At 53.3% G+C, this 277,463-nt stretch overlaps 8 protein-coding genes and 1 long non-coding RNA gene across 24 annotated transcripts; 5 read left to right on the forward strand and 4 right to left on the reverse strand.

Annotated features, from left to right (window-relative positions):
- Positions 1-5,000: 5,000 nt before the first annotated feature.
- SNTA1 (syntrophin alpha 1) lies at positions 5,001-18,599 on the reverse strand. The gene is made up of 8 exons (XM_040080212.2): positions 18,316-18,599; positions 15,833-16,018; positions 8,638-8,836; positions 8,349-8,556; positions 8,149-8,279; positions 6,385-6,581; positions 6,123-6,310; positions 5,001-5,852 (listed from the first exon to the last, which is right to left on the reverse strand). The coding sequence occupies exons 1-8, from the start codon at positions 18,578-18,580 to the stop codon at positions 5,760-5,762; spliced, it is 1,467 nt and encodes a 488-aa protein (XP_039936146.1). The 5' UTR covers positions 18,581-18,599; the 3' UTR covers positions 5,001-5,759.
- A 25,683-nt stretch (positions 18,600-44,282) lies between these two features.
- Positions 44,283-102,047, forward strand: CBFA2T2 (CBFA2/RUNX1 partner transcriptional co-repressor 2). Of its 15 annotated transcripts, XM_058422699.1 has the most exons (13): positions 55,802-55,827; positions 56,001-56,144; positions 65,484-65,687; positions 86,511-86,654; positions 89,752-89,993; positions 91,588-91,677; positions 92,397-92,578; positions 93,194-93,447; positions 94,114-94,199; positions 95,167-95,362; positions 96,638-96,709; positions 97,025-97,215; positions 99,566-102,047. In XM_058422699.1, the coding sequence occupies exons 4-13, from the start codon at positions 86,537-86,539 to the stop codon at positions 99,854-99,856; spliced, it is 1,722 nt and encodes a 573-aa protein (XP_058278682.1). In that variant the 5' UTR covers positions 55,802-55,827; positions 56,001-56,144; positions 65,484-65,687; positions 86,511-86,536; the 3' UTR covers positions 99,857-102,047. The 15 variants fall into 15 exon arrangements, with proteins under 15 accessions (XP_039935820.1, XP_039935822.1, XP_039935821.1 ...); XM_058422698.1 differs by lacking the exon at positions 55,802-55,827 and having other exon boundaries at positions 55,843-56,144; XM_058422702.1 differs by lacking the exons at positions 55,802-55,827; positions 56,001-56,144 and adding an exon at positions 55,843-56,000.
- LOC120760017 (uncharacterized) lies at positions 56,516-58,937 on the forward strand. Its single transcript, XR_005703270.1, has 4 exons — positions 56,516-56,760; positions 57,476-57,589; positions 57,745-57,822; positions 57,972-58,937. It is a non-coding gene; the product is annotated as an uncharacterized LOC120760017 (long non-coding RNA).
- Positions 102,048-104,062: 2,015 nt separating the features above from the next.
- Positions 104,063-128,282, reverse strand: NECAB3 (N-terminal EF-hand calcium binding protein 3). The gene is made up of 13 exons (XM_040079894.2): positions 128,134-128,282; positions 123,792-123,816; positions 122,855-122,963; positions 117,354-117,379; positions 117,011-117,108; positions 108,789-108,925; positions 108,316-108,437; positions 107,763-107,842; positions 107,386-107,439; positions 106,850-106,962; positions 105,382-105,459; positions 105,037-105,128; positions 104,063-104,276 (listed from the first exon to the last, which is right to left on the reverse strand). Exons 1-13 carry the CDS (start codon positions 128,224-128,226, stop codon positions 104,248-104,250), a joined length of 1,056 nt encoding a protein of 351 aa, XP_039935828.1. The 5' UTR covers positions 128,227-128,282; the 3' UTR covers positions 104,063-104,247.
- A 5,668-nt stretch (positions 128,283-133,950) lies between these two features.
- Positions 133,951-137,796, reverse strand: E2F1 (E2F transcription factor 1). The gene is made up of 7 exons (XM_040080060.2): positions 137,408-137,796; positions 136,665-136,755; positions 135,866-136,085; positions 135,329-135,481; positions 135,097-135,211; positions 134,799-135,003; positions 133,951-134,609 (listed from the first exon to the last, which is right to left on the reverse strand). The coding sequence occupies exons 1-7, from the start codon at positions 137,600-137,602 to the stop codon at positions 134,356-134,358; spliced, it is 1,233 nt and encodes a 410-aa protein (XP_039935994.1). The 5' UTR covers positions 137,603-137,796; the 3' UTR covers positions 133,951-134,355.
- Positions 137,797-142,091: 4,295 nt separating this feature from the next.
- Positions 142,092-149,140, reverse strand: PXMP4 (peroxisomal membrane protein 4). Its single transcript, XM_040080061.2, has 4 exons — positions 149,001-149,140; positions 148,649-148,711; positions 147,903-148,101; positions 142,092-147,018 (listed from the first exon to the last, which is right to left on the reverse strand). Exons 1-4 carry the CDS (start codon positions 149,114-149,116, stop codon positions 146,755-146,757), a joined length of 642 nt encoding a protein of 213 aa, XP_039935995.1. The 5' UTR covers positions 149,117-149,140; the 3' UTR covers positions 142,092-146,754.
- A 382-nt stretch (positions 149,141-149,522) lies between these two features.
- On the forward strand, positions 149,523-169,734 carry ZNF341 (zinc finger protein 341). The gene is made up of 15 exons (XM_040080294.2): positions 149,523-149,614; positions 153,663-153,770; positions 154,849-155,036; positions 156,078-156,230; positions 157,133-157,354; positions 158,595-158,787; positions 159,532-159,616; positions 160,627-160,817; positions 161,711-161,904; positions 162,867-163,075; positions 164,302-164,398; positions 165,657-165,789; positions 166,576-166,687; positions 167,446-167,516; positions 168,671-169,734. Exons 1-15 carry the CDS (start codon positions 149,584-149,586, stop codon positions 169,180-169,182), a joined length of 2,499 nt encoding a protein of 832 aa, XP_039936228.1. The 5' UTR covers positions 149,523-149,583; the 3' UTR covers positions 169,183-169,734.
- Positions 169,735-174,060: 4,326 nt separating this feature from the next.
- On the forward strand, positions 174,061-196,621 carry CHMP4B (charged multivesicular body protein 4B). The gene is made up of 5 exons (XM_040080160.2): positions 174,061-174,365; positions 191,473-191,650; positions 192,358-192,472; positions 192,992-193,118; positions 195,790-196,621. The coding sequence occupies exons 1-5, from the start codon at positions 174,170-174,172 to the stop codon at positions 195,855-195,857; spliced, it is 684 nt and encodes a 227-aa protein (XP_039936094.1). The 5' UTR covers positions 174,061-174,169; the 3' UTR covers positions 195,858-196,621.
- A 48,281-nt stretch (positions 196,622-244,902) lies between these two features.
- On the forward strand, positions 244,903-249,170 carry LOC120760108 (perilipin-3-like). Of its 2 annotated transcripts, none has more exons than XM_040080056.2 (8): positions 244,903-245,026; positions 245,836-245,961; positions 246,690-246,885; positions 247,159-247,241; positions 247,468-247,723; positions 248,095-248,294; positions 248,428-248,556; positions 248,658-249,170. In XM_040080056.2, the coding sequence occupies exons 2-8, from the start codon at positions 245,899-245,901 to the stop codon at positions 249,051-249,053; spliced, it is 1,323 nt and encodes a 440-aa protein (XP_039935990.1). In that variant the 5' UTR covers positions 244,903-245,026; positions 245,836-245,898; the 3' UTR covers positions 249,054-249,170. The 2 variants fall into 2 exon arrangements, with proteins under 2 accessions (XP_039935990.1, XP_039935989.1); XM_040080055.1 differs by having other exon boundaries at positions 244,934-245,026; positions 245,897-245,961.
- The last annotated feature ends 28,293 nt before the right edge of the window (positions 249,171-277,463 follow it).

The raw sequence follows: 277,463 nt of genomic DNA on the forward strand, positions 1-277,463 counted from the left end.
CAGAAATGGAATGTCCTCACCTGGTGATGGGAAACAAGGTAAAAGCTGTTTATATTCCCACCTCAGCCCTGTGGAGAGGCCAGCTCTGCCAGGAAGGGAGGCAGGGAGAGGCCAAGGGATGTGCCAGTGCTGGCTGCTCGAAGGGACTGAGGAACAGCTCCAGCTGCACTGAGGTCCCACCTGGGCACAGCATCAGCCCACACCAGCCTGCTCTGTGTCCCCACAACAAGGAGATTCCCACCCAAGGACTCGGCCGAAAACTTCCCCCACCAGCTGCCCTGTTACTCTGGAGGAGAGTCTCCCTGAGAATGTGACAGGTTCAAACATCTTCCCCCCGTCTGCTTTACCTTTAATTCCAATGGGAGAAGAGGGTTGTCCATGACTCATTTCTCCTGCCATCCATGAGATTCCACATCATGCCCTGTTCACATGGAGATGTCACATGAGCCACCTGGAAGGGACCCAGCACCACACCCAGCACTGGGGAGGCAGAAAAGGAGGAACAAGCATTTTCCAGAAGGAGTGAGAAGAGCAGGAATACGGGGAAAAGCAGGAGCCCAGTGGGCATAAGGGAAATTATAAATTATCAGGTCCTGCCTCCCATTCCTGGCTTCCAGCAGCACGCATGGAGCAGGATGGGCTGTTTGGGTGCCCCAAGCACCAACCCACATTTGACAGCTGATTACATTTAAAGTGCAATATTTAGGTGCAATTTGATAAAGGTGAGAAATAAGCCTTTAAAAAAAATATTGCTTGTCATAGAATCGTGGAATATCCTGACTTGGAAGGGACCCACCAGGAACATCAAGTTCAACTCCTGGCCCTGCACAGGACAACCCAGGATCTGCAGCTGTTGACACAAATGCTCATCCCAGTTCTCATGTCAAATCCTGATGAGATCTCCCTGCACAGAACTTTGGTTCTTCAGGAGAGCAGCACATGGAGCAACACTGGGAAAATACAGCAAGAGCATTTTGGACAGCTCAAGTTTTGTAATTAAACCAAATATATTAATTTATTCAAGTATTGTATTAGCAAAGGAAGAAAATATTCAGAGTATTTTGGACTGATGAAGGCTATTTCTGGGATGAGGCTGTCCCCAGGCAGGGGAGAGGGAGCTTTACTGCCCTGGTTGGCAGCCTGACTGCTCTGTCTGGAGGAGGCAGGAGGAACACTGAACATCATGAGCAGCAGTGGGGGAAACCTTGTCCAAACACTTCCTTAATGGATTTAAACTCATAAATTGGGAAACGATCCCACGGGAGAAGACACTGCATGAGGACAAGGGGGATGGATGTGGGACCTGGGGGCTCCCAGGGGTGTTTTGCTCCCAGAACACCCCGATGTCCCACAGGCTTTTATCCTCACCAGGAAAACACCGGGCTTGGCTCCCTGGGAGAAAGGTCTGGAAAAGCCCATCGCTGTCCAGAGATGTGCAGGAGGATGGCACAGCCAAACTGCCACCACGGGGCACACGTGGGGCTGTGGAGCCAGGGATGTTCCCCAGGAGGCACTGAGGGATGTGCCAAGGGATGTGCCAGGGGATGCACCGAGCGCTCACTTTCCTGACGAGGTTTCAGAGAAAACACCCTCAGATCCTTAACATTTAACACAGCTTCCCCATTCCCCCAGGGCTCCCTCCCAGGGAAGATCTCTCCTGTTTACATCCATCAAATGCCAAATCCGGTTTCCTCGTGCCCTGATGGGGCGATGTGGGTGGGATCACACAAACTCCAGGTGAATATTGACTTTCCAATGACACTGTTCTAGCCCAAACACCACCAGGCAGCCGAAGGGGGCCAGCATGCCGGAGGTCCAGCAGAGGAATTATTTGATTCCCTTGCCCTGCAGCAAGCTGTTTGCCAGGAAATTTTCATTTGGTCTCCCCAGCTCGAGAACCAATTGTAAATGTCAGCGTTAAACACTCAGATTTAAGTGTTGGGTTGTCTTGTTTGATTACGGCACTGAAAGGTCAGAGCTGACTAATGGAAGTACAAGCGGTGTCGGGAGGGAAACTGTGTTCTGCCGGGGTGAGCAAACACCTGGGGACAACCTAATCACTCTTCCCACTGCATCTCTCTCTTCCCTTTCCAGCTCCTTCAGTAAGGGCTGGTTTCTAGGTCTTACAGCCCAGAAAAGCCATTTCTGGGGAGAATTCCTGTTTGTGACGCTGCTGCCAGGGATGCTGACAGTGCTGGGTTTCCCTGTGGAAGAAACAGAGCTCATCTGGCCATGGCCTGGCCATGGGGGAGGGATTGCACCAGAACTGGGCTGCTGTCATCCCCACTGGCATCACCCACTCTCTCCATGCATGCATGGCTCAGGCTTTGATGCCAAAGACTCGGTGCCTCCACTTCCATTCCCTATTTCGGCCTTACTCTGGCAACCAGCATCCCAAGAGCTCCACGCAGAGAGCAGAACTGGGCTATTTCCCCTCCTCCCTTCCCATTCCCCACCACTCACACACCTTTGAACTCCCCTTGCCCTGAGCTGTTGCAGTTGTGGTGACCAAATAAAACTCCAGCTGCCTCAAAGTGACCGAGCTGAGGAAATCTGCTTTAACCTGAGCCCATTCCCACCATTCCAGCTCTGTAAGCAGAGTTCATTATATTTATTTTAAAGCTGCTTTTAAAAATATTCATCTATCTGTCTGGCAGAGTAAAATCCTTAGGAGCTTCTACTCCTCTCTAGGGAACAGTGAGGTGGTCCCAAGCAGGAATGTTCATCACTCCATACAGATGCCATCCTGCACTGGGATCCAGACCCTGCTGCCAACCCCAAAATCTTCCCTGGGCAGAGAAATTCAGTGATTCCAGATGTTTGAATGTTTCTGGACATCTACATCAATGAGCATTGGAAATTTTAGGAAAAGTAGGAGTGTTAGGGAATAATTGCAACGCTTTTTCCCCAAGACTCTGGGGTCTGTGATGAGCACTGGCCTCGATTTTATGGTACCAGCCTGGAAAGTAGCCAGGGTCCTCAGGGGGCTCACAGCACCTCTCCAGACATCTTCCCAGCAATCCAAGATCCTGCCGGGCTTAAGAGGGGGATCTCCAGCTACCTGAGCCTCCTTTTTCCCCAGGCTGAGCCCCCCAGCTCCCTCAGCCCCTCCTGGTGCTCCAGACCCTCATTATAGGAGGCAATTGTCTTATTCAGAGCCCCTTTGCAGGAGCATCCCTGGGGAAAGGATCCTGCTGAGTGACGGATGGTGCCAGAAGGGTGAAGAGGCTGAGAAACCACCCTAAAAGGTAGAAGGGGAAAAAATCCACATACCATCAGCAAATGCAAAGAAAGCCAAGAAAAGAAATATCCAACTCCAAACTGAGCTCTTTCCTCCCCAGCTCAGGGATGGAGCAGCAGCGCTGGGAAAGTCAAAGCAGTTTGTGGTCCATAAGATTAACAGGAAATCTGCTCTGGACTGGGAGCGATTCCCTCTTTATTGCAATGAACCCCAAGAGTAATGGCTGCAGGGCAAGAAGAGGAAGGTAAATTGCTGTAATAATGTGTTTCCTTGTGCTGACATGCTTTTGATCATAGAAAAATACACCATCTGTTTCTAAATTACTTGTTGTATTGATTTAACAGTTAGGAATGGGGGCGGAGGGGGTCTCTTTTTTTTCTTTTGCAAATCCATTTGGCGAGGTCTCCTGGAAATCTGACAGTAATGTGCAATAAAAAGTAAGGGGTTATTCATCATCAAAGATTCCTGCTGCCAGCCATGGGGCTGTGCTGGGAGGAACGGGACATCCCTTCTTCTCCACGAGCCTGTCCGGCCAGGAGCTGTGCAGCTGAGTGCTGATGTACCCCATAGGAACTATTTCTTACACCAAGTAAACTCTTACTGTGCTGCTTCTCCCCTGGGAGGGTCGGAGCCCTGGCACAGGGTGCCCAGAGCAGCTGTGGCTGCCCCTGGATCCCTGGCAGTGTCCAAGGCCAGGCTGGATGGGGCTTGGAGCAGCCTCGACAGTGGAAGGTGTCCCTGCCATGGAATGAGCTGTAAAATCCCTTCCAATCCAAACCTGTGGTTCTACAGTTCCTCCCTGCCCAGACCATACATGCCTCACTGCCCTTGTTGCTCTCAATTTCTATGGATTTCCTTCCACTTTTGCAACTTCTCCCCCTGCACCCCAAAGGCTGCCACAGCATCAGGGTCTCTGCCCTGGGAAGCAGTTCAGCACATGGCAAAAGCACGTGTGTCACCCCAATACCTCCCTCAAGGCTCCCCCTTCACAGGGCAGCAGGATATCTGACATTAAAAATCACAGAATCAGAGGTCTGGGTTAGAGGGACCTTAAAGCCCAGTTCATTCCACCCCTGCCATGGGCAGGGACACTTTCCACTATCCCAGATTGCTCCAAGCTCCACCCAGCCTGGCTTTGGACACCGCCAGGGATCCAGGGGCAGCCACAGCTGCTCTGCTATTATTTTGTTGCTAATCTGTCATTCCTCTACCTGCAGCCTGAGTGTTTTAGTCCCTGGCTAATGGCTTTTCTGGGAGATTCCAGGTGCCCCCATAGACAGGGCCAGTCCAAAAGGAGAAGGTTAACCCAGAACGTGGCACTGCAGTGATGCAAACAGAGCCCTTTCCTGTTGTCCCAACAACTCTCCAGGCCTCTGCTGCTGCTCAGCCAGGCAGCTGCTTTTACTGAAAAAATATAAAAAGCAAAACACAACTTTCTTGAGTTTGGAAATGATGCCCACTCTCCTACAAGCATCCTTAAGTGCAGGGAATCCAAACCCATGTGATATCACCAAAGCTGGTGCTGACATCAGCATCTCCCTCTCTGCCACCCCCAGCACAGTGCTGGGCACCTTGAAGACTTTCTGTCCCCACCTGAAGCCCTCACAGTGTGCCCAGCACCTCCAGCTCACAGAAGCCTCCAGGCAAATCCCTTCCTGCCCCGGCGGAAAATACCCCAAGGCTCAGCCCAGGCACCACCCACAAACTGATTTTCGACTTCTCCAAGTGAAACCAGGAGACAGATCTTGGCTCCTGCTGGTTGTGATCTGCAATGCAAAGTTTATTTAGTCCCCCCCCCTCCAAAAAAGGCATTTTCATGCAGAATCTTTTGGTTCATAAAAGAAGTCATTCCGCAGCAGCCTCCTGACAACCCTCCCCCCCAAAACCGAGAAATAAAGTGACCCGAGAGTGCACAAAACCAAACGAACCATCCAACTCCAACAGAGAAAAGCGGTTCCTATCATTCCATACAATATGGAAACATTTGGCAAATCCGGCTGATGTTGCAGCTCCTGTCCCTTAAGCACTTTCGAGCTGGTTTGGCCTCCAGCCCTTGCCTGTCTGGCAAACAGACACAGGTCCTTGTGCTGCAGGGCCTGGGGACTCAGCGAGGTGCGGAAAGCTGCCGCGTCAGCGTTTGGAAGTGGGCAATATAAATATAAAACATGGATACAAATGGGTTCTTTGTACAGAAAATATCATCTCTCAAGGCACTGGGGTGATGGCCACGTGTCCACTCGTGGGCTCCCAAGGGGTTTCTCCAGCTGCCGAGGAAGGAGGGGAAGAAGGCACCGGAGAAATCCTGGTGCTGCCATCCAAGAAGGGTTTCACCCCACTGCTGCCCCCAAACGCCCCAGAGGGGTTTTCCTGGCTGATGGTGCTTTTCCTTGGTGGGGGTGACGTGATCCCACGGGGGCTGCAATCTCCTTGGGATGGCTGGGGGCTGGGTTGGGCCAGGAGGGAGGTGCATAGATGGCCCGGGGGCTTGGGCTCCTCCGGCCAGTGCTGGGCTCCCTCGTCATGCCAGCAGCCCCAGCCGGGTCACCTTGGCCGACAGGAAGGAGTGGATGATGAAGACAATGGTCTTGGGGCAGGAGTGAAGGTCCAATTGCTGCAAAAAAGGAAAGGAGGGATGTTTGCAATGGGGAGGGCTGTTCCTGAAGCAGCCAACTTTCAGCCAAGGACCACCCAGAGCTCCCCAAACCCACCGCAGCTTTACTGGGGCCCTGGGAAGGGCTGTGCACCCTGGCTGGGGCGGGCAGACAGGGCCATGTGTCACCCCCGTGCCAGGCAGGATGGGTGCCGTGAGCAGGGTGGGTGCTCTGCTCCCCCTCTCCCCCCGGGAGCCTGGGTGGGGCTGCTGAAGGCAAAGCCAACTCACGATCTCTCCCTCCGGCCCCCCAAAATCCAGGTAGAGCATCTTGGTGCCGTCATCTGAGGACATCTGCAGCTTCTCGAAGGGCTGCTGGAGCAGGATGGTCCTGCTGAGCCCGGGCTCACTGGTGGAGATGGTGAAGCCCTTGTCGATGTGGACAGTCAGAGTGCAGTCCTGCCCCTTCCACGTGCAGGCTGAGGACGGGGATGGAGCAGGGGTGAGCCGGGGGTCCCTCTGTCCCCCCCGGCCCTCTCGGGCCCCCGCTGACCTGTCGAGACCTCCTGGGCCAGCTCGGCGGCGCCGTGGGTGCCGTCCACCAGCAGGCGCGTCCACAGGGCGAGCTCTCGAGGGCTCTCCAGGCTGAAGAGATGGGTCTGCACACCCAGGCGGCCGCCGGCGCGCAGCGCGAAGGAGCGCTCGGCCTCGTACAGCGCCGAGCCCTTGGCCGGCCCCGAGTGCACCAGCCTGCGGCACGGCCGGCGCTCAGCACCGAGCTCCGCACGGCCCCGGCACCGCCGCAGCACCGCCGCAGCACCGCACCCTGCATCTCACCCCGCACCACCCCAGTGCTGCACCGCCCGAGCGCTGCACCCCTGCACCGCAACATCCCAGCACCAACTCAGCACCGCCCCACCACCGCCGCCCTGCAGTGCCCCGGCACCACACACCACAACGTCCCAGCACCAACACAGCACCACCCTGGCACCGCTCCGCCTCAGCACCGCTCCTCACACTGCTCAAGCCCCGCTACACATTCCGCACTGCCGCAGCACAGCCCCGCATCCCGCACGGTCCCAGCACAGCCCCAGCATAGCCCCGCATCCCGCACGGCCCCAGCATAGTGCCGCACTCCGCACGGCCCCAGCACAGCCCCAGCACAGCCCCGCATCCCGCACGGCCCCAGCACAGCCCCAGCACAGCCCCGCATCCCGCACGGCCCCAGCATAGTCCCACACTCCGCACAGCCCCAGCACAGCCCCAGCACAGCCCCGCATCCCGCACGGCCCCAGCATAGTCCCGCACTCCGCACAGCCCCAGCACAGCCCCAGCACAGCCCCGCATCCCGCACGGCCCCAGCATAGTCCCGCACTCCGCACAGCCCCAGCACAGCCCCAGCACAGCCCCGCATCCCGCACGGCCCCAGCATAGTCCCGCACTCCGCACAGCCCCAGCACAGCCCCAGCACAGCCCCGCATCCCGCACGGCCCCAGCATAGTCCCGCACTCCGCACAGCCCCAGCACAGCCCCAGCACAGCCCCGCATCCCGCACGGCCCCAGCATAGTCCCGCACTCCGCACAGCCCCAGCACAGCCCCAGCACAGCCCCGCATCCCGCACGGCCCCAGCATAGTCCCGCACTCCGCACAGCCCCAGCACAGCCCCAGCACAGCCCCGCATCCCGCACGGCCCCAGCGCCTCACCCCGCTGCGCTCCGCGGTGGCCGCGCGGCGGGCCCGCCAGGGGGCGCTGCAGCCCCGCGGATGAGGCCCCGCAGAACCCGCGCTGGAGCCGCCCCCGCCCCCAAACCCCGCCCGAACCCCGCCCGAACCCCGCCCCGAGACCGCGCCCCCCAAAACCCCGCCCCAGCCCTGCCCCGAACCCCGCCCCGAATCCCTCCCTCAACACCTGCCCGAAACCCCCGCCCCATCCCCGCGACTCAGCACCGCGGTGCCCATTGCTCCGACACCAGCCTTGGACACTGTCACCACCCCCGTGCCCTATGCCTCCGCACTGTGCCCGAGACTCTGCCGCCAACCCTTGGACACTGTCACCATCCCCACTGCTCTGCCACCACCCCTGGACTCTACCATCACCTCAAACGCCTCTGCCATCACCACCAGCCCCTGCCACCGTCCTGGAGCTCTGTCCCGACTCTCAGCCCTCGACACCATCTCTGGTCACTGTCACCTCTTTGGGGGTCTGACACCAGCCCTGGGTTCTGCCCTGACTCCCACACCCTAGCACTGCCCCCAGGGACTGCCACCACCCTGTCCTTGAGCGGGCCAGGAGGGCACGCAGCTGGTGGCCCCTACCTGGTGGCGATGAGCGGGTAGCTGTGCGTGGGCTTGCCCAGGGCGTCCCGGCTCTGTGGCAGGCTCCCGTACAGCAGCAGCTCCTTCTCTGTGAGCACGGCCAGGAGGTTCCTGGTGCCGGCACTGGGGAGCTGCAAAGGGACCGGGTCAGGGCCACCGGCAGCATGGTGGCACGGGGTGGCAGGGGACCGGGGGGGTACCTGCTCTGTCAGCCAGCCCACGTGTTTAACGTCCCGTCCTGCCACCGTGCCGGCCCCCGCCAGCTGTGCCCGCAGCTCCTCCTTCACCCGCGGCAGCAGCGCGGCGGCGTTGGCCTGGATGGCACCGAGCCACGACTGCGCCGTGGCCTCGTCCTTGGCCCGCAGGAAGAGGGCAACGCGCCCGTCCGCCGAGCACACCTCCAGGTACCTGCAGGGACACGGCCCGATGAGTCCCCGTCCGCCTCGGCTCCCCGGGGCACCGCGGTGCCATCGCCGGCCCCTCGCTGACCTGTGCTCCGGGTCGGTGGGGAGGCACTTGCGGGACACGTAGCACATCTTCAGAGGGACACTCCGGCTCTCCCGGAGCTCCCGCGGGGGCAGCAGCGGGGATGATCGCTTCTGCTGGGCGGCAGGAGAGGGGTCCCAGCTGACCGTCGCCCCCGCCGAGGAGTTCTTGAAGTAGGGCGAGATCTCCTTCATGTACTTGACTGGAAGAGAGGCAGCACCCTCTGAGGACATGGCACCGACCCGGGCAGCCTCATCCTAGCCTGCTGAAACCCCTGCACCCTCCCTGCATCAGAGCTGGTGACCCCTCCAGTAGCTCCACACAGCTGCCACCCATGGCTGCTGTGAGACCCCCACCCCTGTGGGTGCAGGGATGGCACTGGTGGGTGAGGTCACACAGGTTTGGATTGTCTTCCATTAAGGAAGGGACCTTAAAGATCACCACACTCCAATCCCCTAATTTCATTTATTGGGGAATTCAAGCAGCATTAAAGAGACCCTCATGCTGCGCATTCCTGCCAGAGCTTGTTGGGCATAAGGGGAAGATCTGTGCAGATGCCAGTGGGGTTTCCAGCACGGTGCAGGGGGATGGAGCATTGTGTAGCTCTTGGGAGGATAAAGGATTTGTACACTAACCCCAGGAATGGTAAGGATCCTGCTGGTAGAGACAATTATGGGAGGCTGTGGCCTCGCTGATCAGAGCAATTGCTTTAGGAACAGGAGAACATTGCTTATCACAGAATGGGCTGGGTTGGAAGGGAACTGAAAGCCCATCTCAATCCACCTCCTGCCATGGGCAGGGACAACTTCCACTGTCCCAGGCTGCTCCAAGCCCCAATGTCCAACCTGGTCTTGGACACTGCCAGGGATTCAGGGGCAGCCACAGCTTCTCTGGGCACCCTGTGCCAGGGCCTCTGCACCCTCACATGACACCTTGAACCCTCCCAGTACCTCAGCCCCGCCATCCCAGCCTGGGGAGCTCTGCAAGAGGGATAAAAATGGTGTTTTGTTCATTTTTTCTTCCCTTTAACCCAGATCAGTTCACAGACCCAGGCCTGAGCAGTTCCCTGGGGCAGCACACACAGCCAGGGGTGGGGAATGGGAAAGAGTCCCAGGACGAAATTACACAGTCCAAACTGTGCTGGTACAGCCAGTCCCACTGCCAGCTGAGGAACAGCTCTCAAATACCCTGGCTTGGCCCCAGGAAAAGCCTTAGAGAGCATGCTCTCCTGTCACACAGCCCTGCCCTGTGAGCCTCAAACCAGGGACAAGAAATCAGTCCCCAGCAGCCTGGCTCCAGAGCCAGAGCCCTCAGAGCCATGCTGGGATTGCAGCCGGCTCCAGAGGTTTTGGGGAAGGAGAAGATGAAAGGCACCACAAATTGATGGGGCCCCACAGCCACATCCTGAAAATGAGTTTGGCAATGCTGGCTAAAAAACTCTGGCTAAGCAGGCAGGATGCCAGTCTTGGTCCTGCCCTGGGGCAGTGAGGAACCAGCTACTGACTCCAGGGAAGGGCTTCCCTTTGGAGGCCCTTAGGAAAACACCACAGGACGGACACATGCCTGCAGCCACGTCCCCAGCTATCCTGCCTGGTTCCACTCCAGGACCAAGCCAGCAGAGTGAGTTACAGGATGGGGGACATGAGCTTGGCTGTGGAGCCAACACTTGTAGGTGGCTGGATGGGCCCAGCTCCATCGCTGCAGCCAAGCCACAGCAGCCTGATGTGCAGCCAGAAAGGAGCCCTTTTCCCACCGGGAAGAAGTCTGCATGCAGAGCCACCCACTCCCAAACTTCACCTGGCCACCACCACCCATCCTCCCCCGAGGTGACAGCCCTCAGGCTGCCAGAGCTCCAGGAGTGTTTGAACAGTGCTCTCAGGGATGCACAGGGTGGGATTGTTCGGGTGCCTGTGCAGGGGCAGGGGCTGGACTGGATGATCCTGCTGGGTCCCTTCCAACTCAGCCTATTCTGTGCTCTCCCTTTCCATTCCTATCCCAGTGAGCGCCCTAAAACCCCTAAATCCTGACAGCCCGGCAGGAGCTGCAGGGTGCCAGGGCCCCGTGGGTGCTCTGCAGGACGCGGCTATAAATGGCCACGGTGCTGTGCCACGCGGGTCACCCCGCGGCGGCCCCGGGGCCAAGGCGGCGGCAAGGGGCCACCAGCCTCGTGCCCCGCGCCTCCCGCTACAAAAATAGCCACGTTCCCGCAGGCATGCGAGCCATTAATCTTGGCAGCGGGGACCTGCCATTATCCCGGTGCCTGGGAACTAATTGGAGTTCAGAAAGATGCCATTGAGCCGCTGAAACCCGAGCGGCGTCCCTGCGCCAGCCCCCGGCTCCGCGGGCACGCTGGGGACGTCACCGGCATTAGCTGGGCGGTGGCGGGGTCACGTCCCGAGGGAGCCGCGGAGGACAGGAGCAGTGCCCACTCTGGGACAGGACACGGAGAATGAGGCAACAGGCAGCGTGTGTGTCTCGGCTACGTGGCTTTAAGGAGCGTTTCAGGCTGGTCGCAAAGCACGGGGGGTCCTGAGCCAGCACGGGGAGCTGGGAGGTGCTGGAGGCTGCGACATTCCCTGGCCAAGGGCAGGTCACCATCCCATAGGAGCTGCTGTCCCCTCCAGTGACCCCGGCAATGGCTTCACAGAGGGCTAACTTACACTTCTGCCAGTCCCCTCACTGCAGTTGGCATTGAATGGATTAATTAATTACCTCCAAAGCGTTAAAGCAGACAACTCAGACCATATCATGCATCACCTCTGCTAGTAGTCACTGTAATTCTCAAACTTTTCTTTCTTGCAGGCTCCTGCCTGCTCCCTGGTAGCCTGCACCCTCCAAAATCCACTGGGTAGCAACAGTGCCTGGCTACTGTTGGCTTAGAGCCATCTACAGCAGGCACACAGCCCTGGGTGGCTGCTGGGCTGATCCACATGGCCTCCAAAGCCATGTGGGCTCTCCAGGGAAAGGGCCTGTCCCGCTGATCCTCTCCAGAACACAGGACAGGGGACAAACAGGACCTTTAACAGCTCAGGGCTTTGTGCTAACTGGGGAACAGCGAAAGTCTCTGGGCGTGTGGCCACCCATCCCATGCCAGGACAGGGCCTCTGCAGGAGGCCAGGTGGTGGCACAGGTGCTCCCTGTCACTGGAGCATCCCATATGTCCTGAGCCCTGCAGTGAGCTGCACCAGGGACATCTTTAACCAAAGGCTCTGGATCTGCCTCTGTGTTGCAGCTGATTTTTTTTTTTTTCTCCCCAGCATGCCAGAAAGAGGCAGAACCATCAAAATTCCTTGGGTTTACTTCTTAGGTAGAAATTCTCCCTTTCCATCAGCCCATCCCTCACAAGGACAATCACAAACCAACCACTCCTGGCACCCTGGATCCTGAGTCAACACAACCTGCCCCACACATCCCCACAGCTCAGCACTGCTCAGAGCCAAGCCTGACCCTGCAGAGCTTCACTGAGGAGCCACAATGCTTCCTCCAAGCAGGAAAACAGACGTGGACACCCAGAGCAGGTTCAAGAACACCCTCCCACTGCTTGGGTCACCAGCACACTCTGCTTCAGCCTTCACAGCTGTTCACAGCAGTTCTTCAGCAGTTCACAGCTCGGAGCTGAAGAAGAGGCCCCAGACTCCATTTCTGGTCAGGAGTAGCTGCTGCTGTTTCTCCTGCCAAAATCTTCCCAACAGCATCTAGACAGCTCAGCAAGGCCATCGCATCACGAAATCTTCCAGAGAGCTCCTGGAGATCGAGTGCTGGCCCTGCAGAGATGTTAATCCCACCTCCAGCTGGTCCCTCTCTGCCTCAGGATTAATGACCCAACACTGGCATGTTAAACTGGGGGCTGAGCAAACACGAATCCCAGAGACACCCTGAAATGACCTGCCAGCTCCAACATGATGCTCTGATGTGCTTCCAAAACAGTCAACACAGTCCCCAGCACCCCACCCATGCCCTGCCCCTGGCTCCAAGCTCCTGTCCCAGCTGCCTCAGCTCAAGTCCTTCCAGCCCAGGAGGAAGTTGCCACGGGATGCTGCACGGTGAGGCACCACTGCTGTCCCTCCTGCCTCAGGATCCCATCCCAGCACTCAGGGCTACATTCCATGCCCCAGCTCTTTGCTAAACACTGCCCTGCACCGTCAGCACGGAGATCATGGGACAACCCTCTGTGTTTCCAGGGAGGAGAAACAAACCCAGGAAACTCCCCAGAGAAAGCAAAGCTTCAGAGCAGCGAGGTGTGGAGATGGCAGACGTGCCCCATTATCTCTTGGCATCATCCCCAGGGCAGATCCAGAGCCTTCCTTCCCACAGTTATGGCAACCAGCACTCTGGAGAATCCCCAGCTTCACTCTCTCCCAGCACCCCTTTCTCTGAATTTCAAACTACCAAGCAATTACTTGGCCAAGCAAGTTGTAAAGAGCAGTGACAGCCCCAGGAGAATCCCAGTGGCAAATAAGTCATGGACGTGAGATGCCCACAGCTACCCCAACTCCTCCTCCCCACTGCTCCCAGTTCTCCACCCATGATAATACAGCACAGGGGCCTCACCAGGAAAACCACTCCTGTCCCCAGAACCCTTCCCAGGGCAGCTGGAAGGATGTTTATCAGCCTTCCCCCTGCCACGGAGTCTCTGGATTCCAAACAATGAAAATAAGGAAAAAAAACAGGGGAAAAATAAGGCAAGGGAGAGCAACTCTCCCCGAAATAACAATGTAATATAAATACAGTCCAACTCCTCCTGCAAATACCAAGAGAGTAGTTTGGCACATCCGAAAAAAATCTTGGCAGGACACACGGAGAGGTATCTGCGTGTCCTCACGCCTGGGCAGCAATGACACCCAGGAGCCTGAAGCCAAGCTGAGCAGCCCAGGGTGAAATCTGGCATGTGGAGCCACTGCTGATACTCACATTAAAACACATCACCCCCAGCTCTGCCACTCTGGGGAGACTCAGCCCAGCTCACTGCCCTGTGAGGAGGTGCCAGCTCTCCCAGGTTTGTTACCTGCTGCAATGCCACCTGCAAACCACCCTAAAAACTCCAAATCCCAGGAGTGACTGCAGCCAGGAACAGCAAGGAGCGAACAGACACCAGCTGTGCCAAATACCCTGGTTTAGCACTCAGAGCACCATAAGGAAAGCTGGAGTCACTCCTGGCACCATGCAGGGACCAGAAAGTGTCTAAGAAATGTTAAGGTGCTCTTTTTTAAGCTCTGCCTTCTCCAAGCAGGAGAAGACAGCAGGGAACCCCCCCACTTTAACACTCCCCAGGCACTTGAAGGCCACCCCCTGCCCGTCAGCCCTGCCACCTCTCCCTGGGGCAGGGTGTTTGGCCAGCCAGCTCCTGGAGAGCCACAGGGGTGGCAGGTACACGGCACGGCCACCACCTCCACAGGACAGTGACAGCCTGACCATGGCACAGGGCCAGCCCCACCACCCCTATGGCAGAGCTGTACTGTGCCAGCAAACCCAAAAACAGGGAGGGGATGGAGATGTACCACATTTATCAGTGACATCAGTGATCAGATGAGAAGCAGAGATTCCTTCCCTGCTCTGGCTGGACCCCAGCTACATCAGATACAAACACATCCCAGAGCTCCAGAGTGTTGTAGTGGGAGCCAGCCCAGCCCCAGTCTCCTCCCAAAGTTATCTGCTGAGAGTTTTAATTAATTAAGAAGCCCAGGAGGTCATACCTGAGCTCAGCAAGCTACAGCAAAGGCCCTGCCTGCAGCTGCCTCCCAGGACGGGGACCTGGATCCCAGGGGGTGGAGGAGGAGGAGGGGTCCAGGGAGAGAAATTGGTCTCTCCAGAAAGGGCAGCTCCTCTCCACCTCTGGCAGAAAGGAAACCCACACCAAAGGATGAACAGAAAATAACGGAGGGAGGGTGGTCCGAGAGCAGCAGCTCCAGGCAGGAATTTTGCAGACTCACAAAGAAAGAAGCTCTTGTATTTCTCTTTGGTCAGAAAAAAACAACAAAACCACCCCACCACCAACCCTATCTTCTCCCAACAGCTGTGCAGAGCAGCACATTCCTTCAGCTGAACTGTGGTTCTGAGGCTCCCAGAAGAGGAGGAACCCACAGCAGAAAGGGCTGAGCAAAGCTAAAAATGAAAATCTGGAGCTGAGACAATCTGGGGAAGGCACAGGAAAGCTGAAGCCACGGTGGTCGCTGGCAGCACAGCACACAGAACTGCTTTGCCCAGGGACAGCCCTGACCACTGTCCCCAGATCAAACCTCCCTTTGGGATCTGGGAAGAGTCTCTGGTGCCAAGACCCCCCCCGGTAAGCAGGGTGACCCCAGGGACTGGTTGGAAGCGAGGGGAGGGGAAGGTTCCTTTCCTGAGGGACAGATCTGGGAGCTTATCCCAGCCTGGCCAAGTGGCAGAGGGTAGGCAAACACAGAGAGATGTGATGTGAAGAGTAACCAGAGAAGAACGGGGTCTCTCCCTCAGGACTCCCACGGTCCCAACCTATCAACCCCCACCCAGTGCTCAAGTAGGGCTTGAGGGGCTCCTGCAGTGTGCCAGCCCCCTCAGGGCTGGGGGACGCCAGGGACCATCTGTCTGGTACTGAGAGGGAGCCTGTTCCCAGGGAACAGCCTGCGCCAGGGTGGTGAAGGCTGCATCTCTGGGAGGTTTGTAGCCTCAGCCTCCAGGGATCCCCTGCTGGGCAGCATCCCCTGGATGGGTAGTTCCTGAGCAGGCCTTGCCTCACCCTCCACCAGCCCGAAAACTGCACAAGGTGCTCAGCAGGAGTGGGAGGTCTGCGCACCCCCTCCCTGCTGGCATAAATCTACATCAGCCAGGGATATGGATTTAAATTAAAACCACGGGAAAAGCAGAAAATATTTTCTCTTGCCCCAGAAACTGCAGACGTGGGGGTGATGCTGTGCAGTGAAAGAATCCCATACCCCAGAAACTTTTCCCACACCTCCCACTGCTGCCTGCCCGAGGTCTCACAGCGGGGAGACAGCGCCTCTGGGCACCGAGCACTGGCACACACATCCCTCCCTCTCCCGAAGGAGACAGAGAGATCCCAGCAGTTACCTCCAGCTCTCCGGATGAGCAGACAAATTGCCCTGCATATGTTGTTTTCCATTTGAAAGAGTATGCAAACGCAGCTGCAGACAATATGTCACCCCTGTATCATCCCAGCACAGGAGGACCCTTCTGCCCTCATCACATCCTTGTCTCCTACCTTCCAAGATCACTTCCTTGCCCGTCTTCTTCAAGGCCTGCACGGCCTCATCGTGCGTGGCCTCGGACAGGTCGGTGCCATTGACGGCGAGGATGGCATCCCCCACGTACAGCGCCTCGGTCTGATCCGCTGCCAGCCCCTTAAAGATCTTGGAGATCAAGATGGGCATTTTATTCTCTCGGCCACCTTGAAACAGAAGAGACAGGGAGCGGTTGTGGCTGTAGGAGCACTCGGAGGAGTAGGTGGGGAGGGGGATGTTCTGGTACCAGATGGTCTCAGCAAGGCTGAGCCTTTCTGCTGGCACTCAGTGCACTGTGCCAGGTCAGCCCACTGCCCACTCCCCCAGATACCCACAGGACACCTGTACCAACCACAGCAGCCAAAGTACCACGAGGCTTTACAGCTGATGAAGTGATTGCTCCAAAACCACTCAGATTGGTCACAGATTATTCACAGAGCGAACATGTAACCTGGCCATCTCCCCATCGGTTTTGGCAGGAAACTGTATCTTTATTTGCATTATTAATCATGTGCGCTGAGCAACTATCCTGGCTCCAAGGACTTTATGATCTCAACAGATAAGACAGCTGAATGTTTTTGGAGAGGCCAAAGAACCAGGGAGAGGTGAACCAATTTGGCTGCGTGTTCTTATCCACACAGCAGCCCTATTTACCGGCTGCTCCCGCTGTCCCGACTAAAAGAATGCTATTCAAACTCCCGGAGGCTTCAGGAGATCAATTTGCACATTGACTTTTGAACCCGCAGGGAGATCCGAGCTGCCTCCGTGCCAGGGCGCAGGGATGCAGCAGCCACTGCCCGTGGCAGCCAGGGATCAGCAGTGCTCGATGTGCCCTGCGCCCCGGGACAGCACAGCCTGTCCTGAGGAGTCTCCGAGAGATGATCCTCGTCCCAGAGGGAGATGCTGAGCGCAGCCCGCTGTCACTGCCCGCCCCGGGCTGCTCCCAGCCAGTGCCACAGGCATTTCCTCGCTCAGCCGCTTGCCAAGCCCTGCGAGGGCTCCGGTTATCAGCTGTCAGAGGCCCCGGCGGGGGCTGCTCCGTCCTTGCGGCAGCGGCTCCTCGCCGGGCTGCCAGCACCGAGAGCCCAGCCAGGGCTAAGAACCTCTGCCAGCCCGGCTCTCGCTCGGGTCCCCACTGTGCCGTGGCAGGACATTCACCCCCCGGGTGGCACCCATTGAGCGTCCCTGCGTGACACACGGCTGGCACATGAACAGTGGCATGCCAGCAGCCCGGCAGGAGTGATGTCCTGCCCTACCAAGGCTGCCCCACCCTCCACAACAGCTTCCACTGCCCAGTTTTGATGGCAACTACTTCTTTTCCACATACGTCACTGTAAAAATTAAGTTTTAACTGAACCGAGGGAAGTTTCTCCTTTCCTGGGAGAGCCACAGAGCAAACAGTAACTTGGCAGCCAAGGGGTGGTTACGAAAGGGGGTTTGTGCTTCCCAAAAAAAGGGCTGGCAGGCTGGGGCACCCGGCAGACACGGCCAGAAGTGCCGATCCAGCTCCAGCACCCGCACACTCACATTGCAAAACCTCCCCACCTCCACAGGGAGCCGGAGGCTGCGGCTGTGTCCCCTCTGAGAAGAAGCCACGTCAGGAGGCGAGAGCTGCCCTGTCACTGCCCCCAGGACTGCCGAGCCCGCTGCGCGTCACAGCCACGCTCCGTGACAGCCCTGCTCCTGTGTGCCCGCTGCCCTTTCCATGCTGCTTTCGCAGATTCCAACACGCTCGGAGCCGCGTGAAAATCAAAGCAAGGCAGAAAGGCAGGAACACTACTACTGCCCTAAGAAGTTTCCAGCCTGAAGTTCAGCGAGTCATCAAGGAGCGGGACAGCTTGGGAGGGAAAACAGACATTAAACCGGGAGGCTTTCCGCTGCCGAGCTTCCCGGGAGCACACATCTCCAAGCCTGAGCGCGCTGGTTTAACACCCCACCCGGCGCCGGCAGATCTCCAGGGGCTTTACATCGCCCCCTTCGTTTTGCTGACAGTTTTAAGGAGGCATTTCCCAACTCCGCAACACGGTGGGACAAGGACACGCCTGCCCAGCCCTCCCTTTGGCTGCAAAAGGGCATCTGTCGTGTAACCGGGTTGTCCCCTGCACCCCACCTGCCCCGTGAGACAGCACCCTACCCGCGGGTGCGGGGGACAGTGGGAGCCCCCTCCGGCTCGCAGACCCTGGGGTCCCTCACCCCGGCCGCGGCACGGCGGGCAGGCACTGGCCGGTCACTCCGCAACCCAAATCATCGCTCTTTCCGCAGGCTGGGAATGGTTCGGGTCCCGTCACTGCCACGCGTCCCCCTTCCCGTCCTGAGCAGAGGCCGGGGGGTGTGAGGACCCCGACCCCAGCCCCGCTTCCCGCGGGGTTCGCTCCGAGCGAGCCGCGGGACGGTGGCAGCAACAGGTCCTGGTGCCGGTGCTCCGCGACCCCCGCCGCCCCGGAACCCCCGGGCCCGGCCTCACCTTTGATGCTGATGCCGAGCCCCCCCACGTCCTGCTTGACGACGCGCACGGTGCGCCTGATGTTGGCGAGCGCCTCGGGGGCGGCGGAGCCCGGCTCGCCGCCGTTCAGCTGCGCCGCCGGGGCCTCGGGGCCGGGCCCGGGACCGTCTGCCGGGCTGACCCCCAGCACGTCCTCGGCCAGGGTGAGCAGGACGCGGAGCCACTGCCCGCTGGGGCCACGCAGTTCCAGCAGCCCGGTGCGCGGGGCGCGCCTGCCCGCCGCCATCTTCGCGCGCTCCGCGTCCCACACCGCCCCGCGCCGCCCCTCACTGCCTGTCCCACACCGCCCCTCAGAGCCCCGCACCGCCCCTCACTGCCTGTCCCACACCGCCCCTCAGAGCCCCGCACCGCCCCTCACTGCCTGTCCCACACCGCCCCTCAGAGCCCCGCGCCGCCCCTCACTGCCTGTCCCACACCGCCCCTCACTGCCTGTCCCACACCGCCCCTCAGAGTCCCACACCGCCCCTCAGAGCTCCGCACCGCCCTTCACTGCCTGTCCCACACCGCCCCTCAGAGCCCCGCACCGCCCCTCACTGCCTGTCCCACACCGCCCCTCACTGCCTGTCCCACACCGCCCCTCAGAGCCCCGCACCGCCCCTCACTGCCTGTCCCACACCGCCCCTCACCGCCTGTCCTACACCGCCCCTCACTGCCCGTCTCACACCGCCCCTCAGAGCCCCACGCACCGCCTGTGCCTGCTCACACCGCCCCTCAGAGCCCCGCGCCGCCCCTCACTGCCCGTCTCACATCGCCCCTCAGTGCCCCATGCACCGCCTGTCCCTGTCCCACACCGCCCACTGCCCTGCACCGCCTGTCCCACACCCGGCACAGCTTCTCCCCCACCGCCCCGCACCGCCCCGCCGGGCCGGGACGCAGCCCTGGGAGAGACCGGGACCCCGGCCCCACCCCATTCCCTCCCGGGACGGGGCACCGGGATGCAAGGCACCAGCCCTGGATGAGGCACCGGGAAGGGACACGGCTCCCTGGTACTCCCCGTCATGGAATGGGGCACAGGGAAAAGCACAACTCCCTGGTGCTCCCCGCTCCATCCTGGGACAGGCACCGGGAGGACAATATGCTCCCAGTACTCCCTTCTCCAGGCCGGATGGAGGGGCACCAGAGGGACGTGGTGCTCTCCAGTGCTCCCCATGCCTGCCCACGACAGACACAGCTCTCCTCTCCATCATGGGATGGGATACAGCTCCCCGCTGTATCCTAGGATAGGCCCCTGGAGGGCCCAGCGCCCCTCAGCTCTCCCCATTCTAGCCTGGGATGATGCAACAGGAGAGACACGGCTCTGGCCTGAACGGAGCATGGGGAGAAACCAGGACACCATGGCCCCACCGCTCCATCCTGGAAGGGGACTCTGGAAGAGCCCGACTCTCCCCTCTCCATCCTAGGATGGGGCACCAGCACGGACACAGCTCCCCAGTGCTCCTCAGTGCTCCTTGTCCTGGCCTGACACAGGGCACCAGGAGGACCTGGTGCTTCTCAGTGCTCCCACTCCATCCTGGGACCGGTGTGGGGAGGACACAGGACCCCAGTACTCTGTCGCTTGTCCCCAGTCTGGCCTTGGACATTCTGGGTGTCCCTGTGCTGGGCTGTCACAGGAGAGCAGTGGGAGCTGGGATGTCACTGGAGGGCAGTGGGAGCTGCACTATCTCTGGAGGGCAGTGGGAGCTGGGATGTCACAGGAAAGCAGTGGGAGCTGGGATGTCACAGGAGGAGCGCTGGGAACTGGGATATCACAGGAGGAACAGTGGGAGCTGGGATGTCACAGGAGGGCAGTGGGAGCTGGGATATCACTGGAGGAGCGCTGGGAACTGGGATATCACAGGAGGAACAGTGGGAGCTGGAATGTCACAGGAGGAGCAGTGGGAGCTGGGATATCACTGGAGGAGCGCTGGGAACTGGGATATCACAGGAGGAACAGTGGGAGCTGGGATGTCACTGGAGGGCAGTGGGAGCTGGGATGTCACTGGAGGGCAGTGGGAGCTGGGATATCACAGGAGGAACAGTGGGAGCTGGGATGTCACTGGAGGGCAGTGGGAGCTGGGATGTCACTGGAGGGCAGTGGGAGCTGGGATGTCACTGGAGGGCAGTGGGAGCTGGGATATCACAGGAGGAGCAGTGGGAGCTGGGACGTCACTGGAGGAGCAGTGGGAGCTGGGATGTCACTGGAGGAGCAGTGGGAGCTGGGATGTCACTGGAGGGCAGTGGGAGCTGGGATATCACAGGAGGGCAGTGGGAGCTGGGATATCACAGGAGGGCAGTGGGAGCTGGGATGTCACTGGAGGGCAGTGGGAGCTGGGATGTCACTGGAGGGCAGTGGGAGCTGGGATGTCACTGGAGGGCAGTGGGAGCTGGGATGTCACTGGAGGAGCAGTGGGAGCTGGGACGTCACTGGAGGAGCAGTGGGAGCTGGGATATCACAGGAGGAGCAGTGGGAGCTGGGATGTCACTGGAGGGCAGTGGGAGCTGGGATGTCACTGGAGGGCAGTGGGAGCTGGGATATCACAGGAGGAGCAGTGGGAGCTGGGATGTCACAGGAGGGCAGTGGGAGCTGGGATATCGCTGGAGGGCAGTGGGAGCTGGGATATCACAGGAGGAGCAGTGGGAGCTGGGACGTCACTGGAGGAGCAGTGGGAGCTGGGATATCACAGGAGGAGCAGTGGGAGCTGGGACGTCACTGGAGGGCAGTGAGAGCTGGGACGTCACTGGAGGAGCAGTGGGAGCTGGGATATCACAGGAGGAGCAGTGGGAGCTGGGATGTCACTGGAGGAGCAGTGGGAGCTGGGATGTCACTGGAGGGCAGTGGGAGCTGGGATGTCACTGGAGGAGCAGTGGGAGCTGGGATGTCACTGGAGGGCAGTGGGAGCTGGGATGTCACTGGAGGGCAGTGGGAGCTGGGATGTCACTGGAGGGCAGTGGGAGCTGGGATGTCACTGGAGGAGCAGTGGGAGCTGGGACGTCACTGGAGGAGCAGTGGGAGCTGGGATATCACAGGAGGGCAGTGGGAGCTGGGATATCACAGGAGGGCAGTGGGAGCTGGGATGTCACTGGAGGAGCAGTGGGAGCTGGGATGTCACTGGAGGGCAGTGGGAGCTGGGATGTCACTGGAGGGCAGCGGGAGCTGGGATGTCACTGGAGGAGCAGTGGGAGCTGGGATGTCACTGGAGGGCAGTGGGAGCTGGGATGTCACTGGAGGAGCAGTGGGAGCTGGGATGTCACTGGAGGAGCAGTGGGAGCTGGGATGTCACAGGAGGAACGGTGGGAGCTGGGATGTCACTGGAGGGCAGTGGGAGCTGGGATGTCACTGGAGGGCAGTGGGAGCTGGGCACAGAGCTGCGGCTCATCCCAGCAGCCACAGCGCGAGCAGGAACATCCCAACAGTCCCAATGGGTGTTCAGCAGGAGCTGGGCAGGGGGGGACTGTGTTTGCAGACGTTCAAAAGAGTCTGTATTGCTTTTTCCTTACTTGCCCTGGATCTTGAAAACGGGATTTTTACTTTTTTTTTTTTTTTTTTTTTTTTTTTTTTTACTTCCTTGGCAGACACACATTTTTACTGCATTAATTAGGAGTAGAAAATACCTCCAGGAGCAGCAAATCACTCTTGGCACATCCCCTCTGCCCCTTGCCGAGTGCTTCAAGCAGCTCCAGGAGCCTCTGGGACAGGACTACCGAGGTCTCAGCCCCTCTGGAAAGCACAAGGATTTATAAGAGTCCTGTAACATTTATGGCTGGCTGGGAAGGGGAGGGAAAGAGGCTCTGGGCACCTGAGGCAGGGGGGCTGCAGCATGTGCTGCTCAGCACAGCCCTTCCTGGCCAGGGGCTGCAGCCAGCCCTGAGCATCAGCCTCACGCAGGGCAGAAAAATGCTCCCCGGGCTCCCTCCCACGCAGTAGCAGCTGTGGAATTTCTTGAGGTTGCAGCAGAGGAAACCCTGAAGGTTATTTCTTTACAAAACAGATGCTTTACATATTCCTGATTTTCTCTTTGCTAAAATGTCCGGGGTTTAAGTGACACTTTGCATTTGCAGTACGTCGCTGCTCACTGTGGCAAGCATTTCTAAACCACCCCATGGATATTCCCCTCTGATCCCATTCCCTGTCCAGCCTCACTCTGGCTGCCAGTGCCTCTTGGTTTGGGAACAGCAAGGGGAATTTGGTCCTCAAGTGGACACACAGCTAATTCCTCCCGTGCCACATTTTCCTGCTTCATTTTCCAGCCAGGCAGTTCAATCAGCAATTTGTCCAGCTTTTTTTTCTTTCCCATGAGCTGCTTTTGATAATTCCAGCCTCTAAGGGCCCATTCCCATCTGAGCCAGCCGTGGGATCACTAAACACCGCTCTCAGTGGAGCAGAACCATTTGGGTTGTTCTCTTTCATTTCTCAGCTCTGTGCCCCGAGGCACAGATGCTGATAAGCATGGCCTGGATGCATGGAAGCCATCCAGATGATTCCAGTGCCTTTCCCTGTCTTGCTGCAGAGATGGAGAAAGCACCGTGGTCCTTGGATCCAGGTCACTGCACTCTGACTTCACCTCCTTTGGGGAAACAGCCTCACCCTGTGAGTGCAGCAAGGCTGATGCCCAGTGAGCCCCAGCAGAGAGCACATCCCACCGCCACCACTTCTGCCTGGCTGTGGGACCCCCTGCTTCAGCAATTAATGTTCCTGTGACAACTCCTGTGGGATAGAGACCCCTGGAAAGTACTGCAGGTGGGGTCTTCTAATGGAAACAGGGAATCCAAAGTGCCCTTAAGTGCCTGGTCCCAAACTGGGAGGCTCACCCTGAGCAGAGGGTCCATCAGGAGGGGACAGACTGGTGAAGTACTGGAAGCTTGGCTCCAGCACTGGAGAGGCTTGGCTCCAGGTTTAATCAAACACAGAAATCATTTACTGGCTCCTCTGCACAGCTGTGCCTGCCAAGAGCTGTGGCCTGAGAAATTGGGACATGCCAGGGTGTTCTTGGAGGTCTCAGTGCCCCCCAAGCAGAGGTGCTGCTGTTTTGAGGTGTTCTCACAGGCTTCGCTCCCCCGGGCTCCCCCATTTCTTTTTAGCCCTTTGCTGTGGCAGGGCACACGGTGGGCACCGGGAGCTCAGCACACGGAGTGGTCCCAGCTCGATTTGACCCTCACAAGAATCCATGAGCCTAACTCCCGTGCTGTGGAGCTGTAGGACAGGCGCTGCGATGGGAGGGCGGAGAGAGGAGGCTTCGGCCGGGGCTGGCACGCAGGAGTGAGCCGCAGCTTCCAGGCATGCCAGCGGCGTTCGTCAGAGCTCCTGTGAACGCGAGCAGGCGGGGGAGGAGCTGCTTGAAAAATTGCTATTCACAGAAATAGAAACTTCCCGCAGAAACACGCGTGCGTCGGTGACAAAAGCCCAGCTGGGAATTTCTCCTGGCAGCAGGAGCAGTGGGAGGGAAAGGGGCTGGGGAGTGCAGAAGGCTGAGGTGCAGGACTCGGGGTGCTGCCAGGGCCCTGACCTCAGTCCTGAGGGTAATTGCTGCTTTTTAGCTGGAAAAAGCATCTCTTGGCTCCATCATCCTCCAAACGGTCCCCAGGAGCAGGACCTGGCAGTGTGGCAGTGTGCCCCCCACTCTGAGCCATCCCCTCCAGCAGAGCTTCCTCGGCGATGTTGGGATGGATACTGCAGAGTGCTGGGGCTCTGGCACAGGGTGCCCAGAGAAGCTGGAATCCCTGGAACTGACCAAGGCCAGGTTGGACAGGGCTTGGAATACCCTGGGATAGTGGCAGGCGTCCCTGCCCATGACATGGAGTAGGATGAGCTGAGCTTTAAAGTTCCTTCCAACTCAGACCGTTCTGGGATCTGGGATTCCACACTGCCCCAGCTGATTTTCATGGCAGGTTTAAGCAATCCTGGCATTTTCCCTGCCTACTCTTTCCAGCCCCCTGAACCCTGTTGTTAAGCAGCTATTATTAGTCCCATTCCTTGGCTTAGCCAGGAGCTGTGTCAGAGCCCACCAGTCTATTTATAGAGTGCTGTGAGCTGTTTTGTTACTTGTGTTAATTGAATTAATCCCTCCTGAAGAAAAGAAAAGACTTGAAGAGCTCAAGTTCAGTCCCTGGGACAACATTCCCAAACTGTGGGGATCCAGGCAGCATCTCAGGCTGCTGGATGCCGTGACAGCACCAGGGAAAGGCTGTTCTGCTCAGAGTTCCTGGGAATTCATGGAAGGGGATGACATCAACCCTGCCCTGCAGGACTGAGACTCGTGAAACCCTGCAAGGGATGGAAGGGAAACAGCTTTTAATATCTAGGTAGATTTTAGTCTTGATATTAACTGATTTAGATATGCAATATGTACTTAACAGATGGATTCATCCTTCATTATGCAGGAAACGCAGCAAAAAAGTGTATCTGACTTTGGAATCACTGAGATCTCCAAGTCTTTTAGAGAGTTTCTGTCGGCTTTGGGACATAATTAGTCCCTACAAAGTTTCTTCCATCTCATGCAGGCTCTTCCCTTAGGGATTCCTGTAAGATAACCACAGTCAGCTGGGCTTTCACAGCAGGAAAATGCTTATGCCACTGCATGGCAGTTCATATGCTATCAGGGCAGGATCATTTAATCAAGGAACAAGTGACTGCAGGGGAAAAAGCAGCACACAGAAGCTAAAATAATTTTTGAAAGGCAAAAATTGTCACACATTAAAGCCCAGTCACTACCTCCTACAGCTTTGGCTCTCTGATGCTCTAAGACCAGGTGGTATCAGTGGCAGGGGTGTCAATCAGATAATGGACATAAATTAACAATAAAATCAGCACATGAGCTGGTTTTATTAATGATAGTAAAATCCACCATCATGTTTGCAGTTTGACTGGGCCATTTTTTGGTTAATTCACAACTTGCAAGTGAAAATGCTGTTTCCTTCCTGCCTGGCACTGGGAATAAACATGTCTTGGACTGCAGAGTTGGTGGGATACACTGCCCATGATTCTGGGTTCTGCAACTCTCCTGGGGTTTTTATAATTCAACAGGTAGAGCTTTGATAGATGTCACTTCTCTCCGCTGCTGTCACCTCTCTCTGATGGCCTGTCAATGTGACACCACCAAGGTTGTGGACACCCCATCCCCAGAAGTGTGCAAGGCCAGCTTGGATGGGGCCTGGGGCAACCTGGTCTGGTGGGAGGTGTCTGGGCTCATACAGGGGGGTTAGAACAGCGTGAATTTTAAGGTCCCTTCCAACCCAAACCATTCTATCATTTGTGATATCAAGAGGTTGTCTGGAGCACAGGGAGACCTTGATGGATGTGATTTCATTCCCTGACTCAGGAGACATTGCAGGAGGAACCCCCTGTGCTAAGCCCATAAGAGAGGCACAGGAGGGATGCGAGAGGAAAAGGAAAAGGCTGTGTCTGAAGCCTTAGGGATGTTTTCCCACTTCTAGCTGGAAAACCACCTTCAGCATCAAGGTTTCGAGTTAAGTGCATCCTTCTGTGGGGCTTCGCCTTCCCTGCAAGAGCCACCTCCCTGCGGGGCGCTCCTGGCAGGTGCTTGGCTGACAGAGCCACGCTGCTCCTTCCCAGGATCGGGGCGAGGGCCACCTCCGTGCCGAGTTTCATTGTCGCTCCCCGGGAAGAGCTGCAGGATCTCCCGCTGTCAGCAGATGCCAGCAAAGAGCCGCTCTGCAGCCACCGGCGCTGCCGCGGGCTGGGGGTGGCCGGGGACCCCCACCCTGGGCGCTGGGGCACCTTCTGCCCCCTCCCCACCGGCTGGGCGCTGCCTGCCGAGGGACAAAGCCCTGAGGGGATCCGGGGGGGCTTTGCCACCAGCTGAGAGCAGCTCAGCTCACGAATTGCAGCACCCGCGGCTGCTGCAGGACTGGAGGCACCCAGCAGAGGAACGGCACGGGGTGACCCTCTGGCTCATGTCACCAGGCATGGCTCCGTGCCACACGGCGGGCAGGGCACACGCTGCCGCTGCCCGCTCAGCCTGCTGGTTATGAGCTCAGTTGTACAAATCACAGAGTGGTTTGGGTTGGAAGGAGCCTTAAAAACCATCTAATCCAACCCCCCTGCCATAGCAGGGACGCCTTTGCTAAACCAGCCCCATCCAACCTGGCCTGGATGTTCCAGCTCTGGGGCATCTACATCTGCTCTGGGAAAGCCTGTCGTGTGTCTCACCACCGCCGCTGTAAAAATATTCTCTCTTTATCTGGGCTAAGAGGGCACTGGGGAGGAATCCTCACCTCACTGCTCAGTTATTCTGGGCTCTGGGCTGACCCCAGCGCCGGTTTTTGGGGGGCGGTGTCCAACGGGATCCTCCCACGTGCCCTGACTTTCTGCTCAGCACCCAGGGCACAAACCCCACCCTCCTCTTAACCCACCCTCCCCTTCCTCGCCCAATTCCTCTCCTAAGGACTTGGGCAGCGCCTCGTGCTCCTTCCCAGCTTGGCAGGCGTGTGTGACACCCCGCTCCACAACAAGAGCTATTTTTACCCTTAAAATATTCATGCTCCCCCGGCTCAGCCTCGTGCACTCCCCGTGTCCCCATCCCTGGCTGGGTCCCCGCTGCAGCTGGGATCAGGCTCTGCTCGTGTCCCCAAGCACCCTGCAGCCGGGAGGAGCCCATCCACTGCCCCATAAAAGGCTCTTTCTCCAACCCAACAGGTAGCTGGAACTTGTTTTATAGGAGGATGTACACATATATATTATATATGGTTCCTGCTATTTCCCCCTCCCTCCCTGCTGTTTGCTCCTTCCTCATGGTCTCTAAGGTGAGCTCAGGGCTGCCCAGGGGAGCAGTGCTGGCACCTTTGCCAGGTCTTTTTGATGGTCAGGGAAGGGTGCTGGTCCTGGAAAAGCCTCAGCTCCTTGGATTTGGGTGCCAGGAAGGGTCTGTGATCGCTCCCCATCTTCTCCCAGGCTGCTGGACCCCGTGTGCCTCGAGGGAGCCCAGCACAGTCCCAAGCCCTGGGGTGCTGCTGCCCACGGGACACACACTGCCCATTTCAGTGCTGCTTTGAGGGGCACCCTAAACCAGACACCAGGGCAGCAGCTTGAACCCACAAGGCTCCAGGAAGGCTGAGCAGGGGGATCCATCCCTCTGCATTCCAGGGTGGATGCTCCAGGCACGATCCTCAGGGGGCTTTGCAGGGGCTGGAGGGGCTGCAGAAGGGGAATGGGAGGCATCATCCCTGCAGTGAGCTCCCCATCCAGCTCATGGCATCTCCAAAGGAGCCCCCTGGCATGAATGGGATGGCAGGGATGGCAGCAGTGGCCCCCCAGGGGAAGGACACCCATGACCATCCCCCCTGGCCCAAGCTGGCCCCCTCTCACCTCTGCTACAGCCCTTTGCTCCTCTCCAAAGGGAGGTTTTAATTTCCCCTCTTGGCTGGCGAAACCCTATCCCGAGCAATTCCCCAGCCGTTCCTCCGAATCGCAGTAACTACCTCATTACTTTGATATTAATAGAATTCAGATGGCCTGGAGAAGATAATTGAAATTAGCCCCACAGCGAGGGGGAGCCGAGGGGCTGGGGGGGCTGAGCTGGGTGAGGGGCTGACCCCTGGCTGGATCCTGGCCTCCAGAGCGGCTCCTGGGGCCAGCAGTGGCCACAGGGACGAAGAACTGCCTGTGGTTTGTCCAGTTGCACAAAACTGGGAAGCAGGATGAACGCCAGTCCCGGTGTCTGTCACACTGTGAGGATGCCCAGCCAGCCCCCGCCCCAGCTCTCAAGCCACTGAGCCGGTCGTTGTCCCCTGTCCTGTCCCCAGCTCCAGGCCAGGGCACGCAGTAACCCCCATCAGCATCTCCCGCCATGGGGCCACGGCCATTCATTCTGGGAGAAAAGAAGGGGGGGAAAAAAAGGGTCCATCATCTTCAAAGGCACAAAGGCAGGCGGCGAATGGCTGTCGCAGGCGATGCCCCTGCCCGGCAGGACCATGACGGAGCCATCCCGCCGCCCCTCCGGCCCCGGGTGCCCGCGGCTCCCACCCCACCTGCTCCCCGTCAGATGGGAGCTGACCCCCACAAAGACCTGGGCCGCTTCTGCCACCCTTGGGCTTTGCCCTGACACGTGTCACCTTAACCTCTTCCTTGGGACCAGCTGCTGCCGGGGGACCCTCCTTTGTGGCCCCGGCGAGCGGCAGACGAGTCTCCCCATCTGGCCGGCGAGGCCTCGTCTGTTGGAGACCCCCTGCCCCGGCTCATAACGGCGTCAACCTCACCGTGCCCCGCTCCCCCCCTCAGCTGTCACCGAGCAGCCCAGGTCCCCAGGCTGGGGACAGACCGCATCCCACAGGCACTTCTCACATCCCTCACCCACCTCCGGCACCTCAGCGGGACCCGGGGATCCCTGGCTGCACCTCTGACCCTGCCTGAGGGTATCCCGGGCATCCCTTCCTGCACCTCCAACCTCCTCCGTCTGCGCGGATCGGGCAGGACAAGGCACGGAGAGGAATTTGCCCCCAGGGGCTTAAAAAATTCCCGCACACCTGTGACTGCAGGTGGGGTGAGCCCAGCCCTGGGGCTCCGGACCAGCACAGGGCTCCATCCCAGCCCTCTGCCCCCTCTTTGGTCCAGCACTGAGCTCCCATGGGAATGGGGGATGCTGCGGCACCCGGAGGTGCCCGGCAGGCAGGGGAGCATCGGGGATGGGATGTGAGGAGCAGCGGGCTCAGGCCCTGGAGCACGACAGGCGAAGGAACAGGAGAGTGACAGGATGAATTCGGTGAAGGAGCCGAGGCAGAGGCTGGCATTCCTTGGCTGCCCCACCAGCGAAGTCTCCGAGCCAGGACAAGACGAGACTCCCCCACGTCCCCTCCCTCCCCAACCATCCATCCCCGAGGAGGCCTTATCTGCCGCTAATGCTTCGCAGCAGCCTCCCTCCCCAAAGCTTGCGGGCTTGGCAAGATGCTCCGAGACTGCATTTGCTCCAAATGGATTGTATCAGGGGGAGAACAAAGCACTGGAGAGTTTTCAAAGCGGAGCAGTGATCGCAGCCCGCAGCAGGGACGGCCGGTCCCCTCTGGTGGCACCTCAGGGGACACTCTGGGGTCCAGGCTCGGCCCCAAAACGCAGCAGGCAGTGGCTGCTGCCCCCCAGCTCGACATCCCAGCCCTGGCTCTGCCATTCCCCAGTGGTGTCCGGGCAGGGGCCATTCAACAAGTGCTGGCCAGAAGACAACAGCTCCATTTTCACCAAAAAATGTTCTGCTGCAAAATCTGGCCTCGCTCCAGCTGCAAATGAAAAAATTAGGTTGTGGGATTTTTTTGTTGGGTTTTTTGTTTTGGTTTTTTTTTTTTTTTTTCTTTCCTGCTGCAGAGTTTCTTGGAAAGCTGGTATGGGGCAGGCACTGGAGCAAACGCTGACCTTGGCATCACGCCCTTGCCCACTTGTCTCCCCATCCCTGGTACAGGAAGCTCCAGGCAGAGCAGCTGGCAGAGCAGACTTTTTTCTCTAACACCCTCAAGAGCCTGGGGAGAAAAAAAGGAAATGCCCTCTCCCCTCTTGATCTGAGCACAAATTGCAATCACAGTCAGGAGGGATGATCGTGTGGAGCTTCCCCTGCCCAGCCTGTGCTCCCAGCCCTTCAGAAAGATGGATACAGATGACACCAGGACTGACCCAGAGCACCACGGCCATGTGGTGCACAAACCAAGGTGTGCTCCGTGCTATGGTGAGGTGTTCCCAAGGAAACACTGGCACTCAGGGAACATGAGTGTCAGGAAGGGCTAGAGCAGAAGAAGAAACCAAGGAATGAGACCAGAAAGTCATGTTGGCTTGGCTTTCCTCAGATCCTCAGAAAAGATGGTGTCAGCAGTGAGTCAGCTCCTGGAGGTATGTGAAATCATAATTGGAGAATGCTGAGAAAACAGCAAAATCCCACAGAAAAAAAAAAAAAAAAAAAAAGTGGGGGAAAAATATCCCAAAAAACCTTCAAGCAAAAGCAAGTGTGGGTCCCAGAGCCTCGGTGCCAGGCCGAGTCATGAAGGAGAAGAGGTTCAGCAACTGGACACATTTCAGGGAGCAAAGGGATAACTGCAGGATTGAATCAGGGATGGGGAAAAAGAAAACCCTGGGGCAGTGGCTCTGTGCTGTGGAACAGTCCCAGGGCACCACATGGCCCCACAGCAGCGGGCTGGAGGGACACACAGGAGACCCCAGAGGCTCTCCCGAGGCATTCCCAATCCGTGGGAAGTGTCACAGGCACGAGGAGTCCTCTGGACAAGTGTCACAGGGAATCTGGGGAAACAATAGAGCTGCCCAAGGCCAGGCTCTGTGAGTGCCTGGCTCACGCACTGTCACATCGTGAGGGACAGAATCGTCTGCGCCACTTTAGCAGGAGGGACAGGGCAGGGGCTGAGCCAGGAGGCTCCGACATCCCCACGGCCAGAGGGATGCAGAGCAAGTGAGGAGCCTTCTGCAGAAGGCATGGGGTGGTTCACTGAGAGCCAGAGGGGAAGGAGAGGGAAAATCAAGCAAAATGTCACAAATTCAGAAGCTCAAAGGAAAAGGTGTGTCCTGTGGGGAGATGCTGGGAGGGGAAGAGAAGCTCTGGGGGGACAGTGCTGGATGATGGGATTGGGGAGAGGAGTCCTGCCCATCGCTGCTGGAGATTAAAACCAACCCCAGCCTTGCAGCCCTCCTGGAAAGCCCACCTGGCCAGGGAGGGGAGCTGGGATCAAAGGGATGTACAGTCCTGGTGAAAGTGCAGGGAAACAACAGAGCCAAACTCCAAGCAACAGAGAAATGGCAGCAGAGTGAACTTTGACTGGGTGTCATGTAAACAGGGCTGTGAAACCTTCCCCTGCACACTGGAGAGAGACAGAGGGTAGGGAGAAGCCAGATGGAAACTCAACACAAACCCAGCCCATGTGGGTACCACGGGCACCAGCACAGCCCCAGGCTTCTGCCCCATCACAGCACCACCACGAGCCACACCAGGTGAGATCAGGGCACAGCTGGGGATGGGAATTCATCCATGGAGACACAGCCTCCCCTGCCCTCTGGGACAGCACCTCATGCCTGGCAGTGTCCCCATGGCACTGCGAGCTGGGCATCAAACCACGGCTGAAGAGACCCAGGTGGGAACAGGGACGCTGTGCCGGGAGCCAAACAAGTGTGAAACAGCAACAAAAAAGGTTATTTGTTATCCCAGATAAATCAAACAATCCACCCCGTTCAGTGTACCCTTCAAAGCGTGTGCACTGCACCAGACAAAAAGGATGGCAGTAAGGAAGAGCTGTGTCAGAGGGGCTCCCAGCCCACGGCAGGGGAGCACAGGCAGGAGCACCTTAACCTGCCCTTCCCGTGGGTGAGGGCACCGCCGTGGTGACACCGCACAGTGACAGCTGCCATTGGAGGGGTGCTGCTCCAGAGGCCTGACACATTCCCAGCGCTTCCCTCTGCAGGTGACACTGCCCACAGCTCTGGGAAGGAGCAAAGCCCCTGGCAGAGCTGGGCTAAGCTTTGTCTTGCTGCTGGATCCTTGCTGGGCTCCCAAGAGCTAAAAGCAATGAGGAAATGCCCGTAGGGACTGTGGCACAGGGAGTCAGGGGACGTCCTGCTCCGGTGGCTGGAGCCCTGGTGTCACCATCTGTGCGAGTGCAGATTTCCCCCCTAACTGTCCCGGCCCCACAGAGCTCTTTGCCCTTGACAGGGAGGATGAACAAAGAGGTTTTACATAATCCCACACGATCTGCATAATGCACAGCCCCAAAACCTGCTGCTCTCACCCGCCACAGCACGAGGAGCCACTGGATGTTCCTCTCTCTTCCCAGCCTGATTCCTCTTCCCTGTGGTGTATCACTGCCAGCAGTGAAATCCTGTGCTGAGCAGCTCTGCCAGGCCCCCAGGTGTGGGTACCCACAGCCCTGCGTGTTTGGGGTGCTGCTGGAGGCACCCACATCCCGACAGGAAGATTTTGCTCCAGCTGTGAACACCACACAGTCAGCTGGGGAGAGAAAAAACATGAAAGTTTGTGGAGACATTTTCACAGGGACACTTTGAGGATGCCCATGGCTCATCCTGAAAAGTCTCCACCTCCACTCTCCCCATCACCTCTATCCCACCCCCAGGGAAAGAAAATCCTGCTGGAGCTCAGGTGCTGAGCTATAGCTGGAGCCGAGTCACAAAATCCTGCTGCCTCGAGTGAGGAAAGAAACCACCTCTGGGTGATTGCTGATTTTACTTAAAAATACAAAAGCAAAACAAAAATCAAGGCCCAGTGGTCCCTGCAGCCAGTGGCTGTGGTGCAGTGCCTGGATGTGTTTGCAGGGCTGGGGATGGCACATCCAGCACAGCCCTTCCCTCAGCACCATCCACAGTGACGCTGTGACAGAGACACCGTACACTGGTGCCACACGGAAGTGGCCAGGCACAAAATCACCAGAAATCACCCAGAAATCACCCCAAAGGAAGAGTCCATCCAGCTGGGAATCACCATGGGATTCTCCCAAGTTCCTGCTCACCACAGGACGGGCACGAGCAGAGCCGGCAGCATCTCAGCATCCCCAACCGACTCCAATGACACCACCCGTAGGCTCCAAAATGTTGGGGAAAAAATAAATGTAGCTCAAAGGAGACTCAGAGATCGAAGGGAAATGGCCATTAGCAACCTCCATCTGCAGTAAAGAGCCAGCCATGTCCGGCACTCCGGATCTAATGGGTTTTTAATATTCTTGTGGCACGCACTGGGGTATAGATGGGAAGAGACACTTGGAGGTCTTGCATGAGCACCAGTACTCGGGGGGCTGCTCACAGAGTTCAGGCTCTTCCTTTCCCTGCCAGCTGCCTCAGAGATGTAGATGTTTCAATTATTCTGTCAAGCTGCATATTCCAAATTGAGGCCAGAGAAGTGTCTCTGTCTTACATAGAAAGAAAGGAAAAAAATATATCCCTAAAAGGAAAAGAAATGAACTCAGAAATTAATAAGGCTGATTGACAATGCTGCTTTGGAAACTCTGGTACCATATGGCATCCTTGAATGGCTGCAGTGCTGTTAGGATGGAGCTGACCAGCTGGAGAGTTACTGTGGGTTGTTTGTAATTGTAATAATGGATATCAGATGGCTGGTGTGGAGCAGTTTATAAATGAGAACAGACAATGAGCCGCACTGTTTGTCAGGAAATCATTGCTGATATGGGCTTTGTGCTGCCCACCACTCCCTGGTGGAGCTGGCTGTTCCCAGGGCAGCCTGCTCTGCCCTTGGGCCCGGCTCCGGCCGGGAAAGGCGCGATCCCGGGGCAGGTACCACATCGCTGATCCGGGAGGGTGGTCCAGCCAGCAGAACTTCCAAAAAACCCCCCCTCACCCTCCTGGTGCTATGGGCAGAGCCTCAGCTGCCACTGGGAGACGGCAGCGAGGCTGATGTCCTTCTGCAAAAGATGTGGGGTGCAGCCAAGGGGCCTCCCTGAGGAAGCCAAAGCAAACAGGGACCCGTCTGGGATCCACCGGAGCCTCCGGAGCCAGTCAGGGTCACAGGGCTGCTGGGGGCTCGGGTACTGACACTTCCAGATTAGTTTTTGTGCTGAACAGCCGGAAAAATCATGACATTTCAGAATTTGCCAGTTAATGGATTTTTTTTTTTTTTTTTTTTTTAAGTCAGTAACAGTGAAATTCATTATTTCAATTTCTGCTGATCTCCAACTCCGCGGTTTAGCACATAAAGAGAAGCCTGAGTTTGGAACGAAAATGTCACACGCTTGTTCACTCCTCTTTTCCAAAATGGACTTCCATCCCAATGAGCACAGGGCATTGCCCAGCTGCAATGTCCCCTTGCCCCAGCTGAAGCCACCCTGTGCCACATGGCCGGGGTGAGCGAGCCCCAGCCCAGAGGACCCAGGGCAGGAGAAGGCTGGGAGAGCAAGCTGCCTTCAGCTATTACCACTATTGTTAATTCCTTAGTGGTCCTGGATTATTCTTTTCCCTAAAAGCTATTAAAAAAGAAGTTATAACCAAATTTGTGCACGTTGTGCATATTCCCTCATCACCTGAAGGCCTTTGGCAGCGCCGGGTGATGTTGCAGGGCAGGACGGGCGCACCCATATGTCCTTTCACACTCAAAGCCAAACACAGCTGGGCGCTCCAGCAGGGCTGGTTTTGGGATCACCAGCCCCTGGGCAGGGATGGAAGCAGTCCTGGCACTGCTGGGCCTCCTCCTTGCTCACCTTTAGGCTGATGGCATCTCTGGTGAGGGGGCCGGGAGCAGCCGGCCGGCAGCAGGCAGGGCTTTCTAGGAAAGCCATCTCCGTGGGAAGGAGGCCAGGCCTGGAGCTGCGGCCATGGCACGTGCCAAGCGCCGGGCAGAGCATGCAGGAGCTGCCATGCCCTTCTGCAGGGCATCTCACAGCCTGGAAACGCTCCCAGCGCTCCTTCTGCCTGCACGGACAGGCTGCGGCTACTGCGGGTGGTCTGGGAGCCCCCAGCCAGGACAGCAGCTGCCCCGTGCCCTCCTGTGTCCGGGGTACAGGGGAGGGTGGGCAGAGGTGCTGGAAGTGCAAGGGAATGGCCTGGGGGGAATCATGTCCAACTCATCACCCTCAGCAAAACCCCTCCCTCAGCTCCATCATTTTCAGCCCTCGCTACCTGGAACAGAACTGCTGCTCTCTGGTTTGGTTTGGATAAGAAATTAAATCTCTCATATATATATTCTACAGAAATTATATATTCGTGTTTAAATGGGTTTTATTATTATATATAAAGAGTTATTTTATACTATTCTTCTGTAGTATAAAAATATTCCTTGGAAACACCAGGGCGCACAAATCCTCACACAAAACCCTTGGTGAAGCTAGACACAGGCAGGGCAAAGTGACTGAAGTCCATGGTCGAAATCAGCAGGCAGGAAACCTTCCTCTAATCCATCACCCCTAACCAAGCTCTGTGGTTAATTCCCTGAAGAAATAATGGAGTCCTGCTCCCTGCCAGCTGTAAAAACATCCCTGTTTATATGGGGCATGGCTCTTCCTCAAAACTCCAGTATTTCTCTTTTCCAGTTTAGAGAGGATTATTTGAATCTGCCTATTTGCAGCCTTGATTTTTAGGCTTTCATGTAAAATGCAACTTACCCATTCATTTTCATAGCAGAGATTACAGGGCTGTTTTATATATATCAGCCACTACTTAGGGAAAATTGGCACCCCATTACCATGCACCAAACATCATAATTAAGTTAAAATTTATTTGTAAAGGGGCGCTGAGTTGTGATGCAGACACGAGTGTTCTGCACACCCCCTCTGGAGCTGGACCTGGGATGCAAGAGGGCTGATGGCATTCCCCAGACCCACGCGTGCTGCCCTGTCCCCATGTCCCCACAGCCCCGCCAGCCACCCGATCACGTCCTCCCAGTTTTAGCCAGAAGTTGTCACTCAGTAGAAAAACTCCCCCTCTTTCTCCAGCTCAACTTTGGCTGACCCCATCAGCAGACCGAGCTAATGGTAGGACGGGGTGTGGGGGAGCAGCCCAGCGGTCCTCGGTGCCGGGGTGACGGCTGTCCCCGCGCGTTGGTGGCACCGCCAGCCGCGCTCCCCAGCGCTGAGCCTGGCTTCGGCGGGGCAGATGGGTTTCTTACCGCTCGCTAGCACCTTTTAAATCACCGCGGCTGCAAGCCCTGACAAGCACTGTCAGCAGTTTCAATGCAAAGAGGATTAGATTTCAAAAGAAAGAGGTATTCAACACGAACCCCTACACAAACACGCTCGTTTTTGTACACAAACACTCGTTTTTCTGTTTTTCCGGCACAGCCGCTCTGGAAACGCTGAACGCCCCAGGCAGTGCGCAGCCCTCCCCGAGCATCAGATACTTCTCGTGGTTTAGTGAGCTCAGCTTGCCCTGCCGGCACTTTTGGGGTGTCACCTGTTTGATCAGTGCCCATCGCCCCCGTGCCCGTGGCGGGGCCCCATCGCAGCGGGGCTGGCGTTGTTGGGTTTTGTTTCACGGGGTTGCGGAGCTCCCCACATCCTCCCGCCCAGCGCGGCTCCCACCCACCACTGCCGCTGTCAGTGGGTTTGCTCTGCCCTGCCTGGCAGGTAACGGCCCCAAAAGCGCTGTCACTTTGTCATCCCACGGCGAGTGGCAGCCCCGTGTCCCCTCACACAGGGAGCAATGTCTGTGGGATCTGTGCGCTCCTGGAGGGATGGATTCGGGATTCCCAGCCCTGGTGCATCCCTGGCCCATCAGCATTCCATGTCTCCTTTCTCCCCTTCCATGGGAGGCTGAAAAATCCCCAAGAATCTGCTGGAGGGAGTTGAAAATCCAAAGCAGGAGCCAGGTGAGCACCAGGACAGGCACATGGTGTCTGTGAGCATGGACTCTGCACAGCCACACCACCCCAAATCCTCTGGGAAAAGTGCACCCAGAGGCAGGATCATGGGGGGATCGGCACCACAGCCAAGAGAGAGGAGTCATCCTGAGCTGGGAGGACGAGGATGGAAGCACAGTGCCAGGGGTGGAGGTGTGCTAGGAACACAGGGTTGAAATAAAATCCAGCAGGGGGTGATGGTAGAAGTCATGAGCTGCAAAATGCACCTAAAATTCCTTCTTCTTCAGACATATGCAAAAAATATCCTATTAAACCCAAAATCAGGCTCCTACCCCAGCCTCTACTCATTTGCTCTTTACTACCAAACACCCCCACGGTGGCAGCGTACTTTTGCTTTGTGCCTGTGGCTGCTCGCATCCTATTGCTGGAAAATGATAAAAAATGTTTTAAAATAACATCGCAAACCCCAAAAAGTGCTGGGTGCTCACATGAGGATGGGCATGGCCACGATGTCTCCATGGAGGAGCAGCAGAAGCCGGGGTGTGGAAGCAACATCCCCAAGCCTGGCTGTGCTCTGACAGGAGCTGTGGTTGTGATTTGCCAAACGATCACTCCTTAGGGAAATGGTGGGATTTACTCCACAGGCACAGGTCTGGCTGGAAGGGGAGCGCAGCAGCCAGGCTGGTGGCGATGCTGCCACCCAAGGAGCCACCACGGGAGAGCCCTTCTGCCTCCCCAGGGCCCCTCCGGACCAGGGACCGCTCCGAGCATCCCCAAATCCTTCACCCCCAGCCCATCTGCCGCTCGAATCCCGCTCCCCGGCTGCGACGTCGGGGCGGCTCCCACTCCTCATCAGAGGTCGCAGCCCCTGAGCAAAGATTAATCTGGCACTTGTGCGAATTTATCTGCTTGAAAAGAGAGGGACTGGCTCTGACCTCGCAGTCTGGAGACTGGTGGGGAGTTTACTGTCCCCTGAGCTGTCAAGCCAATTCCCCGCAGCACCAAGCTGTTGTTCTTGGCATCTGCTAGGCAGAAAGGCTGTGAAACACCCCAAATATCTGTTTGTTTTAAAAGGTAAATATTAATTTCAGGATGCTGTTTACATAAGCAGACTCTTGGAGCTTGAACTCACTGCCTTTTGCTGGTGTCACATGGCAGTAGTGTGTATTTAACATTTATTTAACTCTCCTTGGTCCTGCTTGTGCCAGATGGCAGGCAGCCTGCATGGCCAGGCAGGGCTCGGCCCGGGGCTGCTCTGAGCGTGACAAGGGGCTGGGTTTGAGGCTGCAAAGTTAAAAGTTTGAGTTTCGTGGCTGCAGGTTCCTGAGTGACACCAAAACACACCGTGGGTTTGTGTCCCCAAGACTGGGCGGTCCCTGCCCGCAGACGCCAAAGCAAGGCAAGCAGGAAATCATCCTCCAACGAGTCCAAACCAGTGCGAGGGCTGGGCTTTCCTCAGCTCCTGCCAGGCACTGGAGTCTGATCACCTTGGCCTGATCCTGCCCGGCACTGAGCTCCCTCGCTGCTCCCTAGGGAGCAGATCTGTGGAGCCATCCCAGTTTGTGGGCCCTGGGTGGGACACCCCGAGCTGAAACCCTGAGCTGCACAAGCTGGGGGCTGCCTGGCCAGCCGGTGATGGGGACGAGCTGATGACATCGCAGAGGAGCTGGTGACACGGCACAGGAGTTGATGACATGGCACAGGAGCTGATGACATGGCACAGGAGCTGCTCGCTGGCTCCCAGGGTCCTGAACAGCGAGTTTGTTCCTCCCAGCGAGCTGTGAGAGATCTCATGAAGTGATCTCACAGCCCTGATGCACAGCTCCGACTGCTGAGTGCTCACACATCTCTTTTCTGCCTCTCCAGTCACTCACTCTCCCAGCACAGGGCATTTTTTGGGTAATGCAGCACTGACAGTGTCACTGCTTTCTCAAACAATGAAGAAATGCGGCCAGATGGCCTCTGGAAAACAAATAAGATATTCAAAACAGTATCAGGCTCTCTATGGCTGCAGCAGGCACCCATCAGCTTGAATATACAAATGAAGAAGATCCGAGATGGTTGCAGGGACTGGATTACAGCTTCAAGCTGGGCTGGACACCCTCATGCTCAAACATTTGTGTTTGAAGAAGGGGACCTGCATGATAAATAATGTCCCGAGATTTTATCACAGAGTTATTGCTTGTTTGGGCCCGATAGCCACTGTGTGCTCTGCCTCCCACCTGCTGAATAGGTCTCATCCAACCCATCCCCTCCTCCAGAAGTTTCTGCTGGATGAGATCCCATCCCCTCCCCCTAGATGCACTGCCTCTCCAGGCAATGCTGACCACTGTGCTGTGCCAGGAGAAACACTGACCGGACACCAGGACTGACCTTGGGAAACTCCCCCAACCTCCAGACCTCCCTTCTGGCACCATCTGCCTCACTCTCCTTCCACTCAGCTCTCACCCTTGTTAATGATGCCTGTACTAAACCTTCTATTTTCCTTGTTTGGAAAACCAGCTCCCAGTGAAGGAAGCAGGCAGGGTACTCTGGCCTGCCCTGTGAGAGAAATCCTTCATCTCGTTTCCCACTCATTTCTATGACAGTAATGTCTTTTCTTTTCAGCATTTTTAGAGCTACAAATACCTGTGAGATGAGAGATTTCCAAACAACATTCCCTCTTGCTTTTGTGTTTGCTGTTCTTCGATCAAAGCCATTAACCCTTGCCACCAGATCTGCCCTCACTGTAGAGGAAACGGAAGGGCTGAGCTGGTGTGGAAACTGGGAGGAGGCAGCAAAGGGGTGAGGAAGAGGCAGGACAAGGCAGAGCAAGGCTGGCCATACATCTTTGCCTGAGAGTGCTTGTCCTAGCCAGGACCACAGTCATCAGCTGAGACCTTCCCTCCCTCTAGCTCAGCAGCCTGCAGCCACCTCTGTCATGTTGGTTTTATTCTGAGGGGGACTCCAGGCTATGAGGTCTCACAGAGAGTGAGAGAATCAGAGGTTTGGGTTGGAGGAACCCTAAAGATCATCTTGTTCTCATCATGGGCAGGGACACCTGCCACTGTCCCAGGCTGCTCCAAGCCCTGTCCAACCTGGCCTGGGACACTTCCAGGAATCCAGGGGCAGCCCCAGCTTCTCTGGGCACCTTGTGCCAGGGCCTTAGCACCCTTACAGGGCAGATTTTTTTCCCAATATCCCAATCTAAGCCTATTCTCTTTCAGTTTGAAGCCATTCCTCACTGTCCTGTCCCTCCAGGCCCTTGTAAACAGTCTCTCTTCATCTTTCTTGCAGGCTCCCTTCAGGTACTGAAAGGACACAGCTCCCTCTGAAGCCTCTCTTCTCCAGGCTGAACAATTCCAATTCTCTCAGCCTTTCCTCACAGCAGAGCTGCCCCATCCCTCTGATCACCTTGGTGGCCTCCTTTAGACTCCCTCCAGCAGCTCCGTGTCCCTCCTGTCCATCCTGTTCCCACTGGTAGAACTTTTGCATGAGCTGAAGGGCACGGTTCCTTCAGGATTGGAACCAAACCCAAAATGGTGCTTCACATCAGTGCTCAGGTCAGGCGAGGATGTGGCAAGACAGCAAACAGAACTGAAAAACAAAACATCTTCAGAGCTCACCCAGCACGGCGTGAGCTGAGATGTGGGATGGCAGCAAATAACCAGAGCAGAGGCCAAGTACCTGCTCATGCAGTAAGCACCATTCCCTGAGCACCTGATACAGAATTCACCATGGAAAAAGTGACTGTGACTCGACTGCCTAATAGCCACCTAATTGTTCTAGTGATGCTGGGAGCATTTTTTGACTTTTGGAGGGCATGTATGAATATTTTGCTGGTTTACTGGCTATAGATACGTACCCTGTATAGTGGCTGTGTATTTATAGTCCAAAAAATGCTGTTTGCAAAACTGTGGCTGTTTCCTTGGCTGTGATAGATGTATATAAATACTGAGACATGTACATCTACCTCTCCAGCATGTGTGTCCCCACACACTGCACTGGCTGAGAAGCCTTTTTCTTGTCCTAAATACATGATGTGTTCAAGTGGTAGAAAGAAAAGGGTTCCAAATGAAGTCCACGTGCCTGTAGAGCCTCTCTTATCCACCAGCCTATTTCAAGGACATACAGCAGCATCAGCTGAGTGAACAGGTGTTGCTCGGTTGGACGCAGCACAGAAATCCAGACTCAGAAAGGCTGGGTGGGTTTTCTCTCTTGGAGCAAATAAACCCTGCTCTGTCTACCAACGCACCAGCAGTGGAAAAATTGCATCTGACACCTTCATTTGATGGCTGTTGTTCCACAGAGCATGAGACAAGCTCAGCTCACTGTGTGGCTTAAAATCTGGGGTGGGGAAGGAGAGCTCCCTGCGGGGCAGGCTGTGGCAGGGGCTATCTCCACCTGACATGCTCTCCTGGCTCGCAGAACATCAGGGTCTGGAGCTTATCCTCACGACAAGACCATGCCCACATCTCACCCATGATCCTGACAGCACTCATCTCACATCTGAGAAAGAGCACAGAGATCCCATTCCCTGCTCACACCATTTCCCCTCCCTGGAAGACACTTGCTGGAGGAGCAGCGTGATGGCCACATTTCAAGCATGATGCTGCCTCTGTGGGGAAGTCACATAAATCTATGGAAATGTCCCCAAAACTTCTGTCATGAACAGCTTCAACCCTTCATCAGCATTGAGGCCTGCCAGAACAATCTTTGTGTGTACATTTTCCTGGTATTCCAGGGGTATGATTTAGACAGTCCTCTCCTCTTTGGGATTTCCAAAGCAGCTGTTCCATCTTTAGAAAACAAGCAGCAGCACAGACCCTGTCATGGAGCTGCCTGTGCCCGTCATGGCTTTACCTTGGGCACCACCAAAGCTGTGGAAGAGAAAGGAAGATGAAAATACATTTGCTGCTCCTTCAAAGCTTTTCCCAGCACATCCCAGTGCTCTGCTTTACTCTCCCAGTCTTCATCACCCTCTCCTCAATCTGAGGAGTGACACTTCATGCCAGGGCTTGTCTCCCAAGGTTGTGGTGCTCCGTAGGGATGGGACAGAGCAGGGCAGCAACAGCCCCACACTCTCACCACAGCAGTTCCATCTCCTGTGCCCTCAGCACAAAGAGGGCTCCAGCCTGCATGGCCTCAGGGAGATGCCAGGCTGTGAGCTGGTGTCTTGGGAAGCTGCTCCCATCATGGTGGGCTCTGATGGAGCCCAGCCTACCACTCTCCAAGGATCTTCACAGGCTTTAAGGACCAGCTAAATAAAAACAAAGCCCTTATCAGCGCCCCACACAATGGTCCTTTCTGCTTCACCGGTGTCAAGTTGGCTCCAGCGAGGCTGTGGATGACACAGAAACAAAGTGGTGGCAAACACAGGCCAGAGCCAAGCTGCAGCCAGCGCGGCAGGGGATAAGAGTGGCGAAGAGGGGCAGGGGAGGAGGCAAAGACACAAAGTTAAAACCAAGACAATGGAACTGGATGGATGGTCCTGTCGTTTTAGTGGAAATTTGGATCTGCTCCATCCTGGGACATCTGGGCCCAAGAGATGCCTGTTCCTGGCCAGCAAACTCCAACGGAGCCCGAGGCTCGCTGAGCATCAGGAGTGAAACACTGCTGAGCTGCAGGGCTGGGCTGGCCAGGGGCTGCTGCCAGCAACCACCAGCCCAGAACCGGGGCAGGTCAAACCCCGTTTGCTGGGAGCATGGTTCTACTGGAAACAGCAGCCCTGGCCCTCGTGCCCTTTTCTCCCTGAGGAGGGCTCACAGATGTCACTGCCTTGATTACACAGGCAGTGACTCGAGGGCATGGACAGTGCCTTAGGGGAGCCAGTTTGGATCTCCTGCCACACCCCAAGAGCTCTTTCACTGGAGTGAGCTCTTCCTAGGCTGAAGCGGGGCATCCATAGCCACACTGGTACCAGCATGACGTGGTAACTGGTGAGGACATCTCCCTAGGACAGGAGACCTGCTTCCAGGACCACATATATATTTTATTGCTGGGAAGGGAAACCCCAGCTATAACCCAATTTGCAGGCAAATATCTTCTTCTTACAGCTACTCCCAAGTCTTTTGAGACATTCCTCATCTAGGCATATTTTCAGCTTCCTAGAGAACACCTAAAACATCAAATCCCTCCAGGATGGGAGTGGAGCTGTGCTTCATTTCCAGATGCTGATTGGACTCCAGCATAAAGAAAAGGTTCTTCCCCAGAGGGTGCTGGCACTGCCCAGGCTCCCCAGGGAATGGGCACGGCCCTGAGGCTGCCAGAGCTCCAGGAGCCTTTGGACAGCGCTGCCAGGGATGCCCAGGGTGGGGTTGTTGGGGTGTCTGGGCAGGGACAGGGGCTGGAATGGGTGATCCTGTGGGTCCCTCCCAGCTCAGGGATATTCCAGGATTCTGTGGTTTCTCCTTGAGAAACCCTGAATAGGAGTCTTGGGCTATCAGTGAAGCTCTTATGACCCCAGACTCTGGCATTTCTAGGTTTTGAGGTACCTATGCAGTGAAAGCTTTAGCTTGTAGGAGCGGAAACACATCTCACCTTTGCCAAGGATATCTAACTGCAGCAAGACTCCCTGGGACACTCTGTGAATGAGGTTTAGAGGTGGAATGTGGGAATTGCCAGGACAGAGCAAAACCACTTTGGTTGCAACACCTGAGACACTGGGGCTGGGGACAAACCTATCCATCCTCAGGTATGGCAAAGCTTTTGGGGGGGAACAGCTATCATAAAGCCTTTGGGGGTTGTGTGCTGGTATTTTAACATCTTTTGGGGGTACAGGTATTGTAACACCTTTGGGGATGTGTGTACAGGTATTATAGCATCTTTGGGGGTGTATGTTAGGGTACTGTAACACCTTTGGGGTTGTGTACAGGTATTGTAGCACCTTTTGGGTGTGTACAGGTATTGTAACATCTTTGTGTGCGTGTGTAAAGGTATTACAACATATTTGGGGGTGTGTGTACAGGTATTGAAACACCTCGAGGGGAAGCACAGACCTCCGGGGCGGTGGGGAGTGCGGCCCGTTGTGTCTGTGAAGGTTCCACCGGGCTGTAACTCACCCCTGCTCTCCGCACAGCCCTGCCCGGCTCTAACTCACACCGAACGCTCCCCACAGCCGGCTCTCTCCCCACATTCCATCTCCCTCCCCACATCCTGGCTCTCTCCCCACATTCCATCTCTCTCCCCACACCCCGGCTCTCTCCCCACACCCCGGCTCCCTCCCCACATCCCGGCTCTCTCCCCACATCCCGGCTCTCTCCCCATATCCCGGCTCCCTCCCCACATCCCGGCTGTCTCCCCACGTTCCGCCTCTCTCCCCACACCCCGGCTCTCCCCGCACGGCCCTGCCCGGCTCTAACTCACACCGAACGCTCCCCACATCCCGCCTCTCTCCCCACATTCCATCTCTCTCCCCACATCCCGCCTCTCTCCCCACACTCCAGCTCTCTCCCCACATCCCGCCTCTCTCCCCACATCCCGGCTCTCTCTCCCCACATCCCGGCTCTCTCTCCCCACATCCCGGCTCTCTCTCCCCACATCCCGGCTCTCTCTCCCGACATCCCGGCTCTCTCCCCACACCCCGGCTCCCTCCCCACATCCCGGCTGTCTCCCCACGTTCCGCCTCCCTCCCCACACCCCGGCTCTCCCCGCACGGCCCTGCCCGCTCTGAGGCGGGCCGGGGGAAGCCGCGCCCCCGCTGTCGTCACGCCGGGGCCGGGCCGGGCCGCGCCGGGCGGGAGGCGCCGAGGATCCGGGCCATGGTGGGGATCCCGGGGAGCTGCCAGTGTAAGAGCCGGGATCGGGGCACGGCCGGGCCGGGCCGGGCCGGGGGGAGCGGGGCGCGGGAGGGGGACGCCGCTTTGTATCGCGATCTGGAATTGTGCCTTTGGTTGATGTGCGTGTCTCAGCGTGCGGGTGCATCGCCCCGAAGTGTGGGCCTCGGGGACCCCCACCCGCACGCCCAGCCCGGCGTTGCCCGGGTTTCTGTGGGATTTCCAGGCTGGAGGGGCTTCGGAACAAGGGGTGCAGCCCCCGCGGCTGGGGCCGGCAGTGCCAGCCCTCGGCTGCTGCAGCCGAAGCGGGTTCGCACCCTCCCGGCGCTTGCCACATTCCCAGCCCAGCGCTAGAACCATAAAGTGTCCCAGGGAGTGCTGGACGGTGAAACACCCACGCCAGAGCTGGGCACGGGTGTTTCCCCTCCTGCAAACTGCAGGCGCTCGGGTGGGCAGCGACCTGGCACTGTGTGAGTCCTGTGCACGTAAACCCTGCGTGTAGCAGCAGCCTCTCCTGCGTGCAGCTGGGGAGCTGGAGAGCTTCAGCTCCATTTGCATTGATCTCCCCAAAATCCTGGGTTTGTTTCCAGAAGCGTTGTGTCCTCCGAAAGCCGTGAGGTTGGCAGGAGAGCACGTGGTGCCTCTCACCTTATTTCAGCCCCCTGAGCGTTTCTGTGGCCGGTGCTTGCCACAGTCGGGAATGGAAATTGAGCCATCCCGGGATGAGGGGTGAGGTGCCGGACGGAGCCGGGATGTCTGTGTGTAGCGATGTCCATTACACACGGCTGGATCATGGCCTCAAGGTGACTCTGTGGACAAGTCGTTGATCAGGAAAGGGAGAAAAGCAGTTAAACGCACATCCCAAGGCTCAGGAAATACAGGAATTTTAAAATGAAGTGTGATTGCTCATAGGGAAGCAGTGTAAAGATAGATGCTGATGCTAATGTGGAAACCACTCTGAAAGCTGCATTCCCGATATGGAGAAAGAATTACCAAGCGACAGAAGTTGCAGAGGGTGGTTTTATACTTTACTGTGCTGCTTAGGACAGCATGTGTGGCGATGTTGGGGTGAGGTTGTTACCCCTTAAGGCAGTTAGAAATACGTGAGTCTTTGAAGGCATGTGGACTTTGCTCAGCCGGTGTCCCAGGTGTCTGGAGAGCACCGTGGTGGGAGAGCCGTGTCCACATCCACGTGGCTTTGGAGAGCCCTGGCACCTGGCTCCTAACCTTCATTTTGTCAGCCCTGAAGAAAAGGCCCCACAGAAGGAGCTCGGGTGAGATCATGTGCTTTAACCCTGCTGTCCAAAGTCTGTGCCCAATCTCCTTTCCCCAAGCTCCCTTTGAAGTCACATCGGAGAAGCAGGCGCTGCTGAGGGTGATTCATCTCTCCAGTCTTGGACACCTCTCTCTGAATGAGACGAATTCCGCACTGGAGGTGCCTGGGCTTTTTCATTGACTGCAAGGGGGGTCCAGGGGAGCTGGCTTAGGCTTTGGCAGTGAGGAGCTGGATGAAACAAATCCCACCCAGTGTGTGTGCCGTGGTGCAGCTCAGTGGTGCGTGCAGAGACTGGTCAGATTCCCTGCTTCCCTCACACTGAGCACAGGCAGGAGAGTCAGACCTTTGAAATCTTGCTAAAACTATTTGAAGCTAAGGGAGACAGGGACCTTGTGCTTCCATCATACCTTCAGAGTGGGTATGTGAAACCGGTTCCTCTCAGCTGTGACGCTTTCTGCAACACAGGACAAGTTGTTGGAATATTTTATTGGATTGTGGCAGGAATGTATGGATGTGTATGTGGCTGTTGAGTTTTGCAATATTAAACCATGTCTGAAATTAGGAAGAAATTCCTCCCTGTGAGGGTGGGGAGGCCCTGGCACAGGGTGCCCAGAGAAGCTGTGGCTGCCCCTGGATCCCTGGCAGTGTCCAAGGCCAGGCTGGACATTGGGGCTTGGAGCAGCCTGGGATAGTGGCAGGTGTTCCTGACTGTGGCAGGGGGGTAGAACAAGGTGGTCTTTCAGGTTTCTCATAGCTCAAACCAGTCTGTTATTGTGTGATTAGGGCTTTTCATCTGGGTCCTGCTGACAGAACGGAGCAAGCAATCACTGACCCTCTGGCAGCAGGGCCAGCAAGGCCATAGCCCCTGGCAGGACAGGGTGAGGGCACCTGGAATGCTTAGACTGACTCAGTTGGAGCTAAAATATTATTTTTTATTCAGTTTAGTGTGTCTGTGGCCCAGCATCCATTGGGCAATGCTAAGGATAAGCCTGGTGAGCCATGCAGCTGCTTTATAAAGATAAGCACATAGATATGTGCTGTAGTTATCAGGACCTTTGTAGATAGCTCAGGTAAGGATGCCCTGTTAGTGCCAGCTATTGAACATTGCATGAGATATCACTCAGTTCTTGGGCCCAGGGTCAGCCCAGGAACACTGTTGGGGTTTATCTTTGGTCTCAAGAAAGTGAATAATCAGCTATAGATTCATAATTTTATAAATCTAATTATCTATATAGCCCGAGGATTTCTGCTGTATTTTACAGATCCTGGCAGTGTCAGGAGGTTGCTTGATTTCTTTGTGTGTGTGTTACAGAGAAGTGGATCGGTGCTCAGTGTGAAACTAACAATGGGGAAAGAAAGAAGACATGGCACTGCTTTGAAACTTTGGGATGTTCCATGTTTGTTTAAGGCACATACTGGCTCTCATGAATATGTTCTTACGTGGGTATTTCCAATGGCCAGAAATTGAAATGGATCATTCAGGGACTTAGTCTTGATTTTTGTGTACTGTAAAATGAAGGGCTTTAGGTGTTCCTCTTCCTTTATGTCAGTGTTCAGGAGAGTGAAATAAACCTGCATTTTAAAGCAGTCAGAGAAAAGAGAAAGAGTTTTTTGATTTGCAGGTGCTCTGAGGATCGAAAAGAGCTTGTACTTGGGGAAGAGCTTGTGGAGTTGGCTCTGTTGGAAGCAGAACTGGAGTGGAATAGTGAGCTGAGTGCTTTCCATCGTCCTGAGCTGCCAAGGAGTCACAGGCACCTCGAGAGGCTGCCATGAGCCACTGGAGGGGGAGAACTGCTCAGGTTTCCCTCTTGCTGGCAAGAATCAGAGGTGAACTCTTCCCCTTCAGAAGAAGGAGGTGGCTGTAAGCTCAAAAAGGTGAGAAGCGAATCCACCTCTCCCCCTCTGATGTAAAAAATCCCAGGGGAAGAGTTTCCACCCAGACTGGAGATTTACCTGGAGCTCTTCCAGAAAACCACCTTCCTGAGGGCATTTGTTCAGCCAGTGTCTGAGGCTTAAAACTTCTCCTGTGACCCTGTCACCTTCCCCTCTCTTTGTGCCACATCCTGAGTGTGTGCACACCCTTGTTTGATTCAGCTACAGAGCTATCTTGGACATCATTTTGGCTCTATTTTTGCTCTCCAGGTTAATCGACCTCAACCTTGGGAGTCAATTAAAATGTCCTTTACTCCATTTCATGAGAGAGCAGCACTGACTTCTACAGGTAGCAACTCTTCTGGCACTCGGACTTCGAGGTCGAGTTCTGCACATATGTTTTCCTCAGTGACATCCAGAGTGTGCTTTGCACACTTGGGGTAATTTAAAGGAGGAGACGGTTCAGGCAGGGGTTTTCTCCAGTGTAGATTTATGTTGGTATTTAAGGTAGTCGTTGCTAATAGCCTCAGCCTTGGGTTGCAAGGGTATCTTCACAAGATACTTGGCATGTTCGTGGCTTGGCGTTGAGGCCATAGGTGATGCTTCAAAGCTCGCTAAAAAAAAATTGAAAAATATTACAGAATTCTCTCATTACAGGTATGGTTTTGAATGGAAAATGCAGGATTAGCCTTTTCTTTGCTTGTGGGTGTAAAATAATCAGAATTATTAGTGAATGCTTGCAGACTTGTTGCTGTAAGATTGGATCGATAGACACACCAGTTTGTTTGCATCAATACCAGCTTCTCCCTGCTTATCTGTACTTTTTAATCCTCCTGATCTCTTGGGAGTTGGCTTTCACTTCCTAGTCGTGCACCTGGCTACTGCAGCAGGAAGTTCCTCCAAATCTGTCACCTGACACGCTCACACCTGGCCTTTGTGTGTGTTTGATCCCGCCTTTTCTGCCAACAGAGGCAACAGGAGGGGGAGGAGGAGGAGGGATAAAGCCCTAGAGATAGGGCAGGAAGGCTGTAGTGTTTGGAGTGTGTGGAAGTGGGCTGCTCTGGTGAGGGGTGCTTGGGTCGAGCAGTTCCTGGCACTGGTGGGACTGGGCTGGTGGCACACGTAGCCTGGCAGTGCCATGAGCCAGTGCAGGGACCTTTCCCGACCCCCACCTGGTCAGCAAAGAGTCCTTAGTCACCTTAACAGGAGTGGTGAGCACACACTGTGGTGACAGCTCATCACATCCTGGCTATCTTTTGTTTGTTGGCCAACAAATATTTGCTTTATACTTTAAAGTAGTGCATCCTGCCTGCGGAGCCTCTCCGGATCTGGCTGCAGGTGTTGGATCAAACAGAGGTGGAACAGGAGCTGTAGTGTGGGGTACAGCTGTAGGGTCACACACGGTCCTGGGCAGGCAGAACTCCTGGTTGTCTGCTTGGAGCACAGGCAGCTTCCTATTCTTAAGTGGGTATTGTGGGCTGCAATGTTTTGTGACTGTATTCCCGAGAGCGAGCATTTCTCTGGGTCTTGGCTAAGCAGAAACTTAATTTCACACTTTTTCAAAGTGTGGGGACAGCTCAGCCTGCGGCATTTCCAGGTGCAGATGAGATTAATTTGCTTATCTTGGTTGAGGGCAGGTAATTACTTGTGCAGGGGAGGTAGCAGAGCCAGGACATTAAAACACAAAGAAGTCAAATGTTCCTCTGTTCCTCCCGCGTTGTGTGAGCTAGTTTGCATTAAAGCACCAGTCTGGCAGATCTGCTGCAGGAGCCTTCCCTCCTTCTCCTCCTCCTCCTCCTTCATGATTAGCTTTGTTGGGGGCCAAGAAGCCGCGGATGAATTGAGACTGGAAAGCGCTGAACTTTGAGGGGAACTGAAAAAAATCCCTCAAAACATTTACAGCCCTGGCAGCGGGTCCACGGGTCGCCGATGGGGTTTATCTTCTGACATCATGAGGATCTCTGACATTTCTAGCTTAGAGACAATAACTCGCCTTATCCGTCGTCATGTTTTTCTAATTAAAGACAAAGCTTGGTAAATATTTTTTAAATGATTGAATTTCCCAAGTATGGAAAACACATGTCAGGAGTCGGGCTGGCTGCATCCGATGCGCCTTTTCCCACCGCGTCCCTCGGAGCACGCGAGTGCAAGTACAGATTTAGAGCTGTGGGTGACAGGTTTATCTGGGATGATTGGCAAGGATTTATAAACCAGGAGGGGATTTACTTTGCTCTCCCTCCCTCCTCTTCCCCCTTCTCCCCCCGCCTCCCCGACCCCCGTCTCAGAAATAGGAAATTGGGATCACATTAAACCCTAATTGGTTTGGCTCCAGCGCTAGTTCGGTGGCTGCCAAATAGTTAATTTATTGCGTGAGAGTTTGGCCATGTGTTGAGAGGCAAATTTGCTTGAAGCGAGGCATCTCTGTAAACTATACATCCATTCCTGTGCCAGGTCCTGTTTACAGCATCTCCAGAGTGGGGTGCAGGGGTTGCTTTCCGTGCCCATCCCGGCAGGACAGCGCAGGGGGACCCGCCTCCCTCGCTGCCCTGCCAAAACGCTTTCAGGAATTGTTGCCTAAAAGAGCTTAAAGTGGTTTTAGCTGGACTTGGCGCTCGACGTTTGGGAACTGCCAGCTAGATAAGACGTGGGAGGCTCTCAGGAGAATAAATGCATCTGTTTGGGAGATAGCAGCAGGCCTGGGCTGTCACCGCGGAGCGGGGCCAGGTGGGGAGTCCTCGGGGGTGGCAAGATGTGGATTTCCTGGATTATGTGAGCAGGGGCAAGTGGGAAGCTGGCATATCTGGCTGCCCTGCTGAAGTCCTCCTTGTTCCTGTCCTTCTCCCTGAGGCCACTTGGACTGGTGGTTGTCGGACATCCCGGATTTGTTGTCACTTGCTCGTGGACCTGTGGTATCTAGTGGTGTTCGGCTCGTGTGAAGTTTTCTGGAAGATGGGCTCCAGCAGAAGAGTTTGCAGGACAAGCAGCCCTTGCTGAGGCCATCACTGCCTTCCCCAGCACTTGACAGGGAATTGTTTGGATTTAGGAGGATACTGCATTCAGAGTGAAAAACTAACTGCTAGCGTGTCTTTAGTGTGGAGTATGATTTGAAAGAGGCTGTGTAAGGAATAAAACCATGGCTGTGGCATTTCATTTCATTCCTCGCTGAGTTAAATAACAAACTTTGTGTAAGTGAGCTGCTTCCAGCTCTGAGGCAACAGAATTATCACTGCCGCGCTCAGCGGAGCCCTTTCTGTGTCAGCTGCTATTTCCATTGTGAACTTGATACCTGAAGGCTCAATATTGTGACCCTTTAATTTTCAGCTGCTGAAACGTCCCCTACGAGCTGGCTAAAGGGGAAGAGCTCAGAGGGGAACTTGCAATGGTTATGCAGTGAGAGCAGTGTGTTTCTGTGGGTATTTCTTAAGTGCTGAGTGTTTAGGAGAAATTGATAGGTAGTAGAAAAGCACATTTAGCAATACTTTTCCTTCTGTAGCTCTTGCTTCCTGGGATGTAATAAAATCCATTAAGTTCTATTTATGATCAAAGGCCCAGAATAGTAATAGTTTTATTTGGATAATTATGGCTGTTCTACCAATAAGGAAAATACTGCACACTTCCAAATACTGCAGTGTTTAGAACAGGTTCAGGGTTGGCACAGCCAAATGTTTGCCAGTTTTGCTGAGGAGTCAGAGAGATACCAGTTCAAAAGAACTTGGATCAAGCTAAGTCCTTGTAGGAAGACGTGTTGTACCTGTGGGTGCCACGTTGTGCCATGCTGCCTGGGCTTTCCACCCATCCTTGGAGGTGCAGCAGGGTTAGACCAGAAGGGGACAAACTGGACAGGTATCAGAAGCAAATGTGGTGATTTGTTTAAAGAAAAACCTTTTCATCCTCAGGTCTGAAGGCAGGTTCAACGTTCAGCTGGGAGCAGCCACTCCCCACTTGTGCATCTCCTGCCTCGTTTGAAATGCAGCCACTTCTGGGATGAGCTGCTGTAATTACTTTAAAGCATATCGTACTTCCACCACTTTTGGCAGGAAGGAAGGAGGAATACTGTGCTCCATCGCCAGACAAAATAGAAATCAACAATTGGGATTTTTCTCAAAGAGCAGATCTATCCTCTCTGCCATTAAATCTGAGTTGGATGGGAGCCTTGTACCCATTTTGCATTCCCGGTGTGAGTGTGTCGTTCTGCAGCTCACAGCCCATGTTCATGGGAAGATTTAAAGCAGCAAATTCTAGCCAGGAATTCTTTCTAGCACTTTGCTTTCCTTCTGCTGTTTCCTTCCCTCTTCACACTACAGATGCTGATGGATCACCTTCCATGGTGAGTAAGGAGACACGCTGTACTTTACATGGTGCTGGGAAACTGTGTCGTCCTCAGGAGTGTTCTTGCAGAGAGGCACTGCCACTCCTGAGCCAGCACAGGTCAGGAACTGTGTCACACAAGCAGCGGCGTGTTCCTGTGACTCCAATATCAGGGACTGCAAATCAGCTCACACTGCCATTGTGGGTGCATCACCCACGTCCATTTACTGCTGTCTACTCTCCCCTCTGCTGTAAAACACCCAACTCCTGATTACTGCCCCTGGCCCACCTGAGTTTCCACATTCCAGAATACACCGGTGGTGTCCTTTTATCCCCCCAGGGGATGAATTTTTTCCATGAAAGCTTGGTTTTCCATCTTTATCTAGGCATGCTGAGCACCTAGAAGTTAATCTGATGGAATCTTCTGAGGGAGAGTCTTGATTTTGCACTGCAGTACTCCAAAAACATTCCCAGGCACTTGTCTGACTGTTTCCTTCTTGAATGTAATTGTCTGATTGAACAACCCTTTTTTTTCCCCCTGTGTAGTGTTGAATTTAGCAAGAGGGACTTGCTAATTTGGCACTCCTGTGCATGTGAACAGATAAATAACTATCAGAGCATACAAATTGTTGAGCGGGTGATTTTTAGATATTTTTTGATCTGTCCTCTACCAGTTTTATTTAAGTTTTCAGTCACTGCAGTTCCTGTGTTCATCAGGTTTTATTTCCCATTTAATAATTGCAGCAGTTCCCCTCGAGCTCTGTACCTCTAATTAAGAAAGCTAAATTCGAGATAAAATTAATGGAATGAAATTCATTATGTTTTTATGGTAAAATGTGCTCAGAAAAAACACTTGTAGGCTCAGTGGACATTGTTTAGCACATCTTGATCCTCCATCAGTGCTGAGGACTATCCTGCTGGTGTAAGGGCAGTTGACCACCAACGACCAGGATCTGATCCATGCAGGAATTCTTGCCTTCAGTCTCACAGGTACCAAACAAGATTTGTTGGCACAGAATCTCCCCTTTTCCCTTGTGCATGTGAAAGGATTGCCTCAGTTTCCACCAGCACTGCACTTTTCCTGTCCTTCTGCTGCTCCCACTGGTCTAAGGTGGCCCGGGAAGCCCTGGAGAACCTCAGAGCTGGTCCAGCACCAGGTGGACTCTGGGCAGGTGTGACCCGGTCCCCATCCGGGCTCTGCGAGCCCCTTTTGGTGAAGACAAGCCAATGGACAGCTCTCCCTGTGTAGATGCAGCACACCAGGAATTTAGATCTGTCCAAAAGGTTGTGCTGCTCTGAGCAGCAGCTCCGTGAATGGAGATGCACCTCTTCACACCTGCTTTATAACACAGGAGCAAAATATTCAGGGCATCTAAATAGTTTATGGCCCAACAAACAAATTCTGGCAGTGGGAGCGTGAGTTTCCATCTCATTAAACTGTTGGCAAAGCCCTGGTAATTCCAGTCACTGATACAGCACAGGAGCTATCCCTCAGCACGACTGGTCGTGTCAGGTCAGAGCATCACTGCTTTTTCTCAGCAGTCGTGTGTTTGTGCTTGAGGGGAAAAGAAAGTGTTGAAATGTCAGTTCACTGGGTTCTTCTCCAGTGCTGGAGCAGGGTCTTGTGAGGTCAGAAAAAAGTGTCTGTGAATTTCTACACCTAAGTTGTAATGAGGAATTGTTCTTGGATTTTTTTTTTTTTTTTTTTTTTACAAAACCTGACACAGATTCCCATTCTGGCAGGGGCTCCAAAGTTTATCTTGGAGCTCAGCAGCTGCGCTGCAGCCCAGGTTGGCTCTGACACAGTTCCTGCCATCTCCCAGCTCTTTGTTGGGCTGTAGGAAATTACTAGACCTTTGGAGCCACTGGCTTGGGGCAGGTCAGCTGTATCATGGCCATTTCCATTTGGAGTAGTGTGCTGTGAGCTGGAGAACAGGACTGGGAGGAGACGGTGTCCTCTGGCTCCTGAGGCAAGCAGAGGACGAGGTATTTTGTTGATGGAGAGGCACACATGTCCAGAGGCATGGGAAATTTGCCTCCAGCACTTTACAGATTTTATGGTGTCTTGCAAACAAGAGGGAGCAGTTTGCTCTCCCTGCCACGTGTTACCTTCCACAGCTTGAGACAGCCACATGCAAAATTCATTTTAGAGGTCGGTCATCCAGTCCCAGAGACTAAGGAATGTTGTAGTAGGGCTTTTATAAGATTTATATGCTTTATCAAAGGTCCTATAGTTTTCTCATTAAAGCAGGATTATCCTGCTGGGATTAGCTGTTCTGCATGGGTGAGGAAGACAAGCACTCTGCATTTTCATAGTGAGCTGCTCCTGCCTGCAGAGATGCACTGAGAAACAGGAGAGCCGGGGGACCCCGGAGACACAGGGATGCAGGTGTTTGGAAACGGGGCCCGAGAGAGGCTTTTACAAATGTCGCCTTGATTTGACTCGACTCCTGAACATGTGGGAGAATGGCAGCAGGCTACACCTCCAGCACTCCTTACCATCCAAACATCCCAGTCCTGAGACTCGTCCTGGCATTTAACAGCCTCCTCCGTGCGAACCTCAGGGAATGAACTTGCAGCTTTTCCATATGCTGAAACAAACAGGCAGGGAAACCTTTTAATTTGCACAAGGATCTTCTGTAGTCAATACAAGTTGACCCTGCAGGCTTTCTGGGGCTGATTCCTGTCGGTTTGGCCTTGCAAGATTTAATTTAACCCTTAAATTATTTCCCTTTCCCCAGCATTTTGTTAACAGACTCCCAGAATGGTTTGGTTGGAAGAGACCTTAAAGATCATCCTGTTTCAAAGCCCTGCTGTGGGCAGGGACACATTTCCCCATCCCAGGTTGCTGAGAGCCCATTCCAACCTGGCCTTGAGCATTTCTCATGGATTTTTTTTCCTGTGTGACTGCAATACTGAATTCAGCTCAAGTCACTTGAAAATTACTGCCAAGTAACGAACAGCTTCTTTTGCTGGTGCTTTGGTCACCATCAATGTCTGGAACCTGCTGGGTTTGGGGTTCTTCTAATGCACCGTCTGCCTCTCCAGTTTGTAGTCTTATATACCTTTGTGTTCTTAATATAAATATTGCCATCACTGACCAAGAACTTGGAGGAAAATGGTGCAAAGAAACGCTGAAGCAGCACTGCTAACAGGGTGGTTGTATGACACTGCTGCTTAGATGTAAGGAGTCTCCAAGAAGAATGAACTGTTGGACTAAAAGCCTGCTCAGACTGCTGTATTGACTTGAAGAGAGGTGTTACTTGACATGACTGCTGGAAAAATCCCTTAAAAACCAGTCCTAGTACTTCTCTTGCTCTGCTTATCATGACATTCCTTAGAGGATGAGTATTTGTCAGATGTTTTTCTAGAGAAGTGAATTTCCAAGTATTCACCAAGTCAGACATCAGCAGTGAACAGGACCAGGGTCTTCTTCCTCTATCCCAGAGGAACCTCCTGCCAGCTTGGAGCCCGACAGGGAGCCGGGACACATCTGCAGCTCTCGTGATGGTCAGGCTGGTGCAGCCCAAAGCTGGTGTGTGAGAAATGCAGCTGTTGTAGAGGTACAGTCATTGGAGCATCCAGTGGTGGTGTACTCTGAGTAGGATCTGTGCTGGATTTAGCACTCCTTTCCACATCTTCAGGAGGTTTTTGGGGCTGGTCAGTGCAAAGCGGCCCAGCAGAGCTTTTCAGGTTCCCTGGGCTCAAAGGATTATTAACCACAAACACAGCGCTTACAACCCTGACACGACCTTAAATAGGGCAGGAGCTGCTGTAACTCTGATCTCCCCCTGCAATGCAGGGCAGGGCTGTGGCTCACCAGGTGTTTGCCTTCAACTGCAGCTGCTCCATCTGCAGAACCAGGTGGAGACGTTTGGGACATGGGGAAAACACAGCTGGGAGAAGTTAAGAGCAGCCCCGGGATGTGCTGGCTCACCTGGGCAGAGCACACCCCAGAGCAGGCTGGGGGCAATAAACTCAGCTTCACCTGGGCCACAGCCCTGGCTAGGATTAATGAAATGAAGAGGAAGTAAATGTGTGTTTGAGCTGCTTTAGTTCTGTTGGGTTTTTTTTCCCCCCCGATAGTGACAGCCAAATCAAATTAGCTTTTTCTAGAATGCTGCAGTTTAACTGCCTCTGCCATCAACTCCAACCCCACTTTAGAGGAGTTTTGCTGATGAATCTCTCTTTTTTTTTCTCCTGTTCCAGGTTTTTATTGCTGTTTTTAAGTTGTCTCATTCTTCTCCCTGAGGTTTGTTTGTTTTGTTTCTAATGTAACTCATGGTGTAGAAAATTAAGATTTTGATGATTTTTGAAGCTTCAAGTTCAGTAAGTCTGAGGTTTAGATTGAAGGTAATTATTTTATTGCTTTTTCCTCTCTTTGCATGTAACTTTGCATACAGATGCTTAGGTTCTTCTGGCTCTTGAAGTTGTCTGAACACGTATGTCCACTGTGTGGGGTAGAAGACACCTGCCTGCTTTGATGGGATGCTTTTAGCAAATATTCCTTTCAGCCTATTGCAAAACCTTCCCTTTGAACTTCCATCCTCCTGCACAGGGATGGTGACACCTGGGTGTGAAATCCTTGGATCCAGGGCAGGCAGCTCCTCCATTAGCAGTAATGGTTTCCTGCTAAGGACTTAGGGTGGAAAAATAATTTTGGGACCTTTGCGTGCCTCTCTCATCTCTCTGATTCTACTGGGAGTTTGGTTCTTAGTGCTGCTGGTTGATGTGGGAAGAGCTCAAATACCCGGGGAATGAGTGGAGAAGAGCTCTTGGTGAGAGGGGTCACTCTGAGTTCTGTGTTGGGGACAGCTGTGGTGGTGTTGGGAGGACCTGATGCCTGCACACCTTCTGAGTTTCCTCTTCAGCTCAGTTGTTTCAAGCTTCTGCCTGTTAAATCCTGGAGGCTGGTAAGGCTGGGTGCTTTGTAAGCTTGGTTTTCTCCAGCTCTTTCTCTAGGGAGAAGGTAAGTGTGGCTTTTTGAGACTTGGTTTCCTGTACCTGTTGTGTGTTGTTGAGTGAGTTTGTTTCAGAGGGATCCTGTGATTGGATCATCCCTCTGTTGGAAAATGTCCATCTGTCAAGACAGAAACTTTCCTTGGGAGCAGTGTGTTCTCAGGAGATCAGATACCTCCCTGAGCACTCCGTATCTGTCTCTACTACACAGCCTAAATAAATATTTACTGTTTTGGGTCTTTGGCATCCTGGTAGAGCTCTGGCTACTTGACCTTTGGCTGTCCTCATGTCCTCTCGTTTTGTGTAATTTTGGAACAAATATTGGGGGCTTTTTTTGTTTGGTTTCAGTTTTGTTTTTTTGGGTTTTTTTTTAATAAACTTATAAATGTGGAAGACTTTAAATCCAGGTTTCATAAGATAGGGCTGTTTAGGCCCAGGGCTCCAGTTTGTGTAGGCAATAAACAATGTCTTCAACTCCATCTGGGGCTGTGCTTGGGGATGGATGGGTCCTGGTGGATCCAGCAGCACCACCAGACACAATGTTGTCCCATTCATGCCTTTCCTGGCAGAGGAGGGCCCACCTCAGTGTGACCAGCTGAGCTTGGCTGTGACTCTTGGAGGAACAGTGTAATGGAAATGACAGGAGAGTTGGGCCAGAGCAGAAAAAATCATGTTAGCCTCAATATAGCTTTTCATCCTCTTAAAATTCTTCTGCTTCTTTGAAGTGTGAATCCCAGATGCTACAAAAGTATTTTTCCAGACACGGCTGTGCTGTCTTGCTGTGCATTTTCCACCAAATTGCTGAATTACTGTTCTCCTTCTGGCCCTCAATTTTTTAGGTTGTTTTTTTTTTTTAATAGCTTTATCTATTTGTCTGTATGTTTTACATGGCTAAAACTCATTCCTGCCTCCTGTACCCATCTGAGCACTCCCCCATGAGGCAGCATTCCCACCGGGCTGTGGTGGAGGACAGGAATGCTGGCTTTTTTTCCAGGAAACTTGTAAACACGAACTTCCTGTTGACACGAGCTGTAAATCTGCAAATAGGCTCTGCTTCCGGCAGGAGGGGAAGGTAATAAAATTCCAACTCCTTGTTCACTGTGCCTGGTCCTCCTTGAGCTGCATCCAAGCACTCCAGAGGCAGTGGAAGCACACAGAACCTGCTGATTGCTTTGTACCTCTGGAAATGAGTCTTTCTTTTTATTCTTTTTCCTCCTTCAGGCACCCAAACACAGATGCAATGCTAATAGAATCCAGTTGGAGGATGTCAAAACCCTGATGACTCCAAAATGATGCTTCATTGCTTGTTTTTGCCTTTCCTTTCTCACTGCCTCTCCCTGCACTGAGCTGATCTTCGGTTTTGGGGAGTTAACTCTGTCTTACATCCACACCAGGCATTTTGGGATAAAGAGCTGGCAGCTATTGGCAGAGCTTGCCATTAAGTTCGCCACACCACACATTTTTGGGAGGCTGTTGCATGCTTTAATTCTGAGAGGGTAACAGGGTCAGGTAGCAGACACCTGGGCAGGTGGCTGAGCTCGCTCAGCAGATTCCATGGGCTTCCAGTGGTTGGGAGGACAGCAATGGTTTTCAGGATCAGCTGTTGGGAATTCTCTGTGCTGTCAGGAAAAGGATGGAGGCAGACAAGTAGCAGAAAGTGCAGAAGGGAAGCAAAAATAAGGCCAAAAAAAAAGAGGCAGATTAAAAGAAGAGATTAAAAGCACGGCAGTGGAAACGGAAAAAGGATAAAAAAACAAAAAAGGAAGAAGCGGTTACAGGACGTGGCAACACGGAGCAACGGGCAGGATAAAAGGAGAGTCTGGATGGAGGCTGAGCTCTCTTAATAAGCATCCCATTAATTAATCTCCTCTCGTGCGGCAGCACGGGGCTGTGGACGATGTCCAGCCCTCTCCCCTGCCCTCTGCCCGCCGCCCGGGCTGGCTTTGCGTTGGCTCGCTGCCGCAGCCCGACCGCAGCCTTGCCGGGCGGGATGGGAGGCACATGGCAGCGGTGAAAGGGGAGCCTCTCGCCCTCCCTGTGCCTGGGTGGGCGTGCTGGGCCTTTCGTAAACTAATAGCTCCCAGCAGTGCTCCTAAATCAGACTTCGTGGAGCCGGGAGCGCAGCGCTGGAATGCCGGGCCAGGCGCAAAGGGCTGCGCTGGGCTCTTTCTTCTTTTTTTTTTATTTCTCTCTCCCCAAAGCCGGCATTTGTTAGGGCTAAAGGGTCAGCGGAAAGCAGGGGAAGGGAGCTGGCAAAGAGAAATGGGTGAAAAATAAAATTTAGGGGACACTAGTGAAAACCACGTTTGAAATGTGGTGGCGTGTTTTTTTTTGTGATTGGTTGAGGCTGGAAGGGAGGGAGCCCCGCTCGGTGTTAAACCTGCGAAGCCAACAAACTGGGATGCTACTGGGAAGCCTTGCTTAAAATCCTCAGCTGATGGTTTTGCTGGGTGCAATAAATGAAATAACTTGGGGTTGGTTTTTTTTTTTAAGGGAGACTGGAATTTGGATATTTTTAATCAATGTTACCAGGTTAGTGACAACTAATTAATGAGAAAAGCACCCTCCTTGGGTGGCTGTGTGGTGGGGAGGTACCACTTTTCCTCCTCTGTAGCACTGGGAAAGGAGCAGAGCCCCAGCAGCCCTCACAGATGAGCAGTCAGGGCCTGGGGCAGAGGGAAGCGCAGGGTGAAATTGGGAAAAAGGCTTCTGTTGAAAGAGCCCGAGAGAAAGAAGGAAAAGCCATTCTCAGGAGAAGAGGCAGAGCTTGTAGTAGGGGAGGCACCAGTGGAGGGAGGTGCTGGAAGCAAACTGGGATGTAGTGAGCCTGCTGCAGGGAAAGGGCTTGGGATCCATCACATGTGCTTTATTGCTCATAGTGGTCCCTGGGACGAGGCAAAAAACCCCAGATTCTGCTGGTTTGTTAGGCTTTAACCAATGCTTTCTTAATTGTAAATGGTTTTCCACATCTGTGAGCTTGAGTGAGGAGTCCTGGGAGCCTGGAGTAGGGTGCCTGACCCAGGACACAGATCTCAAAGCCACCACCTCACCTGGAACGGGGAGGATTTTGGCTTCCAAAGCTTGTCTGCACCATAAACAGGTGCTAAAGAGGACGAGCCTGCAAGGAGTGGGGCAGAACTGTCAGATCCAGACAGGAAACTGGGTTTTCTAAAGCAGTGGAGAGGTGGCTGAGAGATGCAGCAGAGCTCCATCCATACAGCTTCCAGTGCCAGGAATGCTCCTGGTCTAGCTGTTGGACAACTCAAGCTGAGAATCACCAAAATGACAATTGGAGGGGAGTGGATGTATATGTGTCTGAACAAATCTCTGTAATCAAATGGCACTGCTATTGATCTGGAAAATACTGTCAAGCTGCAGGGCTGTTGGACTAGAATTAATCCTCTGCAGGCTGGATTTTACTCTCTCCAAATAGGATTACTCATTTTTTCCATATTTCTGTGTTTGGTTTAAATACCCGTGACAGCTACAGAAGCTTGGATTTCTAATCAGAGCAAGGGTGTTAGATTTGGGAACTGGTTTGTTGTTTTGGAGGGGATATTTTTGCACAGGACATCAGTTCCTGCATGTTTTTTCTTTACATATGTGGCCACAGGAATAAAGCATCATGGGCTCAGGTGATATGTGTCCCCTTCCTTAATGGGTGGCCAGGGGTAGTTTCAGGAACTTCCTCAGGTTGTGTTTAACTCCTTGTTGCAACTTTGCTCCCCCTGATTGTTTTGGGGAATTTTTGGCAATATCTGATTGTGGATCGGATCTGTTGGTGTATAAAATTCTTCCAGCTCAGTTAAGACCAACTTTTAACGTGGTTTTCCCTCTCTCTGGGCAGGATTGAGATGGCGCAAAAGCCAAACATTGCTCATGTTCACTCCTGAAGGCGGCAATGTGCTTGGGTTTGGATTTTGTTGAGGGCTGGAGCTCTTCTGCTCTGGGGAGAGCTGGGAGTGCTGGGGATGTCCAGCCTGGAGAAGAGAAAGTTCCAGGGAGACATTAGAGCCCCTTCCAGTGCCTAACCGGACCCAAGAGAACTGGAGAGGGACTTTGGACAAGGGTCTGGAAGTGGTAAGAGGGTGTGCCTTGGCAGGGTTAGATGGGATATTGAGCAGGAATTTTTCCCTGGGAGGGTGGGCAGGCCCTGGCACAGGGTGCCCAGAGCAGCTGTGGCTGCCCCTGGATCCCTGGCAGTGTCCAAGGCCAGGCTGGACACTGGGGCTTTGGAGCAGCCTGGGACAGGGGGAGGTGTCCCTGGCAGGGATGAGCTTTAAGGTCCCTTCCAACCCAAACCTTTCTCCACAATTCTGTGACAAATTAAGCTTGTTAACAGAATCTGCCATGTACTAATTCAAATAATGGATGTATTGAAAAGAGAATGTTTGTTAAATGTGATAAATTTGCCAGGAATGGAGAGGTCTAATCTCTGTTCTGGGGGATTGAGCTTGAACTCAAGTCACTGAGTGTCCCTTGCAACCCCACCAGCATTGCTTCAAAGGGAGCAGTCCCTTCTTGGCTCCACTGTCTTGTAAGGCATAAAGAAGGCAATAAAATGTTTGACTTTCCTGCCAGACCTGAGCCTGGAGGAGGAGGAGGATCCCAATTGGTTTCCATCAGATTCCAGTTAGCATGAATTTACGGTTTCTACTTAGCCTGATAAATGGCTTTGGCTGCCTTAGTGCATTTGGATTTATTTTTCTGTGCAATGGAAAGTGGTCAGCTTAAAAAGGCAAAGGCTTTCCAGAGTTGCCTTGAATTCAAGTGAAGCTTCTTTCTGAGGTAAGAGCACAGCAGGCAAAAAATAAAGCCGAGGCACATCATGAAATATCTGTGGAACAGCAGGGAAATCAGAAGCAGTTTGGTCCTCTTGTGCTCGCCGTGGCAATGGGCTGTGATAGGCATAAAAATTCCACTGCAAACTGGAAAAATTCTTCAGATTTCCTCACTTTCCTCAGAAACCACACTGAGCAGCAGGTATCAATAGCTCCCAGTGTTCAAACTTTGCTTGCATCGTTCTTTCCATGGAACATTCCCAGGAGAAGAAAGCCGAAGCAGATTAGCAGGGTGAGCTGGGGAAACCAGTCCTCCCTGTGCTGCCTGCAGTTCTGCTTCCTTCTGCTGGGCTGCTGATGTCTGGGCTACAAAATCTGCTTTAATGCATATCTAGGAGCAGACAAGCTGCTTGGGAGCAGTGAGGGGGGGTCAGTAGATGACATGTGGATGGACTCCCCATCCCAGGTTGAATGGGGGTTGGAGCAACCTGGAGCCCTGGCAGTGTCCAAGGCCAGGTTGGACATTGGGGCTTGGAGCAGCCTGGAACAGTGGAAGGTGTCCCTGTCCATGGCAGGGGTGGGATGAGATGAGCTTTGAGGTCCCTTCCAACCCAAACCACTCTGGGATTTTGTGATTCTATACTTCATGGATCTGCCTCTGCCAGTGGTGAGTTTTGGGATGAGCTTAGGGATAGGTCGTGGTTTGGATGAGCTGAGGCATGTGGATCATGTGTAATACATAATCCATGAGCCTTTCAAAGGAGGTTTGGCAATGGTTCCCACTCATGGCACCCTGGTGTCAATAGTTTTTATACCTGGAGAACCCAAAAGCACGCATCCATCTTACTCTTATGGTGAGCCATGAGGTCTGGCACATTCCTACCCTCCCTAGGAAGAAACGGGGATGTCTTCCCTGAGGATGGTGGAGTTTTGGTAGACACTGGGCTGTGGGCACCGTAACAGAGTTGTGTGCCTTTTTGTGAAGGTTTATAAAGTCATTGTAACTATACTTAAAATATTTGCAGTGACCTGAGTTCTTGACATTTGAAAGTGCTTTAGGTTGTAAAAACATCGAAAATATTTATTTGGCCATGAGTTGACAGAGGGTGGTTAGAACCCAGTTGTCACAGTTGTGGACAGCTTTTGTTTGTGTAAAGTGTTACAAACTGTCAGGTTCTTAAGCTGAAATACGATTTAAAAAGCAGGCGAGAGAACACCTCGTTACCTATTTCACATAAAGGCCCCCAACCCCAGGATGTCCCCTGTGCCTTCTGAGGGTACTTCTCTTACAGCTTTGACCCAAAGACCTGACAGATCCCAGGCGGCGTCTCCTGAGCATCTGCTGTTCATCATACACTCATACTCTGTCACACTCTGACCAAAGTCAGCTTTTGAGTTCACTGCCCAGTTTCAGGCTGGTTTGGGGATGTTGGGACAGGGCTGGACAGGGAGCAGCAGCATCTGATGCTGGATTCTTAATGCTGGGGGCACAGGGCTGCATCCATCTGCCTGGTACCATCTCCACTGAGGACAGAGCTGCAACATGAGCTTGCTTCTTAGAAGACATCAGAGAGTCCACATGAGAGCCACCGCTGTCGCCACGACGCGGCCGGGGACAGCTCCTGTTGGGGACCTCATAATGTGAGGTGCCAGGGAGCCAACCATGAGGGGCAAGTCCACAGGAAAATAATTTTATTAGTTCTGGTGTTGGTGGAGCTGCTTGGGTTGTGCCTCCCTTCATTGTCTGTGTAATTTAGAGATGGTTTTTCCATCTCAGCTTATGAAATATTGAGAGCTTCAGTATTTTGCGCAACCTCCACCAGAAGTGTCAGAAGCCCCAGCGAGCTGAACTTTCAGAACTTGGATGTTTTATTGATGTGCCTTGCCAGCAGCCCCTCCAGTGGGGACTGGGCTGCAGGAGAAAGGGGGTGCTGGGAGGCACTGTGGTCTTTGTCTCTTCCCAACCTGTTTTGCTGCCTGAGCATCATCTCATGGGATGCTCCAGGTGTTTGCGTGCTGGTACTTGAATGTGATTAGCTTCTTTTTTCCTAACTGAAGCATGTGGAGTTGCTGCTTTTGGGTGAGGTTTGGAGGAGGGATAGCTGCTGTAAACCTGTGACCCTCTGCCTGCAGCCAGGCTGCTCTTCTCAGAGTGATGTGTTTGCCTAGCCAGGGAAGCAGCAGCTTCATGTGCTCCTACAGCAGCCCAAAGTCTCCTGCCCAAATTGCCCCCCATTATCATGCAGCATCCTGCCTGTACTCAGGCCTGTCCTCAGCAGGAGGAGGTTGTGGCCCCTGTGTTCAGGAACTCATGCCATGCCTGCTTGCAGAATGCTTTTTAATGCTTCCTTTAAAGCAGTTTTCTCCCTTTACAGCCTCTTCCCCTCCCCAAGGGAAGCAGAGGTACCTTAAACTAATTAGGAATAAGCAGCCGAGAAGCCAGGGTGAAAGGGTTAGGTGAGTTGCCGGGGGGGCAGTACCTCCAGAAGGTTTATGGACATAGCAGTTAGCAGTAGCCTGCCAGAGCACTGGGAATTTCATAAAAAGGAGCATTTTGCTGCCTGTGAACAAGTAAGTATCCCGTCATGCCTACACCAGCTGTGGAGAATTTGGCATGTATGATTTTTGGGCTGGTGAAACAGCAGCATCCCCCAGCTTGGGCAGTGGCAGGCTCTTAGTTTGCTGAACTGGGGGAGTATTGAGGTCCCTGGTTCTCAAAAAAAGTACTTGGAGAGGAAGGCGGGGTTGCCTGCAAAGGTGGCGGTGTTGACTGCAGCGATGTGGAAGGGATCAAGGCCCGAACCTGCTCAGCTGTACGGACTGGCGCGGTGAATCCCTCCTGAGATTAAAATGAGATCTTAAAATGTGCCTGTGCACGGTCTGCGGGCAAAAGGCAAACGTTGCTTCTCCCGCTGGCGTGGTTTGACGGGAGCTGGCACTGGGATGCTGTGGAGCAGGATAGTTTGGGCCGTGTGGGGGGATGGTTTTCCCTGCTCGGGGCAGGACCCCGGCAGGCAGGGACGGCCGGCGGCGTGGCCGGGAGTGCTGCCGTGTAAATCCGTGTTTGCCCAGCGCCCGGCTGGCGGTGAATGCTGCCGACCTGATGGGATTAGTCAGGGGCCTCCAGTTAATATCTGTTGTTCACGCCGCACCTCGGGGAGCAGCAGGATTAGCAGGGGGTTTGTAGGTGGCAGAGCCCCGCGTCTGTGCATTAATGAGAGGGGGAAAATGGCCAAATGTGGTCGTGCCCGGTGGGTTCCTGTTCTGAGCCTCCCTTGCCGCTCTGAGATCTCCGGTGGAGTTTACTCCCGGTATAAAACATTTCGGATTTACGTTTTCCTTTAACACTTCCTCTTCGAGCCGGGTAGTATGTTACTCATTTAATTGCTCTCGCTTTGAATTTTCCAGTCCGCGTTCGGTACCCTTGAAACATCAGTATCTTGTTATCTTGTTGTTGCTTCTAATTGCTAACACATGCCAGCTTTCCAGCGCCGCAAACTCTGGCACCGGGCTTGGTGGGGGGAGATCGCTGCGAAGATTTACGCGCGTGGGGAAACCTTCGGAAAATTAATCCTCCGGTTTTACCCAACAGCTCGTCCCGATTTCAAAACCCGGGGCTGAGGCAGAAGGCTGCTGCGCCCCCGGTGCCGCACAAGGCAGGGCTGCTTTGGGGAGGGTGGCAGCTTCTTCAGCTCCTGCCGCTGCCTCGCTGTTCCTGCCGGCCATAAACAAATTCCGTGTATTTAACAAGTTAATGTCAGGCGGGCGGCGAGGCGCTGGTAGGTGTGTGCCTGGTGACATCAGCTGGCGAGCAGCCTGGCAGCAGCGCGGCGCAGGCAGGGAGCCGAGGGTGTGTGCCTCTAAGCTGGGTATTCTGGCAAGGTGGAGAGCTGGTCTGTTTGGCAGGACCTTCCCATCTGGGATCCATCTGTGTTTCCCTGGAATCGGACAGGCGGCTCCAGGCAGTGAGAAATCGCAGATGTGCGGGACCTGACACATGTCCAGCTAATGAAAGGAGAAGGCAGGCTGAGCTCCGGCTGCGCTCGAAGATCACGGGCGGAGGAGGAGGAGGAGGAAGAAGAGCGCTTTGCTTTCTGTTTGAAAGAAACGAGGTGTATTGCACAGCAGCTGGATCCTTGCAACCTCGCTGGCTAGGGTAAGCAAGGAACGGGGTTATTTTTAAGCAGCGCTCGGCGTAGCCGGGGCCGCGGGGGATGCTCGGGGGGATGCTCAGCCCTGGTGCCGCCGGCAGGGTTTGGGGAGCTCCTCGTGCTCTGCGGGCGGGCTGGGGAGAGCCTCCAGCTCGGGGACAGCCACCGGGAGAGGGTGGGAGCGGCGGCGGCCGCAGCGCTTTGCCAGCCTCGCCTCGGTCCTCTGCAGTGCTGGGGAAAACTTCAATAGCCCAGCCGGCTGCATGCGAGGATTCTGCAGCTGAAAAAACACTAAACTCTCTCTGAGGAGGGCTGCGGTACAGCTCGTTCTGGGTTGCTATGGAATGGTTATTTTTTTTTTTCTTTCCTCTTCCCTCCACCCCCCCTCCACGAGCAGAGGGCTGGAATTTGACGTTTTCTGGGGAAATGGCAAAGCAGGAAGGGGTTTGTGTGTTTTAGCAGAACGTGGTTTTCTGCTGTGCCTAGGCTTACTCTGGTTTCTGCATGCTGGTATTGAAGCTGGGAGGGGGGTGTAAACTGCAGAGGTGGATTTCTTCCATTGGCTCCCAAATTTCCTTAATTTTCCCCGTGTTTTCAGGGCTCCTCTGCATTGTGGCAGAGGCTGCTCCCTTTTTGTCTTTGCACTCTTTGAGCAGCAACTGATGCTCCCAGCATCTAAATCTCCCAGATCAATCTCCTGATACCAGAACAAACCTCCCGTATATATTTGCACTGTCAGGCTGTAGACAGGCTGTATTTTCTCTTTTTCTATTGTAATCCCTGGATTTTGCATATTTAGTTTAAACCTGCCCTTTTCCTCACTCCCTGTCTTTTGGGAAGGCTCAGCAGTTGAAATTACTCCTCTGACCCTCTGGTGTAGCTTATTGGAAAGATCCCTCTGTTGCATGTTTAAGCTGCTCCCCCAAATATTACCAGCTTTTTCTGTCCTCTACACCACTCAGCTCCTGTGCAGTGGTACTCAGTCCATTTTATGTGCTGGAGAAATCCTGCCCAGCCACGGGAGATGCACCAAAATCAGCACTTAGAGTTTGGGGAGCTGAAATGTGGCTGAGCATCACTTGCTGTCAGGCTGGAAAAAGAGAGAGGAATATTTGCTGGGTTGCCTGGTGCAGGATGATTCCCTTTGGTGTTGCTTTGTCCAGGTTAGTCCCAAACATGCCAAATGATGGGGTTTCCTGAGGGAGAGCCTGGCTGGGCTCCCTGGCAGCATGCTTGGGCTGCAGCTGTGTGCTTGGTCAGTTTGGCCACTCCATGGGCCACCTTAAAGTTTCCTTCTTTTGCATCATGCAAGCATTTGGATAGAGGCTTTTAAAAGTACTATATGTTATAAGTTTGCTTCTGGAGACACACCAAACACCTCTTGTATGTCCCTGGAGAGGAGGCAGGAGGAGTGTGTGCACTTCAGTGTCTCAAAGTGCACCAGCACAAAGGGGTTTGAAACCCCAAAAATGTCCTGCGAAGCCATAATACAGGGTGTGATGTTATCTAGAAGCAAAGAGCACGCTCCTCTGCTGCTCCTCTCCTGGAGACTTCCCGAATTTGTGAAGGCAGTGCAGGGTGTTGGAGCAGCTGCTCCTGCGGTCTCCTTGCGAGTCGAGCCCTGATTAAGCAAACGGAAGTTCTGCCGGCATCAGGGCAGCACGATTTGGCCATTAAACAACTAATTTGGAAGAGTCTTGCTCAAGCCCTGCAGGAAACTTTATTTTTTTTCACTGGGCTCCTTTATCTTTAAAAAAGGATTTAGGGTGCCTGATGAGCTGAGTTCTTAGATGAGAGAGGTGGTTGTATTTTGGGGAAGAAGGTGGCTTGAAACTCTGTTACCAGTCTAAATAATTTTATAGAAATGCTGCAGGAAATCTAAGTAAAGACACTTTTTCACACCCCCCCCCCCCCACTATTGTCTGCTGGATGACATGATTTTCACCATTAATATGGAAAAGATGTTTAGTCTGGTTTTTGGAACTACCTAGGCTTCACCTAAATGGCTGTGTGCCTTTCCCAGCCAGGTAGCCCAGCACATCCAGCAGTTAGAGAAACACACAAGTAATGCAAAACTCAGAGACTCCAGTGTGGGAAACAAGGGAAAAGGAGTAAAGCAAAGGCAGTTTGAGCAAATACTGCCAACAGGAAAGTGCAGCTAACGCCAAGGGAAGGATTTGAAGGGTTTGAGGAGGGAGCACAAATGCTAAAGGCAAGGAGAGTGAATCGTTAATCTGAGAACTCTATTACACAGGGAATGCCCCGAGGAAAAGAGCAGAAACTCCATTTAACGGTGAAAAGGCCAAACCAGTGCTGCCAAGCCAGGCTCTGCTCTGCCCAGGGACTGGAGCCACAGCCCCTGCTTACTTCCAAGATGCTGCTATTTTTGCAACTTGCATCTGCTGGTGTTGCAGAGGCTTGTTTAAACCTGCCAAAGCAAAGGGAGCTTTGCTCACGTGAGCCCTGGGTCAGGCTGTTGGGTTTGGGTTTTTTTCTGGTTTATTCTTCTCAGTCTTACCGGACCAGTGTCCCCTAGAGAGCGGGGGTTCACTTAGTGCTGCCTCGCCTGTCGCATTGAGTGTGAGTCCCAAATGATTTTACTGCTGCTTTACAGAGCTTTGTCTTGCACCGCCCACGGTGGATTTTTGGCTCGTAGAGGTTATCACTGGTTTGACAGGTTTGTGTGGTTTGACTGCAGGAGCTGAGTTTTCAAGTCAGTCAGCCCTCCAGTCCCCAAATTGACCCATAAATGCAGTCACCACCGGCAGCATTTAGCAGGAGGCAGCGCTCTCCCACGGTTATGGGATGGGACGGGGGAGCCAGGTGGCCTCTTGTTTTCTCCAGATCTGTTTTTTTAAGGTTTGGACAAAAAACAGGATTTGTTTGACATGTATGTGTGATGTTTATAGCATAGCTAGAGAGCTGAATACAGTCATTTGAGGACTTGGGCACATGAGGCAGATTTAAGTCAATGCTGGCTAGCTTTTAAATCTGAGCAGGAGATGGTCATAATCTGTTGCCTCTTGGGTTTTTTCCCATTATAAGAGCTGGCTTATCCATACTTGTTCTGGGCTGGATAGTAAGCTTGCCTTTATCTATTTATCTTTTTCCATATCTGATTGCTTGTTAGGAGCTAGGTATGAAATGTGTTTCGACAGACACTCCAGAGCAGTCCCTGGGGGCAGCGTCACTGCAGGTCTCTGGGAGTCTGTTCAACTTTTATTTTTATGATGGAGACTGCCTCAATTCACGCAGCGTTCAGGGAACGGCTGGAAAAACCTTTGTTTAGAAGGGGAGCAGCAGCCAGGAAGAAACGGTGAGCGGTGATCCCACAGTTGAAGCGCAGCACGGAGAGGCTTGGGTTCAGTTCCTGGGTCTGCAAGCAATTTTCTGAGGCAGGACCTTGACCTTAGCATGGCTTTGTGTGTCAGCAGCTTATGTCCGACAGGACAATAGCAATTTCAGAGGTTTCAAAGCATTTTAAAGTGTAACTATCATGCCTTTTATTGGGCTGGGCAGTGGCATTTTTATAAGCTAAGCTTAAGGTTTTAGAATAACGCGTATTGAATTTCCTCGGCGTGCTCCCGGCCGCGGGATTCCCATCTCTGGTGGCTGCAGCAGGACTTGGGGGGGGCAGTATTGAAGGAGGACACTCACAGGTGGCCAGAAGACCATTCAGAAGAACCGACACCTGCAGATCTTCAAAGCCAAGAGTCAGTTTTCCTTCCTCGCCTCACCTGTGGCAGCGGGATGCCGCAACCTGCCCGTGGGATGCCGCGTAACCATCCCTCTCACCAAAAAAAAAACCACCCTGGAAAGCCCCGAAAGCATCCAGGAGAGGAGGGTGAGGAGGGCTGGGGCCCGGACCTGTTGCGGGCTGCGGGTGCTGGGGGGAGCGGGCATTGTGCGAACAGATGTGCGGGGCGCTGCGGCCGCGTGCCCGCTCCGTGCAGCGCCAGGTGCAGCCATTGTTCCGCTGCTCCCCATTCAGCCGCCCTCGCCTGCCGCTCCCGCATTGTTCCTCCAGGAAATTAGCATTAAAAACCCATCCCAAACCCCCACGTCCCTCAACTGCAGGTGACTGTTATTGGCCCCAGCTGCCACCCTTGTGCTTGATTACTTCCATATGGGGCTGTGGCAAGATGTAGGATCCACTTATTGATTTTTTTTTTTTTAAATATTTTTCCCCCTGTTTTTTATTCCCACCCCACACAGACCCTTCAGCTTCAACAAAACCCTGAAATCTATTAAGCCCCCGATAGGCTTCAGTTGCCGTTACAACTGGGATGAACATTTTACAAGCAAAGCTAATTACGCCCTCTCTGCTTTCTTCCTTTCTTCAGCCCCCACCCCATAAATGTAAAATAACCAGAGGGCAATTGGTAGTAAATTAAATCTTTGCAGTGTCCTGAGAGGAGGTTTCCGTGCTAGCAGGAAGAAGTCTGCAGGGCTTTAGATGTTATGTTATTTGGGTTTGGGCTTGTTTTTTGGCTTTTTTTTTTTTTTTTTAACTAGAAAATGGGAAACTCTGGCATACTGTTGTAACACACCTATTAAAGGGACATACAGATCCCAGCCTGGGTCTGGATAAGGAAAAGGAAAACATAATTAAACAAGTGGGATGTTAATTTGTGAGTGTAGTCAGCTGTTGAGAGGAGCCAAGGAGAAACTCCATGCCAACTGTGGTTACAAATTTCTAAGAACAGTGTGATTTTTCTCCTGGTACGGTTTATCTACAGGGCAACAGGTTCCATGAAAGTCCAGACCTCCCAGAATACCCCCTGGGGTAGTGCTGGCATGGAGCATCCTGGGTTTTCCTCAAGACGAGATGGGCTGCAGCTGGTAAGAGGAGGGAGGGAGGGAGCATCCCTTGCTGCCCTACCTGGGCCAGGGAAATGCACCTGCTCTTCAGAGGCACGGAGCATCTCTGGTGGGGAACTCAGGTGGGTCACGTCCTGTGGGATCAGCCCACGCTGCCCTGACCTACTTTGTGCAGCCAGGAATAGAGGAGCCAGGCAGCTCGTGCCCAGGCTGGAGGCATCAGGCAGAGCTTCCCTCTGTGCCCCTGCCCGAGCAGCCTGGGTGCCAAAGCCCTGTCCCAGGCTCGAGGCTGGTCACTCACACCTCTGTGGAGAAATGTTGGGGTTCCCTTACCCAGCTGGGTCCCCTAAAGGTTGTGCTGATGAGGTTTGTGCTGGAGGCTCCTGGCAGAGCAGCTGGTGAGGGGATGGTGATCCTTGGAGCACCATGGAGATGTTCCTGCTGCTGCCTGGCCCTCAGGGGGCTGCTGAAGGTGAGAGCCTACCAGAGCCTGGTAAGCCTCAGCTGTTACAGCTTGGGAGGCCATTCCTTGGGGAACTTTTGTATCTTTGCATTTGTGGTGGTGCCCCAGCAACCGCTTCCATGGGATCTGTCTTGTTCCTGCTGTGATGCACTGAGCAGTTCGTGCACAGACCTGGCAGGGCAGCGTGGCAGTGGTGCTGCAGTGTCCCATCGTGGGACACATGCAGGAAAGCAAACCTCTAGCTGGAAATGATCGTAGAAATGCCCCTCTCTGCTCACAAAGAGACATGGAAGATATGTTCTTAATTGAGAATGACATTTTATTCAACAAACAGTCTCCTGCCTAGTCTGGAATTAGACACTGCCCTGAGACTTTGCTCAGATACAAAAGTCTTTACGGACAGCTGGAGCTTGGTTGGTTGATCTCAAGACTACAGATGCAAATTTACTTATGGATGGGGAATGGACTTGCCCTGAGGCTTAGTGTCTCAGCATCGGTGCTCCACCATTTGTCACATTGACCTTCACCATGAGTTCCATCCTCCCTTTGACAGGTGGGACCTGCCAATGCAGATTGTGAGGATTTAAAATAAAAATCCTGCTTGCTCTCTGAGAAGGCGTGTTCAGCTGAAGTACTTGGTTTATTTGCTCTGAGTCCCTCCTTCCTGATCCAGGCCTCTCCTGGCATGGACCACCCAGATCTTCCGGGAAGCATCCATGCAGGTGCAGTGGTGGGGAAGGTAGTGGGCTTCTAAAAAAACTCCAGCTCTTAGGGGTGCTGTGCAGCCTGGGGAGAGCCACCAGGTACAGCAGGTCAGAAGGTGGATGAAGGAGGCAAGGCAACCTCATGGAATATCTCGAGCGATTTTCCTCAGACTTGTTTTAAACCCTTCAAAGTCAAATCTCAAACTTCGGGGGTTTCTTCTCCCTAATTAAATTAACAGGCCATATGGTGTTTACTGTGAGCGCCTGCAATATGGAAGGAGCTACCTCCTGGATCACTTTCTTTTTTTCAAAAGCTGCTGCTTTACCTGATGTCACTGTTCTGAAATGTTCTTTTCAGCAGCGGGCGCGAGGGGTTATTTCTGCCACCTCAGTGCTGTTGGTGTCACCTTCTGATCCCAGGGTTGAGCTGCACCATAACCTGTTTCTGCAGCTTGCTTTGTTTTTTTTCTTGGTTTTTCTTAGGCCATTTTGGTGCTTAGTGGGGAGTGTGTATTAGTCAGGGGATTTTCATGCCTTTTCACATGCAGGTGATGATTCTTGTTCTTGGAGCTGAGGAGAATAGAAAACAGCTCAGAGTGGGTTTTTTGGGGGGGTGCTGGTGTTTTCTTTTAGCAACTGCTACTGGTTTTTTTTTTGATTGGAGGTAACATGGCCATCTCAGGAATACGTGAAACTGCAACTTCTGTAGAGTTTTGTCCCTTATTAATGGGCTGGTTTTAAAGAATGTACTTTGCATGTGCTGCTTTTATCTTTGCACAAATTGTGGAGGAGGAAGTGAAGCCCTTAAGGAAGAAAAACCATTGGGTTTTTATAAGATCGCCGCACTTAGCTTAACAGGAAATAGGGCAAGAATCTCTAAACTTGTAGGAGAAGTCAAGGAATGGAAAGTCTCCAATTTTGCTGTCTGTTTTGAGCTGCCCTCACTCATTTAGTAGGGTTTTTTGGTAATAATCATAATTTGTGTGTGAGTGCACTTACTGTGAGCTCATCCTGCATCTCTCCAGTGGTGTAACATAACCTTTCTCTGCAAATTTTAACTTGTTGGTGCATCTTTTCCATAGGGGCTGGGTGACCCTTTATGTCCAGCCAGGCTCAGTTTGTTGTGGGGCGTCTGAGCTCCCAGGAACAGATCCATTTGTGGCCGCTGAAAACACCCTGCCACATTAGCATATTCCTGCAACGTATGCTCCAAGGGTGTTTCTTTGCAGAGAAGCCTCTCTAAAGATAGCATCGTGAAGTTCTGTGTTGTCAACCAGGGACACTTGATCTAAAAAACAACATTTGATACACAGACAAGGTTTGCAAGTGCCATCTGGATTCTGGGAGATGAGCTAGGTTGTCTCTGTTTTGCATACACTCACCAGGAAAAAAAAAAAAGTGTGTGCAGGCGGATGAATTCTTCAGAATCACCTGAGCAGAGCTGTTTAGTCCACATGAGTGTCCTCAGTGACATGGGACACCTGTGTAATGCCATACCACTGGGTATCATGTCCCTCTGGACCTTCTTAGGGTGCTGGGAGTAATTCTGTAGTTCAGTGAGATATTATTGAAACCCAGGTGGAATCAATTGAAATTCTCTCACACCAGTAATATTTTAATCTCCTTTCCAGCATACTGCAAGGCAGAACCTGCAAATGATGCAAAGCCCTGCAGAAATGGGCATCTTTTTAGGGAGGTGGGGATGCAGGGAACGCAGATGTCTTTGTCTGGCTTCAGTTCTGCCTGGTGGAGAGGCTGTCCTCAAACCCACGCCAGCTCTGAGAGAAACCTGAACACCATGAAAACCTGAAGGGTTGAACAGCAAACTCCCTGTCCACATCTTCCCAGGGACATGTAGCTTACAGAACGTATTTTCCTTCAGGGCCTATTTCTTGACTTTCTAGTTATCCTCTCATATGCAAATCTAATTTGCCTAATGGGCTGGTGAGTGTAATTGAAAGGCAGCCTGCACTTACACGAGAGTGAAAAGTCTCACCTGTGCCCAGGCACAGATGGGGCTCTGCCTCACTGCTGCATCATTAGAGGAAATTTATAGGCCCTGTGTCACAGGCTTTGCTGAGACCAGGGGAGGAAAACAGCAGTTTAGAATAAACTTAGGGGTTTGCTGGGTTGTTTTGTGCCCTGGTCTCACAATTTTGGCAATTAAGCTTTTTGGGTTTTTGTCTTTCCCCTGTGCCCCAGTTGATGGGGAGCAGGTTAATGCAGGTTACTGCTAACTACTTGAGGACAATCCTAAGAGTGATGAATTAGAAAGTCTTGTCTGTGCTGTGTTGCTGTGTGATGGGTTGAAAGCAAGTGCAGCAGCAGCTGAACCAGCCTTCACTCTCCAGTCCCGTGCATTTCTGAACCTCCAGAGGTTATCCATGGAAATTCTCCACCCCTGCCGCCCACGAGAGGGAGGGGAAGGAGACACAGCAGAACCAGTCACTTCTGTGCATCCATCTCTGCTGGGAGCAGACCAAGAAGCTGTGGATCCCCCATCCCTGGCAGTGCTCGTGTTCCAGTTGGACAGGGCTTGGAGTAACCTAGTCTGGTGGAAGGTGTTCAGCGGTTTGGAATGGAGTGATCTTTAAGGTCCCTTCCAATCCTAAGCATTCCATGATTTAAATAGTGAACATTGATGGTTCTACTGTCCATCCCAATCTCTCTGTGCCTGGACTCTGCAGGAGATGCTGGCTCTTGGGGCTCCAGGTGTGTAGGGGCCCCACACCCCTAAATGCGTTCCTCCTGTGCTTCCAGCTCCAGGGATGGTGGAAATTTCCCACAAGCTGGTCAGGCTTGGGGCACAGAGGAAGAGCCATTTGTGTGGTGGTGTGAAGAGGGTTTTTAAGAGACAGAATTGTCATCTTGGCAGGGCTCCTGTGTGTGCCACTGACGGCAGGGACTATTAGCTGGGCAGCACTGAATGCACTTAGCGCCCAAGTGAATGAAGTGAGCTGGGGAGTCATTAGTGATGCTTGGCTCCCTCAGCAATATCAGCAGGGCAGAGCTGTTGGTGTGGGCAGCACGGCCAGCACTGTGCCAGGGCTGCCTGGAAAAGCCAGGGGACACTCTAGGGCAGGGGACACTCCTGGTCACACAACCTCAGGGTGGCTCATAGGAAGGGACCACAGTGGGGCTGCTGGTCCCACATCCCTGCTCCAGCTGGGTCATCCCAGAGCATGTGGCACAGGGTTGTGTCCAGACAGTTCTGGAATACCTCCAGTGAGGGAGATATTTGCCTTTCCTGGGCAATTCCACACAGTAAAGAAGCTTTTCACGTTCAGATGAAAAACTGGGCATCACTTCCTGCCCGTTCCCCTTTTCCCCACAGAGCAGAGTCTGGTCCCTGCTCTGACCCTTCCCTGCACAAACTGACAAAGGGATGGAGTCTCCTCTGGCACTTGTAGAAGTTGTAAATAATGAGGATGAAAGATTTCCTGAATTTTTCCCAAGTTCCTCCTTGATTTCTTGGACAACCTGCCCAGTTTTGGATAAAGTCTGGTGGAGCTTTAGCCCTGGAGCTGGCTGGCAGTGGTGAGCTCCTGCTCTTCAGCCTCCATCTGGAGAAGGGAGACTCTGTGTTAGACTCTGTTTTATATTTGGAAATGGTATGACTTCAGGGACCCAAGGGGGATGTTTTTCTGTATCCTTCCTTGATTGCTTCATTTTGGGTTTGTGGTAGAACTTGGTTCGTGGTTTGTTTTGCACTGGATTCAGTTTCTGTTTTGTTTTTGCTGAAACGACCATTGTTTTCATCTGAACTGGCCCTCTGACTTTCTGGACTGCTTCCTTCTCCAGATGGTCAGGATTTGTACCTGCTCTGTGCTTAACAAATGGGTTTGTTGTCAGTTTGGGGGGTTTTTTTCTAGTTTAATGTAGGTTTTTGTAATAGCTTTGGGTGTCCTTGGTATTATTTTGCCTTTCTGTGGTCACGCTGGTTGTTATGGATTAAATGTGGTTTTCTGCCTTGAGATCTCACTTCTCAAAGAAGCGACCTTGCTTTTTTTAATTGCTTGTTATTTACAGTTATTGGTGGTGGTACTTGAGATGCTGGCACTGCTGCTTTGTATGCAGAGACTTTTTAATCTCAGTTTGTGTTGTACTCATTTGGAGTACTCTCTAATCACCAGATACCCCTACCCTTAAACCCCAGACCTGCTGTTTCTGTTCTCATCAGCCCAGATCCCTGTGTGCTCAGTGATATTCATGATGCTCTAAGAAATCCAGATTTGCTCAGTACTGGTTGTTTTCTGAGGTCAGTGCTGGTTTTAAGGTTGATTTATAGTGTTGAGGACCAAACCATCAAGCAGCAGGGTTTGGAAGATGGAGGACAGCGAGAGGGATGTCTTCTTATGCAAATCTTCCTATATGTCTTTAGTAATCAGGTTTAAAGCTCCCAAATCTTCAGTCACTGGGTGATTTTAAGGCGGGTTTGAATTCATCCTTTTATTTTGAAAGATTTAATGATTTTTTTTCAGGCCGTTCCCCTTTCTCCTTGTGTTGCTTGCACCTCTGAGGTGCTCCAGGCTGTCTCTGCCCTGCTGTGTGGATCCCTGGGGTGTGTCAGCGTGGGATGGGGACCTGTCCAAGTCATGGACAATGCCTGTGTTTGCTGTACCCAGTGAGGCAGCATCACTGTGGAGGTCCAGTCCCATCTCAGGGATTACTGAGGGAAGGACACGTTTGCCCAGACAAGACTGTCTCTCCTGAAAGAGCCGCTCTGGCTGAAGGATTTCTGAGTTCTCTGATGACAAAAATCTGCAGTAAACCTTGCTGTCCTCATCACAATCTGTGGGAGCTTTTGTACAGATCATGCCCATCCCTGTAGAAACTTGTCCTGCGTGTGGCCAGATTTATTCCCAGCAGCTAACTGGGACCAGAAGCACAAGGATGGGCAGGATCTGAAATGCCAGGGGCTGTGGGATTGGGATCTGAGCTCAGCTGGCACTGTGATAAGGGGTATCACACCATCCCTCAGCTGCTTGGGGTTAAAAATGCTCCAGGCAGCGCAGTGGCCTCTGCTCATTGGGATGCTTTTCTCAGAGGAAGCTCCCCAAATGATTGTCCTTGGAGAGGCAGGGATTCATCCCACAGTGAGCAGAGCAGGACTGCTGGTGGGAAACCTTCAGCAAAGGGGCTCACTGTGCTGACCCAGAAACAGCATCCTTCTCAGCACCTCCTAAATCTCTTATGGAAATGGATTGAAAATGTCCTCTTTTTCCACAGCTTTTCCTACTGAAACTGAGAGCTGGGGCAGGAAACACCGGGCAGTGAAAACTGAGGCTTGCTGACCCGGTGACCATCGCTTTTGGGATAACCAGACTCACAGTGCAGAAGCTGCAGGATTCCCCTGGGAAGGGGGTTCTCCTGGGGAAGCCATGGGAATGCCAGACCTGCAGTGCTCACCTGGATTTCCTGGAGCAGCTCAGCAGGGAGAAGGGCAGTGCTGCAGTGTGGGAGCTGTGGCCTCGCTGCGTGTGCTGCATTGGTGGCTGTCAGCTCCTGCTGGGATCTGCTCTGTGCACATTGCCCTTTCCTCAGCTCTCTTGGGGGAAGGCAGCAAAGAGGCTCAGAGTCCTAAATGGAGTTTGTGGAGTGATGGTGGGATGAATTTGTGGCTTAAATCTCTTATGATGGATTTTTAAACCACAAACGCTGCTCGGACACCTCTAATTGCAGCATCTGTGCGAGAGGCTCTTGTGCAGGAGAGGCTGTAGAGCAGCCAGAACCCCTTAGGAATGCTCCCCTTGGATGAGAGAACCCTATAACCCTCCCTGAGGCTCCTCCAGAGCTGTTCCTGAGCAGCCCAGCAAGGGCTGCAGTGGTGGTGGTCCCGTGCTGGGTCGTCCATGGGGAGCTGTGGGTTCCCTCTGCAGTTCCTTGGGTCACTCCTAGGAGCCTGCTCCGGCAGCTCTGCTTTTCCCAAGCCTGTTTAAATCAGTGGATGGATTCCTCTTGGCTGTTCAGAGCTGCAGAGAGCCCCTTGGAGCTAATTAGTAATTAGAGGATGCCAATTAACCACAGTTCCCCAGGCTCTGCTGCTTTGCTGGTACTGCTGGGTTGGAGAAGGAGGGAACAAAATGGAGCCCAGTGTGAATGTGTTTCATCTGGAGAGCAGGAGAAGGGTGGAGCTGCTTGTTAAATGGCCAGCAATCCATGTTTTAAAAGGATTTATGAGGGCTAGATAGAATCATGTCCTGAAGGCTGTCTCGAAGCCTCTGTTAAGGTGGAAAATGCTTTTTAAAGTTAGAGCTTGTTTCACTGTGTTTCCCCTCTTATGGACCTCCCAAAATTTTACAGGTACAAAAGTTCCAGCTTTATTTACTCCATGGTGTTTAGCCTAAGCAGAATGAGAAACAGATCTGCACTCTCAAAATTACAGTGCTCAGCTGTTCTTCTGTAGAACCTGTGGATTATAGGCCTGCCCACCTTTGGAAATGTGGTCCCTAAACTGTGGCAGAATTTGAGGAATGCTCCTAAGGGAAAAACAGGCTTTTGTTGCCATTGCCAGGGGAGACTTGGTCATTCAACCATGAGTTTCCCACTTGTTGGATCACTTCATACTCTGTGGTATGAACTTGGTGTTCACTGGACCCTGGAGGGGCGAATCCATGGCCTTGATGCTCTGGGCAGGGAACAATTTCAGACCTCTTGGGAGTGTAACCCCTTAAATCCAACTCTTAATATTAATTTTTCTATCTAAAAAGTAGCTGAGACGATAAAAGGGCTGCTTTTATTTTACTTTTTTTTTTATTACAAGCATAATTAACTCAATTCTTGCTTTCACTCTGCGCAGCATTCCCAATAAGTAAAACCCGAGCTCTATTTTGCCCCGACACCTCATTTCCCCACATGTAGAAGCGCCACAAAATAATCATTAAATTAAAAAACCACAATTTTGCTATCAGGCTGTTGCTGCGAGCCTTTCTCCGTGGTACCCCTTCTGTACGTGTTGTGTCTGGGCTCCACCAGCCTCGGGAGCCGTTAATCTTCCTGGTGTTTTCTTCCCTGCGGCAAATGAGACACAGATGTTCCCATCTGGAAACTTTGCTCCTGCCACTGTTGTTCTGCTCGGAGTCAGAGGCTTTGGAGAGCAGTGCAACAGGCTGAGACTTTTGAGACCTCATTTTTTGCCGTGATTGTGATAATTGCCCGTTTGATATCTGTAACTGCTTTCATTTTTCATTCCGAGTGCTTTCGCCCAAGGAGTAAATAGTGTGGAGGAGGAAATATTTCTTAATATTGCTATGGGAGTGGGTGATTTAAAAAAAAATAAAAGTCTTGATTCTGTAATCTTAAATGGAACAAGGACTTAATGAGAAATTGCCGAAATACTTAGCAGTAACTAAGCAAATGAATTAGCGAGCAACTCTGGCTTTGCTGAATGAGTGCCCTGTCCCAGGTTCTAACCCAGCCAAAAGGAGTGTTTGGGGTGACTGTGTCACTCCCCTCAATCCCCAAAGTGCTTCCTATTCTAAAACTGCAATGCAGACCTTGGTTTCCAGGAAAGTATTCTCCTGGGCTGTATTCCAGGAGTGTATTCCTCCCTCCAGGGTGGCTGTCTCTGATGAGGACAGAGCAATCAGCTGGTGAGGATGAGGAGGGTTCCGTGCCCCAGGGCACCACAGCAGAGCTCACAGCATCCCTTGGAGACAGTGATGAGCAAAAGCTGCTGCCAGGGTCATCAAGGGATGAACTTGGGTCCCCAAAATTTATTTGTAGGGATGCTAGCGGTGTGGGAAGGGAATGGCTGTGGTGTGGTGGCTAGAGCAGCAACAGCTCCTGGGTGGAAATGGCTGTCAGGGTCATTATTCCCTGCCTCCTTCATGGAAAAGAGAGCAGGAGAGTGGGGATCACCACAGCGGGATGGTTTGTGTTCTTGTAGAAGCGAGATGACCAGAATTTGGGGGTTTGATGTACCACAGCTCCGGGGCATGTTGGTGTGATAGTTCGTGGGGTGAATCCTGCAGCCAGGGTTTGGTCCTGGCCTGAGCCCGTGGCCTCAGAGGAAAGCAGAGCTGAGGAGGCAGGAATGCCATGCAGGCAGGTTTGTGTGCTGGGTCTGACATGGCCGAGGCACGGGCAGAGCCGGAGCTGCAGCCGCCGTGTCTGCCTGGGAACTGCTCCCAAATCCAACCTGTGCTACCGCTGGGTTCGTAGAGCCCGACACATTAATAGGATTTTATAAAAATCACTGAAGGGCAAGACGGATAAAGATCTGCAGTCTGCCTTCAGGAATAAATTATTAATCTTATTTCCCTTATTAACTGCTTTCTGGACTGCTTGCGAACGATAACATACTTTGCTCTTTCAAGTTCTTCTATCTGAGTTTCACATTGAATTGAGATTTAAAGTGAAACAGCTGTGTGTGGGAGAGGACTAGATGGCAAAGGAGATACACGCGTTTATTTTTGATTTATAAAATGCCTATCCCAGGCTCAGCAGCTCCCTCCTGTGTGATGCAAGGCTCTCCTGAGAGGTGCCGAGCCCTCTCCACTCCCACAGCATCTTACAGCTCAGGAGCCTGGATGTGCCATAAAACTGAGCTAAACAGGGTAAAAATAGGCTGATCACATGGAGTGGAGGAAATATCTGTACAGTGACATGAGTTACCCACTGCCACTGATGCTGTAGTAGCATCTTGGCCAGCTCCGTGGCATGGAGGGAGGAGGATGGAGAGGGACCTCATGTGACCAGCCCTTGCTGGTGACCTGGTTATGCCACACACTCGTGTCCCCCACTGCTGGCTATAAATCACCTTTTGTTGACTCCAGCAAAGAAAGACTTCTAGAAACCACCCCACAAGCAAATATATGTCAATATTTGTAGAGAGAAGTCATCTTGACTACAGACCTCCCAGTGTCTCACTCTTCCTCCAAATTGGGACAGACCCAACCATCCTTTTTTTCTGAAAGCTGCTGTATTGGCTGCCTTCTTCCTGATGCTTATCTTCAGTCTTCTCCCTCCATTGCTTTTTGATGCAGCAATGCTGCAAAAAGATAAACTATTACTTTTCCCTTGATGATGTGATTTGAGTTTGAGCTTGGGGGAAGCTGTCTGGAAGCAGGTGAGGAAGGGAATTGCTGTGGGGAAGCGGTAAATGGCATCTTCTGGAAGCCTGAGTAATGATGCTCTTGCTTTGCATGTAGATCACCTCTCATCTGCATGCCTTGGAGAACTGCAAAGGTGCTCTACAGATGGCTTAGAGCCATCAAGGGGAAGGAAAGGCAACCTTGGAGCGGAGGAAAGATGTTAATAAAATTTAAATGTAATTCTTCCCATTTCTCAGTTCCTAAATGTGAAAAATATTAGCCTGGTGGAGACTGAAAACAGATGGTGAGCAGTTGGAGCAGATAAGCATGTTATTCAAAATAAACATTCGCCAAAGCTGGGGAGGTGGCGAACCATATTTCATTTCACCCTATTTACATTATCAGGTCAGGTTACACTGATGCTGCCTCTCGTCTGCGTTCAGACGATGAGCAGGGACCCTGTGACGAGCCAAGCGCAGCACGTCCTCCTCCCTGGGGACCTCAGGGCTGGCATGGCTGCGCCTGGGCATTTCCCTGGCCTGCCCCCCTGCACGAGACATGGAGCCACTTGAAGAATTATAGAATAGCTTGGGGCAGAGGGGGCTGTTAAAGGTCTGTCCCTCCTTCATCTCTATCCATTTAGCCAAGTCTGGCATTGCTTTATCCGGAGCCAGGGACTCTGATCCGTGTGAACGCTGGGGAAGGAAGTTCCGAGGACTGTTTGTAGGAAGGGGTCATTTTGCTGACTTGTGGGTGATCTGTAATTCGTGCCTCTAGCCCTAATGCTCGCTTGAGGTGCCAGGGCCAATGGAAAGAGAGCTGTGGCTGGAGGGTGGCTGATCTCCCTTGCTTTGAGCGATGTTTTGGGATGGGCTGGATCACGAGTCCGCTGGCTCGTGGGGGACCAAAGGATTTCCCCTGCTAGATCCAACCTTGGCTGTTACTGGGACAATTCTCCAGTCCCTTGGTCTCAAGAGGCAGGTATGAATTTGGGGCTTTTAACTTTTTGGGGTAAGGAGAGGGTTTTTAGGTTATGAATATGTTCTGCCTGTTCCAGATGAAAGTTGAAAACACCTGCTTTGATTAAACCTTTCGGTGTGAAATCACTACATGCCTTCCCTCCTGAGACTGAATCACTGTGCAAACCCTGGTACACAGCCTTTTACTTAAAAAATACCTTTGTTAATTTACAGGTTTGCAATGTAACCACTTAGTGATAAAAGCTTTGTTGACAAGGTCTGATTTTGAGCCTGCTCTCTGTCCTGCAAACTGCCAAAGGGGAAAGCAAACCCCTACCTGGGCATAGCTACTGGTATTGCAGGGCTGTTTTATGTGGTTTTCTCTTATTTCTTCCAAGATATGTCATGGTTTGACTTCTACAGAAAGCTGGAGAGCTCAGGTCTGGCACATGGGTTGGTGAGACACAGTTCTGACTCTTTGCAGTTTATTTACAAATGAGTGCTCCAAAATCGCTCCCAGGGCAGACAGATTCATCCTTCCTCCTTTACTCTCATGCCATGGAATCAAGGGGAATCCTACCTGTGCATCAGGAATGGCTTGAAGATAGCACACAGGGAGGTGGCTGGATTTAATTGTGCCTGTGAAGACATGACAGTGTAAATTTATGTAAAGCATCCCTATTTTCTGCTCTGTAGCAGTGGCTCTTCCTCTCTTCCCTTGGCCTCAGCAGATCCATGGCTCTGCCAGGGAATCTAGATCAAGGCTTTCTCTTGAGCAGAGTGGAGCACCCCCAGATACTGCCTTGAATTATATTTTGAACTTTGGGAAGATGATAAGGATGAGGAGATCATTTGTGTCTGTCTGCTTCACTGTCACTCTTCTCCAGCTCCTTATCTTGCATTTTTGAGGAAGGTAACATCCAGTTCTCCTCATCCACTGTTTTTACTTCTTTTTCATCACTTAGTTTATTCTCTAATTTCCAAAGGAATTTAAGGATTAATCTAAATTCCAGTGTACTTGAGATACTCCCTAACTTATTGCTGGTTTTTTTCCTACTACCTTTTCCATTTCCTCAAGCCCACAGGCATGAAGGGATTAATAAAGCAGCTTCTTTATACAGTTTTTACTGCAAGTAGATGCTGAGGTTACCTGTCACAGCAACACTCCCTTTGTACTAAACACCACTGGTGGAAGACTTCTTTAAAGAAAATAAGTAGGATAAGATCTGTCTGGAGTTGGTGTTGAACCTGCCCCCTCTGACATGTGCTGTGGTGTTGGAGTGCTGGGAATGCAGGAGCGGGACCTCCCTGAGGATCAGCTGAGACCCCAGATTTTCTCTTGGCATCTCTTCCCACTGCCTCCCTTTGCTCTTTCTCCTCTCCAGAAAGGAAAATTATCAGCTGCACTTAATCCTGACATATGTTCCTTTTTAATTTGTTACGCCAGGATGGGAACTGGAGCAGCGAAGGAAATCTGGTGCACACGGGCAGCCAGAGCGGAGGCAGATGAACCCGGGGCCTGGCAGCGTGTCGGGGAGGGAGGGAGGGCTCCAGGTGCGCTCACAGCTCTGGCACTTTCTGCTCTCTTGCACACCTGGGCTCCTTAAATGGGACACAGGGATATCTGGGGCGGGAGCACAGGCTGGTGCGTGGCTGCAGCTGCCCGTGCCCAGCCGGCAGCGCGAGCGGCCGAGATCCGCAACTCAGCGCTGCCAACTCCGCGCTGCGCGACCCGCCGCTGCCGGGAGGAGATGGAATTCTCGCACCGAGCCCAGACTAAAACAGCGTCTCCTTGGGTTTTGTTCTCTCTGAGTCGTCTTCCCATGGGAATTTCCAGTGTGTCTGAGGCCAGGAAGGCAGCTCTCCCACACAGCTGTCCCTGTCGCTGCTGCCTCTTTCCCTGGGCAGGTCCTGGTGCACGGCTGAGCACGTGTCACCGCAAAGTTTGGACATTTGGCAACTTGGCAGCCAAAGGCTTGTGCCATGAACACCTGCAGGCACTGCTTGAGATGTAACAACAGCATTTATGTTTGTAATCTAGGTAAAGTTTGGAAGGAGGAGTTTTTGAATGAAGGCAGTGCAATGTTTCCAGTTTGTGCAGGTATCTCGCTCTGGTGCTTGGAGCATTCGGTCATTAGCGACAACTATTCTTGTTAAAGTGTCTCACAAAATCTGTGATGGCGTTTGACTCTTTAGGTGAGTGACACAGCTGACTTGCACACGTTTTGAGGAGCATCTCTGCATCCTCCCTATGCATCTGGAGGCAGAACTGCTCTTGATGAGCCAGGAGATATTTCTGAGTGGTGGAAATAAAAGAATGAGACCAGGAAGGCGGCCTCTCTCCAGGGAGCAGCTCACTGGCCCAGTTTTAGCCCTAGGTCAACTCAAGGCTGATTCAAGCCCTTGGTCACAGCCTGGTTTTCTCAGCTGATTCTCATTAAATGGACACGTTTAGGCTCAAAATTAAGAGCGTCAGAAAGATGGTTTTTATCTGCGTTTATAGATGCCCCAGGTCATTAGCAGGAAGCTTTTAAATTTAACAATCCTGTTTGCTTCTTGTCTGTTGGAGTGGGCTTGGAAAGGAAGGTGTTGGCTTCTTGTGGGCTTCAGTTTTGGTGTCTCACACAGTAGCTGGTTTTATTTTGGGGTTGTAAATTCTATGCACAATTTATCTCCCTCCCTTTAAATTAACCAAATTAGTTCTGCTTTCTTAATGTGCCCCAGGAACATTTTAGGAAGGAATAGGAGAAGACTTAAGGATTTCAAGCACTCCAGAGGATGGCAATATCAGGTTTGCCGTGTACACCTGGGAAAGGGGGGTTCACGGGAAGAGGAGGCAGGTGGGTGACAGTGGCCATTGGGCAGCTGACACCAAGTGCTGGAGAGGCACAATTAGTGCTGCTTTGATAGAAAAATGTGGATCATTTAGCAGCGTGTCCCTTCCTTCCCTGGGTGAGGGAACACAGTCTTTTTGTGGTAGAAATAACTCCTGACTTCGTGTACAACATCTCACTGTTTTGCTGCATTTCTTTAGAGAGGAAAGAAAATCAGGGGATTTTCCCTGCTCTTGCTGATTAACTCACCTGCTGGAATAGGTGCCTACATGTATAAATGATATCATGTTGCTACATCAGTGCATGGTTTTTCATCTGAATATCATATTCATGCATGGTAATGACAGGGAGAGTCTGCACATCAGAGGCTGGACCACATGTACAGTAGTTTGCAATATGGGATTAATGTAGTTATTATATGTTAAAATTAATAGTAGTTTCCCATGGCTTCAGTATCTTCCCACTTCATGAAAGCAAAGCCTAGAACTTTTTTCCTTTTCTTGAAAGCAGGCTTAGATAAATGAAGACACAAATATTCTGGGATGTGGGTTTTGTAGGGTTATCCAACCCAGGTTATTCCACCTGTACTGACAGGGCAGGAAAACATGGATTTTCAGTGTGTATCATCCCTGCTTCCCCTTCCTGCAAACAGCAGAAAGAAATGCTGGGAATAGCGAAGTTCATTTGTTACCTCGCTGGCATTCCCCATGACTTGCCATAAGGAAAATAAATGAGGCAGCTCGGTGGCAGAGCAGGTGCTGGGGCTGACAGAGCAGATCCCAGGCAGCAACACTAGGGCTCAGGTGCCAGTTTGTGTTTTCTCTGCTCACAAAAGCAGCTTTTTTGTTGTTGGGAGTCGAGAAGTAGCAGGTTTGGGTTGTATTTCAGTGCAGAATTTCCCACCTATTCAGCGCTCTGTGGGAAAGCAGCATTTATGCTTTGCCTGGGCTCAAAAGCTGAGTGTCTTGCAGCTGACGGATACTGGTAAGAGCTGTGGATAACAAATTAGATGGTAATGGTCCCGAGCCCAGCTCGCATCACTGGAGAGGTGGAAGTTGGGTGGAGCTCCCTCACAGCCTGAGCTGGGGTGCAGCTGGACGTGCTGGGGACCCGGCCGTGTTCCTGGGTGGGACAAGCTGCTCACTTCTCGTTAGTGAGTTAATTGAGCGAGGGGAGGGGCAGCTTGGAGAGCAGGGTGTGGGGACCATCGTCTCAGAGGGGTGATTTCTTTGGGGTCTTGGACACTGGAGACACTGGCAGTGCAATACAGAGCACTCCTGGAATGGGACTGGTTCCTACTGGAGCTGTGCTTTGGAGATCCTTAGGCTTTGTCTGCTGAGTTGTCTGCGTTTTAAAAACAAAAATACCCCAAAACAACCCTCTAAAAAGAAAAAAAAAGTAAAGGCAAAGGCATCTCCCTATTGCATTAGGATGTTTCTTCCTTTTGGTCTTGTGAAGCTGATCCCAGCCCCTGGAGCTGGGAGTGTGATCACACTGTTCCCCTGAGCTGGGACAGGGCAGCAGAGGAAGCTGCAGTTTGAACTGGTGATAGATTAGACACTAATCCATCAGAAGTGGAACTGTGAGTAGCTGATACCAGCTCATCTACAACCCCAGGCCCATTCCAGTCACTTCTGGCACAGCCCAAGTCCAAATTCCTTGTTGCATGGCTCCCAGAGGTTGTGACTCCTCTGGAAAGGCTCGGCAAGGTGTGTGTGGGCACATCTGGGGAGCATCAGAGATCTCAAACAGGGGCAAAGCAGATTGACAGAAACACTTTGAGCAGCATCTTTGGGCATGAGGGGTGAGGAGATGGAGTCAGGAGGCTGGGATGGCGGGCACAGACACCACAGGCGTGGCCCCAGGTGCCCGTCCCCAGCTCGGGACCCTCCAGAGCCTTGCGGGACTTCCTCCAGCTCTTATCTTCACCCTTGCAACCGCTCCTGGCGTGCTGGGCGGGGAAATGCGTGTCACTGAGTGTCGCTAAGCCTTGCCACCTTCTCTTGGTACAGTTGCTGGTGAGAAGAGGGTGCCAGTGATGCCCGGATCGCCCGTGGAAGTGAAGATACAGTCCAGGTCCTCTCCTCCCAACATGCCGCCGCTGCCCCCCGTCAACCCCGGCGGCCCCCGGCCCGTGTCCTTCACTCCGACTGCACGTAAGACCCCGAATGCTGCTGGTCCTGGGGCCGCCTCTGGGCAGGAGGGAAGGCTCTGCTCCTAGAGCTCACCGGGATGTCTCAGCCATCAGCCAGGGCACGGCGGGTGATGCTGCCTGCCTGCGAGGGAGGGGGCCTGGGCCTTTCCTGCAGTTCCGTAGTGCCTGCCGGACATAAAACAGGGGGTGTAATCCCCCTTGGCCCCCCTGCCTGCTCCTGCCTTGCTCCTGATGCTGCCTTGAGTCTCTTTTGCAGGTGCAGCCTTGATTTCCACCATAAACTCCTTAAGAAATTGAATCTTTTATCAGGTCGGCTTCAAGCAAGCCGAGAGCTGGGCTGTCCTCTTTATCTTTTGGAGGAGTTAATTCCCACTCTGCTGTATCTCACTTTGCAGACAGCATTCCTGCAGCTGAGATTAGAAAGTTTTTCTCTTTTTTAATTTCCCAGCCTTAAAAATTCCTTGCTGTCCATCCAGATTCTCTGTTCTCCATCTCCTCTTTATAATCTTTCCTATTAAGCCACAGTCAGTCCTGATCCTGCCCAGCTGTAGCGCAGCCTTGCACCCACTTCTTCTAGCTGAGCGTTGCTCAGAGGTGACTCCATGGATGGAAAGGACCTTCAGCCTTTTCTTACAGCCTAGAAAGGCTCTTTTTTTTCCTTCTTTAGCCAGCATTTAAGCCATTTAATGTCTTTCTAAAAGCATTGTTCCAGAGCAAAGCTGCTTTACTATGTTGGGCATGGAGTTATCTGACCCCCACACACGGCATGTACATATTTTCCATGCTCTCCTCACCCCTTTTCCCTGCACAGAGTGTTCCCTAGCTGCTCATGCATCGCTGTGCTGCCCATGATGGTGTCTGGGCTGTCTCACAGCTCCATGCTGGCAGTGGGATTTGGAGGTTTCCAGCCCAGCCTCCTGGAGGACACCCTGTGATGAGCTGCGTGGTGCTGGCAGCAGCGCTAATCACCGGGTTATCCCGCCAGACACATTGTCCCCATCTTTATGTGCTCAGGCGTTGTTAATGGCTCTCCTCTTGCTCAGGCAGAAAAAGACCATTAGCAAAGTGACAGAAATTAATTTTTCCAATGAGGATGCTTGGCATGCTGTTAAGGGCCAAGAAGCCTGAATCTGCTGATTGCAGATGACTTAATTGCCTCTTTCCAAGATAAATGAGAGATGCGACCTGTGGTGAAGTTGGTTCTTGCTTTATCATTTCTCAGTTGCACCAGAGAGTCTTGGTCACTCAGTGGGGTGTGACCTGCCATGTCAAAGCCCATGGCCTGGGCAGGTGAGGTGGAGCGCTTGGAACAAAGCCATGCCTGCCTATGGATCACTAACACAGGGTTGGAGAAGCAGCAAAACCTTTAACTGTGTAGGACCTAAGGCAGAATTTTTAAGAGTAGCCTTAGATGAGGACTTTGTTCCCAGGAATTTTATCATCCTGCTATCTCCAAACCACCAATCCCTCCGGTCTTGGTACACTGCCTCGCTTGCTCAAGCGCTGTGCTCTCACCTGGACGTCTGTGGTCTGTGGTGGAGCAGATCCTGGTGATGTGCAGGATCAGATAACTGCCAGCTGCCCTGCGGTGGGGCCCTTGGCAGAGGGTCAGGAGGGCTGAGCCCCAAAAGGCGGAGCGCGCTTACGGGGCCGTGTCTAACGGCAGCCCCAGCCCACGCCGCTTCCGTGGCATCCCCCTGTCCACCCTCTGCTCCCTCCTTGGCAGCCTCTCCCGAGGGTCCCCTGCAGCCCCAGGGGGGTCTCACAGCCCCTCTTTCTCCTGAGGTATAAATAGAGCCCGTTGCTCTCCCCAGACTTTCATCTGAAAGAATAAGAGGAAGTGAAATAGAGAAGGGGGAAAGCGCCCCAGTTGTGGCCGCCGGAGAGCACGGAGCTGCACAGCCTTTGCTGTTTGAGAGGAGCTTCTCTTGGCAGCTTCACCCTATTTATAGCCCTTTTATAGTGAAATAAAGGCCTTTATGAGTAATTACCAGAAAGGCCTTGCCTTTCACACAGCTCTGGTGTGCTCTGTGGAGCTGTACCTGTGGGTACATCCTGGTGTCACCGTTGCTTTGCTGCTTTGGGAGTGTGAACAGGAGTTTTTCAGGTTGGTTTGCTCCTTAAAAAAAGGCATGAGCTCACATTGCCTTTGTACCTCCATCCTCTCAGTGCTGGCCTTCACCTTCATCTCATCATCTGTCAGTGAGGGCTGTCACCCCTTGGTTAGCAGGAGCCACCTTTGATGGTCTCTGTAGCCTTATCTTTCCTTGCGTCTTAACTGACTCTGGTTAAGTTTCCCTCCTGTGCTCACCACGATGGTCCAGGTGTGTGGAGCCTTTCCAGCCTCCAACCCTGCCATGCCCCAGAGTGGTTTAACTGTTCAAGTACCTCCTGTCTTCTCTGAAAAACCCCTCACTAGGTTCATCAGGATTTGGTATGATCCTCCTGAAGCTGTAGCAGAAATTTTGGCATCTTTTCTCACAAGTCTCTGCTCCTCCCACAGGCAAGGGGCAGCTCTGCCAGGTGGTTTCAGGGCTTCTCTGAACACCATCACTTGAAATTGTTTTTATACCTTGTGGCCCCCTTGTCAGCACTTAAATCCTTAAGGGATTCAGGGCTGGATTTTTAAGGATAAACCCAGTGGATCAGCTGTGACTCTTTCCAGCGATGTGCTTTCCACTCTGAAATTCAGGGTTTATATGGAGTTGGGGCCCCAGTGCACAGCTGCTCGTCAGACAGGGCTCGACATTGTGCAACCACGGCGTGGGGATGTCAACAGTTTATCCTAATCCCTTGCCGAGTTCCCAAACTTGCAGCCCTTCAGTCTGTTTCGACATGCTCACCACTTACAGGAGGCAAAGTTGCAGATGGGACCAGGTTAGAAAAAACAACCGTGTTTGCGAAACTCCCCGTGAATCCCCAGGGAGGGATGGCAGGCGCAGGGCAGGGTCTGCCGGCCCTCCTCGGGCAAGGTGGAGCCACCTGAGCTGTCCCCCGGCAGCAGCAGCCTCCTGGCTGGAGGATGGATCCACTTAAGCACCGGAGCACAGGGCTGTGCCCGTCTGGTGCTCAGCGTCGCTTCTGTCTCCCCTTTGCAGTGCCCAACGGAATAAACCATTCCCCCCCGACGCTGAACGGGGCCCCATCCCCACCCCAGAGGTTCAGCAACGGCCCTTCCTCATCCTCCTCCTCCTCGCTGACCAACCAGCAGCTCCCAGCCACGTGTGGAGCCCGGCAGCTCAGCAAGCTGAAGCGCTTCCTCACCACCCTGCAGCAGTTTGGGAATGACATTTCACCGGAGATCGGGGAGAAGGTCCGCACTCTCGTCCTGGCTCTGGTGGTAAGTCCTGCACCATCCCCGCCTGCCTGGCATTTCCCAGATCCTGGCACACGATGTTGTCTGTTTGCATCTTTGCTGAGCAAGACTCTTATGTCTGTGCTTCCAGAGAAGCTCAATGATTTCTTTTTCTTGCCTTTGCTGTGTTTCAAAAAGCTGTTGATTCAGTGGCTTAGGCACGAGCTTGTGTGCAGCTAAACTTAAGGAAACCTGGAAGGAATTGGACAAAGCTTTTCTGTAAATCATGGAATCACAGAATGGTTTGATTTGGGACCTTAAAGATCATCTCATTCCTAACCCCTGCCGTGAAAACACCCTTCAAACCCAAAAGAACAGGTCTTGATGCAGAATTGTATCCATTGTTTGCATTTATACAGAATAGCTGGGAGAAATGCTGTCCAGTGCATTAGACACGATACTCCTCGTGCTTTACAAAGGCATGGAGTGACAGGGCAAGAGGGAATGGCTTTAAACTGAAAAAGAGGTGGTTTGGACTGCACATTAGGAAGAAATTGTTTCCTGTGAGGGTGGGCAGGCTCTGGCACAGGGTGCCCAGAGAAGCTGGGGCTGCCCCTGGATCCCTGGCAGTGTCCAAGGCCAGGTTGGACATTGGGGCTGGGAGCAAACTGGGACAGTGGCAGGTGTCCCTGCCCATGGCAGGGGGTGGAATGGGATGGCCTTTAAAGATGCTTCCAACCCAAACCATTCTGTGACCTCGGCCTGAGGCCCTGGAGCCCTGGGCAGCTGTGGTCCCATGGGGCACCCAGTGGAGCTCCTGCACTGATCTGTGCTTCTTGGCACATTTCTTTTGAGGCTCAGCAGGCACTGAAGGGAACTAGACTGCAGCAGCCTGGAGCATTTCTGCTTCCAAGGTTGGCAGCAGACCTGAGTCTGTCCATGTCCTGAGGGTCGCTCCCAGCGCTTATGCACTGGGTGTAAAATGCTGCTGCTGCACTTATATAGCATATTTAATTCCATGGATGGAGGGTAGCACCTTAGCCTACCCTGCTGGGGAGGGAAGGAGAATCTGTCCAGGTCCCTTTGGCTGTTGTTCTCACCCCAGACTGTACTTACTGCTGCAGGGGTGAGTTTTTTATATGCAGATTATCAAATGCTGTTGTCCCGTGGCTTCCCCAGCCTGAGCAGCCCCGTGGGATGCTGGGCTGGACCAGGAGAGGACCACGGTGAACAGAAGGCTGATGAGACTCCATGGATAGTTAGATGAGGAGAACTGAACGGGAGGAAGGGGAGGGAGGTGTGCAGTTCTGAGCAGCTGGGATCAAAGTCTGATTCTCCACAGCCTGCCCCAGCATGCAGTAGATGCCAGCTGGGTCCTGCTGCCCTGGAGTCATCCTCTGCCTCCCCCTGGAGCTGGGAGGGTGCTGGGCCAGGCAGTTCCCTCCCCTCTCTTAGAGCAGCATTCCTGCTCCGCTGGCCTGAGCCTTGCTGGCTGCATCCAGCAGCATCCAATGCAAACACTGTCAGTCCTGGAGCAGCAGATGCTGTCTCCCTCCCAGTTCTGTTCATTTGGAGCCATTTCCCACATGTCTAAAAATAAGAACAAATTGCCATTTCATTTCTTAATTTCTTTTCTCAGAACTCGACGGTGACAATCGAGGAATTTCACTGCAAGCTGCAAGAGGCGACCAACTTCCCCCTCCGGCCGTTTGTGATCCCCTTCCTGAAGGTGACAGGGACCTGCTGGGGCTTGCTGACACTCCGTGTGCCTGCCTGTGCCTCTTGGCAGTGTGACATTGCTGGGAAAGCTCTCCTTGCTAGCAGCACAGCGATTCTGCTGGAGTCCAAGACAGACTGCACAGAGTGTGGCCGTGTGGGACTGGCTGACGTTGTGCCGTGTGCCGCATATGTCTGCTTGTGTGCTGGAGATAAAGGAGGCAAACCAAGCTCCATGTGGCAGCTTCTGAGCCTATAATCTTATTTGCAAATGTTCAGGTCTAGAATGTTTGAAGTGCTGGCACACCGAGTCTGTCTGGGATGGTTAAATCACAGAATGGCAGAATGGTTTGGGTTGGAAGGGACCTTAAAGCTCATCTCATTCCAGCCCCCTGCCATGGGCAGGGACACCTTCCACTAGGCCAGGTTGCTCCAAGCCCTGTCTAGCCTGGCCTTGAGCATTTCCAGGGATGGGGATTCCACAACATCTCTGGGTAACTGGATGCTGGAAGCACACAGTGCTTCCAACACTTGGATTTTGGGTCCACTAACATCAGGCTCCTGGGAAAGCACGGGTAAATCTGACAGTGCGGACACCAGTAGCTGGAGGTTCCTGAGTGGGGGCCATGGGCCACAGGTGTTACTGCTCTGAGGTATTAATGAAGACCAAACCTTTTGGAACAGCTGGAAACCCCTGCCCTCTTGTAATCCTGCCCTGTGCTTGTTTTCCAGGCCAACCTCCCTCTGCTGCAGCGGGAGCTGCTGCACTGTGCCCGCGCTGCCAAGCAAACGCCCTCCCAGTACCTGGCACAGCATGAGCACATCCTGCTCAACACCAACACCACGTCTCCCGCTGACTCCTCCGAGCTGCTCATCGAGGTCAACGGCAATGGCAAGAGGCACAGTCCAGACAGGTGAAAAACAGCTTTTGTCACTCTGCTCAGTTGTTGAAGTCGTGACTTTTGTTTTATCAGTGCTGCTGACAAAGCTTTAAGCGGCATCCAGGATCTTATCGCTCCCAATAACTATTCTAAGACTCCAGTGGCTGCTCCTGCTGCACTGTGAATTCAGGTTGGGTTCCTCTTTCAGGCAGGTTCTGTCCCAGAGGGACTTTTGGGTAGCGCTGAAAAGCTCCAGCCAGAGAGCTGAGCAGTTTCCCACCCCCAAGGCAATGAACAGAGGCATTGGCAGGGCTGGGAAGGATGCGCTTCATTTTCACCACATTTTATTCCAAGATAAAAGTTGTTATGCAATTATGTGGAGCATGCCTCAAATTTATAAAAACTGTGAAATTTTAATTTGGTCATGCTCAGAGAGATGAATCACAGCACTCAGGCATCCTGAACCCTTTTCTTTGACAGGGTCACTTTGTGCATCGCCTCACAAATCGAGCGCATTTGTTTGAGCTCTCTGCATTTAGCCCGTGGTAAAATCACTGTTGCCCAAACTCTGCTGATTCCAGATCTGCATCTTTCTGAGTACATTTATGGGATGCTAAGGAATGCCTGTCTCTGCTGGTGTGATTGCAGGAGGGAAGACAGCAGCTTTGAGAGGGAGCCGCTGCCGACAGAGCCTCCGGCCAAGAGGGTTTGCACCATCAGCCCCGCGCCCCGGCACAGCCCTGCCCTCACCATCCCCCTGATGAACCCCAGCGGGCAGTTCCATCCCACCCCACCACCCCTTCAGCACTACACTTTGGAAGATATTGCCACCTCCCATCTCTACAGGGACCCCAGCAAAATGTTGGAGCACAGAGAGATCCGGGACAGGCACGGCGGGCTGGGTGAGAGCCTGGAGGGCTCCTCATTGAGCTTTGGTGTTGGTCTCTGCCTGGCCACTGGTACCCAGAGATGTGTGATGCTGGGCATGTCCTCACAGCTGAGTCTTTGCAGGGAGCTCAGAGGAAACAGTTCCCCATGGGAAGTTACAAACAAGAGGATTGAGAGTTTGTATTTCCCCCTATGAAAGCTAGAGTCACTGAGGGTGAGGAGGAAGGACTTAGTGTGTGAGTTGAGTGTAGCCAACCCCGCAGGCGGGAAGAGAGCACAGGGAAATAGAAATTAACTTTTCCAAGATCTCCAAAGCAGGAGAGCAGAGATTGAACCCCTGCCCTGTTTCTCCAAGGGATGTGTGGGAGGTGCATGATGTGTTTCCAGCACAACAGCCTGAATCACGGGCTCTGAGCTGCTGTGAGTTTATAACAAGAGAACCAGCTCCACGGGCAGGTCAGAGCTGGAGCCACAAGTGGATTGGGGCACTTCCCAGACAGTGAAGCAGACAGGGATAAAAAAGCACAAGCATGGAATTACCCCTGTAGAGCTGCCACCTGGAGATGTGTTTTAAAATTCCAGCTATGTGGAGCTGGAAATAGAGCTCTTTATTCTTAATTTGGGGCCACTTCTCTCTCCACTGGTGCATCTAATCCCTCTGTGGCTGTGGCTTGTTGCAGGATTGAATGGAGGCTACCAGGACGAGCTGGTGGATCACCGCCTGACAGAGAGGGAGTGGGCGGATGAGTGGAAGCATCTCGATCACGTAAGGAATGGCAGGGGCTGTGGGAAGCTCTGTGGGAAGCAGCAACCCAGTGTTCCACCTGCTCCAGTTGGTGATTTCCTTGTTGATACCATATCCAGGCTTGCCTGGTGGAGGAAGAAGCCACCACAAGCAGGTGGATGATGGTGGCGAGGGTTGAGAGGAGCTGTCACACTCTCCTGGCAGATTTCCTCCGCCTCTGGTCAGTGGAAACTAAAATCAGGTGGATGGGAGTTGGGGATCTCCTGCAGAGCATGGCCAGGTGCTGCCATGGCTGGCTGAGCAACCAAACCCAGCTTTATTCCCACTGGGATCTTTTCTGCCCCGGCCCTGGGCCAGCACAAGTGCACAGATGTGCTAAGTGCAATCAGGATATGGACTTACAAAATGAGTCAATCTGTCATTATCAGTATTTTAAGATTTTTTTTTTTCCCTGAGGTGCCAGCTTTTTATGGACCAAAAAAGGCACCAACAGCAAGACCTGGTGGGTCTTCTAGCATAAAATCTCCTAGCAGATTTTATGCTGAGCTTTTTCCTTCTGAGCAAGGCAGCTCCTCCAGGCACTTCACTGCTGTTTCCCTCAAAGAGATGGGATTAAAATTCAGCTTTGATCATAAATGCAGAGAGACCTCATGGTCTAAAGCTAATGGGTTTTTTTGAGGGGGTGGTGTTGGGGTGGAGCAGAGGCCCCATAGCTGAGCATTGGGAGTTGGGCTGTGACTGTAGAGCCCTGGCACCAGGATCATAACCAACCCTAATCCCATGGAACGTGGTGGGGTTTTCCTCTCCACTTTTAGGAGCGTGGGCTGGAGGTGTTGAGCTACCTCTTGTCCTGACCCTACCCGGTGCCGTATCCTTGGGCACGGCACCATCCCAAACCCCGGGAAACCACCTCTCTCCCATCTCGTCTGCCTGGGTGGGTCCCCGCAAGGCGAAACCCGGCACGACCGGCATCCCTTCCCTCCCGCAGGCGCTGAACTGCATCATGGAGATGGTGGAGAAGACGCGGCGCTCCATGGCGGTGCTGCGGCGCTGCCAGGAGGCCGACAGGGAGGAGCTCAACTACTGGAAGCGGCGCTGCTCCGAGACGGCCGAGCCGCGCAAGGCGAGCGCCGAGCTGCTCAGCCGCCAGCACAGCCCCGCCAGCGCCGACTCCGTGGGCAGCGGTGAGCGGGGCCCCGCCGTCGCGGGATAAGTTGGGTTAAGCGCTGCTCAGGTGTTTGTGGAGGATTTGGAGAGAGGAAACACAGGATGCAGCTTCTGTGGACGTCTAAAGGCAGCTCTGCTCGTGCTGGGAGAGCCTCTCTCTTGTTATTGCTGGCCAAAGTTGGTCCAAAGCTGAAAAACCCGAGGTGAAAAGGCGGGAGAGAAGTGTTAGTCTCCACCACTCTCCCCCTTCCAGTCCTTCTTGCCTGAAGGATTTTAAACATCAAGGTCTGTTTATTCTAAAAATACCAAAGGCTTTTGTAAGTGTAATAGCTACCTGTGTTACTAATTCTGTTTTTGTATCATGAGTCAACTTTATCCAAGCTGACTAGTTTCCCCCTCCAGTGTGCAGGGCTTTGACCCTGTACAAAAAACAAGTCTAAAATGCTGATTTATTTCAATGTAATTCTGATTTCCATCCAAACAAACCCGCTGCAAATCAAGTTCTGGGGGGAAAAAAACCCTCTGATTATTCAGTAATAAAAATGGATTTCTTTCTAGCAAGAATAAATGTCAATTTGATGTATATTCTACTTGTTTGTATACAAAATACAGAGTGAATCCTCCTGCAAGGAATCCAAGTGCCCCTGTCTCCAGTTACCACAAAGCCTGAGGAGCAGTGGGTGTGTGTGACAGCCTGGGGGGCACAGCCAGCTTTTAGCCCTTCCATATTTAAGGATATCATGACTAATACACTTGTTAAAGGTGATATACTTAAAAATTTTTATACAAATTTGGAACGTTGTTGCTTTCTCCCCTTGTGGGACCGAGGGATAATTTTCGAGCTCTATTTTTCTTGTGAGAAGGTGCAGTTAAGCATCAAGCAGCATCTCCAGGTGTCTCAGAGGACAGTTTGTCCATCGGTTCAAGCCTTTGAATTGCCCTGGGATTGGGAAGTGCTGTGCTTAAATGCAAACTGCTGGTCTACAGATTGATGCTCACAGCCTCTGGACAGTGCAGAACTTGGATTACATACATTTATGAGCATTGCCTGTTGTTTTAGAGTACCACAAGATAGGTTATACAGTGTCATAAATTATTTAAGGTGCTAATTAATGTTGTGATTTATCACCTGAGCATTTGAGGAATGGTTCTAACCGTAGGAGTGCTCTGCTTTGAGTTTTAGCTGCTCAATCCTTGCCTGCCCCGTGATGTCCTGAGGTACCACTGGGCACATGAACGGCAGCTGGGTGTGATGAGGCTTTGCCAACCTTTCCCTGTGTCCCTTACTCCAGCAGATTCCCTGAGGGAGTTCAGCAGCAGGTCGGGAACGGGCTATGTCACGGAGGAGATTTGGAAAAAAGCCGGTGAGTGTTTGCGGTGACCCCGGCCGGGGATCCTGCGGGCTCGCTCGGGGTAAACACAGATGCTGCGGATTTGCTGTGCAGAAACAGCAGGAGCCCAGCTGCAGGAGCGCCCCAGGATGTGCACATCTGGCTGCCAACATCCCCTCTGTGGCTTTTCCAAAAGGCTCTGCTCCATCTCTGTGATGCCACAGGGATCCCGTGGGACCGAGCCCGGGAGCGGTCGGGATGCTGGTGCTGGGAACACACTGCTGGAACTGTTTCTCTGAATGCTCCCTCATGCCAGGGTGGGTGAGTGAGGCTGCTCTTTCCTTCCAGAAGAAGCTGTGAACGAGGTGAAGCGCCAGGCCATGTCGGAGGTGCAGAAGGCGGTGGCCGAGGCGGAGCAGAAGGCGTTCGAGATGATCGCGTCAGAGCGGGCACGCATGGAGCAGACCATCGCCGACGCCAAGCGCCAGGCCACCGAGGACGCCTTCCTCGTCATCAACGAGCAGGAGGAGTCCACCGAGGTGAGGGGGACAGCCTGGGAAGGGCTTTCCAGGGCTGCAGAGACTCCAGGTCTGCACCTGGGAAGGGCTTTCCCAGCCTGCAGATCTCCCACCCCTTTTCACAGAACCCAACAGTGGGTTGGGTTGGAAGAGTCCTCAAAGATCATCTCATTCCAAGACCCTGCCATGGGCAGGGACACTTTCCACTAGGCCAGGGTGCTCCAAACTCCATCCAGTCTTCAACACCTTTTCTTTCTAGAAGTCTCTCTCCAATCAATAACTAAAGCAATGCACAACTATAATCAATAATCCTTTTTAGGTTTTGCTGGCAGGGAATCAGGCTGAACAGTGTCTATGGGAATGTGCGTGTGCAACCACTGGGTACCCTGAGCTGGACTCAGTGTAATGACCAGGGATTTGGGGGGATTGGAAGAGGTGTAGAAGCAAAGAAAAAAGGATGCTGGTGCATGCAGCGGTCTAGTTCAGAAATTATGGTGGGGTACTTGATCTTTGCACAAAATAAATTGCTGTTTGTGGGCTTGAAAATAGGGCAGGGCAGAAGCTGGGCTGCAGGAAAAGCTCTTGCACATTCCTGGTGGTCTGTACCACACTTGCATCTTGGGAAAGAAGGGGTGGCTCTTTCTTTGTCATAGCCAGTGACACGTGCTGAATGGGTGCCTCAGAGAATCTCTTTCTACTCTCCAATCATCAGTTACCCTCCCTGTTGCTTAACAGGAAATTCACTTGGTAGAGCTTTTGAGATTTTGGGCAAGGGGAATCACATGGCTCGTTCCTGCACTAGCACATCCCCTCCATGTGGGCTTTGCTCCATATTTTAATTTCTCTACACGTGCAAGAGCAGAGGGTTTGTGTATGCTGAGCAGAAATCTGATGGGACTGTGCTGTTTGTATCTGCTGGGATGTGGGGGCTGCAGGTCCGTCCCCTCCTCCTCCTGGTGGGTTTCAGCTCAGCTGGGCTCAGGAAGCGTGGCCAAAACCGTGGAATTATTAGGTGTCACTCCAGAGAATGATGTCCATACTGCAATTCCCAATGAAATTGCTGAGGGTTGAACGCACCGGTCACGTGGTGGGAGTGGGTGGAACTGCTCAGGAAGGAATGAGGCAAGTAGTGATTTCTCCATAGGGGAATAGCAGAGGAGTGTCCTCCTTCTCCTCCAGCTGTGCTGAGGAGCAGTCTGGGACCTCGAGAGCTGCTGAGCAGCCCTGTGCAAGCCCTAGAGCCCTTGTCTAAAAGCTGTCCTGTGTTCCAGCACGTCTTGTAACCTTTGCAACACAGTTGAAAAACACTTGGAGTGTAAACAGCTGTGAAGCAGTGACCCAGTTTTCCAAGAACTACCACAGCCTTTGGTGGCGGCTTTTTGGTCACAAGTCCTGCTTCTCCTGGAAGATGGAGGACCCTTGGGGACACGCAGGCTCTGGAGCAGCTCGCTCCAAAGTGAACTGGTCAGGTGCTTCACTGCCAGCCCATAAATCATCCCCGTGAGCTGGTGGCTCCCGTGCTGAGCCTGGCAGTGGGAATCTCACAGGGCTGCCCGGTCCAGCCCGGCATCTCCCAGCAGCCCGCTCGCACAGCTCTGGTGGTGCTCACAGCAGCGGCGGTGTCCCCACAAAGGCTGGCTCTGACACAGGCTGCGTTCCCACAGCTGAGCTTGCCCTCCCCAGCGTGTGTTTGCTACGCCCTGGTCCAGCTGCAGGGAAGCTGCTCCGCCGTCCCTCCCCTCCCCGGAGCAGCTGCAGCCGGCGCTGGCCCCTGGCCCGCGCTCCGAGGGAGGCGGTGGCACACCGGGAGCCACCAGCTGACTCCTCTCCCGGCGGCCAGAGGGGCTTTGCTCCGCTTCCAGATTGGAGCTCGGGCTCTGGCAGTGCTTCCACCTGGCTGGGAGGCTTTCAAATGAGCATTTGCTTTTCCAAATTGGCCTGCTCCAACCTCTTGTGCAGCGAGGCGGGGTGCGGAGCAAATGGTGCCTGTGCAGCGCGCCGTGATCCCTGCGGAGAGCGCTTGGCTGGGAGCGAGACCGAAACAGAGCTGCTTAAAACAGGAAATAAAAAAGCCCAATAGCAGCATCTGCAGCGTGTTTTTTCAGTCCACGCTTGCTGTTTCCTCTCCGCATTCGGGTGGGTCTAGAGGAGAGGATGTGCCTGGAGCAGTGTGACAGCAACTGGGGGCAAAGAGCAGTGGGGGTTAGAACCGTTAGAGCTGGGGAATAGCAGGAATTAATAGATTGCTCATTTTAATAATCCCAAATCTAGGCCAGGGGGTGAACAGTCCTCTCCAGAGCTGAGTCAGCACCATCCTGCAGCTCTTAGGGAAGCTAAACCCCTCTCAAGCCCAGTGTCTTTGGTCTTGCAGAGCTGCTGGAACTGCGGCCGCAAGGCCAGCGAGACGTGCAGCGGCTGCAACATCGCCCGGTACTGCGGCTCCTTCTGCCAGCACAAGGACTGGGAGAGGCACCACCGCATCTGCGGGCAGGGCCTGCACGGCCAGAGCAAGCCCCTGGCCCTGCCCACGGGCCGGGTGGCAGCAGCAGCAGCCAAGAGCCTCGATGGCATCCCCAGCCCGGCCCTCGAGAAGACCTCGGCCACCACCTCGCGCTCCTCCACGCCGGCGTCCGTGACGGCCGTGGACACGAACGGACTCTAGGAGGGAGGCCCTGCTTCACTCCACTGGATGAGTTCCCTGGGTGTTTTTAAGCTGAAAGCCCCCCTGCAGCAACTGTTATCACTTGACATGTTTGACACACGGCGCCGCCTCCTCGGAGCGCCCACGCTCCGGCCTTGCCCTCTCGTCCTGCCCTTTCCTTTGTGGCTGGTGAATGGGGCTGAGCCTCGCCTGCAGCATCTCTGCTCCTCTCAGGGGGACACCAGAGCAGTGTCAGGACCTGGGAGACACTGAGCACCTGCTCGAGGGACCTGGACTGGGGGGAGAGCATCTGGCACACGCCGGAGATGCTGAGTGTGGTGCCCAGGCAGGGAGCCCTGTCCCTGTGACATGCTCAAGCTCGCTTCCCAAGGTGTCAGAGCCACCACTGCCTCCTTCTGCCACCTTTTTTCCATCATGCCCAGTGTTTTTTCCCTCCTCCCAGGCAGCTGTGCCTCAGGTGCCCGTGCTGGCCGGTTGTTGCTGTGAACAGACCAGAGCCAGTTTCCCAGCGGGAGCATCTCATCCTCTGTGCAGTGGCAAAAGCTGAGCCCACTTCTCCTGCCTCCAGGCTGGCAGCTGAGGGTTGCAGAGAGGGAGAAGAGGATTTGTCTGCTCTAAAACAAGCAGCAGTGGCAGGGAGGTACTGCTGGATGGCCTGGATTTCATCCTGGTCTGTGGTGAGACAGACAGTTGGGTGTTTCCTGTGCTGGGGGAACACGTGCAGAGCAGATCTGGGCTGGGTGCAGGTGCCCTTTCCACCTGGGGGCCGTTGTTTTGGTTTTTTCGCTGCCTGGAAGCTGCTGGTTTGTGAGTTCCTGCTGTTGTTTTTGAGCCCAGGGATCCTCACTGCTGCCAGGGCTTGTTTACAGCCTGTGCTCTCCACACACGTCAGCCTCAGTGGTAAAAGAAAGACAGGGCTGGGTGTCCTGTGTCAATTCTTATCCCCAGTGCTGGGGTTTCCTGCAGTGCTGATGAAGATGCCCAGGGATGTGCATCCACCTTCAGAGATTGTCCCCAAAATGTGCTCAGAGCGAGGTCCCGTGGGGATGGGGAGATCCTGGGAGATCTGTGCATGGCAGAGCCCTGCTGTGGGGTGGGAGGGGTTGGAGGGACTCAGGGCAGGCTGTGACAGCCCAGCCCTCAGCAGGGCTGGCCCAGGAGTGTCACAGAAGGTGGCAGTGGCACAGCCCGTGGCAGGGAGGGGATGTGCCCTCCAGGAGCTGCTCCCAAATCCCACAGCCACGCACAGGGGCTCTGGAAATCCATCCCTTCAGCAGAGCCATGCTTCCCTGACCCTGTGTGCCACTGCTGGGCTGGAGCCCAATGAGGCGAGTAATTCCCAAACTATTTTTGACCACTTCTTCAATTGGAGGCGAATAACGGAGCTGCAGTGAGCGATCACAGTGCTACCAGGGGCGAGCAGGGACCTGCTGCTCCAGCCCTGCCCCTGGGGAAAGCTCCTTGGGAAGCTGCTGTTGCAGGATAGAGCTGGTGATTCCCTGTCTGCAAGCGTTTATGGAAAAGCCACGAGGTCTCCTGGTGTTGCAGACGGCTCCAGTGGCCCTGGGGACGTCTCCCCTGTGTCCCCAGGGGTCGGTGCTGGAGCCCAGCACAGGCACTGGCACTCCCCGTGCTGACCTGCAGCCCATCCTAGGGGTGTTCAGGGCAGTCAGGAGGGATTCCCCGCCCGAAGGGGACTGGGACACGTTTGGAACAGCCTCAGGTCAATCCCACGCAGTCCTGACGTCCCCTCCTCACCAGCCCCATGCTGTGGGGGTGTGGTGGCAGTGCCAGGGTGGGCTGGGGAGGGGCAGCAGGGCAGGGCTGGAAGGAGTTACTTGTAAATAGATTGTCTTCCATAATTCTCATGCAACATTGATGGCTGTGTATTAAAATTAACCCCAGTGTAAATGAATGAAATACTAACAGTCATGATTAGAATGATTGCTTCTTTCTTTTTCGTTGGGTTTGTTTTTTAAAAGATGGAATGATAAATGTGAACTCGGGGCGTGGGGAGACATTGGGTTGAGGTTTCTATTTTTTTTTTTGACATTTAATTCTGTAATAGAAATTTGTTACTTCATTCCTGTGCATAACTTATTTAATGTCCTGTATAAAGGAACCCGAACTGTTACAGATGTATTTAGTTTGTTCTACTCAAAAGTAGTCAATAAAAAGACTATATTCATCCTCCAGCTCCCCTTCTCTTTGGGAAGGGGCAGAGGTTTTCACCAGTGCTCAGGCGGCTCTTGGGGTTTTTGTGGAACACGTTGGCCTTGGCCAGGGAACTTTTAGGGACAAAAATTGCCTCCCCTGTGGTGGTGATGCTGTGGGCAAAGCCTGGGAGCAAGTGCAGGCAGAGCTGGAGTTCAGCCCTATCCTCAGTGATTTCTTGGAGTTTATAGTTCAGTGTGTTGTCCTCTGAGCTTTTTTGAAATGGTCTTTTTCTATGTGAGCACAGAGCAGCCTGCAGGGCGCTGTCACAGCTGGCTGTCACTGCCAGCCCTGTGCCCCCCAGGATGCCCCCTGCCCACACCTCGGCTTAATCTGAGGATTTTGGTCTCCAGGCTGCTGCAAACATTAATCCGGTGATGAAGAAACCCAAAACTGAGGGGTGCACCCCACGTGGGGCTGGGGAATCCCAAACCAGTGCCTGCTGCAGCTCTGCCTCTGTGGCTGCCCCCGGTGCCCCTCTCTAACCCACCCTGGCTGTGCCCTGGCACCACTCGTCCCTTCCTGAGGGCCCACGGTGCTGCTGTGGCTCCAGCACATCCCTGGATCCCTTGTTTGGCACTGCCAGGGGCAGGAATGTGGCCCTGGGCCCAGCAGCTGCCCCTGCACGGGGCTGAGCCTCTTCTGCTGCCCCTGATGACAGCAAATCCTGGCTGTGGCCAGGGGAAGCAGCAGCTATTGATGATCAGGTAAACAAACCCCTGGGTGCTTGGAGGATGTGTCCCCATGGGAACAGGGACAGGCTCTGCCACCCCATCCCTGCGAGGGGCACTTGGGTTTGGGTCCTGAGCCTGCCCTGGGGTCTGTCAGTGCCCAGCTGGGCTGGCAGCAGCTGCTGTTGTTCCTCCAGCCTGGAGCTCCCCTAATCCCATGGCTGCAGATTGCTCCTGGCTTCAGCTGGGCCACCCCAAACCCAGGCAGCTTCTGCTGGAGCAGAACAAGCACCCTAAACCCCAGTGACCCCTCCTGGGCAGGGGTGACACCGTGTCCGACCCACCCAGCACAGAGTGTGAGGGGAGAGGATGGAGCTGCACCCACTGCCCCTTGAGGCACGGATTGTCCTGACTGCATCCAGGGACTGGGGGAGAAACACTCGAATTCATGTGGTGGAGCAGCACCCACAGGGAGAGGGAGAAGAGGCTGGGCGTGGTTGCAGGTCCTGGGTGAGTGAGGATTGGGGGTGCAGGCACCCATGGTGCCACACTGGTACTGAGGACAGGCAGGGGCACAAGGATGGTGGTGTCTGTGCCAGGAGGGTGGCTGGTGTCCCTCCTGCCCCCTGTGCCCTCCCGCTCCCTCCACACTGGCTGTGACAATGCATTTTTTTCTGGCTCAACAGAGGCTCTGCTGCTGCAGCACCACCAAAGAAACCCCCGGTGCCACCCCTGGGGCAGGTGGGATCTGCTCCAGCCTCCCCCCCTCATTTAGTGCCCCCATCCCAGACCCTCCCCATTAACTCAGCTCCAGCCTCTGGCACTGGTGCCAACACTGGTTTATGGGAACAGAGGAAGCAGCAGAGCCTGGAGCCACTCTGCCCTTCCCTGGGAGTGGGATGTGCCAGGGGCTGCAGCCACTCTGCCCTTCCCTGGGAGTGGGATGTGCCAGGGGCTGCAGCCACTCTGCCCTTCCCTGGGAGTGGGATGTGCTGGGGACAGGTTCAGCCGTGGGCACAGCTGGTAGGGCACAAAGCCAGGCATGATCAGGTGCACCTTGCCAGAAGCACCTCATGGGATATTTTTTTCCCTATCAAACACTCACAGTCCATATCAGGACACCCGGCTCCCTGGGCAGGATGTCACAGCTGGCCAGGGCCGTGTCCCCCTGCCCATCCCAGCGCCCTGGAGAGCCTCGGAGCCCGGAGGAAGAGGAGCTGAGGGCAAGAGGGACTGAGGGCTGCTGGCAGGCAGCACCAGCCCAGTGCTCCCCCAAGGCTGCCACCCCCGCACAGCCCCCCCAGGCAGCTCGGACACGGTCTTAGGAGCAGGAGAAATAAATAAATTAACATGAAAAGAGCGAAGGAGCAAAACACTGGCGGGGCCGAGAGCAGGCAGCCCCCGCTGGCCACAGGAGGGAACAGGGAGGTGACAAAGGTGACGGCTGTGCCCAGGGCTCCACGTCCTCCCGCATGCTGGTGGTGTCCTGGAGACGGCTGCCCCGGGTCAGTTGTTGTTCATGATCCACCAGGACGCTGGGAAGAGAGAGAAAGCAGGGAGGTGAGGGGTGTGAAACTGGGAATGGGGATTTGGGGGGCAGAGACGGGGAACCTGACCCTGCAGGCTCTAAAGCACCCATGCCCACCCCGGGCAGGGAGTGTGGCTGTGGCGTGACCTGGAGAGGGCTGATCCCCTGGAACTGAGGCAGCTGCTGCAGGGGAGCACTGGGAATGTGGTCAGTGGGACTGGCAAGCTGGGAGCAGCACCAGCAGCGCAGGGTTCAGTCCTAATTAATCCATGTTTTGTGGGCTAATGTTTTACAAGGCCCTGAAGTGATCCCTGAAAGCAAACTGGGGTTTGATGGGGTTCCCAGTTCCCACACGTGGTCCCATTGTTAGTGGCTCTGTGGGAATGTGCCCGTTCCCTGTGCTGGGCTCCCCCTGCCTCAGTCCCTGGCTCAGTCCCAGGGAGCACCAGGGCTTGGCAGAGCAGGTTCTGGGCTCAGGTGAAGAACAAAACGAGGCACCAGGTGTATTTGGGACAGGACTCAGCTTATCTGCTACCCGGGCAGTGTCCCTGCTCCCAGCTGTCCCCACTGGAGAGCACCCTCGGGCAGGGGACAGACCCAGCTCACACAGCCAAACCTGCTGGGGACAGCCGGTCTCACCCTGCCTTGGAAAACCTCACCTAGGTCACCCCAAAGCCATCTTCTGCTCTGAAGGGAGCTGCAGTGCCTGCTCCTGCCCCGCTCCTGCCCTCTGCAGCACACCCGGAGCAGGACTGGGCACCCCTCACCTGGGAAGAGCATGGTGGTCAGCAGCTCCGGGGACTCCAGCAAGCTGAGGATGGACTGCTGGAAAGTCTTGCTGCAGCTGGACTGCAAGTGGCTGCAAAACAGACCAGGGGGATGTGGTGCCAGGGCCCTCTGCCCACACACAGGGACAGGGCAGCTTCTGCATCCCCCAGCACCAGCCCCTGCTCCTGCCCTGCTCCCCAAACCCTTTATCGGGGTGTTCACCCCTGAGAGCTGCAAATGGCCCGGGGCACGCAGGGCAGAGCAGTGGGACAGGCTGGGCAAGGAAAGGGAGCAGTGGAGAAGCCCCTTGAGCCCCCCAGCCCCACACACGGACACTGTCCCACCTTCTCCACGAGGTCACGTCCTGCCAGAACTCGTACAGGATGAAGCAGGGCTCGTCCCTCAGCTTGCAGGCAGAGACACTGTGGGGACAGAGTCACCCTGAGCCAGGGCTTGGCCACGTGTGCCCAGCAGCCTGGGACAGCAGGGCACTGCCGTGCACATCAGCCTCACCACGAGGCTCCCAAAGCCCGGTCTGGGTGCATTCACAGTTTGTGAGCAGCTCCAGAGGATCCCAAACCCAAATCCTGCTTCACAGCTCCTGGGTCCGGGTGGCAGAGGAGCTTTACAGCTCTTGCAGCGCTCTGTGCTGCTGCCCAGGAGCCAGCACATTTTGTGTTTTATTATTTCTTACTCCTCCCTGGCACTGACACAGCTCATCCTGCCGGCCCTTGGAGCAGGTGTCTGTCACCTGTCACCCTTCACTGTGGGAAAACGGGCACAGGGGCAGGAGCCGAGCTCACAGCACAGACTCACAGCTCTCTGCCCCCAGAGTGATGCTCCCCACATTCCCTCCTGCCCAGGAAAGGCTGGGGCTGCCCCCGGCCAGTGGGCAGGTGGGTGGGAGGCAGCACAGGTGACAGTTTTTGGGCTGGACTCGTTGATCTCGAAGGTCTCTTCCAACCCAATGATTCTGTGATTCAGTGCCGTGCTCGGGGTGCAGGAGAAGCAGCTGTGCCGGGCTGCAGCAGCAGCACTCCCAGCTGAGCACCAGCCTTTCCTGCAGCTGCTGGAGGGGCCAGCACCGCGTGTCACCCAGCAGCTCTGAGCTGCTCACACGAGGGGCTCTGCGGTTCCCTGGAGCGCCCCAAGCCCACGGAGCATCCCGGGCTCGGCTCCACCTTCCCGCTCACACGGAGAGCCGGCACACGCAGCGCTGCCCCCACGAACAGCCCCGATGACAAAACGCGCACGGGTGCCAAAGCAAAGCCCCCCGCGGATTTGTGCTGATGAAAGTGAAGAGCTGGGAAAGGACGCGTGAAACGGGAAGAGCACGAACGTTCCCTGCTGGAGGCGGCCTGGAGCGTCCCGTGTGACAGGGAAGGGAGCGGCTGTGCCACCGGGGCGGGCTGGCACTGCCAGCGCCCTGCGGGCAGAGCGGGGCTGGCGGCAGCCCGGACCTCACCCGGGGCGGCTCCCGGCGCTTCCCACACGCTCTCCGGGGATCAGTGCTCTGCAGGAGCTCTGCCCTTGACCTTCCCGTGGCTCTCGAGCCCTTCAGTGCCGGAGGAGCCGGCGCGTTCTCCCGCAGGAACACGCCGGAGCCGCTCCTGCGGGCACGAAGCCTCCCCAGCCCGGGAGCGCCCGCGGCGGAGGGGATGGCACTGCGGGGACACTGCTGCAGCCCTGCCCCTCCTGCTGCCTGCCCAGCCCCCAGAACACTCCACACCAACCCTTGCGTCCCCCAAGGGTGTTAAAGCCCCCATTTCTCGGGAGCCGCCCCCCAAAGCACCCCCAGGACGCCGCACTTACTGCAGGCAGCTGCTGTGCCCGGCCGTGCCCTCGGTGTAGCAGCGGAACGCCCGCCGGAACTCCTCGATGCTGCTGGTGGCCACCGAGATCTGCCTCTTGGCCACCAGGATGTGCTGCCGAGGGACAGCGAGGCGTCAGGGATGTCCCCTCCTGCCCTCCCTGCTCCCCCGTGCCGTGCTGGGGACAACGGGGACACCAAGCAGCCCTTCCCCCCGGACGGGCTGCTTTTACCGGGATCACACCGACGGGAGCTGCTCCATCCCCGGGGGTTCCTGCTTTGGGGTGCTGCTGCAGCCCCCCCAGCAGAAAGGGCCTTGGCCACCCCTGCACTGGCTCTGGGGGCACCCAGAGCGCTCCTGGGGGATTTGGGCCCCCGCAAGCAGAGGCACTGCTCTGGGCACTGCCCGGCGCCGGCAGGGGCAGCAGGGGCTGCGCTCGTCCCGCGGATGTTCCCACAGCCCTGAATCCCACCCTGCTCCAGCAGAGCGTGTGAGAGGGGTCACCTGCAAACCGCGGGGACAGGGCCAGGCACTTACTGCATCCTGTCCCTTGCACACGGCTTCCTCCTTCAGCGGCTCCAGGCGAGGGCTCTGCGGTACCAGCGGGGAAAGCAAAAAATCCCCAGCATTAGCGGGAGAACTGTGCAGCAGGAGGGGCACTGCCCCAGGGGCCAGACCCGCTCAGGGACATTCCCTGCCGTGCCCTGCTCATCCGTGGGGCCTGGCTGCCTCAGGATCCCGGGGAAGGCAGGAGAGGGCCAGCAGAGCTCTGCAGGGCTGGGTGCGTGGCCGCAGCACCGTGACAATGCCAGGGCTGAAGAGGGGGCTGCTGGCGCCCGGGGGGGGTCCCAGCACCGATCTGGCCGTGCCCAGGTGTGGGGCAGCCCCAGCAGCCCATGGGCACACACACACACCTTGCACTCCAGCTTCTCGATGAGCTGCTGGAGCCTGTTGATCTGAGCCTTCCACTGGCTGCTGTCCTCGACACAAACACCTGCAGGGCAAAGGGCACAGAGGTGTCACCCAAAACCAGCCCAGTTTTGTCATGGCCAAAGCTTGCTCAAGACACAAACCCCATAAACTTCTGATTTAATACAAAAAGCTTGGTTTTTGTTTTTTTTTTTTCCTACTGCCCGAGAGATACAAATCCCACAGAAGCTCCAGCTGGCATTTGGGTGAGATGGAGACCTGGAGAAGCCCTCACGGCCCTCAGCTTCCACCCTGAACAGCCTAAGCCTCCTGTCCCCCATGGCAGGAGCAGAGCTGCTCTCTCCAACACCACATTCAGCCCAGTGCTGCTGGAGATGTGGCACTTGGGGACACGGGTTAGCGGTGGCCTTGGCAGTGCTGGGGGAATGGTTGGACTCAGTCTTGGAAATCTTTTCCCACCTCAGTGGTTCTGTGATTGTGTGCCACAGCCCCTGCAGGCTCCAGCAGGACACAAACACGCTGAGGAACAGCAGGTACCTGTTGTCAGCATCCCAGAGTAGGGCTCTGTTGGGGACAGGCAGACGTTCCTCTGTCCCCTGCGCCCACACCGCCGCCCTGACCTCAGGCCAACCAAAGTCTCCGATTTCTTGATCTCCTTTCTAGAATAATAATAATTAAAAAGTGCAAAAGGAGGAGTTAAAGTCGTTCCTAGAGGTGTCAGCTCCACACCGGGCTGGGAAAGGGCAGATTCCACTCCTGGCTGTCCCTCCCAGTGAGGATTGGGGCTGGGGCCAGGGGACCAGCCCATCCCAGATCATCCCAGATCATCCCAGCCCATTCCAGCCCGTCCCAGCCCGTCCAAACCCATCCCAGTCCATCCCACCCGCACCTCTCCCATCCCAGCCCATCCCAGCCCACCCCAGCCCGTTCCAGTCCATCCCAGCCTGTCCCAGCCCATCCCAGCCCATCCCAGTCCATCCCAGCCCATCCCAGTCCATCCCAGCCCGCACCTCTCCCGTCCCGCCTGCTCCTCCACGGTGTCCACGGCGCACTCGAGGGACGCCTGCAGCGACTGCAGCTGGTGCATGGTTTCCCGCAGCAGGAACCGGGTCAGGAACTGCTCCATCTTGGAGGAGGTCTCGTACCTCTGGGGAAGAGGGGAGAGCTCCTGTCAGACCTGGCTCTGTGCAGAGGCAGCAGAACCACACCTGGAAGGGGCTGTCCCTTAAATAAACCAAACGGAGTGGATTTCAATCAAATTTTAATCATCACCAAAAGTGACTCCTGCCCCAAAAGCGGGGCAGAAGTGACGCTGTGGGGCAGAAGAACCCTCGGGGAGCACTGCCTGTGAGATCACAGCAGGGAATGCAGCCACGGTTCCACGGGCACCCTGGCCCCAGCACTGCCAGCGCCAGCAGCTGTGGCGGAGGGCACAAGGACAGAAGCCACGAGGTAAAGGTCACTGCCAGGGACAGCCCCCAGCCCCAGGGAGGGCTCCAGGGCTGGCACAGCATCCCTTGTGCCCCCGGCTCACACACTGCTCTGCTCACTCCAGGGCTCAGGGACAAGGCTGGGTGCCTGTGGTGGTCTCCTGGGTGCTGGAAGCTCCTTCCTTTCCCTGCCAGCTGGGATCACAGATCCTCTCTCTGTGAGCTATGGGCTCTGCTGGCAGCAGCATTGATAGAATCACAGGATGTTAAGGGATTGGAATGGACCTTGGAGATCATCCAGTTCCAATCCACCCCTTCCACTGTCCCAGGCTGCTCCAAGCCCTGCCCAGCCTGGCCTTGGACACTGCCAGGGATCCAGGGGCAGCCACAGCTCCTCTGGGCACCCTGTGCCAGGGCCTCCCCTCTCTCACAGTAAAGAACTTCTTGCTAATATCCAACACAAATTTCCCCTCTTTCAGTTTGATCCCATTCCCCCTTGTCCTGTCACTGCAGCTCCTGAGGAAGAGTCACTGCCCAGCTCCCCTGTGGCCCCCTCACACACTGGAATGTGCTGGGAGGTCTCCACACAACCTTCTCTTCTCCAGCCTCAAGAGCCCAAATTTTCTCAGCCTGTCTCTGGAGGAGAGGTGCACCAGTGCCCTCAGCAACTCTGTGGCCTCCTCTGGACTTGTTCCAACATGTCCTTCTTCTGCTGGGGACACCAGAACTGTGCACAGTATTCCAAATGGGGTCCCACAAGAGCGGAGTAGAGGAGGAGAGTCACTTCCTTTGACTTTCTGGCCCCTCTCCTTCACATAGAGCCCAAGATTTGGTCCAACCACTCAACTTTCCTGTCCAGTTTTCACTCGCTTTCTTAAAACCACCTGAAGCCCTGTCCTTGCACTGTTGGAAAACCTCTGGGGATGGAGACAAGGTACCCAAGGAGGGACGGTCAGCAGGACAGGGAGCGAGGAGACAGGAGGGAAGGCTGTGACGTCCCCAGACACTTCTGGAGCAGACACTGCTGTCCTCCAGTGGGGCTGAGCCAGCCCCCCTTGCAGAGCAGGCACCTGAGCCTGGTTTGCCCTCACCAGACCCCTCTCACGTCACTGCAGGCTCTTCCTCCCTCGGTGCCCGGCGTCCCCGCGGAGCGCCAGCCATGCTGAAACCCGCGGTGGTCATCGACAGCGGCAGCCGCTTCACCCGCGGGGGCTTCGCGGGCCAGGAGCAGCCGCAGTGCGTGCTGAGGACGGTGCTGGTGCCCTCCTGGCACCACCGCCCTGCCCCGGAGAGCCCGGGGGGCTGGGCCGCGGCGCCCCGCTCCTACCCGCTCAAGTACGGCGTCGTGGAGGACTGGGACGGCGCGAAAACCCTGTGGAGCCACCTCCTGCGCTGCCGCCTCAAAGCGCTCCCGGAGGAGCACCCGCTGCTCCTGGCCGAGGCCCCGTCCTGCCCCGCCGCCGGCAGGGAGAAGGCGGCCGAGGTGCTGTTCGAGGGCCTCGGGGTGCCCGCCCTGCACGTGGCCAACAGCGGCTTCCTGTCGCTCTGCGCCCACGGCAGGGTCACCGGGCTGGCCGTGGAGGCCGGGGCGGCCGTGTGCCACGTCACCCCCGTGTGCCAGGGCCGCACCCTGAGGAAGGGCGCCCGCCGCCTGGGGGTGGCCGGGGACCACCTGTCCCGGTACCTGCACCGCCTGCTGCGCGAGAGCCCCGCCGGGCCCCGGGCGCCGCAGGCCCTGACCGAGAGGGTGCTGACCCAGCTGAAGGAGCGATACTGCTACGTGTCCTTGGACTACGAGGGGGACCTCCGGGACGAAGGCTCCCGCCAGCCGGCCGGGTTCCAGACCCCCGACGGGCGCTGGATAACGCTGGGCGAGGAGCGCTTCTGCTGCCCGGAGCCGCTGTTCCGGCCGCAGCTGCTGCAGCACAGCTGCCCCGGGCTGCAGCAGCTGGCCGGGCAGAGCCTGCGGGCGCTGCCGGAGCCCCTCAGGAGGCACGTGCTGGGCAACATCGTGCTCGCCGGCGGCTCCTCCATGTTCCCCGGCTTCCCCGAGAGGATGTGCTTGGAGCTGAACTCCCTTTTCCAAGGCGATGGCGTCCACGTCGAGGTCCTGGCCAACCCCAAGAGGGGCACGGCGGCCTGGGCCGGGGGCTCCATGGCGGCCTCGCTCACCTCCTTCCGGCACTCGTGGATGACGAAGGACGAGTACCAGGAGCACGGGGCCCAGTATGTGCACACGAAATTCCAGTAGAGAGGCGGCAGGCGTCCCACTGTGTCACTCTCCAGCAGGAGTGACTGAAACGCTGCCCTGCCCCGGGCACAGCTGCAGCAGCTGTGCTCCTGCGCTGCTGCAGGGCTGCAGAGTCAATTAAAGTACCCCAAAAGAAACAAAGTGCTTTTCACTGACACTCAGGGTTATTTCCTACCCTAACAAGGGCGTGTCCCATCGGGCTGGAAAAAAATTATGGCTTGTGCTGGGCATCCAGGCCATGCTATCGGGTCTGAGTACATTCAGTCAATCCTAATGCTCCAGGCTGCATTTTCCAACAGGAAATGCAGCTGCTGGGATGAGGAAGGGACCTTCCCCAGCTGTCAGGACCCCCAAGGGGTGGCACAAGTGTGGGAGGGAGGAGCTGAGCAGGGGCAGGTCCACACAGCACCTGCACTGCAGGCACTTACTGCAGGAGGTGATTCCTCATGCTGGCACCGGGACAGCTCAGCACTGGGTGAGGAAGATGAGCTGAAAACCAGGGAATTGGATTCACTCCTTGTGATTTTGGTCTAAAGGTCTTTTGGTGCTTCAGGGAGCTGACTGAGCTCCCTGAACAGGCATTTTCCCACCTGGCCTCGCTGCTGCCTCTCAGAACTGACTCAGCTGAGCAGACGATTAGAAAGGGATCAGAGGTTGTGCAGGAAGCAGCTGGGGAGGGGGCACAGCCCAGCTGTCACAGCACACGCCTGTCCCCATGGCCAGCCCCATGGCAGCTCCTCAAGGGACACAGAAACCACAGGTTGTCCCCGTGAGCACTGAGAGAGACAGGACCAGCAGCGGGAGGCCGAGGAAGGAGCCTCCACATGATGCAGGAGGGCTGGTTGCTCCCCGGGAGCATCCACCAGGAGAGGTCCGTCCCTTTCCTAGACAAGACCAGGAGACAGGCTGGAGCAGCGCCCCGCCTTCCCCGCGGTGTCCCCGTGTGACCCCAAGGCTGCAGCGCCCAGGGCCGGGCTGTCCTCACCCCCCAGGCTCCATGAACCCTGTCCAAAACAATGGCCAGCAGTGCCACCCCATTACTCGGGTCAAATATTTCCAATTCCTGCTGCGTTGCTCTCCCGCACACTGAGGATCTGGAATTCCAGAAGCTCTGCACAGAAGGATTTCGTTGTAACCCTTCCACTGCTGGTATCAAAGAAAGGGAGCAGTGGGGAGGGTCCTGAGCCCCTCGTGGGTTTTTGGTGGGTGTGTGCCACCTGCCCAGTCCAGGAGCTGTGTCTGACTGGGCACAGCTGTGGTTGGCAGGGATGGGAAGGGGAGTGGAGAAGTGGAGAGGGTGGATGCTCATCCCCCAGGCTCTGGGCTCATGCTGCAGTCAGCAAAGGATGGTCACAGCTCCCCCCAGAACCAGGAGACAGAGGGAAAGGGGTTTTCATCACTGCTGGAAAATGAATCTCATTTCCCTGCCTCAGAAAGATGATGGCAGCAGCACTGGCAAGGTGCAGCCATAGCAAACTGAGTTCCAGCTCTGCATCTCCAGCCTCTCCCAGCCAAGCATCCCACGTGTTCCCACAAAGCCTTCCTTGTCCACAGCCCCAGAAGAGGAGAGCTCAGAGCTGGGGATCCCTGCCCACCCCGCCCTCCCCATCCCAGGGTGTGCAGGCACTGAAATCCCTGCCAGCACTGCTCTGCGCCTGCCCAGCTCTGCCAGCCTGGACTCACTCCCTGCGTCAAGGGGAACAAGAGCCACCCCAGCCTCCCCAGGACACTCTGCAGTGAGTGGGTCCCAGGGGGCACAGCAGGGACACCATTCACCCCCACATAGCCCTGCAGAGCGCATTTCACTGCCCAAAATCCAAATCCAAACACCGTCACCCCTCTGGCACCGCCGAGGGCCGGTCCCCCAGCAGGCAGGCACGGGAGGTGTGCTCCCATCTCTGTGTCCTCCAGCCCTGCCACAGCCTGGGCACGCAGACACTTCCCCTTGCCCGGGGCTGGGAGGCTTCACCTCGAGCACATCACTGCCCTTCCCAGGGCCAGCTCCTGGGAGAAGCACCAAGCCTGCCTCCCAGCACTCCCCATCCCCTCAGCTTCCACCCGGACTGGCCTAAGCCTCGCGTGCCCCACGGATGGAGTTCCACGGCAGGAGCAGAGGCGCTCTCCCCGGCACCATTCAGCCTGCCCTGAGCCCCACAGCTCGCCCAGGGCAGTCCCTACAGCCCAAAGGCACAGGCACAGCGTGGGGTGGCAGCCCCCAAAGCCCTGCTGCCAGCCCAGGGCACGCTGTGCTTGAGGGGACGGCTCCGGAGGGTCCCCGGGGACACGGCAGCGCTGCCAGCTGCCTCCTGCTTCATCAAACACAGCACCTCCAGGGGAGAGTGCTGGAGACAGGGATGGAAACAACCATCCCTCGGGAGAGCTCCTAACGCTGCCTCACCTTCCAGCAGCAGTTTGGAAAATGTCACGCCAGGGCAGAGAAAGGACCCGAAGTCCGGCTCCCGTCGCACTCCTCATTTTGGGGCAAAAAACCAAAGTCCTCTCAGCAGATGTTGCACAGAGGTGAAACCCTCTGCTGTCAGAGGTTCAATGAACTCACCAAGCACAGCATTTTCTGCTCATGGCAAAGGCCCATGGCTGGGAGTCACAAAGGGAATAACTCAGAGAGCACGAGATGAGGGATTTTGTGCACCGGTATTTCAGCTCTGTTTACCCAGATGAAAATCACCAAGTGGCCAAGAGCTGCTGTAATTCTGCTTTTGAGGAGTTCTATTGGATTCTTATGATGACAGTTAAGCTCAGGACAGAATGGAATGGGGTGGCCACATAATTCTTGTCAAAGGATAAATAAGGCTGCCTGGCTTGGAGAGGTATTTAAGTGAGGGTTTGCAGTGTTTGCACACTGGAGGATGGCAAGGTTTCAGCATACAGACCCCGCTGTGAGGAACATCAGGCTGTTTTCTGAGGTATTTCCACTGTTCACTTCCTACCCTGATGCAATTATATTGCAAACATGAAGTTCAGCCACAAAATCAGGTGCAATTAGCACACTACAGCCCAGCTATCAAGTCATATTTTACAAATAAGTGGGAATGACAGAAGGTGGAGGAAAAACCCTCTCTTTTTGACAAGGCATTTTTCCTTCAGCGTGTTCCTAGCAGCCCAGTGAGGAAGGATGGAGGCATGGGAACCCCTAATGGTTTGGTTTCCTCCTGCTGACCTGCAGATCCATAAAAACAACCCTGAGCAGGTTTGCTGCTCACACACACACTCAAAACTTCCTGCAGTACCTGCAGTCACACAGGACAGAGCCAGCTTGTTCTTCCCACACCTCCTCACTGGCTGCAGCGGTGAGGAGCTACAGGAGATGGATCATGGCCTAACCAAGAGATGCTGTGCTGAGACACAGCCCAAGGCAGAGATCTCCTCCCTCTCCTTCTTCCTGCCAGCCTGGACGTCACTGCCTGCTCCAGAGTCAGGCAAAGTCCTGGTAAATGCAGCCTGGCAAGGACAGGCAGGGCCTGCAGATCCTTCACCAGGGCTCTTCACCTTTTCTCAGTGCACAAGCAGCTCCCTGGGATGAAAATTCATCTGGTTCTCCCATGGGGGTGCTCTCTCTGCTAAAGTGGGGCTCCCAGACCTCAGAGAGGTGTTTGAAGCAGAAGAATCGAGGGGCAGGTGTAATATGGGACATCTGCTCTCTGCCCTGGCTCACGGAGGTGTGAGCTTTGGCTGAAATCCAGCTCACCTATCCCATCAGAACTCGAGCTCAAGTCCAGCTCTGGAAATATAAATGTGGGAACACATTCAGGTCCCAGCAGGTAGGAATGCAGCGTTTGTCATCTCTGCAGCCTGCAGCCGTGGCAGGAGGCTCTGCAGGAGCCCTGCACACCCCTGCCTTCCCCCCACATCAGAGCCCAGCACAGCGGGGAGGCGCGGGGAGAACATTCCCAGGAGGATCAGTATCTGCACCGCCAGGGCTGGGATCAGAGCAGCACAGACCCCTCCTGGGTGAGAGCAGCGCTGGGAACACTGGACTGCCCTGGCTCTGGGCAGATCCCAACAGGTGGAGAAATGAGTCAAAATTTGCTCCAACAGGAAAAACCTGCTCCTCTTTTCCAGGGAACACCAGGAGCTGTGGAGGGAGTGAATGCCTCACACCAGTACTGCGGAGCAGAGAGTGGCTGTGCTGCCCTTTGGAGAAACACATGACTACACACATTCGTTACCCAAAAAACAGAGCAGAAAGGAACCGAAATAAAGCACAGCTCTCTGGAGAGGATTCTCCTCTCCCTCTGGACTTGTAGCTAATGAGTGAGTGGGGCCAGGGACCTGAACCAATGAGGAAATGCATTTTCAGGAGATTCCCTCTCCTGGCATGAAATTTCCACACGTTCTGCTGAGGCTGGCTCTGGCCAGAGGGAAACTCAGAGAGGGGCTGACACGACAGAGGCACAAACACCGCTCTGACGAGCGTGGCACTGCTCCCCCTTCTCTTCTCTGCCTGACCAAGAGCTCAGAGGAGCGTTCACACGGATGGTCACCCTCATCTGCTTCCACCAAGGCAAAGAAAGGGTCCTGCCCTGGCTCAGCACCAGCCCGAGCACACAGCTGAGCCCTTTGATCCATCTCAGGTGCCAAAGGGGCCTTTCCAGCACTGCCTCTATCCCAGTGCTGCCCAGCACAGCCGGGGCTCGGAGCTTGTCCTGATCTGCAGCCTCCAAACTGCTCCAAAATCACACAGGCTGTGGGACAGGGGAGCACTGGTAAAAGGAGCTCTGCAGCTCTCCAAAATCACACAGGCTGTGGGACAGGGGAGCACTGGTAAAAGGAGCTCTGCAGCTCTCCAAAATCACACAGGCTGTGGGACAGGGGAGCATTGGGTAAAAGGAGCTCTGCAGCTCTCCAAAATCACACAGGCTGTGGGACAGGGGGAGCATTGGATAAAATGAGCTCTGCAGCTCTCCAAAATCACACAGGCTGTGGGACAGGGGAACATTGGGTAAAATGAGCTCTGCAGCTCTCCAAAATCACACAGGCTGTGGGACAGGGGAGCATTGGATAAAATGAGCTCTGCAGCTCTCCAAAATCACATAGGCTGTGGGACAGGGGAGCACTGGTAAAAGGAGCTCTGCAGGAGAGCAGGAACTGCAGCAGCCCCAGCAGCCCCTGGCCCGCTCTGCAGCACTGGTGCTGTGAGCACAGCCCGATTGTTTCCAACCCGGCAGCGTGGCCCAAGTGTGTCCTGAGGGCTGATCCTGCCCCGCCAGAGCCCAGGGATGCTCTGTCCGTGGGCAGGACCCTGGTGGAGCTGCTGGAACAGCCGCTGCCAGAGCCCTGCCAGCGGGGAGATGATGAGAGCACAAAAGCTTTGGATTTACCCTTCCCCTCCCCGGGCTTGGCTCCCCACGCTCCAGGCTGTGTCTGCGGCACTGCCCGCACACGCAGACAGCACAAGCACGCACCGACACCCCTTGATCTGAGGGGTTTGCTGCCTCCCACGCCCCGATTTCACACCAAGGAGCAGCCGAGCTCACCGCGGCTCCGGGGCGGCAGCAGCTGCCCCGCAGCCCTCCCCTGGTCCCGGCCGTACCAGCTTGGTTTTGTCCATGGCTGCCAGCACGGCGGCGTTGAGCGTTTCCAGGGCGGAGAGCACATTCCCGTATTCCCCCAGGTACGCCGAGAAATAATCTGCAGCGGGACAGAGCAGCGCGGTCAGGCTCCCGAGCACCTCCATCTCTGCCCTGCCCTGAGCTGCACGGGGGGCACTCCCCTCCCCTTCCAGAACCGTCCTCCCGCTCGGACTGAGATGGAAAATCCTTCCCTACCCCCTGGGAAAAGCGCCTCTGTGCTGGGATCCGCGGGGAGCCTCGAAGCCCCCGGCTCAGACCGAGCCGAGCCGCGCACCCGCCCCGGCGGGGACAGCCCTGACTTACCGCACAGCTTCTCCGTGTCCACGTTGCTGCAAGAAACACAAAAAAGGCTCCCGTTAGATGCTGGGGATGGTGTGGGGCAAACAGAGCTGCTGAGCGGGGCTCTGGGAATTCCTGTTCCTGTGTTTTCAGGAGCTGCGCAGGTTCCGAGCCGGCAGCTCAGGAGCCATTCCCAGCCTCAGCAGGAAAATCTGCTCCACCACCATCTCCTGGAGCTGGAGTGCGCTGGGAGAGCAGCCGTGACGACAGGGTGGGGTTGGGATGGAGGATGCCCCCCAGCCCTGGCTGCCCAGCCGGGTTGGCAGCCCCATTTCTGAGCCCTGGAGCTGCTTCTTCCACCCAACCTCCTCCCCCAGGGGTGGGGAGCGCCCAGCCAGGGCTCCCTCCTTGTTTATCCCTGACCTCAGCCCAGGTCCTCCCCGTGGCACCAGACCCCCTCCTCTCCCCTCAGCCCCTCCAGCTGCTCCTCCTCCTCTTCCCTCCCTCCGAGCCGGGAGATGTGGGGCTGTGCAGGCTCCCAGGGGGCTGGATGGCTCCACAGCCCTCCAGAGCTGTTGCTCCTGCCCTGAAGGCCACTAAAGCAGGGATCTGGCTCCAAAAACCTGGAGGCAGGGGCCAGACCCCCACCCCCTGTCACTAACAGAGAGCACTGCACTGCAGCATCCACCCTGGCATCCCTGCAGGGCTTGGGCAGGTCCCTCCCTCCTGTGGCCGCTAAAGGTGCTGCTGGGGTGGACACGGAGGAGGAAATGTTCAAAACCAGCCCCAGGTTTTGGGATGGGTCTGCCTGGTGCTGTTGGATCTGCTCAGGCAGCCCAAGCCAGGGAGGCAGAGCTGCTCTGGATGCCCAGCAGCACCCAGAGCTGCAGGGACAGAGCCCAGGATGTCATTTATTCAAATCAGCCTCTGCTCAAGGCACTCTGCTGCCTCAGAAGCCCCCAGATGATTACAACTATTTTTAATCCTGATTGGGAAAGTGGAAGAGAGCCCCAAAGAGAGTTTTTAAGTGTTTTTTAAAGTGTTTAAGTGCTGTCACACATGGAGGAATTGGCGGTACCTGGAGTTTGCCAAGCTCCAAGCACAAGGAATGCTGCAGTGCTGCTGCCCAGGGGGTGGGAAACCATGACCACATCACCCTGTCCCCCCTCTGACACTGCTCACAGGGCAAAGGGACCAAAACACCCCCATGGCAAATCAGAGGGCGGTGTGTGAAGTGTCCAAAATGCCATCTAAGGTGAAATATTTAAGGCAAAATCCTCCTACAGCTTTCCCCGAGACATCAAAGGCTGGTTTCTGTCTCTCACTTCCTTCTGAGCTTCCATTGAGGGCACTTTAACAGCAGGCAGAGGTTCAAAGCGTGGGAGTATTTTGGTGTGAGGGGTGGCAGAGGCAGGGCAGGGGGCTGCAGACCCTCTGCTGTGCAGGTGCATCTGCAGCAATGCAGGCAGCAGAGGGGCAGCGTGAGGCTGGCACTCGGCTCAGCTATTTTAAACACGCAGGAGATGATTTGGGCAGGGCTCTGCGCACTGACCTGGCACTGCAGGCACTTTTTGAAGTGGATAGAAAATCGTTTCCCTCGAGACTCAACACAGATAAACCTGCAAAGCCACAGCCCCTCGCTCCGCCAGCTCTGCTCTGCCCAGCTTTGCTGATCCCATCCCTGGGCAGCTCTGCTGGACAGACACCCTGAGCTTTGGAGCACCAGGGTACCTTGGAAAAAGGGGAATTTTCCCCTTTATTTCTGGCAGCTGCCTGGAGCCTGCAGAGCTGCTGCAGCGCTGCAAGAGCCGTGGCGCTGCAGCATGCACAGCACCGCCTGTCAGACCCGTGCCCCAGAGCTGGCACTGCAGGGAAACGCTGGCTCCCACCTGAGAGAGGGGTGGAAGTCACCACAGAGGGGACGTGGACACCTCCTGCACACCCTACCCAGGCTCCTGCACTGGTCCCACGAGCACCTGGGGCTGGTTTCAGCAGGAGTCACCAGCTCAAGCCACTGGCGGTTTCCAGCTCAGCTCCAGCAAGGTGTGACAAGGAGCTGCCATCAACTCCCACCCTGTGGCTTCTAAGGTTATTAATAACTCTTTATATCTTGGCTGTTTGCTGCTGAAAAGGAAATGTTAACTAATCCATCACTAACCACTGAACCAATCAACGATATCTTGTGGCAAAAATCATCCCTCTGGGAGCTGTCCAGGGAACTGCTCCTTTCCCTCCCTGATGCAGCCTGTCCCATCAGCAGCCCTGCACGGGAACCTCTCCCCACGCCCCAGAGCAGCCCCAGGGCACAGGCAGGGGCAGGCAGAGCACAGCAGGCAAACCCCGGGGCCATTCTCGTGCTGCCAGAAGTAATTCACACCAAAACCCGGGTGGAGCTCACAGGCAGAAGGTGCACACCAAACCCTGACCCGTTTCTTGGGGCTGCCGGGGGCAGCAGGCTTTCCTCTGCTCCCTCTGCCATTCCCACTCCAAGAGAAGAGCCATCCTCTGCCTTCAAAGCACTCATCCTCAGACTCTCCACATTTCCCATAGCTGTATTTTGACTGTGCTCAAACCACTGATTAACTGTAATTAAGGCTGAACTGATGATGGAGGATCTTGTCATCATTATGTTGTTGGGATTTTGTCAGAATGTGCCTGGAATTTATGCAAGAAAGCAGCAATCAGCTGCAGAAAGAGACGGGATTTTTTTATTATTATTATTTTTATTCTTGTCATTTATCATGACGGGAACCTCCACTGCCATCACAGATCTGGTTTCCAAACCTTTTTCATGTGACACGGAGTGTTCCAGTCACTCTCCATCATCAGGGACTGGCAGATGCTGCGGCTCTGAGTCTCTGAGTAAGGAGAGGGGAGGGAATTCACTGAAATCCCTTCTTCCAGACAATCACAGCCTTGAGGTTATTTCCACCCAGAGACTTTAAGAGGCACCAGGTCAGCACTTCCACCCCTTGTGGCTCCAGGTCAAAGGCTCTGAGCAATCTGCACCCAATTCCTGAACACCCTCGTGGAAAAATGGATTTTCCAGACCTTATTTTTCTAATTTTCCCCGAGAGGTGCAGGACAGGAGGACAGGTAGAATCCAAAGAGCACTTGCCTGGGCAGGTTTCACAGTGCAGGCATTCAACTCCTGCAATTCTGGAGGAGCTATGGAGCTCTCATACCTCCAAAAACATCAGTCCCTTCTCACCCAGACGTTTCAGAGGATGGAAATGCTCTTTTCCAGGAAGATGAACCTTCCTGTGCCACTGCCAGAGCTGGTGAGGAGCTCTGGAGCAGCCAGACAGAACCATGGACCTGCTGTTGTACCAGCTGCCTTCCAGAGCTGAATTTGCTTCCAACATAAACTTCTAAACGTCACAGAATTAAAGTGACGGGATACTTTATGCCAGAATGGAACCATTTTCTGAAATGCAGAACAAAAGCAGCCTCGTGTGGAAATGCAGGATGTGAAGTGACCCCAGCAGAGGCGTGTGATGCACAGACCTCAGCGTCCCCCTGAGAGCCAGAGGGGTGGGAGGTGGAGAGAGGAGAGCACGGGGTTCTCTGGAAGGAGAACAACAAATATTCCTCTGAAATACTCCCATTCCCAGCTGTCAGCTCTGGGGAGCAGCTGCAGCTTCCAGGGATGGGTGAGGGTCAGGATGGGTGTGGGCAGTGCTGGACACGGAGGGGCCTGGGCATGGGGGTCTCTGTTACTGCCCCTCCTGGGTCAGGCTGGCAGGGACAGGGAAACACAAACTGCAGCCCAGACGTGGCCAGCAGGGCACCAAACCCACCTGCTGGATGAAGGGCGACACTTTCCCACCGTCACAAAAGCTTCGGGACACACAAGCAGCGCACCAGATCTGCCTGGAGAGCTTGTAGCTGCTTCCCAGCTTTGTAATGCTCTGGCAGCAGATTTTGGCCGCCTCTCTGAAATGTAAAGCTCCTGAGAGTGCAAGGAACAAGCCCAGGGGAGGAGGGCTGTCCAGCCCCCACCATGGGGACAGCAGGGCACCAGCACAGCCCTCAGAGGACAGCAAACCCCACACACCCCAAACCCCGTGTTTCCTCCTTCTGGCGAACGCCACTGAAGGCAGGAATTTGGAAACAGCTCTCTGAGGGTCCCTCCTGCTCTCGGTGGCAGGAAGAGAACAAAGACCCAAGGCTCATGCCCTGCTAATAGATGTCACCAGCTGGACGCTGCCACTGCCGCGTTGTCATAGCTACGGCACCCTCGTTAGCTAACGAGCTCTGGGGGCAGCAGGGCCCAGGCAGGCCTCCTCAGCTGCTCCACACATGGAACAAGCCCCAGCTGAAGGCAGGACACCTTCCCTGGTCAGTCTTGAGCTGGGTTAAAGCTCCCAGCCTCGCTGCACCCTGTGTTTTCCCAGGGGTGTCGTGACTCCAAGATCACCCCAAAATGGAGCAAGAGGAAAGGAGCATTTCCAGAGGGAAGGGAACACTCACTGCCAGCTTCCTGGGATCACAGCCCAAAGAGACTGAGACGTTTTCTGGAGATGCCTCCTGCTGCCCACATCCAACCAGGAGGCTCCAAGGAAAGCAGCACAAGGCTGCCCACACCTGCCCACCTCTCTGCCCATGGCTGCAGTGGAACTAAACCCAGCTCCAGCAGCATCAGGAGTCCATCACTCCCACTGCCCCAGTCCTGAGTGGGTGATGATGCTGGGTGCCTGCTGGTGGTGGCACTTGGTGGCTGCTGGCACCCCAGTGTGACAAGGACCCTCTGTGCCGCTGCCCTGGGACCAGCGTGTGCAGCTCAGGCTGCCCCACATTTCCTGGCAGGGCCCTGTGCCCTGGGCACAGGTGTCAGAGTGCAGGAGATGCTGGGGAAGCCAAACCTGCCACCCAGCCTGGGAGGGAGCTGCAGCCCCTGGTCCCCCAGCAGCCCCCAGCCGTGCACTGAGCAGCACTCAGCTCCTCCCAGCGCCAGGACACACTCACCCACAGCACCCACCTGGGCACAGAGACCCCAGGGAGGCCAAAAATACCCAAAAAACCGGGATGAGCATCCCAGCCAAGCCCAACAGACTCCTCTGCATAGCACCACCCACGAGGAGACCAGAGCTAAACCCTGCTCCTGCTCTTCGGGGCTTTCTTTTTTTAACAAGTAGCTGGCCTAAATTCCCCGGTACACGCACCGGGCCCACTTGTGGTGGAGAGCAGCTCTTACATAAGTGAAAAGCAGCTTTCCCTGAGTCAGCAGTGGCAAAGTCTGTGCCTTTGCCGTGTCCCCACAGCAGCACACGCTCCTGCAGACACACAGCCTGCTCCCTGGCCTGGCTGCTCCTGGGCTACGTTTTGCGAACCAAAAGCATGGCATTGGCAAATCCCATGGCTGCTCTCCAAATGTCTGACTGCTCTCAGCACCAGGGCTCGCTGCTGGGGTGCCAGGGGTTTGTGTCGCCCTGTTTATCACAGCCACCCCCAAACACCCTCCGTCTCCTGCCAGGCACCCTGCGCTCCTCCCGCGTCTCCTCCGGTGCCACCGCGGTACTCACTCTGAGTGACGCCGGTCGATGCCACTGAACAACTCCCACAGCTCCTCCGAGCTCAGGATGCCGTCAGCGAAATAGTTCTTGAACTCCTCGAATGACAGCTTCCCATCGTCTGCATTCAAAGAAAAGGGAGGGATAATTCTGCCTGTGGAAGCGGCGTCCCGGCCCCGGCTCCGGCGGGCGTGTGGGATGGCTGGGCGTGCTCTGCATGACAATCACAGCACACATCTCCCCGAGAGCAGCCCACCGAGCCAGCAAAAACTGCAGCTGCAGGTGGGAACTTCAGCCCTCTCCAAAGCCCCCGCTGCGGTGTTCTCAGAAACGCCGAGAACAAACAGCGCAGCGAGGGCAGCATCAGATTTTCGTGGAATGGAAGCGCTCTCCATTGACTCAAGAGCTTTATCCTTCCTCTCTGTGGAGGACTTGAGCTCCTGGGCTGCGTTGTGATCTGCAATAAAAGCATCTCCTAAGCCACCATGAAGGAAAAGAGCCCAAGAGAGTGTGGGAAGGCTCAGGGAAGCCACTTGTGATTTTGGACCTCTTGGTCTGTGGGTGCTGGATTAAAAACTGGGTACCAGAGCCTAACTTATAAATACCAGGGGCTCCAGGGGCACCCAGAAACAGGATCACCCAAGCGGGAGCACCTGTGAAACCCTGGACTGAGCAGGGACACAGGAGCAGCCCTGTGAGGGATGGAGCAGAAGCCTGACAGCCCCTGGGCAGGAGAAGGGCTGGGGAGGGGCTGTGCCCTGCGGGGTGCATGGATGGGGAATTGGGGGAGCCCATTCCCCAGCCCTGGCCAGGCTCTGGGATCGGGGTGAAGCAGAAAAGCATTTTCCACCCTCCCTCTTTCAGCCGAACCTCGCGGTGGGAGCGAGGCACGCTGCTCCAGGCAGCGCCAGGCAGGGAGGGGAGGCAGCAGCAGCAGCAAAGCACTCACCGTTCTTGTCGGCTCGCCGGAAAATCTGCAAGACAAAACACAACAGGGCTCAGCGTGGCAGCAGGGACACAAGGGCAGCTGAACAGTGAGCCAGGCAGCACCCAGCACCACGGAAAAACACCTCCAGGAGCTCAGGGAGCCGTGGAGGAGCCCCAGCTGTTGGGACTGCACAGGCTGCCCCGGGAAATTCCCCTTTGCCAATGATTAAACCCATTTCTTGCCTCCAACGCGCTGAGACCTTGGCAGAGCGAGCCCAGCACTCCCAGCAAGCACCTTTTAGAGAACACAGAGGCGAAGCAGAAAGGACTTAGATACATCCTTGTGACGGCAACTGTTTAATTTTTCAGCGCATTTAAACGAAAGGACATTAGGTACAAACCCACTCGGTGAGGAAGCACTCTGTGCATCACCAACACCCAAACACCTGCACCGAGGAGCAGCTCCTGCCCTGAGCTTTGTAACCACCCCAGCACAGCCCCCCCTGCAACACCTCGGCGTGCACACACACGGTGATTAATTATTAGTGAGTTAATTAATCTGGAACTGCTTCTGCCACAGAGCACAGTTGGAAAGCTGCTCCAGTTCAGGAGATTCCCAACCATGAGGCTTCTGCCCATGACCCAGGAGAAAGCTGGGGCTGATCTGTTTCACCAGTAATTACTGAAGGTCTGGGGCTGATGGAACAGCATCATTTCCGAAGCCTGGCAATGTTTTCCCAGACCAAAAACGTACGAGGCTTTGCCCAGCACATCCTAATGGAGTCAACGACAGAAAATTGTCTGTGTGGCAACTGTCCCTCATATTATCCTGGGGGATGAAGAAAACTGCAGGTCTGAAGAAAGAGTAGAAAAGAAAAAGGGCCGGGAAAGGAGACAGAACTTTTCTATTCTTGCCCACAGGCCGGCCCTGGAGCAGCTCCCCTGCCTGCTCCGAGGCCACGGGCCCACATCCAGTCCTGACATCTCCCTGAGAAACTGCTCCAGGATAAAGAGCTGCCCAGGAAAACCCCCTAAACATCTGGCTTGCAGCTGGGCAGAAGCTTTTCTAGCGCTGGAGCTCCCTGAGTCCTTCCCAGGGTCCGAAAGCAGGAGCAGGGACAGCTCCTTGGAGGATCCTCTTCCGAACAAAGTGAGCTCCTCCTGCCCCAGCTGCTGCAGGAACGGCGGCTGCCCTGCGCCCAGCAGCCTCAGGTGACAATTCCCACGGGATTCCAGCTGGCCAGGCTGCTGCCCTGGCAGGAGAGCAGGGTGGGCACACCCTGAGCACCACACGGGACCTGCTGGATGCACTTTGGAGCTGAGATGGGAACCTGCAGCTCCCTAACAGCGGCCATTTCTCTGGATTTTAGAGCAAAGCTTTCTCTAGGCTCACGGGCTCCTTGTGGGGTCTCACCCGTGGGTCCCACATGTCCGTGCCACCCTGCCACGGACCCTCCATCAAGGGAGAAGCTCCATCCTGCAGAGCTCTGTGTCATCAGAGGGACACATGGCTGGTGTAATGACACCTCTGCGGCTCCAGGTGTCACAGAGGCCACCCAGCTGATCCCAGAGACAGCCAGGTGCCACCCAGGCACTGGGTGCAGATTCAGGAAACATCTCCCACTCACAGGCTGGCCCAGCTCAGCAGGGTTTATCTGCAGGCTCAGAGGGAGAACACAATTTCAGGGAAGATCCCCTGGGGCTGAGAAGGTCTCTAACCCGGGGTGAGCCCATCCTGGGCTCAGCAGCAGCCTCAGCAGAGTGGATTCCTCTCCCTCACACACGAGGCTCGGTGAGTGTGAGCCGGTGCACAGACGACAGCAGCCTGGAGCTCAGAACAAACGTGGCACAAGCAGGGAGCTGTGAGTGCCCCCCAGAGCCCCTGGAATGGCAGGGGACACTGCCTGCAGCCAGCCCGGCCCCGTGTGAGCCCAGCACCCAGCTCCAGCCCCGCACTGCCAGCACTGAGCCACTCCCTGCTCCACAGGGAGAATCCTGTCCCCTCCCTGGGCGCAGGCACTGCTCACCCATGGCAGGCGTCCCCTGGGCCAAAACCTGGGAAAAGCGATGCAAAGCCAGGCTGGGAGTGGGACTAGGTCTGCATGGGCCCTCCAAGCAATCCCTCTCTTGCCTCAGGGCAGACTGGCAGCCCCGGAGGCACGGGGGCACTGCCTGGAGCCCGGGATGTTTCCCTGAGCCCCTGTGTCCAAGCAGCCGCAGCCTCATCTGGGGCACTGAAACAGCATTTATTTACAGATGAGCCCCACATGTACCCCGGGGAGGGAGGGAGGGAAGGAGGGAAGGAGGGAAGGAGGGAAGGAGGGAAGGAGGGAAGGAAGGAAGGAAGGAAGGAAGGAAGGAAGGAAGGAAGGAAGGAAGGAAGGAAGGAGGAAGGAAGGAAGGAAGGAAGGAAGGAAGGAAGGAAGGAAGGAAGGAAGGAAGGAAGGAAGGAAGGAAGGAAGGAAGGAAGGAAGGAAGGAAGGAAGGAAGGAAGTTATAGGATTTCTCCCTGCCTGCAGGTCTGGAAGCCACCGCGGCTGCTGGACAAGCAGCCAGGGACGGGCGGCTCTTGGGAGGGGACAGCTGCGCTGGGGACGATGCTCATCGACCCACGGCAGGCTGAGGCAGGCTGCGGCCAGGCACCAGAACGCCGTCCTTCCTAAGCTCCCGTATCCCGGGAGGGGAGCGAGCAGGCCCCGGGCACCAGCCTGAGGGACAAATCTCCCCGAGGCTCGAGATGCTGCACAGGGCGATGGCAGCGCTGCGGTTCGTACCGCGCCTGCAGCGAAGCGTCTCGGGCAAAGCACTCCTCCTCCTCCTCCTCCTCCTCGTCCTCACCTCTCCCAAAGGCAGGAGATGTGCAGGCAGGTCCCAGGAGGAGCAGCAGCCGCGGCGATCAGCGGTGGGCAGCGCTGCCGGGCAGGCAGGGGGTCCTGCCCTGCCGCCCTGGGATGCTCACCCCGCCCAGCCTGGCGGCAGCTGGACACCGGCCATCCGCCCAGACCCAAAAGGACAGAGGTTAAACTCACCCTGCCAAGCTCTGGAGCAAAGGTGGGAGCAAAGGAGTCACAGGGTAGAGGAAGAGAGGCCGTCAGAACCCGGAAAGCAGCTGCTAGCGTTGTTAACATTTCCCATTTTAATTGCTTTAATGACACCCTGAGGGATGGATGTGCGACTCAACGAGTGCCCTGAGGAGCTGAGCTGAACACAGCTGTCACCACCCGCCCCCCTCCTGCCCATCTTCCCTCAGCCAAGTAATTAGTGCGGTTAATGATGCTGGCTGGAGAGCCTGGCAGCCCGAACCCCCGGCAGCGGAGAGACCCCGACCCCCAGCTGGCAGCTGCGCTTCCCAGCGCCTCCCTGGGCACGCCAGGAGGGATGGAGTGGGCCTGACGTGGCATTCACCTCCCCAAAGTGCTGCCCGAGGTGGGCTGCTCCCCTTCTCTGGGACGGACTGGGACACGGGGCTCAGCCTGCATCGGGACAAGACGGAGGCGGCAGCTTGGGAGCTGACTGCTGGCACCGACCTGGGCTGTGCGAGTGCCCGGGCACCCCCAGCCCTCACCCTTAACCCTCGCTGGCTTTCTCCTCCTCAGCCCTGCGGCAGGGCAGGGGCAGCTCCTCTGTCCCCACATCTCCTTGGTCCGCGGGGTGACAGCGCAGTGGTGCCCGTGGCAGTGCCAGGGCTCTGTCACCAGGGAGATGCGGGCGCTGCCCACCCGAGCCAGCTCACGGAGCACGGGCAGGAGCAGCAGGAGGTGCTCAGCGGTGAGCTCTGGCCCGGGCTGTGCCCCTGGCCCGGGAAGATGGCCGGGGCGCAGCCTGGAGGGGACGCGGTGTGACAGGAGGAACTGTGAACATCTCTGAACTCAAAGACAGCCACCACCTGCATTTTCACCTCCCCCGTGCCACCCACAGCCGCCCGGATGCCCGGGCGACCTCCAACCCGCACGGAGCATCCTCCTCCACAATCCCGGCGCGCCGGGAGCGGGCAGGGACAGGGGCTGCACCCGGGGCTGCAGCGGGCATCGCTCTGCTGGGTCCCACGGCTGTGAACAGCCCCAGGGAACCTTCCACAGCATTCCTGCCAGGCACTGCTCCCGCTCCGGGAGTCATGACAGCCAGCTCTGCATGAGGCGTGGGCTATTTCTAGCCACCCAGAGGCCCAGCATTCAGCAGAAGGACACCACATCGTTATTTAAGTCATCGCGACCACGCACAGCTCCGGGCTGGCACGGGCGCGGAGCCTCTGGCGCATCCCTCGGGCCGGTTCCTCCGGGAAGGGGCTCACCCCGACGCCCACCCGTGCCGCGGCTCCCCGAGGGGCTGGGCAGGAGTGCGGGGGTCCCGCCCGCGGTACTCACGTCGTGGAAGATGGGCAGCGGCTGGCGGTGGGGCTTGTGACCGCGGTCTGCTGAGAGCAGGCACACGGCCAGCAGCTCGGCACACGACATCATGGTCCGGCCGGGTGCGGGTGCTGCGGGCACCGGGGCCGCGGGGAGCGGTGCGGTGTCGGGGGTGCGGTGCCGGGGGTGCGGTGCCTCGGGGAGCGGTGCGGTGCCGGGGGGTGCAGTGCCTCGGGGTGCGGTGCGGTGCCCTAGGAGGCGGAGCGGTGCTGCGGGGTGCGGTGCGGTACCGCAGGGCACGGTGCGGTGCTGTAGGGATGGGTTCGGTGCTGTAGGGATGGGTTCGGTGCTGTAGGATGGGCTCGGCGCGCTGCCCTAGGGCACGGCTCGGTGCGGTACCGTAGAGATGGGCTTGGTGTGGAAGGAACGGTCGCGGTGCGGTGGAGATGGGGTTGGTTCGGTGCCGTAGGGACGGGCTCGGTGCGGTAGGGACGGCTTCGGTGCGGTGCCGTAGGGATGGGCTCGGCTCTCTTCGGTTCGGCAGGGTGGGTTCTGCTGGGCTCGGTTCAGCTAGGCAGGGCTGTTTCGTTCGGTTCGGCTGGGTTCGGCTCGGTTCGGTTCGGCTGGGCTCAGCTGGGCTCGGCTCGGTTCGGCGCTGTAAGGATGGGTTCGGCGCTGTAAGGATGGGTTCGGCTCTCTTCGGTTCGGCAGGGGTGGTTCGGCTCGGCTCGATTCGGCTAGGCAGGGTTGTTTGGTTCGGTTCGGCTGGGCTCGGCTGGGCTGGGCTCGGCTCGGCTCGGTCCGTGGCAGGTCGCGCCCCGCCGATCCCGTCTCAGCCGAGCGCCTCCGCCGCCTCAGCCAACTCTGGCTCGGCTTAGGAACCACCCCTGCCGCCATTCGATTGGCCACGGGCCTTGATTGGCACCAGGAAGAACCAATGGGCTTGGCGGAGGGGAGAGGGGCGGGGCCGCGCTGGGTCCCGGTGCCCGCTCGCCGCCGGGGTGGTCCCGGTTGTGCCCGGTCCAGCCCGGCGTGCTGCCACTGGTGCTCTGTGTGTGTGTGCCCATCCCTCAGTGTCCCAGTGTGGCCGTAGGTCTCAGTGCCGGCTCCACAGTAGCCCTGGTTGCCCCAGCTGATCCCAGTGTGGCCATGGGTGGTCAGTGTGCTCGCTGTTGGCCCCGCAGTAGCGCTGGGTGTCTCAGCTGGCCCTAGGGTGGCTCTAGTCCGGTGATGGATGGTCCCAGTGTGGTCATTGTTGACACCGCCGTAGCCCCGGGTGCCCTAAGTGAGGCCCCAAGTGGTCCCAGTTTGACTGAGGGTGGTCCCAGCATGGCTGCTGTTGGCCTCACTGTAGCCCTGCTCACACCAATGTGGTCCCAATCTGTCCCAGTTGAACTGTGAGTAGTCCCAATGTGATCTCTCTTGGGCCCGGGGTAGCCCTGGTTGCCTCAGCTGGCCCTGGGGCTGCCCCAGTTTGACCATGGGTGGTCATAGTGTGGTCATGGCTGGCCCTAGCATGGCCCTGGTTGTCCCACTGTGGCCCCAGCTGGTCCCAGTTTGACTAGAGGTGTTCCCAGCATGGACACTGTTGGTACTGGGAAAGTCCTGGGTTCCTCATTTGGCCCAGGTGGTTTGACCACAGGTGGTCCCACCGCAGTTTTGGTGGCCCTGAAGCGGTCCCCTGACACCCAGAGTGGTTCCACATGAATTCCAGGTGGTGCCGGCTCCTCCGTGCCTGCAGTGCAGGCAGCCTTTGCTCCGTGCTGCTTCCCTCTGGAGCAACACGCCAGGACCCTGGTACCTCCAGAGATGTGAAACCACCCCCTGCCCCAGCAGGCTGGGGGAGATGATGATGATGATGAGGAGGAGGAGGAGCTGTCCCCATCCCTTGCCTGGCACAGGCATTTAGGGGCTTGTGCCTGCATTCCAGGATTTCTCGTACTGAGAATGGGGCATGAACCAGTTTTGCTCGGATTTTGCAAAACCTCAGGTCAGGCTTTGAGTCGCTCAGCACCAACTCCACTTTCACACGGAGCTCTCCAGGACACCCTGATTGCTGAGCTCAGCTCTGCTAAAGCCAAGTCTCTGATCCAAGCTCCTTCCCCACCCCAACGTGACCGAGCTGCGGCACGTGGAGCTCACCCACCTCCTGCTCCCTGGGGATAACGTGCTCCAAGCTGAGCCCACGGCATCACAGCTATTTTTACCATCTCCCAGCTGTTCCAGTTGTGTGCAAGGCAAAAGAGGTGGAAAAAGTGCACCTGGGCCCCGGCAGGAGCATCCAAGAGCTTCAGGGCGCACGTGCACCCACTGTACTTGGCACGGGGCTGTCCCCAGGGAGGCAGAGAGGTCCAAGGGCTGGAGCTGTTGAGCGTGGCCATTATCAAATCCAACTGAAATGGGAGCAGGAACAAAACACAGGCAAGGGGTGCAGCAGGGATGGGGGAGTCACCTTGCCAGGGAGCATGGAAGGGGCTTGGGTGATGCTGAGGCTCTGTTATGGATCAAAATCCCCCCCTTGGAAGAGCTTCCCACACTCCCATCTGCTCCAAAAATCCATGCTTGGTGCCCAGTGGCATCCCTCGGAATCAGCATGAGCAGCCTGAGAGGGAGGATGAATTTAGGACAAACCTGCTGATGGCAGGAGGTACGAGGTGCTCCCAACTTCCACGGGTGCTTCCAGAAAGCCATGGCAGGGGAGGGGGACATGGCCCCAGCTGCAGGGGACACCAGGGCTCTGCTCTGCTCCCCAGCACCTCAGCAGGTGGAATTACAGGAAGCACCCACTCAACAGCATCCCAGAAATAAACCATGCTGCTCTTCACCTCCCTAAGTTCATTCATCGTGGAGGAAAGAGGAGAGATTTCTGGAAGTGGAAATAGGGAAATGTGGGGTGGGATGCAGAGGTGGGGCCCCAAGCCCTGCCTATAGAGACCCCAAACCCCTATAGGCCCTCTGAGGGGGATTAGGTCAAAGGTACAAACCCCTTATGGGGTCACCTAAAGCCACTGCCGGCCTGTCCTGGAGCTCATCCCGCTGTGGAGCTCTCCTGACTCCCCCAGATCCCAACCCTACAGCACAGGGACAGGAGATCCCAGGGCTGCCCGGGCTCAGCACCGTGGCCAGACCCTGCACAGCATTTCCCATGGAGTCACCACTGCAGCCTGACGGCACCCCAGGGCTGGATGGACACAGTCCCTTGGGGGTCACACTGCCTGGGAATGAGAGCTGAGAGCCTGGAGCAGGCAGGATGTGTGCAAGGTGCCCATCTCCTGACCCTGCTGCCTTCACCTGACACAGGAAAGCATCTTTGGGGCAGATAAATAAAACCAGGCAGTGCCTGGGGCCACTTCCCATCGCTGCCATGTGCTCTTCTAAAGCAGCAACCATCAGCTTCCTCTCCAGAGATCCAAAATAGCAGGAGGGAAGCCCTTCAGCTGCATCATGAATCATCCTGGGAGGCAGAGTGGTTATTTTTACGGCGCTGTGGCTCACGTGGAGCTGCCAATGCGGCCCCCAGGGATGGGCTGTGCTGCCACAGTGGGACACAGCCCTGTCCCTGCTTCCACAGGCATTGGGAGTCCCGAGGGTTCCGTGTCCCAGGAGGGTTCCTGTGAGGGCAATGTGATGGTGATGCCATCAGAGAGGTTTGCCTTTGCTCAGGGGAGAGAGGCAGAGCTGTGTTGCTGCTGGGGGTGGCTGGCTGTGGGAACAGCCCTGTGGAGCTCGGGATGTCAGTGTGAGTTCTCTCCCCTCTCCCTGTGCCTCCTGGCTCCCACAAAAACCATTCCCTGTGCCGGGGTCTCTCCCCTTTGGCAGCACTGCAGATCACCATCCCCACCCATCAGGAGGGAACTAAGCAGAGGAGAGGAGGAGGGATGGATGAGGAGCTGGCATATGGCTGGGCACCCTGCAGTAACTCATCCAACCCCCAGCACCTGCCACCTCAGGTGACAAACACGACCCTGTGACGGAGGGCACAGCAGGTCCGTGCCCTCCCACCCGCTCCCTGTCCTGCCCTGGCACGGTGGGGCTGCAGTCCCTTGGACTGGAGCAGCAGGAATGCTGTTCCAGGGGCATTGTCTGAAAAAGCCCCGTCGAAGGGTGACAGCATGACAAGCAGCAGGCGCAGGGGTCACCCCGACAGCCTGTGTGTGACACTGCCCCGGCTGGCCCTGGTGCCGTGCTTTTGGGAAAGCCGGGAAAGGGAACGCTGCCCGGAGCTGAGCCGTGGGCTTTGGCACCCCACACGTGTGCGGCTGTAAGAACAACCCAGGGGCAGCACAGCCAGCCAGGGACTGCCTCAGGGCTGGGAATGGAGGCACAAGGATGCAGGCAGGAGGCCAGGCAGCGGTGATGGGCTCTCTGTGCCACCCAGCACCCACCAGCAGCCCGTCCTGAGCCTGGGATCCCGTTCCCTGCCCGTGCAGGAGCACGGTGAGTTTACACAAGGTGGTCAGGGTGAAATATTTATCAGGCTGTTTAAAGGAAAACCAGGCCGGAGGCTGGGCAGGAGGAGGGGGGAAAGTGCACAAACACGGGCAGGAAGAAGCCCGCCCCTGGCTGCCACTGGGGCAGTGGCCACAGCCCTGCTCAGCCCCATGCCGGCTGCTGGGGAGTCCCTGGCAACTCCGAGCATCCCTCCCTGGGGGTCCCCAGTGTCCCTCTGTGCTGGTGTGCTGCAGAGGGAGTCGGGCACTCAGGGTCAGGGCTGCTGCTGGCAGACAGCGCCGCCCCAGCCAGCAAGGACACGGGGACCTCGAACTTCGGGCCAGAAACTGGTGCCAGCAGGTGCCTTGAGGCTGCACCGAGAGCTGGGCTGAACGGGGAAAGCTGGGAACTCAGTGGATGACTTCACATGAGGCCCGTGCTGCAGCCACGGCCAGGAAAATGCTGCTCCAAAAGCATGGGAAAGGCAGGGAGGGGACCAGGCAGGAGAGGAGCCAAGTGGGGACAGGAGCAAACCCCATCCAGACCCATGACCCCATCCTCCTGCAGCACAGCCTCCTTGGAGGAGCAGGGAGGACAGATCAGCCCCACATCCCACCCTCTGTGCGGCCAAGGACTGAAGCACCTCTTGCAGGCCCAGGTACAGAAATACCTGGTCACGTATTTCAAGTTCACAGTGGAAGACAGACCACAAGATACCCCCACCAAACCTCTTGGTTTCTCAGCTGATGTCCCCGCCACCCCTCACAGCCCCAGGCACCCAAGCAGAGCCGAAGGACAGAGTCAGTAGAAACCTTTATTAAACACAAAGCTCAGAGGAACACAAGCTCGTTAAATGGCAGTAAAAGTGAAAGTGCGTCTCCAGCTCGGCCCAGGGGACCCCAGGAGCCCCCTCCCCTCCTCTCCCCGCCCCAGTGGCCTGGGGATGGGGAGCCAGAGACAAAAGGCTGAACGGCTGCACAGGGAGGGGAAGGAAAGCCTGGAGACAGCGTTGGGTGCTCACCTGCAGATGCTCCCCCTGGACACCCGTGTGTCCCCCGAGGGGACACGCACACGGTCCCAGGGCCACCAGCCCCATCCAGCCCCGTCCCCGCTCCCGCAGCCACCTGCCACAGCCGTGCCCCGTTTGGGACACAAGCAAAGCCAGGAGGTGCTGGTGAGACCCTGGTGGCACCCTCTGTGTCCCACCAGCACCAGCACCGTCCTCCTGCTCCCTCCGTGTCCTGGGAGAGCTCCACGCGGCATAAATAATAAATAAATACCCCACGCTCAGCCAGGCTGTGGGCAGCCCCCCCCGCAGGGGGACAGCCCGGGCCCAGCACCCCCCACATCTCCACCACCCCCTCCCGGCACAACAAAAACTCTCAGCACCCCCCCACTCTGCTGTACAGCCTCCCCAAACCCCCACAGAAATGAAACGCTGTCCCCAGGGGACAAAAATAAATTAATCAAATCATTAATCTATACACAGGACTGCTTAAAGCTCTGGAACGGGCTCCTGGGGGGCAGCGGCTCTGCCCTGGGCAGTTCCCCCTGACCAGGCCCTGTAGGGGGATCCCCCGAGATGGGAACCCCACCCTGGCATCCTCCTTGTGGGGCTGGAGCTGGGGATGCCACTGGCCCCCGCCGGGCTTGGGGGGGCTGGAGGGATAAGGAGAAAATATTGCAAAAAGGGATGGGGGAGGAACAGCGGGCACTGGAGCCAGAGGGGCTGGGCTGCCCTGCCCTGCCCGCCCTGCCAGGGCTGCCCCTCCCCTGGCAGCTCCCCTGAGCACCCGGGCAGGAACAGCTTCAGAAGTCCAAGGGGGTGAAGTCCCCAAAGTTGCAGTCGAAGAGCTCGCTGATGCCCTCGCCCTCCTCCAGCCCAAAGTGATAGTCCTGTGCCTGCGGCGGCGACAGGTTGATGAACTCATCGGCCAAGAAGCCCGCCAAGTCCTCCCTGCTCTGCTCCAGCAGGATGTCCATGGAGGCCAGTGGAGACAGGCTCACCTCCTCCTCCTCCGGGCTCTTGCCGGGCAGCACGCTCGGCCCTGGCAGCAGCGCTTCTGTGGGGGCGAAAAGCAGCTGTAAATCCCACAGTACTCTCCAAATAAACCCCAAAAAAAGCTTTTTTGGCAATGGAGATCCTGCCTTCCCACCTCCCTGCCTTGCTGGGGCGCCCAAGCATCATGCCAGCTCTTTGCTTGTGCCAACGCTGTGACATCCCGCCAGCTCCCTCACGTCCCCAGCCCCACCTTGCTCTGCGGGCAGCAGCGGCATGTTCACATCCTGGGCGGGATGCAGGAGCAGAGAGGCTCTGGGCTGTGAATGGCTGGGAGAAGAGTCCTCTGCAGGGGCTTTGAAGGGGCTCTTGACGGGGCTGCAGACCCCCGAGCTGTCCTCGGGGCAGAGGAACACATCGATGGGGCCCTGAGTGCTTCGCACGGAGACCTGGAAGGCCTGGGAAGGGACAGGAGCGACACGAGGCGTCACAGGGGTGCCCGGGGAGCACCGGGCTGCGCAGGGGAGGAGCAGGGCGCGGCCCCGACTCACCTCCGCTGGGTCTGAGACCTGCAGCTGGGTCTCTGGGGGGGCTTTGATAACCATCACCATTTGCTCCGCGGGGTCCACAATGCTGCGGAGGTCCTGGCAGGTCACGTAGGCTGCGGTGGGGCGCGTCAAGGAAGGGACACGGGGATGTGGGCTGAGAAACATCCTGCCTTGTGACACCGGGGCTCAACCACAGCCACCACCCAGCCAGCCCCACCCCAGGACCAAAGGATATTGCTGGTTGGCGGGGTCCTCGGTGAGCAGGCGCAGCTGCACCGTGCACATCTGGATGAGGTCATCCAGCTGCCGCTCGGCCGCCTGCAGCTCCCGCAGCTCCTTCTCCAGCAGCCAGTGCCGGCCTGGCGCTCCCACGGTGGCCTGGCTGCCCCTGGGGAGCACCGTGTCCATCAGGGGCCGACCCCACAACTTCCCCTGCCCCCCGAGGCCAGGCCACACCCCACACCCCGCACCCAGGGAACCGGCTCGGCAAGCAAACTGCTCCCCAAAAAGCTGGATGCAGCCCCCCACTCCCCTGGATGACTTGGGGAGCCGCAGAGGGACTCGCAGGTGATACCAGCACTGCTCAGGAGCCTCCTGCCACTGAGCACAGCCCTCCCCACATAGGGCCACCACTTGGTCTGCAGCAGGAGCTTTGGTGATCCTGCCCCAAAATTCTCCACCCAATTAAGATCCTCCTCCACCCAGTCTGGCCCAGAGAGCTCCCCCACCCCAGGGAACAGCCAGGCACAGCCCCATGAGCCAGGGGACATACAGCCACTGGATGTGGTTCTTGGACTTCTTGGTGATGAGCTGTATGCCCTCCAGGACATTGGTGATGTCGTAGATGCGCCTCTTCTGCACCTTCAGGACCTCGGCCGCCCAGTTGAGATCCACCACCCCATCTGGGGACTGGCTCAGCAGCTCCAGGAAGCGCTTGGTGGTGAGGTTCAGGGAGGTTTCATAGCGGGACTTCTCTCCAGGAGACTTTGCCCCTGCCAGAAGTGGAGGACAAATGTCATTTAAACACAAGAGAAACCCAGAGCTGGAGCTGAAAGGTCACAAAACTCCTGCCATGCTCGCAGATGGTTTGTGGACTAGTGAGCAGGACTGGCACCCCAAACCCAGTGTGTTTTCTCAGGGCAATGGGGTGAGCTGCCCAAATCCCCAGTAGTAAGGATGTTGCAGCAGCTGGCACAGGCTGTGACACCTGTGCTCCGTTGTGACCACATCTGAAACAGCGAGTGCCAGGCAGGGCTCGGGGGGAGATAACAGCGGGTCCACCCGGGACACCGCACTGACACCATGCTGGCACCTACAGCTCCATCCCACAGGGAGGGACAGAGCCAGCACGGTGCCCAGATGGGCAGGACAACCGTGCCACCAGCACAGGGCACAGCAGTGAGTGCGGAGAGCGGACAGAGGCCGGCCAGCCCCAGGGACAGCCCATCCAAACCGACACAAAGGGACTGGAAGAACCTACCAGGGATGAGCCTGTGGGAGCAACGTGGGGCTGCTGGACCTCTGCTCTGAGGTGGGCTGGCAAGGGGGGCCAGGGGGAGTGGAGCTGATACCTTTAGCAGGGTTCCTGGCCTTGCCCCGGCCCACTGGCAAACTCTCCGCTATGTACTGGTGATCCGTCTCCAAGTTCAGCTTCCTCTTCACCTGCAAGGGACGGGGTCAGCAGAGGGACAGCCACCCCCAGGGCCCCACTGCTGATGGAGGGTTTCTGTGAGGAGCCCCGCACAGCACTGCAGGGTACAGACACCCCAGATCCCGGCAGGAAGGGGTTGACAGCAGCTGTCACACACACCGGCGGGGATGGGGGGCTGTCCCAGCTGCGGGGGCCCTGCCACGCTGCGGGGAGCGCCGCAAAGCCGGCGTGGGCCGTGGGTGGGGAGGCAAAGCCCGGCCCGGCGCCCGGGCCTGCGGCTTCCGGAGCGGCGGCGGGGCAGGGCCGGCCCGGCAGGTGCTGCGTGGCACGGCCCGGCCGTACAGCCTGGCACAGCCGGGTGCTCCGGACACGGGCTGACACGGAGCGGGGCACGGCACAGCGTATGGCACAGCACGGAGCAGCACGGCCCTGCCCGGTATGGAGCCCTGTCTGGTATACGGCACGGCTCGCCACACAGCACGGCCCGGTCTCCAGCCGGGCCCATTGAACAGCCCGGCTCGGTGTAGCCCGGTCGGGTATACGGCCCGGTCGGTACACGGCCGGTTCGACGAAGCCTAATACTGCCCAGCCCGGAACGCAGCGCGGCCCCGCCGGACCCGGAGCCCCCGCCCGGCCCCTCCCCATCCCACCCGCGGGGGTTACCGGCGGGCGGCCCAGCGAGGGCCGTCTGGGCGCGGCGCCGGGGCGGGCTGGCTGCGGCGTGGCGAAGAGCAGGAGGTCGGTATCGGGGTGGCCGCCACCCGCGGGCTCCTCGGCGGCGGCGGAGACGATCAGGAGGTGCGGGGAGGCGCTGCCAAGCAGCGCCGCCAGCCCCGCCGCGCCGCCCGCCGCCGCCATGGCTCACATGGCAGCCGGTACCGCCGGTGCGGCGGGCGGCGCGGCGGGCAGGGCGCGGACGGGGGTGCGGCCCATGGCGGGCGCGGGGCCGCTGCGCTCCGGCTCCGGCTCGGCTCCGCTCCGCGCCCGCCGCCGGATTGTTCGGCGCGCCGGCCCCGCGCGCCTTTGCGCGCCAAATCCTTTTTGCCGCGAAAAGCGGCGCGAGCCGCCCAGCCGCTCGCCCATTGGCTGCGCCCGCCGCGGCGGGGAGGCGAGGGCGCGCCGCCATTGGCCGAGGCCCGCGGGGCGGTGGGCGGTGCCGCGCGGCCATTGGCGGGCGGGGAGCCGCGCTGACAGGCGGCCAATCGGCGGCGCCGCGCCGGGGCGGCGGCCAATGGGAGCGCCGCTCGGGGACGCGGCGGGGGCGCCGCGTGGGTGCGGCAGGCGCTGCGTGTGTCCCCCCCCCCGGGTGTCCCCTCCCGTGTGTCTGTGCCCCCCATAGGGGTGTCCCCTCCCGTGTCCCTGTTTGTGTCCCCGTGTCGTCCCCCCCAGGGGTGTCCCCTCCCGTCTCTGTGTCCCCCTCGGGGTGTCCCCGTCCTGTGTGCGCCGCGCATTCCTCGCTCCGGGCCGGCCCCGGTTCCCGGTTCGCCCACCCGTGGGGATCTTAAGCCTCAGGCAGCGCCGGTCCCGGCCCGGCTCAGCCCCGCAGGGTGATGGGCTTCCGGCTGCGGGCGCGGCTGCTCCCCGCTCCGGATGGCCCCGGAGGACAGCGGCCCCCACCCACGAGCAAAGTTCATATCGCTCCCCTGCCCTGCGGACTCCGCCCGTCCACGGGTGTCACTCGTGGGGAAAAGAGTGGCTTTGGGCTCTGCGGGGTGTTCCAGGCTGCTCCCCTGGTGACAACAAGCCCAGCCTGGCCCAGGCCCGTGTCACCCCCCGCGGGAACGTCTTGCTTTAGGGGATATCAATGGGTGCCCAGCCGTGCTGGGGCAGGGGCTCTCCTGCACTGCCGGGCAAGGTGTCTGCAGGATTTCTGTCTAAAAGGGTTGGAGCGATGAAGGGATCAGTTCAGGGTTGTCCATCTCCCCTGTTCAAAGCACCCCAAGACCATGGATGAGGGCGTCGGACAAGGCTGGAGGCTTCAGGCTCAGCCGCTGCTGCAGGAGTCCAGCGCACAGGGAAAGATTGGGATGCTGCAATCTGCTCCACCGTGTGCGGATGATTCACGGCATTCGGTGTTTCCAAACACCGAACAGCTGCGGATCTCGGCAGCTCCTTCACCACTGGCTGATAACCCCTTATAGGGCAGAGGAAAAGCTCTGTCGGGAGCACAACCTGCACTTGACCGTGCCGGGCGCTATCTCCGGCCACGGACCGTGCGCCTGGGGAGACGCAGGGACACAGGGACGGCAGACGGAGCTGGGAGTGGCCCCATGTGCTGAGGGAGATGGGCGTCCACCCACGAGGCACTGGTGCGGCTCCCAGCACCAGTTATCTCCTGCCTGCAGGGCACCGATAACCTCCTACTGCATGAGGAAGCAAAATTAAAAAGGAAAAAGTACATCCTGTTAATTAAAAAAAAAAAAAAAAAATTGAAAAAGCATTTAAAGATTAGGCCTTTTGCAGGGCCCAGCCGTGGGGAAGCTCGTGAGAAAAGTGTGGAGCAGGGTCTGATCCAGGCATGCAAACCCCCGCTGAGCCGAGCCCAGGGTTCCACCCCTCCGTGCCCCCCGTGTCCCCGGGGGTCGAGCACAGTGGCCCCAGCCCCGTGCTGCTGCCAGGCAGGGCTGTGAGCCAGCGCTGGCTCCTGCCCCGGCCCCGCTGCCAACCCTGACCTGCCCGGGATGCAGGCGATGGGCTGTTTATCCCAGCAGTGCGTGGGATGCAGCTGGGATGAGGGATGAGTTAACTCCTCTGCCGCGCAGCAGATCCTGACATGCAGTGCCCCAGTGCTGGCCTAACAGGTTTCTGGCTTTAAAGGATTTTATGCTGGATACTTTGGCAGCGGCTGCAATTCCCCTGGGGACGGCCGACGCAGAGCAGGGCCATGATTTCCCTGGATCCCTCCATCCTTAAATACAGCAGTAACATGGTGCATGGCCGTGACCAATCAAATCAACTCGCCGCGCCTCATTTCTTCATCGGCAGAGAGCAAAGAGAAACGCTGCCTCGCTTAAAGGAAATTAATACAGTTAATTAACACTTGGCCCTTCTAATATTCCAGGCCCCACTCTCCAGAGCCCTTCTACTGCAATATCATCATTACCGCGAAGCACAAGCAACAGTTAGAGCAGATGTTTGCACACAGTTAATGCTTCTCCCATCTGGGGAGGGGGGAAAAGGCAGCCCCAGCAGCCGGCATGGCCGGCGGTGCTCTCCCCGTCCCTGGGGAGCCTCAGCCCGGCGCTTCCTGGGATGAGGCAGGGCTTGGGACACAGCTGCTGCACCAGCTGCTCCCGCTCGGCTCACAAAGGCTGGGCTCACCCCCCCTAATTCATGCAGGAGCTTTTCGTGGGGAGCAGGCTCTGCCCCCTCTCCCGGAGGCTGCGCTGCCGCTCCTCCGAGGCTTTCAGCCGAAAAGGGGCGGCTGTGGAGACAAATGAAAGGCAAACGCTGCCGGGAGAAGGGCGGGCAGGGGCTTTCCTTGCATGGGGATGAGGGGGAGCAGATGAATCCTGTCTCCTGCACAGCTGCAGCCTCCCCCCGGCCCTGCTAAGGAGTGCAGACGTGCTCCCAAGATTAGCTGGCTGGCAGGTGCCGCTCCCAGATACAATCCTGTCTGCACGGCCCCGCTCCGTCCCGCAGAGGAGCAGGAAGGCTCTTCAGACGCTTTGTGCCCCGGCAGGATTTAGATTTTGGGTGGGTTTGGCACGGCGGGATAGACTCAGGGCAAGGGGTGTCAGCTGGGAAAAGTGTGCAGGTGGAGCCAGAGCTGGAAAATCACCCGGCAGCGGGAGCAGGGCGGGAGGAGAGCTGGCAGGACGCAAACCCGCCCCGCTGTGCTCAGATAAGGCAGCAGGTGCGTGTCCCAGGAGCACATCCACTGTCCCTGTCAGCGCAGTCGGTCCTGCCCCAGCACGTCCCACACGGAGTGCGCACAGGGCATGAACGGGAGCAGGACTTCCCCGGGCTCTCCTGCCAAGGCTCCTGTTCCCAGTTCACTGATTTGTTCACAAGGTGGTGAGTTGGCAGTGAGGCACCATCTTCCTGTGCTGGGGACAGGCAGCTGGGGAAAGCCCTGGTTCTGCTGACCCTACAGTCCCTTACCTCTGCCACCTCAGCCATCCCTGTTGTTCTGTGCAAACCAAAGCAATTTTCTGGAAACACAAACTGAGTGCCTAAAGCTGGCTTGTGGCAGAAGGGAGCAGCCCTGGTTTAGATCTCCTCTCAGATCCCAGTCCCAAAATCCGGGCAGTGCCAGTTCCCTTACATCTTTTACAGGAGCTTACACAGCCCTTCCTCTCGCAGGACACCAGGTCAGCTCCTCTTTTGGATGCTGGGCACAACAGACTCAGCAGTGCCATCTCCTCCCCTCCTGTGCTGGCATCTGTTTTTACAGCTCACACCATGCAGCGTCTCTCAGTGGAGGCGACGGGCACGGAGCCCGCTCTGCTCTTCACACCCAGCCAGGGCAGCCTTGTCTCATCCTCTGAGCCAAAGCAGCACAAACACAAAGCCACTCCATTCCACAGGGCTGTTCCATTTCACTCAAACCCCATGGAAGAATGCAGAAGCTGAAGTGTTTCTGGAGAGCCTGGGGGTTATTCAGGAGTGATTTGGGAATATGCCAGGCTCTAAGTTTCTACCTCTCCTCAGTGTCTCCAGCCAGTCCAGGTTTACTTCCCAGCACTAAGACCATGGTCACTGGCACTGAGAACCCAAAATGTAGCAAGAAGTGTTGGAACACTTTTGCTTTTGTCAGAACAAAACCTACAGGTCACCCAGAGCTTCACTTGCAGCAGAACAAGGGCTCAGACAAGAGTATGACACTCTGTGAGGAGAAAAAAAAAAACAAACCACTTGAAGGTAGGACTGGCATCAGTATGGAGGAGTTAATTCGGCTTCTCATGGGCCCAGGCTGGACACCCCAGCATTCCAACAGCTACAAAGCAGGAGGTTTGGCCTTATAGACACTCAGCAATTGCTTCATCCCCACTACCACAGCAGTCACCTCTACAGCACATTCCCTCTGAACTTTCAGTTTGGAAGAGGCAGCAAAACCATCCATATACATCCTTATTTTCTCTATTTGTCATATTAAGAAAAAAAAGGGGTGTCAGCCATGCCAATTTGTTTCTGCAGCTGGCATCCTTACCACTGCAGGAATTAAATCTGATGGTGGGGTCAAAGCAGCACTGGCTGTTGTTTCCAAGCTGGTAACACCAGAGCCCAAGCCATGCCAAAACTGCACCTTGTGCATGGCTTCTCTACAGCCAGCACTACACACGTGCAATAATCAAGCACTGCTTCACGGATTTTAGCTTAAAAATTACGACAGTAAAAAAAGACAAAAAATTAGGATTTTTATTTTTAGAGAAAGCACAGTATTGTAATATCCAAAGAGTGATTATACAGAAATAACAACTGCGAGAAGGCAATTCATTGTGGACAGAGCCACATCAACAACCCACTGCCCCCTTTTTCTGGTTTTAAACCCCAAAGCCCAAGATATTTCCACAAGCATTCTGATCAGTGTCACATAAGTTACCTGAGTTTATGTTCTTTACTTTATTCTATGCTGCTAGAAAATCAGGGCCTGGATTACACAGTAATTATGAATACAAAATAGATATCAAAAGCAGAGGTAATAATACCTGTATTATAGAGCTTTTAGTTTGTTTTTCTCCCTCCTCATCACCAGAGACATGAAAAAAGTTACCTCCCTCCACCAATCTGGTAGGAACACACCGGTTGCAAACTCAAGGTTAACACCCCAAAAATATTAACAGTGGCAGACAGACATGACGCCTTATTTTCCCTCCTGCCTTATCTGTTGGGTTTCAAAGGCAGCATCAGAAAACACATTCTGCTTCAGGCTGGCACGAGCCAGGGACACAAACACAACCTGACACAGGGAGCAGCTCACAGCTCGGGGTATTATCCAAAGGTCACCTTTGTGCTGACGCAGGGAAAACGAGCTGGAGTCCCAGCAGTTCCTCCTGGCTGAGGGATCTGCTCAGGGTTCTGCTTGCTCCATGGCAGCTCCCAGCTGGCTGCAGAGCTCACTCTGCACAGGGAGGCCCTGCTCTGGGTCTCTTTCAGCAGCCAGGGATCCTCTCTGCCCTTCCACCCACACCCAGCTCGGTGTAAAGCAGAGCTTGACCTACTCTAGCAGGACAGGAAAGTCTCACAGCACCAATATCAAAGCTCCTCTGCACCCTCTCCATCCTAGCACAGGGTGCCCAGAGAAGCTGTGGCTGCACCATCCCTGGAAGTGTCCAAGGCCAGGCTGGACAGGGCTTGGAGCCTCCTGGAATAGTGGAAGGTGTCCCTGCCCTTGGCAGGGGGTGGGATGGTTTTTAAGGTCCCATCCAACCTGATCCATCCCACAATTCTATGATAAATGCCCTGAACAGGGCCAGTTCTCTGGTTATTGCACAGACACAGGGATGGTGGCCAGGACAAATCCCACTGTCCCACTCAGACACAGGCTCACACCTTCCAGCAGCCCCAGCCTCCTCGAGCCCTTCCCTGCAGCACTGAATGGCCAAACACGGGTTTTGCTTTCAGAAATATCCTCTCCTACACTGCCAGCATCAAACACAGCCCAGAAATCCTTCCCTAACCCAAATGTCAGGCAGCTGTCTAATTTTCACCTTTGTTAAATAATGCAATTGTCCCGGAAAGGGTTCTCCAGCCATCCCCAGAGCCAGCCCCAGCACACAAGCTGTCCTCCAAAGGGAAGGGAAGCACAGTGGGTATGCCAGGGCAGCAGGCAGCGGCAGTAAATAACCCTGAGCCTGCTTTGTTCCTTCATAAAATAAATGATTAATAGCCCAGGATAGTCAGTCTGCTTGAAAAGCTCAGGATTGCTGAAAACTTTTGATCAGTTCGATTCATTAACCTTTAAAGCCACCTCTAAGAGAGGCTTAAAATCTGAGGGAGAAACATCATTTTCAACACTTCCATTTTATCCAGTGATCCTCGCTTTAGACCAACTGAGCCAAGATTGAGACACTCTGCCCCTCTCAGACACTCAGCATCACTCAGGTGTCAAGGACAAAATAACAAGGGAAAATAAAGTTGCTCTAGACAAACAACCCTGTGCTCATCTTAAAATTCAAAACCAGTCAGGGCTGGGGAGAGAAAATGCCCCTTCTTTGTGATCCTTAAGCACTTGGCCATGGGCAGGTGGCTCCCCAACTGTCTCTTTATTTCTGTTGCTTTAAATGCTAATAAAAAGGGAACCCAAACAGGGCACTCCATTCCCCACACAATGCCCTGGGGGAGGGCAGGGAGTGTCCCTTCCATATCCCAAAAGTCTGACTCAGACGAATTACTTCTAGTTCACTTCCCTACTACACGCCTGCATTGTTCCAACACCTTGGCAGCAGAAGGGGCTCATCCCCAGCTATCTGGTCCCAGGACCAGCCATGGGGGCTGATGTCATGAAGGAGCTGCCCCAATTACTTCCCTGGGGAAAGCAGTGACTTGCAGCTTAACGTGCTGCCCCGGCACAGCGGGAAAACCAACCGTCAGCAGAGCCCCAGGGGCTGCGCTCCCGCCAGGAGCTGGGCTGCCAGGCATGGCAGCTGCCCCCAGGAGCTCCACTGCAGATGCCTGGAGGCTCAGGCACGGCTTCCATAGAAACTGAGAGGTTCCCAAGAGGAAAAGGGCGTTTGAAACTAAGGAGAAGTCATGGGCGCTGCTGCCAGGCTGATTCCAGACACTGGGGTTTGGCTGGGATTTATTTTCTAGAGAGGACAGAGCGCAGTGTGAGAAGGTCAGGAGAGGCACTTGTCCTTCTCACGGACACTGGAGTGCCTCACCAGCAGCCACAGCAGAGGAAAATCATTCCACCTCTGAGGGAACCACAAGCCTTTCTCAGAGAGAGAAATGCCAGCTACAAATTGAACAGATCAAAACCTCCTCAGAGACACCCAGCTCACAGCTTCTTTTGCTGCAATAATTACACATGGTCAAGCATTTGTGAGGTTAGTAGTTTTAGGGAGCAGTTCCCAAGGCACAGCTGTCAGCTTTCTGAAATCCCATCGAAGCCTGCAGGAATTCAGCAATTTTAGCAGAATACCAATGCTCTTATTTGGAACAATATTGAGGATTCTGACAGAAAAACTGTGATGCTTCCAATATCCAGCAGTGGTGGAAATAAAGATGTTTATAAAGGAATCAGACCTCACCTGTAGCTTCAGTAGTTTTTCTGTATTGAATCTTTATGCTTCTCTATACAGAGAAAAATATTTAACCAAAAAAAACAAACCAAATTCCTAATTTTACAGCTTTCGTGGGGTCTGATGGATGTTCCAATTCAATTATTCACTCCAGACTGTAACAGCAGTTAATTAGAAGTTAGCAATGAAATTAGAAGTTAAAGGGACAGTAGAGAGTTATTATGACAAAGAAGTATCTTGGTTTTTGGGCACCATGTAAATCATGGATTTGCATGGACAAAGGAAAGTGCCAAAATAAAGAGCAAAGCAGCACTCTGAACATGAGCAACAGCAATTAAGGCATTTAGGAGGACAAGGAAAAATTACTTGAAAAGAAATTGAGAATTTTTTTCTACTCAGAAGCTCCCTGAAGTTAAATGCACTGTTTCAGCTGTACCATTGAATAGCAGAAACTGCCAGAGCCTGGAGGGTGAAGAGTTCAACAGATGCTGAAGAGAGTATCAGCAGGATTATGAAATGGCATGGGCAGGTCAGGGAAAAGCAGGTGGATGCAGGGGAAGTGAACCAAATAGTCCCAACTGAGCCAAAAGGGAACTCAGTGATTCTCTTGGGAACATCACCACATCAAACAGCGTGGCAGGGATTATTTCAGTGCACATCATTGAGTGAACTGTGCAGGTGAGTGCCTTGCACTGTTAGGAGTTTGACTTTATTAATTGATTAATTAAAGCAGTTTTTGTGCTTTCTCAGCTACCTAGTCAATCTTCTGCCACAGCCCAGGGCGTGCTGCCCTATCCTGGGGCTCAGCAGTGTTTTTGAGAGGGAGATAATTAATAAATTAATTCATTGCCTCAGCCTGGCTCAGCAATGAGCCTGCACAAGCTACAGGTACAAAATCAGATTCAGATCTGATGACAGCCAACACGTGGCACTGCTGTGGAGGGCAGATTCCGGACCTCAGAGAAACCTTTGCCATGCTCCACCAAAATAAAAGTGCTTGGTAAATGTTGGACACCCTTGGACACACAAAGGCCCCAGCGTGACATCTGAGGCCTGGTTTAGAGGAGCCCAAGTTGTGTAACTGTTTTTGGTATTTAGTTCAAGCAGCTTTTAAAAGCTTTACAAACAAGTTTAAAATAATTACAGGGTATTCATTAGTGCATTTTGCAGAGGCACAGTTTCAGCCCAAGTGCAGGAAAGAAACCAAGCAAAAAATAATCTTTCCAAGCCTCATTTACTAGGCTTGTACAAGACAATCCTAACAGTTCTACTCTCACACATTTTATTGTCTCCCTGAGGGAAAACTGCAGAGGAACTCTCTCAAGGAGAACACAGCTGTCCTTGTAATAGCTTAAACAGGGTTTCCAGCCATCCACAGCAATGAAGCAGTGATGGCCCTGCTCCCAGAGCTCAGCAGGTCCCTCACTCCCTTCACCCTTGATCACACCACGGTGAGCACAGCAGCACAGGAAAAACCACTTGTAAACACTCACATGAGCCCTAGAACACGTTTCCATACTCTCCACCGAGTGTCAGGCTGTCATTTTACAAATACATTTTGTTTTTAAAGAACAAACCCCAACGCCACACTTGCAGGGAAAATAAGGCCTCTTAAAAAAGATTGCAACAAGTTTCTGTGGGGCGTGTGCTTGCTCTAAAAGGAGCCAAAAGACTGATCAGAACATTCTGGCCTGGAGACAGGAACCAACTCTGCTTGACAGACGGTCATTTTAAAAAAATCACAGGTCAAGAGCAACAGAATAACCTTTTCCCTCAGCTGCTGGGCGGTCCCATCCCATTCTGAGGTGTTTTAGAGTGAAGCACCTACTTGCTGTCTGTCCTTTTGTTGTAAACGAGGAAGTCAGACAGGTCGTGCCACACCTCGCTGTCCTCGTACAGGTAGGTCATGGAGGACTGCAGGGAGGGCTGCAGAGTCTCCCTGTGGTATTCAAAGAGCCACAGCACTGTCCCCCACACCAGGGCAGCCACGAGAGGGAAGGGATCCTGCTTGGGCTGTGGGATGTAGCCCTTCTCCACGGCCAGCCGAGACAATCCGAACAGGATCCGGGACAGCAGGTACATGATGATCTGCAGGAGGAGAAACGCGGAGAGCAGGGGGTGAGGACGGAGCACAGCCAGCTCCAGGGACTCAGGAGTGACAATCCAGCCAGGGATGGGAACAATTCCCCCACTTCAAAGCAAACAGGCTGTAATCTCCCCTATCAGCAAAGCCACGGGGATGTGTGTCTCCTCAGTCCTGCTGCTCTGATTTAGCAATCACCAGGCTGCACTTCGTGCAACGCTTCGGTGCAGTTGCACAACTTCTGTCTTTGCCCAGTTCATGCCACCTCAGGTGGTGCTGATGGAACAGACACAGAGCAGTCCTGCCAAGCAGGTGTGAGCTCAGGAGTCTGGACACAGCCTAACACCAGCCTGAAGGCCTGGCTTAAGTCGAGCACTTGGGATTAAGCTGTGCCTCTGTGTTTTACTCCTTGGTTTGTGACTGTGTGTCAACAACCAGCTTTAAACCAAACACCCCTGAGCAGCTTTTGTCAGTTTAACCACTTCAGTTGAGTGTAGCTCTAACTGATGAAGGTCTACGCTCACAACACTTCAGGTAAAATTTAACCCTGCAGTGGCCAGAGCAGGAACACACAGGTAGTGACCACAGCTCAGGTGACAGGTGGGATAACCCCGCAGTTCTGGGTCACCCGACTGCCTTCCTACGAACTCAGTGCAGCTCTGGAGGCAAACCTGGGCTTCCAGCACCCCAACTGCCCACACTGCTCATGGAGACACACAACCACACCTGGGACTTGAATGCAGAGCTGTCAAAACAGCAACTTGTGCAGAGAGTATGATAAAAGAGCAGTGCTCTGTGGTCAGAACCACCAGAAAGAGGTGTCACCAATTGCTTCCTGGCACACCTGTTGTTTTTCCTGACCAAAGAACCTTTCAGCAAGTGCCTTTACCTGGCTGTTGATGGGATTGTTGTCACCAAACACCAGCCAGCCCCCAATGCAGGCTGCAAGGAAAGAATGAAATGGGATTTTTTTCCCCTGCAGCCGGGACTGCGCTGCCAGGAGCCCCTTGTAGGTGAACACAAAATAGGCCAGGTTCCGGGAATGAGCGTACGTGGCCTGGGCAATGGATTTCAGCTTCTCCCTTAAACTGAGGGAAAGAAACAGACAGTTAGGAGAGAGAGAAAGCAGGAGCCCACACTCACTCAGCCTGGTCACTGCACTCCCAACCTACACTGATGGCCTGGGCATCCCAGGAACGTCTCGGGAAGGAGGAGAAATGCTCTCAGCTCTGGCTCACTCATCAGAGCACAGCCCTGCCTAGACTGTGGACAGTGTTTAATTTTCTCATTGCTCAAACAGCCCTTTTAAAACTTATTTTTTGCTAAATGCAAACCTCTGGCACTGGGGGAAAGGCACAATGTGCACTGCTATAGCCTGGGTTTTCATGTTTCAACACAGTACAGAACGTTGTTGGCATCTGCTAATTCCCCTTCTGTCCTCTGGTTCTCATCAACCATTCCATGAGTGATTAACTCCCCCAATTATATATATTTGCGTCTGCTTCGCTATCAGGGCAAGGCTCAACCATGGCTCACGCGTCCCTCTGCTTGTTAAACCCTCTGGAAACACGAAGAACGAACAGCTGAGATGAAAACATTCTAAACAGCAACACAGAAATGCAGACTTGCTCATACCTTCCACTCTTGAACAGGAAAGTCATCACCAGGGCATGCGGGGCACGGATTTTGGCTCCATAACTGCAAAGGTGGATATTTCATAAAGTTTGTTTTATACCACGAAACGATTGTGTTTCTACGCTACTAACAGCCGAAAAAGGCTATTTAGCCAAATATCTATTACTTTTAAGGCAGCACAGCAAACCGGGAGCTCAGCCGGAGGGAGAGGAGCACACTCACCACAGCGAGCCAGGCCCAAAGGGGACCCTAAACCCAGCTCAGACCACCCCAACGGCACGTGAGGGAATCGCCTCCCGCGCACCCCGCCACAGCACCCCCGGCCTCCCCGCCGCCCGGGCCCGGCACTCACACGGCGCCGTTACGGAAGCCCTTGATGACAGCGAGCGCGGCGTGGTAGCGGCGCTGCCGCAGGAGCGCGTTAGCGGCGCGGAGCAGAGCGTGAAACGCATTCCCATCGCCCGCCATGGCCGCGCCGGCCACGGCACCCCGCCGCACGCCGCTTCCGGGGGCGCTGCCCCGCCCGCCGCTCCCATAGGCTCGCACTTCTGTCAATCACGGCTCTCGACCAATAAGCAGCAGCATCTCCCTCTCATTGGTGCGGAGGGCCTGTCCTGCAGCCAATGGGGGCCGAGAAAGTCGTCCCGCCCACCCGCTCCGTGGGGGCGGCGGGCGCCGCGGTGAGCCCGGCCCGGCGCAGCCCGGTCATGGGCCGGGGGTCGTGGCCGCCGCGGCCGCACCGGAAGCCCGACCGGGGCAGGGGCGGCCGCCGGGCGGTCCCTGCCCAGTCTGTGCGGGCTGTCGCAGTGCCGCTCTGCCGCTCCCCGAGTTGAACACGCGCCCCCGCCCGGGGCCTCCCCCGCCTCTCCCGCGCTGTGGGCCCGTAGCGGGCGGCGGGCGCCCCCTGGCGGCGCCGCTGCCGCCGCCGCTCCAAGATGGCGCAGGCGATCTTCGAGGCGCTGGAAGGTAACGGGGCCCCACCGGGGCCGCGCCGGGACCTCCCGAGCCGCGGCGACAGCCGAGGGGCGCGACCCCCGCTCCTCCGAGCTCCCCCTGTGCAGCGCCGCCGCCGCGCGGGACGAGGGGCCGCCGCGGGACCGCCCCGTGAGGCCCGGCCCGGCGCGGCGTGTGGCGCTGCCGGTAGCCCCGGGCTGTCTCCCGCGCTGCTCCTCCGCTGCCGGCACCGCGGACGCAGCCTCAGCCCGGGGCTCGCCGCGCCGTCCGCGGCTCCCTGCAGCACCGCTGTCACCTGCGGTCCCCCGGCCCTGTGCCACCTCCTGCCTGTGCGCCCCGGCATCGGCGCACCGCCCAGCGCAGTGCCCGAGCACCGGGTAGCCCTCATTTACCACAGGCCCTGTGCGCGGTGCCCCACATCCCTACCTGTGCCAGCGCCCGACGCCTCGAGGCATCCCATGCCCTCCCTGCGCTGTGTCTGCTGCTCCTGGACACTCCATCCCCATCCTGCCCCTGCTGCTCCTGGACACTCCATCCCCATCCTGCCCCTGCTGCTCCTGGACACTCCATCTCCATCCTGCCCCTGCTGCTCCTGGACACTCCATCCCCATCCTGTGTCTGCTGTTCCTGGACACTCCATCTCCATCCTGCCCCTGCTGCTCCTGGACACTCCATCCCCATCCTGTGTCTGCTGTTCCTGGACACTCCATCCCCATCCTGCCCCTGCTGCTCCTGGACACTCCATCCTCATCCTGTGTCTGCTTCTCCTGGACACTCCATCCCCATCCTGCCCCTGCTGCTCCTGGACACTCCATCCCCATCCTGCCCCTGCTGCTCCTGGACACTCCATGCCCTCCGTGCTCCTGTGCCCTGCACATGGGGACATTCCCATCACCCCTGTCTCTGTGCCCAGAAAACAGCATCCCCAATCCCCAGGGCACTCTCAATGCTCCTGTGCCTCCCACGTCCCTGCATGCCGGGGTCCCCCATCCTCTCCCCTGTTGTGCCATGCTCCGTGCCAGCCCCAGGCACAGTGCCTGGGTGGCTGCTGGCCCCTGCATGTGTATTTTGAGGGGTGACTGCTCTTTGGCAGTGCCCAGGCAGTGCCTGTTGTGTGGGTGAAGGGGTTGTGCTCAGGTACATGTCACTGTAGTGTCGGGATACTGTTTACAGCCAGGTGCCATCCGAGGAGGACCTGCCAAGCTGTGGCAGTCTGACACTGGGCGAGGGCTCAGCCTCTTTGGAGAGAAACTGTTTCATAGGCATTGATTTCCTAAATTGGATTACAGATGTATTTTCCTTTACACTGCCTGGAAGGCTTGGTGTTGGGATTGTCACCTCTGCTTTTGAGTATCACCTTGTGACCACAGCAGCAGAGAGAGGAGCACAGAATAAATATTTTTCTCTATTTTGTTAGGTTACTTGGTGTATTTGCTAGCACCCTTTGTAGAATCGTGTCCCTATTTCCTCTCTGCAATCAGCTCCTCATTGTGTTAGTTTCCCTGCAGCATTCAGGACACCAAAGCTTTTTAACAAACTGAAAAAGAGCGGGTTTTTTGATTTGTTTTTTTTTAAGCCCACAGCAATTGGCAGCTTTTAGTGCCTGAGCTTGTTTGTTTTGTCTTGTTGATCGGATTACAAGTCGATGGTGACTTGGCATTCTTAGAGCAACCTGGTCTCAGGGTGCTGCAGGGCACAGGTGCTTCTTCACCTGTCACTAAAGCACCTGGTGCTCCTGTCAGAAAAAAAAAAAAGGCTTTATCACCTGGGCGACATGGACAGTCTTGTTTCATCTACAGCTGAGGGAAATTTGAAAGGGAAGAAAAAAAGGCACAGATCAGTAGTCCTGTGCTTTTATCTTGGCTTCCCCAAATCACCTTGGTTTTGTCAGGCTCTGGGCACCTCAGCTCCTGCCAGGAGAGAGGGAGCTGGGTTTTAAGTTCCATGACTGAGGAGCATCCTGCAGGCTGGTGCTGGCTGTAGGCAGGGCAGGATGGATCCAGAGCTTTGTCCTGGAGTCCGTGGATGGCTGTGACTGGCATCCGTGTAACCAAGTAACTGCCAGCTTGTCTGCATGGGTTGCTAGCCATGTCCTCAGGGGTTTCCCTGTGGGGAGTGTGGTGGTGTGCAGTTACTCAGTGAAGTGCAGGGGCTCTGTATTGCCAAATAAATATTTCTGTTGTCCTGTTTTTCTCCATCAAGAGGCTGAGTGCAGCACTGGTGATGTTGCTGCATCATTGTGTTCAGGTCTTGGCCTCTCCTCAAGCTTCTTCCTCCTAGTGGGATCAAAGCAATTGGTTGGCTTTTTTGCTTGGAAGATCTGACTCTGTGCCAGAAGGAAACCCAGTTGTCCAGTGCCAGGCACATCAAGAGTGGCACTGCTTGTGCAATCGTAATTACCCCCATGCTACAGTTCACCTGAATTTTTGATCCTTCTTTTCCTTGCAGCTTACTTTTTCAGAGAGGTGCTGCTCTAGGCCACTGTCTGCTTTGGCTGTGCCGTCAGAAGCCTGCAGTGCTCCCTTTGCAGTTTCCCAGAGGTTCTTTGTGCAGGAGGAGGTGTATTTTAGAGCAGGGCTTTGGCTGAGTGAGGAGACGCTCCCAGCACTGTTCCAGCAGTGTTCTGCCAGCGGGGCTGAGCTGCAGGGCTGGCTCCAGCTCTTCCTGCAAGCCAAGGCTTGCAGAACTGGACCTGCAGCTTTGCTGTGCCTCTGATCTGTGTGAAAGGCTTCCCATAGGCATGGTGGGAATTTGATGGGAGGGTGTGATGTAGTGGGATCTGCTGCCTTCAGCAGCTGCTGGTGCTCTTCTCTCTCCCAGGGACACGAGCAAGGTTTGCAGCATCTTCCCAGTGAAAGGATGGAAAAGGTGTTCACAGACTCTTAATGTGACATACTTCACACTGGAAGTGCAGGAGAAATGAGCATTTAGGGTATCTTTAAAAGGCTGTAGATTATATGGGTACTCCCCATCAAGAAGGTACCACTCCAGTTGTTCAGGAGAAATTTTATGAGAGGAACTTGGGGTGGTGGATGCTCCTGCTGTGCTGGTCCCTTATGCTCTGATCTGCTGTGGTGCTTCACTGTCTTTGCTGCTGCTGTCTGCTGAGCAACCTCTCCTCATCTCAGCAGTCCTCACCTCACTGCTTAGGAGCAATCAGACTCATTGATTTTCCTTTCCTGTGTCACGTAATTCTGAGATCAGTGCTTTGCAGTTTTGTTTTTCAAAGTCCTGGAAGTGAAAAAAACACCTAAGACCCCCCCAGCTTTCTTCTCTCCCTTAATCCACAAGATATAACATAACCTTGCTGTGCCATTTGCTTCCTTTGTGAGTTCTGTGTCATAAAAGAGTGATAGGAAGGAGTGGTGCATTAAAGTCACCCCTTTTTGCTCCTTTTCTTCCAAAATCAGATTGTCCTTTGTGTCTTTACATTCAAAAGAAAGAAGTGTGTCGTGCTTAATCCACAGTCCCGTGCTGCTGACCAGGTTGTCTCCCTAGATGAGTACTCCCAATCTTCTGTATTTATCTGGAATATTTTATAACGTTCTAGCTGTAGTGAAAAATGTTTGTGCCAAAGCAAGTAAGTTGATTGTAACAACAGATCTGACTGGGTGTGTGTGCCCTGTGTCTGATCCGATCTGGGAATGCCTTGTAAACAGGGAGGCACTTGTGACTCTGCTGCTGGGAGAGCTGCTGCACACAAGGATTTTGTCTGCCCTGAGCTCGGTGTCTGCTGCATCCTCGCGCAGTTCCACCCAGGCTTCTGTCCTGTGACATCCCCACTCCCTGTGACACTCTCAGCTCTTTTCATACCCAGTGTTAGAAGCATCCTTCCTCTCTGCAGCAAGTGTCTGAAACCAAACCCTCTTTTGGCTTTCCTTGCCCCTCTTCCATTCTCTTTTTGCACCAAAGGAGTTCTGAAGACAGGTGGGAGTATTGCTGTTGTGTGTTAGTTGTAGAGGGTGAGAAGGTGAGAGTGGCTCAGGAATGAGCTCCCAGGGCCCAAACACTCCCTGTCTGGCTGTGTTCAGTTTGCCATCCATACTTGTGTCTCTTTCAGGGATGGACAATCAGACAGTGCTGGCGGTGCAGTCCTTACTGGATGGACAAGGAGGTGTCACAGATCCGTCTGCTCCCAATGTCAACTCCTCCTCCATCCAGCCCATGGGTGAGTCCTGGTGGCACTGGGAGAGAGGACAGGGCAGGAGGGCTGCACATCTCCCCTGCAGCGTGCACAGCTGGCAGAACAGCTGGGTGTGTGGGATGCTGCTACGAGTGTTGTGAGCCCTCAGCAGGACGGGACAGAGCAGGAGGAAGGGACGGGTGCCCAAGCGAGCAGTGATGTTTTTGGAGGTGCTCATGACAACAGACTTGACCATGAGCTTCCAATAAAGACACAAAGGGAGGGAAAAGCCACTCTTCCTACGTCTAGTGCCTTTACTGTTGATGTTTTTTATTTAATATCCACTCCTTCTCCTCTGGAGATGCTCGGGTGCTTCAGTCCTGAGTATGGGAGCTGTTCATTTATGTGCATGTGGACCCTCACAGTGCTGGACTAGACCTTGCTGAGTGGATGGGGAGTTATCCCCTGAGGAGTTACAGTCTGTGTCCCCGAAATGGCCACCTTCAGGCTGTGACTCAGGGGAACAGCCTTGTGATGTGCCTGCATGCAGTGCAAATGGTGTGTGGTTTGCTAACGCTGCACATTTCAGCTGGGACTTGTAACTGGGTTGTCTTCTTTCTGCTTCTAACGTCGGGCATAGGTGCCAAAAACCAGCAATGTTGTGGAGGGGTGGCTTTAGGACACAAGCTGTGTCAGTGACTCTGTGCCCTTATCCAAGGTACTTGTGCTTTGTGCAACTGAGTAATAAAATCTGCCTCGGCCAGCATATTGCTGATGCTTTGGAAGGAGCTGCTTTGACTAAAAACAGAGGGTGCTACAGGAGCAAGGTTGGTTGTTCCTTTATTTGGGGTGAGAAGACAGACAGTGGGATTAGTGTGTCCCAGGGAACCAGTGGGGTTTGTGTATGGGATAGGGCTAAGGTGGACTCAGTCACATCACTTGGCTTTAGGGAGAGCTTGGGCCTGGGGAGGAGGGACAGCTTGGCCTTCGCAGCTGTCCTCTCCTGATGATGATGTCCTCGAGGTGCTGAGATCCAGAGGTGCCTGTTACCCTACATTGGGTGGTGGGTGGAGCATTGGGGAATGCAGGAGAAGGCCTGAAGCTCTGCTCTTCTTCACTGCAGATGACGAAGATGTGTTCCTGTGTGGGAAGTGTAAGAAGCAGTTCAACTCCCTGCCTGCCTTCATGACCCACAAGAGAGAGCAGTGCCAGGGCAGTGCCCCGTCCCTCTCCTCGGTATCTCTGGCCACCAACAGCGTGTACAGCCCGTCCATCACCTCCGTGCAGCAGGCTCCCACTGCTGGCCGGCAGGTACTGAGCTCAGGCATGGGCTCTGCTGCTGGGGGCTGGGGGCTTTGGGGTGATGGTTTTAGATCCAGTGGTGCCTCATGACTGAGCTCTTTACTAGGAGGCTCGGCTGTTGTCCCTTTGTTGGCTTTTCACCTCATGGTTGAAGTGGTGCCTCTGCAGTGAGGTGTCCTCCAGGAGGAGTCTCTGGCAGCCTTATTTCAGGACAGGACATAGGGGGTTTTGTGTTCTGTCTGTGCTGCAGCCAGACCTGGGCTGCACTGAAGAGCCCCAGGGTCAGAGCCTGGCCACAAGCCTGGGTGCTCTCAGGGGCTGTGGCTTCTGCTGTCCCCTGGGCCGTGGTCTGGCTCGTGGGCAGAAGTGGAGCAGCTTCATCCCTGCATCCCTTCTCTCCCATTCTTGCAAATAAGCCCACGTAATGTGGTGTGATGAATATCTCCTCTGGAGTAACTCTTGTTCCCTAGAGAATCTTCCACTGTGAGTCCCTGGTGCATGACATGTAAATGGTTTCCAAAGTACTTTCAAACCAACTGCTTTTTGCAAGCTGATGTAGTCCCAATGGATGGTGTTTCTTCCCAGGGCTGCAAACACAGATTATCTACTGCCAAAAAATTCAACAGCCTCCCTGCCCTGCTATAACCTGAGTCCAGTCTGAAGAGATGAGCCTGACATTCACCATCTGAGCCAGAGCAGCCTCCCTGAGTTTTCCACTTTCCTTTGCTGGGGCAAGCACACAGGAGAGGCCTGAACTTGTTCATGACCAGTTTGTCCTGCAGATCTTGTTTAATAACCCCTGATTTGAATTGCAGCCAATGGCCACTTTCTGAGCCACTGTGATATTTTTTTCCTCCTTTCTGAAGAACGTTTGTGGAGTTAAGAGCTCCCACGGACTCAGCAGGGAGCTGCAGATAATTACTGTGGCTCACTGCTGACCAGAGTCTGTGAAAGCAGAGACCCCGAGGCTCGGTAAAAAGCAGTGTCATTGTTTTTTGGGTACTGTTTTGACCTGTTGCTGGTTACCAGTGTATCTTTCTTTTCTTTCAGCAAATCTCTACATACATCACGGTTCCCCCATCACCTTTGATTCAGACCCTGGTGCAGGGGAACATCTTGGTCAGTGACGAGGTGCTGATGTCAGCCATGTCTGCTTTCACCTCCTTGGACCAGCCCATGCCAGCGGTGCAGCCCCCGGTGCAGGTGAGGGGCACGTGTGGATCCAGGGAGTCATGGGCAAAGCTCACCCAATCCCAGCCCCTTGGCCATGGCACTGACACCTTCCCCTGTCCCAGGCTGCTCCAAGCCCTGTCCAGCCTGGCCTTGGACACTTCCAGGGATATGCCCACACTGCTGAGGATCCCTCCCAGGACATGGTTGGCTTTCAGGGCTGCAAGTGCCCACAGCTGGGTCACGTTGGCTTCTCATGCACCAACACTCCCAAGTCCTTCCCCCCAATCAATCATTCACTGCCCAGCCTGTATCTGTGCTTGGGATCGCCCTGACCCAGGTGCAGCACTCTGCACTTGGTCTTGTTGAACTCCCTGAGGTTCACACAGACACACCTCTCAAGCCGGTTCAGATCCCCGTTCCTTCCCTCCAGTGTTTTGGCTCCCCCACACACCTCAGTGTTGCTCACAAACTTGCTTGTTGCTGGATGCTCAGATCTCTGTAGTGTGGTCTCTCCAGCTTTTTTTGAGCCCCCATATGATGATTGGTTTCCAGGGCCCTTGTCAGCTTACTCCATGGATTCCTCTCCTCCTGGGAGGGTTGTTAGGGCTCTCCCCAGGCTGGCTGGGCTGTACACGCTCTCCATACTCTGAAAATATTCCTTGTAACCAGAAGGATTAAAAGCTTTAAGAACAAAGCAGTAAAAGCAGTGGGGCTTGAGGGCTTGGGTTTTGGAGAAGGCAGTGTGTACCCACAGGTCATGCCAGGCCTCCAGCAGTCTGGTCCAACCCGCCAGCTGGATGTGCTGTGCCGTGCCAAGACATCACCGCTGTTCCTGCGGGCGAACTGGGACGGGGAGCGTGTCTGAGGGAGCAGCCCCTCCTGCTCCTGGCTGCAGCATTTCCCACGTGTCTGTCGTGTGTGTCTGTTTGCAGAGCAGCATGAGTATGCACGCTGGGGCTGGCTACCTGTCCCAGCCCCCGCCGGCCCCGCCGCCACCCCCGCAGCCGCCGCCCGCCCCGCCCAGCCTGGGGGCTCCGGGGCAGCCCGGCAGCGGCAGCGGCGGCGTGGAGGTGTACAGTGCCCCTGCTCCCATGGCAGCGTCCAGCACCGTGGAGATCCAGACCCTGGGCATGCAGCCCTACCCGCCCATGGAGGTAAGGCCAGGGCTGCTCCTAAGGATCCCTCTTTAGAGAATCACAGGATGGGTTGGGTTGGGAGGGGCCTTAAAGCTCATCCCCTGCCTTCGGGATGGACAGCTCCCACTGGACCGGATTGCTCCAGGCCTCATACAATCTGGCCTTGAGGAATGTGGAGTTGTAGCGTGGGAAGATGGGCTAGGTTATTTAACAGCAATTATTTTCTCTGGGAGAAGGTAGCAAATGGAAGGAGATCAGTAAGATGATGAAGATTCTGAGAAGAGGAGAAATAGCTGAGAGAGACAGAAGACTGTCACAGGCTTGGGAGACCTGAACATTTGTTTCTGGGCGAGGAATACCTGTGTATGTTGGGAGTGGGAGGGAATAGAAGTGAGGGGCTTGCCTTCTGTAGAAGCAGAGCACCATACTGCACACTTGAGGCCTATGTGGAGAGAAAAGTCCAGTCTAAATCTCAATGAGCTTGTCAAGGTGGTTTTTGCTAAGTAACGGCACAGGCAAGGTGGATTTACTGATGGATCAGCTGTTTGCAGTCTCTACATTTGCACTGCCCTTGACAGCAGGAGCTACTGGCTGTGGCTGAGGTTTGGCATCCTTATCTGTATAACTGACATCTGGTCTGGAAGTGCCAGTGGACAGGAATGGATGGGGATGTTGGATACGTGGTGGTCTATGTTAATTCATGGGGGTGGGCAGCAGAAATGCCCTTAAAATGTCACCCCAGACTGATCACTCTGTCTCTTTAGTGTTCTCTCCTACTCTTGATGCTCACATAAACAGCAGTGCTTTGACACCTGGAGTTTCCTTGAGCCTTCCTTCCCCTCTGCAGTCCTGCCAGGACAGGCACTGGGATCTGGAGATCCCTGCTTCAGGACTGGTGTGAACCCACAGGGTCGGCAGTGATCCTTCTGGTAGCCTGCTCCAGAGGGATAAGAAACTCTTCCAGGCATGAGACATAGATAAGGGACAAGACAGCTCCCTCAGAGTGTTTCTTTACTGCCCTGTTCCTGCTGTAATAACTTCTGGATGCTTTTTGATGTTCAGCAGGAGAGTTTCACACTCTGCAGGGTGTTAGTTTTGGTTAGATAGACATTGTTGTACTGGTGAGCCAGAAACTTGATCCAGTTCTGCAGAAAAAAAGTCAACCCAAGTGCAGCCTGGTGTGGGTGGAGATGGAAATTTGGACATGGTATAATTGTCTGTAGCAAACCTGTTCCACTGATGAATTTTCCTCTCACAGGTACCGAGCCAGTGTGTGGAGAGCCCTGTGTACCCCTCTCCCCCTGTGTACAGCCCTGGGAAGCAGGGGTTCAAGGCCAAGAGCACCAGTGCTCCCACCCCCCTGAGCAGTGCAGGAGGCTCTGTGGTTGGCTTTGATTCCCCTGCTGCTGCCAAAACTCGACGCTGCAAGAACGAGAGTGGGCTGCAGGAAGGTGAGTCCCTCCAGGACCTGCCCTGTGGGTCACTGGGCTTGTCCCAGCTGGGCTGCAGGAAGGTGAGTCCCTCCAGGACCTGCCCTGTGGGTCACTGGGCTTGTCCCAGCTGGGCTGCAGGAAGGTGAGTCCCTCCAGGACCTGCCCTGTGGGTCACTGGGCTTGTCCCAGCTGGGCTGCAGGAAGGTGAGTCCCTCCAGGACCTGCCCTGTGGTCACTGGGCTTGTCCCAGCTGGGCTGCAGGAAGGTGAGTCCCTCCAGCACCTGCCCTGTGGGTCACTGGGCTTGTCCCAGTCGGGCTGCTGAGCCATGAGCTCCCTGAGGGCTGCATTGGCTCTGCAGCTCTGGAGGGGGAACATGATGGCCTCACATGAAACTGGTGAGCAACCTGGTGGGTTCACAGCAGAGACAGGTCCTTCCTCTCACTCATGCTGTGTCTCTTCCAGTGCCCAAAGCACCTTTAGGGTTGGTGCTTTGTCACTGGAGAGGTCCCTGGAAGGCAGTGGTTGTTGCCTGATGCCCTGCCCTAGCAGACTACACTGCTCAGGATTCACAGAGTTGGCTCAGGCTGCGTTAAATGGGTGTTGTGCCCACAGCCACGCCCCAGTCTGGCCAGGCAGATCTTATCTCTCCATAGGCTCTTTATTCTTGGTCCTGAGCAGTCCTGTCTTGGGGTGAGGGCCCTGTGACACAGTGGGGACAGGGCTGTGCCACATGATCTCATTCTTGTGTGTGCTCTTGCAGGCAAACCCAAGTCCCCCAAGCTGAAATGCACATACTGTGACAAGGCCTTTACCAAGAACTTCGACCTGCAGCAGCACATCAGGAGGTAACAGTGCCCTACCCTGCACACAGCAGAGTGGCTGGGCTGGAGCAGGGCACAGCTCTGCTGAGGGAGCGTGTGCAGCCCAGTTTATGTCCCAGAATCTGCGCTGCAGTAGCAGGGATTCTTCATTGCTCTCATCCCAGGATAGCCTTTCCCCAGGGACTGGAGTGAAGGCTGTATCGTGGATGTAATCTTCATGCTGATTATGTGCTGGGACTGGAGGTTCATTTTCCTTGCTGATGAGACCTTAACAGCCAAACCTCTTGTCACCTGACTACTGGAGCAGCAGCATTCCCACTGCTTGCCTCTGCCCTTCCCTTTTCTCTCCCTCCCTTCCTGTTTGCTGCTGTTAGAAAGGTGTAAGCCAAGCTCAGTGTCTATACAGGGAGCTCTAATCAGAGAGCTTTTCCCTGGAAGGAGGATGATGAAATCTGCAGAGTTTTTTCCGCCAGTGGAGTCAGCTGGACTCAGAACTGATGGGAAGGGACAAGTGGTGGTTTCTGCACGTCTTCCCGGCCTGGACTCTTCACTTTCTCTTGAAGCAGAAAGGCAGAGTAGAAAGACCTTTTTGCTGTGGACAAAGGAGAGCACATTCAGGCAGATCAGGGGGCTGCAAGCTAGCAGAGATGTGTGCAGGAGAGAGAAGTGTGACAGGGAAGAAAAGGCTTGTACCCTTGAGAAAGCGATGAGGCCCAAGGTCTGTGCAGGGACCCTGACAGTGAATGCCCTGATGTTGCTGCAGAGCTGTTTTCCTCTCCTGCTTCTTCCTTTGATCCCCTGTCATTCCCAGACCACAGGTGTTTTGTCTGTGCACCAGCCTTGTTTCCCCAGGCCTCTCACAATCCACCTCCTTTAGTGTGCCAGGTCTCAAAGCCGTTGTTTGGGGGGTCCAGGTGTGATCTGCCAGGCTGAGTGCCCAGCACAGTCCTTTGGCAGCCATCCCCCACCCACGGGCCCTGCCTGGGGCTGCCTCCTGTCTCCACCAGCTGCTGACCTGGTGCCTTCTCCTTCAGTCACACGGGTGAGAAGCCCTTCCAGTGCATCGTGTGTGGCCGAGCCTTTGCCCAGAAGTCCAATGTGAAGAAGCACATGCAGACCCATAAAGTGTGGCCTCCAGGGCTGGGCTGCACCATCTCCCGCAACTCCATCACGGTGCAGGTCATGGCCCTGAACCCCAACCAGCCTGAGGACGAGGAGAACACAGGTGTGGTGCCTGGGGATGGGGTGTGTGGGGCACAGCAGTGGTGTGAGGAGGCTGCAGCTTTCTGCACCTCCACACAGGGAGGGAGGGGAGCTGTGTGTGCTGTTTGCATTCCCTGGTTGTGTTTGGTGTTTTGCACTAAGAGTGGCCTTTGCTCAGCTCCAGCTGGAAGCTGCATCATTTCATAGCCCCGTGGTGGGTTCAGGTGCTGGTGGAGACAGTGGCTCCAAACTGTCCCAGTATGTGCCTACACAGGGCAAGGTGTCTTCCCCTTCTCGCTCCCTGGCACTACACCTTTGGCAGTGCACAAGCTACCCTGACAGCTCTGGCCTAGAGGACAGACAGCTGCTGGTTTAGGACAGCCCAGTGCTCTGGCTTTGCACTGTGCAGGTCATGCCCATGCTGCGTCTGGCACAGTGGCCACCTGTAAATAACTTGAGGCAGAGAAGAGCTCCTTGCTGGTGTCTGGATCCCTTTTCTGCTGGTGGCCCCAGACCTGGTAGGGGAGGGAATGCAGTGACAATGTCATGTCTAGGACAAGGGGCAACTGGAGCTGCCCTTTGTAGGCATCATGGACTGTGAACCACTGGCTGGAACTTATCTCCTGTCTCCTGCCAGTGGTGGGAGTAAATCTGGCTCTGGTCCACAGGTGGAGGCCTGTTCTCTGACTGTTCCACAGAGCAGTTATAGCCCTGGAAAAAGAGAACGGGCTGGGAGGGGAAGATGGAGTAGTGAGAGCCTTTAATAATCTGTCAACAAATTTGAAACAACCCTGTTAGCAAGATTCATCTGATCTAAAGATGAATCTTTGAAAGGGAGGAAGAACCTGGCCTGGCGTGTCCTGCCAGCATGGTGCTTGCAGAGCAGCTTTCAGCTGTGACTTTCCCTCTCTCCAGGTTTGCCCCAGCCCTCCAGGAACACGGTGCCCCCACCCCAGGCCCTGAGCCCCTTGGAGGAGAGCGAGGCGGGCAAGCTGGAGGCCAAGCAGGTTGTCCTGATCGACAGCTCCTACCAGTGCCAGTTCTGCCCCAGCAAGTTCAACACCTACTTCCAGCTCAAATCACACATGACACAGCACAAGAATGAGCAGGTAGGGGCAGAGGGTGTCTGTGTGGGTGCAATATTGGCATTGGCTTCACGTAATGCACCTGTTCTGGGGGTCTGTCAAGAGCCTTGTGGTCTGTGGAGCTGCCAGTTCTTCACATGCAGCTCAGCTCTCAGGGTTGTAGCTGTGTGGTCTGGGTGGCTTTGAAAACTTTGAAAACTGAGTGAGAATTCAGCCAAGGAGGTTTGGATGGATAGAGAGGAAGCAAAGAAGTGAAGTTCTGGGCCCTTCATTTCCAGAAAGACATGGAGGTGCTGGAGCTTGTCCACAGAAGGGCAGCAGAGCTGGGGAAGGGTTCTAGAGAGTAAGGCAGAGGAGGAGTGGCTGAAGGAGCTGGGGGTTGCCCAGCCTGGAGAAGAGGAGGCTCAGAGGGGACCTTCTCATTCTCCACAACTCCCTGACAAGAGGGTGCAGCCAGGGGGGAGCCAGGCTTTGTTCCCACAAGGGACAGAACAAGAGGAGACAGCCTCAAGCTGTGCCAGGGGAGGTTCAGGTTGGACATCAGGAGGAATTTCTTTACTGAGAGGGTTGTCAGGCGTTGGACTGGGCTGTCCAGGGAAGTGGTGCAGTCTTCCTCCCTGAAGTGTTCAGTAACTGATTGCACCTGGCACTTGGTGCTGTGGTTTAGTTGACAAGGTAGTCAAAGATTGGACTCGCTGATCTTGGAGGTCTTTTCCTACCTTGGTGATTCTGTGAAATCTGAAATTTTCAGTGTAAGTGGCAGCTCTCAGTCCTGGGACAATCATTTCTGGGGTGCTGTGGTCCCACCCACTCGAGTGGTTTCAGGCCCTCACATCAGCACCCCTTTGTCGCACCTTGCTTTCTCAGGGACGTGCCCCGACAGTTTGTGCTCCTTCCCAGAAAGGACGGCAGCTCTGCCTGTTGGCAGAGGCTTTTCCCTGCTTGTTTCCATGGTGAGCGTCTCCAGTTGCTCTCCCTTCTCGCAGGTGTACAAATGTGTGGTGAAGACCTGCGCCCAGACCTTCCAGAAGCTGGAATCCTTCCTTGAGCACATCAAGAGCCACCAGGAGGAGCTGAGTTACCGCTGCCACCTCTGCAGCAAGGACTTCCCGTCGCTGTACGAGCTGGGCGTGCACCAGTACTCGCACAGCCTGCTGCCCCAGCACAGCCCCAAGAAGGACATGGCCGTGTACAAGTACAGTACAATCGCTGCTCACAAGGCTTGTAGGAGTGAGTGGGTGCAGAGCGTGGCTGGTGGGACCTTAGAGGGGACAGGGGGCCCTCTGTCCGGTGGCTGTGGTGCTTTTGGGCACCCAGGTGGCACATGGGGAGGGTCCCTCCACCAGACTGCAAGGGCCAAGCACTTGGAATGCAGGGAGTCTCTGAATGACAGTGAAAATCTGGGACTGGTTATGTGGGAAGCTCCCATCATTGCAATTCCTCTTACCACCAGTCAGAAGTGTGATGGGCACGGCTGAACCTGCCCTGGGCTGGGTCAGAGAGCCAGGGAAACCCTTCCCAGCCTGTTCCCTGTGATTCTTCCCCTGCAGCAAAGGGATTGTGGGTTGTACGAGCCATGCCCAGGAAAAAATGTCCTATCCCTTTGCTGCAAAAGGTCTGTTCCTTGGAACGCTTTTCTTCTAGTGTGGAGGGAAAGTGTGAGGGGTTCCACAAAGAGCTCCACAGAGCTTTTTAAATGCCCACAGAAATGTTCAGGGGGAGTAGGAAGCCCAGGAGGTACTGGAGTCACTTAGGAATTTCATGGAATAAATATCTGCCAATTCTTGCCTAGACCATGGTTTCTAGTTGCACTACAGAGCTTTGTTCTACAGCTCGTGGGGATCTCTGAGATCAGAGCCCTGCTTGAGCAGGTTTTAGTCTGACCTAGGGAGAAGGGGTTTCACGGCAGGAGCAGGGTGTGAGTGCCTCTGTCCCCACTGCTGATGCTGCTGTCAGTCAGCCTTGGCAGAGCCCTCTGGCAGGATGTGTGACCCCTGCCATGCTGTGTCCCCACTCTCAGCTCCTTCTCTGGGGGCTGATGTCTTCAAGCAATGAAGATGAAGGAGGTGTTTGAAGTAAAGTGAATTCCTTACCTAAGGCTGGTCTCCAGGAGGAAGTAGTGTGGGGTATGTGCTCAGGTCTGGGTGCTCCCATGGCAGCCTGTGGCAAGTGCACTCGTATTTAAAGGCTTCTCCACCCAGTTCTCCAGCAGCTCCTGCTCTGAAGGATGCTCAGTGTGAGTGTGAGCTGGCATGTGGGTTCCTGAGGTTCTTGAGCACCTGAGTGGTTATTTTCTGTATCAATCCTGTCAAAGATCACCCTGGAAGGTGGCTGGGCTGGGGGCTGGGTGTGTCTGCCTGTGGTGTGAGGTTTGCTGCAGTAGCCTCGCTCACAGGCTCTGTCCTTTCTCTCCACATCCAGGTGTGTGAAGTGTGTCAATAAATACTCCACCCCAGAAGCCCTGGAGCACCATCTGCAGACAGCAACGCACAACTTCCCCTGCCCTCACTGCCAGAAGGTGAGTGCTGAGCCAGGCCTGGACACCTGGCAAGGGCTCTGGGGGGACAGGAACCCTCGGCACCATGAGTAAGAGCCTTGGAGAACAGGTAAAGAGGAAGGAGAAAGCGAAATTAACTCCGTGGGGGAGTAGGAACTCCTGGGGATCCTTGCCCAGCCCATCCTACTCTGCTGGCTTTGGTGGAACACTGGGCATCCTTCTGGGATGCTGGTCCTCAGCACTGTGGTGTTACACAGTTGACAGCAAGGTTTCAGCTTAGGTGTCTCTTAAGAAAGTTTTGGCTCTTTTCCCATTTTTTTTTATTGGCTTGTTTTTAAAGCTCTATCTGTACTTTTTTTATACAATCCTGAGGGTTTTCACAGTGCATCCTTCCTGGGAAACAGTGACTGAGCTTCTTGCTCAGGTTGCCCAGAGAAGCTGTGGCTGCCCCAGGATCCCTGGAAGAGTCCGAGGCCAGGTTGGACAGGGCTTGGAGCACCCTGGGATAGTGGAAGGTGTTCGTGCTCACAGCAGGGTTGTTGGGACTGGATGATCTTTAAGGTCCCTTCCAACCTAAACCATTCCCTGATTCTTATGTTTTCTATCCTGGCTACACCCCCCATGCCAGCTCCGTGATGTCCCGTGTGTGGTGCTGGCTCTGGGCTGTGTTTGTGTGCTGCAGTGCTCCCCTCTGAGCAGTGTTTGTGTTGCAGGTGTGTGTGTGAGTTGCAGTGCTCCCCTCTGAGCGTGTTTGTGTTGCAGGTGTGTGTGTGTGTTGCAGTGCTCCCCTCTGAGCGGTGTTTGTGTTGCATGTGTGTGTGTGTGTGTTGCAGTGCTCCCCTCTGAGCGTGTTTGTGTTGCAGGTGTGTGTGTGTGTTGCAGTGCTCCCCTCTGAGCGGTGTTTGTGTTGCAGGTGTGTTTGTGTGTTGCAGTGCTCCCCTCTGAGCGGTGTTTGTGTTGTAGGTGTGTGTGTGAGTTGCAGTGCTCCCCTCTGAGCAGTGTTTGTGTTGCAGGTGTGTGTGTGAGTTGCAGTGCTCCCCTCTGAGCTGTGGTTGTGTTGCAGGTATGTGTGAGTTGCAGTGCTCCCCTCTGAGCAGCGTTTGTGTTGCAGGTGTGTGTGTGAGTTGCAGTGCTCCCCTCTGAGCGGTGTTTGTGTTGCAGCTGTGTTTGTGAGTTGCAGTGCTCCCCTCTGAGCGGTGTTTGTGTTGCAGGTGTGTTTGTGTGTGGCAGGTGTGTTTGGAGTTGCAGTGCTCCCCTCTGAGCGGTGTTTGTGTTGCAGGTGTTCCCCTGTGAGCGGTACCTGCGCCGCCACATCCCCACGCACGGCGGGGGCAGCAAGTTCAAGTGCCAGATCTGCAAGAAGTTCTTCCGGCGGGAGCACTACCTCAAGCTGCACGCCCACATCCACTCGGGTACACAGCCCCTGCTCCCAGTGCTCGTCACCTCTGTGCCACAGCCCTGGCTCTGCTGTGCCCTGGTAGCAGGAGTGGCAGGGTTGGCTCTGAGTCGTTTGCAGCAACGTGGTTTCACATCTGTGGGCTGGGCTCAGCCTCGTGCCCAGCACTGCACTAGTTAGAAATGGGGGACACAGGTGGATTCCCCGCTTGCTGTGGTGGCAGAGCTGAGGGATTTGGCCCTGGAGAGCAGGAGCAGAGTGCGGCACGGGTTGTGCCCATCCATTTATTGTTTTGTTGAGAAGAGGCTGAGGGAGTTGGGGTTGTTTGGCCTAGAGAAAAGGAGGCTCAGGGGAGACCTTATCACTCTGTACAACACACTGACAGGAGGCTGTAGCCAGGTAGGGGTTGGTCTCTTCTTCCAGGCAACAGGACAAGAGGATACAGCCTTAATCTGTGCCAGCTTAACCAGGGGAAGTTTAGGCTGGACATCAGGAAGAATTTCACAGAAAGGGTGATTGGGCACTGGAATGGGCTGCTCAGGGAAGTGGTGGAGTCTCCATCCCTGGAGGTGTTGGAGAAAAGACTGGATGTGGCACTCAGTGCCATGGTCTAGTTGACAAAGCGGTGTTAGGTTATAGGTTGGACTCGATGATTTCCAAGGTCTTTTCCAACCTGATTCTGTGTGATTTAACCATAGGGCAAGGAAGTTTATAGTGTGGCACAGCTGGCCTGGTGCCTGTGCATGGCAGAGCGGCCTGTGTGGCTGCACTGTCCCTGAGCCCCGCTCTCTCTCCTCCCCAGGTGAGAAGCCCTTCAAGTGCTCGGTGTGTGACGCAGCGTTCAATCGCAAGGACAAGCTCAAGCGCCACATGCTCATCCACGAGCCCTTCAAGAAATACAAATGTCCCTTCTCGTACGTAGTGTGTCTGCACGTGACAGCACATCAGAACGGGCTTGGGATGGGGGAGTGTGTCCTGCAGGTGTCCTAGGGGACACTGTGGCACCTCCCAGGCTGCGTGGGGAGGTTGGAACAACAGCTGTGTGCTGTTGAACTGGGAACCCAAGAGTCCCAATGCTTTGTTACTGACTTCCTGTAGGGCCACATTTCATTGCTTCATCAGCCCTGTAAAATAACTCCTCCTTCATGGGAGGCTTGGGGGAGCACTAGGAAGAGAAGGAGCATTATTTGACCACAGAGGTTCCCTGGATGATGGGTTTCACTCCCTGCATGTCTCCAAAAGCATCTGACAGCATCTGACAACATCAGACCTAATGAAGCCAGAGGAACTGAGTTTTGGAAGGTGCAGTCCCAAATCCATGGCACAGCCATGGACTTTCTGAGATAGCCAAGAATGACTGGCTTCTCCCTGCTCCAGCCAACCTCACACTTCCTTCCAAAGTACCTTTGTCTCAGGCTGAGATCTTGAACCTGCTGCATTTCAGAGCATTCATAGAGAGACACAGACCATGTGCAGTTTAGGAAAAGCCACATGTCCCTGTGGCAGCCCCTGCCCAGAAAGGCTGAAATAGTGGAACTTCTGCTGAGGCTGCACAGAAACATCTAGGTGCTGCTAAGGAGAAGGATCATGGATCTCTTTATGCTCTGGGATCTGTCTGTACATTGCTCCTCAGCTGATTCCCACATCTCACCAGCATTTGTTGTTGTTGCAGGAGCCACACGGGCTGCAATAAAGAGTTCAACAGGCCTGACAAGCTGAAGGCTCACATTCTGTCCCATTCAGGTGAGTGGTTGGGAATGCAGTGACTGGGATTCCCTGTGGTGCTGCAGGAGCATGTGACAGAAGGACTAAGCCTGAGAAATAAGAATCATTTAGATTTTTTTTTCTCTCTGTTTTGCTGCAGGCCTGTTTAAGTGAGTGTTCAGGATTATGTCTAAGATTTGGGCTGGTTGCTAAGACAATCTGTAGGCAGAGCCTGCTGGTGAGACTCAGGAGCTGAGCTGGATTGCTTGGTCTGTTTGCTATCAAGTGAATATCCAGAGTGCTCTGTCCACTCCTCCCCAGTCCCATCTCACATGCAAAAGAAGATCTCAAGGGATTTGATTCCCTTCTTGTGTTGATGCTCCCAATTCTAATAAAGGCAAATAATTTATTCCCATTATTTATTCCCATACCCCAGGGAACAATCAGACTTTTATCTCTTGAGGTAAAACTGGACATCTTTCCATGTTCCCAAACCCCTGCAGAGTGGGATCAGATGGGATAGGATTGTGCAGTCATAGGTTCTTTCAGACTGTACATTCCCATATTTTGGAGGGGGAAAAAAAAGTGAAAATTTCTTTATTTACTAAATACACTTGAAAAAAAGACTGCTTCAAGATTGTTATGCATTTTCGTCACAATTACCTGACATGTTTTTTTGGTGATATTTTAATGCTCTTACTTGAGGTGAGTATATTTGCAGTGTGCAGCTTCCTGCTGAGAGACAGGCAATGACCTCTGCTCTCTATGACCAGGGAGAGGACCCAGGGAATGGCTGGAGCTGTGCCAGGGAGGTTTAGGTTGGATATCAGGGAAAGGTTCTTCCCCAGAGGGTGCTGGCACTGCCCAGGCTCCCCAGGGAATGGGCATGGCCCCGATGCTGCCAGAGCTCCAGGAGCCTTGGGACAGCGCTGCCAGGGATGCCCAGGGTGGGGTTGTTGGGGTGTCTGTGCAGGGCCAGGGGCTGGAATGGGTGATCCTGTAGGTCCCTCCCAGCTCAGGACATTTTATGACTTTACTAAGGGCTAAAACAACAGTTAAACACAGACATTGAAGCTGTAGCCATGCACCCTTTCCTGTGTGTGGCACAATGTCTCCTCCCTTTGATCAGGGAGCACCCTGATCTCCAAGCTCTCCCCGCTGGCTGTGTCTAACTCAACTCTCCCTTCGTGCAGGGATGAAGATCCACAAGTGCCAGTACTGTAACAAGTCCTTCAGCCGCCGCGCCCACATGGTGGAGCACCAGCGCTCGCACACCGGCAACTACAAATACCGCTGCCCCACGTGCAGCAAGGGCTTCACCCGCCACAAGTACATGAGGGAGCACAAGTGCCGCCTGGGCTCGCCCAAGGACAAGGAGCTGCAGCTCAGGAAGGCCCAGAAGAAGCGGGCGGCGCGGGGGCGCAAGGCCGGGCTGGCGCTGCCCGCCGTGCTGGGGCTGCCGGAGCTCAAGGACGGCGCTGCCGGGGAGAGCCCCCCCGAGGGGGGCCCCGACAAAGAGCCCTTCCAGGAGTCGGACGCCGTCCTGTCCATCGTGGTCGGCGGGTCGGGAGCTGCCGACTCGGAGCTGGTCCCCGGGCGGCCCAACAGCATGGCCTCCAACCTGGCCCTGGCAGAGCTGCAGACGGCCTCGGACGGGCCCTGCACCATGCTGGCCGTCCCCGTGTACATCCAGACCTCGGAGTGACCGTGCCCGGAGCCACCGTCTGACTTGGTGCTCAGATTTATCCCCGTGGAAAAGACCGAAGCTCTTCTGGGGGAGGTGGATGGGATATGGGAGAGAATGGCTTCCATCGCCACTGGTTCTTCCCGTCCTTGGGCAGAGGACTGCTCGGAGACCACTGACGCCTACAAGGCACTGAAGAGAGTGGCTCCGTTATTTCTTGTCCCTCTGTACCACGGGTCAGCTTAGGGCAAGAAAGACAAAGATCCCTGAATCAGGGTAAGAAGAAGGACCGTGCAAACTTGCAACAAACAGAGCTGCTGAAATCAGGTGGCTTTGCAAATCACAGCCTGTCCCATCTGTGGTTTTTCTGGCCTAGAAGCTGTATTGCCCAGTATTTGGGTGGCCCTTCTGAGAGCAAACATCCTTCCTAGTGGAAGCAAGTTCATCCTGAGATCCTTTGGGAACACTGTTCAGAAATACCCTGATAGACTTCTGTCTGGTATCTTCTCTGTGTCTGTCTCAGTAGAAAGATCACCGTGTCTGTACTACACGTTATAAACACCCTGGACCTCACGTCTGGAGTCAGTGTGTGGGAAGCTCTGTGTGTGTGGGAGGGTTCTTCTGTCTGGGGCTGTTCTCTCCACAGTGTTTGTTAATGGTTTTTCCCCAGACCCAGGGATTTCTGAGTGCCTTAGACCTCAATGAGGCAATCCCTGGGAGCAGTTAAATGTGACCCCTCTGTTCAGCAAGGGCACTGAGGGCTGGGTGAGGTGACCTGGCCAGGAAGCCTGTGATGCGTCCAGGAGCCAATGTCCCAGTGTCAGCTCTGGCCCAGGTGCTGCAGAGAAGCCTCTGTGTTCCCTCAGTTCTTTCAGTAGTCTCAGTGGGGAGTTGGTGTGGTTGAGCAGCAAGGAAGTTTGGTGTGACTGGGACATCTGTTGTCCTCTTGGCTTCTCTGATTTCCTAAGCAGGAGTCCCAAAGCCAGCACAGGAGCACCCAGACCCAGAAACTGAAAATTCCCATTGTACAGTGTTGGTGAGGGAGGTGCAGGGGTGGCTCTTGGAGCCCAGGCAGGTCAGGGCGCAGGTAGGGGTGCTGCTGCCTGCCCCAGTGCTCTGCCAGGCTCCTTCCTTCCCTTACTGCCCTCAGCCTCCTGTTTTCCACTGCTGCAGGATGCGCTGGCTTTTGGGGAAGGGTCTGCACCCAGACCTGCATATCCCTGCTGCCTCCAGCTCCTCCTGGGATGTGTCCCCATGCTCTGCTCTCCCACACTTTCTCCCTGCTCCAAGTGTAGGGCAGGCCAAGCTGAGCTTTCCCAGGGACTTTGTGTGATGAGCTGAGGTGTCCGTGGGTGCAAGGTGCTGCATTCCCAGGCTGTTTATCCAGAGGTGGTGCAGGGTTCAGTCAGTCCTGGGTACAGAAATCCTGGTGTGTCAGGGACTCTGTGGCTGTTCTGGCCATTGCAGCAGTCAGCCCAGCATTACTGGTCTGACTGGTCTGATCCAGCCCATTGTTTGACCTCAAGGTATTTTTATTGTCTCCTTCCTTAAATCTTAAAATTTTAAAAAGAGCAGTTTGCAGAGGGCTGTACACTGTGCTCCCTGACTGTGCCAGGTAATGATGGGTTACACTGTCACTCCTGGGACAGCCTCACAGTTCCAATCTGGGCAGGTCCTGCCACCACTTTGCTCACTTCCTAACTTACTTGCTGCTCATTTCACTTCTTTGAAGATGTTTGTGCAACTCCAGCTGTTGGTGGGTGGGAGGAAATGGAGCTCAGGGCTTCTGGGGGAGGCTGGGAGAAGGGGTTCTTGAGGGTTTACATGAGGTTAAGCAGCAGTCTTGCCCCTGCCTCATAGAAGGGGCTGGAGAAGGTGGAGCCAGGGTCCAGAGGTGCACTGAGATGGGAAGAGAGGTGACAGAGACCTGTTCAAATGTGGCAACTTCCAGCCAAGGGGCTTACGAGAAGGCTGGAGAGGGACTTTTCACAAGGGCCTGGAGTGACAGGACAAGGGGAAATGGCCTCAAGCTGACGGAAGATTTAAATGTGGTATTTGGAAGAAATTCTTCCCTGTAAGGGTGGGGAGGCCCTGGCACAGGGTGCCCAGAGGAGCTGTGGCTGCCCCTGGATCCCTGGCAGTGTCCAAGGCCAGGCTGGATGGGACTTGGAGCAGCCTGGGACAGTGGAAGGTGTCCCTGCCCATGCCAGGGGATGAAATGAGATGATTTTTGGGGTCCCTTCCAACCCAAACTGCTTTGTGACTCCATGATTCTGACTCAGTACAAGAAAGGAGGCTGCAGAGGGGTGCTGAGACCTCATTACCAATTTGCACAGAGCAGCCTGCCCTGGGTGGATGTGCTTGGCATGAGCTGACTGGGCCGGGGACATCCGGGTGGTCCTTCCTCCTTAGGTGTATCTGTGCTTCTGTGAAAGCCCCTGTCTGCTTTGACGGGCAGAGTTTATTTACCCACTGTGTGTGTTTTGCTCTGCTCTCCCAGGAGGGGAACAGGATCAGGAAATAGTTGGCTAAATATACTTTTCCTTTTTCCCCCGCTCTGTCCCACACTGTAGGTGTCATTATGTGGTCTATACAGTCAGGTCTATTTTGGGGTGATGGTGTGTGGGTGCAGCTCCTTCAGCTCAGAAGCCCTGGCTGGAGCCCTGGCCTGTCCTTCCCAAATCCTGCTTTCCCCCAGCTCAGTGGGATGCTGGAGCCCAGCTGGCTACACTGGCTGTAACTCAGGGGATGGGAGCAGAGCCAACAGCTGCCTTGTGCGTGGCTGCTGAGGGATACAAGGCTGGGGACTTGCCCTGACATAACTGTGGGACACGAGGGCTCGGAGATGCCACCCTGGCTGCTTGATGGGTGTTTGCACATGGGGCGGTGTTGAACCAGGACAAGTTTTATCCTGGGCAAAATGATTGTCCTGTTAAGAGTAAACCTTGGAGTGATTGTCCTCCCTGCCCTGCTCTTGTCCAGCTGCCTCAGCTCCTGCACACTCAGATGTCTACAAGCTCTTCCATTTCCTGCAGGGAAGATTTCTGCCCAAATTCCCTCTGTTTCTGTTTCCCTGGCACAGCCTTGCCCACTGGCTGGGGTGGATTGGAGGTGCTCAGGGCACTGATTTTCTCCCTGGTTCCATCCTCTGTCCTGGGCACTGCTGTTTCCTTTACAAACTCAGCTGCAGAAGCGTCTTGGCATTTTCTGGAAGTTCCCAGGAGAAGCCCAGAACCAGAGCCATGGCTTGAAGAACTGGATTAGAGCAAAGGTCTGTGATGCTCAGTGTGGGAGGAAGAAATAGGCAGGTGAAAGCCCTCCCTCCCCCTGTTCTCCTCAGCTGTCAGCTGGAGCTTCCCTGTCCTGGCAGTGTTTCCATCAGCCTCAGTGGTTTTTCCTGTGTATTTGCCTTCCCCACCTACCTGCAGTGTTAGGGAGATGGAACAGGGCAGGAGCCATTACAAGGCTCTGTTGCCAAACTCGCCCCTGCTACGTCGGACATTCTTTGTGTTTCCCAGAGCAGTGCTTTCCCCTCTTACTCAGGGCACAAAAAAGCTCTCTTACCCAACAAGCATTTGTTTGAGTTATTCTTCCTCTTTTCCCTGGGCTGTGTGATATCCCAGCCCTGCTCCAAAGCAGTGATTAATTTTCTTGGGTGATTTCCGGTGACAAACATTATTATTGTCTAAGTCTGTTATTAATTAACTGCTGTGACTGAAGATGGGGGTGTACCACTTTTACAGGTGGTTGAGTCCAAGCACGGAGAAAGAGAAGTCGAAAGTATCCAGTTGGCACAAGGCTGAGGTACTTGAGATTTGACTTCCTCATGGAATTTTGTACGTAGGTACTGTGAAATTATGGATTACCTCATGGAATGGTGTCCATGCTGCCCCCACAGCTCAGAGCACGTCACTCAAGTGTCCAGGAAATGAGCTCACAGCGAGTCACCACCCATTAAACAATCCTGCTTGTGGGTTTAAAGACTTGCTTTTGTACGGTTGGCACATTAGAAAGGGAAGTTAGAAAGAATAAATTCTCCAACACGTATCTCAACACCGGAGCAGGCTTGAGGGGCCCATAAAGGGGAGTCAGCCCAGCGGTGGGGATGGGGGCTGGAGGAGGAGGGGACCAGCAGGGACAGGAGGCCGGTCCTGGACAGGCTCCCGTCGTCACTTCTTGGTCACTTCAAGCGTGTCCAGGAAAGGGAACAGAGCTGGGAAGGGTCTGGAGTCCCACGAGAGGCTGAGGGAGCTGGGAAAGGGCTGAGCCTGGAGAAAAGGAGGCTCAGGGGAAACCTCGTGGCTCTGCACAACTCCCTGACAGGAGGGGACAGCCGGGGGGAGGTCGGGCTCTGGGAACAGGGACAGGAGGAGAGGGAACGGCCTCAAGAGAGGCTCAGGGTGGATATAATGAAGAATTTATTGATGGAAAAAGCTGTCAGGCAGTGTCGGGGGCTGCCCAGTGAGGTTTGGAGTTTGAGGTGTCCAAGGAAGGACTGGACGTGGCGCTCAGTGCTCTGGGCTGGGTGACACGGTGAGGGGCACAGCTTAACCCCCTCAATGACCCTGCCGGGCTTTTCCAACCTCAAGGACTCTGTGACCCGTCATCTCCCGGGCCCCGGCAGCAGCCGCCCCCGCTCCGGCCGCAGCCCGACACCGCCCCGTGACATCACACCGTCCCGTGACGTCAGCAAGCTCAGTGACGTCAGCACGCCGCGCCGCCACTGCCGGGTTCCGCTCGGGAGACACGGCCTTTCCGGCGTGCCCCGCCCCTCGCTGCGCCCGCGCCTCCATCGCCCAGCAGCCCTCGCGCGCGGAGCCCGCCGGCGCACGCGGCGCTACGGCGCAAGGCACGCCGGGAGTTGTAGGCGGCGCGGGGGCGGTGGGGCGAGGCGGGTGGGCGGAGTCGGGTGGCGGCGGCCTCGGGCCTCGGGTCGGATCTGTGCGGGGAGCGGAGCGAGGGGAGCGGGCACCGCAGCTGCACGGCCTCGGCCCGGCCCCGCGCAGCCATGTCGGGGCTCCTGGGGAAGCTGTTCGGGACGGGCGCCGGCGGGAAGGGCGGCGGGAAAGGCCCTTCCCCGCAGGAGGCGATCCAGCGGCTCCGCGACACGGAGGAGATGCTCAGCAAGAAGCAGGAGTTCCTGGAAAAGAAGATCGAGCAAGAGCTGGCGGCCGCCCGCAAGCACGGCACCAAAAACAAGCGCGGTGAGCCGGGGGGGAGGCCGGGCCGCGCCGCCCCGAACCCGGGCAACAGGTCGGGAGGGCCCTGGGACGGCGCAGACGCGTCGGTGCTGCTGTGTTTTATACCTGGAGCCTGTGTTTTTATACCTCAGTGCCTTTATTTTGTACCTGCTGCCATTATCCTGCCCCTCAGCGCCCTCTCCGCGGGCCGTCCCGCCCTTCCCGGCGGGATTCACGCCTCAGCCGCGTTTCCTCGCTCTGCGGGCAGGGACCCCTCCTCTGGCCCTGCCCTCCCCTCTCTTCCCCTGCCCTCCCCTGCCTTCCCCTCCCCTCCCTTCCCCTGCCCTCCCCTGCCTTCCCCTGCCCGGCCGCCCTGGGGATGTCCCGTCGGGACTCCCTCGCGATTCCCGTGTCGCGATAGTGCTCGGCTCCTCCGTGGCCATCCCTTGCCGTCCCCTGCCCCTCTCGCTTTGGGAAGTATCCCAGCGCTGGGTGCAGCTGGAAAAGCAGGGCAGCGCCCTGGAATCAGGCCTTGATTTGCCCTGCTGGTGATTTTTAGTTCTAACCGACATAAGTCTTTACCAGAACTTGCTTCATGTAAGGCTTTGGTTAAATCTGTGTTTATTTTCGTCAGCTCTTACTAGAAGTTCTTAGCGTGTTGGGGAGAGCAGGAGTTACAGCTTTAATGTGTGTGTTGTTTGTTGGCTGTGGGATGAAGGACTTCCAGGGAGAAAACTGGCCAGCATTAAAAAGGTTTCTGGAAAACAGGCAAGTTAATATTCCCACTTCTGGGAATAACTTGTGTTATACTTGTGCTTTGTTTCGTGATCTCATGGAAATATTTACTCTTTTGGAAACAGTGTTTGTTCTGGGGTTTATTCCCACTCCTCAGCCCCTGCCAAGAGGCTCTTCCACGCACACTCCTAAAGTTTTCAGATGGAATTGGTGTTTCCTAGGTGAAACTTGGCTTCCCCGGGCAGGTCTGGCTGTGTTTTCCAGGCAGTGCTTGATGTGTCTGGAGATAAGGCAGTTGTCACGTTATGTATTCCAGTGCTCTGAAAACAAACTTCTTGCTTGTTTTTGCTTGGTCATTAAAAGTTTTCAGGAAAGCACATCCTGATTTCTGTGTGGATGCTGTGCAGGAGCAGGAGTGGCTCTGCCTGTGGCACAGGGAGCTGTAAACATACATCTGGCATGGGTTAATTGGCAGTAATTACCCTTAGGAGTTTCATGTCACTCCTGCAGTCAGCATTTTCAGCCTCCTTCCAGACTCAGAACTTCCCTGTGCGTGGGTGACGAGGATGGAGCCAGCACACGAGGGCTCAGGGATGTGTCAGAGGACCTCAGCAGAGCCTGACTTCAGGCTTAACCAAGTCAGTTCTAAATCAAATACATTGCAACAGTTCTAATAAATGAGCTTGTGCTGTGTTTTTTTGGCCTAGTTTGGTAAAAAGCTCAAAAGGAGAACTAAAATGTGTCTCTGTCTGCAGTTTCTTCATCTTCTGGGTCACACTGGGCCCCTTCTAAACTTTCTCTTCAGGTCTTTGTCTCGCTGTGCTGTACAGCCATCTCTCTGTGTGCTGCCCTTCAGATCCTCGGGCAGGGGAGGGATTCAATTTCCTTGGAGGTGGAGGAAGGAGGAAAACCTGCCCATTCTCGGGCGGAGTTCTGGGTCAGACTCATTGAGGGCTTGCAGCAGCTCGGGAGCCTGAGGAGTAATTAAGGAGCTGTGAATAGGAGAAGGGATCGGTTTCTGCTGGGAAACCCAACCCCTCTTTTTCCATTTCTGGAGCTGAGAGGCCAACTGTTCTACTGGGCTGTGAGTTAAGGCAGCTGATTGTCTGTGGCTGGCTGGGAAGTGAATTCCCCTCAGGACACGCTCAGTTTTTCTGAGTTCAAGTTGTCAGTCGTCAGCTGAGCTCCTTCAAATTGCATTTTTTTAATATCCAGATATTGCATTTTTCCCTGTCTGGCTTCAGGCTGGTTTAGAATCCATAATCTATGCGATTTTGATGCAAAGTCACTTAAATCTGTATTTTAACTGAAAATAAAAATGTATTGCTTTTATATGTGAAAGCCTGTGTCTTAATGGAAATACTTTGATATAGTTAAAATGCTTTCAAGTAAAACTGGACGAAAGATAATTGGCTAGAGATTATTTTAAATGTTGGATCAACTTTTAAAAAAATTAAATTTGAAGGATCCTTAGGCTTAGTTCTCCAAGATTTAATCACTTCACTCTGGAATCCCTGCTGTTCCTGGAGGATCTCCTGTGGATGGTGCACATTTGTGATCTCAGCTGGGCAGTCCTGCTGACGGTCCTGGAAGCAGCTGTGGGACAGCCAAAAGAAGGTGACACAGTGGGGCAGGGAGCTTACCTGGAAGCTTAAAGCCACCTTGGGAAAACTCGGAGCGGCGTTTGTGTTGTCCCAGAGGAAAGCTGGGTGTCTGGCACACTTGAGGAAACAAAAGGAAACATTCTCTGCTCCCCACCACACTGGGTGATTGTTCAGGTGCCAAGTGAGCCACTTTCCAAAGGCTCATTGACTCATTCCTGCAGCGCTTCTGGAGCCTAAGGAAAGCTTAATAGAAGAAACTTAAAGGCTCCTGGTTCCTTTGCCTGCCTCAAGCACATGCAGGGTTTTGTTAGTTTATGAACTTAGTTTACGTGTGTATTTTTCGTAGTCTGCATTTAGGGTAACCAGACAACTCAGGAAATGCTGAGGTTATAATAAGGAACTCTGTACTATAAATTTCCTCAGTCTGTGTTGTTTCTTGGCTTGGGAGGCTTTCAACTGGTATGAAAACTTCTGAGTGTGCTGGGGAGAGCAGCAGTGATGGCTTTAATGTGCTTGCTGTGTTTTGTCCATGGGATGAAAAACTATCAAAGTTAATCATCGCTAGAATGGTTTTTTGAAAACAGGGAAGTTACTCTTCCCTCTTCTGGGAGGAACTTGGGTTATGCGTGTGCTTTGTTTCGTGTTCTCATGGCAATGTTCATTCTTGTGAAAACAGAGTATTCTGGGGTTTGTCCCCACCCCCCTCTAGGAAGCCCTCCCACACTTTAGCTCTGCCTCATGGGTTGTGGATTTACTCCTCTCAATGAATTTCTAGAAGCAGCAGCAGTACTCACTAGTTTGAACACTGCTCAGCCAGTATCTTACCCCATTTTATATCTACCTGAAAATCAACTTTGCTCTAACAAAAGCAGAATGCAGCTGTGAGCCTGATGCTCTGGGAGCCCCGTGCTGCTGCTGCCTCCTTTTATTCCGCTCCAGTTTGTCCGTGGTGTTGTTTCATCTGAGATGTTTCCTCAGTGCTCAAACCTTGTGATACAAACTAAGCTGCTCCATCTTTTCCAAGGGTTCTGGAGCTCTGGGTTCAGTGTTCAGTTTCAGGGGAGTTTAAGCTGATCCTGATCACTGCTGCTCTGGTGTTTCTGTTCCTGTGGCTGTGCCCGATCACGCAAAGCTGAGCTGCCAGAGGAATAGCACAGGCACACAGAGGAACAAGGGGTTAATTCCTTGAGCTCTGATTACCTTAGCTGTAACAGTTCCACAGTCTGTTTCTCCTGGAACCCAAAGCTCAAATTCTGTCTCTGTGTGAAGATTACAGCAGGGAGAGAAACTCAGTGCTGCCTTAGAGTGCCGGTGTTACAAGCAGCTCGCTCAGGTTCAGATCTGGAGTGAGTGGATGCAGTTTGGTGCCTGCCTGCCACTGATCTTACCTTTCTATTAGTTAACACTAGGGCCACTAACAGAGGAATGGGTGACGAGCCAGTATTGTGGAAAATGTATTGATGCTTTAGCAGGAGAGTGACATTTCATGGGTTTTCCCTCCACTCTGGTTTCTGTTAGTGAGCAGTTTTTCTTTCCTGATGTCAAAGTTTCTCTTTTCACTGTAGATAAATATAGTGTTGGGTTTTTTCCCAGCACTGAGTACACAAAATAGATGCAAACCCTCTGCTAGATTCCTGCTGTATAATTCAGGCTTTTCCTGGAAAGAGAACACTCCTATTCCCCACCCAGCACCAAAAGCAAACAAACCAGGAGGTTGGGTGTAGGCTGAAGTCCTGACTTGGAGCCCACTTGGGGCTCAGTGCTGCCTCAGGTGATGGTGTGTGATGGAAATTATTAACTGCTTACATCCCTTTACCTTTTTTAAGCTGTCCCATCGGTGTGTTGATCTGATTTCCTGGCAGCTGGAGGGTTCTGGTGTCAGAACTGTGTCTGCCAGGGATCCTGCCTGGACTGTCCAGCTGGGACTGGCTGGGTGAGGCTGCTCCAGGAGAGGCCCTGCCTGTTCCTCTCTGCTGCTGGTGGTGTTTGTGTGGGCAAGGCATGACTTGGATTAGCTTGCTGAGCCAGACAAAACCCAACTCCTACCAAAAAAAAAAGAAAGAAAAGTTGTTTTCCACACTTAACCACACAAATGCTGGAGCTGGCTGGGAGAGGGAGGCAGGAATTTGATGGGAAGGAGGAGGGAGGGCAGTTCTGCCTCTCCTGGCAGCAGTCCCTGCTCAGAGGCACTACCTGTGATAACATCTCAGGGTGACGAGGGAGCGAGGCACACACGGATCATTAATTAAGTCAGGCAGCAATGCCTGCAGGATGGCTGGGATGGTTTGGGTGGTTCAGATCCGGCAGTGAGGGAGGGGAAAGCTGCAGCCTCAGCTCTGGGCACAGGCAGAGGTTCAGAGGGCCTGTGAGTGTGTATGCAAGGCCTCAGATGTGGTTTGTGAGCGTGCTGTAGAGCTCCTGCTTGCCAAGAGAAGTGATTCTCCTCCCAGAATCCAATGTGACCCTGGTTTTGTTTCCATAAATCACCAAGTGCTGATGTAGGGAAGCACGAGTCCTGCAGCACTTCCAGCCCATCTTTAGGCTCTCAGCTTGCCCTCTCTGTGTTTTAAGTCACAGTCTAATGCAAAATTGATATTTGAGTTCCAGGTGCTTGTCCATAACCCAGGGCTTCAGTGCAGGATTACTGAAGGCAGTGCAGGCCTGAGTCCTTCATCTTCGCCAGAGGTTAATGAGATGGGCATTGACCACCTGGCTTGGGAAAAGTGGTAATTGCTCTTTTTAATTAGATCTTAGAAAAACAAGAGGAACCTTCTTTGGATTCTACCCTACCTACGTTTAGCAGAGGTTTTTGGAGACAAGACTCTCTGATCTAAAGCAGTTTGGGAGCAGTGGCAGGATTCACAAACACCTTTTAAAAACTGCTTTAAAAAGTGGCATAAGAAAACCCCCAGACTCTGTGATTCTGCCAGATATGATTTGGTAACTGTATTTGATGCAATACATCCTTCCTCTGTTCCTGTACTCTGTCAGGAGGGAAACCTGGCATGTTTGCCGCTTCTAGCTTTGTGTTTATTACTTGTTCTCTCAAAATGTATTAGATGTTGGATTCTAGTATCTCATTAAACTCCAGGCCTAATTACTGAATCCTGCTCCAGGGCTCCTAGGCTAACTCAAAAACTACCATTTGCAGGTGATGCAAATCATCAATTTGGTTTAACCGTCTTTTACTTAGACTTTTGCAGAGTTGTGGAGAGTTTATCTGGACTGGGATGCTGTTGGACTTTGCATTTGTATAATTCAGGTCTCTCTGTCGATCCCTTATTGCTCCCAAATAAACAAATTTACATTGCCATTTCTGGGTTTTGGGTATGTGATGTTTGTCCCAGTGACTTTGGGCTGTGGTGTGAGCAGCAGGTTGTGGCCTGACTTTCGCAGCCAGCAAAGTGTAGATGTGAGTTTAAATTAAAATTTTGTCTTTACTCACACCACTTGAAAATGGATGCTTTTTGCAAAACTAAAAGCTGGAGCAGCTCTCATCCTTGACTTTCCATCAAGTTTGCAGCCAGATGTCCAGCAAACTGGAGCTCCTGGCACAAAGTGTCCGAAACAAACAGGTTGCAATTGGAGAATCTTAAATCTTAAATGTTGTCAGGCTTTTGCCTTTCCCTGAGACAGCCCAAGGCCGCAGCAGAGCTGGTGATAAGGAGGTTGGTTCTGCTCTGAATCATCCTCCTGTGTCTTGGAGCAGGGATCCAGTTCCTGAAGGAAGGGCTGGGGCCCCTCTGCTCTGAGACAGGCTGGGGGTGTTCACGTGGAGAGGTGGGGGCTCTGAGGAGCCCCTTCCAGAGCCTAAAGGGGCTCCAGGAGAGCTGCAGAGGGACTGGGGACAAGGGATGGAGGGACAGGACAAAGGGGATGGCTTCACACTGAAAGAGTGGGATATTGGGAAGGAATTGTTCCCTGGGATGGAGGGGAACAGGGTGCCCAGAGCAGCTGTGGCTGCCCCTGGATCCCTGGCAGTGCCCAAGGCCAGGCTGGACATTGGGGCTGGGAGCAGCCTGGGACAGTGGAAGGTGTCCCTGCCATGGCAGGGGTGACACTGGGTGATCTTTAAGGTCTCTCTCAACCCAAACCACTGTGATTCCATGACACCTTCCTCGTGGCCAGTACCAAGGGCAGTGGAGTGGCCACAGTGACCCAGCACTGGTGGGACACAGAAGAGCAGAAGTTCCCCGTGTGAAGCTCAGTGCCAGGCTGGGGCAGGGGCAATAACAGTTCTGTCCATGATGTCCTTCCAGTTGGAAGCCCAGTTGGAAAAGCTCTGCTGTGGCTTCCCCTGGGTTCCCTGTTGAGATAAAGCCTTGCCAGTTAGCAGTTTCTAGGAGCTAACACAGTTACAGGGTAACTGTGTGGGCTGCTGTTATCTTGGCTGCTCTTTCCTGGTGGCAGTGAATGATGGAAGCTTGGAGGTGTCCAAATAACCAGTCTCACATCTCTCCTGCATTTACTGGGATGTGCAGCAAGCCAGGGCTGTGTCACTTCTGTGGTGGGGTGTAGTTGTCACCAAGCACTGTGTGTGCTCCTCATGGCTTGGCAGGGTTTCACCTGCATTTAGGGACTCTGTGTTTGCTTCAGGTGAGTGCACAGAGGTTGCTCAGATGTAGTGGAACTGAGAAATGTCAGAGTGACAGGAACATCAGTGGTGTTCAAACATTTGGAGGTGATTTTGGTTGGTTATGAAATAAAACGGATTACTGGAAAGCAGACTGCATTGTGGTCTCCCTGGGAGCTGCACGCAGTCAGTTCATCTCCAGTGAAGGTGGAAATATCTGAAAATGCCTTGGCAGCCTCTCCATGGTGGGCTCTGCACGTGCCCTGTCCTGGGAGGACAGTGAGAGGCAGAAAAGCTTTTTTGTGTGTGCTTTCATGGCAGCCCCATCAGCAGGAACAGAGTTTATTGTTTAACCTGGCTCTGGAGCTGATCCCAACCTCAGAGCATGGGATTGCCATTGAAAACTGCAATTCAGCCTCAAAAAAGTACTTCAGTGTTGCCACTGGAGTGTTTGGATGTTAAGTCATGAAATGCAAACTTTTTAAAAATAAATATGGTTTGTCTTATTTCCTTTATGACTTTTGGCTTTCTAATAGTTTGTGCTCTCAGCTTTTTCCCCATAGTCATCAGTGTTGGAATCTCATAATTCTCGAGAAAAGTACTTTTTCACATCCCAAAATATCTCATCTCGGGAAGTTAGGCTGTTAAGAGAAATGCTAAATATTATGACAGCATCATTGAAATTCTTAGACTTGGCAATGCTGTAATAATAATGGTTCAAGGCTGGAAAATGCCTGATGGATTCCCAGGCAGCCACTCTTTTAATTCCCCAGGAAGAAAAGGTCTCAAAGTGTGCCACTTCAGGGTAGGATATCCTGAGTTTTGTGAATTAATTACAAAAACACTGTTCAGCTTAGGGAACTGGGTTGTTTGTTTGTTTTCCTGTGAGAAAATAGCATTTTGAGATACTTAAGAGCTTCTTCTATTCTTGCAAAGCTGAACCTGATGCATTCCTGGCAGGGATTCAGAGGAAGATTCTGAGTTTTCACTGGAATTCTCTTTAACAAGGTACCTTCAGCAACCACAAAATAAAGAAAACCCATAAAGGTTATCTGCAGGCTGTGAGAATCTCAGGGACGCCTTTGGGAACATACATTTCTCAACATAAAAGTTAAAACTTTGGTTGAATGCTGAATAATTATCTCGTTTCACATCAGAATTTCATGTGTGTGTCAAAGAAGGTGCAGATTTTTAAGCAGCAAAGTTAGTGGCAGCTGGAGAGAGTAAGAGAGGATAATTTACTCAGGCAGCCTTAGAAAATACCTAATTTCATTTGGAAAGAAGAATTTTGTTTTGTGTAGATCCTTGCAATCCCCTGCCATCATCCAAAGACATGCAGGACTCTGAGGAGTGAGACGCTGAAAATTGGGAAACGCCGTGCAAGCTTTGCTTCCAGAGGGTGGATCGGATTTCAGGGAATGGTTTGAAGCTTCAGGCCTGGATGTTTTTGGCTGAACCAGCATTTCTTAGACTCGTTCCAGCTCCTGGGTGGAACAAAGCTGTCTCTGTAACTGGGATTTCTTGTTCCCGGTTTTCTCATTTGAACTTCAAAGCTCACTGTAGATGACATTTTTTTTTTTTTTTTTTTTTTTTTTTTTTTTTTTTTTTTTTTTTTTTTTTTTTTTTTTTTTTTTGACAAAACTGTCCCAGAGTTGCCTGGAGATTATTTTACAGAGGGTTATTGACCAGAGGAGTGTTGCCTGGACACTCATGGGACAGAGGAATCATGTTCCAAGGTTGAAAGAAGCCCTGCCATGGATGTGGGACAGCATCAGCAGTCCCTGGGCTGAGCTGATGCTGTGACAGAGCCAGGGTGCTGTGAAGGTGATGCTTCCTCTTGTGTTTGGGTGTTGCTGTATCACAGTCCTGCTTTTTTCTCTATCTCTTTGGTTTGTTTTTTTTTTTTCTTTTGTACATTTATAGGTTTTTAGAGCAGGAGTGTTTATTGTTTTGTTCATCTCTTGCGCAATAGACTAAATGTTCTGGTGAGGCTTTGCTCAAGAGGAAGTTGTAATCTTGTATTTTAAAAGATTAGGCAGAAACCTGCTTGTGTTCTCTGCCTGGGTTTGGGTGCTTTGAGTAGTTTTAATCAGTCACAATCTCTGAGCTGGGAATAGTTGCCTTCCTTGGAGGGCAGGGTTTGGAAACTTTGTTAGAGATTTAATAAACAGTCAGAGAAAGACGAGGGAAGAACCAAGCCTTAACTCTGCCCACGATTCCGTGCTAAAAGTGCACATTTCCCAAAAGAAAGGTGCAGGAGGCTGCTGCAGACAGGCCCTGGCACCAGGGAGAAATGTGGATCATGACTTCTAGAGCTGAACAGATCCCTGAGACAGCAGAGGTTTCAGGAGGTGATCCTCACATGAAGGGAACTCCTGCTGCTGTGCCCGGGATCAGCGCTGGAATTGATGAGGATTCATTTATAACCATCCTTTGGTACCTCTGTGTCCCAACCACTTGGACCCCACAGTGCTTAAAATCACACCTGGCTTTTTGGACCGCTGGCATTTTGTGTTCTGAGACTCCTGGGATGAGCCTTCCTTGGAATGGCCTGGATGCCTTTGAACCAACACGGACAATCCTGGTTTAACAACTCCTGGAGCCATCAAACCTCTGCAGAAAGGTTCTTACTCAAGGCAAAACTCACAGTTTGGTCAGTCTGTAGTGACCAGGCTTTTTATCTGGGGTAGCATTGGGGGATAATTTGTCAGTCACTTTAAATTCCCTTCTTAGGGTTTTTTTGAGATCTCCTTGGCAGTTTGCTGGGTCTCAGTAGTGAGAGATGAGCTGCTGCTGCCCAGGATAAAGCTCCTCATTGCAGGCAAGGCAGGCAACTACTGCTTCCACCTCCCAGTGCCCCTTGTTGATCCCATTCCAAGGACAGCCAGGATGTTGTTCCTGATTAAATTTGCTGCCGAGGCGAGTGCCAGGAAGATGCAATGGTATTTTCAGAAGCAGCAAAAATAATGCCTCTCCTTTCTGCAGGGCAAATTCTAGATGGATGCGCTGGGTAACGTGCAGAATGCTCTTCCACCTTTAAGCTGATTACCTCAATGCTGTTCAGTGCCTGGGCTTGCAGCTCGAGGGGCCAAGGCACCCGATTTGGGCAGCTCCTCTGCAGCTCTTGCACTCTTTATTGTTTTGGTGTGGCTGACATTCAGTGCACGTGGCTTTCTGAGGCTCCTGGGGAACTTTCTCGTGCCATATGAACATTGCTGCCGTCCCTGTGCCCTGGCAGCTCTGCTGCTGCCGTTTCTGCAGAGAGGATGCAAGAATCAGCTGTGGGATGAAGCTGTTTTTCCCCTCCATTGGAGTAATCAGAGCTGTTAACTCCAGTGTGTTCCCCTGCAGGAGAAGCCTCTCTATTTTAGGTGTCAGGGTGAGTTTTGGGAAGGTTTTGCAGAGGCAGGAGACACCTGCACTGTGTGGGGACAAATCCCGTGGCATCATCAACGCTTCGACCTTGGTCAGGTGTATTTTTGAATTCAGTGAGACTCCTGAGTTCTATTCCCAGTGCTCTTTGTCCTTCTCAAGCTGAAATGTGTTTTTTGCCAGCAAAAGTAAGGGAAAGCCTTGTTCTTCCGGGCTTTTATCTGCTGCTCTGCTCTTTTATACTGATGATATTTAAAAGCATTAATTCCACAGCATTGCTGTGTACATAAATATCCCAGAAACACTGCCTGTCCTGCCAGTGTGTGAGGAATATTTATTTGTAGGAGGGCTGTTGATTTTTAACTAAACCACTGACATTCAGAGTCAATTTTTCCTCTCAATGCAATACCGTGTAGTAAAATTATTTTTTATTATCCTGCAAGCTGCTTATCACAGTGAACATTCATCTCATTTAACTAACAAACCGCCGTAAATATTGCAAAGAAAATCATTAGACTTACAACAGTTCATTTAATAATAATAATTTGCCTATGCACAGGTTAAAATAATTCAAAACACCTCAGATTCTAACAGATAGCATTTCTGGAGGACACAGTGAAATTATCTGGGTGAGCAGTCACGTTTTTCTGACTGATCTGCTGACAGAGGAGGAGAGTCTGGCTGAATGACTCTGCTCTTTTCACTGCTGGGGGTTCATTAGTCAGAAGGAGGGACTGAAAACCATGACACGAGTTCCTGCTTCTCCCTTGTGTTGGAGGGCTGGGTCCTGTCCTGCTGACGTCCCAGTGAAACCCTGGGTTCTTGGGAATCACCACAGTCAAACAGGAGGTGTAGAACTTCTGCTGGAATTTCTAGCAGTGGGGGTTACCATAGAAATTCTAATAAATAGACAATTAAAGCAGAATTTACCACCGAAATTTCAACTAAACAGACAATTAAAGCAGTATTTTGTAGTTCAGTCAAAGATAATAAAAAAACCCCAACCAGCCAACAACCAATGACAAACCATCCCTCAAAAAGCCCCAAACCAGAAAGCAGAGGAAGGAATAGTTCTTTATGTGTGAAAAAGTTTGAAAAATGTTCTTTGAATGTAGTTTTAGGCATGTTTTATATTCAAGAAATTGAAGCAGGCAGCCCAGATCTCTCTGGACTCAGCTGGAGTTTTATTCCTCTCTGGAATCTGGTGTTTTCTTTGTGAGAATTTCTCTGTGAAAAGGAACTGCAGAGATCACAGTCGTTAACACAGAGGAATTTGACATTCCTTTGCCAGTGGAAAAGAGGTAATAAACTATTGATATCCATTTTAACTGGTCAGAGCTCTGTGGGGCAATCCTTTTGAATAAAAACTGGCTCCAACATCCCCATCATCGCTGATAATAAAGGCAATTAATATATCAAAATGTCATCTGGAGAAGCTCATTTTGAGCCTGATGGATGGCAGAAGTCACCCAGGTAGTTTTAATTGTATTACCTTTAATTTAATTATTATAATAATTTATAAATACATCTCACTGCTTTTTCCCCCAGTCATATCTATTTTTTGAAAGCTTTTTTACAATTCAGATAAAGTGCAGCCAAGGTTTGTTATCTGCTGTTTGTTTATTTAGAGGATCTTTTAAGTGCTTGCAATTCGTGTGCACCTTGGACTTACAAGCTAAAACACCCACTGTGCCTGGTGAGGAGGAGGTTGTAAAGGTTGTCTAAATCACTCTTTATTGGCAGGTTCTTGCTCTTGTCTTGTGAGAACTGCCCATGGCATGATCAGATATTTTTGCTGCCCTTGAGGGTTGTATTAAATGTTAAAGCCCCTCTTAGAGCAGCGGGTGGTGTGAGCTGGCACTGCTGCTTTCTGTGTCACAGGTACTGCAGAGGCACTTCAGGCAGCTCTCCGGATGAACCTCTGGGCATCGGACCCTGTGCAGGAGCTGCTGAGACAGGCTGGCCCAGCCATCTGCAAATCTTGCCTGGCTTTTGGCTCCAAGATAAGGGGTTTGTGCCACTGCTGGAAAGCTGAGGTCAGCTGTTAGTAGGGAATTGTGCTGGGTGATCTCTACAACGTGTCCTAGGGCATGAGTGAGCTCTGGCTTTAACTTAGTGTATGGTCACAGGTCCTGCTGGAGCAGTTCCACAGCAATTAAAGCTGGCTGTAAATTGCATTTCTGCCTCTGTAATTACTGTCTTGGGAGCAGTAAAGGCGTAACTAGGGTGCTGTGGGTGCTGAGGAGAGCCTCTGCTGTGGCTGTTTGATGTGATAGCAGCCTTTGAGAGGGGCAGAGAGAGGCCCTGTCCCCCTCTGATTACAAGCACACCCAGTTCTTGCATGTGCATAATGCACATTGTACCCCACAGAGACCATTTGTCTCTGGTTCTTATTTATTTCTGATTTTGGAAAAAGATTTTATTTTTGAGAAAAAGAGCCGGTGTAATTCCCTTCAGATGAAATTTTTTATAGCTTTGACTTTAATAAAAACATAACAGAAATGTGTTACTCTGGCAGGTCATAAGATTTCAGTAGGTTCCTGATCTTTGGCCTTAGGAAGGAGAAGGGAAAATAAATATCTTCCTTGGTCTGAAGGGGTTGGAAACAGAAAACACCACAAATCCATGTTAAGTGTAAATGCAGTGTAGCTCTGGTGCACAAGTGGTGTGGGTGGGGATGGGAGGGACAGAGTTACCCAACAGTCCTGATAAGAACTTGTGATCCTTCACGAAGATTCTTGCAATGTTTGGTGTCTGAGCAGCTTGTTTTAAACAGGAGCATGAAATGCAAACTGTGATTGTTCTCAGGGATAGCTGGAGTGGGGAGCTGTACATAAATTATAGCACTTTATTTAGCTTTGGAAAATGGTATATAATGCTGTAAAATCTCTGGGTTTGCCAGTAATCCTCCATGAGGTGCAAAATTCCCAATAAAGAACGCCTCCTTGTTGTTGGGCATTTCCCCAGCATCTGTCACTATATAAACACAGCTATTAACAGGTTTTATCTTTCTGAGTAAGAAAACTTCATATATCCATAATTAAACCATTAGTGCAGAATGAACCAGCCTAAGTATCCCAGCAATGTGTTGCTCATCACTTTATGATCTGGCATAAAGCTGGAATGTTTGGGATATTTGTGTTGTGCCTCATTCTGCAGAGCAAACACTGTCCTTTGAAAACCCCCTATTCTCGCTCCTGTCAAACATGTGGATGTTGGACTGGCCCCAAAACTGGGGAGTTTTCCTGGCTGCTGGAGAGAAAGTCAGTGCACAGGCTTGTTTTGGGTCCTGGACTTCTCTTGGAACAGTTGAGCTGTTTGTACTGGCTTCTCCTAAATAATCCTGAGCTACTTTGTGTGCTTGGCATCCTTAGCTGGACCTTCCCATTAAAAAAAAGGTGCTTTTTTTGTTCTGTAACACATTAGTTAATTTGAAATGAACCAGCTGGAGCATATTCATAACCAGTTGCAGAGCTGAAGCTCTATTTAGGGCTTTCAGGTAGCAGGACTTAGGACTGCCAGCATCTCAGGATGGCATCTGCCAAAACACCTGTGGGCTCCATCAGCTTTTAGGAGAGCAGCCACTTTCTGTGTGCTGCAGAAACATATCCATCACATCCCCGAGTTACCAGCCCTCTGGAACGGGAGAGAAGGGAAGCTGTCTCTTGTCAGGATTTCCTTCTCCTCGTTTCCTTCTCTCCTCAAAACATTCTGCTTGGAAATAACGTCTCTCAGAGATTTAAAGCTTTTATTTGCCGCCGTTCCTGGTGTGTGGGACTGAGCTTTTGGCAGGGCCGGGCCTGATTTTTAGCAGAGCCCATTGTGTGTCACATTAAGTGGTTTCTGCAGTGGGGCTCTCAGAGCTCAGAGCAGCGGAAGTGTGTGTGTGTGGCTGAGGACAGGGCTGTCGGGGCAGCAGCCTGGGGCCGAGGCGAGGTTTAAAGCACATGGTGTTGTATGAGCAGGGCTGTCATGGAGGGGACAGGCCAGTGCAGAGCAGGGGGAAGCTGTACTTGTGTCCTGCTCCATGTGACACGAGGTGATTGCTGCTCCGAGCCCCATCCAGCCTGGCCTTGGACGCTGCCAGGGATGTGGCACCGAGCTCCGTGTGGAGGTAGTTGGTTCCCTGTCAGTGTTTCAGGAATGGCACTGCCCGTGTTGGTTCCCTGTCAGTGTTTCAGCAATGGCCGTGCCCGTGTTGGTTCCCTGTCAGTGTTTCAGGAATGGCCGTGCCCGTGTTGGTTCCCTGTCAGTGTTTCAGGAATGGCCGTGCCCGTGTTGGTTCCCTGTCAGTGTTTCAGGAGTGGCCGTGCCCGTGTTGGTTCCCTGTCAGTGTTTCAGGAATGGCCGTGCCCGTGTTGGTTCCCTGTCAGTGTTTCAGCAATGGCCGTGCCCGTGTTGGTTCCCTGTCAGTGTTTCAGGAATGGCCGTGCCCGTGTTGGTTCCCTGTCAGTGTTTCAGGAATGGCCGTGCCCGTGTTGGTTCCCTGTCAGTGTTTCAGCAATGGCACTGCCCGTGTTGGTTCCCTGTCAGTGTTTCAGCAATGGCCGTGCCCGTGTTGGTTCCCTGTCAGTGTTTCAGGAATGGCTGTGCCCGTGTTGGTTCCCTGTCAGTGTTTCAGCAATGGCACTGCCCGTGTTGGTTCCCTGTCAGTGTTTCAGCAATGGCACTGCCCGTGTTGGTTCCCTGTCAGTGTTTCAGCAATGGCCGTGCCCGTGTTGGTTCCCTGTCAGTGTTTCAGCAATGGCCGTGCCCGTGTTGGTTCCCTGTCAGTGTTTCAGGAATGGCACTGCCCGTGTTGGTTCCCTGTCAGTGTTTCAGCAATGGCCGTGCCCGTGTTGGTTCCCTGTCAGTGTTTCAGCAATGGCACTGCCCGTGTTGGTTCCCTGTCAGTGTTTCAGGAGTGGCACTGCCCGTGTCGGTTCCCTGTCAGTGTTTCAGCAATGGCACTGCCCGTGTTGGTTCCCTGTCAGTGTTTCAGCAATGGCCGTGCCCGTGTTGGTTCCCTGTCAGTGTTTCAGCAATGGCCGTGCCCGTGTTGGTTCCCTGTCAGTGTTTCAGCAATGGCCGTGCCCGTGTTGGTTCCCTGTCAGTGTTTCAGGAGTGGCACTGCCCGTGTTGGTTCCCTGTCATTGTTTCAGGAATGGCCGTGCCCGTGTTGGTTCCCTGTCAGTGTTTCAGGAATGGCCGTGCCCGTGTTGGTTCCCTGTCAGTGTTTCAGCAATGGCACTGCCCGTGTTGGTTCCCTGTTAGTGTTTCAGGAATGGCAGTGCCCGTGTTGGTTCCCTGTCAGTGTTTCAGGAATGGCCGTGCCCGTGTTGGTTCCCTGTCAGTGTTTCAGCAATGGCCGTGCCCGTGTTGGTTCCCTGTCAGTGTTTCAGCAATGGCACTGCCCGTGTTGGTTCCCTGTCATTGTTTCAGCAATGGCCGTGCCCGTGTTGGTTCCCTGTCAGTGTTTCAGCAATGGCACTGCCCGTGTTGGTTCCCTGTCCGTGTTTCAGGAATGGCACTGCCCGTGTTGGTTCCCTGTCAGTGTTTCAGCAATGGCCGTGCCCGTGTTGGTTCCCTGTCAGTGTTTCAGCAATGGCACTGCCCGTGTTGGTTCCCTGTCAGTGTTTCAGGAATGGCCGTGCCCGTGTTGGTTCCCTGTCAGTGTTTCAGCAATGGCACTGCCCGTGTTGGTTCCCTGTCAGTGTTTCAGCAATGGCCGTGCCCGTGTTGGTTCCCTGTCAGTGTTTCCGGAACGGCCGTGCCCGTGTTGGTTCCCTGTCAGTGTTTCAGGAATGGCACTGCCCGTGTTGGTTCCCTGTCAGTGTTTCAGCAATGGCACTGCCCGTGTTGGTTCCCTGTCAGTGTTTCAGCAATGGCACTGCCCGTGTTGGTTCCCTGTCAGTGTTTCAGCAATGGCACTGCCCGTGTTGGTTCCCTGTCAGTGTTTCAGCAATGGCACTGCCCGTGTTGGTTCCCTGTCAGTGTTTCAGGAGTGGCCGTGCCCGTGTTGGTTCCCTGTCAGTGTTTCAGCAATGGCACTGCCCGTGTTGGTTCCCTGTCAGTGTTTCAGCAATGGCCGTGCCCGTGTTGGTTCCCTGTCAGTGTTTCAGGAATGGCACTGCCCGTGTTGGTTCCCTGTCAGTGTTTCAGCAATGGCCGTGCCCGTGTTTTCTGTCCAGCTGTCTTGGGAAGAGCTGGCTGTGGGTGCTGCCCTGTGTGGGTGGGGTGGGTAGAGCAGGTTGGACCTGTCCTCCCACACGGGTCCCCGGGGGTGGGCTCCTCCTGCACAGCTCTCACAAGCAGCAGATTGCTCAAACCACCTTCAGTGAGGGCTTCTCTCAGCTCAGGCTGTCGTGTGGACACCTTCTAGGAGGAGTGACACGAAACGTGCATAAAAACCAGCATTCTTAGAATGTGGATTTCACGTTTAAGTGCGAAGCTGAGGGAACATTTCTCCTTGGATCTGAACAAGCTGTTTCTCCCAGGGGTTCAGCAGGAGTGGGGGGACCTGCAGCAGCACAAAGCCCTCCTCTGGCAGGAGCTGCAGCAGCAGTGCTGCCTTCCTGTGATGAGGTGAGGATGAACAAGGGTGTTTTTGGTGGATGAGCTTGGATGTTGAAGCCTTCTGTTTGTGGCAGCATGGTCTCTGTGTGGTGTGTTAGGAGTGTCTGTGCTGGCATCCTGCTGTGGCAGGTGATGGCCACCTCTAAACACCTCGGTTGAAGGAGGCAAATCAAGTTTATCTGGGAAGAATGGACAACAAACACTAGAAGGTGCTAAATGTTTCTCTTGCAAAGTGTGAATGGCTGTTTTGGGCACAAATCTCATCAGTCCTACCCTGTCCTTTGCTGTGCAGCTGCCCTGCAGGCCCTGAAGCGCAAGAAGAGGTACGAGAAGCAGCTGGCACAGATAGATGGCACGTTATCAACAATTGAATTCCAGAGGGAAGCCCTGGAGAATGCCAACACCAACACTGAAGTGCTTAAGAACATGGGTTTTGCTGCTAAGGCGATGAAAGCTGCTCATGACAACATGTGAGTTTCTCCCTCCTGCATCTTTCCACGGGATCTGTAGTTTGGCATTTGTTAGATCTGCTGAATGCCAGGTGTTTCCAACCAAAGGTGGAGTTGGAGCAGCAAAACCTTCTTTTGAGAAGCTCTCACTTAAACTAAAATTGAACAAAAGGCACAATTATCGACGCTTCCTCAGTTTATTACTGTTTATTTTCTACATTTATCCAAAAGCTGGGTAGCACCAGTGTGGTCTAAAGAAAATGGGAGCCTGCAGCAGTTACAGATCCATCTTGTGACAGCAAGAGTTTTAAGCCTCAAGGGGGGTCTTAAAACTTGTTTTTCTGCAGTGGAGTTGGTGTATGTAGCAATAATTAAAGGTAAAACTGCATTATGGGAATGTTGTGCTTGCTCCACGAGCAAATATTGTGGGTGTAATAATGCTGAATCAGGGAAGAGAGCAAATTATTATTAATGTCAGTGGTGCAGAACAAAACCTCTCCCTGGTGTCTGTATAACTGCTGGGAGCAAAGCTTGCAGGGAAAAGTTAAAAATACGTCTCTAATTGTGTTGAGACCAGGGGCATAAAACCCAGACTTGCATGCAAAGTGTATTTTGGGAAAAGGGCCTTGGAAATGTCACCGTGCTGTGGCATTTCTACGGGAGCCAGGACATACAGTGTCGATTGGGAAGGTGCCTGCTATTGCTGAATTCTTTCCTTTCTTTTCCAGGGACATTGATAAAGTAGATGAATTAATGCAGGACATTGCAGAACAGCAAGAGCTGGCAGATGAGATCTCTACAGCCATCTCCAAGCCAGTAGGATTTGGGGAGGAATTTGATGAGGTATGGCTTTCAGTTGGCTTTTGTTTGCACCAGTGAATCATGGAATCCTCTGGGTTGGGGAGCCTTGGGAGCAGGGAGTGCAGCCACTGCCAGTCCCATCACTAACCCTGAGCACCACATCTGCATGGCTTCGAAATCCCTGCAGGAGCTGGGACCCCGGGAGATCTGGAGATCTGCACACTGTGTGTGCCTGGGGGCAGGACGGGGCTGTGCAAGCTCTCCTGGAATTGTTGGTGGCTGTGACCTGGACTTTATGCTCAGAATGACTTGGATGGCCTGACCTGACAGTATTTAGACTTGGATTTCTCCTTCCCTCTTCTGCTTTCCCCACCCTCCTCACCCTCCAAGAGATCAAGTCCAGGAATGACATCAGAATCAGACTCCTCATCTCCTCCCTTAGCTCTGATCCTGTGCATCTGTGCTATTTTCTATGATATAAATAATAATCAGCTATATCTGATTGCTAATAAATATGTCTTAAAGTTCCTTCTTTTTTTCTTTTTTTCCTTGAAATCCTAGGATGAACTCATGGCAGAACTAGAGGAACTAGAACAAGAAGAATTAGACAAAAACTTGCTGGAAATCAGTGGTCCGGAGACAGTACCACTACCAAATGTGCCCTCAATATCAATACCCTCCAAGCCAGGTACGGATCAACCTTTACCGAAACATCCTGCATCATTAAAAGTGTGCTCATTAATCTGCCAGCTCCTTGGATTTGGGAGATCTGGCTGCAGGCAGCACAGACATTTTGCTTGGACTTGTTTCCTGCATCCCAAATCACGCCCAGTGCCATTTCTCTGTGAGTGGCACCTGCCGTTCAGAAGAAGCACAAAAATCACTCCCTGTCACAGGAGCAGCTATTTTCTGCTCCAGCTCATCCAGGCATTCTGCAGCCCAGAGGATGCTCAGGGAGAAGGGAGTCTTTTCCCAGGTGCTGCTGCACCAACAGGGAAGAAATCATGAGAAGACACCCTGAGGTTGTAAAAGGGAGGGCAGAGTAAATAAACTCGTAAAATCATTGAAGCTGAAAAAGACCTCCAGGGTCATCCAGTCCCAGGCAGGTTCAGATTCCCAATGGATCTATGCTTCCTTACTGCTGCTTTGGGTTTTACTTTGATCCCTGCTTTTCTGGCCTTTGGCAGGATCTTCCCTTGGGGTCCCCTCTTTGGGAGGCTGTGGGCTCCTCTGCAGTCCCAAAGTCAGGGTCATCCCAATCCCAGAGCACACATATCCAGGGAATTTGAGCTGGTGTGAGGATTTTACCTGGAGGATGGACGAGAAATGTTTGTATTTACACAGATGGCTCAAAGCTGCTCTTAAATCTGAGCTGGTCCCTCTTGTATGAACACTGCCCATGGAGTTCAGCTGAGTTGGGACACCTCTGGCAGCACTGATGGGATATGAGGCTTCACAAGCCCATTTTGCTGAATCTGCCTGACTATGATGAATAACCTGTAGACTTTGCAGCTCTAGTCCATGTCCTTAAAAAGGAAAAAAAGTAAAAAAAAAGCAGTGGATGAAAATAATCCCAATTGGTCAGTGTATCTATAATTATCCTGCTGCCTTTCCAGGCCTGGATGGGTGTGGGGAGCAGCAGCACTGCCAGGTTCTGCTTTGTGCCCCTGCTCTTGTTCTGACACCACGGATTTTGTGAGTTCCTGGTTGTGTTTTGCCAGGCAGAACTGCTGACTGGAGTTGGTGAGAGGGGAGGGAGTTCTGTCAGAATATCTGAAATCTGAGACTTTATCAGATTCAGGAGGAACAGATTAAATGAACCAGTGCATTGCCTTTGTGTTGCCTGGCTGGTTTAATGAGGTTTGTTCTCTAAGTCATCTTAAAACACAATGCCTTGGACCCAGATCTACTCTTTGCATTTTGGGACTGCACACAAGTAAGAGCTGTTGTAATTGTGGACATATTTAAGGAGCTACACAGCATAAAACAGAGAAACTCCCCAAAATAATACAAATTGTGTACAATTTTGGTAGTAAAAGCCACAAGCATAAAGCTCAGTGCTTCACAGGATTTATGCTAAGCTGCTTTTGGATGGAAATGAGAATTCCATGAATTCCATTTATGTATTTAAGTGGCACTTTTTGCTTCAATAAAGCTGCCTCTGAGGCTGGCACTTGGGAAAAATTGGGATTCTGGGGTGGTGTTGGGTGGGGATTTTGTGTGGGTTTATTTTTTGAACCTGAATTATTTTTCATTTAAAACTGACTTAACACTGGGATTAAAAGTTGGCTTGTGATTACCATGGTCAGACTTCCAAAGGAAATACTGTCCCTAATGGTTCAGGTTCGTGTGTAATTGTCTTTTTGGGAATAATAATTGTCTTTTGAGGTAGAACTGACTGTTACCTCCTTTCTATCCATTGAAGGGAAGACAACCACGAGCTTTCCTGTTTTTCCAGTTCTCAGGAGCTGTCTGAATTTTGGCTTTAATTAGTCTGAACGAGAAATTTTGTTTGTGGTGTCAGGAGAAATTCAGGCAGAAGCTGTTTTTGTTTAATGGAGGCTGGAGGAGCTTAATATAGAAAACCAAATTGCAGCCTTGTACAAGTGAGGGGTCTGGAGCTTGGAGCTGAGTCAGTTTCCTGACGTAAATGTTCCTTTTGGAATGACACGAACCACTTGGACCAGGAATTGTTTCACTCTTTTTTCATTTTCCAAAGTTATTGCAGCTGTTTGTGGGTTCAAGCCTTTTTTGCTGAGTTAATGGAAACTGGACTTGTCAGGTTATGACAAAGGGCAGCATTTCCTGCCCTGGGACAACCAGGAATGAGGAGAGGGCAGTGTCCAGGCTGCTCCCTCCCATCCACATCCACCCAGCTGCCAGGGAGCACAGGAGAAGGGCAGTGGGATGTTCCCAGGGCTCTCCAGCCCCTCCACATTCTGTACCTGACCCAAACACCTCATTTCTGGCATTTGCAGTAGTCAGTGATGGAATAATGAGTTTATTTTTGACGGGGAAGAGATTAATACTGGAGACTGAATACTGTAAGAAGCTGCATCCCTCTGTAAGGGGCTTGGGGGCTTGGAAATTCTGGGAAAATATCACACTTGAACTTTGATGCCCACTGCCCTCTTCCTGTGGGAGCTGTTGCCTTTTTCCACTCAGAGTGGGACCATCAGGAAGTTTAGCCCATGTTGGCTCTTTCAGCAAAGCACCTTTTACTTCAGTTCAAAAAGGTTTTGTGTATTTTTTGTCCACAGCTGGCCTTAGGTGCTTCATTTACTGGTTTGTCAGTGGCACAGAGGCCACTGGGTTCGGTCAGGATTCCCACTCACTTGTTCTCTTTTGTGATTTTGCAGCCAAGAAGAAAGAGGAAGAAGAGGATGATGACATGAAAGAGCTGGAAGCTTGGGCGGGAACCATGTAACCACAGCAGCCCCTGGCTGGAAAAAAAAAGACTTTGGTTACCTATTCTGGGTGCAAATGTGTTTTGTTGAGAAGAAAGCATAAGCAAAATGTCTTTATCTTTAATTTTAACCCAGAGCAGTGGGAACTGCATTGCTGTTTTCTGCGTAGCATGGAAAAAAGTCTGCCCAGAGGAGAGAAGGGGGAGCAGGGGAATTGCCTGCTGTCGATACGGTTGAATTTCTGTAGAAAAGGTATTTGCAAAAATCAAACACTCAGCTTTGGGACTGTGCTCCTGCCACTGCTGGATCTTCATCTTCAATTTGGGCCATATATATTGAATTGAAATCAGCTGAAAAAACACTCTGTAATTTTAAGTCAGTTTAAGTGTGTCTAGGAGTCTTGTAAGGCATTTAAAAACCAGGAAAAGTCGTAAGCCCCCATCGGCTTCTTTATTGTGTTTTAGGTGCGAGAATGCTTTAGGTTTTTAGTTCTTTGCCAGTTCTATTTATATCCCTTGACTGCTGTGTGGCCAGCCCTGTGTCTGTCACCGCAACGACGTCGTCACTGTGCCCATTTTAATTGGTGAGAATGATCTGCAGTTGATCCACGCTCTCTTGGAAGTAGGGAAGGTTTCAAGTTCAGTTGTACATTTTTCTACATAGCACTACAATGTTTATTGCTTTTTTGTGATAATTGATAACCCATTCAGATACATGCACACAATTATTTTAATTAAGAAACTACTATGGATTGCACTGTATTAAATATCTCGATTAATTTTCACCTGTGGCTGCTGTGGTCAGTTCTGTGTGCTGTTTAAGGGATCTGGCTGTGGTTTAGGTGTAGTTTGGCCTCTTTCCAATGAGGGACATCCACTCTAAAGCCTGCTGAGCTACGGTTGGGCTCTGCTCCCAGGGAACAAAGGACAGGACGAGAGGAGAGAACCTCAAACTGTGTCAAGGGAGGTTCAGGTTGGACATCAGGAGGGATTTCTTCATGGAAGGGGTTGTCAGGCTGTAGAAGGGGCTGCTCAGGAAAGCGGTGGAGTCCCCATCCCTGGAGATACTCAAGGAACAGCTGGATGTGGCACTCAGTGCTGTGGGCTGGTGACAAGGGGGGGATCAGGCACAGGTTGGACTCAATGACATTGGAGAGCTTTTCCAACTTCAGAATCCTGGGATTTTCCAACAGAATCCTGGGATTCTGTTCTGTGGGAAAATCCCCACACTAAGCAAAAATCAGCTGAATTAAGCTCAAAGCAAGAGGTTTAGGGACAGAGCTGGGGCCTTGGCTTTGTTTTTCATCATGGAAATGATCTCTGCTGTGCACCGTGCTAACAGGTGTTGTTAAAGCAGCTCTGTTTTATTCTAGGAATTACAGGGGAGCATCTCAAATGCAGGGAAGTATCCCACCAGGAGCATTCAGGTGGAGCTGGGAGGGGAAAACCCCACCCCAGGAGCACAGCTGTGCAGTGTGCTGCTGTGGGAGCGGCAGCCCCGCTGTCCCTGGGGGAGCTCGGCTTTGCTGCTCGCTTCACCTGAGCACAGCAGGGGAACGCAGCAGGGACTGGCTTGGGCTTCCTGCTTACTCTGATCATGGCAGCCTCAGCCCCTACAACCTTCTTCATCCTCTGTGGAGGCTCAGGGGTTTATCCCCCGGGTAGCTGTGCCTCGCCCTGGAGGGACTCGGGCAAATGGGGAAAGATCCCCTGTGAGGTCAGGGTGAGGAAAAGCTCCCTCCCGTGGGGCTTTGCAGCCACGTGTGGCTATTTCTTAGGTTTTGTTGTTCTATTGGTTTGTTAAGTTTGTCACCCCGTTACCATATATGCACACCCAGAGTGTTCTGCCTTCCCTGGAACCCCACTGGGTTATTTCTGCTGCAGTACCACACCCCTGTGATCCCATTAGTCCCCCCGGTTCCTAACCACCCCCTGCACCACGTTTCCCTGTTCCTGTTGGACCTTGACCCTCAGAGACACGGCTTTTATCTGGTGTATAACCCTGTATCCTTGGCCCCACGCTGGCTCTGGTCCCTGGAGCACCTGGAGGCTGTACTGATGCAGACAATGAACAGTGCTGGGGTTTCCAAAGGGAATCCCTTCTCCTTTATCTCAGCCCTTTATCAGCAGAGCTCACCGGGCCCCGAAGGTGCAGGTTGCTCTCAGGGACACAGCAGCACGATGCTACAATCCTGTTAATCAATCCTGGGGTGGTTCCTTACTCCTTCAGTTTAACAGTGTCTGAGGGCTGACCACCTTTCCTCTTTGGGTGTCCCTGAACCCCGTATCCACTGCTCAGTGGGCAGCTGCAATGTTTACGGTGAGCATTTTGCTGCCTTGCTCCGAGTGGTTCTGAGGGCAGAACCTCCCTGTGCAGAGCCCCACGGGGCAGTGGAGGAGGGAGCTGTGCCTGCCAGCAGCTTCTGTACTGCCACTCAGTGCCACTCAGCCCATTTTCCTGGGAAAGCCACTCCAGATCCTGCTGGGAAACTCAGCTCGATTAACCTCAACAGCTCACGTGTCAGCTGTGCCGGTGTTTTCTCGTGGAGCTGTCAAAGGAGGCGAGCGGAAATCTGGGATCCAGGTGCTTTCAGTTTATGGAAAATTGTTGGTGGAGGACACGAAAAGAAATGATAGTCACACTTCAGTCGTCAGGGCAAAAAGAAGGGCAGTTTATTCACGTGGCCTCGTTTATATAGATTCTGGACAATGACCAGGGATTGGAGAACATGTTATCACCTCTGCACCCCACTGGCCAGGCTAGAAGTCCATCAGTTGTCCCTCATCAGAGAGGAATGTGAAAAACAACTCTTTGTTTATGTTAAAGTGGGAGAAGACTCCACTACAGGAATGTAAACATCAGAAGACTAAAACCCAGGGCAACAGAAAATCCTTGTTTTTTTTTCCTCTGTCACTGTTGTATGTGTGTATGAGGATGATTCATTTAAAGCAGAGTGAAAAGCTGTGGCTGCCCCTGGATCCCTGGCAGTGTCCAGGGCCAGGTTGGATGGGGTTTGGAGCAGCCTGGACAGTGGAAGGTGTCCCTGGACATGAAAAAGTGGCACTGGATGGGCTTTAAGGTCCTTTCCAACCCAAACCATTCTGGGACTCTGTGAAAATACAGACTGGGCTGAAGGGTCTCATCTCTGCTTTTCCCTTGGAATATTTCAGCACAGAGAGTGGCTGTTGTGCAGGTGGAGAAGCCAGGACGTGGCATTTGTGCTGGGATCCAAGGGAAGCACAATGCTGGGAGGGCCAGGGAAGTGTTTTGTGTTTGTGCTGCACATCTGGGTCAGAGGAATCAGGAAGGAGATCCCTCCCTGGTGGCTGCTCAAGGCTCAGAGTCCATTGACACTGAGGATCTGTGTTTGTACCTTTGGAACAGTGAACACTCACAAAGCACTTGGAAAACCTGGGCAAGAGAGGCCGAGGTGAGGTGGATAAACCAAGGATAAATAAACCCGAGCAGACATCACCCCTGGGGCTGGATAGGTTGTGCAGCAGCTGGGGGACTGTTCCCTGGGGAATAATGGGAATCCACAGCTCTGCCCAGGGCTGCCCTCTGTCAGACCCATCTCCAGCTGGAGCTTCACCTTTCCAGGTGCATGAATGCCTCTCCTGTGAGCCCTTCCTGCTCTCCTCTCCAGGAGATGCTCTCCTGGGACTGTTCTAAGACACTGACATTTAACTTCAGTGCAGTGTTAAAGAGGCAGGGAAAGAGGAGCTCCATCAGCCGCTGCGGGGGCAAATTGCTGTTCAGTTGCTCCCCTGGTGAGTTGTTAATGCGTGTGTGGGTTAGTAGTGAGTTAGTAATGGGTTAGTAGTGTGTTAGTAGTGGGTTCTGGGGAGGTGCTTGGTGCTGAGAGCTCTCTGGAGAGCCTTTGGCCTCACATGGAAGCAGGTGGGTCCAGGACCCTGCCAGGGAGCCCCTCAGGATGCACTGAGGGGAATGGCCTCACTAAAATCTATCATCTACAATTTGGTACTTGAAGTGTTTGAGGAAACGCACACCTTCTCCAGAAAATGCCCTCAGATCCCTGGCTGCTCTGCCTGCAGGGAAGTGTCCCCTGGAGCAGCACACGGGACGTGGCATTTCCTTGGGAGTGAGAGGTCGTGGCCGGCAGTGCCATAAATCAGGTGCCTTCCCCTGCTGCCACATTCCCCCTCGCTGTGACACCTCACCCCTGGGGCCTGGTCCTGCTCTGGGCCCAGCTGACCTTGTTTCACTCATCCCAGCTCCCTGATTTCCTCAAATGACTGTCTGGATCCATGTGCTCCCAGTTTTCCCCGCCCTAACTGGGCCCTGAGGCTCTGCAGTCCTGCAGGTGTCCCAGGCGTGAGCTGCCCCGCAGGGCTGAGGGTGCCACGGTGCTGCCCTGGGTGCTGTGGGAGCCCCTGCACAGCCTCCTCCTGCTGGCCTGGAGGTCACAGCCAGGGCTAAACCTCTTGTGCTCCTCTCTTCCTGCTCTCCCTCGCTCCCTCGGACCTGCCCCCTGTGCTAAACCCCACCAAGAGCCCCACTGGGCGCCCCGGTGATGCTGCAGCTGCTCCACCCCCAGGCACAAGCCCAGTGCCACATCCCGGGGTGCTGGGGACACCTCTGGCTCGCTGGTGCCAGGTGAGGGTTTGACAGCTCAGGGCACCCAAAGAGCAGGGAGGGCCGGGACCCCCTTGGCTGCACTGGGGCTGCCTGGCTGTGGGTTCTCCAGGGTGGTTCCATCCCTCCAGAGCTCCCCTGGGATGCGCTCCCCACCCTGGGGTGCCCCCAGAGCGTCCCAGCCCCTTGGGTTATTGTGCCAAAGTGGCTCCAGCCCCACAGATGCCGACACCAGAGGCCACTCTCCCTAATCCCTTTGCAGGGGTGTGCTGAAATCTCGTTCCTCTCACTGGAAGCACTCGGCTCACCCCGAATGCAGCGTGTTTATGGAATTAGTCTGTAAGGAGGAGTTGATTCCCACTCGAGAGGTGAAACACCACTAATTGATAGAACAGGTTAATCCCTTTATTAGGGCCCTGCTGAGAGGGCTCTCAGGTTAACATTTGTGTGTGAGCCCAGCACCCCCTCCCTCCCTCCCCTGCTCATTTTTATCAGTTTTTTTGGTTCTTATGACAAAATGGCACTGCTCATCTGGAAAGCTCTTGCCCTTCTAAATCCTGCTCGCTGCTCAGCCCCGTGGCAAAGAAAAGAGCGATATTCAAACATCAAGGTCCATTAAATCAAAGTGATGCTTTCCAAATCTTATGGCTCTCAGCAGCCCAACCCCGTTCCTCTCCCCCTCCCCTGGCTCCAGGCCTCAAGCCCAGCTGGACATCTCCCAGTCTGCTCGGCTGGCAGGGTTTTGAGACCATGTTTCAGGGCGTTATCAGAGGTTTCCCTTTCCTTGTCTGCACTATGGGAACCTGGTGACCTCCTCTGTGTCACCTCAGAGCTGTGGCCGAGAGCTTCCCTTGCTGTCTGTCCCTTGGGAGCAAAGGAGGGGTGGATGCAGCTGGCTCTGTGTCCCCCTCCTGCTCTCCTGGGTGTTCTCCTGCTCTCCTGGGGGCTCTCCTGCTCTCCTGGGGGCTCTCCTGCTCTCCTGGGTGTTCTCCTGCTCTCCTGGGGGCTCTCCTGCTCTCCTGGGTGTTCTCCTGCTCTCCTGGGGGCTCTCCTGCTCTCCTGGGGGTTCTCCTGCCCTTTGCTGAGCTGTTCACCTGCTCTTGGCCCCTCCTCCTCTGTAAGCAGCTCCCGTGTGTGACAGGAGGAGGTTTCAGAGGGATTTGGTCAGCAGCAAACAGGGATGAGATGTGCAGGGCTCGGGCAGATCTTCCCCATCCACAGCGAGTTCTCCAAAACCTCTGCAGCTCCTGGGACTCCCCTGTGGGCATTGGGGAGGAGATGGCTTTGGGACGAGGTGGAACTGAGGCTTCTCGGGCTTTCTGTGGCGCTGGCTTGGCAGCACCCTGGCTTCAGGATCCCAAGTGTCCCAGGCACCAGTGGGGTTCAGACTGGGCTGTCCAGAGAGACACAGCCTAAAAGCTTGTCCTGCTGCCCTGCCCTGGCCCATCATCTCTGCTGTGCCTGCAGAATCCTCTGATTTGTTTGGGAAGGGACCTTAAGTCCCATCCCACCCCTGCCATGGGCAGGGACCCCTTCCACTGTCCCAGGCTGCTCCAAGTCCCATCCAACCTGGCCTTGGGCACTGCCAGGGATCCAGGGGCAGCCACAGAGCCACAGCTGCACTGGGCACCCTGTGCCAGGGCCTCGGCACCCTCCCAGGGAACAATTCCTGCCCAGTGTCCCCCTGCCCGTGCCGGCTCAGCCGCTGCAGTGACACAAACACCTCTCCAAGCCGTGCGGGACCGTCCCTGCAATTTCCCACGCGGGCACTTGGAGGCAAAACTGCACTCTGGACAGACAGACAAAAACTGCACTCTGGACAGACAGACGTGGGACACCGGGACGCCTCCCTGCTGTGGGGGTGCTGGCACAGCTGGCACCGCTGGTGGCACAGCAGAGACTCCTGCCCACCCCTCCTGGCTCTTCCCCTGTGATTCGGGGGCCACTGACCCCAGCTCCTGGGCACCAGCCACTTGTCCTGAACGCAGGGCCCGACCCAGGGTGCTCTGCCAGCCCCGGGGTGCTCTGCCAGCCCCAGGGTGCTCTGCCAGACCCGGGGTGCTCTGCCAGACCCGGGGTGCTCTGCCGGCCCCGGGGTGCTCTGCCCAACCCAGGGTGCTCTGCTGGCCCCAGGGTGCTCTGCCGGCCCCAGGGTGCTCTGCCAGCCCCGGGGTGCTCTGCTGGCCCCAGGGTGCTCTGCCGGCCCCAGGGTGCTCTGCCAGCCCCGGGGTGCTCTGCTGGACCCGGGGTGCTCTGCTGGACCCGGGGTGCTCTGCCGGCCCCAGGGTGCTCTGCCGGCCCCAGGGTGCTCTGCCGGCCCCAGGGTGCTCTCCCAGCCCCAGGGTGCTCTGCCGGCCCCAGGGTGCTCTGCCGGCCCCAGGGTGCTCTCCCAGCCCCAGGGTGCTCTGCCAGACCCGGGGTGCTCTGCCGGCCCCGAGCTTCACCCGGGCGGCTGAAGGTGATGGGGCACGGGTGACGCTGCTGAGGCCGCCCTGACAAGGTCACACACACCCTAAATAATCCAGCATCCCATTTCTCTGGAAAACCATCTCCCAACAAACCCCTTCCTGTGTCTCTCCCCTGAGCCCCATGAAACTTCTTGAATTCGAGACCAACATTTCCCTGCTGTGACGGGGTCACTGGCTGCCGGCTTTTTATTAAAACGTTTCCCCCCACTTTCATTTTCATCTCTCTTTCCCCAAGGGAAAGCGCAGCCCCTGAACGGCTCCAGCCCCCGTTTCCAGTCACTCAGCTGCTTTCCTGCGCACCCAGAGCCTGCCCCAAGCCTCAAGGAAAGTTCTTCTCGCCCGATCCCTGCGGCTGAGGATTTGGGGATGCTGTGTGTGCCCAGATGCGCATCCAGAGCCAGCGCAGCTGCTCCCCGGGATATTTCGGGAGAACAGGTGTCCTGGGGTGACTGTGTATCCCCAAACGTCTGTTGGGTGCAGGGGGGGAGGGCAAGCGCGGTTTGTTTTTCCCCAGGAAAACTCTGCTCATCGGAGTGACCTTGAAGCGGGGGAGCTGGAACACGGCAAGACAAAAGCAGCTCTGTTGTTTTTTTCCCCGGCAGTTAGTTAGTTTAGTGCTAGCGTAGTTAGACGCTGTAGAATAGCTGAAGCTTTTTGCCTTTTTTTTTCTTTTTCTTTTTTTGTCCTTTTTTTCCTTCCTTTTTGCTTTTTTTGCCCTCTCCTCGGAACTGTTCCAGCCTCTCTGGACTAAGGACCTGGGGAAGCACCGGGGGCCTCCACAGGGGACCCACCCCACCAAGACCAGCCCTGCACATCTCCTTTTCTCCCAACATCAGCGGAGACGGAGCGGTGGAGCACAGTGACGACCCTCAAGAGGAGACTTTCTTTAAGTTTGTTATCCTTCCGTAAGCGGCACGAAGCTCTTGTCATCGGGTATTGTGCTGGGAGTGCTTTGCCTGTTTAATAAACAGGTTTTTTCCACTTCTCTCTGAGGAATTCTTTTTCCTGAACCGGTTGGAGGAGGGGAGGGGGGCCCCGTGGGAGGGTTTCTCCCAAAATCTGCCTGAAACCACCACAACAGGGCGGAGGAAAAGCTCATCCGAGAGCGATTTGCCAGCAGAGGGCAATGCCGGGATGGGTTTCCATCCCTGCGAGGTTCGGGTTTCCATCCCTGCGAGGTTCGGGTTTCCATCCCTGCGAGGTTCGGGTTTCCATCCCTGCGAGGTTCGGGGTGTTGAACCAGCTCCATCGATGGAGGGGGATGAGGCAGAACCCGGGATCGCAGCCCCCAGAGAGCCCGAGCCCTGCACCCCGTGTCCCTGCGGGGAGAGCTGCAGGTGCCACCGGAGCTGCCACCTCCCGGCAGCGGGCTTGGCGTGTCCCAAAGCGGGCTGGGCCAGGTCCCGGCAGACCCGAGCAGTGTTGGGCCAGCTCACACTGGTCAGGGCTGGGCTTGCTGCTCAGTGCGGGGTTTGGCGGTGCCGGCTTAATGGCTGGACTCGATGATCTTGGGGGTGTTTTCCAAGCTGAGGGATTCTGTGATTCCCAGGGCCAGTGGGCTCAGGTATGGCCTCTCCTGGCTCTTGTCCTCACTCGTGGCAGGGATGGTTTCGTATCAGCTCCATCTGACCAGCAGTGACTCAGAGACAAACACAAAACACCCTTATTTATTGCAACAGGGAGCAGCTCTGCCTGGCGTATAAATTAAAATACAAAATTAAATTAAAATACAAAATTGAAGTTAAAATACAAAGAAGAGTGAGAAAAAGGGGGGAAAAAAGGAGCACTTTTAGTGGAACAGCTGGTGATGCCTCATAGCCACCTCCATGAGCTGTCGCAGCACTTCCCAGTCCAATACCTGACATCATCCTTCAGCCTCATCCAGTTCAGTTTCACCTCAGTCCTGAGCGAATGTTGACAAATCTCATATAATCCCACAGTCCTGGGGAACTTCCATTTGTTTGCAGAGAGCTTGTTGGTGGCACCTGGCAGTTCATTTTTAGCAGCAGAACCACAGTGCTCAGCCCCAAATTCACAAATTCAGAGCTCAGTAAGGAGCTCTGCGTCTGAAAAAAAGCTCAGTTTGAGTCACATCTCTCTCTTCCCTGCATCCCATCCATGCTCTGTGTGCTGCATCCATGCCATGGCCCAGTCCTGATGGAGGGATCACTCTTCCAAGCAGAGTTTAATCCTAACCTGGCACGCAGATCAGCCTGATCCACACCCAAAGGCTGGGGACAAATGGCATCTATGGTTTGACCTGGGCACAGCACGGATTTTCTTTCTCTTCCTGTGTGTGGGGCAGAGCAGGAGGGATCCTCCTTGGTGGGAGGCAGGGACCGGTGCTGTCCCACCCTCAGTTCTCCCTCCCCAGCCGGGTGTCTCATCCCCCCAAGCTAAGAGAGATCATTTCTCTCATTGCTTTTCTACACTGCATCTCTTGAAACACCCGTAACACAGTTTAATCTTCCTCCAGTCCTGCAATGCTGGTTGGTGGAACGCTGGGTGTTAGCACTCATCTCCCCAAGCTCTGCTCAATCAATTCTCTTTCTCTACACTTCACCCCTCCCACCTCTGCCCCACAACCCGTGGCGGCTTCTCAGCATGGGCACAAACACTGGCCCTGCACCGAGGCTTCATCTCCAGATGTTCACTCTCAATTTTAAGCCTTCACTTTAAATTCCTTTAAAAGCGGCTTTCAGTCTGCCTGTGACCTGCTCCCACTGTGGTGGTTTCAGGCAGATTTTGGGAGAAACCCTCCCACGGGGCCCCCCTCCCCTCCCCTAACCGGTTTGGGAAAAGATTTCCTCAGAGAGAAGTGGAAAAAACCTGTTTATTAAACAGGCAAAGCACTCCCAGCACAATACCCGATGACAAGAGCTTTGTGCCGCTTACAGAGGGATAACAAACTTAAAGAAAGTCTCCTCTTGAGGGTCGTCACTGTGCTCCACCACTCCGTCTCTGCTGACGCTGGGAGAAAAGGAGATGTGCAGGGCTGGTCTTGGTGGGGTGGGTCCCCTGTGGAGGCCCCCGGTGCTTCCCCAGGTCCTTAGTCCGGAGAGGTTGGAACAGTTCTGATTAGAGGGCAAAAAAAGCAAAAAGGAAGAAAAAAAGGGAAAAAAGGAAAAAAAAGAAAAAGAAAAAGAAAAAAAAAAAGCAAAAAGCTTCAGCTATTCCACAGCGTCTAACTACGCTAGCACTAACTAACTAACTGCCGGGGCAAAAAAACAACAGAGCTTCTTTTGTCTTGCCGTGTTCCAGCTCCCCCGCTTCAAGGTCACTCCGATAAGCAGAGTTTTCCTGGGGAAAAACAAACCGCGCTTGCCCTCCCCCCCTGCACCCAACAGACGATTGGGGATACACAGTCACCCCAGGACATCCACCTCTTGGGGTGTCCCCCTCTGTGACACCCGCTGCTCCCACACCCCACAGACCATCCCACCTTCACCCACAGGTGATGCTCTCTTCTAGCAAGGTCCGAAAATCCAGGACAAAACAGCACTGAGGGTTTCTTTGGAATTTATTCATGGAGGCAGCTCTGTATTTAACCCCCAGCAGCCCGGTGGGGATGGGCTGTGTTATTGCATGGTTATTGCATGGATGGAGGCTGCAGCAGATGGAAACTGCTGTGGAGGTGTGAGGGTGATTTTAGCCTGGGACAGCAAGGAGAGAAAAGCCACAATGGCTCTCGGAGGAAGGCGGCTTCTGGGAAAAGAGCAGCAGGACTTGGAGGGGCCCAGGGTGTTCAGCAGGGCCTCTGGGGAGAGGAGAAGGGGGCACGGCTGAAAACTGAGGGAGGGCAGTTTAGGTTTGAGGAGAGGAAGATGATTTTTTTGCAGTGTGGCTGGTGAGACATTGGCACAAACCGTGGCTGCCCCATCCCTGGGAACATTCAAGGCCAGCTTCAGTGGGGCCCTGAGCAACCTGGTCTGGTGGAAGGTTGTTCAGGTTGGAACGAGATGATCTTCAGGGCCCCTTCAAAGACAAATCACTCAATGATTTGATAATTCTGCAATCCCCATCTCTCACTGCAGTGGTCCTGTGGCATTACAGCTCCCAGACTGTTCCAGATGGAATTTCCAGCAAACCACCACAATGCACCCTTCACCTGCTGTCAGTGGTCACTTCTCACTTGCTCTCCATGATGTCCGTCAGTTCTGAGCCGTTCCTGCTGTCGGGATTTTTCCTGCTGCCTGGATCTCAGCACCAATCCCAGCAGGACATGCACTCCTGTCCCAGTGAAGGTGCAGTGCCGTTCCAGGGAGGGGGCACCCCCCGACTGCCCGGGCAGGCTGGAGCAAAGTGATGCTGGTGTGGAGCAGAGTCCCTGTGAGGCATCCTCCTGATACAGCCCGACAGAGACACCCGAGAGGACATGGAAGTGGGGATGAAGATGGATATGGAAGGGAGTATGGAAGTGGATGTAGAAGAGAATGAAGAGCAGATGGAGGCTGTAGATATGCTTTGTTGCAGACTCCAGGACGGTGTGGATGAATGTAGACGAGAGATCTCTGAAGTTGGGTTTTAGAAGATGAGGTTTGTTGTAAAGGATGTGAGGCCTTGCTCTGAGCTGCCAGGCGCAGCTCGCGGCAAGGCCTAGGGAGGTGGGGGAAGGGAGAGGTAGGGAGAGGAAATTCCAAGAGGAATATCCTTGGGGAAAGGCACCAGGCAAAGAGGGAGAGGGGAAAGAGACAAACCCACTCTCTCAGCCCCCTTATCAGGGGTCTCAAGGTGGGCTGGAACAGGACTTGTGCCAATGGGGTTACAGATACCTGATACTTCAGGGGAGGGTTACAGGTGTGGGATGAACCCTGCATTGGGGATGAGACAGAACATCCCATTTGACCTTTGGACCTATCTGTAGGTAACCTTCAGCTGGCCATATAATTGTTTTCCAGACATTCAGTAGCTAGGACACCTCAGACATCGAAACTTGCTTTCAATTCCATCCCACCTATAGGTTTCACATTCTCAGAATCCAAGCAGTCATATTTATAGGGCTTTCTGGCTTCATCCTCCCCAACAGGAGGCTAAGGTAGCAGATGAGATGCAGGAGGTGATGGAAGTTGATATGGAGGAAGATATGGAGAACATGGAGGTGGATGAGGAAGATGAAGTGGAAGACTCATGAATCTCAGCCCAACCCTCTCCTTAAGTAGAAAAGAGAAATAAAAAATACTAAACAGGCAAAGAAAAAGGGGAAATGTGTTTATTTTTGTATCAAGAACTTGGGGTGAAGAAATGAACCAGGTGTCCTCAGGTGCTTTGTATGATGCAAAGGACAGGCACAATAAATCCAGGTACTCATTAGCTGTGGAATGCCCGTGTTTCACTGGAGGCCAGGGCTGGGGACAGCCAGGTGCCAAACAGACAGCAGCCCTGAGGGTTTTTCTGGGGTTTGGGAGCATTTTCCCTCCAGCTTGATTTCCTGCTGGCAGGTGAAGAGCTTCCAGGCCATTTCCACTCTCCCAGGCAAGGCATCAGAGGGGTTTAATGCAAGTTGTGATAAAATGTCTCTGTCTTTACTCACAGCCATAGACTAATCAAGGAAAGCTGTACTCCTGGTAAAAATCATTGGATCACTTTGGACTTCAGGCTTTAATTTTTATCAAGTTTCAATTTTCATCAGGATTTCATTTTATTCAGATCATCTGTCTTTTAGGAGATGCACTAACCTTTCGTTGTGTCGGACAGGAGCTGCTGGTGAAAGCTCGATGTGCTGACCATGGAAGGGTTCTGGTGAGGGCGGTGGGCCTGAGCCTCGTGGGTGTCCCACTGCACTCCCTGGCTCCGACAGGCGGCTGTCGCTCCAGACGTCTCGAACCAGAAGCCCGATGAGGAGAAGGGCTCATGGGACAAGCAGTTTCAACACAACCTTTGAGCGCTCGTTACAAATGTTGGGAAGAGATGCTGACTACTCTTTGCTCCCCAGGTAAAGTTAGGAGACTCTTTTAAACACGGAGCTGAGAAGAGCAGATGGGACGGAGAAGAGGATGGTGCCCAGACGTGGACACTGCCCACCGAGGCAGGAGAGGAGCGTGCCCTCACACCCCACGAGGAAACCCTGGTGCCTGTGCTGACCCTTCCCTGGGGCTGCTCTGCCCGCAGCCCCTCACCTGGCTGTGCTCGTCCTGCCTCCATCCTCCCGTGGTGGCACTCCCACAGGGGGTTTGTGAGGGGCCGTTGGAAAAGCAGATAAATGTTGTGTTCCTCTGAGGAATGGTTTTTCCCCTCAGAGTCCCCCTGAAACCTGTGCTATGTAGTTCAACCCTTTTTCCCTATCATACCTACTCCCGACCCTATTGGCTCAGGGCCAATATCTTTCCTTGGCCCAAAACTAGATATACCCCTGTTTCTTCCTGGTTCTCTCTCTCTCTCCTCGGCCTCCTGGAACATCACATCGAGAATAAAGCTTGGACGGAAGCTGGGGGTGAGAGCCACTCTTTTGAAATCTCTATTCTGTCTCTCTGAAATATATTTCCCTAAAACCCCTGAATAACTGAGCTAGCGAGAGCCGGGGGGTGGCTAGAGGGAAGTATATTTTCAGATAAATGAGCAGGACACCGAGAATCAAACCAATCCAAATCCACACTCTAAGCAGGGCTGCTGTCAAGTGCTCTTCCCGAGGGAGATAATATCCCTTCCCCCTTAATTTCTTAGTAAATCCATTATGATTAATGCTATTACAGTGGGAACACTATTATTATAAATACATGGGTGATGGCAGAGCTGCAGCATTAATAACGCTGGGTATTACTTAACTAATTAGCTGCTGTTTTTGATGGGACTCTTACCCAGCTGCATTAAGCTGAGCCTTGCACTGCAGCCTTCTCGGGGCTGTCTCTGCTGCAAGGACCCAAAATGAGAAACATCTCCTTCCTTCTGGCCAAAAGCCACCTCCTCGTGGCACTGTCACTCAGCCAGGCTCCCAGGGGGTTGGTGGCACCTGTGGAAAGCCTGGGACACTGCTGATGGACTCTTGTGGCATTGGAGACCAGCAACAAGGGAAGGAGGGGATGGAAGCAGGAGCTGGCACCTCCAGGTGACCCTCAGCCCTCGGGGCTGCTCACGCAGGGGACACGAGGGGCCACAGCAGCCCATGGGGACCTGAGCCAGCTCGGGAATGTTCTCATCCCCCCTTGTGGCCCCAAGGCTTCAGAGCTTCTCTGAAGGACTTGCCAACACCTTTTTTGCTGCTTTTCGTGGATCTCTAGGATCATTAAGGTTGGGAAAGCCCTCCGTGATCATTGACTACCAGCTGTTCTCCCATCACTCAACCACGTCCCCGGGTGCCACATCCACAGGGCTTTTAAATTCCTCCAGGGATGGAGAATCCACCACTGCCCTGGGCAGCTCTTCCAGTGTTTGACAGCCCTTTCCATGAAGAAATTTTCCCTAACATCCAACCTAAACCTCCCCTGATGCAACTGAAGGCCTATTCCTTTTGTCCTTTTGTTGGGAGAAGAGCCTGCTCCCCACCTGGCTCCACCCTCCAGCAGGAATGGGATCCCAGGATTCCTCCTCCTTCCCTGGGGGCGGCTCTGCCTTGTGCTGGTCCTGCCTTTGTGCCCTGGCCCTGCTCCCCAGGGGATGCAGAGGTCCCTTCCCCTCCTCCATCCCCGTCCCTGCTGCTCCTGACACAAACAGGCTGCAGGGCTCTTTTTCATGCCTTCGATTGAACGCCTACTTAAAATTCCAACGCAAATACATTTTTAATTTCCTTAATTAAAATGATTTCCTCGTTAGGGCTGAATAATGGGATTTGAAGCACGGAAGTAACGGGGCGTGCCAGGCTGCATGGGAGCCGAGGCACTGGGGAGCACAGGGAGGTCCTGGGGGCGGTGGGATCGTGTCCCACATGTTTAGGGAGACAGAACGGGCCAGAGCTCAGCATCCCTTGCACCTGCAGTGAGAAAAATTCACCCAAGTGGCAGCTCAGGATGATATCCCAGCAGTCGCTGGTTTTCCAAGGGTTGAGGGTGGTGGATTGCTCCCACTGCCTCCCCTACAGCCCAAAACGCCCCCAAAGGGGATGCTGAGGGGGCTGATCCCTTCTCACTGTGGGGCACCTTGGGAGTCAGGGCCTGGGATGAACCTGGAGGAAAATCACACCAGGACCCCAGCAGGGGATGAGGTGGCCTCCTCCCTGTGTGCTGCTTTGCCCCAGGATGCCTCTGCCCAGAATAACTCCGGGGTTTGGCTCTGCAGGGCTCTCTCAGCCTGGGAGCTGTGCCGGTGGGATGCTGGAGAGCCGTGTGCTGGGGCTCTGGTGAACAGCTGACAGGGGAGGAAAAGGGAGAATACATGATGATGATGAGCTAAAATGCATTTAACGAGCTCCTGCTGCCCTTGCAGAGCCCAGTGCCAGGGCTCACGGATGGGAGGTTCTGTAGCAAAGAGATGGATTTGTCCCACTCGGATCCGACTGAAAGAGCACTCGGTGAAAGCGCAGATTTCCAACTCCAGATCTCCAAACCCTCTCGGCTGTTTCTGTCTGGATGCCTCCTACCCCTTCCCAAACTCTTCCCTCCGCTGTATTTGGGAGCTTTTAATGTATTTATTTAAATTAATAATAATTTCCCCATTAAAATGCTGCAGACCAGTGGGTTCTTCCTGAAGGAGGAGCGTGTTCGGCTCCAGAGGGTTCATTAGCTGCATGTTGGGATTGGGAGGTGCTGTGCAGGGAATGATTTATACACATCCCTGCCACTCGAGCCAATCCAGCCTAGAACAATTCAAAACCAATTCCATAAATCACTTATTAATTATTACTGAAGTATTTATGCAGCAGAGGTGCCTTTCTGTGAATTGCTGGGGCTTTTTTATCAGCATTTTCTGCATGGACAAAAAAAATTTTGACTCTTTGGTGCATCCTGAGTGCAAGAAGATCCAAATCTTTGGAGTCACCCTGCTCTGCCTGGGGTTTGATCAGAGCCTCTCACTGACCACAGCGTGTGTGCCTGCTCCCTGAATAACGAGCAGGTATCCTAATTAATCCTCATTCCCAGCGGCAGCCCGAAGGAGCTGCAGGATGAGCACGGTGCTGTTTGATGCAGATGAACTGTGCTTTGGTGGGAATTCAATTACACAGCTTTTCCTTGCTGAACATAATGCATTTGGACGATACAGTAGTTCCGGTGTTAATGAGATGCGTTTTCACCGCTGTGAAGTCTGTATTTCTCCCTGCACTTAGTGCACAGCATCCACATTAATTACACTTCCAGTGGAGAAAAAACCCACAGAGTTACTACCTGCATTTTCCTCCTGGTAATAGCAGTTTCCTTACATGGCCAGGAACATTATGGATTCACTTCTCAGCCACATTTTATACCAAACAACTTGATTGCGATAGCGGGGAGAAAACAGCTCTGCTTCCCTTCGGCTGCACAGGCTGCGCTGTAAAAGGGTCATTTGGAGAGGGGAGGGATCAGGGGCATTCCAGCCAGAACATCCTCGGAATAAAAGCATTTCTGGAAGTTGTTTCGAGAGGGTTTTGTGAGACATATGGAACTCAAGGCCAAATTGAGCCAGCAGCTGATGGGGCACACAAAATGGATCATCCCCCTGGGATGGGGGGCTGGAGCCACCCCAGCCCTGCAGCCAGCACAGGACACCACAGGTATTTTATTCCAAGGTGCTTTGACTTCTTTTTTTGGTTTTGAGAGTTTTCAAACTCCCAAGCCTGGCAGCATGGAGTTTCCCTGATATTCCTCCAGCAGGAGTTGTGCACTGGGGGATATCCCACTGTTTGCTGCAAAACCCCACATTTTGGCCACAGATTTTGTTCTCAGCATCTCTGGAAGTGCTCAAAAAACAAGCATTTGTGGCACTCGGTAATACAGTTTAGTGGGAATGGCGGTGTTTGGTTAGAAGTTCGACTTGATGATCTTGGAGGTCTTTTCCAACCTTAATGATCCCCTGATTCCATGGAAAGCTGAGCAGCTGTAAGGTGGGTAAAGCAGGAGTTCCCAGGGAACAGCACTGCAGAGATATTTAATCAAAAAGTGAGCAGAAGTGTTGTAGCACATTGAATAAATCACTCTGTGACCCTCATTTAACACCACTGCCTCCTCGCCTGTTAACAGCTGGAAATCCCTTGTAGCCTCCTTAATGCATCTTGGCAACTGGCACGGAAACAATTAACAGTTATTAACAGTTATTTCTGTTAATCGTTCATGTCTTTATTCAGGTATCTACACTTCTCCCTTTGTTTCAATCTCTCCTCCCTCTCAGGGGTTGAAACTCCCTGAATATTGGGTGTGGTTAAAAATACAAGAACATGCCCAGAGTCTTGGAATCCCCGAGGAGCAACTGTGCAGGAGGAGGGGAAAACACTGGGATCTGGGGCTGTTGTGGTGGCCATGGATGGCAGAGGGGCTTTGGGAAAAGGAGTACTGGGGAGAGAGATCCTTGCTGTGTGCGTCCAGCTGAGTGTATCTGGGGGGAAAGCAGTGAGAAGGATCTCATCCCGCTTTTTCCTTCATTCCTTTGAAAATTAACATTGCCCTTTTCCCAAAAAGCCTTCTTTATTTTTCTTTCCCCCTGCCCCCTTTTGATACTGGCGTTTAAAACAAAACCAGGAGCTCAGCCTCTCACACTCACGGTGGAGTTCTCTGTTTGCTGGCAGCTCCCAGCAAGAATTTCAGGAGAAACCACCTTTATCTGGAGCTGTGAGCGCTTCTGGTGTGGTGGAGGCTTTCAAAGACAATGGAGCAGGTGTCAAGACGGGAAAAATCTGAATCCTTCTGAAAACCAGAGCTGTGTTTCAGCCACCCGAGCCCTGGTGCTGCTCTGCTCTTTGAGAGGCTGCAGCTTGTAAGAGTCACCTTTTGCAGCCCCAAGTGCTTCCAAGTCAGAAAAGGAGAGGATTTAAAGAAACAGAGAACGCCTGTCTGCTTACAACCCCCCTGGCTGTAAATGCCCCTGAGCTGTGTTTTTATGGTGCCACCTGCAGCAGCAACAGCTGCAAAGGCACTGATTTACTGATGGGGGAAGGGTGAAGTGCAGGTCTCTGGAAATGCGGCGACTCCAGGAGCCAGAGCTTCCCCAGGTGTGGAGACAGGAATAAAGGCAGGGTGCCTTGCACTAGATGGAGCTCCAGGACAGCTGGCGCTCCTCAGTGCCCAGCTCCTGCCCGGCGCTGCCGGGTGCCCGGACACAGGGAGCTGCTGCAGGTCACAGGACATCAGTGACCCCCCTGCCCATCCCAGCAAAGCCCCCGGGATGCCTGTAGCTGATCTTGTTTGGTGCCTCCAGGCCGCTTTGGCTGCCTGCAAAACCAAAAAAAAGTCTCAAAAATGTGAAATACCAGCTCCTCCTTCCATCCCTTTGGTCAGCCCCGTGCTGGAGGCAGGAGCATCCCATCCTCCTGGGAATCAGGACTGAGAAGTGCTGGTAGATCTTGCCCTCGGCTCACCTGCTGAATCTGGAGGAATTTACTTGAAGGTGGAGTTTTCTCTGCTTCTTTAAATAAAACTTGCTGGCAGGTTCTTGTGGTTCAAATTTCCCTTAAATCTGGCTTAGCAGACACCTCTGGAGGTTTAATTGGAGCTAATAGGAAGTGCTGGGTTTGGTAATTAGGGGGAAATGAATGGAAATGCAGCAGGTGAATGGTTGTGGTGGAGCTTTTCAATATTTCTGAAGTTCTTGGGCTCTCAGTGAGATCCTGCTCTCCAGGCAGGAGTGGTTTTACTAAAAAATCCACTTACAAAGGGTACTAAAGCCTCTGTTAAGACTCCAAAATATTGACTGTGATCATTTTTGTAGCTCTTCTGAGTACAGTGCTGCTGAGGGGCTCTAGAAGTTGAGGCATTGGATATTAAGGGAAGGTGTTGGGCTGTCCAGAGGCTGCCCAGGTATCTGCTGCTGGAATGGGGTTTAAGGAGTGTCTGGTATTGAGTATGGCCCCTCAGTAGGAGGGTAGGACTGGCTAAAGCAGGTTTTGCTCTCTAAGAGATCAGATGTTCCTGCAGGGAGCAGGGAATTGTGTCCCAGCCAAAGCCCTGCTTCTGGGGGAGGCTCCAAGCCCAGCTCCGGGTTATTTTTTAGATGAAGCTTTGTTAATTTTGTGGCTGTTTTTGTGTGCCACTGAAAAATTTCATGGAAACGTGGGAACTATGCCCTGGCTGAGGATGGGGGAGGAGGGAGCTGCTCCTTGGGGTGAGGGCTGGTCACCCCTGGAGCTGGCTCTGGGCAGGGCTGGGGATGGTTCCTCTGGGAATCAGGAGCCAGAGGGGTTTTTAATTTGGACCAAAAGCTGAGTGCCTGTGCCTGGGCTGGAGGTTTGGCTGAGGTCCTGCTGCTCAGATCCTGTCCTGCTGCAGCTGGAGACAGGGATGGGGAGAGCTGGAGCACCTCTGAGCTGCAGAGACAGGCCTGGACAGCCTGGAGAAGAGAAGGTTCCCATGCCTGAAGTGGCTCGTAAAAAAGGGGAAGAGGGGCTTTTCATATGGGCAAACAGTGACAGGACAAGGGGAATGGTTTTAAACTGAAGAAGGAGAAGCTTAGATTGGATCTTGGGAAGAAATTTTTTACTCTGGGCGCTGAGGCTCTGGCACAGGGTGCCCAGAGAAGCTGTGGCTGCCCCTGGATCCCTGGAAGTGCCCAAGGCCAGGCTGGATGGGGTTGGAGCAGCCTGGGATGGAGGTGGAAGTGGACAGTGGAAGGTGTCCCTGCCTGTGGCACGGGGTGATCTTTAGGGTCCCTCCTATCCCAAACCAGTCTGGGGTTCCAAGAGCAGTTTCTTGTCTGTGAACACGTCTGCCTTTACTGAGCTTTCGCTGGGAAATGGGTGTGAAGCCCAGCCCTGTGTCCTAAGTCATCCCAGACCCCTGTGATCCCTCCCACCTTTCTCCCCCCAGACCTAGACCTTCCTCAGGGTCTTTGTTGCAGAGAGCCCCCAGCCATCTGCTCAGCCTGCCTGAACTTCTCTGTTCATTCTCCTTCCCACCAAGGATCTCCTTGGAGGAGGAGACAGCACCTTGCAGATGCCACATGCCCAGGATTGTGCCCTTGTGCTTTCCCACAGACACTCCAATCTCCTAAGCACCCTTCTCGGCCAGGACTGGCAGCCCAGCTCCGCTCACCAGAGGGGAACGGAGACTTGCACCCATTTCAGGGAGGCTGCCGTGATTTTGACTCTTTTTGTGAGGTTAATTGAACCATGACAAGTTTTCTGGCTCACCAGCTCCGGAGCTGTGGCCGTAGGAATTCCTCCTCTTCTCCTTCTTGGAAGCAGATGGCAATTTATTCCAAAGTCGTGTTGGAATAACGTGTGCTTGTGTGCCTCTGTGTTTGGGTGGTCAGTAGGGAGCAGTCCATCTTCATGTGATTTTAAATGTCTTGAAGGGCCCAAATGCACAGAGCTGCCCTTGGGGACTTGGTGGAGATTTGTGATCCTTTTTAGAGGAGCTGAGGCCATAAAATAGTGACTGGAATTCAGGGGGCCGTAAATAGCATATTTTCATCTGTGGCAGCTCTAACTTTGCTTGGCTGTTGCTCGTGTTATTCCGAGGGAATACGGGCACATTTGGGTTATTTAAACAGTCTGGGAGCTCCAGGATGGGATGGAGGAAGGAGTTCTGATAATGGAATAAACTGCACAAGGCTTGGAAAACAGCTGAACGTCCTCTGGAAGGAAAAAAACCACGTTATTTTTAGGCCTTTCCAGTGGTTTATTTATGGAGGGAGCTCCTGCACTCTGGTTGGTGGGAAGAGCACCTCTGCCTTCATGGGAAAGCCACGTGCCGTGTTTTAGTGATTTTTGGTGGTGACTGTGGGTGAAAGGCAGGTTTTCCATAGTTCAGAGCTGGAAATCTGTTTTCCATAGTCCCAGAGATGGAAAAGAGATGGATAGCATGAGGTGGGTCTAAGATAAGCCCAGCTCTAGCACTTCTTCCTTCTCTGCAAGGTCAGCTCTATTTTGGGTTTTTAGGGGGTCAAATCATACTTATGAATTACTTCTTGTACAAAGTTTTCGATTGTCAACAGAGTGATTTGTGAATAAATGTTTTCATTACTTGGCTGGCTCCATGGATGGATGAATAATATCCATCAAATAAATTATTCATCCCTTTCTCTCCCTGCCATCATCAGATAAATTCCTTGTGATTTATATTTGTTCATTATTCATCTGGCTACGAGGAGCAGACGTATTAGAGATGGGTTGGGAGCTAAATCTGCTTTATGGAACCCAAGAAGGGAGCTCTGCATGCTGCTGGGGTCTGTATCCACACAAACCCCATCCCACCTCTGCGTGCTCCCCGTGGCTCTGTGGGTGATGGGAGTCCCCAAGTGCTGAGCTGAGGGCACAGCCCTCGGTCCTGAAAGAAATCTGCTGTGTTTAACCGTGGGGAGGAAGGGAATGACCAGTCTGAGGGGCACTTTTTGCAGTGTTTTACACAGCACAGGGGCCTGAGGCTGCAGAGCTTCCTTCCTTTCACAGGCTCCCGCTTTTCACCTTCCTCAGGCTGCCTTTGCCCCTGACAAAGCCACACCAGCCTCCTGCAGAACACTCCAGCAGCAGGGATGGGGGAAGATTTTCCACCCGTGCCAGAGGAGGAATGGAGGGGAAAGGAATTCGTTTGGCTCCTCTACAAAAAGAAGCAAAGAAAACCATCACACAGAAGCTGACTGAGGGGACAGAGATCAGCTGCTCCTGCTCAGAAGTGACCTGATTTATTAATCTGATTTTCAAGTGTTTTGCTTGAAACCGAAGTAGTTTCAAGCTTTTTTGCTTTTTTTTTTTGGTGTTATTCCAGTTCTGAAAAGTGCATCTATGGTTATTTGCTTTCTAAACCACTGGGGAAAGCATCTTTCAATTCCCCCCAAAAAAAAAAAAAAACAACCAAAACCAGTATGTTCTTCAAACCATATTCCCTCTCAAACAGTTCAGGCAGACACCAAACACAGAAAGTTTCACCTTTAAATAGTGAAGAACTGGAAAAGTCACCTGGGTGTGAAAAGCAGAGGTGATAACAGATCTCGTTTGCATCCTTTACTGGAGGCTGCAGTGCTGGAGCCGGCGGATCCCTGTGAGGGCTCTGCAGCCAGCCCTGGAACACCAGGAAAGCTTCGATCTGTCACTCCCAGCATCAGATGCAAACACAAGCACTGGGACACAGCTGAAGAGAAGGAGCAACAAGGGAGGGAGAAGCCCTGTGACCGAGGGGACGAGGGAAGCGCATCCTCTGCAGGGAGCGAGGAGCAAGGACTGGGCTCAGGGGCTTCTCCCAGCGCTCCCCAGCCCGTGCTGGTTTTCTCAGCGTGTGTGCAGCAGAGATGATCCTGTTCTGTGCAGGATCCACTTAAGTGATCCACTCAGCTGCTGCAATCCCTGTGCTCCCTAAAGGAAGGATCCCAAAGAAAGAGAATATGGCACCAAGCAGGGGACCTTCCTGCCTGAAGGACGTATTGGAGTATAATTTGTGGAGCGATTGATGTATTTCATTTTTAATAATATTTTCCCCCTCTTGCCAGCTTTCTCGTCCAGGGGACTCATCAGTCTTTGAGCCCTTTCCAATTCAGGATTGTATTTCAGCAGGAATGCTTTGCCTTGCCGAGTGGAAAGGGGAAGGAGCAGGGTTTGCTCCGCTTGCTCTGTTTGACTTTGGCCTTGGAATTCAGGGTGGAGGGGAATGCAGGAGCTCTCACTCAGCCTGATGGGGATCCTGATGGCTGATCCAGTCAAACATTAAAATCGGTGCTGGAGAGGCTGTGAGAGACTTTTGCACAAAATTAAGCCTATTTTAGTGTCCTTTTAAAAAGCTCCACGGGTTTTGGGAGGAATCATGGGGGACAAGATTGTCCTGAGCCTCAGTCAGGGAGCTCAGCTCTTGCTTGGACTTCCTCAGGTTGGCTTTTTCCTTTTCTGTAATATATGTCCTAAAGTTAATTCGTGTTAAACAATAAAAGATGTAATTGATTCGCACCCGAATGTATGAATATATCTTATAACAAGATTTTGTTTGAAATGAAGTTTAAGATCAATAAACTAAAAGGTGCATACAGGGTTAACCGGGACGACAGCTGCACGGTGGGACACGAGTGAATCTCTGCCGGGAGCCTGCAAAGGCAGCACAAAGGGACGGGAAAGGGAGATGGGTGCTCTGACGACCCCCTGATTGTATCAGATCACTATCTTATCTGTTCCGGCCCGATGTTACCATTTCCAAAACTTCTCCGGACACAGCCATCAGGACATTGTTCTGCCTTTGAGAAACTATTCACCGGACCCCGGACACGGACATGAATGTCTAATGCAGCTACCTCAAGGCGCGAGTCTCCTGGTCTCAGCCGGTCTCCAGCGAAAGACTGTATAAAAACTCGCAGCTTGGAGACCCAGTTTGTGAACAGAGAGGGTAACAGGCTAGCAGAGTCAGTTACCGTGTTCACCCAGCGCCGAAATCCCGGGATTCGACGCTGTCCCTTTTAACTGTGGCTACCGGAGACTGTGTTTAAGTCTCACAATAAAATTCTAAATTTTGATTTACTTAATTTGGCTTATCGCATTTATTACATTTTCCTCCTGCTTTCCCCCCCTCTGTTCATGGCAAAGAAGCTTTTTGGCACCAAGAACTTGGAGTTACGTGCAGTGCTGTCCCCTCTCAGCAGCTCCCACCCATCCCTGGTGCTCTCCTGGCAGGGAATTCCCCCTGGCCAGCGTGGTTTGGGGCAGCATGGGGAGGGGTGGGTGGGCAGTGCATGGAGATGTTTCTCGTGCAGCCTTGCAGGGCACAGGGCAGAGCTGCTGGGTCACCTGCCCGGGGCTGCTTGCTCCCTCTCTCCGGATTATAAGACCTTTAGACTTTTTGGGTTTTGCTCCCAAGAAAGTGGCAGAGGCTGGACAGGCTCGTGGGGATGCTGAGGGGGAGCTTTCTCTCAGGCAGACCCTGGGGCTGCTCCTGGAAAAATCCCATTTTCTTTTGGCTACAGAGGGCTCTTCCCACGCGGAGCCCCATGGGGCAGGGTCACTCTGCCAGCGATGCTTTATCATTTTCCTTTTGCTAGCAAGAGCTCCAGGAGGTTTCTGCTGAGACTCCCCCCTCATGTGCAGCCCAGGTGTTTCCAGGTCAGCTGCTGGAGCTTCCAGTAACAGCTTCTCTAACACTCATTTCACCCAGAATGTTCTGTAACTCGCTTAAAATTAAAAATGTAAGACTTGGGTAAAACAAATTGTATTTAATATCAACTTAATTAGCCCAATGATATTGCACAGATGGCATTCTGGATTTTCATGTTTTATTCAAGAAACCTTTTGGGTGTGGGATAATATATCTGAAACTGAGGCAGAATTCAGCAGCCTCACCTTGGCATTCAAAGCAAGGCTGCTGCAGGGCTCGGGGGGCTGGGCTGGGCTCTCTGCTTTTGGTGGGGTTCTGGTCTTGGGTGGGCAAGAGTAAATGTAAATGTGGAGATTCCCAGCTGGAGTCACAGGAAGGGATAAAGCTGGATGATGGAAGACAGCTGAATAGAGAGCAAATGATAAACAGCCCTTTAAAGGGGAAAGAAAGATGAAAAACTGCATTCCTTGGAGACCAAGCAGGAGTTTTGTGAGTTCTGTGGGCAGAGCAACTGGCTGGGCCAGCAGAAATTAAGAGAAGGCTCCAGGGAGAGCTCAGAGCCCTTTCCAGGGCCTAAAGGGGCTCCAGGAGAGCTGCAGAGGGACTGGGACAAGGGATGGAGGGACAGGACAAGGGGATGGCTTCCACTGCCAGAGGACAGGGATGGGTGGGAGATTGGGCAGGAATTGCTCCCTGTGAGGATGGGCAGGGCCTGGCACAGGGTGCCCAGAGAAGCTGGGGCTGCCCCTGGATCCCTGGCAGTGCCCAGGGCCAGGCTGGACATTGGGGCTGGGAGCAGCCTGGGACAGTGGGAGGTGTCCCTGCCATGGCAGGGGATGGAACAGATGAACTTTAAGGTCCCTTCCACCACAAACCTTTCTGTGATAATTTTTCCTCTTCAGCCCCAGATACTGTCAGTGTTATTTTTTTTTTAAGTGGAGACCAAGTGGACCAATCTCCGCAGCTCTGGCCCTTTCCTTCTCTGTGGTGTGACGTCCCTAAAAAGTGATGCCTTGGAGGCTCCCAGAGGTTCAGAGCTCTGAGAGAAGATCTTGTCCCTTTTTTTCTGGGGACACACCACAAACCTCAGCCCTGGCCCTGCCTCCCAGCTGCCCTCTGTTCTCTGAGCCTCCTTCACCCACTGCTGAGGATCCCTAAAGAGCTCTTTAGGAGCAGCAGTTTTCCTCAAGAGCCCAGGCTGAGGCTCCTGTGAGCACCACAGCCGGGTCAATGGCTGTGCAATTCCCAAATCCCCAAATTCCCTGTGCAGCCCATGGCTGGGCTGGGCTGTGTCCCACCTCCCTGTCCCAGCTTCACTGGGCACGGTGGAGTTTCCTGCCTCGGAGCATTCCAGCCCTGCTCTGCTCCCAGCCTGACCACTCATCCCACTTTCAGGGGCAGTAGAAGACTTTTCCAAAATCCTTCTGCTTCACTGAGCCTGCACCTCCCAGGTCCCACAGGGAAGGGCTGTGCCCAGGATTTCTTCTTCCACTCCAGGGTTTTGTCCTTGTGTGTCCTTCTGGACGCTGGTGAGCCCGGACCTGAAGACCCTGGATGAAGGAGGTGTCCATCCCCACTGGGACGTTCTCCAGTGCCACCTCATGGTTGGCTGCCAAAAATTTCTCTGCAGTGTCAGAGCCTGCTTCAATTTTGTAAAGGAGTGAGCTGGATCTCACTCCTTTGTGGGCAAACTCCTGGGCTGATTTGGGCCCAGGACAAGTCACATTTGGACCATCCCCCATGAGCAGGTGAAGCTGCCAGTGTCCCCAGCACCAGGGAAGGTTCCTCAGGCTGTGTCCTGCAGGACAGGGGAGCTGCTGGCTCCCAGGCTTTGAGGAGCGTTGGCCAGGAGGTGTGGGGAGACAGCTCTGCTGCACAGAAGGTGCTCCAGGAAGAGCTCTCCAGCTGAGGGGGTCAGCAAGGGACAGCCAAGGGAGCTGGAGGGAGAATCAAAGCACACTGCTCCCCCAGGGAAAGCGCTTCACTCACGGCCAGGGGGGTTGGGAAACACAGACAGGCTGGGGCTGGGGTCTCCTGCAACTGGGAAAAACCTTTCCTTGGAGCAGCCAGACTCCAACCCTGCTCACCTGCGGCTCAGGGCTGGGAGGTTGTGACGTGCTGCTGGTGGGTGGGAGTCAGCTGGGAAAGGTGGGGGATGCTGCAGCTCATCAGCTGTGATCTGCAGGCTCAAACCCCTAAGGAACCCTGCAGTGTGCCTGAGGAGTGCTTGGAAAACCTCAGCTTAACCAGAAGTGGCTCATGGCCCTGTTGGGATGGGTCTCTGAAGCTGAGATAGGTGACAGGGGATTCAGTGAGCGGAGTATTTCCAGAGTGCTCTAGGCAGCGCTGAATGTGACAAGCTAAAACTCCACTTTCACGGCTCAATTACTCCACTTGTGCCCTTTCTCTCATAAATCCTGGTTGTTTTTAACAGGTTGTTCTGTTTTGAGTTGTGGATCTTTTTCCAGAGATGGGAACAGGGATAAAATGTGTGTGGTTTTTGGTGGTGGTGGATTTCTTATCCTTTTGTAATAGAAATAGGCTTGGCTGACTCTGCTGTGGTCATTTTCCTGAGGGGTCATTTACCTGGGAAAATGAGAGCAGGGATGGCAGCAGCCCCCATCTGTGCTGGTGCTGCTCTGCACCCACCTGCTTCCTGGTGGGATCTGTTCAGGAAGAGCAGTCCAGCACGTCCTGCTCCCCCTGGGGTGGTGGGGACACCTCTTCTTCTGTTGGGTCTCCATCAGGGCTGTGAGGAGACGGAGGCTGGAAGAACAGGAGAGCAGCTGAGACCTGCAGAGGGGCACAGGGTGAGGGGCAGGGGCATGGATGGACATTCCAAGGCACAGGAAAAGGGGATGTGATGGAGGTAAAAGCTGAAGGCAGCAGTTTGGGTGAGCCCTGACAAGATCCCGCTGCCTCTGGCCCTGGCTGGCATCTGAGGGGCAACCCTGGGCTTGGTTTGGTGCCATGGAACCCTCAAAACTCTTGGTGCTCAATCCCCACACTCCTCAGGGCCGTAATTATCCTGTTAGACTGTCAATCATCCCTTCTGTCCATGAAGGTCCATTTCTGCTGCTGACCCCATCCCCCGGGACAAAACAGTTCTGTTTTCATGGCCTGTCTAATTTGTAATTTCCATGGGCGTTTGAGCAGTCATTCCCACCTTTGTGGGTGCGGAGGGGAGTCAGGGAGTCAGGAATGCCAGTGTTACACGTGTCTAGTTTAGGCATTTCTCTAATCACTGCCTGCCGTTGCCGCTGCTGCAGGGCTCCCCTGCCCTCCAGAGCTACAGAGAAAAACATCTCCCAGCATCCCTAAAGAGCAAACACGACTCAAGTTGTGCTTTGAATTCCAGTGTGTTCTCCTCCTCCCAGCGCTCGGAGTGGCAGGGAAGGGCTGATGAAAGCCCTGGAGCCACCTCTGCCAGCAGAGGAATGACCACACCCAGCCTCTTCCCTGGTGCCTTCCCCAATGCATCGATCCATGAGTTACCAAATGCGTGTAGGAGCAGGATTTGGGTGTAATCCTGATTTAAACCCCCAGCAATAAATCCCTTGTTGGTGGTTTTACTGATGCTTTGACACAGATTCTCAGACTGAAGCTGTGTCCTGCCCATGCCCACCCCCAGCTTGTTCCAGACTTTGGAATCTTTGCCTTGGATGTGGCCCCTTGCTGCCTTCAGTGAATGAATCCCTTTGTGTGCTGGGTTCAGCTTGCCACCGGCACCCAGCTGAAGTTGAGGCAGCTCCTGAGAGCACTTTGAATTATTCTTTAATTTGGCCAAAGCAGTGGAGGGAGGTGTTCACCCCTGAGGGCAGCAGGACTGATTTGGAGGCTGGTGCCTGCACAGGGCTGAGCTGGGTGGCTCCGGGTGTCTCAACAGCTCCCAGAAGCTCATGGGGGCTGAGGGAGATTGGGTGCAGAGGGGAAATCTGCATCTTCCAACTTTGTGCATCTCCAGTGCAGACATCTCCAGTGTCTGAATCTTCCCTCGGAGCTGAGGGAGAAACTATTTTTCTGGAGTGCCATTTACCACCCTGGATTTCAATATCTGAAATGAGTGAGAATGTGTGTCCTGGAAATGCCTTTTTTTTTTCCTTTTTTTTTAACATGGAACCTCCAAAAGCTAGCTTGGGCAGAGACACATGAGTAGTTAATATCTAAATTCAGGCAAATTTAAATGTGTTTCTTCCCTGCTCAGGTACATCCACCCAGCTAAGGCAGACCCAGGCTCTATGCTTCTTCCAATTCTATTTCCTCTGCCCCCAAACATGATGTGAAACACTGTTTTAGAATGTTTTACCCTGTAAAACAACATATTGCACTGTTCCCTGTTCACTTTCAATTTTATGCAACTTTCTCTGCTGGAATAGGCTCAGTGATCCCAGGAAATAATTGGTGAGCTTGTTAGACTAATGGGATTTTTATTTTCAAGGCTATAGATCAAACAAGTATGCCTGAAAATTCATTATACATGCAGTGAGCACGAAATAATTATTCCTTCCCATGGAAGCGCTGGAGGAGAGACTGTGATAAGGTGGAGCTTTAAAAAAAACCTGTTTGATTTATCATTTCTGAGGCAAAGTTCCCGTGAGATGCACTGATTCAGTGCTCAGTGAGAGTCACCTGGCTGGCCAGGGGACAGGGGACAGCCTGGCAGGGACTGTCACTTTCTTCTTGGACTTTATTTTTGGTCTGGAGCTGAACAGTCCCTGAGTTCTGCTCCTCCTTTTTAGCCAAGAGCCCCAGATGTTGTTTGGAGCAGCAGAATCTTGTGTTGCTCCCAGATGGTGAAAAGGGGATGGTTTCCCACCTCCCTCTTCTCCAGGGCTTTGGTTTTCCATCTCCTTCCCCTCTGGGAAGCTCAGTGTGCATCCAGGAGGGAGGATGTGCTCAGTCCTGCAGGTGGACACGTGAAAAGGGGATGTCAGCAGTGGAGAATCCATCCCAGAATAAAATGCTGGATATTGACTGAGATGTGGGCTGTGCTGGCTCGTGTTCAGCCTCACCATCCCAAGCATCTGGGGTCTAAACTGCGGTGTCTGGGGTTGTCCTGGTCGGGGCTGCTGGTGGTGCCTCGGGGAGGCTGACCTGAAACAGAGCAGGAGAATAAAGCAGATATTTATTGAAAGGCCTTTAAGGATCCACCTTGAGCAGTACAAGAGCCTGGCCAGGGCTACACCCAAGGTGGACTTGGTAGAGTGGTCACAAAATGACTGACTGGTCATGAGGTCTCACACTTTTAAAGGTTTTGGTCCATTTGCATGGTGGGGTTTAATTGTCCAGTTACAGCTTCAGGTTGGGAGGTCTCATTCTTGTTCCTTTGTGTTTTCTCCCTTCAACCACCCCTGTTTGTGCTTTTGGTCCTGAAAGTCGTCCTTGGCGTCCAGCAGGAAAAGGATTTGTTTTGTGTCCCTGCTGTGTGCAGAGCTGAGTGACGCTGAGTGTGAGCTCAGAGCTGCACCTGGGCAGCACAGAACATGAAATACATGGAAGATGAAACTCAAGGCATCGCTGGCAACTTGTCCATCAGCTGAGCTTGAGCAATTCCATGGGTAGTATCCTGTGAGGAACCAGGTGGAGATGTTGGCAAGGGGGCTGGAGAACCTTCTCTATGGGCACAGGCTGGGAAAGTTGAACCTGGAGAAGAGAAGGTTGTGAGGAGACCTCCCAGCACCTTCCCAGGATGTGAAGGGGCTACAGGGAAGTGGGAGAGGAACCTTCCTCAGGAACTGCAGTGACAGGGCAAGGGGGAATGAGATCAAACTGAAAGAGGGGAAATTTAGGTTAGAAAAACACAAGAAATTGTTCCCTGGGAGGGTGCAGAGGCCCTGGCACAGGGTGCCCAGAGGAGCTGTGGCTGCCCCTGGATCCCTGGCAGTGCCCAAGGCCAGGTTGGACACTGGGGCTTGGAGCACCCTGGGACAGTGGAAGGTGTCCCTGCCATGGCAGGGGGTGGAATGAAATGAGCTTTAAGGTCCCTTCCAACCCAACCCATTCTGTGGGTGAATTTTACCTTCAGTGTATTTGCAAATTGCAATTTATTTCTGCCTCTTTGCTTGAAAACTAATTTGTGTTAAGGATATTTTGTGTGTCTGTGCTGGAGTTGTTCACATATTTCTGCTCTTCAGTCAAGTATTTTCCATTTGTAGAGCTGGCCAAAGAATTAATTGTTCACTGAGAATTTCCATAGAAAACCCTTTTATAAAAAAATCACAAGTGGATACTGTCTTTGTGGGGAAAACTGGTGAATGTTTGGGATATGACAGGAGAAAGAAAAAAGGAATAAAAGCAAAGGGAAGCCATAAAAAGGATCAAAAGCACAAGCTGTGACATCTCAGAAAGAAAAATGCTTGGTATACCTTGGAAAAGCTTGGAAACAAATCTCCAACATAATTTTAAAATAGTTCTTATTCTGCAGGCACAAAGACTAATTGGAAGTGACACCGTTTGGGAACGTCACTCCAGTCTGTCTCATTCCCCTGGGGTCTGTCCGGGCACCTCCCATCCTGTGCGGGCTGGGATCGCTCCGGGAGCGGGCACAGGGAATTTTGTCCCTCACTGGACACTGGGCTTGGTGCCCCAGCTCCTCCTGAGCCAGCAGCTCCTGATCCCCATGGACACACCCACAAAGGCAGAGCAGGGATCTGCACTTGGGATTTCCAAGCCAGGATCTGCTCACTGGTCTCTTTTCCACACGTGCAAATAATTCCATGAATGATTCAATTCCCGATCAGCTCCTGACAGGAGCAGCTCTGCAGAGCTGAGCCGGGCCAGCCGGGCACCTGGGGCAGCCCAGGCTCAGCCTGGTGCTCGGGGCAGGGGTGGGATGTGGCACTGGAGCTCCTGGTGGGGAAATGAGCCTGGGCTGCACTGTCCACGTGGGGAAGGCGCTGTCACCATCCTGACAGTGTCACCATCCTGACAGTGTCACCGTGAGCATCCCACCTAGGACGGATCTTGGGGATGAATCCATCGTTCAGGGTACCACAGAGCGCTGCTTGGGGCTGGGGTAGGGTTAATTCCCTTCCCAGAAGCTGCCTGGGGCTGGGGTTTGGATCTGTGCTGAACACAGGGTTGATAATACAGATATTTTTGTTATTGCTGAGCAGGGCTTGCACAGAGCCAAGGGCTCTCCTGCCCCTCACATGGACACACTGGGGACAGCCTGGGAGGGGACACGGCCAGGACAGGTGACCACGGCTGAGCCCAGGGATATTCCAGAGCGTCATGCTCAGTATATAAAGTGGGGAACAGAAAGTGCAAGTGAAGGACATTTGGAGCGATGGTTTTTCTCTTCCCAGGTCACTGTGAGCTGGGACCCTGCTGTTCTGGAGGTGCTGAACACTTGCACAACCACGGGAAGCAGCGAATCAATTCCTTGTTTTCCTTTCCTTGTGTGCACGGCTTTTGCTTCCCTTATTTAACTGTCTTTATCCCAACCCACCAGTGTTCCAGCTTTCACCCTCCAGTTCTCTCCCTGATCCTGCTGGTGGGGGAGTGACTGAGCAGCCAAGAGGGGCTGGGGTGAGCCCACCACACACAGCCCATTCCACGGGTTTTCTGGGGCAGGGAAAGGCAGCGGGCTGGAGTGAGGAGCTCCCATCATGGTGCAGTGTGAGGGGAGGATGAGCAGGCCAGCAGAGTTTTGGCTGGGGCATTCCTGCTGGGCTGAGGCTGCCCTCATCCACTCAGGAGCACTCTCAGCGTGTGTCACTCACACCTCCTCAGGGAGGCCCTTAGCCACAGCAGAGGTTTTGCAAACATCTCCCCGGACAAAGCCTCCAGGGCCGATATTCCAAAGGCCACAGCAGCCTTTGAGGAGCCCACAGTTTATTGCAAATTGCACACGATTGCTCTGCACGGCGTCAGCAGCAAGCAATCGAGCGCGTTAATGACCAGCAGCATTAATTACTGGCCATTTCCCCCAGCTGTTCCTAACCTCTGGTCCCAGCTGCAAAACCAGCTCACATTGTGCAACAGCTGCATTTAGAGGCCCAGGACATCCCTGTCCTTTGGTCGACTGTGTAGAAGTCGAATGACAATTTGCAGCTGCACAGGGGAATTTTAAAACTTTACTAATTAACGCCTGAGTGGTGTGGAATTCTCTGCTGAAGGATCTCTGTGTGTGAAATGCTGCTGACAATGCTACGAGTTGGTGTTGGGGCATCACGAAGGAGCCTGGACACCTTCCCTTATCCCAGATTGCTCCAAGCCCCATTCAGCCTGGCCTTGGACACTTCCAGGGAGGGGACAGCCACAGGAAACCTGTGCCAGGGCCTCAGCACACTCACAGGGAAGAATTGTCATAATTAATGTAATTAACATAGTTCCCTCTGAAGGTCCAACGATGAAAAGCATCTCTGTAGCTTTATCTGATGAATTTCAGGAGCTCAAGCTGGCCAGGAGGAACATTTCCTCTCCTGCTGCCAATTACTGGGCAAGGATTACACCGCACCGTGTTAGTAGAATTAAATATCTATTTGAACTTTGCTTCTCGTGTAGTTTTTAATTTTAATATTATTTATTCTTTGACATTCAATAATTCATTGAGATGCGTCCATATCGGTAATTAAAACATGTACAGTAAGAAACTGAGCTCACATAAATTATTCCACAGCATCCATTATTTATTTGGCCACTTTGGCTGTGCAAAATTTACTGAGAAAATATGTACATTAATTAACATGTACATTACAATTTCATTAGTGCACTTTCTCGGTGAGTAAAGATACTCAGATTTGGGGGTGTGAGCAGCTAGAGAGGTCTTGCTTGTGCCTTTTAAATTATTTAGATTTAAAAAGCGGCCTGTGGTTGGAATCCAGGAGGAGCTGCTTGAGGGAAGCCTTTCTGCTGGCCTTACACATGTGAGGGCAAAGTGGTTTATTTCCAAAGCTGCCAAGATTCGTGAGCCAAGCTCAGGGACGGGTGTTTGGCCGTGTTGTGCGACCAGTGACATTTGAGTAGAGCAAGGAACAAGAGAAAATCTGCAATTTCAGACCCTCCTGTGGCTGAGTCTGCCAGGGAGTGCCGGTGGTCATTTCTGGCTGGTGCATCCTGGAGGATGAGGCTGAGGACAAGGCCCTGGAGAAGGCTCTCAGAGGGGTTCTGGAGGCAGCACTGTTGAATTTTATCAGCCCCGCAGACTCCAGCTGAGGCTGCTGCGAGGTGACTCCAGTTCCAACAACGCCCCTGGAAAAGGTCCTGTGCATCGCACAGGATCACTGTCCTGTGCACAGCTCAAACAATGAGGAATTCCCTTGTGCCAAGTGGATTAAGAATACCCAAACCAACCCAACCAAACAACTCACAGATTCTATCCCAGTCTGAAAGGGAAAAGAAACATTTTGAATCCGTGCCACAGAATTTGCATCAATAACAAGTCCAGCAGAGCACCAGGAAATTTCCGCATGAGTAAACTCCATTCAGTGCAAAAAGGCTTGCATCCACTCCTGGAATTTAATGGTTCAGCTGGCATGTGAAAGCTGTTATTTGGAGGTTTAATTATTAAGGTCAATTAAATTTCAGCTACTGGAGCAATGAGCTCCCTCCCTCTGCAGACGCCAGCTGAGGGATTCCTTGCTGGGGAACGCTGGAGAGGATTTTGGTGTATCCACTTAAAATGCATATCCCATGGGAGCCTCCCTGCTAGGAGTATGTTCAGAAGGCATTGCACCTTGGATAATGAACTATTCATGAGGCACTACCCATTTTGGAGGTCTCGGGGTGCCTTTTCCTGGTTATGAACTCCTCATGGTGAAATGTGGCCATGAGCTTCCTCAGGGTGACCTGTGGAGTTCCTGGTCAATGAGCTGCTGCTGGAACGAAAGGAATGCTTCACTTCAGGGTTATGGAGATTCTCCTTCCCCCAGCAGGAGGAAGGGAGGCTGGGGAGGAAGCAGGCTGGGACTTGTCCCGGGAAATGGGGGAGTTGCTGTGTGACGACTTGTCCAGGTTGGTCACCACAGGCACATGAAGAGCGAAGACAACAAAGACCCTCCAGAACTCACTCTGTCTTTCCAACCAACCCCAACCCCACAAAATACGTCTGTGAGCTTTCATAGTTTTTGAATTACCAGCCACAAAACACTTGTCATTATTTTGGGCCTGGCTGTGAGTGCTCTCAGAGGGTGGAGCAGATAAAGACACACACACAAGTTTGGGGAAGCAGAGAGAAAACAAAGCTATCTGCTTCCTGGAAGGGTGGAGTGAGGTCTTGGAGGAAATCTGCCTCATCTTCTTCTCCCTCTCACAGGGACTGGACAGGAGCTGTGAGGCTCTGGATCATCCTCCCCTGGACTGCCTGGGTATGGGAACTCCATCCCTCTGTCCCCCAGGGAGGCAAACTCCAGACTCCCCCCAGCCCTCCCCAAACACCTGCCTTCAGCTGAGCTGATTTCCCAAGGCAGGGCTGCACTCTGGGCATTTGTTTGTTTTGTCTTTACAGCTCAGCTGCCAGGATGCAACAAAGAAATCAGTTTGGATGGACACAAAATACAACTCTTGTGTGTGCAGTGGAAGTCTGAAGGAATTCCTGGTGGACTGAACCATCTGCTCTCCTGTGAGCGCACAGAGCCAAAGGTGGGCATCGCTAGAAGGGGATCTCCTCTTCCTCCTTGTTCTCTTCATCATCCTTACAGGTGCCTTGGAGGCTGGGACACCTCACTGGGGCAGGGACACCCAGGCTGAGTTAGAAAAGGCCGCTCCCCACTTCTCTTACATCCTAATGATGTAAGAGGCCTTGCAAAGACACATCCCAGAGGAGCTTGTTGCTTCCTGGCAGGTGATGGAAGGAAGTGGAAGCATTCCCAAGGAAAAGGGGGAGAAACTGGGTCCATCTCACCAGTACCTCAGAGCAAAACTTTAGATGCCAAAATTCTGTGCATTCCCAACTTCATGGCCAGAGTTGAGACCGGGTTTGAAAAATGTGGATTTTCTTCTTTTATAGGGGATCATTTATTTTTTTCACAGCAGAGGGAACTCTTATGAATTTCCTGCTCGAGACAGAGTTTGAAAAATAAAGTGCCTTGTCTTTCAAAAATGCTCTGAGGAGCCACTGCAAGGTTTCAGATGAGGGCCGCGATTATGCTCCGGAGGTTGTCAGATGGAAGAACGCTTCTCAGTCTTTCCCTGTTCTCTTTACTGGAGCTGGCATGAAAATGGATTATTCTAAACCATCTCTCTGTGTGGCTGTCCCATTTGTCAGGTTCCTGCGGGCACATTCCCGACTTGATGTTTTCATAAACTGCACTCCTTTTCCTTGGGTTCTGGTGATTAATTGTAACGGCAAGTGAAAATATTCCAAAATAAATCTGTTTTCATGGCCCTCTGCAAAGTCCACTCTGAGAAGCCTCTGCAGATGTAGGACTTTGGGAGGAGGAGGGGCAGCACGAGATGCACATCACAGCAGCAGCCCTGCCGTGTCCACGGTGCTCAAACCCAGCCTCAACTCCGGCCATGAAGTTGGGAATGCACGGAAATGCCTCTGAAGTTTTGCTCGGAGAACACAGGTGAGATGGACTCCATTTCTCCTCCTGTTTCCTCGAGAATACTTCCACTTCCTGCAGTTATTTCCGTAGGGTCTCTGTTTTCAATTAAGGAGCAAATTATTGTTATTCAGTCCAGGAAACTAAAGGAAAATAAGCAGTAATCAGAGAAATTTTTAGGTTGGAAAAGACTTCTAAGTTCCAACCCAACCATGAACCAGCCTTTCCAGGCCCACCAGTGATCCCATGGACAGGGAGGTGCCAGCAGCAGCCCCAGAGCTGGGCTGTGGCAGAGCAGGGGTGAGGCCAGCTCCAGAACTGCTGGGTGTGGTTGTTTGCAGTGACCCCCCACATTCCTGTGTCCTCTACTCCTGGTGCCAAGGCTGCTGTTTTCCCTGGAAATGTGTCTTTCCAGCCTGGAAACTCCTCTCCACTGGAGAAGCCCCAGCAGCAGTGCCCTCCTTGCACTCTGTGGATGCTGCAGGGCAAAGCCCACGGCCCCTTGGTTTGGGTTCCTGCAGCTCTCACCACCCAGAAGCAGCTCTGCCAACATCTCCTGCTTCTCCTGCACCCTTGCACACTGTCTGATCATCTAAGAGCTTTTCCCACAGCAAATGAGCTGCAGTGAGCACAGCAAGAGATGAAAATGAGCTCCAGTGATCCCTCTGTCCTGCAGGAAGATGAGGGTGGGCAGCTGCCCCTCAGCACAGCACACTGCTGCCGAGCTGGGCTCAGCTGTATTTGCTCTCCCAAAGTAAAAGATAGGCTAAAACTCAGAAAAAAAACAACAAAGAGGGAGTGACAAAGAGGGAGAGCCTAGACTTGAGTAGATAGAAACCCCAGGAAGCGGTGTGCAGCCCAGTAAATATTGGAATGACATCACCTGAGCTTGAGAAAAAATTGACAATTTGTTAGACCGGATTCCTATCTGTAGTGGAACTGGAGAGCAAACACCATGGAGATAACATTATTTCCTTTAATCATTTTCTTTGGCAACAGAATCAGAAGGAAAAAGCTCCGGAGTGTCTCTTATTATATTTTCCCTCCCTCTGCCTTTTCTTTCGGATTCCCTCCATTGTTCCTGGCTCTGTCAAGATTGTGACAAACTTAATTACCAGCAAACAGCAGGAATCCCAGATGACATAGCCATGATGTTTTTCTTTCTTCTGACTTCACGAGATCTCTCTAGTCTTTAATGCTGAGTGAATAAGGATGGGGAGCAGATGGTGCTGGTGTCCAATATCAGCAGCACCTGAGCCCTCATCTCCTTCAGATCTTCAGTGTCAGGACAAGACGTGGATAACGAAACCTCCCGCAGCGGCGAGGTTCGGGGCTGGAGATTCAGAAAATGGGACTGTGCATGGACAGGCACAGATCTGCCATCCAGATCCTCCTCCTTGGAAACCTGCACTAATTTCAGCACTGCTCACAGCAGTGCCTGCACAGCCCAGGGCTCTCGCTCCAGCTCCTGGCACTGGCATAAGGCACATTTGTGCCTCCTGCATCTCTAAATTTGATGCTCGGTTGGCTGTAAAACAAGAGCTGGGTGAAGCATTGTCATGAGCAGGGTGTTTGTCCTAAAACCGTGTGTCTGAGGGCGTGAAACAGCCCAGGGCGAGGTTCAGCGAATGGTTTTGAGGGAGAAAAAAGATTTAAAAGAAAAATTCCCTGAAATACTTTGAGCATTATTAAGTGGGGATTTGCCCTTTGACCTTTTCAAAGGGGAATTTATTGTCTTGCTCTCTCAAAGATGTTTTTGGCTGCAGGGGTCTGGAGTGGAAGGGCTTCTCAGAGTCCTCACCAATTCTCCATGTTCAGGGAAGATTGTGGCCAGCCAGGTTTTGGGCACCTTTGCTCCCAGTGCTGCAGAAGCAGGAAGCCCTCGCCACCACCACCACCACCACCACCACCACCACCATTATTATTATTATTATTATTATTATTATTATTATTATTATTATTATTTTATTTTCATTTTCATTTTCATTTTCATTTTCATTTTCAATGACACCCAGGCAATCCACTGCTTTGCAGGAAATGTCAAAATTTGCCACACAGACACCTCTTTCCCCTGTGTTCCCTCTCCTGAGAGAGGAAAAATGCTCATGTGCCACTGGACCAGAGCAGGGGCTTTGCAAACACACCAAACACTGGAGGTTTGGTAGAAAGAAGCAGCAAAGCTCTGTTTTATCTTAATTTTATCTTCACCAAACCTGCTCCGAACAACTGCAGCCCCTCCTGCATGAATTCCCTCTAGCTGGGTATCTCCATGGCTCCTGACTCGCAGAGCAGCTCATACTTGGAAACTTCTGGGCCAGCTTCTTCTGCCTGCAAGGAAATCATTTTTCTGCCAGGATTTGTTTTTCTGGGCGCTGCTGGGGCTCAGAGCATGGCTGGGGCCCCGTGCCAGCTGCTCTCCAGTAAATCATTGCTCTGAGCACAATGCAGCAGGGCTGGGGCAAGGAGAACATGGACAGTTTTGGCTTGGGGATGTTCATCAGCATCTCAGCTGAACACAAACCATTAAAATGATTTAAAGTGAAATCCTGGACTCCTGGATGATGAAAAGGCTCATGTAGGGGTGAGTACTTAGCAGGACTCTGGGTGTGTCTCACTGCCCATCAGTCTGGGCACTGGAACCTCTGGAAACCCCCAAATTTTATGGATGTTTGGCAGAGCTGGGGCATGTGTCACCTCCAGGCTTCCTAACAGAAACCCCATTTTGTTATTTGCAATTAAACAAAGGCAACAGATGTGCAAAAGAACCCAAAGCTAAAATTCTCTCCTAAGCAAAAGTTACACCATCTTATAATTTTATAAAATCCTTTTTTTTTTTTTTTTTTCCCTTTTATTCTTTTTCCTCCATCCTCCAAAGAGAGTGGGGAGGTTGCAGGAGAAGGTGGAGGAAACTTTTCCTCCCCTGGATTTGTTGAGTGCAGCATTTATTCTTGCTTTTAGATGAATCCTCAGGGAGGGCCAGACCAGGCTTGCCAAGGGGTGGGAGGAGAGACCTATTGCAAGTGGCATCTCCCAGCAGAATTCCCAAGTGTGTCACATTCCTGCCACTTCCTCCTTTGTTCCAGCCCCAACAGCCGAGTTGTTACTTAAAGCAGGCTCTCGAGTGAGAAAGCAGGGAATGGATGGAGGCTGTGCCTGATCTGCAGCAAGGGTTGATTCTTGGAAGCGTGGAGGGAAGGACGCGGGATGTTCCTGGCCCTCAGGGAACAATTTCTCTGTGGCTGGCTTGGTTTCCTCACACAGAAAACAGCCCTTTTAAAAGGTTGTATTGCTGCTCATTTTTTCCTTTGGGAGCCCTGGGACTTTCCCCTTAACACGGAGGAGAGTGTGGTTTAAAATGAGCAGTTCTCGAGCCAAGGGAGCTCTGGGGATACACTGCTGAGGGATGGGGAAGTTCAGCATTTTTGGGGGAAAAAAAAAAAAAAAAAAGAAAAATATTCCATGCCTTTCCTGGCTGGAATTACTGCAAGGAGAACAGCTCTTTTTGCTTTGCTACTCCAGGGTGAGCACACGCCATCCTGGTCCTCCCAGGGCATCCCCAGGCTGTCACCTGCTCTGTCAGCTCTCCCCGCTCCTCTCACCCGCTGGCGTCCCCAGCCTGACGCCTCGGCTGTGCCAGCTCCCTGCCATGCACTGCCACTCCTGGCTGCATTTATCAGCAACAGCTCCTGACATCTCTGACACTTCTCTGCTCGCTGCCTGCCCTGCCCTGCCCTGCCTGGAGGCGTTTTGCATCTTGTGTGTGTGAGCACAGCACGGCCCAGACTCCCAGCTCCACATCAGTGCTGCAAATATAGATTTCATGGATTCAGCAGAGAAAGAGGAAAGGTTTAGGAGTGCTCCTCCATGATCCTGGGCTGCTCTCCCCATCCCAGCCCAGCTGGGCTGCTTGGGGACCTGAATAAAAGATCCAGAACAAAGAGGGTGGTGAGGAAGGGAAGGAACAAGCAGAGCATGAGGAATGGAAGCGGCAGCAGCTGAGCCAGCCCAGCCTTCCTGAGCAGCTGGATGTTGAGTTTTTCTAAACCGCTCATTAATTTTTCACATCACTCTTCAGCAACTCTATTATTGGAGCTGGAATTTCAGCCTGCTGTGTGACAAATCCCTCTTCCTGAATCCTTCTGGGAAAGGAGTGAGGAGATCCATCGCTACCCAGATCTAAATACATCACGTTTCAGAACCTGCTGGAAGTCACTCCAGTTCCTCTCCTTTTGGACCACGTTCCCAGGGATGCACAGGGTGGGATTGTTGGGGTGTCTGTGCAGGGGAAGGGTTTAGGCTGGAAGTTTTTTGTGGGTTCCTTCCAGCTCAGGGTATTTCATGATCCTGTGATTCCTGAAACAGAGATCCACTTTGTAAAGAAATTTATTTATGATCCTGATCTGGCTTGACGGGATCCACACCTTGATGATGTTCCCTGGATGTCACTCATATTTCTCAGACACATTCTCTTCCCATTCGAGGAACCTGTAGGATTTATGAGGAGCTGGAGTGTGTGGTTTGTTCCATCTCTTATGAGATTGACAAATCTATCACGTCTCTTCTGCTTTTCTTCTGTATCAACAGTACTTAAAGAAAGGACATCAAGTGGAAATTAAAGAAATTTAGTTATAAAACTCATAGGGAAGCACCAACAGAAAAGATGAAAAAAGCAGACAACAAAGAAGGCAGAAATAAAATAGTCTGACAAACATTAGAATCGATACTAAAAGGGGAGAAAAGAAGTACAAAAGGCTCAAAAAGCCCCACAGAAACTGTGCAAAAAAGAAATGCCTGGCTTTAGAAATGTGAAACGCAAGGAATGTAACAAATTATTTCAGATCTGATCCTATCAGAGAGAAATCTGATTTCAAAAAAAGAGCAGCAGCTATAGAGACAGTTTGATAAAAGGCTGTACAATAAAAGATTTGAAAATTGCATCTTCCACCTACTTTAGAGAATGGCAAAAGAAAGGGATACATATTAAAATACGCTAACGATGCAACAACAAATACAAAATGTTCTGTTAGTGGGGAAAAAAGGTATTTTGACAGGTGTATCGAGATTTACCAGCAATCTCAGTGACCCAATCAGAAAAAAAAAGGCACTGAAAGAATAATTTTAGAATAGCTCCAACAACTGACTGGGAAGAGCACGGAAGCAAACAGCTCACAATTATTTCTGTGACTGGAAAAAGATCAAACCTTATTTCAGGGCTATTTTTATGGGAGGTAAAGTAGGGCAGTCCTATCCCACTGCTCGGGATAAAAATGCAAACAAAGGCTCCTTGAGAGCACCACTGGGAAAAAACCCCAGCACCTCGTGGGCTGTGAGCACAGCCCCAGCATGGCTCCCTGGGACACAGGGATTTCTGGAAAAGTCTGCAATCCCACTGAATAGGGAAAGGTGCTCCTGGCCATGGCTCACCACTGCCAGGAGCTCTGAGCCTCCAGCGACTCAGGAAGGAGATTTACAGCAAGGAAAATGCAGCTTCTCCTCCCAGAGCATCCTGCAGGATGCCGGGGCAGCATGGCCTCGAAGCCACGGCAGCACTGGCTTGGAAATGGGGCTGTTGGAAAACCCCTCCTGGAGCCAAAGGCGTCACTATAAAGTCAGCTGTACCATCTTTAACTTCTGCTTTCAAAAATCCAAACCACTAAAAAAAGCATTGAGAAACCTTCTGGGACATGGGAGAGCAATATGTGAGTGTTGCAGGGAAGTTACCTCTGATTGCCTCGGGGTTGTCCCATATCCCTACATTTATGAGTTATCTCAGCTGCCTGGCATCGTGTAGTTGTGTAAGATTGGATGTTTATTTGCAGAGCTGAGCATTAAAACTGTTTTAGCCCTCGGGCCGCCAGGTCTGAAATTCAAATGCAGAATAGCTGGGCTGGTGCACAGGCTGCTGCTTCCATACCCTGATATTCCCAAAAACCTTTCTGGAATTCAGCAAGGAACCCCTAGCACTGGGGTTCGAGCCTGACCCTGATGTCATCACACTGCAAATTGAACCACAGGGAAATGAATCACTCAACTGCTGCACTTAAATGCAGACAGCACATTCCAAATGCTCTGTGGAAGTTTGGAGCCTCAGAGCTTGGCTTGATTAGCAGGAATTCTGTTGAGGATGATAGATCAGACTATAACCTAACCATGCTCTCTTGAAAAGAACACAGCCCGTAGGTGCAAACACATCATGCTCCCCTTGAGGAAGTAACCCTCACTGACAGCTTCCTAAGTTATGACGAGCAAAAGTGTCACTCCCAGTGTGCTTTGCTGTTCCTATGTTAATCTGTTGCATGCCATTGGCCCTTCCCCTGAGCCCTCAGGTGATTGGCCCTGATGTTCTACCCCGCCCCTGCTTTTCCTACATAAACCCCTGCTCCCTCTGACTCTCTGGTTCTTCGTCCCTGGACCCCTCCGGAGAAGCAGCAGAATAAAGCCTCCTGTGGAATTCCATATGAAGGCTCAGTTTTTCCTTCAGCATTGCCCCAAAGAGCGGATTTCACTGAAGAGCTCGAAATCACTCAGCAGGCAGCAAAGGCCCCCATGCCTCTGGGATATCCTTCTGTGGACAGTTCTCCAGGAAGGCTGTGGCACTTTGACCACCACCGTCCACCATGACAGAATTCCACTGGACAACCTTCATGGACCCATGCCATTAATTACTCCCATCCTGTGTCTCCCTGCCGCGAGGCACAGCACAGATTGTCCCCTATGAAATTATATTTCCAGAATTCCAGGGCTTTACATTTCATCATCGTCATCCTCCCATGAAAGCCTCAAGCCATGGGGAAGAGAGGCTTCTTTTTGGGATCAGCCAATGGTACAATTCGAAGGACAGTAACGGTCAGGAAATTTAAAAAAAAAAAAAAAAAAAAAAGGAAAATAAATGGGAAGATTCAAAACAACCAGTTGCCCCAACCATTCTTATCCATCCTGCAGTTCCTGGGAGGCTCTTCTGCCTGGAAGAAGCATTCCACACTCTCCATGGCCTATGAGGGATCAGTGTGAGGGACCCCGAGACTTTGACCACGGATGAAGGGAACAGGGATTTTTGGGGGTTTAGCATGACTTGTGCCAGGGGAATAAGCAAGAGAAGACCCCAACGCAGAGCAGGACAGTGGAAACACCAGGGCTGGGAGATGAAGATCATCACACCTGAGTTACCCACTCACCTCTGGGGCAAAGCCCAGGAGTTCAGGGGCATCTTTTACAATTAAAAATGTAAGTATCCATGCTTTCTGAGCTTTCCCTTCTCATTTGAGTTCTATTTTTTATTTTTTAGTTGATGAGCTGAGGCTGCTGCTCCATGCAGAGAGAAGTCTCTCGCAGGTCTTCAGTGGGATCATCTCCCTGGTGGTGCCAGGTACTCCAGGAATTTCAATGGAAAATAAGGGGCCAAACAGGACTGGAATAAACTTCTCAAAATTCCATCAGTCAGCAAATAAGGAAAAATTGTAATTGTTGTGGATAAATGAAACTCAGCTGAATCAGATATTTCATATGGCAGAGTAACTGTCTCCTTTGGGTGTTTGAATTGTGCTTCTGCATCCATTGCTAAATTTCAATCAGGTCTTACAGAGCACGGAAAAGGTTTCAAAGGTAATTAAATTCTTACAAAATGTTAAAAAATTGGGCAGCTGGCTAAGTGTTTCTGTCCCATCTGGGGTGCCAGTTGTTTCTGCCCATCCCAGAGACACCAGTCGTCGGGGGCTCCTTTTCAGGAGTTTAAATTCCCCGGCATTCAGGTGGTTTTAGAGTTCTGGCCCTCTGCAAAGCTCTGTGCCAAACGCAGGAAAAGACGGAGTCTTCAAGGTTACATGCTTCGTTTATTAGTTCTTATCTTACAATTTTCTCAGTGTCCAAAAGATGTTTGCTGCGGCTCGGACATCTGGTGACTCCTCCTGTCTCTGGGCTGTCCTTATCTTTTATACTAATTGCTACATATTCTTTATTTACTCTTTATTACCAATGTCTATCACTATTACTAAAAAGGTCATCTTTACTCTGACCCAATCCTCACTAACTACTTTGTGCCAACGTCACTGCAGAAATGGAGTGAGGGAACAAGAAGGAAGAAGAAAGGGACAACGCCCCAAAATCTCTATCTTGCCCCATTCACTTCAATGCCAAGAATCCCAAACTCACTGTTTCTTCGCTCTGTGATATTCTGAACTACTATTTTTACACTCTTGTGGCCTGCAATGCTTCCTGCAGTGCAAGAAGCCTCTCCCATGGACTGAAATCAAATCCATTGTCTCTCTGAGCTCTGGGCTCTGGGCTGGGGTCCCAGACCCCCCTGCCCAGGTCCCTGACCCTCCAGGGCAACCAAAGGAATGCCCTGGACTCCAACAGCTAAGGAACAGGCATCCTAAGTGGTGGAGACATCACTGTGTGAGCTGGGAGTGCAGCAGCTGCCGGAGAATTGGGTGGAGAGTGCAAATCCCAGGGGAAGCTCAGCCAGGACCTGGAATTAGTCACAAGGTTAAACCTGCTCCATCAGCCCCAGCGTGGGGCCGAGGGACACACAGCACTGTGCTTCTCCTCAAGTGCTCCACAGGCCTCTGGAGCATCAGCCCCTGATGCCAGAGAACTTCTGGCGTTACCCCACGTCCTGCAGGAGCCTGGAGAGGTCTTTGCTCTTGTTCAGAACAGGGGTGGGTGCGCGCAATCACCACAGGAAGGGTGGTCTAGCAGTGCATGTTATTTATTCATGGTCTGGAGCTGCATTGGGCCCTGGAGAGGCACCATCCTCTGCTCTTTTCAATGCATCTCGTTTATTTATGATTGTAAACAATTGTTTTCTGGGCCCTTTCCCCCATAACTCCCAGTGAAAATTCAACAGGGAGTCTCAAAAGACTGGAAACGCACATTTCCCAGAAATACAAATTTTTAGTGATTGTTTCTGGGTGTTTAAAACAACTCTGGCCTGGGTTGCAATTATTCTGCGAGAAAGAAACTCAGCATTGCCCATCCCTGGAAGTGTCCAGGGCCAGGCTGGGTGGGGCTCAGAGCACCCTGGTCCAGTGGAAGGTGCCCCTTTAGGGAAGCTGGAATGAGATGAGCTTTAAGGTTTCCTTCCAGCCCAAACCATTCAGTGATTTTATGATTCAAGGGAAGTGTGAAATGAGTTTTCTACTTCCCCTCTACAATATCCCATCTTTAACTCCAAGAGGTAAAGCACAAAGGCTCTCGTGTCCTTCCGGCTCTGCCTCACCCCTGCGGTCCCCAAGGATGTCTGTGGCAGGAAAGCTTTTCCTGGTGGATTGATGCTTTCACTCAGGTATGGCTGTGTCCACAAGGACAATCCCTGGGGCACTGGGGGATTTGCAGGGACCTTACAGGTCCCCAGAGATCCTTGGTCAAAGCTCCTCAGCCACGCAGATCCCTTCCCTGGGATGTGACAGGAGATCTGTCAGGGCACAGCTGCCATCCCTCCCTGTTCCCCAGCCCTCTCAGGGACACCAGCCCGCTCTGCAAACCGGTGAGACGTGCAGGGGTGTGCAGATTGCCTCGTTATCCCTCTCCTTGTTTAATCCCAGCCCTTCCCTGGGAGTGCTCTGCCGTGCTAATCAGAGCAGGAATCGCAGCTCAGCAAGGCCTGGCTTGCTGAGGCAAACAAAGTATTGCTGGAATAAATACAGGAAAAAAAAAAAAAATGGCCCCAGTGTCCTTCCTATTTTTATTTTCTTTCCCAGCCAAGCTGCCTGCTCCTTGGGATTTGGATTCCTTCAGCTGCACAGAAGGGCACGTGATTTATTGAAATTGGAAAGCTTGCAGACAAAAAAGGCTGTGAAATTATTTTGTATCTGACACAATCATTAGTGGTATTATTTCTTTTGGAGCTGGGAAGGACACTTATAAAACATCTAACAAGCTGCTAAGGAGATTGCCTAAAGCAGTGATTTTTGAAATGTGCTGCTGGAGCCCATTCTTTGTGCTCTGCACATATATCAAGCTCCAGTTTCTTTTTATGGAAAGGACTTCAAATAATATTTCTGAGGGGTGTTTATGACAGTTTGCTGGTCACCCTCTCCAAATACATCCCACCTGCTGATGGCATGATATGGAGCTGACTGTAAGAGGCCAGGACTCTCTAAGCAAGAGTCTTGTGGGGTAGAGGGGCACCCAGAGATCCTCTTCTGCCTCGTGACTCCCTCTGTGCCCCTGCACCATGCAAACCCTCCAAAGCCAAGCACTGAGCCTGGTATCAGTCTCTAAGGATGCTCTTGGAGGGGTGTGGATGGTCTCCTATGGTCATCCCACTTTGCCTGCTGCAGCCACAACTTGTCCAGTGGTCCAGATACAAGGGGGTGCTGGTGGAAGGCACCTTCTGGGGGACATTCACCTCTTTCATCATAGAATCATCACAGAATGGGTTGGAAGGACCTTAAAGCCCATCCAGTGCCACCCCTGCAATGGCAAGGACACCTTCCACTGTCCCAGGCTGCTCCAAGCCCCAGTGTCCAACCTGGCCTTGGGCACTGCCAGGGATCCAGGTGCAGCCACAGCTGCTCTGGGCGCGCTGTGCCAGAGGCTCACCACCCTGCCAGGGAACAATTCCATCCCAATATCCCATCCAAACCTACTTGCTTTCAGTTTGGAGCCATTCCCCCTTGTCCTGTCGCTCCAGGCCCTTGTCAGCCATTTCTCTCCATCTTCCTGCTGGCTCCTTCATGTTCTGGAGGGCTCTGATTAGGTCAACCCAGAGCCTTCTCCTTTCTGAGCAACCCCAGCTCTCTCAGCCTTTCCTCCCAGCAGAGCTGCTCCATCCCTCTGATCACCTCAGTGCCTGCTCTGGAGCCACTCCAGAAGGTTCCATGCCCTTGCTGGATGTGTTTCCTCCAGGTATCTGGAGGAGGAGCTGGATGGGCTGGAGAGCAGAGCCCAGCCTGGGCTCCTGGCAGCTCTGCTCTCACCTCGAGCGGAGCTCCTGCACAAGAACTCTGCCACACCAGAGACTGCCTGTGCCTTCTTCTCCCAGAGGGGAGCAAATCCAAGGATGTGGCAACTTGTGCTGGCCAGGTCTGCTCTGGGAAACTCTTATCTCCCTGGCTGAGGGCTGGCTGAGGGAGCTGTGACTTGAACAGGACGTGCTTTCCTAGTGGAGAGTGTGGAGTTGATTATCAGTAACCCCATCTCGTACCTGGTCCTTTGCACCAGCAGATCCCAAAGCCTCTTGTGGAAAAAGGTCAAAATCATGGACACCATTGGAAAGCTGAGACACAAAACGCAACAGTCTCAGACAAAGTCGCCCCTCAGGCAGGTGGGAGGGTGCAGACTCAGACCCACAGCCCTCCAGCCCAGCGCTCCAGCCCTGCCATTGGATCATCAGCACTGGGCTGGCCACTTCTAACTGCTGGCAGCTGGCTGAGGGTGGATGGAAGGAGCTGTTGTCATGGATACAGCATCCACAGGCTGTGCTGCTCTTCCACAGGAGCTCTGTGGGCTTCACTCCCCAGTGCAGCCACCAGCACAGGGAGGGTGATCCATTTCCAGACTGAACCGGCACCTCCGGGACTGACCGAGCCGGTGCAGCCAGGGATGAGTCCAGCACCAGCAGCTGCCGGGGCCTGCTGGAGTCACCCCCCATCAGTTCTGTCCAGGATTTGCACACTGTGCCCTTCCCAGCACCTCTCTCTCCTTGGGTGGTGCCCTTCCTTCCAAACAGGCCCCAGCAGTGGAGGGAGGCACCCCAGCTGCGCACACACAGACATCCCCTGAGCACGTTGTGGCTGCAGAGACCCAGGTGAGAACCAACCTGTCACACTGAGAGCTTGGCTGAAATCGTGTGGATTATGGGGGAAAGGTGCAGCCAATGCCTGCTTTGGCCTCTTCCTGTGCCCTTTTTCTTTTACAGGATCGTGGAATATTCTCTGCTGGAAGGGACCCACAAGGATCATGGAGCCCAGTTCCTGCACAGACACCCCAACATCCCCACCCTGGGCATCCCTGGCAGCGCTGTCCAAAGGCTCCTGGAGCTCTGGCAGCCGTGGCTTGTGCTGTGCTGATGAGCCAGATGAAGCTCATCCTCTGAAATATGGTAGCTCCCATTTCAACAGGTACAAAATCCAATTTCCCATGCAAACATCCTCAGAAGATGGAATAAGAATCATGGGATCATGCAAATATTAAGGTTGGAAAATGTACTTAAGATCATTAAGTCCAACCATTCCCCCAGCACTGCCACCTCTGTCACCAAACCATGTCCCCAGGCCCCACACCCACAGGGTTTTTGAGCACTTCCAGGGATGGTGATGACACCACTGCCCTGGGCAGCTGTTCTAATGCCTGACCACCCTTTGGGTGGGGAAATTTTCCCAATATCCCTAAAAATCCTATAAACCTGAACCTCCCCTGGTGAAACTCAAGGCTGTTGCTGCTGCAGGCAGAGGGGACTGCCTGGACAGCTCAGGCCACCTTCTTGTGTCTGTATGAGGTGACAGCCACGAGCATGGTCATCCAGAGCCTTTCAGGAGCAGTGAGGCTGAGCAGAGGGAGCTCTGTGCAGCAGGGGGACGCATTCCAGGGTTGCTGCTGTCACAGCCCAAACCAGAGAGACAAACCTGGGGCCAGAGCACAACCACGGCTCCTCCCTGCAGCCGTTCTGGGCTGATGGATCCTCCTGCAGGACCTCAGCCCTGCTCCAGGGCTTGTCTGGAGCACAGGGAGTGCTTGGAAGGGTTTTTTCTTCTCTTCCCTGGGAGCACAGAGAGACATTTCACTGATTACTCTCCTGGCCTCTGTTATGGGCAGTGAGCTCTGATAACAGGCACGGAGTCAGAACCCCCAGATTTCCCGGGTGAGCCTCCAGCAGTGGGCTGGCAGCAGCTGCATGGCCATTAAAACTGGTTTGTTTGGCAGCCTCACAATCAGCCAGGCTCATCACGCAGAAAACTGCATGAAACTCTGATCTTTGTGCAGCCAGGGCCATTCCAAAGTGGTTCTGTCCTTTCTCTAACACTGAGATCACCACTAGACGTGCCTGAGAAAGCACAGATAATGCCACAAATTTAGTGTAAAAATGATGATCTTTGGTACTTAGTGTCTGCCATCAGAAAAAACACACATAAATATATAAACTCAATTACTTGCAATGTTCAGAATCCAGGGAGATTCGGAATCCAAAAGGAGAACTGTAGACAACCGGTCAGAGAGCCTGGCAAAGGATTGTGGCTCCTCAGACAAACTTAGAAATGAAGTTCCCCTTCAATAACCCAAAATCTTATTGCTCATCCCTAATCTAGGAACATGACTAATCATGAAATATCATTCATGCAGGAGCAGGAAACTGCTGTCACACATTCCCATAGTCAATGCTGATGAAATGGAGGCCTCCAAGTGAAGCTGCTTTACACAGGGCCAGGTGTGCCTGCCCAACTCCAGAGTAATTAAGGAGCCCCTGTCAGCCCTGCTCCCCTCTAATTGGGGCCAGGTCCTGGCTCCTTCCCAGAGCTGTCAGTCCCTGGGGGTCCCACCTTGCCCCATCCCAGCCACTATAAAAAGGCAGGAGGGGTTAGTAGAGCATGGTGGGTGTTTGGTTTTTCCTTGCTGGTGGTCTGCTCACCTCTAACAGGTAAGGAAAGGTGCTGCTCTGCAGTTTGCAGGAGGGATATTTGGGTGCTGGGGTGTGTTAGCAGCAGGGCAGACCTTTGAGCTTTGTTTTCCCCTGGTTCTGCTGTTATTGTTTCTTTCAGTCAAGAATTTCTTGGAGCTTTGGTGGGGAAGTGATGCCTTTTCTGGGGCCACCTAGAGACAGAGGCTGGGCAAAATCAAGATAATAAAAAGCAGTTCTATTTATTGAAGGGCCTTTGGGTACCTTTCAGGCAGATGAATCCCCCCAGCATCTGCACTTGAAATGGACAGTGGATCACAGGTTTTCACACTGTTATAAATTTGGTCCATTTGCATATTGGGGGTTCATCTCCCAATTACAGCTTCAGGTAATGAAGTCATTTGCCCCAAGTTTGCTCCCCCCAACTCACTTTTGTTTCCATCTCTCAGGCCTGAGGCAGTGAGGTGTCCTTGATCCCCAGGCCTGGAGAGGAGTTGTTGTGTGTGACCAAAATGGGGAAGCAGCAGCTCCCACTGTGTGTGGAGTTTAGAGTTCTACACTAAGGAATTGCAGGGTTACCAATATAGGAAAAATAGAAAAGCTGAAATCCTAAGGCATCAGAGGAAGGGAGTACCATGAGCCTCTCCCAAATATATTAATTTGGCCTCTAGGGTGAGGAAAGAATGTTCTCCTTGTTCCTTTGATTATCACAAACCACTTGGAACTTAAGTTTGAAACCAGGTAGATTTGCACAGACCCCCTCCTATGAGGCTGTTTTGGGGTTTCCCCTGACCAGGCAGTAAAGGAACTTCTCTCTTTTATGGCCCTAGAGGGACGTGCCCCTTGGAAGGGAGATCTTTCCCTAAAGCCTCGGTGTTCCTTTCATTCCAGCCATGGCCTCTGCTGTGCCTGACGAGGAGGAGGTTGCCCAGAGCTCCCTGGAGAAGGAGCAGGAGGTCAGTGCTCTCTGTGGATGTGGGGAGTGGCAGCTCCTGGGGGCAGGGTGAGGAGCTGGCCCTGCTGTGGCTGAGGGGAGCTGAGCCCCCAAAATGGGACTTTCCTCTGCTCAGGCTGTGCCCTGCAGCTTCTGGGTGACAACACAGACAAAGATGTGGACCTGAAGTCCTTGTAACCCCTTAGGCTCAGCAAAATTACCTGGTTCTTGGCTAGAAAGACACTCCTCTAACTCAAGATCCTGGCTCCTGGTGAGCAGTGCTCCCATGGAAAGGCTCCAAGCTTTCAGCCTCCCTGAGACCTGCTGCTCTTGCTCTGCTCCTGTGACCAGCAGTGCCCTTGCAGGCGAGGGTGAAGTCTGTCAGCTTAAAACCAACTCAGTCCTGGCTGGTGGAGCTTTTCTTGGGGTATTGGCTTGCCAAGTAACAATTCCAGGTGAACTGGAGATGGGTATGGGGCAGAAGAATTGAGGCCGCCCCCAAACTTGGCTGTTCCTTGTGCTGGAGGAAAATTCTCCTGGGGTGGAGCATCATTAATGCTAAAGCTCCCCAGCTCGTGTCACAACTGAGTTATGGATTTAATTAGGTGTGTGAGCAGGGCAGGAGTTTCTCCCTCAGCTAGGCCAGGTGATTTGGTGACAATTCCTCCTAAACAAACGTGGAATTTCAGGGCAGAGCTGCTCAGGGCCACATTTGGAGCTTTGTGGCTGCACTTTTCTTTGCTCTTGCAGGCTGCAGTGAAGGAGGTGGCCAGCCTGAGCCTGGTGAGCTCTGCCTGTGACGTGGTTTCTGCAGCTTATGCCTCCACCAAGGAGAGCCACCCCTACCTGAGGTCCGTGTGTGATGCTGCAGAGAAGGGAGTGCAGAGCGTGACCGAGGCTGCAGCCAGCTGTGTGCAGCCAGTGCTGGCCACCCTGGAGCCCCACGGTAAATCCCTGGGGAAGGGGAGGGACTCTGGCTCTTTCCACACCTGGGAGCAGTGCTGGGATGAGGAAATGCACTTCTCCATTGCCATAGTGAAAGGACAACCCCGGGCTTATAAGTGAGGCTAAAGCTGGGCCTTAATCCCAGCAGTGTGATGGAGAGTCAAGGACTGACTCTGAGGCTGACTTACTTAGAACTGATTTTTACAAGGTGGAACTTGAGGTGAAATTGCAGAAAACCACGTTTTGACACTTGTTGTTGTTGTTCTCTCTTTAGTTGCTGCAGCAAGTGAGTATGCTTCCAAGGGTTTGGATAAACTGGGGGAGAAGCTGCCACTCCTTCAAAAGCCAGTGGAGCAGGTAAGAATGAAAGGCTGGGCTGTCCCTGGCAGGCAGAGGGCCCTGGTTCTTGTGGGGTTTCTGAGCTAGGGAGTGATGTAGGCTCACACTCCTGAGCGTGTGATGCAGGTTCCTACCTGAGCAGGCGCTGAACTGACGCTGTGCTCTTTGTCCTCTTGGAGCAGTTCAGGATTTCAGGGGGGGGGCACAACCCACTTCAGTGTCTGCCATCCCTCCCGTTCCCCAGATTCTCTCTGACACAAAGGAGCTGGTGTCATCCGGAGTGGCCGAGGTGAAGGAGGCTGTGGGCAGCAAAGTGCAGGGGGTGCTGGATGTCACCAAGGACACTCTGCAGAGCAGCGTGGGGGCTGCCAGACCCGCGGTGACTGGTGCTGCTGGGCTGCTTCTGGAGCCTGCAGTGGGACAGACGGGTGTCTGTGGAGCAGAGGATGTGCTGGGGGGAGCAGAAGGTGACTCTCTCCCTATTGGAAATGAGGAGCTAGGTAAGGAAAGGCTGGGTGTGGCCATGGAAGTGGGAACTCTTGGACTGGGGGTGGTCAGCCCCATTCCTCACCCCACCACTTTGGAGAGGGGCTAATGGGAAGAAAAGAGTCCCAGAATGGTTTGGGTTGGAAGGCACCTCAAGGTTCATTTTGGGCTCCTCACCATGGGCAGGGACCCCTTCCTCCATCCCAGGCTGCTCCTAGCCCCCATGTCCAACCTGGCCTTGGGCACTTCCAGGGATCCAGGGGCTGCCCCAGCTTCTCTGGGCCCCCTGTGGCAGTGCCACACTGGAGGGGCCCTGGCTGCTGCTGTGGGCTCTCCTGGGCGTGTTGCTGTGCCACCTCTGACTGCGTCCCTGCCGTGTCCCCAGCGCAGCTGGCAGTGTGTGAGGAGGGCACGGACGTGCTGCCCCTGGAGCAGCAGCGCCAGCACAGGAGGTACTTTGTGCGCCTGGGCTCTCTCTCGGAGGAACTTCGCCTCTTTGCCCACCTGCACTCCACGGCCAGGATCAAGCAGGTGTGGCAGGGCATGCAGGGGGCCCTGGCACAGCTCCACTGCATCCTCGAGCTGGTAGGTGCAGCACAACCCTTGGAAGGAGGGGACCAAAGCCCTGGTCCTGTCTCAGCTTCATGGCTGTGCTGAGGAGCTTTGCAATTCCCTGGCTGATCCGACTGTCCTGGCACTCTGATCTTCCCCTGCACAGATTGAGGCGTTTAAGCAAGGATTTAATCAAAAGCTTCAGGAGGGGCAGGAGAAGCTCTACCGGCTGTGGCTGGACTGGAGTAGGAAGTATCTCCAAGAGAGTGGAGATGAAAGCCCTGCAGAGCCAGAGGTACCTTCCTGGGGAGGGAGGCCAAGGGCTCTGGGCACCCCCTTGAATTTTGAACTTTGAAGTGACTCATTCCTGACCGTGTCCTTCCCGCCTCCTCCCAGGAGATGGAGTGTCTGACCCTGCTGATGGCACGCAGGATCACCCAGCAGCTGCAGCTCACCTGCTGCGGGGTGGTGGCTGCCATCCAGGGCCTGCCCTGCAGCCTGCAGGACAAGCTGAAGCGGGCTCTCAGTGCCATCGAGGAGCTGCATGCTGCTTTCTCAGTGGCAAACTCCTTCCAGGATTTGTCCAGCGGTGCCTTGACCCAGAGCCAGAGGGAGCTGGCTGTGATCCAGGAGTACATGGAGGAGCTGCTGGATTACCTGCAGAACAACACTCCCCTGTCCTGGCTGGTGGGACCCTTCTCCCCCAGGGAGAAGCAGGATCAATCCTCCCAGGAGGAGGAGGCAGAGGCAGCAGGAGCTGGGCACCTGGGAACCTCCAGCACCCCCATGTAAAGGATAAAACAATAATTGCTGTTGGCATTAAATCCTCACTAATTGTAAAGAATTGTCTTCCTCAAAGCTGCTCATACTGGTGCATAACTGCTTGAAATAAAACTGCTGCACGCAAAATCCCCATCTCTGGTCTCTCTTGGGCGAAGACTGGGAGTATTGCTCAGTGGGTGTCAGCTGTGCTCTCCCCACCCCCTCCTTGCTGGAATTCCACTGTGCACTCAGGGATGCAGGAAGAGGTACAGGAAGGATCTGGTACAGCTGGTAAGCGCTCACATTGTCCTGGGAAGTTGTAATTCCTTCTCTCCCAAGCCTGGAGGCAAATCTGTGCCCTGCTGGCACTGTCCTGTGCTTGGGAGAACTGTCAGAGCCCTGGCACCCCTTGGCATTGCTCCTCCAGGGCCAAATTCTCCTCCTGTGTTTATCTGCTCTGCCTGGAGCAGGTTTGGGGTTGGTGGGGCGGAAGGTGTGGGTGACAGACACCTGCTGCCAGCACTGCCCTCTCCTGACCAGGCTTTCTGGGGAGCTCAGAGCTCTTCCAGGGCCGTGTCCAGCTGCTTTTGGAAGAGGCTGGGGAGCCCAATGCCTTCAGACTGGCCAGGAAACGCTGTGGGTTGGGCTGATGGACCAGGTGCCTGTGGGACTTTGAGAGGAAGAGCTCTGCTCCTGGTTTCTCATCCCTCTGTCTTCAAGACCAGAAGGGAAATCTGCTCTCATGTGAGTACTGCTTCTTCCAGAGATGGGTTTTTTTTTAAATTTAAAGACAATTAGAACTGTTTCATGATGGTCAGAAACAGGGACAAGGGATGGGGGCTGTTTTTTGTGGATGGTGAATGCAGGCTTGAAGAGGTGGAACTTTTCTCCTCCCTCCCATAAAAGTGACCACTTTTCCACCAGCACTCATCCTCCCCCCCCGTGTGCAAAGGCTTTGTGCTGAGGCAGCAGCTGTGGGCTCTGGGTTTGGGCAGCAATCATTCCTTCATGCTACACAACCCCCTCACGGAGGAAAGGTTTGGGTCCTGATTCCCGGAGCTCAGCAGGTACCAGACAAGGGTTGTCTTCTTCCTGCAGCAACCAGTTTGTGTTGAAGGCAAAATAATCAGGCAGTTTGAGTTGCCAGGCCAAGGTGTTGCTGAGATGTGAGAGAGAAATTGCAGGGGGGTCATCCCTGCACTGTGTGCTCTCAGCTGCACGGGGAATTCTGGCTGGAAAAAAGCTCAGCAGTTCTGCCTCCTGTAACTCCTGCTGAACTTGGGGAGTGGGAATTGGGAATACTGGAGCCAGTCCTGCTGCCAGGTGGGAAATAAACTGTGTGTTGTCTTCTTAATAGCAAAGTTGTACCTTACACCTAGGAGTGCCTGACATTTAAACTTGCCTGATTATAAAAGTGAATTTTAAGGAATAGCTGGGCATTCCTGCACTTGGTATTGATTTGTCAGGGCAGCACATTTGAGCAATGCTAACATAGTGCTTAGGCCAGCAAATCCTGCTGCTCCTGCCCAGGGATCACTGGGATGTGTCCTTGCATGGCCATTAAATCCATTTACTGTGAACATTCCTGGCTACCTGAGCCCACAGCTCATGGGACCCTCTGTGCACTGCAGTGCTGTGCATGGCCAGAATCTCCCTGTGCTGGAGCTGGTGATGAACGGCCCAGCACCTGTGAAGCCAAAAAAGCCTCAAAAAAGGCTACAGAGACTGCAGCAAAGCTACCACAGGCTGGAACGACTTTCCTGTGGCAGCTCCTAAAGCCCTGCTTGAAAAGAGGAGGCTTCTCAAGCAGAGTTTGAGGAGGGGAAGCTTCTCCATTTTACTGTTTGATATCCAAAGGTTCAGGGAGCCATGGAGACTTCTTACACCAAGCAAGAAGGAAAAACTTGGAGCAGCTGCACATGGGAGTAGTTTGAAGTTTTTTATTTGATCTGCTCTCATCCATGCTGCAGAAACAGCAGGGGATAAAGGTGGGGAGAAGCTGGGAATAATGAATGAATTGGCTTCCTGCAGTGTTTAAGGCTGATGCTCCTCTGAGCTCTGGGAAGGTATCCAGGTTGTTCTCCATTGTCTCCAAGCTTGTCTGATTATCCATGCTTATTTTGAGTAGCTCTGGCTAGAAATGGGAAATGTGTTGGTGATGTGACAACCCTGAGCAACCCCCTTGGCAGAGAAGATGTGCCTTGAGGCATCTCCTCTGGCTCTCAGCAGCCCTTGGGACTGACACAGTGTTCCTTCATTCTGGTAATTATTGTCCTGGTGATTGTCTCACCCTCCCCTGCTGCTGTGCCCCCTGTGCCAGCTCATTTCTGGGCTGATTTAAACTTTGAATGCACCCCCAGAGGCACTTGCTTCTTGTTCCACTTTTGGTGGATGCCCCCACGTCCCTCTCCCAGTTTTAGTTATTTCATTCTCACGTTCATGTGCTGCTGCTGCCCTCTGCTCAAATCCCTGACCTGTAGGTCGGGGGCTGAATGTGCTGCTGTTGGGTGGAGGCCTCCTTGGGCATCACTCCAGCTGACACTTCTAATGAGTGAAATTAGGAGGCATTAACCAACCTGTTTCCATGTTTTCCACCTGGCAGAGGGAATGGCTTAAGGAGAGTTTCTCGAGCAGCTTTGTTAATGCAATAGATTTGGAAAGTGAGGCTCAGCAAGTGCTGGAAGGCAAAAGCTCTGTGGTTGCTTGGAAGGAGATTAATTTCCCCTTCTCCCTTCCATGTTTCCTGTCACCCTTGGATATTGTCATCCCTTCTCTAGAGATGTGTTATTACTTGCTGCAAAATACAGAGTATATAAAAGGTGTGAGGCCTCCCTGAAGGGCTGCTCAGGGAGCTGAGGCCCTGCACAGCTGGGAGCTGCCTGGTTCCAGTTTCTGTGTCACCTTGAGTTCTTCTGATTGGAAAAATAGGATGTCCAGCGTTCATAGGAATTAATTTGGAATGGGATGGGTTGAAGTTGCTGTGGCTGGTCAGTGTGGGAGCAAAATCAGATTATGGGCCCTGTTCTGGAGGCTGTTGTGGGCAGACAGGAACTGTGTTCTGCTGATTTTCACTTGGTTCTGTGCTTTCCTCGTGTCCCCTCTCCCCTCCCTGTCCATCTGCATCTCCTCTTGTATTAGGGGAAGCCAAATGTCCCAGTGTGGAAGGAGCCAAAGCCAGCCTGCCATTTCTTATTAGTGCAGATAACAAGGAATTTGTAAGTTCCCATAGGAAATTGTTTTGAGAGTGTTGTATTAAAGGAACACTTCAGTCTATTCTGAGGGTGAAAAACAAGTGTCCCTGTAATAACATGGGATTTATCCCATGAGAATCAGCAAAGAAAATATGTAAGCAATCCAAGAATAGATTTGATGGACAAGTAGAATGCCTTTTACTAGCCAATAGGGTAATTAACAAGAAAGTTACTAACCAATTAAAGTTGCTTATGAGGTCTGTAAAAACTGTATAAAAGAGCGTGCTGCCATAATAAAGAACCTTCTGAAGATTTTACTGTGTCACTCTGTGTGCCCTACCAATGACATTCCAGGGCACAGGAGAGAGCCCTGGAGGGATCTCCCTGCTCTCTGAGCTGGGTTGTGCCAGCCTGCAGTGGCCAGGTGGGATCAGAAGGGATTGGGAGCTCCAGACAACACAGGTTTGTGGAAGAGGACCCAGGTGCTTGCAGTGCCCTGCTCTCCCTGTTGAAGCATTTTTCCAGCCAGAATCTTTGCTGCTGGCAGCATTCAGCTCTTCCCTGTTCAGATGCCTGTGGCAGGTCTTGGCAGGACTTTGAGCATTCCTTTGCTCTCCTTCCCCCCGTTCCCTGTGGATGGTGTGGGGATCAATAAACCTGCTTCAGACTGCCTTACAAACCGAGCGTGAGCTTGTGACAGCTCCAAACGATCTCTGCAGGGCTCGTTAAAGCCCCTGCTGCCTGCAGCACTGACAGGCTGCTGCCCCGAGCGATGCTGGGCTTTGCAGGAACCGGGCCCAGCCCCTGCTGTGGGGGCAGAGCTCAGCCAGGGAGTCCCTGTCCTGCTGCGCTGCCTCTGGCCACTGCAGCTGCCCCTGTGAACTAGGCTGCAATGCAAGATGTACCCAGCAGTCTGTATTCTATCAGCAGCTGTTAAACCATGTGGGCAGGGTTCTTTATCCCTTCCAGACCCCTCCTCCCTGCAGGGATCTCTGCTGTTCATGGGCCATCCAGGCTCACTGCAGGGCTGAGACAATTCCATCATCCATGGGGAGATGCTCCACCCAGGGGAGGAGCCCAGCATTCCCACCTGGATCAAACCTGGCATTCAGAACAGCAGCACAGCCTGTGTGCCCTGGATTGCCAGAGGAACCCCGGAGCCATCTCAGCACCGCTGGAGCTTCAGAGGAAAACTGCACCCTGCTGCAGGATCATTGCTGCAACAGAGCCACATCTGTCACTGCAGGAGGACTGGATTGGGCTGTGAGCAACACCCTGAGCAACAGGGGTCAGGGTGTGTTCTGACTCTGTCAGGGTTTTCTTTTTTGTTCTACATTTTTATTTTAATTTTCCTAGTAAAGAACTGTTATTCCTTTTCCCATCTCTTTGCCTGAGAGCCTCTTAATTTCAAAATAATAATAATTCAGAGGGAGGGTTTTTTTGTTCTCCATTCCAAGGGAGGCTCTGGCTTTCCCTGGCAGACACCTGTCTTTCCAAACCAAGACACCCTGTGGAAAGGAAAATCCATTTGCAGGAGCAGTTCATTTGCAGCATTGACTTCCTGGACTCCCTCTGATTCCCGTATTTGTTTAGATCTAGCCGTGGAGTTGGAGGGGAGGTGACCCAGAGGGTCGCTGACCTGCTGGGTGCTGACAGGGCTGGATTTTGTGCCATTCTCTGTATGGGTTTCACTTTTGAATTCATGTTTTTGTTAAGCTTGCTTCAGGCTGACAGCAGTTTAGTGCAGGAGGCACAGACTCCTGCCAGGCTGTCCCCAGGTGCCATGGAAGGCAGGGTGGCATGGGGGCTGGCAGAGGAGATTATCTGGGAAAGAAACAGCTGGGAAAGGTGGGGAGAAGTTTGAGGTAAGGCTGGGGTGAGGTGGAGTGGGAAAGCAGAGAGACCTGGAGGAGGAGACACCAGGTGGGCTGGGGACAGCCAGAGAGCAGGTGAGAGGCTGGATGGAAAACCAGTGGGAAATCCTCCGAGGTGGGTTGGGACTGAAGGTGAGAGTTCAGTGGGTCTGGGGGAGGAGGAGTGACCTGAGCCTCTGGAGGATATGGGAGCAGGGAATGCTGGACTGGGATGGGCTCACCTGGGGCTAGGTGCAGAAGACTGGAGAGCAGGAGGGAGGAACCAGATGGAAGGGAACTGAAAATTCCTTTTTTTTGCAGTTATTTTAAGGGTACTGTGTGTATATCTTATCAAGTTGACTCACTGGGTGTCTCAGTGCAAGGCAAAACACCATTTCTGCCCTTTGGCGAAGAAATGATGGAGAAAACCCTATTCCTCTGCAAGAATAATCCCAAAATATTTACACAGCGTGGACCATCCTGCAGGGTGGTGTCCTCACACCTTGGCTTTGCAGGATGTTTCTGTGAGGAAACACGTCCTGGGCTCTCCCAGCTGAGGAAATTCCAACTACAGTGGCCTTTTTCCCGGCAGAGAAATCCAACATTTTGGGTTTGTCCTCCCTAAAACCCCACTCTGCCTCGAGCTGGCTGATTCTGGGGGAACACCTGGCTGGCAGATCCAGGCACCTCTCACCTGGGGAACCCTGTGCTGCCTCCTCTCCCTGCTCCATCTCTCCCGTGGGATGGTGATTGCAGCTGGGAGCTGAAGATCACTTGAAATGCCATCTTCATCTTGCTGCCTCGATGGGGTAATTACAGCTGGAAATACAAGGTTTGCTAAACAAATTACAACCCAAATGTGGTGTTTACCTTGTGAGAGATGGATTAGGAACACCTGTGCCAGTTTGTGCACTAGAAAAAAGCAGGTTTAGGGGTTTTGAAGTTTTTTTGCTTGTGATGTCTCCTGTTGGCTGTGTCTTGTGTCCCCTGCCACTGATCCCCAGCAGATCAGGCCCAGGACACTTGGTTTGGGGTGGTGTGGCTGTTTTGGGGCCCCTCGTCCTCCTGGGGAGGCTGAAGCGTGGTCCCAAGGAGGGCAGGGGAGCCCCAGGTGCAAAGAGCATGAAAGGTTTTGTGCTCCACTGATGGTTTGGGCACTGGAGCAGTGATGAAAGCAGGGAAGGGTCAGAGCTGAGGTGGCCCTGAGCACGTGCACCGCGACAGGACAGGGGCAATGGCTTTGAACGGACAGAGTGGAGGTACAGGTGGGAATTTGGGAAGGGATCCCTCCCTGTGAGGGTGGGCAGGCCCTGACACAGGGTGCCCAGGGAAGCTGTGGCTGCCCCTGGATCCCTGGACGTGTCCAAGGCCAGGCTGGAGGAGGCTCAGTGCAGACTGTGGAGTACACAGGTCTGGCTGGAAGCCCAGACATCCCACTGGAGACAACCATTGTTACAATTTTGTTCTGTATTAAATTCCTGCTTTTGGATTAAATTCCAGTTTTATTCTCTGCCAGCTTGATGGGGCTGGGTAAGGATTGGACTTGATGGTCTTGGAGCCCTTTTCTAGGCCCTTCCAGCACTGAACCAGCATTTACAGGAAGAAATTTTTCCCTATATCCAACCTGAGCCTCCCCTGGCCCAGGCTGAGGCTGTTCCCTCTCCTCCTGTCCCTGTTCCCAGAGCCCGACCCCCCGGCTGTCCCCTCCTGTCAGGGAGTTGTGCAGAGCCACAAGGTTCCCCCTGAGCCTCCTTTTCTCCAGGCTCAGCCCTCTCCCAGCTCCCTCAGCCTCTCCTGGGGCTCCAAACCCTTCCCAGCTCCGTTCCCATCCCTGGACACCATCCCCAGGTGAATGATCCTGTTGTGCTTTCCTAAAAAGGGACTCAGAGTCAAATGATTCCCACCTCCCTTTGTGCCCATGCTGGATTCTGATGGACACCTCCTGCAGCTCCAGGGCCACCCTCAGCTGGAGGCTCTGCTTGGGTTTTGGTTTTTAATTTTGTTTTTTAACATTCCTTTTTCTTTCCTGCTCATACTGAAACGGTCCCAGAGCAAAGCTGCTGCTGGCTGATCCCCAGTGCAGTGTTTGCACACAGCAGGACAAGCCCTGAAGTGCTGCTTTCCCAAGGGATTGGAAGGGTGAGTGCTGTGGGACAGCCTTCACTTTCCCAGAGGGGTCCGGCACAGACAGAGACAAAGAGCCAGAGACTGATCAAAAAGCTGGAATTTGGAAGAGAGGGCAGGAGCAGGAGGTGACACTTTGGGTGCCTGGGTGCCCCTGCTCCCTGCTGCTGTCACTCAGGGCCGTGTCCCTGGGGCAGAGGAGCCCTGCAGGAGCAGGGAATGGCTTTGCCTCTGGGATGCTGAGCCCTGCTCATCCCATTCCCCAGCCTGGCCCAGAGCTGCTGGAGCGGCTGGGGGCTGGGAAGGGGCAGGAGAGCTCGGAGGGCTGGTGGGAGACACTCAGCAGGGAATTGCTCAGAACCTTCCTGCACATTTCTTCCTTCACCTGGAGAAATAGAACACACTTATTTTGTTTAATGAATAGCATACACGATATATAAATGAATGTCTATATCAAATATATTTAATTTCGTTTGATTTATTTAATCTTTGTTTTCAATTAGGCCTATGCAGCACTACTGAAAGGATATCTGAACATGTTTGATTTTCTTAAATTCTCTTGAATTTCTCAGATCTATTTGCTACTTTCATATCAGAATTCCATCTCTTATATAAAATATACAATTTCAATAAAAGCTTAATATAAAATATTTGTTTGTTTGTTTGTTTCTTGGTTTTTGCAGCATCTGTGTGGATCCTCAGCAATGCATGTTTCCTGGTGTGACTGACACAGTTTCCTGCTGAGGAGAACTGAGAGACTCTGATGTATTTTGTTCTGGCCTGTGGATTTAACATGGGAGGAAGATCCAGAGAGAAGCTCCCTGGTTGCCAGGGCTGGCTGTGCTCTCAGAGACACACACTCAAACTCAGGAGCTCTCAGAAACTTCTGGCCTCACCTCCCTGGACCCCACTGCAGTCTGGGGAGAAACTACAAAGTTGTTTGGGGTTTTTTTCCATTTTTTTCTTTTTGGTCTCATTCTCTTCGGCTGTTTTGGGGAGGGAGAGCAGAGACATGAGCAGGAACAGCAGATCCCTGGTTTTGGTCACCACTGCTGGCTGTGCAGGGGCACCACGGGCTGCAGCTCCTCGGTGATCCCAGGAGCTGCTCTGGGAAATCTCATTTGCTCCCTCACCCTAATTAGGGTTTGTTGGATATGAATATTTCCAAATAACGGGTTGGGACTGCTGGGAGACGTTCCTCGAGCTTTGTTACGACACCAGCCTCAGCACAGGGTGAGACAACTGAAAGATGGCAACAGCTCACATCTTGCCAACAGCAGCCAACATTCTCTGCTACAAGGCCTTTTAAAAAGTTTTCTAATCAAGAGCAAATTGTTAGGAGCTTACAAACATCTGCATAAACCACTCATTAAAACTACACATATGCCTTATATCTAAAAATAAGTGTTTGTTACATATTTCTTATTACTCAAGAACTTTTTCCAAGAGGCTTTTACAGCACTGGCACAATTTGTGAGTCCATCCTTCCCAGCAAACAAGCACAGCTCTCGCTACCCTAAGGAGGTGCAGAAGAGCAGGGACACTTTTGGGGTAAAGTGAGGATGTTACTGCTCCCCCCAGCTCCTTCTGGGGGCTGTGCAGCTCTTTCAGCCCCCCTGTGACTCGGGGTGATTTGTGTGCTTCTGTGAGCTCATTTTAGTGCTTCTCCGAAAATCCACAGCAGTAATTTGGTAAATAGAGAATTACCAGACCTGAAGTACTGTAGCCCTGGCCAGCTGTAATTTGCTCTGGGTAATCACTATTCTGCTGCTTCTCTCTGCTAGGTCTGAAAGTGCTAGGAATTTAGAGTAGGAATCAATTAAACAGCAAATAGGTTTCTTTGTCAAAATCAATTAAGTCCTCCTCCCATCCAGTGCAATGGTCTCCCCGGAATTTCATATTCTGCTTGGCTGCTGTTTCCTCAGCAGCTTTTGCTGGATAATGTTGATGTTTTATAGCTTGATTTAAATCATATGGATCAATGCATATGCATCCCTTATTTGGATTTTTCAATTATAGCCGTATATTTAGCTTAAATGAATTATCTGGGTTGTAGTTGCAGCTACACAGAGAATTTTTCATAATGCCCAACTCAATTTCTCCTTTCTCTGTAAGCATAAATGATTTCTTTGGGGAGAAGGATCATTAGGGTGGTTTTGCCTTTTTTGCTGGAGTCTGGCTCTTCCAAATGGGCCAGACCAGGAATTTTCAAACATCTTCAGCCTGTGGATTCTCCTTCAGCTTTGGGTGGAGAAGCAAGCACTTGGGAATTGTGGATTGTGCAGCTGGGTGGGTGAGAATCATTTTTCAAGTCCCTTTGACGTGGCTCACAGCCCTCTGGCCACTGTCCCCCTCCCCACAGCTCTCAGGTCACAGCCTGAGACCCCTGACATGCATCTGAGCTCTTCCTGTTGCATCTGGATTTTAAACCATCCTTCTCCCTGCCTGCTGTGCCTCTGACCACGCCCCGTCCATCTGCACCCCTAAACCCCCACATTCCTTTGGGAATCTGCCCCTCAGTGTGCCTGAGTTCCCATGGCACCGCTGGGACAGGACTCGGGCTCCTAAATCTCCAAAGTGTCTTTGTTGTCCGTGTTCTTCACAGATAATTCGTCTCCAGCCCGTCTGGGAGAGTGAAAGAATTCTAAGAACAGTTTTAACAAGCTGTGGCTCATCTTTAAACCAGCAGCTGAAAGTTAATTGCAGATATAAGGTATTAATGACATGGGGCTGTGTCAGGGCTGGACTGTGGTACCAACAACCACCCTCAACCACCCCTTGCCTGTTTAATTCCTACAACCCAGGGGTTCCTGCAGGCAAAGGCTGTGTTCAATCCCTGCTGCCAGCCAGGGGAGCTCTGTCTGCAGACCAGACCTTGCCAGCAGTGGAAAAACAAAAAAAGACAAACCCCCCAAAAAACCCCAAACAAAATAAACCTGCAAAAATGAAGAATTTTACTTGTATTTCACTGAATTTGAAATTAATAAATATTAAAACATCTAGAACAAGGTAACAGCTATTTTGGGTTTGAATTGAACTCCAGGCTTCCACTTTTGACAAATTAAATCTAAAAAGGGGGATAATTGCTCAAAGGGCGTGAATGATTGATTTCTTTTTCCATGTGACAGCCAAACTCAAACTTTTTCAAGGAACTGTTGAGCTTTGGAGAGCTGAAACAACGCTCACTGTCCATCTCCCAAAAATCCAGCTCTTAAATACTTCATGTGGCTCAGCACACGCTTTCCCACTTAATGCAAAACTTCTCATGCTGAAAATAGAGGCCTGGGGTTATGAGCTGCTCGAGAAGTTGGTGTCATCGAATTTTCTTGCTGCTTGAGGGGATTTAGGGGATCAGCCATGTGCCTGGCCACAGGCAGTCCAAGGAGAGGCCCTGGATGCCTCCATGGTAAAATCCACTTTTCCAGCTGTGAGGCCCTGTATAAACAACTCCCTGTTCCCTGAGCAAAGCCACTTCCCAAGCTCCTGTTCCTTCCTCCACACTCATGAGCCTTTCTCAAGCTTTTGCTCTTGGAATTACCAAGGGCTAAAACTCCTCCCAGCTGAGGCAGGAGCAGAGTCCCTCTCCTGGAGGGGACAGGCTCAAAATCCTCCTCCACCTCCTTCATGCCCAGAGCAGGGACAGGAGCTGTGTCCACAGGGCTCTCCCAGTCCCTTTCCCAGGAGGTTTTGGCAGATTTCAGGACGTGGTGTGTAGGAATGTATTTCCACATGCAAGCAGGTGCTTCCATATGGGGAAGGTTTAAGACTCACCCTGAAACCTTTTAAGGGAGGTTTCTTTGCTCTCCTGACAATAACTGGCTCAGTGCCAAGACAAAAACATTGATAGGTTTTGTTGGGTTTAATTCCCCGGCATTCAGGTGGTTTTAGAGTCCTGGCCCTCTGCAAAGTTCTGTGCCAAACCGAAGGAAGAGACGGAGTCTTTGAGCTCTGATTTTCAAGGTTGCATACTTCGTTTATTGTTTCTTATCTTACAATTTTCTCAGAGTCCAACAGATGTTTGCCGCGGCTTGGACTTCTGACGACTCGCCCCGAACTGGGGCTGTCTTTATCTTTTATACTAATTGCTACGTGTTTCTTATTTATTATTTCTCACCAATGTCTATCACTAATACTAAAAAGGTCATCTTTACTCTGACCCAATCCTCACTAACTACTTTGTGCCACGTCAATGCAGAAATGAAGTGAGGGAAGGAGAAATGAAGAAGGAGGCAACGCCCCAAATTCTCCATCTTGTCCCCATTCACTTCAATGCTAGGAATCTAAATATACTGTTTTTTCACCCTGTGATATACTAAACTACAGTCTTTCACACTCTTGTGGCCTGCAATGCTTCCTGCAGTGCAAGAAGCCTCTCCCATGGACTGAAATCAAAGCCAGTGTCTCTCTGAGCTCTGGGCTGGGGTCCCAGACCCCCCTGTCCAGGTCTCTGACCCTCCAGGGCAGCCAAAGGAATGCCCTGGACTCCAACAAGCTTTGTTTACCTGTTCCTCAGAAATGTTGCTGTTCTCTAATGGGCTGTTTGCCAAAAAAAACCCCACCTGAATCATCCAATACTTAAGGGAGAGCACAAGGCTTCTCAGTGTATTCTTGGTGTGTGCGACCTGTGTGCTTGGCTTTGCTCTTTGCTTTTGTACTGTTTTCTTCTTTTATTAAAACCTTTTTGCTTTGTCAGGACATACTCGACCATGCTGTCTTGCTAAATTCTTTGAGCCATTTTCTGTGAGGTGCTGGACCCCCACAGAGGTGTTGAAAAGAGCTAATTCTACCTGGCTCCTGGAGAAATTCAGTAGTGGTGGTTCCCCAGGCTTAGCTGCAGGGAAATGTCCTCCCTTGAGCAGGGGGAATGCTGCACAGAAGGGAGATGCCGGGTGCCACTGCAGGCTGTGCTTTGGGGCAGTCTGTTGTGGAGGTGCAGGATGTGCTTGGGATCCCTCCAGGGGAGGTGCTGGGGTGGCCTGGGCTTTGCAAAATATACGATTTTAATAAGCTTAATATAAAATATTTCTTTATTTCTTTTATTTGTTCTTTTTCACAGCATCTGGGTGGATCCTCAGCAATGCATGTTTCCTGGTGTGACTGACACAGTTTCCTGCTGAGGAGATGCTGAGACACTGATGTATTTTGTTCTGGCCTGTGGATTTAACACGGGAAGAAGATCCAGATGAGCAGAGTCCCAGGTGAGCATTCCCAGCCCCACACCTGGGCAAAGATCCGTGTTATCCCGTTCTGTGACGTTGCCTCCTTCGCTTCCCCTCTCTTTCCTCACGGATTCTCCTCTGCTGCGGGGGGAACCAGGGCAATCACCTTTTGGGGTTTGCCATAAACCGGGGGAGTGGGGGAATGCACAGATTTCCATTAGCCAGTGATTCCTCACTTCATTGCTGCTGGGAGACCAGGGCATCCCTTTAATCCCTGGAATTCCCACAGGGCAGTGATTGAGGGGGTATTCAGGCTCCTGCCTGCATTAGCATGAATTTCCCTCCCTCACTTGCTGCTGGGCTCTGTTTGCAGGGCTCTCAGCAGCCTCTGCCATCTGTTAATTTAATAATTGCCTAATGTTGTGATACACACGTGCTCTAATGGAGCAATTTCCCAGTTCCCATCCTGGAAGCTGTTTCAGCTGTCAATATTTCTTTGCAATGTCTATTTTTCCAGGGTTTTTCGAAAAGAGGGGCATGATTACAATAACTTCAGTTAAGCCTGGTCCTGCAGCAGCCTGGCACAGTAAATATTCTAAAATCCCCATATGTCCGAAACAATCTGGGAAGTTTTAAAATATTAAAGTAACACATCCCCATTCATGCAAAACGGCAGGCCTGATGGTGCAATTATCCAGTCTATTAATTATTATCTGGTCTGCTTAGAAAGTGAAAACTCTTCTTCAAATGGCATCAGCTGAGATGAATATAAATTAAGAATTGTCAGGCTTATTTCATGTCCACTGCAACTAAAAAAAAAATTAAAAAAAAGGCTAGACCAGGAGGCCAAATAAATGTGGGGGATACCAGACGAAGGAAGGATTTATTCCAGCACAGTCCTGTCTTTGCCAATGCTGCTTTTCCTGGTCTGCAAATTTATGTGAAGCTCATCTCAGAAGGAGAAATAAAAAAAGCCATGATTCCATGTTCCTTATGTTAGGAAAATTAATCCATGAACACCAGAGGTTTATATCCAAAAAGGAGACAGAGGAATCCTTTTACTTTATTCGAATAAAGGGAGAGGCCATGGGGCATTTCCCCTGGGGTCTCTCAGATTTTCAGAGGACGCAGCCTCCTTTTTATCCCAATTCCCAGCTGCATTTCCCTCTCCCTTTCCCCATGAGCTGAGGTACTTGAGAGGTACAGACTTCCCAATATGCCTAAGATTCCCCTTTTAATGTATAACCCCCCTTAATTTTTAATTTTTATGGGATTGATGGGTTTTTTCCCCATTGTTGCTTTCATCTTCCAGTATTAAATGTTTGTAAAGGCAAGTATCTTCTTTTCCATTCATCAATCAGTAGAATCCTTCCCATTGTTTCTCTTTTCTCTCAGTGCTAGTTTTATCCACCAGCAGACCCAGGGCTTGTTTGTAAAGACAAATCTTGTCATTCCTCTCACTTACAGAGCAGCGGATATTTATTGTAGGGAGCACAAATGCCTCAGTTTCACTTGAGTGCCTCAGCTTTATTTAGATTTGCCATGAAATCTCTTCTAGGGACAGGCTGTCCTGGGCAGGGAAGGCCAAACACCAGCCCTGACAGCCTCGTTAAAGCTCCTGCTGTTGCCATTCCTCTTTCCCTGGGCAGCTCCTGCCTTTGGATGGCTCTGGAGCTTTGCACAGTGAGCACATGAAGTTTCTCGTGGAGGCAGCAGGAGCCCCTGTGAGCCCGCAGGAATGAGCTGTGTTTTCAGCCATCTGTGCCCCTGCACTCGGCTCCATCCCCCTGCTGCCTTCCCTCCTCCCACGCTGGCAGGTGCTGCATCCTCCTGGAGATGCTCCCGGCTCATTATCATCCCTGTGGCTGCTGTTGCCATCCTCACTTGGCTTTCCTGCTGAAATCCAAACGCCCAGAGCTTGGAATTGTGCTGGGACTTCACGGCAGAGCGCGCAGGAGCTTTAGCTTGTGAAAAGCTGTGAGTGTAAATCCACTTTCTTCCCTCTTTTAAAGGCTCCTTTAAAGCCCACAGAGAGAAGCTGGCAGTGGGATATGTCTCCCATTTTAGGCCTGGAGATAGATCCTCCCCTCTTAGGGCTGATTTTGGTCCAAATGGGCTTCTTTCATATTTAGAGAATCCCAGAACTGTTTGAGTGGAAAGGGACCTTAAATCTCATTCCAGCCCCTGCCATGGGCAGGGACACCTTCCCCTCGCCCAGCTGTCACCTTGTTTTGCACCTTCCTGTCCCTTGTGGGGTCTCTCCTCCCAGTCTCCTGCAGAAGGAACAGTGGTTCTTTCTTCTTTGCTTTGTTGGAAGACTTGAGGATTGTGCTGGTGCTGAGAAGGGGAATTAAATGCAGATTTCCCATGCAAAAGGCAAGTGGGCAACACTTCCTCTTTAGGGATGTGAGTTTAGGATTTGCAGAGTGCTGTGAAATCCCCTGGGATGGAAGCTAATGGGAATGTGACAGCTATTATTATAAACTCCCTAGCAAACTTGAACTTGCCCACGTGTCTATTCATAAGCTTATTAGAGATCAATTCCAAATAATTGCATTATGCCCCTTTGTATTGATGGATTTTCTACAGTAATTGACTTTACAGAAAAGACATCTCTCAGCTTAGCGAGGGGTTTGTGCCCAGCCCACTGCCAGGAAAACTGCAGGATTCTGTGTGTGAAAGCATCTCTGAGAGAGCGGCTGGGAACAAAAAGCAGCCCTAACAATGCTTCCATTAGCAGCACCTCCAGGGCTAATCCAGCTAACAAAGGGTTTAACGCTGAGGGAGTTTCCTGAGGATTCAGTGGCATCTGGAGACGAGAAGCACCCAGTGAGGCTGTGTAGCTCTGGGTTAGGTTGATGAAGGTGTAATTCTTGAGTTGAAATTTTAGATTGTCACATCTCTCAGTAAGTCTTGGGAGTGGAAATAGCCAAGGGACGCCGGCATTTATCTCACCAAAACCCCAGTACTAAAAATCCTGCCTGTCAGCAGGTGTGGAACTGCTCAGAGCAGCCCTCAGGTGTGCACCCCTCTCTGGAGAGGGGCTGAGAGAGCTGGGGCTGCTCGGCCTGGAGAAGAGAAGGTTGTGTGGAGACATCTCAGCGCCTTTCCAGGGTCTGAAGGGGCTACAGGGGAGCCAGAGAGTGACCCCTTGTCAGGAACTGTGGTGACAGGACAAGGGAGAATGGGATCAAAGTGAAACAGGGGAAATTTATATTAGATGAACACATTAAATTCTTTACTGTGAGGGTGGTGAGGCCCTGGCACAGGGTGCCCAGAGAAGGTGTGGCTGCCCCTGGATCCCTGGAAGTGTCCAAGGTCAGGTTGGATGGGGCTTGAAAGTGGGCCTGGGACAGTGGAAGGTGTCCCTGCCCAGGGCAGGGGGTGGAACAGCATAGGCTTTAAGGTCTTTCTGACCTAACCCATTCCAGGATTCTGTGACTTCATTCATGCCTGATATTTTTCAAGCTCCAGCTCAGGGTCATTCTTTGATCCTGCAGTGCAGCCCCTCAACCTGAGCATGTGGGAAGGTGCAGGCTCCAATCATCCCTTCCTTGTGCCTCTTGTAGTTGAACACCTGGAGCTCAGGGCATGTGGGGTGAGGAATCACACTCACTGCATTCATTAGCTGAAAGGAGGAGCAAGGAACTGGGCTGCCAGACCATGGCAATTCAGGTCATAAAATATGGAATATCCCAAGCTGGAAGGGACTCACAGGATCACCCAGCCCAGCCCCTGTCCCTGCACAGACACCCCAACAACCCCACCCTGGGCATCCCTGGCAGTGCTGTCCAAAGGCTCCTGGAGCTCTGGCAGCCTCGGGGCCTTGCCCATTCCCTGGGGAGCCTGGGCAGTGCCAGCACCCTCTGGGGAAGAACCTTTCCCTGTGTCTTGGGTTCCAATGCAAGATGTACCCAGCAGTCTGTATTCCATCACCAGCTGTTAAACCAGCTGGGGCAGTGTTCTTTATCCCTTCCAGGACCCATCCTCCCTGCAGGGATCTCTGCTGTTCCTGGGCCATCCAGGCTCACTGCAGGGCTGAGACAATTCCATCATCCACTGGGAGATGCTCCACCCAGGGGAGGAGCCCAGCATTCCCACCTGGATCAAACCTGGCATTCAGAACAGCAGCACAGCCTGTGTGCCCTGGATTGCCAGAGGAACCCCGGAGCCATCTCAGCACCGCTGGAGCTTCAGAGGAAAACTGCACCCTGCTGCAGGATCATTGCTGCAACAGAGCCACATCTGTCACTGCAGGAGGACTGGATTGGGCTGTGAGCAACACCCTGAGCAACAGGGGTCAGGGTGTGTTCTGACTCTGTCAGGGTTTTCTCTTTGTTTGTTTGCTTTTTTGTTCTACTACATTTTTATTTTTATTTTCCTAGTAAAGAGCTGTTATTCCTATTCCCATATCTTTTCCTGAGAGCCTCTTAATTTCCAAATGATAATAATTCAGAGGGAGGGGGTTTTCATTCTCCATTCCAAGGGAGGCTCTGGCTTTCCCTGGCAGACACCTGTCTTTCCAAACCAGGACACCTTTATATCCAACCTAAACCCCTCTGACACAGCTCCAGCCATTCCCTGGGTCATGTCACTGTCACAGAGCTGTGGGGTCTGACCTCAGTGTCGTCTGCTCCAGCTGAACAGACCAAGTGTCCTCAGCTGCTCCTCATAGGCCTGCCCTTCACCATCCTCCTATCCCTCCTTTGGACATTCTCTAACAGCTTTTAAGGTAGAAGTAAGGGGAAAAAAAAAAAATCAAAGGTCAGAAAAGATACAGGAAAATCCCCAAGTTAACCATCTGAAAAGAGACTGAACCACTTTCTGAAGAAAATCTTGGACTGTGTTTCCCCTTTATTAGCATCAGAATCCTTCATTTTGCCATTAAAGCATTTTCCCCTTGTCTAAATATCTTTTAATAATATTTCAGGCAGTTTTGAAATGCTACTTTAAAAATTCCAAGGCAGGAAATGGCAAAGATTTGCCCTTTCACAGAAAGATAAATAATAATGTACAAAAACAAAATAGTCATCTTTCCTTTGAATGGAAGTGTTCTGAAACTTCTGCTGGCTTGCTGAGATTTCATTTCCAGTGAGTGATTTTTTGGAAAACAAAAGGACTTTAGAGGAAACTTGTGGAATTGCTACTGTAGGGCCATGGAAGAATTACAGGATTCCCAAGAAAGATGTGTGGGCATCAGTCCCACGTCTATGCACATTTAACATTCTGTGCTGGTGGATTGGGAGGGCTGATGCAGGATCTTCCCAGAAAGCTTGCTGAGGAAGAAGCTGAATTCCATGAACATTTTGAATCCAGCCTTATCCAAACATGTGCTTCCAGGCACTGTTGGGAAGCTGAGCTTTGAACCACTAAATGAACACATGGAGGAAAAGTCTGCTCCAGCCTCATGTACATCCCCTTTTTTTTTTGAGGCAAACAAGGAAATGGTGGAGTTGTGCTGAACAGAAACACACTGGGACCTGAAAAATCAATTCCTTCAGTGGTTACGAGGAATCTTTCCTGCATCCATAACAAAGCCAAGATTAATTGGGGAACACTGGTCATTAGGAAAAAAAATGGAAACAAAGGCTTTCCATGGATTCCTGAATAATGAACATTCTGCCTCAGTAATCAATAACTCTAAGCAGCTTAACAAGGCAGGCTTTACTTAGGACCAGCTTAGCCCTGGAACCAGAGCAGCTGTGCTGGAGATTGTCCCAGAGCCTCGGGATGATTTTTGTGTCCTGCTCTGGAACAGCACAGGCACTGGTTAAGTTCCCAGTGCTTTTTTGCATCTTGAGGATTGGAAATATTGCACCAGCACAGCCTCTGCCTCTGCTCTCCCCATGCCACTGGGCAGGGTGGGGCTGGAGAAAGAACCTTGAGGTGTAAAACTCAGCTTCAAATACCAAATCCTTCTGTCCTCCCAGAGATTTCCAGGCTGGAAATCCTCTTCTGGTTTAACACAGAGACACTAACACGCTGTCTAAACTTTAAATCTGGCTCTGGTTTTGACTGTATTTAAGGCACCTGAACATTTTCCCCACAGCTGCTCATCCCTTCCTACGAGCGCATCGCAGATATCCTGCACTGAGACAGGAATACAAATAGTGTCAAAATATTGGTAAACCTCGAAAACCCCCGGGGACCGGAGATGAAATGAAAATCCAGAAGCAGCAATAATAAATCTGAAATAACTTCGCTCGCAGTCTCATATTTATAATTTCATCTCCAGCCTTTGCAAATATGGAATTTGCGGAGCAGCGTCCTGGTAAAATCAGAGCATCTTAATGCATGGAAAGGGCCCCTCTGAGAGCTCACCTGCTTCCCTCTCCAGTCCTTCCATATGCTTCTCTCAGCACAAAACACAATTAGGAAAAAGCTGCGAGTTTGAAAAGGTGTTGCAATAAAATAAAGACAGACCTCGGGAAGGCTTTGGAAGCTTGATAGTAATCAAATCTACTGCAGAAAGGAAAATCAATGCTGCTATCTTTATATATCAACATAAACATTTTTATTTCATTACAGCAACGGGAAGGACAAAGTGTAATGAATCAAGAGGGATTTCAGGAGGGGAATGAAGATGAAACAACCCAGCTCGTCACTGTTCCCGTCTGGTGAAGGATAACCCTGTCTCTCCAAAACACTGTAAATCTTTCACCCTGAGAGCCTTTGCAGCCCCGGGCAGGAGGGAGAGCAGACCCCCAGCAACGTTTCGTGGCCAAATTCCTGCCACTCCAGTGGCTCTCTAATGGGGGACATTGATTAGGGCCCTGCACATCCATGGGGGCTCCCTGCTGCCAGAGGTGGGATCCAGATGTTCTCTGGGTCAGAGGCTCCAGCCTGTGGGAGGGGGGCCTGCCCTGATACCCCCAGGGGTACCAGATGTGTAGATGTCCCAGAGGACCCAGAAAGGACATTTCCATTCAAAAGAAATGTGATTATTTTCTTTTTGCACATTATTGTTTATCTTGCAGTGAGAGGGCAAATCCTGGGCATTTCCTGACCCGGAATTTTAAAAGCAGCATTTCAAAAGTTTCCAAAATATCACAGTAAGATAACCAGAGAAGGGGGAAATGCTTCAATGGCTAAATGAAGATATCTGATCCGAATATCATGGAAACACAATCCAGGATTTTCTCCAACCTAGCCCTGCCAGCACACGGACAACAAGGGCTTAAGGCCAAGCTCAGGAGTTCCTGAGGGCTCAATCCTCCCTGGCACTGACATGGAACGGGTTCGTGTCAGGGTGGGACTGAGCTCAGAGTGTCTCAGCCATGCCCTGAGTAAAATTCTTCTCCCCTTCTTTAGCAAACAAAGCAAAACGTTCCTAAATCCTCCCCCCACCAGGCTGAATGTCCTTCACATAACAAGTCAACAAACAGGAGGAGCAATGAATACATTTGCAAAAATGGGTTTGGCTCATGGACAGAAGGACTGAACCACTGAATAATGTATTAATGTGAGCAGCTCTCATCTTAATGAGGGAAGGCAGATTTAGATACACGAGCAGGTCAGGCATCAGAAATTTTGGGCTGGGCAGAGTTTGGAGCACAGAATGCCGAGTCCTTTTCAATTAAAAATAATCTTATTATTTTCTTGTTTAAATTGTATGGAAGCATAGCAATGATCTTGTAGTTGTTTCAGAATAAAACTGCTCAGCTTGGCAGCACAGGCTGAGCTTCCCCACATTTTGGGGGTTGGTGGGGACCCTGGGGGCTGTGCTGCTGGCCATGGGCACCTGGACAGCTGCAGGAATGGGCTGTGGGAGCCTCAGAAAGGTCAACAAATAAAAAGCAAGATCCTGGGATGAACACCAGGAGCTGACACTGCTGGGTCCAGGGAAATATTTGCAGGAAAAGGTGCTGGGGCTGCTGATGGGCAAGTGAGGGATAAGAGCTGATAGTGAGGGTGGCAGCATGGCCAGGAAACGGTTCCTTGCTCTCTTGGATCCCAGTGCAAGGCCAGTGAGTCCAGCCATCAAAATGGTCAGGGATGGAGAGGCTGAGGGGGCTGGGTGTGCTCAGCTTGAAGAAGAGAAGGGGAAGCTGAGATCTCATCATAATCTGCAGTGACAGGAGGGGGATGAGGTGGCACTTCCCAGAAGCTCCCGGAGGAGAGGTCAGAGTCCAGGAGTGGGACCAGCGAAAATCCTCGTTAGACTGAAGGGGAAAAGAAAATCATGCTGAGGGTGATCAGACACTGAATGAGGGGTGCAAGAGAGTCTGTGAGATAGCAAACGTTCTACTGGGCAAGGCTTGGAACAGGAGTCTATGGATCTCCAGCACACGTGGAGCTGGATTCAGGTCCAGCTGAGTGGGTGCAGAGCTATGAGAAAGGACGGTCACAAATCCTTGGATAATCACCTTGAGGCTCTGGCCATGCCCTGGAATCTGCAGCACCCAGCTGTGAATAATCACACAGGTCTGCAGGGCGGGCAGTGACTCCTGTGCACCGAGGGAATGTCCACGGCGGCTCCCAGGAGCGCTCAGGGAGATGTGCCAGAGGCTGCTGCCCAGCCAGCCCCTTCCCCCGGGATCCACGGCCAGCCTGTTTTCTCAGCGTGCTGTGGAAATCAGTTTCATAGCCTGGAGTGTTTTCCTCTAGGCACTGTCCCACACCAGCTGGAGGAAACTTTTGGATACTTCTGTTGGCTGGGGGGCTTCCTCCACCTCCTCCAGGCTTCTCCCTCCTGCCCACCTCCATTCCAACTTCCCAGCATATCCCTCCTTTATCCCCAAGGCTCAGGAAGCACGGCAGCCCTTAACTCTGTGTTCCCTGGGCTGCCTGGAGCAAACCAGGATGATCTCTCCAAGGGAGGCCTGTGCTGCCTGTCAGGCAGAGGTTGGGAGTGGCTCTTCCAGCTCATTTCACGCCACCACGCAGGGCTTCTCCTTTGGTGTTATCAGAGCTGTTCCAGTAAAATCCAACTTCTGACAACACCTGTCCTCTGGGATCTGCCTGGCAGGGCTTGGAGGCACACAGGATTTCCTCCTGTGTCACTGTCCCCTCTCTCTTTTTAAATAAACGTGACATCCCCTTTGCTCCTCTGGGCCAGAAACTTTCTTTTCTCCCCAGGGAGTTTCATTCTGTTACTCCAAGGTCTCAGGAGGCTTTGGGAATAAAGAGTCCGACAAATTAGATTGGTTTCACCAAGTGGATGAGCCCGCAGCGGGGATATCGGGGTTTTGTGTGCTGTGGTTTAATTTCTTTCTCATCCTGTAAGTTCTGCAATCTCTTCCCAGCTCTTATCCCTGAGAGCAATGTTGGGATGCTTCTCTCTGCTCTGACCCTGTTAACTCCTCCAAGTCTAAGGGGAAACTTAAAGCAAGGTTGCCTGCTCTGGGCTCTCTGTGACCCAACATCTCGTGCTGATTTTCTCTCTGGAGGATTTGCAAAGCCTGTCTGGGGAGCCAATTCTGAGGGTTTGTGACACCTCAGCTCCTCTTTGTCACAATTTAACAGCTGAGAGGTAATTTCCCTCCTCCAGCAAACATCCTTTGATCCCATTTACCTCGAGAGAAGGTTGTCCACACAGCACAGACCCCTCTCCTTTCTCCAAACCCATCTCAGAGCCCAGGTAGGAGCAGATGGAGGCTGAGCATCCCCAGCAGTGAATCCACCCAGAGCCCTCTTCCAGCATCATTTTAATTACTCAAATGTAAGTACAGAAGGTATAAACAATTCAGAGTACATTTGTTTCTTTTGGAAGCCAGGTTTCTGAAGGCACTGACACTCTCGCACCCCGGAGTTCCAGAGCTGGGCTCCCCAGACAGGAATGCAGGAGCTTGGGAAAAAGCTGTGGGAAAGTTTGGAGCTGAGCCAGGTTCCCACCAGTCACCCCATCTCACCCCACGGATGCTGGTCCAGCCACTTCTTGCAGCCTCCCATAAAGGATTCACTGGCCTTGCACCAATCTCTTCCAGTCCTCTACTGCCTGCAACAATTTTTTTTAAAGTTCCTAATGAGTAACCAGAATTCCATACTGTATTTGAAATGAATGGTTTCCTGCCATCCACACACATGGAAGATCTTTGCAGGATCCTTCAAGAGTGTTTATGCATCCTGCCCTTCTTCTGTCTCCTCTGGTTCGTGCTGAGAAGCCCCAAGTTGGTTCACCTTCCTCCATAGGTCTGGGGAGCTCAGATATGGATATCTGCAAGGATCAGGGATCAGTTTAGCAGCCTTGGTCCTGCAGGGAATGAAACTTGAGCCTAAGAGATCTTTTCCTTCATGGCACCAGTAGAGTCAGCTGAGCTTCAGTGAAATGGCTGCAAATAGGTGTCAGGGTTATTAGTCAGCAACAATCCTAAACCTCATTCCCTCCCTTCAGCCGTAGCCTCTGGTTCATTCCATAGGCTGAGCTAGAGAGAAAGGCCTCACAGGCTGAAGATCCCACTTCTCCAGTTCTTAAACCCAACAGTTGTTGCAAAGTCTGCTGAGGGACCCACGTGCAGTGGTTCTGCAGTGCAGAGCTGTGAGCAGGAATCTGGGATGATGCACGTGCTGCTCTTCCCAGGAACGAGAGTCACTCCAGGGAGAAGTTCCATGGAGCCTCAGGCTTTGCTTCTGTGAGAGTGTCTTGTAGAGACTCTGCAGTGATGGGTTCCTGTTGTTTTTACTGAGTTCCTCTGCTGAAGAGCTGAACTACGAGGGCTGGAATGAACCCTGGATACCAAACAAAGTCTGGAAATATCCCAGAGATGGTTTAAAGAACACTTTGGACACATAACCCTGGAGACAAATTTATGCAGCTGAGACCAATTGCCTTCTAAGGAGCAAATTGTAAACAATATATTTTTAGAGTTAAAAATTATTCTTGTTTAATGGTATCTGTTTAGTCAATGTTAGGAAGTAAATCAGTGTGTGAGTAGTAAAACAATAATGTACTTTAAACTAAATTATCAGTAAACAAATCAGTCTGGTAGGCAATGAATGCATGATACATTATTCATTTCTATTATCCAAAACACTCCACCAGCTCTCAGAGCCTGGCAATAAAGTATTCAGGGTACAGTCTCCACCATCCCAGCAAGCAGTCTCTAATGTGATATTAAAGTTAAAAGAGAAGTGAAGGATATTCCCCCAAAGCAAGGTATTTGAGTAATCCTGGAATGAATCCATCCCATGCTTCTTTTTAAAGCTGGGTTTGGTTTTTTTGGGGACTAAAGCACTTTCATTACAGCTGGAATGACACTTGTTCCCCACTTGGGGCCTGTTACCAACCTGTGAATTTCTCCCAAGATGACTCAGTAGCACCGGGGTGGATTCTGTGCCAGGCTGGTCCTGCTGCCTCCTTCCATCCCACTGAGGAGCCTGCAGAGCCTGAGCCCAGCTGCCTTCCCACTCCATCAGCCAGGGCTGTGTCCACACTTTTCAGAAGGGATAGTGCCTCCACACCTTCCCTGGCCACTTTCTGCCCTCATTCCTGATCCATGATGGGATGGGAAGGCATGGGAGCAGGATGAAGGATGGGGAGTGGGTTTCTGCCCACAGCCAGGAGACCCTGGAATTGCACCCAGTGCCACTGAAGTGTCCCAACACCGCTGCTGATGGGAAGTAGAGACTGACCCTTTTTTCCTCTTTAGCTCTTGTGTGTGCAGATCTCCACTTATTCCTGTCTTGTACTGTAATAAAACTGCCTTATCTCACCCTGCTGGCTGTGCTCCAGCTTATTCTCTGCCCTGTTCCAATGGGAAAGGGAGTGATAGAGCAATGGAGTGGGCACCTGGCACCCAGCCAGGGCCAACCTGCTACAAAGCCTTGGGAAGCTCTGCCCTGCATGGTGGAGGGAGAACATGGACAATTTCATAGAATCACTGAATGGTTTGGGTTGGAAGGGGCTTAAAGCTCCTCTTGTTCCCCCCCAGCCATGGGCAGGGACACCTTCCACTTTCCCAGACTGCTCCAAGCCCCATCCAGCCTGGCCTTGGACACTTCCAGGAATCCAGGGGCAGCTGTGCCAGGGTCTTCCCACCCTCCCAGAGAAGAACTTTCAAATCTCTCCTCTTACTGTTTAAAACCACCCCGCCTTGTCCTTTCAGCACTTGCCCCTGTAAAAAGTCCCAGACCCCATGATCAGGGGCGTTTGAGCAGTGGAAGAGGAACTGCTTTGCATGAGGCACTGGGGCCTCTGGCCTGTTTTATAGCAGGATCTAAAAAGGTCTCAATTTCTGGTGGGATCTCATCCTCCCCGTGCCGTGAGTGGCTTTGTTTGCCAGCAGAGAAATCAGAACCACCAGAAATAGAGATGCTGGTCAGGAACCATCACTGCAAGTGCAGGTGGGCACTCGGGTCTGGGGGCAGAGGGGAGCTCAGCAGAGCAAGAGGAAATGGCCTCAGGATGCACCAGAGAAGGTTTAGGTTGGATATTAAGAAAAATCTCATCAAAAAGCGTGGTCAGGCATTGGAAAAGCCTCCCAGGGCCGTGGTGGAGTCACCATCCCTACAGGGATTCAAACAACATGTGGATGTGGCACCTGGGGACAGGCGTTACTGGTGGCCTTGGCAGGGCTGGGGGAACGGTTGGACTGGATGGTCTTGGAGGGATTTTCCAACCTAAAAAATTCTTTGCTCTTGTGATCTTTCTGATGGTCAAAACAGCTCCGGGGCAGGGCTGTGGGCAAGGGCAGCAGCGACTGGTGCAGAAACTGTCCCAGTTTTGGGGTGGACACACTGCTGACACCAGGACAGTCTGTGTTTTCCTGCCAGCTTTCATCACCCAGCCCAGTAACTTTGTTTTGAAGCACATAGTGTGTGATACTCTTACTTTATAAATAACCTGTTTCCTTTTAGTGATTTATTGATTTCCTACTGAGGGGAGCAGAGAGGCGAGTCACTCAGCCACCTGGGTGCAGAGAGGTGGTCTCTGTTCAGGGATTTTTCCTGTTGGATATTCCGAATAGTCTGCAGAGGAGGAAGCTGATGGGACTTGAGGAGGGGATCAGTCTTTCCCCATAGCTGGGGCTGTCTCAGGTCCTTAATCCACCATAAAGCTCTGGCAGCCAGTCTAAGTGTGCCAGGGCTCAGCAGGTGTCTGGGTTTGGAAAGACAGGTGTCTGCCAGGGAAAAGCAGAGCTTCCCTTGGAATGGAGAATGTAAAACCCCTCCCTCTGCTGAATTATTATCATTTTGAAATTAAGGGGACCTCAGGCAAAGATATGGGAATAGGAATAACAGTTCTTTACTAGGAATATTAAAAATAAAAATGTAGTAGTACAGAAAAAGCAAACAAACAAAAAAGAAAACCCTGACAGAGTCAGAACACGACCTGACCCCTGTTGCTCAGGGTGTTGCTCACAGCCCAATCCAGTCCTCCTGCAGTGACAGATGTGGCTCTGTTGCAGCAATGATCCTGCAGCAGGGTGCAGTTTTCCTCTGAAGCTCCAGTGGTGCTGAGATGGCTCCGGTGTTCCTCTGGCAATCCAGGGCACACAGGCTGTGCTGCTGTTCTGAATGCCAGGTTTGATCCAGGTGGGAATGCTGGGCTCCTCCCCTGGGTGGAGCATCTCCCAGTGGATGATGGAATTGTCTCAGCCCTGCAGTGAGCCTGGATGGCCCATGAACAGCAGAGATCCCTGCAGGGAGGAGGGGTCCTGGAAGGGATAAAGAACCCTGCCACAGCTGGTTTAACAGCTGGCCATTAACAGAAGACACCTGCCCCCTCCACCTCCCAGAGTTATGAGGATGGGTCATAGAAGAGATAAAGAAAAAACCCACCTCCCCAACTAGTTTGAACAGATGGGGATAGAATACATCTTGCATTGAACACAAGACAGCAGGTTTCCTGGGAGAACATGGGTGATGGAAGCGCAGCAGGGTTCCTACGTTCAGAGGAGACGTGGCCTGATGTGGTAATCCAGGATGTGTGAACCTGCCTGACTTCCCCTAACCAGGACATCCTGGAACCTTCCAAACCCACAGATTTCCCAGGTGCTGCACCCTCAGCAATCCCAGAGGCACAATCCCCTCCCTGCCTCAGCAGCCTCCAGGCTCCTGGGGAGGAGCTGGGCTGTGGCTGGGGGTGCTGCTGAACCCTTGGCTCTGTGGTGGGAGCAAACTGGGGAACACCAAATGGCACAACCGTGGCTGCTCTTCTCAGGAAGAGAAGGGATGTTTCAGATGGGTGAGTGACTGACCTGCCACTTCAGATTCTCTGCAAACACATCCTGCTGCCTGTCAGGCTGGGAGTGGGAGATCCAGGGAATCTGCACTTGCCAAGGAAAAATGGGGAATTCAACCTCCCTGCAGAGAGGGCACCTGAAACAGAACCTGACAGAAGGCACCCCCAGAAATGAGGCACTCCTGCTGTGCACATTCCTGACAGAGACAGCAGCCTGTATTTTAAGTACATTAAAATATCTGATGTCTGATCTCTGCTGGGACATTTGCCTTCCTGAGCTTAGGAGTACAGGCAGAAGTTGTAACTGGAGGTACACATCACCAAAAATTAGTCATCAAATATTTCATCTGTGCAATGACCAGAGTGTGGCTGTGTTTTTTCTTCCATAGCTAATCTTGGCAGAATAAAATCACTTCCCATGGTGCCTGTGGAAAAGGTCCTGAAAAGGTCCTGAAAAGCTGAAACCGATTTTTCTCCCTAGGAACTGAGATGCATTTTCAGGGTTTTGCTTGTTTATTTGTGAAAGGGTCTGATTGCAGAGGTGTTCTGACTGCATGGTCAACCATCAGGGCTGTCCAAAACATAAATCAGGCCGTGCCAAAGGTGAGGAGGATTGGATGAGGTGCAGAAAAGGCTCCAAGCCCTGCCCTGTCTGTGATAAACTCTCCTAGAAAAGAAGATCCCCTCCAGAATCCACAGCCCTTCTGTTTCCACTGGGATGCTCAAACTAAAAACCAAAAAGCATGGATAAACATCAGGTTTGTTAGAATATGAAAATAACTTCAGAAAAACAGCAGTAATATCTAGATTAGGAATTTAGAAGAGAATGAAAACACTGCTTGCCTGGAAAACCACAGCAGACAGCCCCTCAAAAAGGTTAAAAAGTTGTAGGAGCAGCTTACAGAACCTCTAACACACTAAAAAATGATTCAGAACCTGCAAATTGTTCTGACAACCCCTAAGACCTTTGACAACCCAGGTGTAAAAGGAGGCCCAGAGAAGGGAAAGGCACAGCAGGAAAACACAGGGCTCGAGTTGCATCTGCACCCACCGAGGCTGGGGGGGTCAGAGCCTCCCTGCCCAGGAGATTTGTCATGGATTGAGGCATTTCTGGGTGAGATTACAGGGAAAATGACGAGATGAGAGTAGCAGACAGCCAGGGCCAGCTGGTGGCATCCCTGTGCTCTCAGGGTTGGGAGGCAGGTACCGGAGCTGGGCACTAGGGATGGGATCTCCTGCTCCAGCCTATCCCAGCCCCTCACTGAACAGTGACAGCTTTGCTGCTGTCTTAAAAAAGGAGCTGGAAAGGTCCAGGCAAGTCACATGTCTGCCATCTGCAGCAGGGAGCTGCGTGGGAGCTGTTCCAAAGGCTGGAATGAGGAGACACATGGTGGAATGTGGTCTGTTAGGGATGGGTTTTGTTGGAATTCTGGAAACTTGGATTTGGGGATTTTAGTATATAGTAATACATGTGAGTCAAGATGGAGGGCTTTGGGCGTTGTCTGAGTCCTTCTTCTTCTTCTTCACCTTCCTCTTCCTTCTTCTTCACGGGTTTCTAGGTGGTTTTCTGTAAGTGGTTGATGGAGTCCGCATGGCAGGCTTCAAGTAGCTAGTTATTGGGTTTAAAATAAAAATATTTTAGGTGGCATTTCATAATTGGACAGGTTGTCCTTGAAAAGACCTGGTAGAGACAAAGAAGTTCTCCATTTTACCTCGTTTCTCTAGCGTGCTAGTTAGAGCTCATGGCTCGTGAGTCTGTAAATAGATAAGAATTAATAAACATGCAAGTCCAAACTCCAACTTCGACTCCCGTGTATTGTGGGAGAGAAAAAGGAGCCAGAACTATCACTTGTTGTTGTTGTTGTTTGGTTTTGGGTTTTTTGTTTGTTTGTTTGTTTGTTTGTTTTTTAAGAATATTCACACCTCAAAAATCTACGAAGGGCAGAAAAATCCTGGTTGATCTCTAGATGGTGGAAAGGGAAGCAATTTTA

The sequence above is a fragment of the Hirundo rustica genome, chromosome 16, assembly GCF_015227805.2.
Source record: "Hirundo rustica isolate bHirRus1 chromosome 16, bHirRus1.pri.v3, whole genome shotgun sequence".
NCBI classification, from domain to species: Eukaryota; Metazoa; Chordata; class Aves; order Passeriformes; family Hirundinidae; genus Hirundo; species Hirundo rustica.

What these genes read in the sequence shown, in the direction of transcription:
- SNTA1 (XM_040080212.2), bottom strand. Translation starts at nt 18,580, where the DNA reads ATGGCGGCGGGCAGGCGCGCCCCGCGCACCGGGCTGCTGGAACTGCGT. An exon ending in TGGGCTGGCTGACAGAGCAG is followed by an intron (nt 8,280 to 8,348) that starts GTACCCCCCCGG and finishes GTCCCTTTGCAG; the next exon opens with CTCCCCAGTGCCGGCACCAG. An exon ending in GGCCCAGGAGGTCTCGACAG is followed by an intron (nt 6,311 to 6,384) that starts GTCAGCGGGGGC and finishes CCCCGTCCTCAG; the next exon opens with CCTGCACGTGGAAGGGGCAG.
- CBFA2T2 (XM_040079886.1), top strand. Translation starts at nt 44,321, where the DNA reads ATGGTGGGGATCCCGGGGAGCTGCCAGT. An exon ending in CGCCGACTCCGTGGGCAGCG is followed by an intron (nt 95,363 to 96,637) that starts GTGAGCGGGGCC and finishes CCCTTACTCCAG; the next exon opens with CAGATTCCCTGAGGGAGTTC. An exon ending in AGCAGGAGGAGTCCACCGAG is followed by an intron (nt 97,216 to 99,565) that starts GTGAGGGGGACA and finishes TTGGTCTTGCAG; the next exon opens with AGCTGCTGGAACTGCGGCCG.
- NECAB3 (XM_040079894.2), bottom strand. Translation starts at nt 128,226, where the DNA reads ATGATGTCGTGTGCCGAGCTGCTGGCCGTGTGCCTGCTCTCAGCAGAC. An exon ending in CCATGGACAAAACCAAGCTG is followed by an intron (nt 108,926 to 117,010) that starts GTACGGCCGGGA and finishes CCTCTTCCCCAG; the next exon opens with AGGTACGAGACCTCCTCCAA. An exon ending in GAGCAGGCGGGACGGGAGAG is followed by an intron (nt 108,438 to 108,788) that starts GTGCGGGCTGGG and finishes TTATTATTCTAG; the next exon opens with AAAGGAGATCAAGAAATCGG.
- E2F1 (XM_040080060.2), bottom strand. Translation starts at nt 137,602, where the DNA reads ATGGCGGCGGCGGGCGGCGCGGCGGGGCTGGCGGCGCTGCTTGGCAGC. An exon ending in GGCCAGGAACCCTGCTAAAG is followed by an intron (nt 136,086 to 136,664) that starts GTATCAGCTCCA and finishes CACTTCTGGCAG; the next exon opens with GGGCAAAGTCTCCTGGAGAG. An exon ending in AAGAACCACATCCAGTGGCT is followed by an intron (nt 135,482 to 135,865) that starts GTATGTCCCCTG and finishes GGTGCTCCCCAG; the next exon opens with GGGCAGCCAGGCCACCGTGG.
- PXMP4 (XM_040080061.2), bottom strand. Translation starts at nt 149,116, where the DNA reads ATGGCGGGCGATGGGAATGCGTTTCACGCTCTGCTCCGCGCCGCTAAC. An exon ending in TTCCTGTTCAAGAGTGGAAG is followed by an intron (nt 148,102 to 148,648) that starts GTATGAGCAAGT and finishes TCTTTCCCTCAG; the next exon opens with TTTAAGGGAGAAGCTGAAAT. An exon ending in ACAATCCCATCAACAGCCAG is followed by an intron (nt 147,019 to 147,902) that starts GTAAAGGCACTT and finishes CTCCTCCTGCAG; the next exon opens with ATCATCATGTACCTGCTGTC.
- ZNF341 (XM_040080294.2), top strand. Translation starts at nt 149,584, where the DNA reads ATGGCGCAGGCGATCTTCGAGGCGCTGGAAG. An exon ending in AGCCCTACCCGCCCATGGAG is followed by an intron (nt 157,355 to 158,594) that starts GTAAGGCCAGGG and finishes TTCCTCTCACAG; the next exon opens with GTACCGAGCCAGTGTGTGGA. An exon ending in AAATACAAATGTCCCTTCTC is followed by an intron (nt 166,688 to 167,445) that starts GTACGTAGTGTG and finishes TTGTTGTTGCAG; the next exon opens with GAGCCACACGGGCTGCAATA.
- CHMP4B (XM_040080160.2), top strand. Translation starts at nt 174,170, where the DNA reads ATGTCGGGGCTCCTGGGGAAGCTGTTCGGGACGGGCGCCGGCGGGAAG. An exon ending in AAAGCTGCTCATGACAACAT is followed by an intron (nt 191,651 to 192,357) that starts GTGAGTTTCTCC and finishes TTTCTTTTCCAG; the next exon opens with GGACATTGATAAAGTAGATG. An exon ending in TTGGGGAGGAATTTGATGAG is followed by an intron (nt 192,473 to 192,991) that starts GTATGGCTTTCA and finishes TTGAAATCCTAG; the next exon opens with GATGAACTCATGGCAGAACT.
- LOC120760108 (XM_040080056.2), top strand. Translation starts at nt 245,899, where the DNA reads ATGGCCTCTGCTGTGCCTGACGAGGAGGAGGTTGCCCAGAGCTCCCTG. An exon ending in GGCCACCCTGGAGCCCCACG is followed by an intron (nt 246,886 to 247,158) that starts GTAAATCCCTGG and finishes TTCTCTCTTTAG; the next exon opens with TTGCTGCAGCAAGTGAGTAT. An exon ending in TCCACTGCATCCTCGAGCTG is followed by an intron (nt 248,295 to 248,427) that starts GTAGGTGCAGCA and finishes TCCCCTGCACAG; the next exon opens with ATTGAGGCGTTTAAGCAAGG.